This window comes from Semicossyphus pulcher, unplaced genomic scaffold, assembly GCF_022749685.1.
Source record: "Semicossyphus pulcher isolate SPU_LCO1_2020_fin unplaced genomic scaffold, fSemPul1.0.p SCAF_19, whole genome shotgun sequence".
Classification (NCBI taxonomy): Eukaryota; Metazoa; Chordata; class Actinopteri; order Labriformes; family Labridae; genus Semicossyphus; species Semicossyphus pulcher.
This window is the reverse complement of record NW_027211692.1, coordinates 17,594,513-17,860,354: the sequence shown is the minus strand read 5'-3', so window position 1 is coordinate 17,860,354 and position 265,842 is coordinate 17,594,513. Positions and strand designations below refer to the sequence as shown.

The 265,842-nt window shown below is 41.6% G+C and overlaps 3 protein-coding genes across 4 annotated transcripts; 2 read left to right on the top strand and 1 right to left on the bottom strand.

Annotated features, from left to right (window-relative positions):
- Positions 1–113,061: 113,061 nt before the first annotated feature.
- On the top strand, positions 113,062–238,851 carry gria4a (glutamate receptor, ionotropic, AMPA 4a). 2 transcript variants are annotated; one of them, XM_069669153.1, is made up of 18 exons: positions 113,062–113,155; positions 115,516–115,674; positions 162,912–163,151; positions 166,962–167,014; positions 167,233–167,364; positions 170,210–170,263; positions 171,536–171,694; positions 178,735–178,902; positions 180,653–180,757; positions 181,653–181,763; positions 191,205–191,411; positions 196,179–196,394; positions 197,593–197,753; positions 215,378–215,576; positions 221,267–221,514; positions 228,181–228,295; positions 230,704–230,841; positions 235,490–238,851. In XM_069669153.1, exons 1-18 carry the CDS (start codon positions 113,062–113,064, stop codon positions 235,652–235,654), a joined length of 2,724 nt encoding a protein of 907 aa, XP_069525254.1. In that variant the 3' UTR covers positions 235,655–238,851. The 2 variants fall into 2 exon arrangements, with proteins under 2 accessions (XP_069525254.1, XP_069525253.1); XM_069669152.1 differs by lacking the exon at positions 228,181–228,295 and adding an exon at positions 226,326–226,440.
- Positions 238,852–244,925: 6,074 nt separating this feature from the next.
- msantd4 (Myb/SANT-like DNA-binding domain containing 4 with coiled-coils) lies at positions 244,926–253,512 on the bottom strand. The gene is made up of 5 exons (XM_069669037.1): positions 253,490–253,512; positions 251,424–251,610; positions 249,439–249,534; positions 249,032–249,331; positions 244,926–247,002 (listed from the first exon to the last, which is right to left on the bottom strand). The coding sequence occupies exons 1-5, from the start codon at positions 253,510–253,512 to the stop codon at positions 246,241–246,243; spliced, it is 1,368 nt and encodes a 455-aa protein (XP_069525138.1). The 3' UTR covers positions 244,926–246,240.
- Positions 253,513–253,624: 112 nt separating this feature from the next.
- On the top strand, positions 253,625–265,188 carry aasdhppt (aminoadipate-semialdehyde dehydrogenase-phosphopantetheinyl transferase). The gene is made up of 7 exons (XM_069668908.1): positions 253,625–253,957; positions 254,096–254,209; positions 254,619–254,742; positions 255,512–255,633; positions 256,483–256,644; positions 263,802–263,870; positions 264,505–265,188. The coding sequence occupies exons 1-7, from the start codon at positions 253,814–253,816 to the stop codon at positions 264,670–264,672; spliced, it is 903 nt and encodes a 300-aa protein (XP_069525009.1). The 5' UTR covers positions 253,625–253,813; the 3' UTR covers positions 264,673–265,188.
- Positions 265,189–265,842: the final 654 nt, after the last annotated feature.

The following is a 265,842-nucleotide window of genomic DNA, read 5'->3' as shown; positions in this document are numbered from 1 at the left end:
TCCCGCATAGTTTTCTGGTTTCTGTATGGCGCGTCTGAGCTGTGAAAGTCTGCGCGTCAAAGTTTGCCAACTGGTGCGCGCGCATGGAACGTGTGTGTGTGTGTGTGTGTGTGTGTGTGTGTGTGTGTGTGTGTGTGCATTGGGGCGGAAGGTAAGAGACAGACAGAGAGGAGAAATACACTTTTGAGGGAGAAAACTTTTAGAATCATATTTATTATTACCATAGCCTTTGTTTTATTTTGAAACCTATCTATCTATCTATCTATCTATCTATCTATCTATCTATCTATTATTTTATAGTATTTTACAGCCCATTTTCTCCTTGGAGGTGGTAATCAAATGTGTCACAGTGGGACTATTTTTCAGAGGAATACAAAGGGAGGGTCACCACTTCCAGGCACAGGAGAGTAAATATAGCATGAGCTAACTCAAGAGAGGGGAAGTCTCTTCAGTTAAGCCCTTTGGTGGTTGGCATTACACTAGGGAGAGCTAAGGAAACAGCTGACGTGAGTTCACTTGAAGTTACCAAACGACACCGTCCCCGTGTTTGTTCCCACATTCTGTGATGTAATCTTTACGTCACTCACTGGTTAAAACAGGCTGTCACAACTCGTCTAACACAACACAGACGGCGTGATTGCATTTGTTGAGAATTTCTAATAAATAAATCCAGGAATCGTTCAGTAGGCGGTTTTGTGCGCACCGAAGACGTCCTATTTGTCACTTTACATTTCAGAGAGCTTCGGCTTGTTGTGGCCAGATGTACTGCCCTAAAGCCACGCTCACACGTGTGTTCTATCCATCTGCCCTTTCACTTTCCTTCTCACTCACTGCCTGGTCACACATTTACCGTCAGCATCTCCCCGTCCTTCACTCCCGTTCCTCGTCACCCGTGTCCGAGCAGAGCGCACCATCACATCTCAAGTGTAATTTTAGGCTTTATGGGATGAACTTGCCAACCTGGTGGATTCCTGCTGAGTCATCACAAAGCCTCTCCATTACCCGGGCAATTGGCTAATGAGTAATGCAGCACCTTTTTTAAACGTCGAACCACTTAGGGAATGATATAGGTTATTAATAGAGAGGGGAAATTAATTAGAATTAAAAGCTATTAGACTTCCCGTGCAGCTGAGCTTCAAAGGCATTCTGCACACGGGGAGTGAATGTGTAAGTGCATTGAAACATCGCCACACACAAGGAGTGAGCCGTGCATGATACGCGCTAACACCCCAGGGCTTTAATTACAGGGAAACATGGCGATATCTGGACATCAACATGCACATGTTAAAAACAATAACTGGCATTAACGGAGGAGAGAAATAACAAGGACGTTCATTAATGCTGCTTGATTTGTGCATTATTACCATTCAGTGGATTACAATGCAGTCAGGAGCAGATATAATCTTTCCTGTGTTTTCAGCTTCCATGTGTCCAAAGCGTGTGTCTGCTTGAATGACCCAGCGTGTCTGGCCTGAAGCGGCTCACGGTGCACAGACGCACTGTAAAGCAGCCTTTATGTCTAATGCGTGTCTGTGTCTGTGGGGGCGACAGGCTTGCTCCGAGGCAGATACATGAACCACTAAATTAAAAGGTGCCGGTTTAATCCTCAGCACTAATAGACCTGTCTCAGCCGCTGAAGGGGCCTCGAGCAAAACTCTGCCCACTGCTGTGTGTGGTGCAAGGACACTTCAGCCTTTGAAAAAATACCATGTTATTCAGCTGACAGGAGGAGATGCATACCTAGAGTTCTCTATTTGTTAACCCTGATGATCCTTTCAGAGGCAGACTGATACACCAGATGTCTCATTTGATTGCAATACCCCAAATGGGAGGTAGGGGGGGCTATGTTGGGTTGTGGATGGCTTAAAGGCTGTATTTTAAGTTTACTTGTATGTTAAAGGTTCATAAGAGAGGATTGCTTCTTTGGAGTAATTGTACAGTTTTCAGAAAAAATGTCTGACTTTGTGAAATCACTCATAACTGTTGGTAGTTTATCTATCAACTGTCATATTTTTTTAGCGCTGTTGCCTCACCTCTAGGAGGTTCCTGGTTCGGACAAAGTGAGCCTTTCTGTGTGGAGTTTGCATGTTCTCCCCCGTGCATGCATGGTTTACTCCGGCTTCCTCCCACAGTCCAAAGACATGCTCGTTGGGTTAATTGGTGATTCTTAATCTTAAAAGGTTTTCTGTTTCTATGAGTCAGCCCTGTGATTGACTGGCGATCAGTCCAATGACAGCTGGGATAGGCTCCAGCCCCCCCGCAACCCTGAACAGGATGAATGTTACAGAAAAGGGCTGGATGTCCCTTCTTTTGTCATTATGCCTTTGCTCTTTGCTACGACTCTACTTTTTAGTATTTCCATGAGAGTGCAGATTGCTGTGCACAATTAAGTGAAATTACAATCAAGATGATATAAATGCCTCAAATCCCACAATGACTAGAGGGTTATTTTTTTAATGTGCTCTAGTTTATGCAGCAGATAGTTTTGGTAAAATTTCCCACAAAGCCTCATATCAAAGGGAGCGGCAGAATTACAACAGACTGTAACATCTAAGTGTCCTTGTTACTCACTTGCTACCTTACAGAATCCACTAACAACAATCGTCATGGACGACACATTCTGAAGAAAATAGGTCCAATGAAAACTGTTCTTAGAATACATGAAACACTATCTCATTCACAGTTCATATTTTTACCTAATTTTCTGTCAGAATTTACAGACGCAGATTAAACAAAACCTGGAAAATGAAACTAAAAGAATCATCAAACCTGAGATGTAAGTGTTTATTTAGCTGAATATCCCTTTAACGTATTGTTGGTTTGTTTTTTTAATTTAGGAATGCATGAAGGTACTGTTTATACTTTTCTTGTTGTTTCTGGTAGTGCATGAGGTGTTCTCTGCACACAATCATGCCAATTCATGCTACAGTAAAGCATTACCAAAGACTGTAGAGGAACAAGGCCCATTTCAAAGACATAGGTGCTATTCACGTCTCTCTCTCTCATCTCATACACACACACCCTCTCTCTCACACACGTTGTTATAATAGAGTTTCTGGTTTTGGTCCAAACGGGCTGCTTTCCCAGAACTGGTGTGGTCCTGATAATATATCCGTGTGTGTGTGTGTGTGTGTGTGCGGTCTGATAAAAGCCATATTTCTTGTATGAATAGCAGACCTCCTCAGGTTGTGTTATTGGGGCCAGTGCCTGATCCATCATGATATGCAGACTTTGGCCAAAAGAGGGAGAAAAGACTGAACAGAAATAGAGAGCAGGAAGGGATGAAAAGTCGAAGAAGGATGGAAAAAAACAAAAAAGAAAATGAGGGAAAGAAGACGAACTATTGTTACATTTGAGAATAAGATACACACACTTAAATCAAAATGAGGGCAAACTGCTCTTATTGCAGGAAGAGATTACAGAGAGGGGAAGAAAATGAAATGAAGGGCTTGTCTGAGAGAACCAGATGGTGTCAAGTTAGTCATCATTGGATGACATCATTTGATGCAACAGAAGTAAAAAAAAATCTCAGTATAAAATAATTTTGAAGACAATTATTTATCTTGCTTATAAATGTAGAAACATGTCAGCTCTAAATACCATCGCTCGGCGTCACATGTGTTCTAACAGTCCAGACATGACAAGTCAAAGGTGAGAAGGGCCGAGCACGTCGTTCCCTTTCCTTTTGTCTCCCTGCTTTTTCTTTTGTCCTCCACATCTCATCCCCCTGCTTACCTTTTCATCCTCTCGTCCTTTGGCTTAATGTCAGATGAAGGCGGATTAGCTTTGGCAGGGGGAGACGTGACCAGTGTTTTAGTGTGGAGGGCTGCGTGTGTGTGTGTGTGTAACGGTATATAAGCAGAAAAACCTGTGAGCTATGGCATAAAAACTGCAGTAACAGTTCCTCTTTAACCTTTACATGTAAAAAGCATTTAATAAAAACTGAATTGAGTCTTAAAATAAGCAGGAATAAAACATGGGGCATAAAAAAGACGGTCTTTTCCTGTAGATTTGCAGCGGTGGCATTTCCAGCACAGTTCAGCTGGTGCATGCAGAGTCAGAAAGAAGCGTGTATGCATGTGTCTTTGTGTTGGACTGAACTGACTCTTTGAGAAATATAGAGCATACAGATGTAAAGTGTTATGAGTCGTTTCTACAGCTGTGGAGATACTTGTTCTCAGTGCATACTTGTTATTGCAGAACTTTGTAAGTAGCTATTCCCTTTGAAGGAAGAAAGTTACCATTTAACAGCCACTTTAAAGCCTGCAGGAGTTTACTCTGCGATTCTAAAATTATACTTTTTGGGGCAAGCACTACCTTAAATTCCCTCAATTCTAATTCTGCAAGCTCCCACTGCAGAATTAGTGTCTTATTCTGCAAAAAGTTCAATATACTGTTTGATTTTTCACTTGTTTCTTGCTACTTTGTGAGCAATGGAGACTCCTTGTAGCAGTACATGCGATTTTTGAGGGTCACGAATGTTAGAAAACTCTTAATCTGTCATGCATCTATGTCAACAAATCATTTATTTAAGTCGACATGGATTGAAGCCATCAAATATTCCGATACAATACGTTTCTCTATTCCTTAATTATCTGATGTTCCTCGATGTGTCTGTTCAGGTCACAGTGGCAGATTCCTTCTGGTTCCCACAGTAGCCAGCCTTTCTTGGCTACCCTCTGGGAATCTCTTAATGAGCTCAACATCTGTGTGTGTATGAACACGCAAGTGTACTTGTGTGTGTATGTGTGTGTGTGTCACAATATGAGCAACGGGGCATGCAGGTCTTGTACGGCTGGTTTCAAGTGCTGTCCTTGCATTGTGTGAGCGTGTAGGAGGGGAGAGAGGTGAGTGCATGTCTATGGAGCGTGTGGGTGTGTGTGTAAGTGTGCGTTGGATTGTGCATGAATGTGTGTGTGTGTGTTCTGACATGCTCCATTCAGCTCTGCTCCACTCCCAGATTTCAGTAATTAGGGATTTGGTAACTCAGGGCAGAGTCATGGCATCCTGCAGTCAGAGAGCTGTGACCCTATGACCATCAGAGTGTGATGCATTTTCACAATGACCACACACAATACTCACACATCACATGCATGTACAACTCAGCGATTATCTTTTCCCATTACAATGAAGCATTTACTCAATAAGAATTACCTGTAGTTGCCTACATCTTGCTAAATTGCTAATTGCCATTTACTTGCTAATTACCATTTTCAATTTCAACTAATTTAAAGGGCCAGTCGATTTTCAACCTCAGTCCTATTGTGCTATTATGGGGAGCTAACGCCATTAAGGTAGGGGAAAAAATTCAATTTGACTCTGTGCCTTTGGAGGACGCTATCCGCTTCTCCAATGGGCCCTGAAAAACCTGGGAGTTTGCTAAACTACACTTCCTCAGTCTAAGACGTCCGCCTCCGATGTCTGCAGTGTTTAGTTAAAAAATACACATACCATATAATGTAAACATTTGTTCCGTGAGGTGCCTTGAAACGCCGCCTGCTCTCCTGTTTTCCCTCCCAGAAGTTTTTTAGACGATCCACCAGTATATATTTTCATCGTTCTTCAGATTCTGTACCGCTCTGACCCATTGCCTGCAGCGAAAACAGTAGTGTTTCACTGTAGTGTCTCTCGCTGGGCTGTTTCTTTGAGAGGGAGGTGCGCAATGCACGCTGGGTGTTGTAGGAATGTAGAATGGGCAAAACCACGAGCTGTTTGAACAACCCAAAGTCAGCGATAGCTTGATTTGACGTCACTTTAAATCAAACCTGTCTCACCAAATGTCATATAAACGAGACACCAATGACGAGAATAATTTTGTTTGAATGCATCTTTTGTGTCGTTAAGTCTCTATTATCTTATTTTTAACAGGAATGGTTTGTCTTTTCACAGGTATATCTCATTAAATAGTAAGGTCAGGTAACATATCACTTACTCAAATAGTTTTTGTGCATAAACCTGAGCAAACATAACACAACAGTGATCAGGTATGACAGGAAGATTACATGACCTTTGCTTCCTTGATGACCAAGGTCACACGATGCAAGTCACCTGGCCTTGTATTTTCCTGCACAGCCAAACCCATATCTTTAGTTTGTTCTTATAAGCCATATATTTGTATTTATCAATGCTGTGCTTTTGTTGTTACACCTAATACACATCCCTGTTGACATTGAACATTTGCTGGTGTGTGTGTGTGTGTTGAAAACACTTCCATCAACTTATATTTGCGTACACATAGAAAAACTGATAGAATTTTAAGGAATTTACAATGAAAGTGAGGAGCTTTTCTTAAAAAATAATTTGGTCTTTTGCTCTCATGCATAGAAATCTCTCTGTATAGCACAAAACCAAATCTGAAAACAGGTTTTTAAGTGAAACAATTTGCCTGTAAAAGACACCAATTTCACAAAACAATTTCTTTTTTATTTGGATGTCATCAGCTTTTTCACTGTTTAAACAGCTAATTTGCCTCCTCTAATGGGAGAACTGACTTACAATGGATGCTATGAAACATACGAGTGGTGTTATTTGTGTCATTGTATGGTTTGTTTTTGTTGTTTTTTTGCATCCGCAGGAAAAGTTCTGTTTCTGTGTGTGTGTGTGTGTTTGTGCATATGTGTGTTTTGTGTATGCTTGTCTGTTGTCTGATGTGTTTGTGACAGATTATCAGTAGGTAGGTGTATTAAGCTGGCTTGATACACAAGGCGAAGGGAGGATTATTATGACAGGCTTATCTGTCCTCTGATTCTCTTTGCTCCACTGACACAGTTCTCCTGTCTGCAACTCACTAACACACAACATGTACAAACTACACTGACAACTTGTAGACATCCAATACACACACACATACATGGACACGTACACATAAATGAAAGCAGATGCATACAGACACAGTAAATATTTCTGAGCCTATAAGCACATAATCATACTAATGCTAACCACACAATGCACACGGACACTCATAGACGCTCATATTGAACATAAGCACTCACAGGAATGACCACACAGATGTTATACATGAATCAAATAGAAGTAAACCAAAGCGACAAAACACCCAAGCATGCACATGTGCTCACACACCGTCTCTAACACACACACACACACAAACAGGTGTATTGAGACAAAACACGCTTTAATGAATCACTTCCATGAACAAATAAAATCCAGCACATACACAGTGCCTCTCGACAGAGCTGATAAGACTTAATTGCCTCAGCTCCTTATTATCAAGCACACAGTAGAGTCATAAATGTGAAATTAAAACCCTTTATGGTCATTACACGTCTTTATTTAGGGCCTAAGCATTAAATAAGAGACTGAAACACAGACACAGTTTGCCCACCAGGATCTATTAAATTAGAGTTGCATCAAAAAGTAAAGTGGATTATTTACTTGAACTTAAATGTTGTCTTGGGTTTATATTTGTTTTATTAAACTAAATCTAATATGCTATGATAAAACAATGACTCATTGTAATTTTGTACATTACTTGCTTGCAGGGTTATCAGGAAATAAGACAAATGAAAATACACGTGGTTAAAAATGAGCAAAGAACATCCTCCTCAGATTCATATCAATATTCAAAGGCCAAGCCATGGTACTGAGAAATCAATAAAAGGCAATGAAACAGCAGAGCAAATATGATAGCTTCTTTCATTTCAATGTGGTGACAAGCTAATGTCTGTGTTGGAAGTCTAAGGTTCCAATGGCACTACAATGCAACAACAAATCAAAGGGCAGATATTTTAAAGTAAAGGGCTGATTTTCAACCTCAGTCTGATCGTGCTATTGTGGGGAGCTAATGCAATTATGGTAGAAAAAAAATGCAATTTCGCTCTGTGCCTTTGGAGGACGTTATCTGCTTCTCCAACTGGCCCTGGAAAACCTCCGCCAGACGACATAACAAGCATCATCTGGCGGAGGCCAGGGAGCTTGCTTAACAACACTTCCTCAATCTAGGACGCCCGCCTCCGATGTCATGTTTCGTTCAAAATTGTCACATTTGAAATGTAGACTGCAGACTGCATTTTTTAGACAAGTTTAGTTGTATTTCAGATTCTGTACCGCTCTGAGCCATTGCCTGCAATGAAAACGTTAGTATTTCAGTTTAGCGTCTCTCACTGGGCCGTTCCTTTCAGAGGGAGTGGCACAGTGCACGCTGGGTGTTGTAGGAATGTAGAATGGGCGAAACCACGAGCTGTTTGTACAACTTTCTCCACAGCCATGCCGCCAATTTCAAATATTATTGCTTCTATCGTTTACAGAGAACGCCAGCTTTGACTGACAGTGGCTTTTTCCAGGGGCGAATTGTCCTTTAAAGTCACTCTGATGGAATTTAAGAACCTGAAGCTAAAAAGTAGATAAAAGTTCATCTGGGCGTACTGCAAGTTTAATGAGATGGACTCCATATTATTCAGCAACATGGTCATGATTAATCAAAATCTGTAGGGATGACTTGGGGGTTGGATGTTGGAATAAGCAGCAGAAGTGGCAGGCAGGAACTCACAGGTGGTAATTGGGTTCATTAAAGGCCTGCTGATGGTAAGAGAGGGGGATGGTAGTTTTTCAGGACATTCAGGCCCATTGAAGTAGTATTTCATTGCTGCAAGATCGTCTTTTTTTTTTTTTATAAAACTGGGCCTTAGTGTGGAACAATTGTTTGAATTGGTGCTACATGGCCAGAGAAAATTGCAGAAAGACACAACAAACTAGAATGCACTGGGCTTGTTGCATTTTCAGGGCTATTCCCAGGCTTCTTCATTGGATTGGATTGACTAGAGCTTCAGTTATGTCTATAAATGTAGGCAATGAAGTGGGTGTCCACATACCAGCCTGCTGAAGTAGGAAAACTTCTTAGGCAATGTCTGCTTACAAAACCTTTTAGTCACAAGGTGTCAACTTTCATTGTTCCCTGGTCCAAGGACTCGCAGAGGAAATGGTGTGCTGGAGTTTGTTTCCTCACCATTAAAGGATCCACAGCATTGTCAGCAGTGACTGAGGTTATTAAAAACCCCAATAACAAAGCCATAGGAAGTGTTTGAACTTTGTGGTCTCTATTTAAAATCAGAGGACTGCGAATACAATGTTTTGGGCCAAACTGAAGATTTGAAACTGCAGTTCTCTAAATTAGTTTGGTTGAAGAGGAACATGGATCTTCACCTGCCCAACCTTCTAGAGCTGTCGCACAAAGGTAAGGCCGCACCATTATGTTTAGTTTTTGCTATTATTGCTGGGGGCACCTAGTCCGACGGATCAAGGACAGACCTCAAGTTTTATTGAAGGACGTGAAGTGATTTGCATACCACATGCAGCATTAGTCAAAACTTTGGACACTTTTTCTTGATGTAATACATTTGAAATGTAAGTATTGGTGTAAACTGTGTTGTATTCTACAAGTGACTGACTTTTTGGCCTTTATTTTAACAGAACAACTTGTACGTCAACGCCATTGGGAATCCTTCCATTTGCTTCCTTTCTAAGTTTTTAAAGTACAAGTACCAATTAATGACCAATTAATAGTGTCTTCAGTTGTGACTTCTCCAACACAAATTTACTGGCATTAAAAAATAACACCTTATAATATGAGATCCAGACAGACTATTTGCACCTTCCTTTCAAGGACTTACCATTGCCGGAGATCAGAGGTGTTGGCCTTGTGTACCACCAAAGGTAATTTGTAATTTGTAGTAACAGCAATGAAATGGTGGTGGGCATTCATTCTTCCTCATGCATGCGTTGTTAACTAGTGGACAAAAAACTAACAGCATGAAGTCACCAGAGACTTCCTGCAGGTCGCCCCATCCAAAATAACAAGAAGAAGGTATGTATATCCGAAGAGAGATGCTGTGGTGTTGCATTGCTGGGCCAACACAGACGCCTGTTGAGGGACTTGGAAAAGATGGGCTTGTTCAAACATAGCGGTAAGAATATTTCTCCTTGCAGTCTAAAATGTATTCCCCAATGCTCACAGTTTTTTTTTTCCTTTTTTATTTAACTTCAAACAGGTGTGCTGGAAGTATTCCACAGTGTTCCATTCAAATACCTCCCAAAACGGCAGACATTCCCCAATATTGGAATGAGGGAGTGGGCTCATCCTGCCATTCTTGAGCACAATTAAAATATTGAGAAAGAGAAGCGGACCACAACACAGGTATGTTTTGATATGTTTTAAGAGCTCTGCAACCAATTACATTTAAAAACAGTTGCCAGCTTTTGCTGAATGTTTTAGGGATGAGTTTTGAGGTATGAATTTGGTAAATTGTTTGCTAAAGGGTCCTGCTTTTTATTGTCTTAAGATCCACCTTTTTTGTACCATCTTCATTGTATTCCTGCAAATTCCACGTCTTGGACGAAACATTTCCTTCCCTCATTCAGATCCAATTTTCCCTTTGATGTATTTGTTAGATATTGGGGGTTGTAAGAGATGTAAGACAGTGGGGGTTGAAAAAGGTGTTCAATCCCCACATCTGAGAGTTCATTGACATTTTCATCCAATGTGTCATTGAGAGACGAAGGAACTCCAACACTCTTTTCAGATTCAGTAGATCCTCTTTATTACCTCGCACAGGGGAATTCATTTGCTGGAAGGCTTCAGACATGGCACCAACATCATCACTTGCCCAAACCATTTCTGTGCTGACAGCCAACATTGCACAATTCCCCAACCTTTAAAATGAGCTGCAGTAACCAAATTCAAATGCCACTTCTGAAGCTGAGAGACTTCTGCCTCAGTAGCTCAGCATCTCCAGGGTTTAACAACCTTTCCCAAAAGTAAAAAGCTTGTATTTATTTTTGAAATTAAGTACTCTAGTGTAATTGCATGTTAACTATTAGAACAAATTATGTTGAAGCAATGATGCAGGTGCAGAATTAATTAATTCCAACAATACTTGTTTGTTAGGAGAATATATTGCAAAGCAAAAAATCAATATTTGCTGCTGCTTTGATAACTCAAAAACATTCCCTCACTGAAAACTGTAACAAATAAAACAAACTACAATCAATTTTTAAAAAATAATGTAAGAGCAACCAAATATTGCAAATTTCAATGGTCTTTGAAGACATGATGCTGTCTGTCAGGTGATGGGAACTTTGATCTAATGGCTGCATTTGACAATTTAATTCTAGATATTGCATCATGCTGACTTAACCATGTTTAGTTTCTAAGCTTTATAAGACAGGGACTCTACAATGTGTTTTGCAAGCATAACACTATTTCGGATAATGACTGTCTTACGCCTGGATCCCACAGGATCCGTGTCCTGCACGTTCCGTCTGCGCTGTGGTTCAGCCCTCGCCCAGAGGAAGCGTGTCTGATCCGCAGCGCAGCGGATCGCTGGCCCGAGCAACTGGATTTGTGAGATCACAAGATCGCGGGAGAAATATGTTATCGTGCAAGAATTGCGAAATCACGTGATAACATCAATGTTCAACAGAGCAACACACAAACAACAGTTCAGTTTGCACATCCGAGGTTAATTATCTGCTCATTTGGATATCATTGAGTGATGTTTGTGCTTCTACCATGGCTGAGTACACTACTTTATTAAAAATGTTCTTTTTTCAAGATTTCAGTGTGTTGATGTTATAAAAACAGAAAGAAATGGGAGTCTGTACCGGTCTGTACATGGTGTTTTATTTTGAAATGACTGGATGCTGTATGCTGTTTTCGTGTGTGACTTCCTGTTTGGAATGATCTGCTCTGTTCAGCTTGACGCGTGCTCGAAGCTTCTGGGACGCGCCGGAGACGGGCTGCGGCGCATGCTGGGGAATCACAGTCATTGACTTGAATATGCGTGACCAATTCCGGAGGATGGGTGCACAGGGAACGCGCTGGAGATGAATCCTGTGGAATTTCAGGGTGAGTGTATATGCTAAGTAGGGATGGGTAACGAGAACCGGTATTTTGTGGTACTGGTATTTGATTGCTGTGATTGACTGGCGACCAGTCCAGGGCGTACCCGGCCCTTCGCCCAATGACAGCTGGGATAGGCTCCACCTCTCCTCGACCCTGAACAGGATAAGAGGTAGCTGGCATCCATCCCTAGTGATAACGAAGCTGCTGGCGTCAGGCAATGTTGCATTGTTGTGGTCTTATGTTGGGGAAAGTGTAGTATATCTATATGGCGGGCAGAGCGCTTACAAGCGTTGTAAGCATTGTACTCTGATACATCTTTGTGCAATTAATGTAAAAAAGGTAGTTGCGTCTTAAGTGGGTAACACCAACATCCTCACGAAAGTTAATCTGTCTATAAATCTGAAGCAGTGCAGCGTGTTTGGCTGCTTTAGCAAAGCTAATGCTAAGGGCATTGCTAGTGTTACTACTAGTATGTCCACAGTGCAGCCTCCGAGTCCTGGTGACTGTGATAACAATGCTGCAGATGGGATTAGCCCAACTAAAAATGCAGTTAAAACACAGAGTTTTTATAAATAAGCCTGTAGTTATTCAGTCACTGTTGTTATCTAGCTTCGATTATTAGCACTTCTAAATTATTTTTCTATTGAATCCATAGACAGCGCATTTTCTGTTAATGTTAACTGTTGATACTGTACAGAGATGACCAGACCTTAACCCCAGTTACAACCCCCCTTCAAGAGGCACATTATAAGACACCCTAATAAAGACATGTCATTGTTTTTCGCACCAAATAATGGAGAGAAGTATTAATATCAGTATCTAATCCTAACGATACCCATCCATAGTGCTAAGTTAGGCAAATAAAAACATGTATTTTGGGTGCAGGTAACATGGGTTAACATTTTTCATTCGCATATATGACCCCAAATTAAAGTTACCTTACTTTTAATTTTAAGAAGAGAGAAGCAGGGAAATATGAATAGGTAGAAGCCAGGGGCAATGCTTCGCAGATGAATTTCATGAAGAAAGATCAGGTAAAGAATAGGCTATGTATCTGGTTTCAGGTCTTTTAAATGGGAATATGCCCAGTGGGAAAACTTCTTTTTTCACATTGTTAAGAATGAATATCCATAATCATTACTATTACCAGACAAGGTTGAAAAGACTCAAAAGATTTTTAACATTATTGTGTATGTCCCCATTTTTGGGTTGTATATAACCATCTGCACTGATTCATTAGGCACCCGAGGGTAGGAGACTGGAAAGATTCTTTTAGCACATGGAAAATCCCAAATTTCATAGCATCAAGTTCAACCTTTAATGAAATGTGGCTCCACTTCTCCAGGATACCACCACACAATATTCAAATGATATTTTTCCTGTGTGTTTCAGGGACCTTGATGTTGAATTAGTTGTGTTTTATTTGAATGCCAGGGCACAGCTAAGCTAAAGGGGGCATGTGTGTATATGACCCTTTAGGTTTTGTCCCATTACAAGTTAAACTTGTAACAATTTATCACCATGATTTCTAAAGTGCACACACTGTACATAATTTATCTGAATGGAAAGAGAGTCTAAGTGATATTGACATTATAACTAATAGTCTTGCCTTCTTCTACAGTATCCTGATAAATGGGACTGTATCTGTGTGTGTCTAACAAACTGTTCAGATAAGCTGCTGAGAGGTTTGAATAATTTATCCACTGAAATCCTTTATTTAAACTTTATTTACACATGTTCTGTCTTTATTTTTCTGTGTTTCGTAACATGTGTGCGTGCGTGTGTGCGTATGTGTAGGCATTCACAGTTGTATCTCTCTTTCCCTGAAGACGAAACAGGCGAGAAATGTCAAGTAGCCTCCAATGGCCCATTAATCCCCCCCCCGCTTCGCTGGTGGTGGTCTGCAGAGATATTTAACATGTTACGTGACAGGATAACCTGATGCTCTCTCGCTCATACACACACACACACACACACACACACACACACACACACACACACACACATACACACACACACTGAGGCAGCTCAGACAAGGGCAAGCCTTCAGACAAGGACTCATTTGCAACCGTTCTCTCTTTTATCTACCATTCTCTATAAAGTCGTGTACAGTTTTGTTCACTGTAAATGCAACAGAGAAGTCAGGATTAGATGGAGTCTGGGATTCCCTGATGTATTCATTTCCAATATCCTGCCAAGCCTGAAGGGCATCCATCCATTCAATTTGAACATGTAGTTTTTTTTAATGGTTATGCGCCAATGGCTGTCAGAACTTATTTTGCTTCTTTATTTCATTATCACACAGTTTGGAATATGTTCGAGAAGGAGGTGAAACGTTGCACTGTCATCCTCTGCTTTCAGAAAGAGATACACTGGATACTGGATGAGCGACCTTAATGCACCATTAACAATCAGTTCCCGAAGATATTTGAATGGGGGTATATAAATTAAATACTGGTTAGTGACTAGAGAACAGAAGGAAAGATACTATATATTAAAATAATTACGATGTTCCACGTCATGCACAAAAAGGTTAAGTAATGATCACGAAGTGTACAGGGGTTACTTTGTAATTTATCAGTGTAATGCATCGTTAACTTGAGGTGCACAAAAAGAGTTAGAAATGAGAATAACTTGTCATTTATTTTTATTCATAGTAAAAAAAGACTCATGAAGACAGTGGTCATTAATCTGATTCATAGGTCGTGAACAAATGTTTTCCATGTGATTAATTACAGGAAGTGTTGCCCAATCTGTTCTCCAGCAACTAATCATACTAATAAGTCCATCGACTAGAGTTAGGAGGGGACTACTCACCGCATCAGGTCATTACACTTTTGTGGACAATGTGTTACAAGGACTGTCCTTAAGAGGCCGATGACAACGTGTTTGAAAGCAGGTGCGCGCTGTGGACGTAGGTGAGGACAGCAGACGAGCAGTGGAGGAGCAACCCCGCCTTCTCCCCGAACAAACGATCCAGAGCCATATAGACAGAGAGTTGCTGTGCAGTCATGAAGTCTGCAGCTGTAGGCAACAAAATAACCTTGGACTTGAGTTGTATTATCCACGGAAAGTTGCATAGCTGTTCACTGCGTGAAAAACCTTTAAAAGGAGATGAGTGAAGTGGAGGCACTGTCGTTATGAGGCCGATTGCGTGTTGTGGACGTAGGTGAGGACAGCTGAGGAGCAGCCCTGCCTACTCCCTGAACAAAGTATCCAGAGCCATATAGACAAAGAGTCGCGTCAGTAGAGGTCCAATACGCTCCATGATCTGCCATGTCACAACTCTCTCTCTCTACGGCTCTGAAAGTACCGTCACTCAGTCAGTCAGTCAGTCACATACAGAGCCACGTGTAGGGCTGACCCCGGCGGTCAACCAAAAATACTGATTACATGTTCTTATTAAGTGGAAAACTAAATCTGTAACTCTAAATATGCATGAGACCACAGTGCTATTTTCTCTCCTCCTTCTAAATCTTCCACTGACATGTCCAGGTTATGACAATATAAGCATTCCCTCTCCTCTTTCTTTGGATTTGCTAACTTTGACTTTCTAAACACAGACTGACAAAGTCATACACACGTTTGAGGGATTGATTAAATAACATAATTATCAGAGTTGGAAGAAAGGAAAATGGAAAATGTCACTGAATATGATTTTTTTCATTACATAATTCGTAAAAGGATTGTAAGTTATACAATTCTGCATATGTTAAATAACTTTTAAAGTATAATAAAGGGAAAAAGTCACAGTAGGCTTGTGTGGCTAAACTTGACACAAAAGTATGCACCGCACCATCCCTTCCTGCGCTCTAATTATTCTGAAAAAGAGTTAACTTTTTCCTCTGTTGGGGCTCAGTGGAAAGAGGTCACTGACCTTTTTTGCATTTAGTTCGACATTTCTTAAAACCTTATTTATCCAGGGAAAGTCTTCTCTGACAGTTCCCCGCTTCACATCCATAAACTTACATTTCATATCTTCACAACAGGGAGCTACTTTTGACCACTGGGCTGCTCTTTTGAAGCTTTTAGTGCCTGTTTTTTATTTCAAACCCAAGTGATCAAACCAACACTCCATTTCTCAACTGCCTTCTTTCCTCCTATTTGGATCACAGCTACCTAAGTAGTTCAAACCTGCGCCATAGCAGCACTCCTAATTAAGTACAGTAAAGCAGTAGATACCTCAAGTTAAACATCAACAACCTTGAGGTGAGCAGTCTTTAAACTGCAGGTGAATGCTGACTTCTAAAGGAACAGCTCAGCACCTCGAGAGACCAGCCGTCAGCTTATTAAAGCTTGCATGGCAGGGTAGCTGACAATGAACTTTCTTTAGGAATCAATAGTGAACTTTCTTTGGTTCACCGTCACAAGGAACTGTTCCAGCTTCTGAGAATGAATGTCTAGTTTTTCTCAGGGTGTGACATTTTCATATGACCATTTCAGCTAATGCTCTCTAAGGTGTTAATCACCACCTTTAAAAGTGATTATGAAAATGTGGGGATGTGGTACACCGAGATTTTAAAAGTAAGTCATGGGTAATGCAGTAATGATGTTTATTTTCCTTCATCTTTCAGTCAGTGAATAGCAAGTGATTATTTTCCTCTGTTGCTAAGGGTGCCCAAGTCTGTAAAGGCAGGGAATACACTGGGAAGTTGAGCCCATTTTAATGATAACATAGCAATTACTCATTGTGTACCTGTGAACATTTTGGGGCCCTATTTACAAGACAGACAGCGCATGGTCTAAAGCGCATGGCGCTTAGTGATTAAGGATGTGTCTGACCCACTTTTGCTAGCTATGCGGCGCACAGTGAGGTGCAAGGCGCAAAGAGGTTGCCTTAGGTCCCTTAATTATGCATCGGTGTGTTTCGGCGTAACATGAATTAAACTAATCAATGTCAGCTCTCATTCCCTTTAAGATCTAGATGCACCTGTAGGCAGGTGTGTTACTATTTACACGACGTGGGCGTGAAAATGCGTCAGGTGAAATATAGCAATGACACTTGCGCTGTATGCTGTGAGGTTACGATAGGGCCCTTTATGTCCCCTATCAACCTGATTTGTTATGTCTCTAGAATGATGAAAAAAGGAGGGCTTGAGGAGGACGGAAACTCCTCAAGGAAAGATGTCGGAATCAAATTTGTCTTTCTCTCCAGCAACGCTGCCAACTCTTCAGCCACTGTGGAAATACTGTCAATCAAAGATGTCTGACACTTGAACAGATGATTCTATGACTTATTTTAAGTCCAAAATCAAATATAAGAGCTGGTTACACAACACATACAACCAGGTCATGGTAAGGCAAAGGTTTAATTCAAAAATCAACAGGACTTTGTCAAAACTTTAACCAAGTCCAGTTACCTTTTGGATGAAACCTTTGAGTTAGATAACATTTAGCTGAAACCCGCCATTGAGCAGAACTTTTAGTTGAGACAAACCATTTCTACATCACAATCCAATCCTTAAGAGAGGTTTTCCATCCAACAAGAAAATTAGATGGCATAGGCTTAAAAAAATGTGTCTTCTCTATGTGAATTGTCTCAGTATGACTATACAAAATATCTGCTGTTTAAAAGGTTTATTTAATAACATGACATTAATAAAAATCATGTCATGTAAGGGGGGCATGGGGCTGTCACCTCACAGAAAGAACCTGCCCACCTGTGTGGAGTTTCTATGTTCTCCCCATGCCTTTGTGGGTTTTCCCCCGGGAGCTCCGGTGTCCTCCCACTCATCCAAAGACATGCAGAACAGGTCATTTGAATACTTTAAATTGTCCTTAAAAAACAGATTAAACATAAAATTGATGCATATAAAGTTGTTGACTTTCAAAGACAAAAATATCTGAGAGATAACAATGCTCAATAAAAAAATGAAAAACAAGATTATACTCTAATGATGAAATAATGATCATAGGCTGTTAGAGACATGTTGGCAAAAACTGGCAACCAATAATAACTGTAAACAACAGGACTTACAGGACACACTGTTGTTTCATGTGAACAGGTCACTAATATGAAGGTCCAAATAACAATCCAAAAGGAGCCATGAAGAAAATCTAACCAGGGGTCCACGAGCATAGATGCAATGAACTGGCACAGGGACATGGGAAGAAAATGACTAAATACACTGGGGACGTGAGACAATCAAGGGTGCAGGTGAAAACAATAAGGGCAGGGCACATAATCTAAAAGGCCGGAAATGACACAAAGGAAGGAAGTTAAACCAGACATGACATACATAGGGCAAGAACTACAAAATAAAACAGGAAACACGAAAACCAAACCCATGACTGCGACAGTAATAAACCAGGAAATTATATCTGAACAATTAAACCCAAAGACACTAAATCATGACAAGAACACAGAATACATTAAATACAAAACTAAACAATAGAACTCGGGATGCACGATATTATCGGCACATTATCGCTATATAATGGCTTGAAGATTGACATCGGCAGATGTGTAATTTTTCTGCCAATATTTTCCATTGATAAAATGCTTCAATTTTGCCTGAATGCTAGATGATTCCCTAAAAAAAGAACATGTTACATACAAATAAATATGGCTTTTTGTACATAACCTAAGTTTAAGTACTTTTCTTATATTGCCCAGTGAATGTGTACATTTTAAAAAGCACTGTATTATGTTATTTCTGCATCTGCCAGTGGGCCACTACAATAAGAGTAGGCATGATATCAATTCCACTACAAGGGAGACTTGATGTTCTCTGCAGTTAGGCGGAAAGAAACGTGCCTAATATATCGGTATCGAAATCGGCAAAAAGGGTTGGAAACGGTTGCATATCAGATATCGTCAAAAATTCCAATATCGTGCATCCCTAAATAGAACTCATGACAAAAACATCTCGCTTTTTTTTTTTTCTATTAAGGCAGTAAAAAGGCAAAATAGAAGCATCAAGAATTATAGTTTTATAAAGCTAACTCTTCTCTAGCCCTAGAACATAATTTGGTTTGTTTACGAATGTTATCACTGAAGAATGAGTGACCGTTATTGTGGGGGGAAATGTGTCTTTAATTTCAGCTGAGGAAAATCACTGATACTTTTTCTGTTATGTTTTATGATAGAAAATGTTTTTTGATTACTTGAATAAAAGTTTAATGAAGTTTAAATTCTCTTCAGGGCAGTTTAAGATTTTTTCCCCCCACAATATGCAGCCATATAATGTATGCATGACATTCCCAGCAGAAAAAAGCAAAGGATGGATAAACTATTAGAAAAACAATGTAATTTACTTTGAACGTAAAGAGTAATATGAATGTCTGTTTCCTCTTGGCCCCGAGCCCAAACTGTTGCTGAATAACAGAAAAAGATTGATATTGTTTTGTTTGCGTCCCGCCCCCGAGACAAACAAACTGGGCAACAACTGCAAGTGTTCATATTCCAATTATTCACCAGCTAATTATTCATTCCCCTCCGGCTTGAAGTGCTGTATGATTGGCACCGAATAAATACATGCTGTAACTAAGGACGGTGAAATCCTTCTCGCAAGCAGTCGCACTCTGCTGAAAGAGATGGATTGCTTGCTGGTCCAAACTCTGCCGGGCTGTTGCTGCTGTTTGACTCACTGCACCTTCAGGCACTCTGAAAGAAAGGAGCCACTTACATTCACTTAGTCTGAGTTATATTTTTCACTGTTTTCTTATTCTTGAAGGCCTGGGGGTGGTGAAGAAGTTTGGGCATTTTTTTCCACTTAGGGGAAGAGCGATCATACTTGGTGGTTCTCTTTGTGTCGAGGCCAAAGTTGCAGAAATAAATGACTTGTAAGCTCAGAGTATGAGCATTTAAATCTACATTCAGCCAAACTAAACTGCTGATTCAGCTCAGATGATCAAACACGCTTGTCTTCTCTTGCATGCACAGTTTCTCTGTCTTTATCTCTTTTCCCTTCCCCTCTTTCTTTACCCTCTTTATGGCTGGTTTTATATATGCAGAGCTTAGTATAGGACACAAGATAGCGCCCTGAAGAATTAATGTGCTGCAGGGCAAAAGCTCTCTGCAGCAACTCCAGAGGCTCTTTGCTCATATTTCTTGTCTTTGATCCAAACATAATTCAACTACTTCCATCATCTAATTATCTGTGTCCTTGTTACTGTTTTGGATGTTGAAGTATATAAAAATAGAAGATGGAAAGCTTTGTATTCAACATTTGGCTCTCTTTTGATCTTAAGTTCTTTTCTCTAGAACTGAACTTTGTTTATGTACAAACAGTGCATCATCCATTTGTCTGTCATTGATTAAAAGTGCGTTCATTATAAGCAAAGCAAGATGGCAGGGTTGGTCTGTCAATCTGGTCCAGACTTAAATATTTCAAACGCTGTTGTATAGATTTATGTGAAATTTGGTACAGACGTGGTGCAGTGGCTAGCGCTGGTGCTTCACTGCTATCTGTTCAAAATCCTGGTTTGCCCTAGGGCGTCTTTCTGTGTGGCGTCTGCATGTTCTCCTTGAGTATGCGTCGGTTCCCTCTGGGTACTCCGGCTTCCTCCCACGCTCGCTAGGTTAATTGGTGACTCTAAAATTGCCCGTAGTTGTGAATGTGAGCGTGAAAGGTTGTCTGTCTCTGTCTGTCAGCCAATGACAGACAGACGACGCGTCTCCATCTGCTCTCATTGTACAAAATTGAAGCAAAAATACACCCTTGCGATGGTGACATCATTTGGAGCCAGAGCAGTACAGTAGAGATCGGCAGGTGGAGCCGCCATAGCCACTTGCGCTAACCAAAACACACACACACACTTAAAGTTTCCTCTCGCCGTTCCTCCTCTACTCTGCTAATCCGGAAAAGACCGGCTGCAGGAGCCGTATTTGTCAACAGAGCTGTCAATCATCCTTTGTCCAGCATCAAATAATTACTTGAAAATAAACTTAACAACAAATTTAACACTTAGATGTAAATCAGCATGGTAAGGACTAACTATAATGACAGAAACCAATTTTTGGAAACATTTATTTGGGGTGTATTTTGATTTTGACTCATGTCCCATCTGATAACATGGAGAAGGCGGGCTTTATGACCTATTCAAATGTTTCCAAAACATGGTTTCTGTCAGCCATTTAGCAGGGGGCGCTCGAAATGTTTTGGCTTCCCTTTTAGAAGTGATGTAGAAGTGTAAATTATGATTCACTTTGATGATTTAAATCAGTGAGTTCAGTTCAGATCAAAGATTTGCAGTCAGTGCATTTCATATCACACACGTGCTAAGCTAAGGGATAGCATCACCATCAAATGTTCATCAAAAACAACTTCATTTAACGCATCACTCTTCTAACCTACTGACCTGATTTTGTCAGTGACTATGAGGACTAATCTGATGTTTCCTCTAATGCCAGCAATAGGTTGTAATGTATTATAGTCTGTTCTGTTTTAAGACTGTGTTTGTGCATGTACCAAACACACCTATACTAGTGATGTCAGTAATCTATGTTTTCATCCAGTGCCATCATCAGGTCAAACTTTAATACTTTAAAATAGCTCCACAACTAAAGACTTTCCCACCAGCTGCAGCTTTACTTTTGTCTAATTAGTGAATATTACAATTCTAACAAGCTCAACTTTTGGTGAACCTCTTAAATATGCTGTATATGTGTTTATTATACACCTCACAGACTGTATACTGTCTTGTCCCCTTCCCTCTCCTCTGACTCTTCCACTTTTTCTTTGATCCAGCTCTTTCTTCTTTCTCTCTCCTCACATGTATTTTTCATTTGATCTGTTACCTAACCCCACAACTCTTTCAACATCGTCTCTTCATCTCTCTGCCTTCCCCTCTCTAACTATCTCTGTGTCGTCCCCCTTACCTTTCGCCCTCTTATGCCTCCTCCTCTCTGCCTCCGTCTTCTTAACCTTTACCTCCCGCCATTGTTCCCCTCTCTCTCCCTCCTCTACCATTGTTACCCTCCATCCTCAGCGCCTTTCATCCTCCGTCCCTGCGTCCCCCTGTGCTCTGCCACTTCCCTCATTCTTCTGTCTTCTAATCATCTCTCGTTTTTTTTTAATTTCCCCGGCAGACAAGTCCAGCACTGGTCCGTTTAGTCACAGGCTTTTAATTAGGAGGAAGCAGATTATGAAGGCCACTCTCTAGCCTGCTAATGGTGCACACACACTCCTGCATGTACACACACACACACTGCTACCTATGCGCGCGCCCACACTTAGGCACCTCAGGCAATGTTAGTTATTCAGAAATGCCATTTCGTGGTTTCATGTTTGAACAAACACACTTATGAACATGTGCTGGTGCATCACAAAAGTGAATCAGTTCATTTCAAATGTGATTGTGTTGTTTTAAAATATTAATACCCACACGTGCACACACACAGTCCTAGAGAGCATGATGAAGAATTATAACTGTCAAACTGCTTGATTCAAATGCAGACTGTGGCTTTAACAAAGCTTGAGATGAGCCACTGAGCTTTTATACACGCCTGCAGCACGGGTCTATGAGGGCGCTGTGTTGCAGTTCTAAGTAAATATAAATGAAATGTTTTTTGCACTTGATTATTGGTTCTTTATTATTAGTATTTCAAAACTTACCTTACCTACCAGCTGGTTGGACAACTAAGCAGTCAGGTGAATGGAAAGACCGCAACACTTGGCTTGACGTCAAGGCTGGAAGGTTGGGTCGTTTAGTGTCCCCTGTTGGATGTTAGGTCCCCTCTTGGGGAGTGTGTAACGTCACCTAAGTCCACTGTTGGACAAGTACACACACACACACACACACACACACTTTGTCAAACAGTGCCAAAGGGAACAAACTGTGTGACTTTTCGTGTTGGAAACATTACTGGCTACATTAATGTCAGCTAATAAATATTTAAAGTGCCCTCACTTCTATGTTGTTGTGCGTCATTGATATTGTTGTTGTTGATATTGTGTATGTGTGTCCAAATCACCAACCATATTAATGTGGGTGCATTTATTAAGGTTTCTAGGCATGAATACCTATTTTTTGCCTCATGAATCTGAATCATTTATGCAAATTCAGAAATGTTCTAACATTGTGATCTGTGGATTTTAAATCAGACTCATTAGAAGTCTCCTGACGCAGCCGTTGACTCATTCAGGGGGCTTTAGATGATTTAGAACAAAGTCTAAATGATCTAGTTTAAGCAGTGTGATTACTTACCAAGCAGCACAATATGGCAGACTGACAAGAGGAATAACAACAACAGCTATTCCTATTACAGTAACGTCTACAAGTGGTGGCTTAAAGTAATCCCACTTGATCAGGTAGAAAGACAGGAGTGAAAAGAAGGAATTATGACTCATGCAAAGTGGTCTTTTAAAGGTGTGTGGGAGGCCAATCACAGCTGTTATAACCTGCTCATTTAAATGAGACTGATATGTAATGCATGGCGTGTGAACACAAGGTGTCATGTTCTGTAAATGTGCAGCTTGTGATTTTTAGTAAAGGAGATAAACCTTGCGTCAGAGTGTCAGGAGTTCAAAACACCATAGAAGAAAATATGCATTATAACATGTACGATTCAGTCACACACATACAGCTGGTCAAATTCACATTCCAACAGTGCAGTTAGCAAAACTCAAAACACATTTAATCCAACTTGTACCAAAGACGATTATCAGAGTCGACAAGAAAGTTCACTCTCCATCCACTCTAACTCCACCTTTCTGCAGCCGCTCCTGCAGATTAGCGATAAAATCTTATTTAGATGAGGTGAAATGTGTGTTGCTTCCCCCCAGCACCTGACAGAATATAAACACAGCTCCCCCGGGAGGAAATGTCTCTGTGTGTGTATGTGAGCGAGCGAGCCTTCGAACATCCTCAGCTGGTCATCAGGCTCCTGTTATCTGTTATCCTGTCATGTGTCTTGGTGTTAGCATAGGCCAAATTAGCATGCTATGAACATGTACAGAGCTAAATGTGTGTTTATCTATTCAGTGCACGTGATCATATAAAAATTCCCACACATTATTGTGTGTGTGTGTGTGTGTGTGTGTGTTATTCCTCTTAATGGTGGTGTGAATAAACATGAGTTTGTCCTTTTCTGCTTGCTGCCCAGCAGGCAGCGACCGTGCTGCGCAACATTAGCAGCTGTTCTCTCTGCTATAGGACAACAATGCAATACTTGATCCTTGATTTTTTTAGTCGTCTGAATAAAACGTGTCTAGTATGTGAGAAGATTCTACTTTTCTGAAAGTAGAAAAAAGGGTATGTTTGGCTGGTCGGGGGGATGTGCGTGTGTTTAAGATCTCTCCTCCTTTAAGTGCTAAACTCAAAGATCTCAGTTTTGTTCTCTTTGGCGACACCTATGGCGATAAACGGTTTTTGCTGGAGCACACTTCCCAGATATCCAAACATTGTCGCATATGTGACGTCCACGGTTGGCTCCGGTAGTAACTTTTGATTTTCCTCACTGACAGTTGCTTTCCTTTTTAGACTGTTCGCCTTCATCTGAGCGTCGAATTTGTTTATTTTTCTTTGGATTTTCACTTATTTTTGAAGATGTATCTGTAGTCATCCATCTTTCCTTTGTTTGTTCAGTTAGATTACTGTTTACTCGCAACACTCACAGAGACCAGAAGAGCAGCCGCTTCGCTCAGCCTACCCTCTCTGGCAGACCAACCACTGCTGGCTGATGGAAACGCGTCACTAACTGGGCGCCAGTTAGTGGGTGTGATTTTTTCTACGAAAGTCGCCACAGACACCCAGTCTGTAATCCTGCGAATGCAAAGGCTTTCATCAGAGGGCCATAGGCTCAATCACCATTGTGTTACCTCATTCGGCGATGGACAGTGACTTAACAGGCATTTATTTACATGAAAATCTTCAACATTATTACTTTAACTTCACAAACTAGTTGTTTCTTACTTTTACTTTTGCACTTTTCTCATTGCAATCACTTCCCCGTCTGATAACATCTCCTTCTGTTCCCTGAGAACACCCACGCACACCCGCAAATGCTAAATCCGTGCTTCTGTCTGTCATCGCACAGCCTGCGATTCACACTGAGTGAGAGGCTGGCATTTTAACAATACAGAGCAAACATCAGTTGTGTCGTTTTGCTTATTAAATGATGACCCAGTGATGCTAATAATACCACTAAATATGTCTCTTCTTTGAGCTCTGAGATGCCTGTGATTCATTTATCTCAGCTCACAGGAACCGGTGACTTACTCAGATGTCAATTAAACCTTCAGGGATTTATTTTGCTACAAGAGCATTGATACTTTACTTGTTAAACGGACATAATATCTGTCCTTCTCTGCAGCTGCATTCACCTTCCTCTTATTGTCCGTTCTCTCCATTTATTTGCAGATAATTAACCGCTGTCTCAGAGTGTTAGAGATGCATTTTAGTTGGAGAGAACGTATCAGTCCGGCTCTGGCCTGTAGGCCGAATGCCTCTCTGAGAGCCTTATGAGTGTATTTCTGTCAGTGTACGCACATCTGTATAAGTGCTGTTTGTGTGTATGAGTGTTGTCACTGTGCATATTCACGCTCGGGTGTCTGCCTGCCCTTTGAAGCCAATAAAAGAGCAGCCCTGTTTTCACACACTCGTGCACACAGACCCAGATATTAATTCCAGCTGCACTGGTTCTGTACAAACTCAAGCAATTCTCTGCGGCTGTTTCTTTTCTTGCATCTTTCTTACAGCCTTGAAGCCAAGCAGACACAGCGTATCATCGCGCACCAGGCTACCCTCAGCGCCTGTGTGCACTTTTGTACAAAGTGTGTAATTCAGTGTCCCTTTGGTGAGCGCTATTAGGTAGTATAATTACATAATTCTGCTGTCAAAATAAAGTGCCAATGAGTTAGTGAGGTCTGGTGCGAGTTGTGAATTGGAAGAGACTCTGTTGCTGCAAATTACTAACCTCTCCCTGCTTTTGGAGTATGTGCTCCAATTTGCAAGAAGTGTAGCTGTGTGAAACACACGCACACACATGTACAAATGGGACATATATGGATTTAAAAATTAATGACACAAACATTCCTACGTAGACTTCTTTTCTCAGCAGTGACAGCAACAGAAAGCCATATCACTTCTTGAAAATGTATTGCATGAGATTTTAATCGTGAGGATACATTTGATCATTAATCTAAGTGTAATGTAGCCATGCAGATAGTTTCATGGGTTCTTCGCCATGGTTTGTATAACACGCTTTTCTGCTTTGAGTTTTTTTCAACTCGAGGAGCTCAGAACGTTCTCTCAAAAATGCGAGGCGCACAGAGCGGAAAAACGCGAGGCGCACAGAGCGGAAAAACGCGAGGCGCTCTGCAAAGCAAAAGCAGCGCACAAAAAGCGTCCCTCTCATTGAAAACAATGACCAAAAAGCCGTCCCCAGCTGCTAAAGCGCGTTCTGTCTGATCGGGCCCTAAAAGTGTGTTCATTGAGGCAGGTGTAGTTAGGTTTTGATTTAATGTCTCAGTGATGGAGAGAGCTGTCAGGCTTCTATTGTGCAACCTTTAAATTACATCTGTCTTAAAATCTTCATGACCTTGTCACACCATGAGATTTAATAAGATAAAATTTGCTTTATCAGGCTACACACACACACACACATCTTTACCACCACAACTTATGACAGCCTAACTTCACTGTACTTCTTTGTACCACTCGCGCTCAGATGAAGGCAAACAGTCTAAAAAGGAAAGCAACCGCCAGCGAGGAAAATCAAGAGCCGGAGCCAACCGTGGACGTCACATGTGACGCTGTCTGGATATCTGGGAAGTGTGCTCCTGCAATTACCGTTTATCACCATAGGTGCCGCCAAAGAGAACAAAACTGAGATCTTCGAGATTACCACTTTAACGATTTTTTGCCTTCATTACATAGTACAGCTGAAGAGAGACAAGAAATGTGGGGAGAGTGGGGGACGCCATGCACCAAACGATCAGCAGACTGGGAGTCGAACCTGACTGTAGCCTCTGCACATGGGGCGCCTACTCAACCAACTGAGCTAAACCAGCGCCCCGATTTACAAAATATTTTAATTTAAAATCAAATGTAAGAAAAACGACTGGTTAAATTGCTATCAAAGTTTTCAACTTGTGTTTCGTATGACAAAATCAGGTTCTTAAACTGCTGCATCGGAAAGTAAGAAACAGATTAAGCTTCAGTTCACTTAGAGACGAGACAAACTATCTCACCCTGTCTCTTCATTTCAATCTATCTTTCTATCTTTCAGCTACAACACCGCCATTATCAACCACTGACCTTCAGCCTCAGTCAGCCAGTCTGTCTCTCCCTCTCTCTCTACAGTACACACTCACACAAACACACTCACTCACAAAAGTGCAATCCAACTTTTATAGTACGATTTCACACTTTCAAGTCGTCAACCTTGAATTCTGTCATGAAATTTTAAACAACGATACTCGTCGTTCATTAATATTTAAATACAGATGCCACTAGTGATACTTAAAATGCTCACAGACACGAACAAACATTACACACAGTGTACGGCATCTCTTCTTTTCGAGTGCCTTCTCTTAAGAAGGAGCAAGAATGTGAAGTTTGTGAAGTGCCGTGCTGTCTGTGAATGTTAATCTTGTGGCCTTCGATTCCTGAGGAAGGTCAGCATTACCTTTGGAAAAAGAGAAAAAGTCAAGGGTTTCTTTTCTTTTTTTGTCCAAACAGAGACATTCATCATCATACATTCTCATGCAGTGACATGCGAGGACATACAGAGGTAATTCATAGCTGTATGCAGGCTTTGCTTCTCGCTACAGGCCTCTGTCCTGCACTCATGTGTGCCTTTTCATCCATACTGCATGTTAGTGTGCGCCAGTCATCATTCCGAGACATCCAAGTGGATCGATACTGTACCTTCCAATTAAACCTCACACACAGTCATATACGCAGGTGTGGCTTTGCTCTGCTTCCTCACCACCTGTGTTGAAGTGCTTTGTGGCCGAGCAGTGCACTGCTGATATGGCTAACGCTAATTAGCTGCTGCATTACAAATGACACAGTCCATGCTGATAGGCCTGCCAGTCATTAGTCAAGCCCAACCGGCCACATTAAACTGTAGTGAACTTGATCGCTATGCCTCTCCTGTGTGCAATAGAATAAAGCATGCACATTAATATTGTGTGTATTATATAATGTATATCTCAGTATACAAATAGCCTGTGTGTGTGTGCTGTTTAAATATTATCAAGGTAATAGGTGCAAAGGAACACATTATTCAGACACAGTGTTTAAATACATTATACAGTTAAACATCTCTGAACTGTAAAACATCCAGACAGCTAATGACACATTTACCAATTATCTACCTCATTTTAGCTTGGGTTGTAAAGACCATTAATGGTGCTTTAACTTGTGTAGTGTGCAATAAGTGCATATTATTTGACTGAGCAGTAAAATATTGTAATTGTATCAATGAGAATACACTTGTGTTTAAGCAGGTTCATGCTGGTTTGGCTGAAATACACTCCAGAGGTACATGTACAGTAACAGAAAGCCGTTAGCAAACACGCTTACCTTTGCTCATGTGTATCTGTATGTGTGTTAATTAGTGTTTATAGAGTTGCTCCCTCGCCAGTAAAACTAGATCAGCAGTAAAACAACCTAATTGCCCTCGCAGCCCCTTGAGATAAAGAGGGACAGGAGGTAAGAGGGGATGGAGAGAGTGAAAGAGGGCAGGAGGAAGGAATGAATGAAATTAGGCCAATTAGGTAATAAAGAGACGCTTGGTTTAGAGTGGCTAGTGCTGGACTGAGAACCATGCTGATATACAGAAACCTTATCCAAATAACTTCAAGAAAGTAAGATTAGATAAAACAAGTAAAAAGTCAAGTTGTGTCACATACGCACATTTCTTAAAAGATCACAACATCACTCATATACATTTCACTTCAAATGCTGGCGCACCCTCGCAGATGTTTTCACTTACTATGACTAATAAGACTGCTCAAAGCATGTTTATGATTCGTGCATGTATACAGGAAGTTGATGAGGTCACCAGACGACAGAACTAACAGAGGAGAATGTGTTAACTCGCACACAGTTCGAATTCAAGTTGTTATTATAGCTGAAAACACCTGTGTGGGTTGGCCATGCGTGTTCAGGAGCTTTAATCAAGCGTTCAGACAGTCATTTTTTTAAACACGATTTTGCACGCTTTGTACGGTTGAGGTAAAAAGATAAGTAATGTGAGCATATGGAGCAAAACTTCCATTACCTGAGATGCTCCAAATTAGCCTGCATTTGTGTTTGAAACCAAACTCTGGACATTGTTGGTGACTGTATAAACACACATTTTGCATTAAGTGCACTTAATTTATTGCCCATTTCTCTTGGAGATTGCTGTTTCCCTTTGTGTGGCTGCAGTATCACTCAAAATGCCACTCTTGCATCATCAGTGAATGACTGAATAGCATAATTAAAAAGGCTGGGTACTGGTCTTCTAATAGCTTCATCCATTAGATAATGACAGCAGCCCTCACAGCTGAAACATTCAGATATGCGCATTATGCGCATGTGACAACGCTTTGATTATCTATCTATTGGTATAATCTTGCACATGTGTGTCTGTGCTTTCGATGTGTAGTGTATACCCAAAATGCACAAATGTGTGTCCATGCATGTGCATGCGTACGTCATGGCATCTCTCATCTTGGAAGTGTGTGTGTGTGTCAGTGTGTGTACCCCGGCCTCGGAGGTTCCCCTTGTCATGCATTCTGAAATTTGCCCTGCGGCTGTTCCACTGAACAGCTGCTCTCTCCTCAAAGGCACTCTCTCGTCTTCTGCTCCCATTCCTCTCAAGACCTCTCTCTCTCTGTGTTTCTGTCTCTTTCTCTTTTCTCTCCTCATATCTCACTTGGTGTAATTGGTTGCCTCATGCTCATCCAGTTCCATCTATTCCATGAAGGAATATACATGGACTCGCACCTGGCTACACCTTTCAGACCTCATTATAGCAGACTAGTGCAACCTTCACTCACTCTATGTTCTCTAGTTTCCTGTTACTTATCTGCTCCCACAGAGAAGCTGGTCAGTGTTAATGTAGAAAACAAGACAATGAAATGTAGACATTGTCCTTCCGTTTTTCATTACCATCTAATCTCTGAATATTATACCATACAATACGATACAATATTATTTCTTATAGTATAGTCTTGGACTTTAATTCTGCACACAATTAGCTGCCTCCTCAGTGTATTTGTTATTCCTTATTTGTTATAGAACAAGACTAGGTCAAAACCTAGTATGTGGCTTTCCGTATCAGGTCAATGTGTTATAAGGACAGTCCTTATGAGGCAGATGATAACGTGTTTGAAAGCAGGGGCACACTGTGAACGTAGGTAAGGATGAGCAGGGGACGAGCAGCGGAGGAGCAGCCCCGTTTACTCCCCGAACAAAGTATCCAGAGCTGTATAGACAGAGAGTCACGTCAGTTGAGGTCCAATATGCTCCATGATCCGCCATTGCGATGTCGCAACTCTCTCTCTCACTGCAGCTCTGAAAGTACCGTCACTCAGTCAGTTAGTCAGTCCCGCAGTCACATACAGACCCATTTGTAGGGCTGACACCAGCGGTCAGCCAAAAATGTATTCTTTGGAAACCCTCAGGTTCAGTCTCAAACAAGATTGAAAAAAATATAACTCTTATGCCTTTAGACAAATTTAAACTTTGAATTTGACTAAATCAACAGTGACTTGTAAATACTCATTGACTTTAGCCTTTTATATTGAAATAACAGGATAAGGTTGATCAACACACACTTTTGAATGTCCTTCTAGCTGCAGTGGTAGATTGGCAGCAGTAGCCCAATGTAACTGTTGAAAGTATATCGTATCGTATCGTATATTATTGTATCGTAACGTATCGTATAGTATCGTAATGCATTGAATTCTATCGTATTGTTACGTATTGTATTGTATCTCATCGTAACACATTTAATTGTATCTTATCGTATCGTATCATAACTTATTGTATTGTAATGCATTGTGTCGTAATGCACTGAATTGTATCGTAATGTATTGTATTGCATTGTATCGCAACGCATTGTATCGTATAGTAACATATTGTATCGTATCGTAATGTAATGTATTGTATCATAACAAATCGTATTGTATTGTATCATAACACATTGTAATGTATCTTAACGTATCGTATTGTACCGTATCGTAATGTAACGTATTGTATAGTATCAAATTGTATCGTATCATTCCGAAACCAAATTCCTTCGCTGCTATAGTTCAATCAATCAATCAATCAATCAATCAAATTTTATTTGTATAGTGCCAAATCATAACCAGAGTTATCTCAAGACACTTCACAAAAAGAGCAGGTCTAGACCGACTCTTTGTTATGTTCATGAATATATCAACTAATGGCCAGTAAAAGCAAAACAAAATTGCAAATGTGATCAGATCATTAATATGTTACCAACTTAAAAAGCCATCTTACAGCGAAGCAAATTCTTCATGCAAAGAAAAGTGGATGTCATTTCCTCAGAGTTTGATCAAGTTGATAAAAAGAAACATTTGTGCAAGATGAATAATTTCAGCTTGAGCACAAACATTCCCACTTACCCCCCAGCTTTATGAATCTACTTCATAAACATACAGAGATGAGAAATAAAGAGAGAGAGAGAGCAGAGAAACATCTGAGTTTCTGGTTAGTTCTGAGATCAGTCAGAGGCTGAGCTGCTACAAAAACACACACACACACACACACACACTGCAATGCAACTATTGCTTACTAGCTTGCAGCAAAGTTGGCTGTTTGGAGTGAATCAACTCAGACTTCACAAACTATCCAACCGTCTGCATGTCTGTAACTGAGACCGGGCAAATATTTGACCTTTAGTCTTGATGGATGCATGCTGCTTTTATTAATCCTACATTTCTCATACTTTTTGACATAATGTGTCAAACGATATTTAACCTTGAACTCTTGAAATTTCTGGTTTTAAAATGTCCCGGTCTGTAATCAGATCCTCTTTTTATTCTCCATCTCTGTTATCCCTCTCTGGTTCTCTTTATCGCTTTACCCCGCACCCCTCCGCTCCTCCACCTCACTTTTCAATTAAAGACGTAATGGAAATGAAACATGACAATGAGGCATTTTTCTATTTCTACTGGCCAAAAAGCAGCCGGCTATTGAATACTGGATGAGAACAGAGAATAAAGCGGAGACGCAGGCAAGCTGGTGGCGACTATGAGATGGAAGTGACACACTCTACTCTCCTGTGTGCTTAAAAAAAAAGCATTTTGCTTTCTCTTTGAGCGTTCTTGTTTATTTTTTTTTACAAATCTAACACAACTTTCTGTCTCTCATCATCTCTACCCTCTCTTAGATCTCTTTTACCTGTCCATCTTCCCCTCACATCTCCCTCCGTCTGTGTTTCTGACAAACTCTTTCTGCGTCCACACTCCTGCCCCTCCCCCCCGGTGGGCTCTTTAGATTTTTAATGAGTCTATATTTAGCTTTGCTGGATAGGAGAAATGTTTCTGAAGCATTTTACCCTGAACAGCATTTCTCCTGTCACCTCGGACATCTTTCCCCATCTGCCACATTAAGTTTATGCTCAAGTGTCTCTTTTTTTTTTTTGCTTGTACCTCTCCCTCTATATTTCCTTCGCACAGATTCATTATGACATATTGGATGCATTAGCGGAGGAGATGGGGACCATATACGCTTGTATCCAAAAACACAACCTGTTTTATCCATTAGGAACCTCTCGTCCTGCTCTCATATTGTGTGTTTGTGTGTGTGTGTGATATCTGCCTGCAGTGCCAGCATCCATATTTCAAATGTCCAGCGGTGATTTCACCATTTCTAAAAAGATTGGACCACAGGGTGAGTAAAGATTGTCTTCCCTACCATGTTTGGAGGCATCTTCCCAGCTAAAGCGTCCTTCAGAAAGACTTTAAAGGTTAAATTGTAATTGGAGTTTTATTGCGCTTCTAGTCTTCTGACCACCTAGACCCTTTCCACAACATGTCAGCACACATTCACACACTAATTTAGAGCAATATAAGCCATACAAATCAGCTAATTATTAACATCTACATCTACCCACCACAGGCTATGCCTCCGGGAGCAATTTTGGGTTCAGTCTACATGCTGAAGTACAATTGGGGTACTTCGGATAGACTGTAGGAGCTGGGGATCGAACCGCTGACCTTATTATTGTAGAGACGACCGGCTTTACTTTTGTACCGACTCTACCTTTATTTAACAAAACACATTCCTATTAGTCCTTGAATTTTGTTTCCCTTTTCTGAGCTTTAATAACTTTTACAAATGTAAGAAGATGAAAGAGAAATTTAAAGCTCCTGTGAAGAACTTTCGGTTTGTGTTGATTTTGGCGCCCCCTGTGGACAAAGCCGTACCTCTTATCTCTTTGCTGATTTCGTCCTGTACATGCTTAAGTGGAGGACTTTAAGAAAAAAATCGTATCCTTCTTTAACAGTCATATGTATCACTCACTTTAAATTTTTGGCCCTGGAAAATGTAAACAAAGGCAGCGTGCAGTTAATCGCTTCGTCTGACACCTACCCCCTGCCAGCAGTTTCAGGCATTAAAAATAACTATATAGAAATAATCATCTTGTTGCTGATGGTCTGGTTTGCTTTTGTAGCTCATATAAAGTAATCAGAATTAATTTCAGCCTGTTTCATAGCCAGTGAATAACTCCTCACAGGAGCTTTAATGTTCTTTTAATGTTTTAAGTGCGTTTTTAAGTAAGTAAAGTTATTATAGCTTTCATAGAATGAGGTCACAAAGTAAAAAGAGTGATTCTTAACCTGATCACTTCACAAAAAGGCCTTCTGGGCCTCGATATCTGAAGATATTATGTAGTTATATAGATGTACCACATTTGGCCACTACGGAAGCCCTAAGCGGACATGCATCCATACATTTAGTTTACTCCTTTTTCATGTGATAACAAGTAAAACAAAACAATCACAAAAACAATCTGGTCACTGTGATAGGCCAGACCACAACATGCCATGCTGCCATTGCCCAGCGGTTACATGTGAATCGAAAATAAATAAATGAGTCGAGATCTTGAGAAAACGACTGAAAATGACTCGTTTCACAGGAAAATGGAGTAAGTAAAATGTATGGATATATGTCCACTTAGGGCTACCGTAGACTAAAAAGTAAAATTGGCATAAAAAAAGAGTCCTGTCATACCATATCCATGGTGTGCACCATCCATAACCAATCACAGTAGAGTATTCTTGAGCTTAGTTTTGCAGCATGGACTACGTGAAAACTAATTTCTAAACTTAACTCCCGTTTCTGTCAATTTCCTCCACATTTCATTTTCCATCTGATAATATCTCTAATCCCAGTCAAACATACCTGCATCTCCATTTGTCATATAAGGTCAGCAATAATCAAAGTAAGCTGGAGGCTATTTCGTCTTTGATATTGGCATTAAAGGGTATAAAAAGGTCAGGCAAAATGGTGGAAAAAACAATCTTGACATTCAGTTCAGATTCTCCTAACATGACAATTGTGCCAATTTTTAAAGAGCTACATTTATTACTGTAAACTTCCAGGATCTTGTGATGACAGTAAAAAGGTGGAAGTTTATTCTTACTGCAACAGCAAACTAATGTTTTTTTTCACAACCTAATCCACAGTGCTGCTGAAGTGATGGTGCAAATAAATTATAGATTATTTTAAAGAAGCATAAAAGTTAGATATAACATGATGACATTAAATATATTGTAGAGGTGTTTGTTTCCTCCCTATACGTACCGTACGTATGGTTAATACTGGAGGATATTTTTTTTATCATAATTATGCTCCTAAAATGCAGAAAATCAATGGATGATATGTCTTGAAAAACGAGACCCCCTGAGGCTATAACACAGACTGCACTGACCCCTGACAAAAAGCCACGACCTCATCATGGAAACTGCACTAAAGGTAAGCAGGTTCCTCTGGCACACACACACACAGACACACACGCAGACAAATTAGTGCTGGGTGGATGCTGAAGTAAAATACAATAGCAGGAAACACACACACATGCACACACATACACACACTAACGAAAGAGTGGAAAAAGAAAGGTGGATGCATAAATGCTCAAGTGAGAACAAGCATGAGGTAGGAAAACACACACACATACATACACACACATACACACACACACACACACACACACACACACACACACACATGTGCGTGCGTGCAGGGCTTTTCTCAGCTGTTAAAACTGTTATCCAGAGCTGTTGGGGGATCAGCGTTGTGCCATTAAATTTTAAACGGACCATTCTGTCAGGAATCTGTCCTTTTATCACCTCTGGATACTACATGAACACTTCTACTTTCTTCATCTGACTCTCCTGTCTGTCTCCATACTTCTTCTTCTACTTCCTCCACTCCTCTGAGCGCTCTTACTTCCACTTTCACCTTACGTTCACCTCTCCTTTCTTCAGCTACTGCAGATGCTTGGTCGTGACAACAGGATGCTTTCTGTTCTGAAAAGGATTGTCTTCAAGTTTGATGTTATTTTTTGTTATTTCAACTTGTTTCCTGATTAGTTCCTGTTCCTTTCATACACAACATTTGTCTTTTGTTATTCACAGCCAATACAACACAACTTCTTGCTTTTCCTTTTTTTCCCCTCTATTTTTTGTAACCTTACCTCTTGTCTTTCATTATTCTATTATTTTTACTTCTTCACTTCACTGCCTCCAGTAAGTTCCATCCATCCATTATCTATACCGCTCATCCTGTTCAGGGGCGTTGGGGGGCTGGAGCCTATCCCAGCTGTCACTGGGTGAGAGGCGGGGTACATCTTGGATTGATCGTAAGTCAATCACGGGGCTGACACATAGAGACAGACTGTCTTTCATGCTTTCACCCTCACCAACTAACCTAACCTAGGTCTTTGGACTGTGGGAGGAAGCCGGGGTACCTAGAGGGAACCCAGGCATGCACGGGGAGAACATGCAAACTCCACACAGTAAGGCCCCCTATGCCCGAACCGGCTTTCAAACCAGGAACCTTCTAGCAGTGAGGCCGCAGCGCTAACCACTGCACCACCTCATTCAGCCCAAAAAGTAACATTTATATTAGAATATATGTGAGGAAAATGTGTCTGCGAGTCCACTCTGATACAGTTTTTGCACGTATCTAATCTCTTATCGCCTTTATAATTCAATTACATTCAATAGCATCCATTATGATGCAGCCTAACCTACTTTTCTCCCCTTTGTCAGCCTCTATAAACTGACTTTTCCCTGTCGTGTGTCTTTCTTTCACTGTTCTTTTTTTTTCTTTTTTTTCAAGGACAGACAACACACACACACACACACACACACCTTTTATCAGGAAAGGGATGGGTTCCTTTTATAATACATCATCATACTGCAGCATAGCTATGTGTGTGTGTGTTATGGATGTGCCCCTGTATTCCTGTGCGTAAGTGTGTGATGGAGGACGATAACAGGTGATCAGGAAACAGGGAACTCCAGGAAATTCCTCGGGGCATGGGAGAGAGCAGCCGCAGGAATGTGCGAACACAACAAACGCTTTCAGAAGAATGAATGCACGCACACATGCACATTCAAACACAAATCAAGGTACTTATGCAGACTCACAGCTGGTTGGTTATCAGCAGGAAGCCTTGATCATTTTTGTTTTTTGTATGCTGTAGTGCAACATTTCTTTTCCCCCCAAATGTTGCACATTGCAGAAATAGCAAAACCTCTTGAAAAGTTAACCATTAAAGAAAGTAGAACAAAAACTGCAATCTTTAAGCCAGATGGCATCTCTTTATTTATTTTATCAATTTACATGATCAGTGTAGTGTTTGAAATATTGTATTTATATATGTTCTTTGTTGTGTATTGCATTTTATTAAGACTTTGTTGCAATGCATAAAAAACTGTTTTCACAAATTAATGTATACCGATCAGCCATAACATTATGAACACCTGACTAATATTGTGTAGGTCCACGTTTTGCTGCCAAAACAGCCCTGACCTGTCGAGGCATGGACTCCACTAGACCTCTGAAGGTGTGCTGAGGTATCTGGCACCAATACGTTAGCAGCAGATCCTTCAAGTCCTGTAAGTTGCGAGGTGGGGCCTCCATGGATCGGACTTGTTTGTCCAGCACATCCCAGAGATGCTCCATTGGATTGAGATCTGGGGAATTTGGAGGCCAAGCCAACACCCTGAACTCGTTGTCATGCTCCTCAAACCATTCCTGAACCATTTTTGCAGTGTGGCAGGGCGCATTATCCTGCTGAAAGAGGCCACTGCCATTAGGGAATACCATTTCCATGAAGGGCTGTCACAATGTTTAGGTAGGTGGTACTTGTAAAAGTAACATCAACATGAATGGCAGGACCCAACGTTTCCCAGCAGAACATTTTCCAACGCAACACACTGCCTCTGTTGGGTTGCCTTCTTTTCAAAGTGCATTGTAGTGCCATGTCTTCCCCAGGTAAGTGACACACATACACCCGGCAATCCCCATGATGTAAAAGAAAATATGATTCATCAGACCAGGTCTCCTTCTTCCATCGCTCTGATGCTCATGTGGCCATTGTAGGCGCTTTCGGCGGTAGACAGGGGTCAGCGTGACCAGTCGGCGGTGAAGCAGCCCCATACACAACAAACTGTGATGCACTGTGCACACCTTTCTATCACACCCAGCATGAACTTTATCAGCAGTTTGAGTAACAGTAGCTTTTCTGTTGGATCAGACCACACAGGCCAGTCTTCGCTCCCCATGCACATCATTGAACCTTGGCCGCCCATGACCCTGTCGCCGGTTCACTGGTTTTCCTTCCTTTGAACAGTTTTGGTTAAACAAGAGCTTCTATATTAAGAGGAAAGTAAATTTATGTTAATAATTATCCAAAAACCCTTATTTCCAAATAATATTTCCAACAATTAATTGAATTTTTAACCCAAGCCAAAAAAAAAGCCAGAAGCAAATTTAGTTCTTTTATCAGAAACGTGACAAAATAGGTTTTTGTTGTTTTTCCTTGTTGTATGGCTCCGTCGATCTACAGAAACAAAGGCTGAAACAAGTGTGGCACGATATGAAAGAAAAGTTTTTGGTTAATCGGTCTGCCTGAGCTGGAACACATAATGTTGCGGCTTGTTATCACAGCAGTTGGGGAGCTAGTCCATTAGCCAGTTAGCCGTCAGTGGCCAAACACAAACAGCAGTCAACACAAACTAAGACTTCACTGCACTTTAAATTGAAACTCAGTTTGCTTGTTACCCTGACACGACAAACACACAATAATCTGACCTTAAAATAAACTTCCCCATGGGGCCTTGCTCCTGCTGTGCTGCTTGCATAGACAAAAAAGATTTTGTTGATAATGTACTGCAGTCATCTTTTAGCTTAGCGATTTATATGGTTGTTTTTGTATCGTTAGATCCTGTGTTATCTCTATATTCATAGATTACAGGGTTTCCCTCAGGATAGTTTGGCCAGGTGGCATTGATCTTTTGTTTGAGGCCGGCAGCCTAAGTACTCTGGCAAAACCATACGTGGACTTGTTCGCCGGCTGAGCTTCTGTTGTTCAATCAACCTGATGCAGGGCTAACATTGTTGATTCAGTTAGGCTGCAAATGTGAGCAGCCTCGTCCTCATCACCTTCTGTATTTGACTGTCTCACCAACTGTTAAGGGATTTTTGGCTTTAACCATATCTGTGTTACTGACTGTTAGCTAGCTAAGGTTGCTAGATACGATTAGCTTGTGATAGCATCAATCGTTGCACTGCCAATTGTTTTGTCCTTTTCCAACCAACAGATATCACTCTGTGAGCTTTACATCCATTACATGGGACGGATATAGCTCAGAGGTAGGGCTGCAACTAACGATTATTTTGATAGTCGACTAGTCATCGATTATTGAAATGATGAGTCGACTCATTGGATAATGAACTGGCCCTTATTTAGCTATCAGCTTTTATATTTAGTTGAAGGTTCTTTTAAGCATGTGCTAATTAACAATAAAGAATATAAATATTACTTCTCCATTCACAAAATGTCTCAAAAGAATCTTTGTTGCTCACTCCTCAGCAACTCAGCTCCAAAAAATCACGTTATGTCCGCACACAGCATGAAAAACATGCAGGATAACGTAACCAACTAATTATCGCCAGTTAAATTTGTCTGCAAGCGGGTCGTCTTCTTACTGATAGATTGGTTGTTCTGTGCCCGGCTCATGCTGTCCACATGTTGAAGCGTCCTTTGGCAAGACACTGCATCCCATTGTGATCCCGAAGCCATAGCACTCAGCACACAGTGTATGAATTTGTTTATATCATTATGTTTGGCAGCATGGCACTTTGCAAAGCAGACATAAATATACGAATGTGTGTGTGAAAGGGTGAATGAGACAAGTAGTGTAAAAAGCTCTTTGAGTGGTTGGAAGACTAAAGGGCCAAATAAGTGCAGTCCATTTAGCATTATACCTACATTTCCGACTGAGCTACCCTAACATTAATAAAAAAAAAATCCAAAATACATTTTCTGACTACACCAACCAGACAGGAGCAATAATATTTTTGACAGACCGGGGGCAACTACGGTCACACACAGATCGTATCTGTATTTATTCAGTGAGGAGACTGCATCTAATTTTTTTTATAATACAGGACGAGCTGACAAGAGGGAAAGCGCGATCCATATGATCCATAGTGTGATCCTAGCAGTTTATCTGAATTTATAATGTGATCCAGCAGTTTATAATCATGCAGCGTAGTCACTGATCTGTGTGTTTGTCAGGGTCTGCCCCTGTATAGCGTTGTGATCGGTTCCGTATTCCCGTGAAAACTCTTTATAAAGCATAGAATACGTCTTCACACGCTGTGACTGAGATGAGCCGGAGGTGATCCACGCGGGGGTTATCAGAGTTATCATGCTGCACGGGGAGGAGACAGACGTTAGGAAAGGAGCAGATATTACGCAGAGCTGTGTGTTTTGATGCTCATACCTGAATCAATAAAGTTGCGATCCGTCCGTATTTCTGTGCACAGTTAGTTGAGCTGAAACGGCATTTCGAGAGTATCTAGCTTCCGTATCGTGACGTATTTCCAAGTGAAACAGGACGTGCAGGCGGGACATATCATTAGAGGGATTTGATTTGATCGTTGAGAAGTGGGCGTAGACAGACGTTCTCGACAGCGCAGTAGCTAGCTAACTGACCAAGCGTTCTTGGTGCTCTGCGGCTAAATAATGCAGATTGATTGGTTGAAATTGTTTAGTGCTAACTTACGGAAGCACACGTGATATTTATTTTTACCGGAAGAAAAAATGATCAGATTTTGATATAAGAATACGAAGAAATGGATTTTCTGCCCTTTTTTTTTGGCCTCTATTATCAAATAGATGCACAATATTACTGGGGATGTGATCTAAAAGGATTTAAATGACATTTTAATTTTCATTTCACCTCGACTTAGTATGCGTCTCAACAGGCTGCCACATGCCCATATGCTGTGTAGTTCATATATTTCACTGATAAACACAGAGGTTTAGAGGGGCATCAGGCTTCTTGATCAAAGTTTCATGGGATGCGAAGTCCGCGGTTTTTCCAGCTGAATTGGGTGACTTTTGACGTGTCTTTAGAGGTGTGAGGCCCTGTGTGGTTGCACACTTCACACAGCCCTTTCGACGATTCTGACTCCGCGAATGTTTGGAATGTCACAGACACCTACTGGGTTTCACGGCCTGGTGCTGAAGAACCTACAGCCCGGTACCGGGGATGGGGTCAACTTAGGCCTGTAGGTCGCTGTGCTTGCATTTCACTTGCAGATATCCTGCATCATGTGACAGAATTCAAAAGAGGTAGAGACCAGGGGTGGACAGTAACGTAAAGTAAGTAAATTTACTTGGATACTGTACTTTAGTACATTTTTTGACTATTGTTCCTTTTATTTTGGAGCTGCAAATCTGGAAATCTTTAGCATATGAGTTTAAAAATATAAATTATGTTTTCTAAATAAACATAACGTAGCAGAACGCTCATGCATTGTGAAAATAAAACAATGCAGACCCTTGTGAGACCCTTCCCTCTGCATCTATTCTGTTGTTTTGCTTTGCATGGGACGTTTCCAGGAGGGGCGCTGTTGTGGTTCCCTGAGCCAATCACAGCGTATAGGTGAGAGTGGGAGTGGTTCAAATCAGCAACTGGGCTCCATTCAGAGCGGCAAACATGGCGAAAGAGCGATGCAGAGTTGGCCTTCTTTCTGTTGGACAGGTAGGTGCTTCAAACCGGGTGATGCTCATACCTGAATCAATATCGTTGCGATACGTACGTATTTCTGCGCACAGTTAAAGTATAAACTTTGTCTCCACAGGCTGCCATATGCCCATATGCTGAGTAGTTCATATATTTCACTGATAAACACAGATCTTTAGAGGGGCATCAGGCTTCTTGGTCAAAGTTTCATGGGATGCGAAGCCAGGGTTGCCAGGTCTGCGGTTTTTCCAGCTGAATTGGGCGACTTTTGAAGCGTCTTTAGAGGTGCGAGGCCCTGTGTGGTTGCACACTTCACACAGCCCATTCGACGGTCTAACCTTTTGGGTTTCGCGGCCCGGTGCTGAGCAACCTACGGCCCGGTACCGGTCCGCGGACCGGGGGTTGGGAACCCCTGCTTTAACTCAAGTAATGATTTGACTGAGCAACTTTCACTTGTATTGGAGTAATATTTGACCAGGAGTATCTTATACTTTGACTCAAGTAATGAAGTTGTATACTTTGTCCACCACTGGTAGAGACAAAGAGGAGAAAGTTGATCCCTTACTGGCTTTGCAGTTCTTTACTGCCTTGGTGGAGTGATGCCATGCCAAGCCAGACTCATGACTACAGGGAGTCAAATGCAGACCTAGGTGAGTACCTTTACCCTCTCCTTAAGCAATTTCATCCAGACAATTAACTTCAGCATTTAGATGGCCTTAAACTCTACTTATTTATTGTAATTTATTGTCATGGATTTAAAATGTTGTTAGTTGGTATTCTTATATTGTGAAAATATTATGCAGACAGCCTATGGCTCTGAAAAAGCAAATATCACACATATCAGTGCACCAGTCAGCCCAATAATCTGCCATTCCAACACTTTATTTGAATGATAATGCCTTCATGTTCCCTGGTCAAATGCTTTCTGGTAGTGCTGTGATCTCATGAAGATCAAACGGCCTCACTGACAGGTGTAACAGGAGCCGTGCTGCAGTAACTAACAGAAGATAGAACGGCGTATTGGGATGGAGAAGTATGGAGGTGGGTTGGGGCTGCTGAACTTGCCGGCTGTCTGCAAGGGAAGGAGAATACTGATGAGACAGAAACAGACAAATGGTGTGTGAGAAGGAGAGAGAGGAGGGGTGGGGGGGAGCCAGGGGTAGATGACAGAAAGCAGGGGGAGGTAATGGTGGTGGTGAAAGGGAGATAAATGGTATGAGAAAGTTAATAACAAGCATTGTGGTTCCTCAGCTCCGAGTGTGGGGAATAGAAGACGAGGGGAGAAATGAGAAGAGGGAGAGAAGGGTAAAATGGCTGAAATGAGCATTCCCTCCAAGGTCCTCGGCTGTGATAGAGGAGAAGAAGGATGAGGCGGGCGGAGAGTGAAACAAATAAGATGAGAGACAGTGATGCCTCTACCTCTCCCATAATAAAAAGAAAGTATAAAGGCAAAAATAACATTCATAAAAATTGTAATAACACCCCCAAAACCACATCAGAAAAATATTACATAAACAGGAGAAGAGAAACCAACAAGTAAGGAATAGTGCTATGGACAAATGCCTTGTCTTATAGCTCACATGTGCTAATGTCTGCCTGTCAGTGGTGTCCTATAGATAGAGCAGGACATTAATCATTAGCCAATGGTCTGTCAACACATATGTGAATCTTTCCCCTCTAGTGATCTGATTTGGACTTTGCTGCAGTGCAATGACTTCAACATTTAAAAGTTTTAGTTTGATAAAATTACACATTTAATTTAGTATACAGTATATTACAAATTAATACGTTTTTTTCAGCAGAGGGACTGTTGACTTCACCTGTTCATATTTCTTGTTGCTTAGCACTCAAATCTGTTTAATCTCTGATATCTTTGTGACATTGTCATGACACACAGCAGAGAAAAAACACTGAGGTAAGAGGAACATTAGTTTGGTTTGGAGTTTAAGAAGGTTTTTTTTAATTAAATGTGGTCACGTTTTCTATGTTTTGGGGCCTTTTCACTCTGCATTCTGCTCTTATGCCCTTTGGGACTTGTGAAGCAAGGAAGTCCACGTATAGCCAAGTATATGGACTGCATGTCACGTGTCAACCTCTGAAAACAACGCTCATCTAAGTGTAAAAGTGCTGAAATGCTAACAAAATAAAATCATGAAATTTCAGCAGTCAAAGGAATATATTATTTCTCTCCGTCTATCAGAGATGAAAATGTATTTGTACAAACATAAAATTGGCTGTCAATCTCAGTGTCCCTTCTCCTCAACTTAATTTTCTTGGAAAAATCAGCCCACTGAAACACTAATAAATTACTTTGATGTTTACATCTATTAAATGCAATCACCATGGAGCAACATCATATATCTCAACAAAGATAAAACAAGGCCTTGCATAGCAAAGCTTTGACCTCTTCTGGCCACACTAGTATCAGTGTGAGTTTTCAAATCCGTCTTGCTGATGACTCACGCCTAAGGGCCTGTGTCCACTAAGAGCTTTTTTTTTTTTTGTGCTGGCAGCCCGTATTTTCTATACAAAACCAATGCAGTTCAGTGTTTTCAATGACCTCGGCGTCAGCTGTTTTTTGTCTCTGCGCTCACAGCGTTCTCAGTTGAAGATAGTTAAACTTTTGGAACACCACTGCACTCGTCATTGTCACTTCTCCCTTACCAACTAATCCAATCAAGAATGGGATGGACTTCTGACACCTTTGTCAACAACAATAGCAGAAGAGAAGCTAATCCTACCATTTTTCATTCAAGGGTACAATTTACAAGTCTAGAGCTGCTGCTAATGCCAGGACACGATTCCTTTCCAATGATTTTATGTTCTCTGTAAAAATTTCATGTATAAAAGCAAATATTAAGCAAACAGTGCAATTTAAAATGGTCGCTACCATAGGAAGTGAAAGTGCGGCCAGATAACTTCCTTAAGCAACAATAAGCACCGGTGAGAAGCGCTCTGAAATTGAGGTCATGGGCGCTGCCAGTGCAAAAAAACAGCGTTAGTGGACACAGGCCCTTATTCCCTGGATCGACTTTGGTCCCGACAGTTTTCCGTTCAGCAGGTTATAAAATCTTAGTTCTGGGTTCTTTACCCTGTTAGAAGTGCTTCCCACAACACAGCAGATCTTAGCATTTTTCTGTCATTAACTATCAGCCGAAAGTGACGAGGAGGCACCTTCAAGAAATACAAAGTTGCTGGAGAGCTATGAATCATGTCTGCTCCCGTTAGGCTGCAACTTAATAGCCCTCTTTTTCTACGGTCCAAATGCCCTGAAGTTTGCTTGAATCAACCACAGGAAATGTTGGAGAATGTGTGCAATACTCTGAACTGATTTTGTCATACAGCTTTTACTGTGTCACTAATTAAAGATTGAATTATTTTTAAGCCCCCCCAAAAACTATAGACTTCAAATATGTTCTTGATTGATTTATATACAAAACATATTTCCCATGTAAAAATCTGCTTTGAGATTTTTGTTAAGAGTGGGGGTCCCAAAAAAGTTGGCACCAAAGATGATGAGGGAGAACCAAGAGTTGCAGTCAGCCAGAGGAGAAGAAATGTAGAAGATATCGTCATACATTCTCCAACTGTCACAAACCCTGACAAGAGTGAGGGGTGTGTGAGAAAAATGGAATGAGAAGATAGATTCCATCACACACAAGAAAAACAAGATATGAAACATACAACACGTGATGGCTCACATATGTTAACTCTCTGTCAAGTGAGAGGGAAGAGAAAGGTGGCTAAGTGGCAAGGGAGAGGCTGACGCAGAGGGAGGCAATTAGTGTGAGAGAGAAAGGAAGTATGACAGAGTGAATGATTGAAAGTGACACCCGGGAGGAGGAGACAGACTGAAAATGTGGGGGAAGATTTTTGAGAGGAAGAAGAAAGTAGGTAGGTCATAGAACAAAAAGTAAACAAGAAAGAAGTTAAATATTAAAATATATGCAATTCACAGAAACTACAGGTTACAAAACGTATGTCTCTCACTCACATTGAACACACACTATAGAGTAAGTCCATCAAATTAAATGCAAGAGACATCTTTTGTCCGGCCCTCATGGAGGCATTTTGGTCGCTTGTGGAATTTGGTTCTGTTGTCGTTTTTTTGTTTGGTAGTGCTATGGAACTAGGCCTGGTTTGTTCATTTGCTTATGTTATGAATTTTGTCATATTGTGGATTTTTTTAAATTTGGAATTTGGTCATTGTGGAATTTAGTCATATTGTGAAATTAAGTTTGTTGTTTAATTAATTTTGTTTTGGAATTGCGTTGTGTTAGTTGTGAGTTGTAGAACTATGTCAGTATGTGGAATTTTGTTATGTTTGGACTTTGGTAGTTTTGTGGAATTGTATTGGGTTCAGAATTTGGGATTGTTCTGGAATTTGGTCTCATTGTGGAATTTGGTAGTGTTGAGAAACTTAGCCAGGTAGTGGAATTTGCTCAAGTTTGGAATATGCTTGTGTTATGGAAATCAGTCTTAATGTGGAAGTTGGTTGGGTTTTAAGATTTTGGTCCAGGTTTAGAATTTTGCTTTTTTTAATCTGGTATTGGTATTAAGTGTTGTTGGTAAATTTGTTTGGATAATGAAATTTGGTTGTCTTTTGAAATGTGTTTGAGTTGTAGAATTAGTCCGTGTTTGGAATTTGGTCTTGTTGTGGAACGTGGCCAGGTAGTGGAATTTGGTAAAGTTTAGAATTTGGTCATGTTTAGAATATGGTTGTGTTGTGGAAATTGGTCTTGTGTGTAATTTGGTCAGGTTTTAAAATTTGGTCCAGGTTTTAATCTGGGATTGATTTGGAATGTGGTTTTGCTGTTAAATTTAATAAAATATTGGAATTTAGTAGAACTGTGGAACTTGTTTGTGTTGTGAAATTCTATTGTGTTTAGAATTTAGTCTCATTGTGGACTTTGGTTATGTGGAGTATTAGTAATGTTGTGAAACTTAGCCAGGTAGTTGAATTAGGTCATTTTGGAATTTGTGTTTGCAGTATGCTTGTGTTATTCAAATCAGTCTTTGTGTGGAATTTGGTCGAGTTTTAGAATTTGGTCCAGCTTTGGAATTTTGCTGTTTTTAATCTGGTATTGATTTGGACTTTGGTTTTGTTGGTAAATTTTGTTTGAGTTGTAGAATTAGGCCGTGTTTGGAATTTGGTCATGTTCTGGATTTTGGTAGCGTTGTGTAATTTGGTCAGGTTTAAGAGTTTGGTCCAGCTTTGGAATTTAGTTGTTTTTAATCTGGTATTCATTTGGAATGTGACAGGTTGGTACATTTGGTAAGACAATGGAATGTGGTAGTCTTATGGAAATCATATTGTGTTTAGTATTTGGTCTCATTATGGAATCTGGTTTTGTGGGGTATTGGTAGTTCTATGCAATTTGATTGTGTTGTGGAACTTAGCTGGATAGTGGAATTTGGTTAAGTTTGGAATATGGTTGTGTTGTAGAAATTGGTCTTGTGTGGATTTTGGTTTTTAGAATTAGGTCCAGTTTTGATTTTTAATCTGGTATTGATTTTGAATTTGTTTTTTATTAGTGGCTTTGTTAGTTGTGTGGAATTTGGTAGTGTTGTGGAATTTGTGTTTTCTGGAATTTGATTGCGTTGTGGAATTCAGCGAAGTGTGGAATTAGTTTTATGTGGCGTTGGTAGTCTTGTGTTAAAATGTTGGTGAATTTGTTTGTGTCTGTGAACTGTGTTGTTTTGGAATTTGGATGTTTTGTCTGTATTTGAAGCACATGTTCTGAAAGCTGTGCATGATAGAAATGCAGTGTGTTAGATAGAAAACAGTGTTTATATTGTATAAATGCTGCAGATTTGTCTGTAATGATGAAGGTTTGTGCTCTTCTGAGTGCATTCGAGTACTACACTGCATGTGTCTATTTAATCTACTGGGAGGTTGTCCACTGTTGTTATCTGTGTGTAAATGTCATTCAATGTGTTTGTTTGTGTGTGCCCTGTATTCCAAGACAGCCTATTTATTCTGCTTTTATGTTTGTGCTTTAGTGTCATTTTTCATGTGTGTGAAAGTATTTGCTCGTAGAATTGAATGTGCATACACACATATGCGTGTGTTAAAGTGTGCATACTGAATGTGTATCTGCTATAGCCATTTTGCTGCAGTCCTTGAGCCCCTCGGGGTTAGTATCTTAGAGAGAAAGGGAGAGAATGATAGAGTGGCATAAAGGAGGTTTTAAAAGAGATGCTGCAATAGAAATAGTGAAAGAAGGGACAGGACGGATGGAGTTTTCTATAAAGATGAGGAAGAGTATTCAGACACGTGTAAATAAAGAATCATCACGGAGCATCGGCATTTGTTTCTCTGAATGTTTGCTTCTATGTTTTAACAGAAAATTAATTACAGCCATTAATAGTCTGAAATCACAATACCATAAAAATGACTTGTTAAAAAAGAAGGTTTTTTTCCTCTTCGTGTCAATGTTATTATGTGCAAAAACAAAGACATTAGAGAGAAATGAACAAAAGACAGCAAAGGGAACAGGGGGAAGATGAACTATGACGACAACAATGCCAAAGGCAAAAAAGAGAATAGCTGAAAATCTCGATTGTCAGTGAGAAGAGATGGAACGGGACGCTGACAAAAGGAGAATGAGACAAAAAGAGTGGGTGACAAAACCATTGAATGTGAAGATAAAAACAAAAGAAAACAGGAGCAAAGCACAACAGAGAAGAGAATGAGAGTCACTTACTGGTTGTGCTTCATTATGTCGATTCCAGGCAGCACCTTGGCTGAGGTTTATGACAAAGATGAGCGAAAAGCTTAAAGTTGCTTGAAAATGGTTGTGCTTTAGGAGTTTTTACATTGTGTTTCATTTAAATGAAGTCGCGCTGAAAGCTTGTTTATAAAAGAAGAAGGTGAAGCCAAAAGATTTAATGAATATTGTGCTCTCAGTTTTATTCCCTCTTTCATTATCATCAATAAATATTCCAGGAACAAGAACGTGTGCAGCATATAGTTTATGCTCTTTGGCCTAGCTAGTGACTGCTTTAATAACAAAGTGAATTAAATCCAACTGTGACGCTCATAAAGTCAGCAGCTAATATTTAAAGTGAAGGAAACGTTGGCAAAGGAATGAGGATGAATGTTAAAGCGATGGCTGCGTTTCACAGAGGTTAAGGTCACAGAGAATTCAGAGGTCTAAATGGATAAAGAGATGATGACATGAAAAGAAATCAAATCTATTCTGTATATAAAGTTGTGTATAAAAGCTTGTATCTATTGTACAGTGAGTTGATTATATCGCATATTCTCCAAATGCAGCTCCACCAGGGAGCGTCAACGTCGTGCTTACCTTGAGACTATCCCCGCTCAATCAAGGTTACAGATAAATTAATGAAGACACAGTCGAGGCTTTAAAAGAGAGGAAATGACAAGCAAATATCAGAGGGAAAGTCGCAAACTCGTGGGAGGTTCGGAAGAAGTAACAGGGAGCTTAAGAAAGAGAGAGAGATGAATGGAAGATGAGCCATGGAGCGTGGGGAGGAGGTTAATAGAGAATGCTGAAGTTCAAGGTGGTTGGAGAGTAAAGTAAAAGGTATCCGTCTCAGAGAAACGGAAGAAAAAGATCGTTTGAAAAAGTGAAATCCTTTGAGCGTGCAGAAAAATAAACATATCTTTGAGATGATTCAGAGTTAGGTAAAGAAGTATCTTGAAAAAGGAGCAAGTATTAAAAGTAGGGAAGTTAAGGTTAGTTAAAGAAAGTACAGTGACATAACTCTCTCTCTGTGTGCGTAGATGATGACCACACGTAACACATGTATTTACTGCTCCTCAAAATCATCCCATCAGCAGAAGCGGTGTAAGAAAAAAAACAGAAGCACTGATGTAATCTGGATTCTACAGTTGTAGCACATTAAAATGTCTGTGGCGTGTGTGCCTCCGGGCTGACAGCACATTTGACTGCAGCAGTTGAGGAACAATCTGCAGTGTTGCATAGTAAACTACCTGATTCTCCTCCACAAAGATGAGGCAGGCTCAGGCCGATGGGCACAATAACTGCCAGTTTTTTTTTCTTCTGCCAGTTGCCACGGGACAGTGAAAATACAATTTCAGTGTCATTTCATGCCCGCAGTGTGACGGGCGAGATTAATCTGGTCCTAACAGACCGTTTTGCAGAAAAACATCCAAACAATATTGTAGCTGAAAAGTCAGTAATGAGGATGTCAAACGTCTACAAGGCGGGGTCTCCTCAAACAGCTGCTCTTCTAATAATTATTCATTTGTTCATTTATCCAGTGAAACATCTGGGAGAGATTGTGCCCAACTGATTGACCCGATCAGATAAACTGGCTCTCTTTCACACTCTCATATCCAAACCAGATTTGTCTAATCGCCCAATTTACATGAACTCACTAAAATGAGATGACCATTCATTACTCTGCTGCACTGTGCCAATCTGCAACATCTGAGTTACTGTGCTGTGAAACAAATAAAGTACAAATCCATTTAGAATGAGAGTTTTTTAAGTGTACTGTTTCTACCTATGAAAACAACAGCATCTGGGACTCTCCTTTTTCATCATTTTGGGTTTCTGGCACACAAGAAAGTCGTGCATTTAAAATCTGAATTTAGGGGGGCAACAAAACTGTTATATGTGTGGCTGTGCATGCATGCATATGTGCATATGTGCATATGTGTGTGCATGAGTGTTGCCAGATGTACGATAACTATCGTATTTGTACAATATTTCTGCCCTCTGTACGATATATGATCAATAATGCCAAAAAAGGCAGATTGTATGATAATTTTGCCCTTTCAGAGAAACCCACAATAACAGTTCAGCGATGCAGCTGAGCAGTCACTCATTGCATCTCTGTGCGAGCGCAGCTTGCAAGCAGCTTCCCCAAATGTCCGAGGATTTATGCAGATTTTTAATCTGTACATCTGGCTCGTGGTTTTGATTAAACAAACTGGGGTTCAACTTGCGAGAGATTTGGCCATGACATCTCATAGCACGAAGAACAAAGCGACACGAGACTAAGAGTTATGGGGAAAGGCATATTGTATAACAACATGCTGCAAATACACTCGCGGCCAAAGCCGACGCTACAGAGAGTAACATAAACATCAGTGCAAAACTAACTTGCATATTCATGGAAGCACACATGATAAAAAAAAGTCCGTCAGCGATCACTGAAGTCTCCGTAGAAGGTGCAATAAACGAATCCGGGCATGTCTCCCTCACTGTCGTGTTTCTGGGGGATGTGCTGAGTCGTGCTGCGTTCAGGAGCGCTCAGAAACTGGAGTGATCAGACACATTTCTACACATATTTTTAAAGATCGATCTCGGGATTTATGAATTGATATTGGGTCATTCAAATGAGAATTGATTTGAATCGGAAAAATTGTTTTTTTTAAACCCAGCCCTATGTATGGCTATTTCAAAAACAGCGCCAAGCGTGTGGCACAGCTAAAAGAGTTTCAAGAGTGCAGTCCCATGTTGAGCCCCATAAACTTCTCAAGCCATCATAGACACGCTGGCTCTCTCTGCAACAAGTTGTGAAACGAATGTACACACAGTGGGACGCTTTGAGGCTTTTCTTTTGAAGGGTAATAACGGAAGGAATGATTGTGTAATGAGCTGCAATTGACTGTTGTGTGAAGCACACAGTTTAAAGCTCTATGACAGACTGCCATGTTAACTGCTAACAACTATATACACTGAACAAAATATAACCCACTCCCACTCCACACTCAGAGGTTTTGGGACGGAACTCAATGTGGCGGAGCCTCAACACGAGTGCGTAAACGGTGAGGAAGCGCGTAGGGAGAGGGTGTAGGAGCCCTGTATCTACACTGAACAAAAATATAAACGCAACACTTTTGTTTTTGCTCCCATTTTTCATGAGCTGAACTCAAAGATCTAAGACTTTTTCTATGTACACAAAAGGCCTATTTCTCTCAAATATTGTTCACAAATTTGTCTAAATCTGTGTTAGTGAGCACTTCTCCTTTGCCGAGATAATCCATCCACCTCACAGATGTGGCATATCAAGATGCTGATTAGACAGCGTGATTATTGCACAGGTGTGCCTTAGGCTGGCCACAATAGAAGGCCATTCTAAAATGTGCAGTTTTATCACATAATGCCACAGATGTCGCCAGTTTTGAGGGAGCGTGCAATTGGCATGCTGACTGCAGGAATGTCCACCAGAGCCTGTGAATTGAATGTTCATTTCTCTACCATAAGCCGTCTCCAAAGGTGTTTCATAAAATTTGGCAGTACATCCAACCGGCCAGACAACCGCAGACCACGTGTAACCACACCAGCCCAGGACCTCCACATCCAACATCTTCACTTCCAAGATCGTCTGAGACCAGCCACCCAGACAGCTGCTGCAACAATCGGTTTGCATAACCAAAGAATTTCTGCACAAACTGTCAGAAACCGTCTCAGGGAAGCTCATCTGCAAACTCATCGTCCTCATCGGGGTCTCGACCTGACTGCAGTTCTACGTCGTAACCGACTTGAGTGGGCAAATGCTCACATTTGATGGCGTCTGGCACTTTGGAGAGGTGTTCTCTTCACGGATGAATCACGGTTTTCACTGTACAGGGCAGATGGCAGACAGCGTGTATGGCGTCGTGTGGGTGAGCGGTTTGCTGATGTCAACGTTGTGAATCGAATGGCCCATGTTGTGCCATTCATCCACGACCATCACCTCATGTTGCAGCATGATAATGCAAGGCCCCATGTTGCAAGGATCTGTACACAATTCCTGGAAGCTGAAAACATCCCAGTTCTTGCATGGCCAGCATACTCACCGGACATGTCACCCATTGAACATGTTTGGGATGCTCTGGATCGGCGTATACGACAGCGTGTTCCAGTTCCTGCCAATATCCAGCAGCTTCGCACAGCCATTGAAGAGGAGTGGACCAACATCCCACAGGCCACAATCAACAACCTGAACTCTTTGTGAAGGAGATGTGTTGCACTGCGTGAGGCAAATGGTGGTCACACCAGATACTGACTGGTTTTCTAACCCCCACCCGGACCCCCCCCAATACAGTAAAACTGCACATTTTAGAGTGGCCTTTTATTGTGGCCAGCCTAAGGCACACCTCTGCAATAATCATGCTGTCTAATCAGCATCTTGATATGCCACACCTGTGAGGTGGATGGATTATCTCGGCAAAGGAGAAGTCCTCACTAACCCAGATTTAGACAAATTTGTGAGCAATATTTGAGAGAAACAGGCCTTTTGTGTACATAGAAAAAGTCTTAGATCTTTGAGTTCAGCTCATGAAAAATGGAAGCAAAAACAAAAGTGTTGCGTTTATATTTTTGTTCAGTGTAGATGCAGGGCTCCGGACAGAGTGGACACTCAAGGTCTTTCTCAAACCACTCCCTACACCCTCTCCCTACGCGCTTCCTCACCGTTTACGCACTCGTGTTGAGGCTACGCCACATTGAGTGCCGTCCCAAAACTTCTGAGTGTGGAGTGGGAGTGGGTTGTTAAACGCTCGCCCCAGCGAGTCTGCTGATGCTGACTTACTGACCAGGTGCAACACTGTGTTATGTTCATCGTGAGATGAGATAATCTTGAATGAATACACTGACGTTAATGTCAGGATCTAATACACTGTCTTCTTGTCTAGAAACGGGACGGGGACAGTTGTAAAAACTCAGCAGGTCATTAACATCAGATTGAAAAATATATTTACAGATAAGAGATGCCACCAAGGAAGCTCCAAGTTTATTTTCCTCATGATGTGGAGTGATTTTAATGACTCTGCCTCACTTTTATTGTGGCTTTTAATATTTGTATGGCATGAAACCATGGTTACACACATTTCCTGTCTCCGCCGGAGCGAGGGGAGTTCATCTCAAAGCTCGGCGCTGTACTTATCCGTGCTCCATTCAGCTGTGAGCAAACGGAGTTCACCCTGCGACAGAGTGTGAGCAGGAAGGGTCCAATTTGAGAAAGGCCCACACAGAGCACAGACACATATGCACTACAGGAACACATTTGAAAACACACAGAAAGATATACCTGATCAACATAAAAACAGCACTTAAAAAGACACAAACCCACAGGACGTACAGACACTCTGTTGTCTGTTTTCATCCACTCTTCTTCTCCTGCAGTCTTTATTCTGTTCTCTATTACTTGTGTTGGACCGTTGAATAGTTCGGCAGTCTGTTTGAAGCCCCGTCGAAGTCAGATATCCTCCTTCGATATCTTCGTCTCCATCTTTTTGGGCAGTGATCGCTCTGACAGGGGGAACTGGGGGAAGAACTAGATTTGTTTGGGCGTAAACAGCCTACAAGCGCTGGGGTCGCTACAGTTTGAATTCCAACTTATTCCTGCCTCTTAGCGAGTGCGGTCATGTTTTGTGTGATAATGCTATTTTGTCTTTGCTATCTCTCCTGTGTACTCAGTCTCCTTTAACTTTTGGCCTCTCTTCTACCTCCTAACTTTTATTTTGCATTGTTTCCTCACTCATCTTCCCTCCTGCCACGCTGTCCTCAACATGCCCCTCTTTGTTTCTCTCCTCCTCTCACTCCCCCCTCCCACTCCTGCTCTCCTCTGTCTCTCCCTCTGCGCTGGGAGGTGAAAATTGAATGAGAGTGAATGAGCCCAGTGGAAATCCCATATGAGATTCTGAGGTCTTCGCAGTTATTAATTAGCTGAGATATTTTTATCGGCATGAGCTGCAGGGAGGGAAAACATGAGCAGTACTGCATGTAGATAGAAAAGCTCACACAAACACGCACGCACATACTGTACACGATAAGCACTGCAGGGGGGAGGGAACATTAAGTGCAGTGGGAGGGGGAATTGGAAAATTGAGGGGTATATGAGGCTTTGGTTTGAGACCTTGTCCTTAAAGATTTCAGCAACAATTTCACTTTCTATTGAGAATCAAACGCTGACCCTGTGTGGGCTTTAGAGGTGGCTTTGAAAAGTTTGTAGCTTGCTTTTTTTGTCGAGGACAGACGCTGTCGTCAGCTTGGATTCTCAGCAGTTATAATAAATCCTTGAGGTGACCCTGAGTCCCAACAAAAAAAAAAAAATCAAAGCATCCAATGAGACTTCTTTAAACCACTCCCTCAGCATGAGATACGAAGAAAGAAAAGCAGCAAGAGATTACAAATGTCACCTGTCTTGAGACTCTAAAGCAGCTGGCTTTACGACTTGAACATACAGGAACTAATTCGTACGACGGAGTATTAGGGCCACATTGAGGAAAAAATAAAATCACAAAGATTTCGAGAAAAAAGTCATAATATTAAGAGAATAAAGTTGTAATTTTATGACGAAAAAAGTCATTATAATACGAGAATAAATTCATAATATTACAATAATTAAGTCATAATTTTAGGCTATGGTTAGCCTGTATCTTATTTTGAAGGGTAATATCAGAAGAGCAGCCAGTCGCCTGCACTGAAATGACTAAGATCAGGAGTCATTTTCAAATTCAATCCCTTTTCAGAGTCCTGATAGTTATGACAAAGTGGTGCTGATGTTCTGAAATATTTCGTATTTGTGAAACCTATACTAATGTATTGATATATAGCTGTTAAGTGTGCTTGCGCATTACTAGGCAGGAGATCTTGCATGTTCTTGCGAGGTAAATCTACGCTATGCTTCCTATCACCGGGTGTGTTCAATAAAGAATACATAAATACAATAAATACAGCTCCGGCTTTATAACATTTAGGCTAACAATAGTCTAAAGTTACGACTAATAAAGTAATGACTTTATTCTCGTAATACTATGTCTTTATTCTCGTAATATAAGGACTTTATTCTCATATGACTTTATTCTCATAAAATTATGTCTTTATTCTCGTAATATTTGGGCTTTTTTTTTTTTTCCTTTAATGTGGCCCTCATACTCCATCGTAAATTCTGAATTAGCTGTGAATAAAATAAAAGAGAGAGAGAAGACAAGGAAATGACTTATGGTGGAAACTGCAGTCCGAAGCAGGTCACATGGTACGCTGAGCACAGGGAGGAAGGAAACCAGCATAAATGTGTCTTTTTGGCTAAATTACTGCAGCTGGTCTACGTTCAGATGAAGGGGCAATATGTGTGGAAAATAAGCAGGAACTATAGCACTCAAGACAAAATGAGAAGTGTTTCAACTTGATTTAAAATTCCTCAAATCAAGACAACTGCATTTCCCATAATACTTTAGGGGAAAGAAACAGGAAGCTGCCATGGATTCAGGAAGTAATACTGAGGCCTACAACATGAGCCCCATTTGTTTGAAAGTCTGGCAAATTGGCTCCATAAAAAGTATGCTGAATTATCAATACACTGCTCTTGTTTTCTCTGCTTCCATAGACGTTTGCTAAACATATACTGCATTACTTTTATACCAAAGAAAACTTAAAAATGTGCAGATTTTAAGGCATGTTTGGAGTTATAAGGGTTGTCTTTTTGCAGGATTTCGCAGTTTGTGTTTCTTTGCAGCGAGGCGTTGATATCCTCCAAAAGAGTAAGTCACACTGATTTAGATTTTTTTTTTGTCATTATGCTGAGTTATTTTGACTTGGAGAAGAAGTAGCAGGTTGCTGTAATCTGGCATGAAGAGTTTAAAGTGCTTTAAATGCCTTGTTAACCAGCATTATGAGAGAGAAAGAGAAACACAGAGAGAACATGAGTTGTGTTGTTTGGGATTAAGTGCCTATCCTAACAGGTGGGTTGGTTTGTGTGTTTGGATTTCTGCCCTCGTAGTTCAGTGGTTTAGCCCTTGTAATTTCGGAATTTCCACGTGGGAAAACACCCTGAAGTAAACAAAGCAAGAGAGCACACTGATCAATCACACTCAAATCGATAACGGACTTTAATATTTAGTTGTTGGTTTTTTTTTTACTTTGAACTGACATTTTTCCACAGTTCAATCAGTTTTTTCTCCTTTAGTTCTTCACTGAACAGTTTGAATACCGTGTTCTCGTGTTTCCACAAGCATTTGTGAAATTGTTTGGTCAGCCCATATTTCTATTTCCTCATTGCTCCCCCATGTCTGTCCTCTACTCATCTTGCTGCGGGTCTCTGGAAATGTCAGCACCCGTAAACATACTGCAATACACAGTTTTATGGTTTATTTCTTGTATTTGGTCCTACTATAAGTATGTTGACATTCTCACCAGAATCAAACTGGACCATGGTTCGTTTCGAAACAGACTGTCTTTTCTAGCAGATCATGGTCCGGTTGTTTGGTCCGCACCAGAGTGTAAACAAGGCTGGTGAGAACCCGCCCCTTAGTATCTCAACATTTTGACTTACCCACATGCTATTACTTTAACATTAATCTGAACAGTATCATGTGTAACACAATTAACATGTCTTTAGTACATTTTGTCATTTGTAGAAGAAGATTCGCAATACCTTTATGAAACACACCTGAGTTAAGTTTTGGTTGAGAGCACAACAATATACAGGGGTAGCTTACTCTTTATCCGCCTATACAGGCGACACCTCTTTTCTGATGACAGTGATAGAAAGAAAGCACACTGAGATGCTGACTCAATATTTTGAGATACTAAGTCGAAATATTCACAAAGTTTCTCAATATAATCACGTACAGGTTTTCTTTTTTGTTTTCATCCAAGTGGTGGAAACAGGCGTCCATACATTTCTTTATTTGTTGCCTACATGTCTTTCCTAAAGGTTGCGATGACCCCTCCTTCACATGTAAATTATACAGACTGATATTTGAAATGTACCCATTTTGTCCCTTTGTGGTCCTTCGCCTGCTTTCATATTCACTCATGTCTGCCTCGCCAACCTCTCACCTATTTCACTTTCATACATCTTCTCTCACGTTTGTACAGTGCAGACGTCGCTGTGATTGCATACACCCCCTCCCTTCCCTTTTTTCTTCCCTGTCTGCCTACTGCAGACCCTTCGACCAATTTTCTCTTGTCCTTGAATGCAGCCCATTCTTGATTGTTATCATCTCAATTGTAATTATCACAGTACTTCTAACTTGAATCAGGAAGTCAGTATATGCAGAATCAATGTTTACGATATGCAGGCTGGGAAAATCGGTTGTGTGCCAAGCAGAGGGTGAATTTTACACATCCAGCATGATTGTTTCATGAGATTATTTCAGCTTAGGTCAAAGGTCACTTGCAATTAACAGCTTATCTTTAAAGACAGAAATCCACATGTCTGAATGTGCCCGTTTGTGAGGTGTTGCAAAATGCAATATCTACTTACATGCCCTAACAGTCCGCTACACACGCCCACACATGCACATACACACACGCATCTCGCTGGGTCGATTTGTGTAGAAGATGAATAGTCATTGGGGTGAAGCGTCCGTATCGACTGGCGGAACAGCCTTTATTGATAAGGCCATAAAAGACGAAGCATCTTAGTATTAATAAGTCACCACAAAGCTCCCCTCCGTATATAACATAGATATCATTAACTGTGGCACTGCTGTCACAATGGTAATGGCTATAATCAAGCTCCCTGCAGCACTAAGGAGTCCTGTGCGTGTGCGTGTACACACAGAATAAGTATGCAGCAGCCCTTTGTGCCTTGTTTTGACAGAGAATGAATAAAACAGGGCTGCATGCATGAAAGAAAAGGCTAATTTCGTGTGATATGGCAGCAGCTGACATGACAATATTTCCACATTACAGCCTGTAAAGTCTCATTTCATTGGTTTTAACTCCAGGGCCAAACAGACGGTTATATGTGGTTGTCTAAGTTTACATTCTGTATGTGTGTGTGATATTTATGGCCCTATTTATTGTACTTTTTTCTAATTTAACTGGTTACACTTCATATATAAATGCTACATATAACATTCTTGGCATAAATTGATATTAAAGTAAGACTCTTTTAACTGTCTTTCTCAGTCACTGGCTGCTTGATGAACCAATCAACTGAAGAGCAGACGGTAGTTGCCAAACCAATGCGCACGCCTGCACATGTGTTCAACCATGTTGAGCAAATGAGCAGACCTGTGCATGATATGCAGGCGTGTGAATACCAGTACACTGCTTGTATTTCAGAGCATTGAAAGTCTTTGAAATGGCAGTTTGGCAAAATCTAAATACTGACTCGAGAGAAATAAAAACCACAGATGGACATTTGGATTATGCAGGAGAATTAGTTTGAGACGTTGTATGGACATGTTGACACTTTTTAGATTCAGTAAAAAAGTTTACGACTGTGCAATCTGTTGTAACCGTCATGTATCAAAGCTGCCAGAAGCAGTTACCCGGCAAAGGAGCAAACTACAAAAATTTGAAACTCCAGTTTTTGTCAATTAAAACCTTTTGTCCGGAGTATAACTTTAAATGCTGCTTTTCACATTTGGAAGGTGGCCAAACCCAGCAAAAGTTTTGACGTCTATTAGACATCTAATCAATGTTGGTCATGGATGTCGATACGACGTCTAGTAGAGCTGAAAGTTTTTGTGACATCGGTTTTATTACCGACGACCAGTGACATTGTTTTTTGCAAAATGGGTTGACCTGGATTCAATCCCACAATAGCACTCAAGCCGAGCACTTTACCCAGTCAGCCACTGAATTGCTCTGTATGACATGCGTCTGTCAGGTATTAACCAACTACATCAGCATCCAGGGGTCGCTCTGCCTTCAAAGTACCTGGACATGCGCAGTCTTCTTTTTTCTGGTTCTGTGGAGAATGTTCAAAACATACGACTGTATGGGTTAAAAACTGCTCCCTTTACGATGTGTTGGGACCTTCTTGTTAACATCTCACAGCCCATAAAGCGCTGTGTTTTTTTATTTTTGTATGAAAATTAAAATGTGTTGAAATGACGTGGTTGTGTAGACCGGATTTCACCAGCCGCTGCAAAATGATTTTGGAGAAAAGCTGTTACAATCATCACTTTTGTCACCATTTCATAGCTAAAATGAACAAATTAACAGAATTATCACACAGAAATGTCTTTGTGAAACGTTGATGTTGTAAACGCATTTTAGCCTGTTGAATACGGTGTAATTAGGTCTTAGACGTTCCGACCTGATGTCACCCTGTTTAACTAAATTTCAACGTTGAAATCCCGGTTGGTGCTCACTGGGTACATTTTAGCCCCTATACTGACCATATACATGATAGCATATTGTATTTAGAATAATAACACTTTTCAAGAACACATTTCATGTGTAAACTCTACTGTTCGTATTCATGTTACAAAGTTAAATTGTAGTTATTTTAACAGTGTTACACCGTTATCAAAGTAGTTTTCCTCCAAACATTCCCCTAAGATTATGTTTTCATGTCGGCTAATGGTCTAAATGTAGTCAAGTTGTAACTTAAAATCTATTGGCCGTGAGGCAGGTCGAGGAAGTGTTTAATGGGTACTGACTAGGGCTACACAATAAACCCCTAATTTCATCGTTAGCACAAAATGAACAACCCTGAACAGGATAAGCGGTATAGATAATGGATGTATGGATGGAATATTGAACAATGTAATTACACATGCGTAGAGTTTTCTCATATTGTGCAGGCCTAATACTGACTTCTGGAGCATTAAGTGTGTGCTAATATTTGCCTTTTGGATTCAAATGAGACAGATTTAAAAAAAGGTCAGAATCACCTTTACAATTATAAAGACTTGTGGTCTATAATATGTCAATAGATGAACTGTTTTATGTTGTTGTGATTGGGAAAAGGAACTTTATAAGTAAAAGTAGACGGGCATCTCTTTAAATGGTCTTTTCACCTAGAAAATGTTGCTGTAGAATAATTCCCATTAAATTCCCAACTAAATAATTAACGTCTAACCTAGTTGGTACCAGCGATTGATGTATTTTCCAGGAGAGTAGTGTTGTAAATACCCTGGAAAGTATGTAGACGTAAAATATTTAAAAGAATCAAGGAAATTGTGTCACATGATCGCTCTGTGCGCCCATCCTTCAGTGCAGTTTCACAGTTTTCACAGCTACTGCACACACACATACACACACATGGCTTATTCTTTAACTCTGACACACAACTGCGCTCAGACGTTTTCCTGACAGTGAGTTTTCAGTGAAAATGCTTTTATCTGACTGCTTCTTTTGGATTAAATATGCAGGAATTACCTTCAAATACAAAGAACATGGTTAATGCATTAGCGTGAGCGCTGGTGGAACATATGACAATCTCTATGTTTAGCACTGCAGGATACGTCTATATTTTCAGAGACTCTCACGACAGACTCGCAGTTTTCATCACAGGCTCTACAAGCACTTTTTATTGGGCTTACCTTTTTACTTTTCGTTGAACCCCACTGCTATTTAAAAGTTATTTTTTATTTTATTATATATGGTCTTTTGAAAAATAGTGCAAAAGTTTGAAACAGAAAGCGAAAATGAAGAGATAAATAAAACCTACCTAATAACTACCCTGTAGAGGAAGCTGAAGTCAGGGTAGAAGAGAGTCAAGTTTTGGTCACTTTGCTGGCAGCTTGATTGCATTTAATTACGCAGGCCGTACAAGTCGCATGAGTGGGAAGTTGAAAACCACCTATTTTCCTAAATGGAGCTTAGTAAAAGTTATACTGGAAAGACTGTGAATTTCTGCACTAAGTAAATAATAATGCACAGTGAGTGGGTTGTTATAGGGGAATCGGGGTCTATAACAACCTGCTCACTGTGCATTATCAAACTTATAACGTACGTTTATTCGTAATCAATAATTTGACACATTATTTTGACTTGGAAATTATTCTAATTCCTTGAAGGAATTTGCCCGAAAATATTGTCTCTGAGACGTTTTTTCATGGCAATGTTAACCTCAGGAGCTTCCTTCAAAATCGGTGTACTCAGCGAAATTCTGCACGATGGAAACCTTAGTACAAAAGAACGAGCACATCCGAGTATAGCCAACAGAACAGCTTTGCAATAACAAAAAAAATATTCTATTATTCTTCAGACTATAACAAATATAATTTAATTCACTGGTTGCGGTTAGTGGGTGGTGACTGTCTCTGGATCAGATTATATGTGAGATTTTATCAGAGTGTCTCTAATGGCCTACTTTTTCTTCATGAGCAAGAGAAATAAAGAATTTGAGTCACACATGTAAGAAATCACTGTTTACGTTTACACAATATGAGACAAAGGCCTGTATAACATCAAAGCCACAAAGAGCTACATCCACCATCAACTTATTACATTCATGCAATGCATGCATGTGGATCATCAGTAATGTACCTGCTCATATAAAACGGCCTAGTGAGGAACTTCCATTCCAGTGAATAAACTAACTCTTACTGTGCGTTCACACCGGATGCGAATAATCGCAAATCTGCAGTGAGATTCCATATAAAGTCAATGCAATGACACGAGTAGACACAAATTTGCGTCGGGTGGCGCAAATGATGCGAAAGACGCAACGCGAATGAGTTGAAAAAACTGAACTTCTTCGGCAAATTCGTGACACATGGTGTAGCAAAAGCCTATGAACATTGAGATTCTCCTGACGCTGTTGGCGACCATGGAGATAACCCCTGCTTCCTCGCCACCATTCCAGAAGCGAAGGGCGAATATTCGCCTGTCATTTAAACGCAAATTTTGATCCGGCGGTCAAACTTGCGCAAGTAATGCGAGGCAAATATTCACGTCACGTTTAGTGTGAACACACAATTAAATGACAATAATCAGAAACTCTGCACAACCAGAGCTGGGAGTTAAAACCCACACGAAGGTAAAATGTATTGTAAGACAGTGGCTTAAGAGCCACATCCACCCCTCTATGGACCTCAGACTTGTTTCACTGTATATCAAAGACACAACACAAATTTAATTATGTTTAAATAAAGCTTTATTTCTCCACAAATAGTAAGTAAGTTATCTTTCAGGCGTTTTGTCCTCTGAATGCTCTTTTAAGTTCAGTTAAGCAGTTGTTCTAAAAACAAAAACAACACGACAAACCCTCCTCATCATGAATAATTAATAAGCCCAACAGCTCAAAACACAACGCGCTGCTCCTACAACATGCACGTTTGGCCTTTGCATGAGTGTATGTCCATGCCTGCTGATGTCATGATTTTGAGCATGTGTGGTTTTGTCCAAAAAGAGAAAGTCAGAAAAGGCAGAGGGAAGAAAAAGCACAAAGAGCAACAAAGGAACACGTCTACATGTTTCTGCACACGAGACATGTAGATTTATGTAAATCAGCCTCAACAAAACATAAGCAATGAATAGATTTAGTCAGCCTTTTACATTAAATGAATCCTCTGACAGAAAATATCTGTTAGAATCACGCACTAATCCAACAATCCAGACTATAAAAGTTACATAACTAATACACAGATACAGGGGGGAATTGCTGCCTGGAATATGATGGTGGTAAATAGTAACATTGTTTTAATTATTTAATTGATATTTATTTCTTTTATGCCCAGTGTAGGTAATTTGGAACTTTAATTACCATTCAATCTGCAGCTTTATTACCTAATATCTGCATTTTTCCTAGCCTTAACCATCAACCAGTGCTTTGAGTAAACTTAACATATACATACAAACATGCTTTTATTAATATTTTAGGGAAAAAATAAATAAAACAAAGTTTTACAGATATATCCTGATCAAACATTTTACTGAAAGAAGGCCATGCTTGGTGTCTGAATCCTTCCAGTAGTGACTTCAGATAAGAAAAAGGCTCACTCTAAGTTAATAAAATATTCAGCTTAATGTTAGCTATTAGGTTATATGATGATACATGATACTAGATGAACAAAACCACAACACAGCTCTATTTACATATTCCATGAGAGAAAAGGGAGAGCGGGGAGAAGAAAAATCTTATTTTGCCCTACCCTTACTCAAAACAAAAGCAAACAATGAACTGAGATGGTCTGTCTATTAGATTTGCTTATTAACAACCAAAAGTTGCAGTAACATTGACTTAGTCACAATCCACCACCGCTTCATATTGTCTCATTATTCTTAATTTGCACTTTTTTTAACACTTCAAATTATTCTGTAAAGAATTCCACATTTTAATGCCAAAATTCAGCATGTTGATGCAGGTTTTTCAGACCCGGGAAGACCCGCTTATAGATGCCGATTGTCTCTTTTCCCATTGCCAGTGAAGTATACTCCTGCTGGTCTTTTTTCTGCTGCGTCACCGTCTGACATCACAAACACGCCCAAAACAGGGTTAGTAAACAGTGAAGATGTTACGGTGGTTAGGTCTTTATTGTATCTATTACTCATTCAGTCTGTTTTTTAAAAGTCGGCGCCGACAAATTTGGAACGATGTTCGAACGCTGCTCGGAAGGAGACGGGCGGAATTTGTAGCTGAGATGACAAGGAGTCGCAGAAGTTACTGATGGAGCATAGCATCGCATCAGACAGGGGGCGGAGAGTAGCGTGTCGACACAGGTTTTGTGTTCCCATCAATGCCGATCCGAGTCGAGGCAATAATTACCCGGTTCTACTGCTGAGTCATTTGACCCGAGTCTGAATACCGATTGTAGCCTTTCCCATTAAGCAAAAGAGCCAGGTGTTAGCGGTATTACTGGGTTTTTTGACCAGTGGGAAAGCGGCTAAAGTTTTAATAGTCCTGGCTTAATAAACTAGTCTGTTGTAATTATTTCTTCTCTTTTCTGTAAAATAAACAACAGATTTATTTTACTCGATCCGGCGGCACCCTCTGCCCACCAGCCATGTGTCGTGCCCCATTCTCTCTTCACAATAAAGGCATAAGAGGCCAAAAATAATTTTTAAAAAGCTGGTCGGAAAGTTGTAATATCACATGCTGTGCCTCTTATTTGCCCTGTTTTAAATGAATAACTTTATTAATAAGCGGAGAACAGCCAGAAGCAGTCATAAAAAGCAGGGTGACAAAATTGACTCTACTGTGTTTCTTTGATCAGTTTCTCTTCTTATTATTCATTGCACTAATGAAGACTGCACATCTCTAAAATACAGGGAAACACAATATTATCATAGTCAGAGGTAACAATATACACACCAGCTAATCAATTGATTCTTTTCACAGACTCTGGTGTTTGCTGTTGGACTAGTTTTCTGTTTGTTATAAAGAACAAACACAAACACATGAGTAGAGCAGAGGAATGAGAAACGCAGAGCATCATCATCTTTAATTCTTGTTCTAGTTTTCTGCTGCCTTGACAATATTGTAATATCCATCCGATAGTTAAAGAGAGAAGGGAGGAAAGGGGGTTTATTGTTGTGACAAACAAAGCATATTAATTAAGTTACAGCAATGTTTTGATTATTCAAGGACTCCCATACCAACCAGTGATACGTTCAAGAGATTCTTAGTGTCTCCTTTTGTTCCTCAAACTCTCTCAAGTCCAATTCACAGCTTGGCTTAAGAGAAAGATATAATTGTTGTTTGTGTTGTAAGCTACTACAGGGTGTCGTATTGTTTATAACAGTCTCGATGAATACGTGTAGTGTGCTGATCTCACAGCTCCAGCATTACAGAACCTCTCAGACCTGCTAAACAGTCGTCTGTGTTGAGCAATGTCTCCTGAGTGTGTCGATTGATCCTGACTAGCAGCCAACACAACTGTAGACGTATCGATGTGGGGGTTATACAGGGTGTGTGTGTGTGTATGTGTTTGTGTGTGTGAGTGATTGTGAAATGACATTTGGGATATAAATAGAGAGGAAGTCACGCAGGTTAAGGGGGAAGTAAACCTGCGCTCATTTATAATGAATGACATGACCGGACCACCTATGGTTACGGGAGCCAGCGCCACATGAGAGACAGGAAAACACAGCAATGTGAGCGCAGACGGAAAGAGAGAGGCTCATTATGAACCTAGAAGACATTTAAAAGAGATGTTTATACAATGAAATGAGGATTTTTTTTCTTTGGGCAAATGATGTGGTAAGTCCCCCCAATTTGCAAAAGCAAGAGTTTTGGCAGAGCGAGGATTCCGGCAACACATTTGTTCCACAGAACGACAGAAGGTCTTTTTTCCCCTCATGAGAGGATGTCAGGACGCATTGTTATGTAATATCTTCATTGTCTGAACCGAATTAATGAATTTTTCATCTGAAAGGGGCTTCCAGTGGAATTTTGACAGCCAACGCTTCTTGGCATACACAAGCTGTTTTGGTTTGTTTTCAATGTCTGGGGCTTGCAAACACTCACTGTTAACTGCGTGTCTCGGCTACTGTGAAAGTTACACCCTGCTGAATACAAAACAAAAACAGCTCGACAACAGTTTCAGACGAGGGGAACAGTGCAGCAATTAGATCAAGGCTTTAATGACACAAGTGTGATAGCATCTGTGCCTCAGTAGAGGAAGCAAACAGTTGATTAATTATGAAACAAACTTTTTTTTATGAGGAAATGTCAGCACTCGCAATTAAGTCAATGATAATGCACAGTGAGGGGGTTGTTATAGGGGAATCTGCGTCTATAACAACCCACTCACTGTGCATTATCCAACTTCTAGCACGGCTGCTAATTCGTAATCGATCATTTGACACGTTGGAAATTATTTTAATGCCCCTGGAGGAATTTGTTTTTCTTCCGTCAGAAAAAATAGTCCTTTAGATTATTTTTCTGGCCATGTCTTACTCAGGAGCTTCATTAAAACTTCGTCTATTCTTCTCATATTAAACTGAACAGTTTCACTGATGATTTAGCGAGAGAACATAAACAGGACCCCGTAATTCTCGGTGGCACCAGATTGAGGTTTTCTGTGTCATCACGTTCAAAGCCTGTTGACATTTTCACATTACACACCGTCAGATCCCACACCCAGTCCGTTTAGTATTTACTTCATGTGCCTTCTTCAACATTATCAATTTCTCTGTCATAGCCTGAAGCTTTGTTTAGTTTTTTAACCTCCACTGCTTTTTCTCAGTTGTTTTCGGTCTCTTTTCTTTTTTCCAAACATTAAACGGACTAACGACACATTTGCTGGACTTCTTTCTGCAGATTGATATGATTACAGTTAGTCCTCTGGAGCAGTGGTACTCAACCTTTTCGAGTCGGAACCCCCCCCCACCCCCATCAGTCTGCCTAAGAATGTGTCGGGATTACTGTAATATATTGATGTAATATAACACATGAAAATTACTGTAATATAACACATGAAAAGCTTCTAACTCACAGGATGACCATTGCTTTGCCAATAGACAGAACAACAAATAATTAGGTTTTGGCTTTAATTAGCGTTTTTAGATTTAATGAAATAACGGCACCTTCACAGTAAACAGTCAGCATGTCTGTCAATAGATAGAAAAACATTCTCCTGTTATTGAGGTAGCTGGTCCTGTTAACATGTACAGTATAAAAACAGAGTCTTAGTCTGATGGTCTTACAGGCCATCTTAGTTTAAGAACAGGTACAGGTGATATAATGTTATAAAAAACATACCTCAGTCTAAAATGTGTTATTTTATGTACATATACAAAAAAAATTATCTTCACAACCATCTGCTGAACCCTGTAAATTATCTCAGGGGTCGCGACCCCCAGGTGGAGAACCACTGCTCTAGAGTCTGTGATGAGGTCAGTCTATTTTATTATAACATTGGTCTGTCATAGAGAAATAGCAAACCTTAGATTGCTGTAAGTGTCAGAATCAAGTATTCAACACACAGCTGTGTAATAATCCACTATAACAACCAACTAGCTGTACATCATCCTTCTTCTTACACGGCTGCCTCTTAAAGAAATCAATAATATGACACAAAGTTTTGACTTGTAAAAGATCTCACTGAGTGTAAAATGATTTTATTTCTCCCTTTTTTATATAGCAGCGGTCTACTATGGAAAAAAGCAGACCTTAGAATGCTGTAATTGACCAATCAGAATTGAGTATTCAACACAGCCATGCAATACGGCTGCATAACGCTCTAAATCGTATTAGTGGTCCGTTTGCATTGCTGTAAATGCTGTTAGTAAACAGCAACTGTTCCTTTTGTGTCCTGAAAATAAACCATGTTCTGCTGCCACATTTAGAGCTGACATTAAGTGGGAGGAAAAGATTCTAGCATTGTAACACTTTGGTTTGGAGTGGTTTAGTGGTTTATGTGATGGCAGAGCAATGAAGGCCCATGTCAGAGGGTAAATGTATCAACCACAAGCATGTGTGTGTGTGGGAGCATTCTCACGTCATTTAGTTTGTTGGCACTCCATAACATGACAACCTGTAATTGGATATTTGGATAACAAGCTGACAGCTGATAATAGGTGTTTGTTTCTGCAGATACGCTAAGCTTTCTGACTTGGGCAATTATCTGCCCACACTCTGACACACTGTTATATTAAGGTTATAGATAGTAGGCAATCGAACTACTGGGTTTCACTGTGATCTGGGAGAGCCATCCTTGTGTACACAGGCACGTACACCGTGTGCAGCAGAGAGGGTGTGAGCTGATCGCAGATAACACAAGCTTCTTTTGTGTGTAATGTTTCCGAGGTCACAATAACCGGAACATACAGAGCAGAAACATATTCGCAAGAGGTGTTGTGTTATTTCTATCTGCAGTCTTTATCTCTGGTTTTCAAAGCAGAGCACAGATGTTGTGCTGATTATTATTTTTAGAAAAAAAAAGGAGAGAAAGATTGCACTACATTAATAAACAATAAGTAGAAATATAAGATGGCAATGCTATTCAATGTAGCAACACAATTATTTTTGCTATTAACTAAACAAAAGGGGCTTTTTAAAGCCACCCTGCAGCTATTCAGAGAAACAGTGCATGAGGATTAATGTCACAAATTGATGTTAATGCATTCTCCAACAGTATTTTATTATTTTATTTTAAAGAATATAAGTCATGTGCAAGCGCTGTGATTGAGTGGCGATCAGTCCAGGTTGTACCCCGCCTCTCACCCAATGACAGCTGTGCGCCCCTGAACACGTAAAGCAGTATAGATCATGGATGGATGGATGGATGGAAGTCATGTGCAGTATTGGATCATTGTATCATTTTACTCGTATGCAAATGTGCAATTTCAAAACCCCTTAAGGCATTTACCTAAATCAATGAAATCAACATATGCTATAGGCTACTTATGGAAAATGGCTTATTGACAGGAAATTGTCAATAAGAGAATGATGGGGTCACAATTGGAAATTCATTCATAGTTATGCGAGTCAAGTTTTTCAAATGTAATTGTATTTAATATTTAAATAATTAAAGGTATAATAAGTAGGATTTTTCCTTCCATTTTGTCAACAACACATTCAAACTGGGCCCCTCCTCCTGGGCTCTTCGTCACCAGATGCTCACTCTTTCTCTCTCTCTAGAACACGCCCACACGAGCTGACACCGACAGCATCACAGTTACTGTTGTGCTAGCATGCTAACCGGTGGTTACCTTTGCGCTAGCATGCTAACCGCCTGTTACCTTTGCGCTAGCATGCTAACCGCCGGTTAGCTTTGCGCTAGAATTCTAACCACCGGTTATCTTGTCTTACCCAGTTTGAGGCACCTACCTGTCTAACAGAAAGGCCAACTCTGCATCGCTCTTTCGCCATGTTCACCGGTCTGAATGGGGCCCAGTTGCTAATTTAAACCACTCCCACTCTCACCTATACGCTGTGATTGGCTCAGGGATACACAAAAGCGCCCCCTTCTGAAAACATCCCGTGCAAAGCAGAACAACAGAATAGATGCAGAGGGAAGGTCCTCACAAGGGTCTGCACACACACTCACCAACACGTCCCATAGGTGATGATTTATATCATATTTGTAAAAGTCTTTTATTTTTCTAGGAAAATCCTACGTATTATACCTTTAACACAAAATCTACCTCAAAAATAATAGCTAATTATTTTGAATATAAGATTTTTTTTCAAATCCCTTTTGTCTGCTTTTAACATAGCAGGGAGAATTCCCACATTAAGCAAAGGAACCTCCAGTTGAACTTGTGTATGCCATTGTATTTTATCTGAGCCCCTCTGAGCTCTGCAGCAACATTTACTTTGAAAATCAAATCCCTTCCACAGATTCAGATAAACAAGACAAAAGTCCTCTCGCCTCTCACTGAGATCAGCTCAATAAGCAAGAAAAGCAAATGACCCAAGGACTTAGATTACAGTAACTGACATTTCAAAGTAAGCCTCAAAATCTCACAAAGGATTTTTACAGCACACCATCAGCTTGACTATCTACTGCAGAAAATATACATTTCTCTGCCCTTGTGGTCCTCTAAAGCATGCATCACACATCAAATAAGCTGGAAAGATAAGCTGGTTTTGCTGCTAGCATGTGATTTGTAAGCATATAACAAGGTAAGAGCAGAAATTTGTCCTTGTATATGTTTTTAGTCTGGAAACATAGTTGGAAAACTTAAGACATCATTTATGCCTGGCCCACACCAAAAGATTTTTCAAATCTTAACAAATGTTGAAAATGTGAGAGACCACAAACATGTCAATATAATCGTAGATTTAAGAGGTTTGCTCCTATAGTGTGTACAGAGCAACGATTACACCAAAACAGCACACCACACACTAACAGATTCATTCACAAACAACCAGAGTCCGACTCTCAAAACTTGAAATCTCGCAGAACTCTCGCGGTCAAACGAGACTTTAGAGTAAACAAACATGGCGGACGACGGGTAGAAAGAATTGGTGATGATAGTTTTTGGACTTTTTACAGAAAATTCAGGAAGAAAAACAAACAAACTGTGGATGAAGGGGTCGGGATGGCGTGAACATGGGCTGTACATGTTACTTTATGCTCCCTGTTTGCTTTTGTCGCCCTCGCTGCGGTTGTTGTGCTTCCTTCTTCAGTTAGCTTGCTCCCCCTATTGGCTATTGTTTCGTTCCACGTGACAATCCACAGACAGCATGCTCGGCTGTCATTTGGGTTCCCCCCACACAACAAGATATCGAAATATTAAACATGTTCAATATTTTGTAAAATCACTCTTAAACATACCTCACATCACAGGAACATCTGGCAAGATAATCTTTAGAACCATCAAAAAATTGTTGGAAGGGGGGAGTCAAGCCCGAAATCGGCCTGATTACCTTTTAGTGTGTACCCCGCTTTAGCAGGGTGAGAAGAAGTCATAACTGTCAAGGGCTGTTTGATTGAGCGACATTTCCATATTCAAAGTGGACCACTATTCATAAAAGTAAGGTGCTGTCCACAAAGACGGATGTGTCATAAAATCCGGAGAATTAAAATGTTCAATTGGATTGAGTCGTTTTTTCCCACCTATTATGAATCAAAACTCCAAAACAAGTCTCCAATCAAAGACATCATGGTTTGGTATAAGCAGAAAAAACACTTCAAAACCTGAGGCAGAGATATTCCATTTGGCTTTGATACTGATGGTGTTAAAACAAGGTGACTACAAACACTCGACATATTCTTGTGACTGAAATTGATAGTAGTTTTTAGGGAAAACACTGATATCATTTTTATCAACTCCAATTCACTCCAGGTTTCAAATCCATTTTCAGCTATCAGCGCCTGAAAAAAGCAAAATTATTCCTTTGCTTTGATAGTAATGCAGCCTGTTCAGGAGCTCACGGCAGATATCAAGGTTATTGCCTGAGAGGAACAGGGAGCTTTAGCCGAAATGAAAACCTCTCGCTTTTCTTTGATGGATTAAGACTTCAAATGGAATAAAAGGTATTCTGTCAATGGAAAGAATGTTTGATGGCATTGCTATTCAAAAATGTTGCAGCAGCAGACTGTGAAGAAGCCGCAAAATAGAAATCGCAACACACAAAGAGCATAGATACAGTTCTTTGCATTTGAAACCAACTGGCACAATACGTTACAATTACATTGGACATTTTTGGGGGTATTTGGGTTTTTTAGAGATCTAGAGGGCGTTGAAATGTACATGTGTTGGTATTTTTACTGGCCATTTCCAGAATTGTTAGATTTTATTGATTTTATTCTCACTGCCTTTCAGCAAAAAAAGAAGAAGAGAAAGAGAAGGAAATAAGGTATTGTGCATTTTAGCATTTTTTTTGTCTTGCCAGGCTTTGAAACATAGATACAGAAAATATAAGGCAATAATAAGGCAAACTGATTCTCTCTTTGGTTTTCTGTCAGGAGTTGTGTTTCAGAGATCTGCAGTCATGACCTGAGTATTTCTAAACTTCTGCTAATGGCCTCGCTCACTACAATAATAACCTCCTCAAGCATTTTTTCTTCCAACTTTTCTCTGCAGTTTCTCTATAAAAACAGTAAAAGTGACTGTGCTAAAAATTGGATCCAGCATGGGTCAAAATAGCACAAAAACAGCCGTGACTTAAGTTGGCCAAGTACCAATAGTAGGTCACTGGAAGACTGTTGTGATGATGATTTCACACAGTATCTATGTGCTGAAAACCACCCAACAGAAGGGTTATTTTTATAGTGTAACCCTACAGTGATAACACAGTAACAGTAAAAATAACACGGGAAAATGACAACTTTCTACTGGGTTAGACTAAGTTAAGCCAGTATTTTGTCAGTGCTATGTTAACCGTGAGTCAATTTTTAACCCCGTTTTTGTATAGCCAAGCCAAGTTTCATTTCTTAGACTAAAAAACAACCATTAAAAGGACTGCCATGCCATTTCGTATGTACAATCATGTACATAATCTGACTGGTACTAGTGTTTTTGTATAGTGAATTGCAGTGTTGGGTAATGTTACTTTTAAAATTAGCTTGTTACAAGATTACTGCCATTAAATATTCTCATCATGTTACTGCTTTACCTACTAATAAATGTAACATGTTAGATTACTTTTGCGTTACCAAAAATTCAACCCCCTTTGCGACTCATTACACATGTTGTACATGTTATATTGTCAGGATGGCATGTAGCCTACTTTACGATTACCTTTGAATGTATTGACTCTACAATCATTGCATAGCCTAGTTTATGGCCTACAATCTGTAACTTTGCAGCCTAATACAGCAACGACGGATGCAATTTAACCTCAACAGCTCTTTATTATGCTAACAATCTGAGAGCGAGCTGGGCAGAAGCAAACAGTTAAAGCACAGCAGTTTCAATGAGAACAATACAACACAGGCTCTTCGTCCCACCAGTGTTGCAGAGCTGTGTTTAGTTTGTAGATGCTAAACTTACATTTCACCGTCATGTTGTTCTTGTCCCTTTCGCCCAAAAATTCCAAATGATGGAAATATTTCTACAACAAATGCTGTCCTCTCTGCCATCTTGCTAGTTGAATTAGCTAGCTACGCATGCACACTGACAAACTGTTTACCTTACGCTGGTACGCAGCTACCTGCCAAGAAGTAGGAGAGAAACTGAAACAGTGCTTCTGGGATTTTCTGTTCTTTGTTGTGACTAAAGGAAAAGGGAAATATGGATTTTTTTTCCAGCAACAGGTTACTTTTATGAAAAAATAACTAAATAACGGATTCCTTAAATTGCAGTTACATTACTCGTTACAACAAAAAAGTAATCTGAGTACCCTAATGGATTACTTTGTAACGCGTTACCCCCAACACTGCTGAAATGTGCTTAACAGAATCGTGATCAGTATTAGAATCTGAATTATTGATAAGTAGGTTGGAATTTGTCGTGATATTGGAGACAAATTAAACAAAGACATTGTACTTGCTAAATGTGAGCATGTTAGCTTTGTCTGTGTTCGCCTGTTAGCATGCTAGCACAAGAATTTTGCTAAAATTACAGCTTCACAGAGCTACGTGCATGTCATCAGACCCCTTACATTGTTTTTTCAGATAACTTTTTCAGGACTTGTCATCTGCGTAAGATTAAAAGTTTACATTTTTTTCTATTGACTTTTAAAGTGATTCTGCATTTGTAAGGGAATTGGGTAAATGAATATTCTTGGTGAGTTTAATCTTTTGCACCATTTACCCACACACATATTCAGAGACACCCACACACACACACTCAGAGGAACTGAGAGACAACCATCTCAGGCTTAATTGAAAGATGTAATCTTGCAAATGGAAGCAATGAAACATTCAGAGAGAGAGAGAGAGTGCACATGTGTGTAGGTTTATGTGTATATACTGTATGTGTGAAAACCTCAAGAGACTCCCTCAGAAACACTTCTGTCTGGATGAAAAATAAACCTTCGACCTCCCCTCATCTCCTTTTACCCCCGTCCTATTTTTGCTCACACTCGCTCCCTTTATCTCTCTCCTTCTAAGCTCACTCTCCTTCTATCCATCTATTATTATCGTTCGCCAAACCTGTGCTCAATCCCTCTCATCCTCCCATTCCCCACCACTGTTCCTTATTCACATCCTTTCCTTTTTCCTTTCCTCCCTCTGGCTCACCTCCTTCATCTCTTCTAATATCTCTGTTCCCCTCTGTCCCCATCTCTCACTTCCATCGCGGCCCTGTCATCCCACACACTTGTCCACTCAATCACTGTAATTTCTGCTCCTCCCATTCATACTTGCTCCTAATGGGGACCATGTCTCTCAGCCCCTGCTCATGTTTTTTTATTCCTTTTCATATCGTTCCTTTTTTATGTCCATGTCTCCCCTGTAACATCTGTCACTCCAAACCATATATTGCTGGCCCTAATAACTGCTGGTGGAAGGCTACATGGTACAGTGTCCCAGTGGTAAGATCCAAGCAAACATGTCATGCACCCATTTCATCCACCAAAATTGACTCATACTGTGTGTTGTAAAGCTTTTTTGTGTTACCATATTTTCAATAGAAACATATGCTGATTTGCTGAATTGCTGAGATATTTGTGCCCCTATACATGATATTGTTTCAGGTTACATGTTTGTTGAAAAGTGTCTAGTTGGGGCAGTTGAGTCAGTAGCATGTATGGAGAGGTACTGCAAAGCAAAACATCTCATTCAGACAGGGTCAGAGAATGTCATAAATATTGACAAAAGCACATGAAAAACTTTAACATTAATGTCAGGACAAAAATCAACAAAAGTAAATATAATTCACCAATCAGCAATCAACCCAACAACTCCTAATATGGCTAAATTCCAAGAGGAGCCTGGTCATACATGACATCCCTTTTTTCCAACACAATTCAAACCATTGACATAAAAAAAAAAGACGTAAACAGAAATACAAGAATCTTTCATTTCAAGCGACCAAAATGGTTTTACCCTTGGCAGAAAATTTAGCAAGCCATCACACATTGTAAAAAACCGAAGTGGTTATTGAGCAACAGTCACATATTCCAAAGATGTTCAGTTGTAGGACTGCACGGTGGCCAAGTGGTTAGCGCTGTTGCCTCACAGCTAGAAGGTTCCTAGTTGAACCCCGGTTCAGACGAAGTGGGCCTTTCTGGGTGGAGTTTGCATTTTCTCCCCATGCAGGCGTGGGTTCCCTCCAGGTACTCTAGCTTATTCCCACAGTCCAATGCTCGATAGGTTAATTGGTGAATCTTAATTGTCCATCTGTGTGTCAGCCCTGTGATTGACTGGCGATCAGTTCAGGGTGAACCCCGATCTCGCCCAATGACAGCTGGGATAGGATCCAGCCCCCCCTGCGACCCTGAGCAGGATAAGTAGTTTCAGTAGCTTTCAAGCAGCTGTTGTTGTTGCTGTGCAAGTTTCATTTATTTGCCATTGGACTGCTGGAGTGTAAAATTCACTCTTGAATTGTTAACTCTCCAATTTTCCACTTTTCCATTTCAAACCACAATCAGCAAAGAGAGATGTCCAGCCAGGTTCAACTGTAGTCACTGCTGCTGACATCAGCACTTAAGCTGATCACTGAAACTGGCTTTAGACTCTTGAGAAGAGGACAACCTATGAGTGTGCCCTGCTCTCTGTTCCACATCATGCAACATGAGGGACAATTTAGATGAACTGCGACGCACTCCTGAACCAACCAGAGGGAAAGTAATGGAGAATCAATCAGTTTGAGAGCTAAAAAACCAATACAGAGACAGATTAATTTGTTGGCTAGAAGTGTGTGAGGGCGAAGGAATGGGTCATGGAATGGACTCTCCAGGATGTGGAACAAGGAACAGTTCACACATGCCTCAAACAAGACCAGGGGTTAAATGAAACCTTGGAGCTCACAGACCTGCCCTCTTTAATAGACATCAAAGCTTTGTTCAGTGAGAGCCACAACACAATTGCCCTGAAATTTAATACATAGCCACATACCCTGAGAATGACAGGAAACTGCCATACCTCCCCCGCCAGGGAGCACCTTTGTTCAGATCTAGCACTGCAGGAGTTTTTTTCTGTGTTCTGTTACAGCATCAAACAAGCAGTTGTTAGAGTGAAGAAAGCCAATCATAGGTGCGGACCCCACCACTGTCAAGCTGTGCCATTTTGACTGTTTCAAAACAAAGTTTCAAAAGACTACGAAGAGATAGGGGAAGAGACAAAGGTGTTCTTGATTGTCTCAATTATTTTCATTGAGCTAAAGGAAACAGATCCTGATGCTACCCCAGCATTTTCCAGAGATTTGCAGTGTTTGTTGTTGTAGTTCCCATACCAGACTGTTTTGGGGGAAGATCACCTCAATGGATCCTCCGTACATTGTGGATAGGATAGGTAGGGAGAGGCTGGCCTTGCTGGTCAGGGAGGTGCATATGAGGTCATCAGCTATATGCACTCCAAGAATCCTGGTGCTTCTGACATTCCTCATGCTGGATCCATTGATAAGAAGAGGGTGGTAAGAAGTGTGGGCCTTAATGAAGTCTATGTTGTTGTCAACATACTCAATAATATGACTGGAGTCATATTTGGTGGAGCAGTCCTATGTCCTTGATTTGCATAGCAGTTGACCTAGGCACATCCTTGCAGGTGTCTGTTGAGTGTGGTGGCTTTAGAGGTGATCTTGATTATATATACTGACTTGGGATTCTCTCTGAGAGTGTCAGAATCAAGGTACAAAAGGGGGTGTTCAGGCTCAAGTGAGACAACTTCCTTACCGACTTCCTTCTGGGGATGATTGTGTTGAATACTGAATTAGTAAACAGCGTCCCCAGGTAGTTGTTCCTGTTATCTAGGTGTGACATTGTGGAAGGCAAGGGAAATGGCACCACTGTGGACCTGTTTGGGCAATGCAGTTTAGAAGGAGTCAAGTGAGCTGGGACATAGGATTTGATGTGACCCATGACTAGCCTCTCAGAGCACTTCACTGTGACAGCGGTTAGGGCTACAGGGCAATAGTCCTGAGACAGGACACAACTGACTTTTTGCACTGGTGTGACGGTCGGGGCTATGAAGCACAAGGGGACAACCCCCTGGCTGATGAAGATGTCTGCAAGAACAACTGCCAACTGGTCTTCGCACCCTTGAGCATGTGTCCAGCTACATAGTCAGGTTCAGCAGCCTTGCAAGGTTACACTCTAGCTGGAGGTTGCCTGACATTGGCTGTGGACAGACAGAGCACCTGGTCATCTGGGAGGGTGCATTCTTCCTTGTGAGCTTTTCCTTGATCTCCTGAAGCCGAGCATAAAAGTCATTCGATGAATCTTTTAGGGAGGCGTCACTGTCACAGGTTTATCTCTGGACATTCATGGCATCTGGGTGGCACAAATGGTGATGTTCTTGATGATGGTTGCATCCTCTTTGCACTTAGTAACATAATCAGTCAAAGATTCTGCATATGCCTGCACACTATTAATCGGTGATAACCCCTTTCTCAGGTTCTAGTACAGGATGAGTGGACCTATTAGCATGCAAAGACATCTGTTTCACAACATTTTAGAAATGCTCTATTGGGCCTTTTGGAGAGAAGACACCTGTGATTGATGAGTCATGCCTCCAAAGACTGAAGGGGGGAACACTTTCGGCTAGAATACATAGTATGCACATCTTTTTGATATCAGCATCACACCCCAGGCACTTGCATTTTGAATAATTTAAATGCTTTATTGTCATGGTATGGTCATGTAAACCATGTAAACTCATTTCGGCAGCAGGCCAAGACACTAGGAATAGCCATCAGGAGTAGCTGATGCATCAATGAATGAGATGCATTCAGACAAGAGAAGGGAGCAGACTTAGGGATGTGGAGGGAAGAGATTTAAGACATAAACAAATTGAAGGGAGCTAAGATGTTGCTTAGGAAATGTATTGATGGTCCACAAAAGAGTGACCAGTACTTTTACAGGGAGGGACAAACAAAGAAAATGTATTTCAGAGAATATGCAGCCTTTGATTTGGAGACTTAGAAGATTAAATATTCAAACTAGGAAGAAGCACATTAAAATGAGCTGAAAAAGAGCTATTAAGCAGCGGACAAATAGTGAGTGGGGGTGACTTAATATCGGAGGGACATAGTTGTAGGATGGTCAAGATGGAGGAGGGAAAAAATGAGAGTGAAGTGTGATCCAAAAAAGCGATGGAGAAGGGGTGGGGGGTGTTTTGGGCAGAGACAAGCTCAGAATGGGGGCTCATCTTCCGCTCAGCTGTGTGTCTTGGCTGGCTGTGAAAAGCAGCTCTCTTCCTGTCGGCGCAGGAAGCCCACAGGGCGCCATTGTATCATACTCGGAGGGGGGGGAGGCAGGGACAGAGAGAGCGACGGACAGAGGTTTGAATAATTTAATGGAATTATTGATTCATTTTAGTTTCTAAAGGTTGATTGTTGGAGGTATTCATGTCCAGCTGTTTGTCTTATAGACTTCTGTCCTCTTGATTTTGCTGTTTCACATCAGGGTGGCCAATAGCAGCCGAGTCTGATCAAGACCAGTTAGAGACTGATCTGTGTTGTTTGGATTGATTCATTGTCCAAATCAGAATGAAACTTCTTTCAAACATTACATTTGCTTGCCGTCAATCAATTAAGCCTAAACCCAACATCGCCCCTTCCTCCTCCTTTGCCTATGTTTATCAACAAATTGAATTAGGGTGAAATTCTTCTCCAGGCCCTCTTCCACAGACGGTCTATTGTCCTCTTTTTGGCCACACTTGGCTTTAATGCCAGTCAGAGAGGAGCTGCCAAGAGTCTGCAGCGGTGATCTCCTCCAGGGAGATGGCTCTTTCAAACACTTTCAGTGAGAGGATCAAATCTTTTATTTCATTTCACTTGTTTTTGTGTGTTATTAAGTCCAGTATTCAGAAGAGCTGGCTCATACAGTGATGCACAGCTGTGTGCACACTGGGACAAAAGTGTGAATCATTTCTCCTGACTCATTCAAACATTTGCATTTATTGGTCCAAGTTACACATCGCAAGTTTTAAGTGCATGACAGAAAATCTTCCACCCTTTTTCCTCAGAAAAAACTTGTTTGTAGAAATTAGGGCAGGACCATAAATCGTTTAACTTTCGCAATTGTGACATGTGCATTTGCAGTAGTCACATCGCAGAACGTGCGATAGTGAAGCAAATTAAGTGAAACACGTCAAGCTGCTACTTTATTGTTACTCGATTCAAAATGAAAACTCTACAGAGAAAGTCTGTCTGAAATCACATTAGTGCAGCTCTACATCAGAGCACAGAGTGAACTGAATCTGTTTCACCTGCCTGTAAACATGTACATGACGCTGCTGTCGTCAGAGATCCTGCCGATGGGATGATCGAAGCAGAGGCTCCATTATGTGATGTGGACCCATTGAACGCGAACTGACGTGACTGAAAATTTGCCCCCATTCATTGTATATTGCGAGCAGCTGTACAATTCGCTGCTCAATGCATACTGGGATACCTAGCGACGCGCACCAGGCAAGTGGCGGCAATTTTCAACAGCTTTTCTCCCTCATTTTGTTATAATCATGCATTTAAAGAAAAGTGTGATATACTATTAAAAAAATAAACCTTGTGGGGTGTTGGTCTCATGTGGGGTGTTGGTCTCATTGAAAAAGAGTCACGTCACGTGTAGGCGAACTGGTCACCGTTGGCCAGCTTTTGAGTGCGTGCCCTCCAGCTATCTGCGCCACCTCATCCCGGTGCTTGTTAACGCTGTGGCCACATAAATTGACTGTTAACGGAGCGGACGTGCCGCGGACTGTTTACTTAATCAGCTACACTGCGGCACACACACGACATGAGGTTGTGTTAGCCAACAGGAAGTAGGAGATGGTGAGCTTTCGTTTCAAAAAGGTGCCATTGCGGGCTGTTCACGCTACTACAACATACATACATTTAAACATTGTTTGAAAGGGTAGATGACACACCATATTTGTAACGCAAGTGCAGCCCACAAGTCTTTTTGTATTTATTTTAAGAAATGAGGCGCTCCACTTTATCTCTCTCTACTTTTTCATAAGGGTGTCAGATTCTCTGAAGTAATTGTGGTAAAAATAGGAGCGAGGTTTTGTTTTGTTACACGAAAATACCTTTAAAGTACCAAATAATAAACAGATGATTGTTAATTGTTTACATGTAAACACACATGCGTTTATCTGTATAAATCACAGTAAATATCACAGAACAACAAGTTATCGCAATATTAGTTTTTTCCAATATTGTGCAGCCAGTAGAAATCACTTTGGCTCCAATTATGACTGATTGTCTCCGTTTTATGCCTCTATGTACATGCTAATCTTTCATTATTGGGTCTGCAGAGAGCCTGTAGGGTTAATGTAATATATTAGTTTATCAACCATTGAAAACAACTATTCCATTAATGCAGCTTTTAAGAGAGTAGCTGCTACGTTTAGCTTTTCAGACCAATGTAATGCACTGTAAAGTGTCCTTTACAGTAATTTGCATATAAATATCGACCCTGTAGTAACCCTATGCAACTAACTTTCACTGCAATCTGTCAGCCATAGCGTTGTGTTATCACACATGTTGTGTTTTTGTGTATTTAGGAGGGAAATAGAGTCAGAAAGACAGAAAAGGGATCTTTGCATCTGTTTATCTGTTGATGTGTTTATGCATGTTTATGCCTGCATGTTTACACGACTGCGCTCAATAGCCTATTCCGCAGTGCAATAGCACATCTATCCTGCTCCATTTACTGAGTGTACGACTTGTCTTCCATATGCGGGCTAGTTTGATATATATGTCACAGCAGTGACATGACTCCAGGAATTATAGTAATTGGTAGCAATGGGTGTGTGGGTTAAAGGGGAAGCAGAAGGAGCAACAAGGGGGATGGAAGGAGGCAGATTCTACAAATGAAAGCAACAGTGCCTCACCTTTGGAGTGACCCTGTAAAGAAAAGATGACGCAGAGTAGAAGGTTGAACGGATGAGAGACAAAGTTAAGAAATGAATGAATTAAACATGTTTCTGCAAAGAACGCTCATCTGAAGAAGGCAAAGACATCCAGGGATCCTCTGTCAATCTCTTGCTCCTTCACTTTGTCTAAATATAATTTATTTGCTCATGTCGATGTGTCGGCTCCTCAGTCTGTCAAAGTGTTTTAAAAACCTGCCAATCACATGATAACTGAGAATAATTTAGGGTTTTCCAGTGTCGTCCAAAATCAGTGTTTTTGTCCGACTGGTTGCCTTTGTTCTTATTTCTTGCTTCTGATTTACAACACATTTTCCCTTCCCAACCTTTCATCTTTTTCTTTCCTCTTTCTTCTCCTTTCTCTTTCTTTTATGCTTGCTCCCTCTTCTACCATGTTTTGTTCTCCTTGTTCTGTTCCCTCTTTTGGTCTTCCATTCTCTTGCTGCCTCCTTTTAAGACTTCCTTTCCTTCCTTTTTATCTTACCTTATTCCCATTCCCCCGTCGTATACGTTATCTTCTCCAATTTTTCCTACTGCTTTTCCCTACTATATTCCTTCCTCCTCTCATCCCATCCTTCCTTTTCTATTTATTACACTTATTTCTCTCTTCATTCTTGGCTTCTCCTTTCATCTTGTCTCCTCTATACTCCCCTGTCATGAACTACCACTACCACTACTCCACCCCCAACAAATGTCAGCATGGATCAGTTGTAAGGTAGCCATACTCTGCCCATTCACCCCATTGCCTTCATTGCCACAGTAACCACATCTGAGTCCTTGATACACATGGGTGCTAATGTTAGAATCAAACACCCCAGGCAAACTAATTCTTAACACTAATTCTAACTAGCTGTTGTGCCACTTAAGGCACAAACCCAGCTGTGTGTTAATATGTTGCACCATAACATGAGGGCTTTCCTCTACTCGTGTTTTCTTTCACATGATGAAACGTTTCCCGTTCAGATTAATTCAAAGTCACAGTTCCCATCCTCAAACATGTTTTCATGTCAGCGATTAAGATTTGTTTTAATTCACCATTATACAGTATTTTTGGTCACCACAATACTTACCATTTGGAGATCATAGAAATTGGACCAAAAACAACGCCTTTGAAAGACCACGATCAAGAACAATAGGTACACAAGAACAGTAAGATTGTCCTGCCAAGAGGAAAGACACAACCACTGAGAATGAAATGAGAAAACTTCCTAACAGCTGTAGGTATCATGTAGGAGCAAAGATGGAAGGTGTGATGAAGCAAAAACTTCGTACATTAAGGGCCTGTGTCCACTAACTAAGCGTTTTTTGCGCTGGCAGTGCCCACAACCTCAATTTCAAAGTGCTTCTCACAGGCGCATACTGTTGCTAGGTTACGAGAGTTGTCTGGCGGCACTTCTGCTTCCTTTGGTAGTGACCGTTAAGTCTGTTTTAAATCGCTCTGTATGATGCTTTTATTCAAGGAAACTTTACAAATGCAAACAATAGAAAGAATCGTGTCCTGGCATTAGCAGAAGCTTTACACCTGGAAATTGTAGCCTTGAAAAAAACGAAAGGATTGGCTTCACCTCTGCCATTGTTGTTCACAAAGTTGATATTGTAAGCCCCGCCCCTTCATAACTTTGATGAGGGAGAAGTGACATTGACGAGCGTGGTGGTGTTCCAAAAGTTTAACGATATTCAATTGAGAGTGCTGTGATTACAGCGACAAAGCCGGCTGACGCTGAGGGAGTTTTTGCGCTGAGCGCTGAAAACGCTGAACTGCATTGGTTTTGTATAGACAATCAATCAATCAAATTGTATTTGTATACAGGGGCGGGTCCAGACATTTTTGATAGGGGTGGCACCAAGTGGGGCACTGACTTATGCAGGGGTGGCATGAAGTGTGAGCAGGAGCGCCTGCGCACAAACATATACTCTCACATATGCAACAAGACAAGAACATTTTTAAATTTTAAACACCAGTGTTATTAATATAATGATCCAAATAAAAGCGGATACTGTAATGTTAAAAAAAAAAGGAACCTTCATCTGACTCTGCAATAACACATAGGTTGTCATTAGAATGATAATAAAATCAGCCTTTCCTAAGTAAACTAAGTGGTATGTTACAGTCAATCCAAATGAGTAAGTTCAAACATGAGAACAAACTGGAACTCTCAGGATTTTACATACCTATGTGTACAGCTGAAGCTGAAGGCTTCTTCTGTGCATCTTTCAGGACAAGCTGACTCTCATCCTCTGACTCACTGCTCTGACCCTGCTCTGACTCTGCTATTTTGGATTTCTTTCTTTTGAAGAAATCCTTTATATCCTGATTTCTTTTCATACTGTAATAGTCCCATAATGCACGACACTCTTGTATGTTGTACAACTGATGGCCTAATTGTGCATACACACGAATGAAAACGAAATGTAATTGACGTTACATAGGTCTAACATAACAATGTTATGCAGTACAGATGTACATAGCTAACTGTTAGCTTTAGCATCGTTGACAGTCAAAACAGTGTTTGCTAATGAGATGAGATGATGACAGCCTTGTGCCAATTACAATTACAAAAAGAAAAAAACAAGACAGGGTCAATGTTTAGCTTATTACCGTTACAGCTTTTAACTACAGGCACAGTAAGAGTAGTAAAATGTAGGCTACTTACATCTTTGGCGACTCCTCACAGACGCTGCTGTAGAAAAAAAGTTTGCTTCCACTGTTGGCCGGTTCAAACTTCTTCTTCTTCGGGCCCTTTTTTATTTTTTTGCAGGCGAGATACTACTTTAGCGCATTTCTGCCTCTCAGGTTTAAAGTGGAACTGCAACTCAAAACAAGAGTGCGGTTTACATTCAGTGTCGTGGCCCGCCTCTGACTGGGCATATAGCCAATCAGATTTCAGGGGTGGCCTGTGCCACCCAAGGCCACTCCCTGAACACGTCAGTGTTTGTATAGTGCCAAATCATACCCAAAGTTATCTTAAGACACATTACAAAAAGAGCAGGTCTAGACTGTACTCTTGTTTTTGTAATTATTCAGAGAGAGACCCAACATGCATCAATCATGAGCAGCACTTAGCAACAGGCGCAAATAGGTGCTGCCAGTACAAAAAACGCCATTAGTGGACACAGGCCCTTAGCAGAGGTGACCACTGTTTGTTTCCCAATTCCAACGGGTGGTCAACTTTGGTTCCATGTTTGACAACAATTAACGATTGTCCTCAAACCTTAACTAAGAGGTACATTTTTGCAAACATGACCTTTACAAAGTGGTCACTGTAACCTACATCATGATTTTTCCCTTTAACTGACTTGTTGAGGTTCAACAAAACTTAACCACTGTTTTATCACATTATTAAAAAAATGTGCTTATATTTGACAGTAATTTGTGGAATGCTTGGAAAAAGATAAATGACTGTTTTGTTACGGCTGAGTCAACATGTTTGAAGTTGTCTTTTTATAAAGTTTTTTTAATGTGTTTTCACGTTTTTTTTTTAGAATCACAGGATGTCAGTAACAGGACTTACCAAGTAAGCATGAGTCTAAGAGCAGTAAGCACCAGCGCACATTGGAAAAATTTGCTGTGTTGTTAAATGCGACATGTTAATGATTGATTTTTTTTTCCTAACCCTAAATGAACTTAAAAGCAGAGAGCCTCGAGGGAACCAAACTGCTGGTATGAGCACAGCCTGTGGTCTTACAACGGAATGGATTTATTTGTATGTAATGAAAATATTCAAATTAATTTCTAGTCAAGTCAATTCAGGTGTTAAATTCCTAACAGGAAAATCCCACATACTGATTTTGCTTTATTTTTCTTCTGCAGAATAATAAAGAATAACAAAATACAGCTGTGGTAGTATTTGCAGGGTGGTGCCAAGCAGTGCCAGAAAATAATGAAAAGATGAAAAACATAAATGTTGTTGATTCCATAAAGCAGCAGCTCCGCTTCCATGTTGTGCTCCTCTACGTTAGCACAACTAACTCACCGTGTCACATGTAAAATCTAAATCCTATAAGTGTTACTGTGGCGTTGACAGCCACACACATGCATGCATGTCCACATACGATGCCTTCACATCCACACACACCACCCCCTGTCACCCCCCATTATCATCCTGATCATTTATTAAGCGTGGCTTCCGCCAGAACGAGTGAGACTAAGAGTGAGGGAGCTCAGGGGAAGGAGGGATTGCTTTCTTAATTAAACGAGAGGAAAAAAGAGAAGGAGCACGGCGCCACAGGCTTGGCTCCTTTGAATAAAAAACATTTATCTCCTTCACTGCATTCCCCTGCTCCTCGTTTCTCCCTCTCTGAGTTGGCTTAGTTACTCTAAGGCAGAGAACAACCCAGACTGAAACACACACACACACTGCAGTGTGCTGCGGCTCATTTTCTTTGTAGAGGTGTAACATGAGCATTGTTTCTTTCCAGGTCACAAGAAGCCATGCTAAATTATATAACCTTAGACATTCTTGTGCACCTGCCAGTTTGGCTGCATGCTCTGTTACTCTCTCTCTCTCTCTCTCTCTTACACTCACACACGTTCAGACCGACGCTCACAAACCTTAGTGATGATGCCTGAGAGGGCCGGCACGCTGAACTGAGCGCATGCTAATTACTGCTGTTTTGTCAACTTTGCTTTCATGCCATGCAGCAGTTGTCATCAGAACGCCAACATGCATGCATGTACTCAAAATCAACCTTCAGATACACTCACAGTAATGATGCCATGTGTCGTCACTTTCCCTTTTCCCAAACCCATGTTGCAAAAATACTACATGAAACCTTCAATAGGACACGGCTTGCACAGATTATAAAACAGTTAAATCAGTCACATTGTGTCGAATAATCCTTTCCCACTAAGCATCCACTCCACCGGCAAATTCTTAACTATACAGCCTGACTTTTAACATGAACACATCATCATAGTTTAATATATAAGCGTGCTGCTTGCCGTACATACTGACATATCCCCCCTCCTTATATGTACCTGCTTCTGGTCATATTAATCATTCAACATTATTTATGTATCCCAGCAGTCTTTGCACTCATATATGCTGTATGCTTCATATAGCCTAGGCCATATTCAGTGCTTTTTCAGCTACTTCTATGTATATAAAGTATGCACACAGAATGTATCTGTATGCATAAGCTGATCATGAACTGCTCTTGATAATCAATATCAATGCCTTCGAAGATGCTATGAGAGACTCAAGGAAACATGTGATGTAACTTGTACTTCTAGAGGCTTAAGAAAAAAAAGCCACGATGCTGAACTGACCCGAACCTTAAAGAAGGGCTGGTCTTAAACACGAGGGAGGAAATAGATTGACCTATAGTGCCTGCTCTGCAGTGTGAGGAGACTTCCACCCTTTGGATTTTCTATGGAATGATAAAACAGGGCTTCACAGTGGTGCAGAGGTTAGCGCTGTCGCCTCACAGCTAGAAGGTTCCTGGTTTGGGTGTAGTGGGCCTTTCTGTGTGGAGTTCTGCATGTTCTCCCCGTGCATGCGAGGGTTCCCTCTGGGTACTTGGGCTTCCTCCACAGTCCAAAGACGTGCTTGTTAGGTTCACTGATTACTCTAAATTGCCCATAGGTGTGAGTATGAGCTTTAAAGGTTGTCTGTCTCTATGTGTCAGCCCTGTGATTGACAGGCGATCAGTCCAGGGTGTACCCCGCCTCTTGTCCAATGAAAGCTGGGATAGGCTCCAGCCCCCCATGACCCTGAACAGCATTAGATTAGAGCTGGGTATTGATAAGAATTTCTCATTCGATTCGATTCCAATTCACAAGGTCCAGATTCAATTTGATATCTGATTCACTTTGATTCGATATCGATTTGTTAAGGGGTATTTCATTTACAACATCAATGCAACTCTAACCTGTTGCATTATCAACATTTTTAATGTTTACAATAAGATATAAGTATAACAAAACCACACGAGACACTCGTGGCCAAAGCCGACAATAACAGGTAGTAATATAAACATCAGTGCAAAACTAACTTACATATTCATGGACGCACACGATAAAAAGAGTCCAACGGCGATCACTGATGTCTCCGTAGAAGGTGCAGTAAACAAGTCCGGGCATGTCCCCCCGAACCGATGTGTTTCGGGGGGGATGCGCCGAGTCGTGCTGCGTTCAGGAGCACTCAGAAACATGAGTGATCAGACACGGGACCGTTTTTACACATATTTTTAAAGATCGATCTCGGGATTTATTAATCGATATTGCGTCATTCAAATGAGAATTGATTTGAATATGAAAAATCTTTTTTTTTTTTAAGCTAGCTCTAGATAAGATGGATGGATGGATGGATTAAACATGGGGTAGTTTAACCCTAAGTTTATCCCTATGAAACTTCACATGAAAGTAATTCAGCGACTCGCCATGAAGAATTGTTTACACTTGCTTTCATTTTATAACTTATTAAGTCAATCAGTCAATCCTTTTTGGATTTATGTAGCGACAAATCAGAACCTTATTTTGTGACTTGCCAGGAGATCACAGTTATCTCATGACACTTCACATAAAAAGTAGATATACTGTGGATCGTTCTCGTTAATGCTCCGTGGCAATCTATGGACAATGGCAGCATTAAGCAGGATTTTTGTTTGCTTCCACTGGTTTCATACTGTCAAGTCTTATTGTCTGCCAAGCAAACAAGCTGGTCTGCTAAAACTGACAAATAACTTGCTTGGACTGATGGTTGTCTGGTGTAATAACTCCTCACCCAGGCTAAATCAAGCCAGTGGAAAAGCTGTCTTGACAGAGAAGACCCTAAATAGAGTCTACTCGATTTGCTGAGAGGACTCCAGAGAGCTTGAGCTCGACCGGAAGCTCCCGCTGAGAGATTTAAACACAGTCTGTGTCCTCTGCCTCGCTCCCTGCAGGAGGCACATTAAGATAAAGTGACTGAACACAGCCCTCATGCCAAACACAGGATGACAAGATGAAACGGATGACACGTACGCCTGATCGTAGACTGCGACAAGCCTCTGTCTGGTAGAGTTTGGATTTAAAAAATGGGGAACTATTTGGACAGCACTGGCGGGAAATCGTCTTCGTCATAACACTTGGAGGATATAATTAGTTCTTTTCTTATAAATGGAGTCCATCCATTGAGATTCTTAGTCTGAAATGGTGGATGGAGCAAGTGTACTTGAGAACAACCCTAAAACCACCAGACTGATTCACCCAAACCGTAAGTGGCTGCCCCCCACTGTCATCTGGTCTATTACTCCTTTCATGTAAGAAAAAGCCCCACAGCACTGTGGGATTGGCCCGGGTGGCAGCATCATTAGTTGAGTCGCTCTTGTCATACGGTTATGTGTGCTCCCATCACCAACCGCTCCTGCCTTATTCTCACCAACAGGGGAGATATAGGATGTGGCAGGGGTAACGCATCCAACTGCTTCAGCAAATGCAGCCACCCCCAAGAATGGATGTCATGTTGGTTCAAGGAAAACCACAGGGGACAAACGGGTCTTTTCAAAGAGGAATACCTCCATCCACACGATGCGAGGGTGGTGACAGCACAGCATTTGTCTTGTGATGGCTCGCATCAAGATGTGACGTCAGCACTGAAGATGGTAATGCCTGTGAGATGGAGGGCTGTCAAGGAGCAAATGTTCTCTATGGCCCATTTCCTTACCAACACATCCCTGCAGCAAAGGAATGGCAAGAAAATGAAGAGGATGCAAAGTGTCCCATCCATCATATCCATCTGTAGATGGTAGATGAGGCAAGTGCTATCAGCAGGTCATACACGACGGGCTTGTTGTACCATGCTTGTGCCTTTTCCACCACATTATTGATGTCCTCAAACACTGACATGTAGAATCAATGAAATCAAGGTCATTTATTCATCATTTTACAACATAGGGAGGCATGCTTTTTCGCTTGAGTCACATTTTATTAAATGAACGATGAGGATGCGTAAAACACCCCTTTTTCTGTGAGCGCGCACAGAGCCTGAAGCTGAAAGCCCAGGTTAACAGAGAAATTTCACAACCACCTTCGTGATGTCCCTTATCTCCAACCGCGTTCAGCTACAGGACTGAATTGCTCGTAATTGGACCGATTAGACACACAGTGGGGAAAAAAATGCATTTTGAATGTCGACATGAAGACAGCCCACGAACGTTTTAGTCCTGTCTCATCTCGTTAACGAAAACAAAACGTGTCATCAGTTTTTATTGTCAACAATCTATTTTTAGCTCATCAACATCTCGTCTCATCATGGAAAAATGATTGTTGACGAACATGTTTCGTCATTTCGTTAACAAAATTAACACTGTTAACACGTGTACCTCCAGAAAGTTTCAATTCTTCCATGATTTTATTTATTTGCATTTTAGGGAATGTACACAGCAGCAATAAGATCATGTAAATGGTAAATGGACTGTACTTCTATAGCACTTTTCTTGTCTTCCGACCACGAAAATAGCCTTTAACACTAGAACCGCCAAGGGGGTCATTTTTACCCCCTCACTTTTTCAAATGCATGTAACTTTTTAAAAATAGAACCCTGACATTTCAAATTTCCTGACTTTTCCTAAAATTGTGTTATTAATGATCTACTAAATTACGGGGGTTGTGGGATACAAAGAAAACAAATTGTTAACATTTATACCTCCAACTGTCGCCGCCGTCATTTTGACCCCCCCATAGAAACAGCTGGGGCGAGCCGCTGTCACTCAGCTGTCAGGTGACACCAGCTCGCGGACAGCTGAGCCGCTGTAGTAACACCTATTGTTACAATTTTGAAAATAAGTCACATTACTAAACATATATATAATACGTATATCAGCTATTTTTGGATTTGAAACATGGACCGGAGAAAAAGAACGATGGATGTGGAAGGAGCCCTGGCAACGCTCCAGTCCATGAGTGAAGGAGAGTCAGATGGGGGAGATATAAAGGAGAAGGAATCGGATGGGGATGAGGTAGATGACCCGTCATTTTCACCCAGATGATGAGTGTGAAAAAAATAAAACAAAAAAGATCTGCCTGAAATGCCTACGTCCAGTGTGTGGACAGTGCACTGGAAAAGTCCACAGCATGAGTGCTGATCGTGTATAGTGTGCGCGTATGTGTGTGTGGAGTTTTGATGTAAATATTGATTTTCAGGTTTGCTTTATGCATTGTTCATGCTATATTTTTCTTAAAATGTTCATAAAATGATTAGATATATTATTGTTGTTATTATTATCATAAATGTTGTGCTTGTGTGAACATGTGGTGCGCGACAGAGAAAGTGAGCGAGTGAGCGCTCCGGTCACAGCTTAAGCCTATTATCCAAAATTCGTATTTTAATTTCAAGTTATGTTCTTCGACAGTAATCAATATGTTAAATTGTGTTAATTATTTTTTTGTTTGTTTGTTGTATTTAATTGAGGAATATGTAATGTAGATATTAAAATGAGCCTTTTTCAATCTGTTATAAAATGAAGCATTGTTATATTACTAAAACCCATAGACTTAATTTTAAATAGTTATTGTCTCAAGTCTTACTTATTATTAAAAAAATATATGAAAATTAACAACCAATCTGCTTTAGGGAAATTAAGAATTTGCGTATGCTGATGCTTTTGCGGCAGGGGGGTAAAAATGACCCCCCCTGGCGGTTCTAGGAGGATTGGAATGTTGGCGGTTCTAGTGTTAAACTACATGTCACATTCACCCATTCACACACGGATGGCAAAAGCCTAAGTGTCAATTTCCAATCAGGATCTATACATTCATACCAGATGGCTATGCCAATGGGAGCAATTTGGAGTTCAGTGTCTTGCCTAAGGACACTTCGACATGTGACTGTAGCAGTCAGGGATTGAACCCCCAACCTTCCAATTAAGAGACGACTGACTCTACCACTGAGCCACAGCTGCCCTGATGTCACAAATTTGGTTGGCATCCCAACACCAAAAAAACTAGATATCTTTGACACATTGTCCATCAACTCTGACATTGTTGCCTCTCATCTTGATCACAGCCAGCTCCTCAAACTTCAACCAACAATTTTTAATACCTGGTTGCTGGATCGGCCTCAGCCCCATTTAGTCCGTTCCATTTTCCTTTAACCAGACATTAGCTAATCGTCGTCTGGGAAGGGTTAAAGGTTCAAGCTTCAAGGTTCTTCCTTCTCTTCTCTCTATTCCCTGGAAGGCTGAACCATCCGTAGTGCCACTTGATCCAGCAGGTCTCGCATGGTGGTCAGTACGTCTGTCGCACTTCACAGGTTATACATGCTTGAGCAATGAAGGAAAAAGTCCAGTAGTTTAGTGGAAGAATGACTATCGTAGAGACAGTTCAGTGTCAGTTTTGGTGGCATTTCTCATCCAGGCCTTGGCATTTACGCCCGTGTTCATCACAGCAGCAGATGAGACTAAAGCTAAGGAGATGCAAAGAGGGAGGCAATAAAGCAAAGTAGATGAAGACAGTTTAATGCTTTATTATTTACAGATGGCTGAGAAATGAGAGACAAAACTAGCATCAAGTTTATTTGAGGAGCTAGGAAAGCCATACCACCAGAGAAGCTTGAAGGCATCAAGTCTGGTAAATGGACGAACACATTTCACCCAAACGTTATTGTCTCATTTGACGATTTCAGGTGGAGAGCTTTGTGCGTTTTATGGAAGCATTGGTATTTGCTTCCATCTCCGCACATATTTCGTTTTTGAACTTTTCAAATTAAGGAAAACATCTTAAGGGTCTACTTTTACAAACGTGTTTCGTGTTCCTCTAACTGTACAACCAGCACTGCTTGGATTTTGCACCTTTGCATGCCCATGAAATTAGATTTTAAATGGTTTGGGCTGCTTCCTGTTTTCATTCAGAATATGAAATGCTTTTATTTATTTATCAGGATAAATACCTGCACAGAGAAAGCGCGCTGCAGTTAAAGGTCATGAAAGGTCAGCGACTCCTCCCACGGCTCGCAGCCAGAGCTCTGCCGGGGAGAGCGAGGGGAGAGCGATGTGGAAGGAGTGAAAGGGAAAGATGGAGGTGGAGTTACTGTAACATAAAAAATAGGAATGCGAGTTGTGTGAGAGAGGACGAGGTAAACGAATGATGGGGACGGGAGAATGGATTGGATAAAAGGAAAGGGGAGGAGGGCAGAGATGATAAATGAAGAGCGAGAGAAGGAGTGAGGGATGTAAAGCAACAGAGAATAAAAATGAGAGGAGGGAAAAGATCAGATGAGGTTAAGAGCGAGAAGGAGAGAGAGCTAGAGAGGGGGTTTCACACAGAAGACCACTGACGGATGGTTGGCATTTAGCTCCCCACTACCTCCGGAAATAACTAATTAAGCATGGTCTGGTTTGTGTGTTTGAGTGTGTGTTTGAGTGTGTGTGTGTGTGCCAGTAGACGTGTTTGTGCATGAGGACAGAGCAGGGAACCGTGACGGGAGAATAAGGGATTTTATTTGAAGCATGAATCAACATGAAATGTGTCATGTTTGCAATTCTATTAAAACCCGTTTTAATTATTTGGGAAACGCAGCACATTCACTGTGAACCCTGGGCCTGGTCTTACAGGAGATTACAAGCACGACCACAATTCAAACAGAGCGTTATTCCACTTCTTTCAATAAAAAAAAAACACGCCCTCAGTTCAAGGTTTTACATCTGACTGTCTAGTTCTCTGATTGATATCACAAAGCGGACAAGACAATCAAAAGCTGCACTCGTAACAGCAGGCAGTTTAAAGAGCCACATGTCCATGAGCTGTTATCCCAGGCCTTGGGTGACTCTAAACTATTCAGGCACCGGAGAGGATTTAACTTTTGCCAAACACTACCAGGTCCTGACACGAAAGCTTTTGTTTTGATTACCTTTTCTGTCCCGTCCGCCTACTGTTTACCCTCCCGGAATACATTTCCATGATTTTCTGCTCTCTTTGCATGCACCCCACATACCTTCTCTAATGCCACTGAGAGTCTGAGAGCTGGTGGGATTGCTTTCGTGGAAGTACTCCAACACAGTTACGGAGAGCCAGGGGTGTGTGACCTCCCTGGCAAGTCACAAGATGATTTTGGAAGGGTATTTTCATATTTTCACCCCCTTCCCCTGTAAAATCGAGGCCAGAGTTCTGCTTGTCTGCTCGCTGACATTAGCTGCAGGGCTCTGGGTCAATTGGTACTGTTAGTGTGAAGCTGTCACATGCACAGACAGTACAATTATAACACTTTTGTGAATATAATTTCATACAGATTGCTTTAAATTTCATTCTTTTGTAATTAAATGTGTTTGTCAGTGTGTTGACCATAAAAGCCTTTGTACTGATTTGCATCACAGAAAACATGAAACACTTAGGAGCCTGCTGTACTGAAGCTCATGGCTTGCTCTACACTTTTGAACACTCCACTAGACAAATAAATGTAACCATTTAAGACAGGAAACAAGAAAAAATAGCGCCTTCTTAAAAAATTCAAATATGCTAAATTTAAACTTTCATCGCTGTGAAGAAGATTGTTCCTGAGTTGTCATGGAGAGAAGCATGCACAGCTGCAGAAAACATATTCAGTGTTAGAAAGTGGCTTTGCACAGCATAGTGGAATAAGTTATGATGACACTCCCAACCCTCTGTACTAAAGCTGGATGACACTTTTTATTGCGAGACACCATCATTTTGTACCCTGAAGCTTTGGCGAAATTGTTCTTTAAACTTTCTCACTTTCATCTTTTGAATGAAAAAATTAAATTGTATTAAACACACCGCCGTATCCCGTAGTGTTCCGTTTAATGTTTACTTCATGTGCTGTCTTCAGTTTTGCAGATCTCTCAGTTGTGGCCTACAGTTTTTGCATCTTTAATCTTTATTGATTTCTTTTTTCCCCTCTACCAGACTTCTTTCTTCTTGATGTGATTACAGTTTGTCCTCCAGATTGTGCAATTAGAGCCACATGCCTACTGTCTGTCCTTCATAACAATGCTGTAATAAACCAATCATAATCAAGTATTTAACACAGCCACAGCCATGTTATTAACAATATTAAATGTGTATGGGTTAAATGCAAACGAGACAGTGCCTACAAGAATAATAGTACATAAATAGTAATTTACAAAATTAAAGAGTAACTGCACACTTAAACATGTTTTTTGAGCTAAATGATATTGCTGTACCGTGATGAAACACATCAATGCTGGTATTAATATTGACAATTCTTACAAAATAAAAAAAATTCTGCATTAATGGTTGGAAATGTCTCAAACATGCCATCTACTGTTTTAAATCAGCCCTGAACCTTGCTAGCTGAGAGTCGACCGTTTGAGACAAAGCTACATAATGAAATGTATAAAAGTACATCCCCCCGGCCCCCGTCTTTGAGAGCAAGTCTATGAAACCGCGCTCATTTTCAAATATATCCTATTCGAGACACATCATAACTAGAGTTTACACTGTTTTTGCTAGCTCACTGTACATTAGCCATCTAGCTAACATTATGTTACCACTCAACGACTGCTACCCATTCTCTCTTCAGAATCAGCTGCACACGCAGTCGGCGCATGCACACTTACATTGCCTCGGCTCCGAAAGCTCTGGCTTCAGGCATTAGTGGGGCTGAGCCAACGGCTCGAACTGATAGGGCTCGGGACCACCACACTAAAGTGCTCTTCGGGGGACTCTGGAGGGGAGAAGTCCTCCACCTCAAAAAAGAGCCCTCTGTGGCATATGTGCCTTGTGACTCTGTGTCGCTCTGTATTTTTCTCTGGCCAGGGGAGGGGACATCACTGAGCTGCTGGACACACCCAAGAGGTGGCATTGCACATGATAACACACTCTATAAATATCAATATCAATATAGTGTGTGATATTGAAAGATGTATTATTCATGATAATGAACATAATACAGCCCGATAAAAGTAATATTGCACATGATATTAGAAGTTGTATTAATGTAGAAGTTGCACATGGTGAGGAAATGAAAAGACCCTTCATGCTCCATTTGTCCTCCTGCTGAACGGGGAGGAGTTATACAGTCTGATGGCCACAGGTAGAAAAGGCCTCCTGTGGCGTTCTGTGCTGCTCCTCGCTAGTCTCAGTCTACCGAGGTGCAGTGTAGCCTGCAGGGGTTAAAAGTCGTTGTCCAACATACTGACAGCCATTGCATGTGTTATCTAATGAATGAAAACAGCAGATTGCGTTTTAACACTGTGTGCTCAGTAAATAGAGCATATTGCTTTGCAAATAGAGATTTAATGCGACTCTCTTATAGAAAACATTCAGAGCAGTTTCATTGTCAGGAACAGACTTTTGGCTTGATAATACATAACAGCTTTTTGTTGCCAATGTTTATGTTGTATATCATGTTTGTCAAGTTTGTAAGATTTAATCGCAGGCTTTTCTCGAAGATATTTGTTCTGTCGTCCATCTGGTAGGTTTCTCTGTTGCTTGTTTATCCTGTTGATGATATGGAAGACTGCCAGAGAGCGAACTAAATTTGTTTTAATAAACTGAGGAGGTTCTGTGGCGGCTTTTTGATTCATTAAAAGTGCCAAATTTAGACAGTGTAGTAAGCTTTGTTTAATCAGTGATGTTTCAAGTGTTAAATAAACTTAAATATTAAGAAAAATGTTGAACAATGAGCACAATTAGAAGTAATGAAGACCGATGATGCGGCTCCTCCTTTCAGAGAACGAACCTTTTGAGGTGGCATAAGCTTGTCCTGGATGAATATGCAAATGTCTGTACACAGAGCCGTTCAGTGGCTAAGTTCAGTACAAACCAGTTTAGTTCTCAAAGGAGATGTAGAGTCAGGGGGGAACATGATGATGAGAGAAGAGGGAAAAGAGGAGCTAAAGAGGGACACAGACACAAAGTGACCTCGCAGGAAGCGAAAAAACATAAGAGCGTCAAACACACAGAGATGAAATAGAAAGGTACAGCTTCACCTAAATCCCACCCAAAGTGCTCCTCAAGTATCCTGAGCTACTGGCAAACACTTCTGATGCTCCCACACACACACATCCACACACTGCTGTGTGTTGAGAAAGCTGCCACGGACATGCGCACCTTAGCTTTCCAGAGGAGGATAATACACACATGCTCAAGCTTTAGCCCCTTTCACACTGGTTAAAAAACATGCTAACACCCGCTAACACCCAGCCTTTTTGCTAAGTGGGAAAGGCTACAATCAACATTCAGAACCGGGTCAAATGACTCTGCAGCAGACCTGGTTAATTATCGCCTCAGCCCAGATCGCCATTGATGGGAACACAACTATGTCGACACACTAATCTCCGCCCCCTTTCCGGTGCGATGCTATGCTCCATCGGTAACTTCTGTGACATCTCAGCTACTAATTCCGCCCGTCTCCGTCTGAGCAGCGCTCGAACAGCGTTCCAAATTTGTCGGCGACGAGTTTTAAAAAACAGACTGAATGAGTAATAGATACAATAAGGACCCGACCAGCGTAACATCTTCACTGTTTACTAATTCTGTTCCGGTTGTGTTTATGATGTCAGACAGTGACGCAGCAGAAAAGAGACCGACAGGAGTATACTTCACTGGCAATGGGAAAAGAGACAATCTGCATTTATTAGCGGGTCTTCCCAGGTCTGAAACACCCGCATCAACACACTTATTTTGGTGGTAAAGGGGTATTTCTCTTCACAGGGTTCTGCTGGTGATAAATCTACACACAAACACACACACACAACCTTGCAAGTGTCTCTTTTAAACACAAATCTTACTCTGACTCAGGTGTTCTGAATACAGTTAATTTGAATCCCTTTTTGATTCATACTTAATACCTTATGCTTGTTGAACTGTCGTATAAAAGCAATATTGCGCTCGAGGCCATGCCGTTGTACTGAATATCAGTACAGCTATGACTATCTTTCAGCACTAGGCCTGAATCCTTTTTCTTATGACAGAATCACAGCTGTGCAGATATTCAGTACAACAGCACTCCCTCTCCCGTCTTATAGCTTAATAAGACAACAAAGACAAAGATTGCCCACTAACGTCGGGCAGGAATATCTTGATGTGAACCATTTTGCTTGCTTTGTATGTATTTACACCGACTAACACATCTGCTCAGGAACATAAATCACATACAAATCTGAAATTAAATTATTAATCTCAATTCTATTTGTGCTGTTACTTTCATGCATAAAGTATTGCCACGCACGTCCTAGCACACACGCGCACACACAGTTTGTATCTCACATATACAGTACACGTGTTGGCTTGTGTGCAGCGCAGACATGATTTTCTGCAGTTAACAGGGAAAACAAACAAGCGTTCCATTATTCATGACAATTAAGGAAACAGCTCTGTTTCTGTCCCACTAACAAGCCAAACAAGAGGGCCGGAAGAGAGGGAAAACTGCGGTTGTCTTCTTTCCCAACAGCGCATTCGTAGGCACACATGCAGTCCTGCACACAACACACACACACACAGCTACATTCTGCTAACTGCTAACAGTCCATAAATGGCAGATAGCTCATGTATCGCAATGTATTTATGCATCATCCACAAACGTGTTTACAGTGCAGCCAATTTCCATTTATCTAATGAATTCAACCAACTATGTGACCTCTATAACCAACCAGCAGCACCAGTGATGATTCCAGTATGCTAGAGTAAAGGGGTAAATGTATATATGTGTATATTTCTATATGTGTAATTAAGTTAGATCACTTTATATCCACCCGTTTTTTCTTTCATATGAAATATTTTATTGTCCAACAGTGTCAAAAAAACACATGAAATCCACTTGATTTAATGATGTCAAAAAACAGAACATGAAGACATCCAAGAATAGTATGTAAGGGCGATATAAATGAACAAATACACAAGCTCATCAATATTCAAACAAATATTCAGTACCTTTATACTGAATATATTGGATAGTAATTCATATCTTATAAATAAATATTAGTGTATATATATATTCATGTCGGTCTTAGGGGACATATATTCCATATATGGCTGTTGTAAGAAAATGCATGTGGTGTCTTGGAAGCGGAGGAAAACCTTGAGATGTATGCACAAAGACACTAACAGGTTAAAAAAAAAAGATTCCTGCTAAATTGTGCTCCCTCGACTGAACACAACCGCGCATACTGATGGCATACGACACATTTGAAGATGGTGTTTTTATTCTAATATACCATCGTAATAGCTGCAACATGCGTGCAATAAAACACACATTCACAGCAGAACCACGGATGTATTTTCTTCACATTTCCACATCATTATATACTCTAAATACCTACACCCACACATGCGCGCACACAGGTAATGTTTATTAGGTTTCAAAGCAGGCATTTGGACTACTTCCATGCTCTTGAATATTCATGAGCACCTGCTTTCTACCAAAAACTCATGAGATCACCAACACAACCTTGCCATGGGCATGTATATGTGCCAATGTTAGACTTTGTGGGTGTGTTTGCGAGTGTCTGTCTGTTGCAGTAAGTGTTGTTAAAGTAGAGAAGAGCGTTGGGCCTGAAAAAGATGGAACACCTGCCAAGATAAACTGCTGTATGACTAATACAGAGAGACTTTTTAATGAGATGCATGTTCAACTGTTTCCAGATCATTTGATGTGAAGTTCTGTAGACAGACCAAAGTTAGAGCTGGACTCAGGCAAAACTTTTCCTTTACACATTTATATGCAAACTGAATTAAAGTAACAGGATAAGCTGGTGAAAATATGCTTAATTATGCACTTTATTTTAATCTCCTTGCCTAGTGTTATTCCCACCTAGCTCTTTTTTTTTGGTGTTTTTGCTACATTTAATATGTGAACAATAGGACTGCCCATTTTAGATTCTAATATTGTCAATGCTTCATTATTGACTGCAAGGATAAAGCTTGTGTGTATGGAAAGTGGATACCACAAATGGCTAACCTTGCTCATAATGTTACATAATGTAATGTAATATGACTCTATTAGCATAATTATAGAGGCATCTGTTAGCTTGTTGGAATTTGCTTAATCTAATTAATGCAGCATTATCTTTCTTTAGTTGCAACACTATTATTTGTTCTTTCCTCCGTCTGTATTTTTCCTTTATTTTTGTGATTTTCAACGTTTTATTTTTTAATGCAATGAACATGAATATTTTTTTTGGAAGTTTCGACAAATAATCTGTCTCTGTGGGATTTATGGAACTTTATGGCCGTGCAAGAAGTCTGAGCTCCAGCTTTTCGGTGAGTTAAATGCTGGTGTTATTGTATTAATATATTTTTAGCACTAAGTAGCAGGTATACTGTGCTAGCTTTAGCTGCTGGTTAGCCTGTGCAGTGTTTATCAAACATGATTTAATCGTTGGAGATCGGTTATTTTAAGTTTCCCGTTACGTGTCGACTCAACACTCTCTCACCGGGCGAGCGAACAATAAACACCTGCAGTCAGTCACCATCACAAACAGAATCTCCTCTGTGGCAAACACGAAGTCAGACTAGCTCATTAATTATTTATACAGTCTATGGCTAATAACCGTTAGCTAGGCTGAGGAGCATATAGCCTAGCTTCATAGCCGTAGCTGGCTGATTCATGCAACCCGCCCATAGTCCTCAGCCGTAGGCTTTAGCTTGTTCGCGTTCCGCCTCTTTTCCCGTGTTTGGATTAGCCGGCTCTGGCATTTCCAATATGTAGACCGCCAGCGCCGGCACAATTCGGGCTTCTAAAACGCTTCTTCAGAAACCAATGGTTGACGTCGCTGAGACTACGTCCATTATTTATACAGTCTATGGTACTAACTGATGTCTGTTACAACTCCTTTTATTCTTCTCAGAGACAGATTGGGTCAACCTCCAATCAGTCTACATGTCCAAGTATCCTTGGGCAAGACACTGACGCCCTAGATGCCCCAGAGACAAAGCTATCAGGTATGAATGTGTGAGAATTTATGGAAATTAAGATGGGCCTCGCATGGCACCGTCATTAGGGTATGAATGTTTGTGTGAAATGGTGAATGCTGACATGTAGTGTAAAGCACCCAGAGTGGTCGGAACACGAGATACGCTAATGCTCTCTAAACTCGAAATGCATTTGTGCGATGGATGAAATCTAAGTGGGCTCTACCTGTCGACAATATGAAGAAGAATTAGACCAGATTCCATGAGCTCATCTTTAACCCGGGTGTTTGGGGGGGTTTTAGTTTCTTCTCATTTAGAGAGGCCTTTGTGTTGACCTTTGGGAACAATAAAGATTGATTGTTCTGAAGAGCAGTTTCAGGAAATTAATATCAACACTGTGCAGGTCACCCGTGTCCACAGCGTTTATCTGACAGTGTGAGTTTTGTAGTTTTTTAGGCTATTTAAATATGCATGTAGATATTTTTTTAATGGCTCATGATAGTTTAAAACTCCATCCCTCAAACTCCAACACACACATTGTGTCAGTCACACCTGAAGTTATAGCTTTAAGGTGTTTAACATACGTACGTAGACAACCATGGGGTGAAAGCACACACACACACACACACACACACACACACACAGCTGTTTGCCATGATTGGGGTTAAGCCTCAGGTTATTATTGAGGAAAGTGTGGGGGTAGGATGGAACATGGAGATGCTCAGATATATTGTTTGTGTGTGTGTGTGTGTGTGAGAGAGAGAGAGAGACCAAGGTGAAGGGAACTTTTAAAATCTGCTCTTTGAATTAAAGACAACAAAAAGATCTGCTTTATCTGCTGCAGAGAAGGTCAGAGCCGGGATCACAGACAACAACAAACAACAAGTAGGGAAGGACAGAGGGAAATTAAATTTAAAAAAACAATTATTGTTCATAGTGTGCGACCAATTTCATTATAACCATTGAATTAGTTATTAGAATTAGGGAGAACAACACCTCGCTGAGCTGAAAACAGCAGGATTTCTGCACACAGTTTTTTTTCTCACTGTCTGGCTCAGAGTTTAGGATTATTTTCATATTTTTCCACATTAAGAGTAACATGCAAATATACAGTTACATAAAGAATCTGGGAGACCTACTGTGTATTTGAAAATGCAAGTTTTTGGACACAGAGTTGTATCCCTTTAATGTACTGCATATTGAACTATTTGCATTTGAGACATACTGGTTGATAAGATGTCTCCCAAGGTAAGGTTTTTCAACTATGCATTGTTACGTAAAGCTTCCTTTGAATTTTGGTACTTAGCTTGGAACCATGTCTGATTAACTTTGTCTTTGTATTGTTTGATACAATAGACTAGTTTAAAAGTAGCTTCTCATATCATTTATAAATTGCCCTTGTTTTGGATAGGTTTAGTGTTGCTATAACACATACTAAACTATAAAGCTACATAGCTACAGGTGACGCTAATTATAACCAACAGAAAAGTAAAGACTCAAACCTATTCAAAGCGGTATCTCTGCACTTATTTTGGGTGCCAACCGATGTCAGTACATAAAGATAGAAGACGTATCTCCAGCTCCTCTTGTACTAAAAAAGAATCCAAAATGCACCCGGAGGCGGTCGCTGCCATCACGCGCATTTGGAGCCAGAGTGAATTAGAATGGGCTGGTGGAGCCACAGTCTTGGCGTCCCGCCCCTTCCACCACCCAAAAAAACATATTTAATTAGCCTAAAACACAGCTCTCATGCTGGCACAGTCAACAACAGAACAGCTTCTTGCGTTGGTCTGAAGTAGATATACAGTATATAGTTATGAAAAGTTAAATGGTGTCGCCACTCCTGCTCTACTCTGCTACCCCAGGAAAATATTTGTCAACAGAGCCGTCAATCATGGCATTAGACTCCTTTTGTAGCACTAAATAACTAATTAAAACTAAACTAAACTAAACAGAAATGAGGCTAGTTATGTATGTGTCTCACTTCATTGTTGTATACGCACAGCTTACATCTTTCTAAATGTCCTCGACCAACCGCTGCCTCTATAATGGTCTTTATAACTGCTGAACGCGCCGTGTGGGATGGATTGAATGACGTGTATTCAAAAAAGTTTGCATTCATTTCTTATTGTTATGGTTTTAAGTGCATTTGTAAGTAATATGAGTCAGAAAAGTGGTGCTTCATACCCAGAGCAAGAGAGCAGGCAGCACTTAACCCTCTACTGTCTGACTGTGTCTGTGACACAGCTGACCTCTAACAACTCTGAATCAAGCAGATAATTATCTTACTAAGTCTGAAGTTGAAATTAAGTTGAAGTGTTTGAGCTTTTAAGTCGTACAAATGGGTAAAAAGGAAAAGAACCGGAGCGAGAGGCGGGGGCGGATCGTCCGGCTAGTAGGGAGGGAGAGCGATGGAGGGATGGAGGCAGAGGTTTGTGACCGCTACATTAGCCTCTGTGCTTGTCTCCCTCCAGCACCATTAGCATATCATTAGAAAACATCTGAACCCACAGATGTTGGACTCTTAGCCTGGCAGGCTTGCTGAGAAGCCACACTAACACACTCGCAAACAGTTTCACTCTCACTGCGAACACACACACACACACACACACACACACACACACACAGTGTGAACTCCCAGATGTTTTGTGTTGGCCCGTGGCAGGATCAGAGATGAGGAGAAAGAAGCTGGCACAGATCCGACTGCAGAGAGATATTCTGTGTGCAGCCAATCAGTAAAATCATATTAAAGTAAAAAACATGAAAGACTGACAACACATGCCAAATCCTGTCTATTTTTAGCATTTTACATGTGAGCCTGAATCTGTGTGCATAGGTTAGCATGCAGTGCACATTTGTGTGTGTGTGTGTTCAGACGCCCATATTATCGAGGCTGTTTATAGCCATCTGCCAGCCTGTGGGGACAGCGCTGTCTATGATCTGTCAAACAGTCTGCGTTTAGTCTGCCTTGCCAGAACCTGGGCAGAGCATTTAGACAAGGTGTGTGAAGATGCAGGACCATCGCACGACAGGGTAATCGTTATCTGACAGGCACCCAAGGATGATGTTTAATGGTTCTGGCAACTAGCAGGGCGAGGTCATTTGCCTGCCGGCTCCATACCATGGCAATTAGGAGACATAAAAAAAAGGAGGCAATGAGGGCGAATTGAGACTTTTGCAAATGAAAGTACGAAAGGTGCAAATTTTGTGAGGTCCCACGGTGCTTCAAGTGATTTTATACGCTATTATTTTGAGAAATATTCACACTCTGCATGCAGGATGTTGACAAAACTTCCAATGCACTGCAGGAGATTTCTTCAGAGCGAAAAAGGAGAATTCTCAGAGGTATAGTGAGAAGAAAATCTTCTTTTTCTCAAACATGTTATTTTGAAGAAACAGGAAAATGCCATTTTTATATTATTCACCTGTTTTTTAGGCGCCATGATGCTCAAAACAAGAGCAATCCATCAGAAGAATCCACCCAACATCTGTGAGTACATTTGCATGTGCAATGTCCCTTAGCAAACTCTGTATGTGCATGTATTCATACCCGCTCTTCACACTTTAGACAATGCCATTCTTAAAAAGCAACAATGTATTGTGAGTGCGGAGACCGCGATGAGCACAACAGTGCCGGCTTAATTGCTGAATTACTAGCTACCTCACAGTTCCAGCTGCCTGTAATTTAGCCTGACGTTAATTCTTGCCGGTAGTCATATTGATGCGGCACGCTGCCACTCTGTCACTGAATCAGACCATAATACCATTTATTTATAAGTCACGCTTTATCTGCACAGAGGGCTCTAATTTGACAGGTCCAGGAGCGACTGAGTGGAGTGTGTAGCCATAATGAAGCATGCTGGTTCAGTCTATCTTCAGTGTGTGTTCTGCAAAGACCTTCAAATCTCTTCAAAGGTTTGTGGAAACATAGGACGCGTGGGCGCATGCTTCAGCTTTGCTCTGCTATAGAAGGAGCTGCAGTGACTTCTTGTGACACTTTGTACTCCTTTTATTTGCTCTGAAATTTTAATTGACTTTCAAATATATTTGAGCCATAAACGCCCACTTTTTATAGAGATTCTTGTTTCTTTTATTGGAAATATTTCAAGTCTGTGGACAAGTGCAAAACTGGCTTAAGCCACTCAACACATGCATTTAAAGCTCTATCAAGCAGTGACATAAAAATTGGGGGCACTTGCTGTATGAAACTCTATACTGTAGCTAAAAATGCTACAGTATAGAGTTTCTCCGTACTCTAACACACCTGATTCGAATGTTTTGCTCATTATCAATCCCCTGAGAAGCTTCAGTTGGTTGATAACGAGCAGACCACTCAAATCAGGTGTATTAGAGTACAGAGAACCTAAAACATGCAGGAAGGTAGCTCTCCAGAAGCAGGGATGGAGACCCCCTGGTATAGAGGCATACCGTGAGGGCACATCGTCTCACATGTAGGAGTGTGCAGAGGCCAACTCATTTTCCAACATGTATCATTTAAACTGTTCTCTGGAAGGACACCCAGAGGGCACATTTTTAATTAACGACAGGGGCATCCATGAGGGTCACTTTCACTGCGTTGTTTCAGACATGGGGGCACCAAGGGGGCCGATTAATCTTAATCTAACTTGTTAAGATCAATTGCAAAGCCATTTGCTTTTTGAAAAAATAATCACCACAAACTAGAACAAAGTAGTAAAACAGAAGCAAAAATGTACTCTAGTGAAGAGGTGGATTATTTAAAACCCTCTATACACTTGTATACTTGTGGTGTGTAAAAATCAGTTCATATATTGGTACCATTTTGGTACCAATACACTGAAGAGACTCAGTGACTGTATATAAAGATGGATGACACGTCTCCATCTACTCTCATTGCACAAAAGTGAAGCCAAAATACCCCCAAGGCGGGAGCTGCCATCGTGCGTGATGTTTCTTCTTGTGTTGGTCTGAAGCAGACGTTAACAGATATGGAAACCTCAATGACTGTAGTGATTGTTTTAGTTAGGTTTCCTATCGCCGTTCGTCCTCTACTCTGCTAGCCGGAGCAGATGGGCTGCAGGAGCTGTATTTGTCAACAGAGCTGTCAATCATCCTTTTTACAGCATCAAATAACTAATTAAAAATAAACTTAAAAAATGAACTCTTGGACGTTAATCAGCATGATAAGAACTAACTATAATGACGGAAACAATCTTCGAGAGAAATGTATTTGACGTGTGTATTTTGATTTTATAGTTTGACTCATGTCCCATCTGTTAACATGGAGGAGGCGGGCTGTATGACCTATACTGCAGCCTATCAGCAGGGGGCGATAGAGATGCTTTGGCTTCACTTTTAGAGAGCTGTCATGTCGTCCATCCTTTTTTATCAAGAGACCCTATATACTGTATATTATCTTGACTTTTAGTTTCATTATTTTTTTTCTTTTAGTCTCCTGATTCTTGTGAGGTTATGTTGTAATGTCACTATCACAATAGTCTATTTTTGGTTGTGTTGTGTGTATTTTTTTACCCATTTCCAATGAAAAAACTCTTCTCAGCAAGGAGGAACATGGATTTGCATGACAATGAGAAAAACAACAGCCATGACTACATTGCATGGCCGCTGCCTTCTGTTCATTACTGCTGGAATATTCCATCCCTCCTTTCAATGAAGAAATCAGCTGCAAGTCACAGAGGCTGAGCAATCGCTGCTGCATGTTATAAATGCACTGTTCACCAGCTGCCATTGACTCGCATTGATCCACACTTTACTTAGAGTAATGCGACGAGTCCCCAGCTGCAACATCACAGTGTAACACCATCAATTGATTTGTATCTGCTAATGGTCTTTTTGTCTGTTTCCAATAAGATACAAGACATTGCTGCTGGGGGTTTAGTGGCGAGGGAGAGATGAGTGAGCAAGAGTGTGACAAAAAGAGATATTCCTCAGCAGAAATGAGGAGAAAAGAAGCAATTTGACTTGGCGCAGTTGGAGGAAAGAAAGTCTCTGGGGCAAAATGGAGATGAAACGATACAGGTTAAGGGAAGGATACAGAGAGAAGGGGCTGGTGGATACTGATATTACCCTAATGGCGTGCTGAAGGAAATGCAGATGGGTTAAAGGAGGAGACGGAAAGTTGGGAGGAATTCGGTTAAGGGGATGAGTCATGGGGCACGTGGCTAAGGTGGAGGATAAGGCTGAGGAGCTGTAGGAAAGAGGAGGATGAGGAGGGTGGGGAAGGAGGAGGACATTTAGATTGATGAGTCATCAGAAGCAGGGGATGGAGAAAGAGAAAGGGGAGGATGGATGGATGAATAAGCAGAGATGAGAGGGGAGGGGAGGAGGGTTGTTCTTGTAACCTTTCAGAGGTGACACGTTGGCACAGACACAACATACGACCTGTGACACGACCTGTAATTACTTGTTCAGACAGATAGATATATATAGATATACGTATAGATAGATGATAGATAGATAGATAGATAGACAGATAGATAGATAGATAGATAGATAGATAGATAGATAGACATTGCCACCATATGTTACATCAATCGAATGTATTTAAAGGGCCTACTAGCATGGTGTCCATTAGTGTGTAAAGTACACTCAGTGGGAGGTCCTTCCATAATGACTGCTCGCGCTGCATGATGACAGCAAAAATAGACGCCGTTAGGTCAAGGGAATATGGGGGAGGAGGTATACACACGTAACACACACTGTCACACACACTAGAAAATAGAAGAAGTATTATTAGACATCCAAATACAAATCTTGCGAGCAATTTATTTGTGAGTCCATCAAACATGCCAACTCTTCATCCCGACTCCAAGGTCTTAGGCTATTGCCTGAAAGGGCCACAAGGTCAACTGCAAGGGATAGATGGAGGTGACAGATACAGATAGGCAGCATAAGTAATGTTGTGTATTGATTTTTGAGAGCTGAATGTAAGTGTTAGGGTGCATCATTGACTTCCATGGCACACTAGAACATCTATTATGTCTTGGGGGAAAAAAGGTCAAAATTTCAATTCTTGGGAGTCTGATCTTTTAGTCGTCATATTTCTCAAACTCAAATCCAAAATCTGTCCAATTTTCGTCCAATTGTCTACAGAGCAAAAAAGGGGAAGACCGGGAACGAATGACAAAATCATCTCAGTTTAATTCAATCCACTTTAATGACCACACAGCCAGGCTATTGGAATTAGATCGTGGTACAGTGTGTAACAGCAAGAGTCCCATCATCATAATTGCAAAGCAAATATCCAAGCTACAATCCCATCAGATATCACATTACACTTACAAAGCATTTGAAGGAGGAGGCAATCGAGGAGCCGAAGGAGCTGCAGAGCCGGATTGCAGTGTGGAAGAAAAACTGTTTTTTAAACTGTTTGTCCTTGGTGGCGATGATTTAGAGCACCTCCTAGAGGGTAATGGCTGGAACAAGGAGTGAGCCTGGAATCAGTCAGATTCTCCAACATAAACAATAAGAGCCTACAGCTGAGGCACGGTGGGGCTCTGCAGTGGTCAGCATCCTAACATGCTCACAGTGACAATGAGAGCACGTTGATGTTTAGCACATATAATGTTTGTCATGTTCAGTATTTTAGTTTAGCATGTTAGCATGCTAAGTGCTAATTAATATTGGCAGCTGTGTCCTCAGCAGGCGGCTCATGCGGTCTTGGCGAGGTTGACGTCCTTGGCCGGGGAACTAAATTGCTTTTGATGGTTGGGCCAGCGCCTTCCATGGCAGCTCCCTGCAGTCAGCGTGTTAGTGGAAATGGGTCAATAGGAGGCAAATTGTAAAGACCGTTGGATAAATGTGCATAGAAATGCAATCCACATGACAGGCACTAAATCATTAGTTATTTGTTTTGCAGAAATGTGGACATTAACTTAATGAACTTGTTCAATAGAAGCAAAAGTCAGAGGTTCATCGAAGCTCTTCCGTCCACAATTTCATGGCAACCAATCTAATAGTTGTTAAATGGACTAAAGTTCAGTGTATAAGACGCACTTTTATTCCTTTTTTTTCTCCATCTAAAAAATAGGCAGCGTCCTATGGACCGGTGCGACCAATTTACTGGTATAAAATGCAGAGAGAGGTGTGACAGTATTTTACCCAGATGATGAAGCTTTCCGGTTGTTAAGTGGTGATGTCACACCTCCGCATTAAACAGTTTCCGGGTCCAAGCCGCTACAATGTCTCCTATTTACAATATGCAGCAGTGCTGTTTTCTGTTAAGAAACTAGCTTGATTGTTGCTAACATTTTGTCGTGGACATGCATTGGCATGATTGCCATTGCAGCCGCCCCCCTCACAACAATCAACGTTACCGTAGGCTGCCAGATACCACTACAGTAGCTACAGCAGCTATTGCAAAGTCAACATGGCGAAAACAGATGGTAGTAATTTGTGTGTTTTGAATGTGTTTCAAATTAAAATAAATTAATTAAATAAATGTAATGGTGTTGAAAAAACCTACCCTCTTAGCATACCACCAAAAACAGTCTGCGACTTATATTCCGGATTTTACGTTAAGTGCCAATCTCCAATCAGGATCTATGCATTCATACCCGATGGCTGTGCCTTAGGGAGCAATTTGGGGTTCAGTGTCTTTCCCAAGGACTCTTCGACATTTGACTGGAGCAGTCAGGAATCGAACCGCCAATCTCAAAGGTTAGGGGGTCAAAGTCATTGGATTCATGCCGACTAATGATATTTCTACAAAATGTACTCGCAGTCTATCCAACCGTAGTTGAGGTATTTAAGTCCAGACAGAGCGCAGCCTCCGCTATCCCTAAAGCAGCATTGCTTACATGGCTAAAAACAATAATCAAGTTTGTGAATTTGGTTTGGATAACAAAGAGAACATTTTTGGGTTTGCAGCTCAATACACAAATCTGTAAATTCCTCTGCCTTTTGGTGAAACATGGCTGTTTTGGCTTTGACAGTTTACAGAGTTGAGGTGCTGGCATTGGGCCAGATCGGCCATGTTATGTTTACACTCTGTTCAGCAGAGACCACATTGTTAATTTGTTCTCCAAGCATGAACCGCAGATATGACATATTGGCTCTATAATCTTAGTCTGGTTAAACACATTGTTCACCAGGAACAGGGGGAAGCAGTGTACAAGATGAGACATCTCATCTGATACGTCAAGAAAACATCCAAATGAAAGGTAACGATTTCTTCTTCAACGTCCCCATCAAAGTGTCCATTTTCACTCAATACAGTTCGAGTACAAAGCAAACAGCACAGTGTCAATTACCACATGCCTATAGGACTCTACGTTGATGAGTCTTTATTACCAAGGTGGAATATTGACTGTGAACTGAGTTATTGACTTTGTTCAATCCAGCGAGCATGCCTGGGATGCTGTATGGATAATGGATTTAGACATATTGGATACTGAAATATTGATTAGACCTGCGATGAGATATTGGAGAACAGGCAATATTTTCCCCAATGAAGTCCTCCATAATGAGCTGCTTTAAGCAGAAGAAAAAGGTTTGTACTTTCAGTTATTAGCATCAATTTACTGTTGGGTCAAGCAAGATTTAGATGGCAAGATAGAGGCGATGTCTTTCTTTTAAAGTGCATAAACAGTTTTGGTGGAGTTTGTGTGTCTGTTGGGAAGCAAAGCAAAAGTTGTTTGGTTGTTGTTTGCTTCATTGATTGCTTGATTCCACCACTTAAGTCCTCACAATCCCAGTCTTTGCGGAATAAAATCTGTCAAGGACAAACTATTTTGTGTCAAATTGACATCCCCTACATCACATTACCCTTCAGATACAGTACAGCTCGGCTTATTTCATTCCTGATCGTCTGCACCTTTGTTCAGCTTTGAATCACAAACAATAATGTGGAAATACAGCAGCAACTGATTGATCCATCAATGGCTGTGCTTACACTTGACTCTTCCTTTTAACTGATCTGCATGTCTTTGTACTCGGGACACTTGAGCATCCCGAACACCCCTGTGCAAACCTGGTGGCGGAAATCTACAAAGGCCCAGGGACAAGATTCTCAATCTTGACCCTCTTCCTTTGAGGTTTACACAATTCCCTTTTCTTTAAAAAATAATTGTGATCTGCACATACACTCACTAAACTTTGGTCCTAAAGGGTAAGATAAGAAAACATATTGGGTGTCATTGTTGTTGTGGGAGAGTCTATAAGAGGTATAAGAGATTTGCAACACTTAGAGCATCCTAATGTGTCCAGTTGCTTTCTTTTGGGTGCTTCGTTTTGTATAAAATAATCTTTTTCTGGGTGCTGGTTTAGCTCAGTGGGTAAAACAGTCGGTCCATATACAGAGGCTACAGGCCTTGATAGGGCTGGGAATCACAGGGTATCTCACGATGCGATACATGGCCCACGATAACGATAATTACTCGAATCCTGCCCTGGGCCCTTTGCTGCATGTCTCCCCCATGTTTCCCGTCTCTCTTCAGCCGTCTTATAAATAAAGGCCACAAAATAATCTTTAAAAAATAAAAATCTTGTTCAAGATATTTTTTCTTTCATCATCGTTATGGATTACCAATGAAGAGTAACGCTGAATGCTCATAGTTAATGTGTTTTCCGATAGCCCATAATGTGAGAGGTTGACCCTTTATAGAGACACTTGGAGTTCAGCAAGACATCTCCCTTAAAAGCAACCTTTAAACAGCCACCACATCACCCCACTGAAAAGAAAGGGAAACATTCCCATGTGGAGGCCTCGTAAAGTGTCTGCGTGTAAGTACTAGCGCCATGATGCAAGCAAAAGTCAGAATTCATTTGGCTTATTCAGTCGTTTTTGGCTTTTTTTCAAACTGTGTAACTGTGTCAAACCTTCAGTAGCATTTACATACTTTATACAGCCCACTCACAGTAAAACCTGAGGTCCCCAGTCAGTGCGAACAAGCATGAAAACACTCTGCTAAGAGACAGCAGGAGAAGTCATTATCACATTCAGCGAGTATTCATAAATAAGTAAGAGAAGCGAGTCAATGAAGTCCCTTCAAGAGACATTTTGTTCAAGATGTTACATCTGTGATGATTGCAGGCTAAAAATAAACAGCAATGAATAACCATCACCATGAAACACAGTAAATATTGTGCGGATGGCTGAACCTGATGTTTGTAAAAAGCCACCACAGAGTAAAGGGGGTCCATCACTGCTGCACACTTCCTTATACTGCAACATTGGCAAAAGCACTGTAACAGTTATAGCCAACTTACAGGAGATGCTTTTGTTACATGGACAAGGCCGGTTCCAGAGGGGTGGCCTGGGCCCCCCTTGAAATCTGATTGGTTACCCCAAGTGCCACCCCAAAATCCTAAACTAGGATTGGCTATTTGCCTTGTCAGAGGCGGGACTTGCAACAGGCTACTCGTGACCTTCTTTCCATTTCAGTGTGGCACATTTCCTTTAGTACTTTAAAATGTTACTCTGATCACACATCTTCCGTTTGAGTCCTTAAAGAATTAAGCTTAAAAGGAAGGGTTAATTAAATGCTATTCATTTGCTTGTGTGTGTGTGTGTGTGTGTGTGTGTGTGTGTGTGTGTGTGTGTGTGGACACATACTTCTTGCCAAGTCAGTGCCTCAGTTGGGCCACCCTAGTCAAAAAAGTCTAAATCCGCCCCTGCACATGGAACTATAGTGGAATTATCAGACCAGGATTCCAGCATCTTTGTGACATGTATAAAAGCATCAGTTAGGTTGTAAAACACTCAAGGATGATTTGGCTGATTATTATTAGCTAAAACCTAAAAGTTAGAAAAAGCATCAGGGTGAAATCCTACATTCTTTTCAAAAGCCATTAACCAATGAAGGAGCCCTGATCTAGACGTATTTACAAATAATGCCTGTTTACCGGCAATGATACTGTAATAATGAGGTGGTCAGATGTTTTTCCTGCTTTCCGTATCAACCACATGTGTGGTATGAATGCCATACCTGGGTTTCAGTCTAAAGATGACTTGTAACCGTGTTCGTCCGCTTGAGACGCAAAATGATGCCTCGTGCGTCAGAATGAGACGCAGACAAAGCGTTGGTATTTGACGACTTGGAGTGAGAATGCGTCAAAAACATGATCCTTGTTGGGAACTTAACCCTCACAATTGCATTAGCTAAAATGAATACATACTACAAAGAAAACTTCTGTGATGTACCGTATGTGTCCCTTGTATCTGGCATACATTAAAGCGCCTCGGAGGGCAGGTAAAAGAGCCACCGTCTGCTGCACTATAGGTGATCCTCCTAATTAGCACACCTTCACCCACAGAGAAGTAACTAATCAATGTCCTCTCCTGGTGTGGTGTTTGTTTTCAGAGATGCCTGCAGACTCTCAGAGGCGCATGGTGTGAAGCCAGTGAAGTCCTCCTCACACACTGCAACCTGCATGCAGCGCAGTTTGATTTCAGCACCATGGACAGCGCCCGTCAGTTTGATGGAGAAACCGGACGCTTGCAGCATGAGATTGCACGCCGACGGAGTGCTGTGTTGTTTTGGTGCATCTAACTTCCGTCTCAGCACATAACATGCACTTATACTGTTCATGTTATGTTATGCACAAGTTTCCCACAGAAGCATCTGCATGTGGGAAGACTCACAGATGGTTAAGTTGGCTGTATCACCTCCAATTTAGTTCGTAAAATTAACTTTAATTTGAAGTTGGAGGCCATTGCTTTTTTTTACTTAAAGCTGGCAGTCTCCAAGTCTCATTTAAAGAAGATGATCATGCTGTCTGTGGAAAAACGTGTAATGTAAGATGTAAGAAATGTTGAACTCGCATTTTTCCAGGCTGTTTCATTTTACTCCTCCGCAGCCGACTGGGAAACCCCTCAGAGATGGCCAGAGCGCATCTTTCACTGGGACAAGCCATGAAACATTCCTTTCGTTTTGCCATCTGGAAAAATGGAACTGTGCTCTCCACCGTGTAACTACGCGATCCCAGACCGTCTGTCAGTTTTACCGACCTGCTACCGGCGCAGGCTGGATAAAACCTCTCTGGGTGGGATACGGCTATAACATAACGCACTCTAACAGAATTGACTCCAGGCTATGTTTCTTCCTCAGCGTTTTATCTTCTTATAGTAAGCTGCACAAAACACCTCATTATTTCTGTTTTGTTTATCCTTCTGTGTTGCGCTCTCGGTATAGTAGGTCTCTGTTTTCCGCCTTCCCTTGGCCAGATGTCTGTGCTCATGAGGTCGTGACGTTTAACATCCACACAACGATGATTTTAGCGGGTCCCCAGGGCGCCATCAGCGTCCCGCAGCTGCAGGCGGCCTGCGGTTTCCCTCTGTCAGCTGTCCTGCGTGCTGCCGCCTTGGTGGGACGCACCGAGCGTGTTTTGGCCGCGGAATGGACCAATGCGTCAGGATGGTTTGTGATGCAATTAGTTAGAAGCATGCAAAAATCCTCTCTCACTTAAGTCTACATCACCGATCAAACAATCAAAGGATCATCAGCAAGCTTCACTTAAAGCACTTTCTCTGTTTCGCTCTCCTCCATTCTGACGCACACACGCATTTGTTCTGAAACATAAATGATACGGAGAAGATCTGGCAGATACAGAAATATGAGCCTTGTTAGGCTAAATGCTGTCAAGCAGGCACAGAAGGGACCGCTGAGCAGCGCGCGCAAACACGCACGGCCACTCTCGCGGATCATTCATTATTTCTTTCTTTCTTCTGGCTTTTGCTTTCCCCTGCATGAACCCCGACCAAGCCTTATCAAAAGGCTTCAGCTTGCAAATTCAGTGTTACAGCAAGTTAAAGACGGCAGACAGGGGAGGGAAAAGTGAGCGATGGAGAGGAGGAGAGGGGTAGAGAGAGCGAGAGAGAGAGAGGAGGGTGTGTGGGTGAGGGAGAAAGAGAGAGAGAGAAAGGTAGAGACGGGGCGCGCATGTCCAGTCCTCCCATGCAGGCTGCTCTCCCTGCTCGCCAATCATTCTAGCGAGTTTCCCCCCTACTCTTTCTCTCTCTCTTTCTCTCCGCGTCTTTCCATGTGCACCGCGCGCGCTGCTCTCTCCTGAGCGGACACTGCAGGGGGAAGAAACGAACGAGCCCACCATGGAGTAGGAATACTGCTGGACAAAACGGGGGAAAAACCTCTCTCATCTTTCTTCTTTTTTCCCCTTTTTTTCTGACGCCTTTTCCCCTCTCTCCCGTATCTCCCCCCTCTCTCTCTCTTTCTCTCTCGATGTCTCTCAACAGTTTCTGAAGGGATTAAAGCAAAGAAAAATGAGGATTAATATTTTTTTCTGGCACTTTCTCGGGCTGTATTCCGCCCTTTGGGGGCTGGCGACGGGGGCTTTCCCCAGCTCGGTGCAGATAGGTGAGTTGGAGGATTTTTACGCACGGACCCTCGGATCTCACACACTACACTGAATATCATGCGTTCCAGCCGACAGCTGTTTGGAGGGTGCACATGGACCCTCCAAATCATAGAATCATGTGAAACTTTAACGCAGTAATGATAGAAAAAAAAGCCAACATAAGCACTGAAACTGTTCTTCCTGGCGCATCTGCTTCTTCCAAGATGTGTGTTTGAGGGGAGATTTGGCGTCTTCTCTGCTGTGACTTAAATGGTGTTTTAAATGCACCCTAACTCCTTCAGTCCAGCTCCTTTTACTGTGTTTGTGTGTATTTTAAAGGCTGTTCTGGGCTCATGAATGTTTCAATAAGCTTTGTTCCCCTCTAGTCTTCTTCACTGTTTAGACACTGCAGTATTCTCTCCCTCCCTCTCCCTCCCTCTCTCTCTCTCTCTGCCCTTTTCCAGTTACCCTCCTGTCAGTGCGGGAGAAGCCTGCCTTATAGATCAGAGATAAAGTTAACTAAATCTGGATCGGCATTGGGTTTGTTTAGGGCATTCTGACCACACACAAGCGAGGGAATCTCCCCCCCCCCTATGTCTCTCACACGCACACACATTTGTATAGGCATGTGTGTGATAATGAATGCACTGCATCACTCGTTGTGGGGGGCAGCTGGGAGGTCCTATAATGAGATTCGGCTCCTTGACTCTGTCTCCCTACAGCTGCCAATAAACTTAATATGCTAAATATTTGGCACACACACACACACCCTCAAATATTTGCACAGGTTTCCCAGCATGCATGTCCACAGGACATGTGCAGGATCCACATGGACTCGTACAAATGCACACATATAGCAGAATGTGTGTGCATGCGTGTACAGCATGCAAGGGAACGCTTCACTTTAACCCAGGAAAGCACACATGTGTGCACAGACTGGCCGTGCATGCGTGCACATGCACGGTCTATTAAACATACATGATCTATCAGAAGCACACGCATGCACTTTTTCCCCCTCGTCTCTCTCGCTGACCGTCCCGCTCTAAACACTCAAATATACATAGAGAATCAGTCGCTGGGCTCTCCAGCAGTTCACTTGAGGAGTCATTTGCATATCTCTGCATTGCACACAAGTGTAATGTCAGTGGAAGCACAGACTGTTTCTTTTTGCATGTGTGTGTGTGTGTGTGTGTGTGTGTGTGCAAGAGAGACAGACTGACACAGATGAATAGCTTTGGGAAATTTCTATGAGGAACTGGTGCAATAACGTGTCATGACTCGGACATGACGAGACTCCTCATCGTGTTTTAGTGTGTAAGGATGTGTGTGTGATCACTTGAAGGTGACCAGAAATGTTTCACCCATGATGAACGCTAATCAAACCAATCACATTATTCTGTTAATGTAGAATATGCTTTGCACATTAACAACACATACTCAATATGTGTCTACATGCGTGTGTCTTTGATAACTGACATACTAATGTGCAATAAGGGGACCTTTAAGAACAAACAAAGACACAGATAGACACATAAGTGACATGTTATACAGTGACGGCTGTATCTCTCAGCATGCTGCTTCCTGACTCCTCCTCTGACATCGTTCCTCCCTCCCTTTCCTCCTCTCTCCAGACGTGAAGTCAAGACTTTACAGTCTGCTATTATGATCCAACTCAGTTGAGTCAGATTCAGTTACACTCAAGTCACATCAGTTTTTTTTCAGTTGGGTTCCAACTACAGTGTGAAGCGATGTAGAGAGAATCTAAAGGACTGGGATAACAAACCACTTATATCAGTGATATACAGAAAACCTAACCCTACACAAGTTCCATTCAGGTAATGATATCCCTCGCTCTTTATTTCACATGAATCTTAATTTCATTTAGTCAGAGGGGCACTCTTCTTTAAAAGGCCGACTGACCCTCAGCACTCACCTCCCTCTCCCTGTCTTTATTCAGCCGACACTTTGTGATCACTCCTTTCTCCTGTTTTCTTTTATGTCCCCTCCGACTCATTATCCCTTTGACTGCCTTCCTGTCAGCGTAGTCGACTCTCTTTTCTCCTCCTCTCCTCCACCCCACTCTGTCTCTCTCTGATTTCGTCAATGAAATGCACAGTGTGGGTTTCCGCAAGCGTGTCTGTACTCATGTTGGTGTGCAAGAAGACAGATTACCTTTTTGTAACAAAGCTAATGAAGATCTTGGCTTTTCTTCTCCCCGTCTCCCCTCCTCTGTTTTCTCTGCCCTCCCTCCTTATCTCTCTATCTATCTTCCTCACATTACTCTCTCTCTCTCCCTCTTTCCGCCCAACAATAACTCACTTCCTCTCCTCTCCATCATGTTCTCCCCTCTCTCTCTCTCTCTCTCTCTCTCTCTCTCCAGGTGGGTTGTTCATTAGGAATACTGATCAGGAGTATACAGCGTTTCGACTAGCTATCTTCCTTCACAACACCAGCCCGAATGCTACGGAAGCTCCCTTTAACCTGGTGCCGCATGTCGACAATATAGAGACGGCCAACAGCTTCGCCGTCACCAATGCATGTAAGTACATGCAGCATCCCCTTCCTCTCTGACGCTCTCTTACTTCCTGTATCTGCTGCTCTCTCCATGTTTGTATCTCCTCTTCTATGTGCTATTTACTCTCCATATTGTTGGATAAAGATGGGTTTCATTAGGAACTTAAGTTGTTTAACGGGTCAGACTGCATCTTTATTTTCTTTTTCCTGCATAAATCAGAAGTTGTTTAATAAAAACTGGCTTCTCTGCAACAGCGGCTAAACAAACTTCCGTCTCTACTGCAAGGCATCTCGAGGGATTTGATTGGCTAATTCTGCCATCAATTATGTTACTCGCATCCATCCCCATCCTGCAGTATCCATCCCATCTTTTAGAAAGGCACCCATCACAATTACACCCTATTACGACTCTAAAATGGGCCTGTGTTGCAGACGGTGATGAAAACGCTCCCTCTGTGTTCAGAACAGAGGGAAGCAGTTGACTCGCACGCGTCCTCTCTGATCTGTCTGAGGGATGGACGGCTAATCTTTCACCATCCCTCTCTGTTTTCCGCGGGAGCACAGATCTAATCCTTCACACTCGCGCTCGACCTGGAAGCCTGTGAGAGGGTTTGTGATGTTTGCGCTGGCAAGTCAGTGTTAACAAGGCTACGTGGGAGGCCGACCGCTGCCAGCAGTTTAGTGCTGCTCGGCATGCCACAGGTGCCTGTGCTCGCATATTCTTGTCTTTATGGCATAACATTTCTGCCAAATTTCATATCATAAAATCCTATACAAAATTGTTGTCTGGTTCTGGGCCTTTTATGCAGAGTTCTCCATATATTCAGTGCTGCAGTAGCCCTTTAAAGTCTTTATCGGACGTGTCTTTTGGTGCATCATAAGATGGATATTTGTCTGTTTTGGGTTCGAACATAGATAATGAAAGAGTAATCCAAACATGACAGGCTGAACTTTTTTTAGCAGCATCTTAAGCCATGTTTGCGCTAATTTAAGCCGCCAGTTTTTCTATGCTCGCCATTTCCTGCTCTCCTCTGCACCGGCGTGTGAATTCATCCGCAATGATCATGACCCTCTTTGGCTTTCAGGAGAGCTATTCCTTCTTTTTCCCCGGCCCTCTTGGATTGCCTCACACTTGTGAAAAGCATCGCACTTTACTGAAAATGATCTGATTGTACCTGTCGTCAGAAAGAAAAAGATTACTGACATTATGGTTACGGTGTCCTCTCCCAGGACTGAGAGACGCTCTCTTGCTTGGTGGGTCTGCTTACTCTGGCTCCCTGCTTACAGTGGCAGAGTGTTTCTGTGACTCTGCTTGTATTTGGAAGATGTTTGGTTATTTGCTTTTCTGACATCTGCTTGGTGATTAATCCCCCACACTTATCTAAATGCCTTTAATGTTTTACATGTGCTTTTACAGACGCGAGTGTCTGGCCTTTTGAGTTGAGAGCAAATCTCTAAAGGAAACTCTCCGCGTATGTCTCTTGCTCGTCCACCTCATGGTGAGTTCTAGTCCTGTCAGTGCATCAGAAGCTACATCAGACTTTCTTTTATTACTTTAAACAAAACCATTTAATTATTGTATATATATACAGTATATTATTGGCAGAGGTGGGAGTAATGAATTATACATAGAATACTGTAATAGCTTTTTCGTGTACTTAAAAATATTTATTGCAAGCTGGAATGAAAAACTGACTTGGACCAGACACTTATCAAATGCACCGCATCAAAAGCAGGCCAATCAGATCAAAGTGCATCGCTTCAAAACAGTGGTGCCAGAAGTGAAGAAGGAGAGCTGGTCTGCAACTGCTAACCCTACGCATAACGTTAGTGAACAATGATTGGGACAAAAGACTTGGAAACACCACCTTTGACACAAACTGCAGGAAGTCTTTTTTTTTACCAGAAACAGCCGTTAGATCGCTCTCTTCAAAGCCACCAGCCTCCATTAACAAAACAGTCATTTTATCTCACGGAACACATGGGCGTGCTGGTCTACCGCTGCCTTGTTACACGTCATAACACACGTTTAAAACACCACACAATAACAGAAACAAACTAACTGATTGAGGCAGCGGGAGGCCATCAGCAACTCCCGCATTCTGCGAGGTAAAATTACTGTTTTTGTCAATGGACTCTGGTGGCTATGAAGAGAGCTATAGAACTTCTGTTTCTGGTTAAACAAAGGGTCTTACTCTCTGACAAAGGGTCGTCATTTTGACAGCAGAACATGTAAACGTAGGGCCCAGGTGTTTATTTATATTTTATTTGCATCGGATGCATGTGTCAGGTAACCTTTGCTAAATGTGTTTATTATAAAGATTAAAGTAATTCAGTAACTTTTACTTTGAGTACTTCTTAAGTGAGCTACTTTTTTACGTCTTTTTTACACAAGTACTTTTACTTTTACTTGAGTACAATTTCAGTCAAGTAACAGTAGCTTACTCTACTTGAGTATAATATTTCTGGACACCTCTGATTATTGTGTGAGTTGTTCTGAGCTGTGTGTGGTTATGTTGATTAAACAGAATAACATGATTATAAGAAAATAAGTTTCCCTGGCTATAAAATGAGAAGCTCAAACATCCCTCAGTGGTATCATGTCATTACTCCCCTTCTAAAACCGCCCTATAGTGCATCTGTCTTTTTGTAGGTAAATTTCCAAGTGATTGTGCCGTGATGTTTCACCTCCTTTTCTCATTAAACTTTAACAAATCGCCCGCCGAGGCTGTTAACTAGGCAGGGCGCACAGGATCAATACAGTATAATACAACAATACAATACTTCCCCTCATGGTATTACATCATTGTGTTTAACAAGCTTCTTTAAATATCTCCGGGCTGTAAATCAAAGCTGACACGAGCTGCTCCATTGACGAACACGGCGACTGAAAGCTGCAGAGAAAAGGTTTTCTTTAGAGCGCGTTAAAGTCTGAAATATCTTTAATATCATCTAACAATTGATCCATGTTGAGTTACACAGAAGCAAAATACATTTTGACATTTTACACCCCTGAAGGGTATTACTCTATAATTTAACTTGAGCCCGATGCAAGTCACATAGAGTCATAAATCAAAACTGGGTAATGCAATTTCCAAGTTTGTTTGTCTCCTGCCCCCTGTATTGTAGCTCCACATGAATGAATAGACAAGTTAATATAACCTACAGTGATTGGAAAATTAATAGTCCATCCACTCCCTCCCTCCCTCCCACAAATATCATTACATGCTGCGTCTATTTCTGTTCGCTGTTAAGCTGCGTGAGTGGGAAGCCACACATTGAATACACATCAGGTGGTTTTAATTCAACGTCAGGGGAGGAGGAGGGGGGGCTTTATTAGTGATGAGTAAAGGGGTGTGCCGAGGACACGAGCAGCTCTGAATGTGCAAATTATCTTTGCGCTTTAACTCTTTCTATCCACTTAAACCGCAATGACCTGCCAATGGGTTACTTATGACAGACTCATGCTGTGCAGCCAGTCCCGGAGCACTTGGGTTTATATCCTAGTAGATATTCTAATGTTCCAATAGATATCAAATGTGCCCTGCTACATTTTGGGGTTATGTGTGTCCATTTGACAGAATGGTGTGGCTCTAATTATCATAAATAGTGTGGACTAATTTACTACTAATCTACTTAAGAAAAATTGGAAAACTTTATTATAAAGGATAAGGCCAGCCAATATGTTTTGTTATTGTCAAAAAAATCCAATTAAAAGGCCAAAAACAACAATGAATTGATCCTATTAAGAATTCCATATGTTGCAAAACCATAGCGAGGCTAACAGGATTAGTTTTGGTAACAGATCCCCTGTAAGTCAATTAAGCAATAAGGCCGGGTGCCAAAGAAAATAACAGCCGTGCTGATATTCAGTACAACAGCACCAACATGAGTGTGATATTGCTTTTATACAACAGTTCTTCAAGCAAGTAAACAGTGATGAAAACCTTGTGTATGCCTACACATCACAGCAGACCAGCAATGTTGCACTATGTATCTGTATGTTTCAATGTATCATGAAATAGTCTGTTGACAGTTGCTTCAGTGGCCTGTGTGATTTTGAGGTTCCAACTCGATCCATCTAGACAACAATTGTTTGCTGCAATGTTAAAGGAGCAATTGGCCCCTGGAAAAAGCCACTGTCAGTCAAAGCTGGTGTTCTCTGTAATCAATAGAAGCAATAATGTTTGAAATTGGCGCCATAGCTGTGGAGAAAGTTGAACAAACAGCTCGTGGTTTTGCCCATTCTACATTCCTACAACACCCAGCGTGCATTGCGCCACTCACTCTGAAAGGAATTGATCGCTGCAGGCAATTACTCGGTACAGAATCCGAAATATGACGAGAATATACCCGTGGATCATCTAGAAAAAATCTTCAGGTCTGCAGTCTACATTTTAAACCTGACGATTTTGAACAATTTTGACATCGGAGGTGGGCGTCCTAGATTGAGGAAGTGTAGTTTAGCGAGCTCCCTGGCCTCCACCAGATGACATGTTTTACGTAGTCTGGCGGAGATTTTCCAGGGCCCTTTGGAGAAGCGGATCGCGTCCTCCAAAGGCACAGAGCAAAATTGCATTTTTTCTTCTACCTTAATGGCATTAGCTCCCCATAATAGCATGATAGTACTGAGGTTGAAAATTGATGAACTGGCCCTTTAATGAACCGTATTCAGAACACCTGAAGCAAAGTGATACGTAAGTTCAAATTTCACTGTGCTGTTGTACTCTATATCAGCCCTCATGTCACAGTGAAATGTTTATTCACCCGTGGCGGAAAATAGTCCCCAACATGCGCACTATTTTTTTCCCTTTTGAGCAAAGTTTGCTTAAAGCTATAGCACCCAGCTGTTTAAGGAAATTAAGCAGCCTATTTAGAAATTAAGCGTATATTTATGACCCAATTTAAAAGAGTGATGTCTTCAATTGAGACAAATGGGCTTAGGGCTCAGAGCCAAGAACAAGCAAGCGGAATGGGACGGTTTTGAGAGACGAACTAATGTATTTTGGGATTTGGAGTTTTTATGGGAATTGATAATTCCACCAAGGAATATTGTTTTTGATGCTGTTGAAAAAAAACACTGGCCAGATTCTTCTTGGAACTTGGTGTTCACTTCCACGGGCCATGGAGGATGCCATTGGTTTTTGTACTCCGCCTGCTCAGCTCTCTTTCCCTTCCAGAGGTTGTCTCGGCCTACGTATCATCTGTCTATCTTTCTCTTGTAGGTGCACACACACATACAGACACACACACATATGAAGGCAATGGGCCATGAGAGGAGGAGTGTTTGGAAAATGAAGCTCTTCTATGTGAACCGTCTGCTGTTTCTCCGCAGGCTACACATAACATGCACAACCACTTCTCTCTCTCTCTCTGTCCCTCTCTTGTTCCCTTTCTCCGTCTCCTCTCTGTCACTCTCCTCGTTGTCTCCCCATCTCCTCAGAGTCTTCCTCCCCTCCTCTGCTCCTCCATTCTTCATCATGTTTTGGCCGTCTCTCCCCTCCGCACAGGCGTGGTGAATGGATCTCTAAATTAATCCCTGACTCTTGCTCCGGGTGGTGAGCAACGCTCCGCATTAGAATAGGGAATTCTGCCTCTGACCTTGGCTGGTTCTTCTCTATTCTAATATTCAGGAAGCGTGAAGGGATCATAAAAATCCTTGGTCCCCATCGTTTCCCTTATTCACAGAGGAATACAACCCATTTTCCTGTCCCATGGTCGCACATCCATAGATCTTGCTGCTGTCAATCTTCCTTTTGTGGTTTTCTGCGTGCACATGCAAACCCTTGTATCTGTCTCTGTATGTGTATTTATGTCTGAATTTCTCCGAGCTGTGTTTGCATATCTGTATATGTGCCTCAGCCACAATTCCACAGGGTTCACCACTCTTTTTTTCCCCATTAGCTTAAAGCAGGTAATGCACAAGGATTAGCATGACCAGAAGCTGCAGCGAGTGCGCGTATGTGTGGTGACATTTCTGTCCATTCAGAGCACATAGCTAACATGTGTGACACTGAGGGGCTCAGGCATTGGGACTGTGTGTGTGTGTGTGTGTGAAAAAAAGCTGCAGAGACAGAGCGTGATGAAGATAGACAGAAAGCGATAAGGTGAATTAGGGACGGAGGAGAAAGAAATGGAGAGGAAAGATTTGTAACAAAGAGGTGGTTATAGCTGGTTTGTGGTGCCGGCGCTGAGAGACACACTGACGTGCAGTCATGACTCTAAATGTGGTTCCTCATATGAGGGATAATACGTCTATTTTAACACACTTCATGTCCAAAACTAAAATAAATCCAGTTCAGCTGTGTTCTGTACCTGCAGTATGATGATAATGATGATGATATGTAGTGTGTGCTTTTGGGCGGTTGATTATTGCGCTGATGCATAACCTCATTTGTCATCCAGAGTTAATATAGATCGTGCCTATCGTGAATCATTCACAAATCCATACTGTTTATGTACTATTGACTGCCTCAGATTGCATTTACATCCCGGCTGCACCTGATTATCTCTGCAGCCGCACGCAGTCAAACTGTGGCAGCCGCATCCTCCTTCAGGTGTCACTCTCGTTTTGTTGTCAGGGGTTAAGGACAAAATTAATTAAATCAGCGATGTGATCAGGCTGAGGCGGAAAGAGAAGTTACACCGACAGTCATGAAAAGTTCACCCTTTCAGTCCTCACACCTTCAGTTACTGTATTTAAATGACTGAAATATTTACACTTCACCTCGGTGTAACCTTTCCTTTCATGTTCGCCCATACTCTCAGGATAAATCTTGAGACCAGGCAAAGCAATGTTCATACAGTGTAATCCAGAGGCAATCAGTGTATGAGTCAGTCAGCATGCATATATTTTGCGGTGTACAATCAGAGACAGCATGATGTAGAATCAAGCAGACTTTAACCTGCTATTGCCGCATTTAAAGGTACAACAGTTCTCAAATGTTTGGCATCAGAGACTTCTGTAAAAACAGACTGGCTTCGACTGAAGAGGTTAACAGCTAAGAAACTGAGGCGTGTAGCAGCCATACTGGTATTTGCCTCCAGAACAGCTGATAGGTAGGAGCTATGGCGAGTGTGAAGATACCAGTTGAGGGAGTTCGATTGGTTGGTGTGTTTTCTCCAGCAAGTTTCTGATGATAGATGAGATTGTTGCGATTGAGGACAACATTAAAGCCCCCCTCCAGTGAAAATCAGTGTTTAACCTTGTAAACATCTCCATGTGGTGTTGTTCATGGGCTACAAGACATATCAGTGACAACATCAGCAGTCATCTCCATAGCTGGGCCTGTCTGCAGTGTACCAAGGACAGGCTGAACAATACGTTTTTCAGACTGGCAGATTTAAGACGTCACAAACCTAAGGAGCCAATCCTGTTAATGGACGGGGTGACGCTGTGCATGTCATTATGTGCAACCTATGGCAACCACTTCGGTGATGTGTAAGCCAGATGTAACCATCATCGTAATTTTTACAAACTCACTACTGATTATTAACGTTACTACTACTAATTACTACATTTCAAGCTAGCTAAGTTTCCACTAAACGATGGCAGAGACGTGTTTTGTTTTCGGCTGTAATTTTACAAAAGGAGAAACTGGGATTTTGGAATTTTAAATGAGGGAGAATTATTACACAGTAATTAAACATATTTTGCAGGAAAAAAAACATATCAGACACAATTTTTTATTTCAAGCAGAGCATTTTATGTTTAAATCATGACTGGTGCTGGTCTTTAAGAAAGTTGGACACAGAATCAGTAGTCATTTGGTTTCAAGGATCAGTGTATAGTAATTTGAGGTTGCTTGCCTTTACCCTCTCCTTCCAAGGATTTTCCATACCTTAAAACCTGAAAGTTCCCCTTTAGACCTAGTCTTTAGTTTGTACCTTCTGGGTTACTGTAGAAACATGGCAGTGCATCATGGTATGGTGCCCATTCTACGGTAAGGGAAACACTATGGTTGTAGTCCTCTAAGTGACACGAGTGTCAACCGCCAGCCAGTCTGCTGTTTAAGATCGTGCTTTTTAAAGCATCATTCATACATTGAGCAATTCAAAGTGCTTTACAAAGTTAACAACAAGAAATAACTTTTCAAATAGGAAATAGATTAAATTCATGATCAATGAAAATAATCCATTAGAATAGAGAAAGAGCAGAAGTACAGACAAAGGGTGCATAGTTTAAAGTAGGCAGTGTGAGAAAGGAATGTTTTCAGCCTTGACTTAATGGTGGTCAGAGCCAGGGCTTTGTCTTACATCATCTGGGGAGATTGTTCCAGGCCTGTGCTGCATGATAACTAAACGCTGCTTCACCATGTTTGGTTCTAACTCTTGGGACGGCCTGTAGGCCAGCCCCAGATGTCCTCAGTGCCCTGGATGGTCACAAGCATATCTGAGATGTATTTGGGCGCTGAGCCACAGAGAGCCTTAAACACAAGCAGAGAGATTTTGAAATCGATTTTCTGAGTTACAGGTAGCCAGTGTAAGGATGTTAAAACTGGAGTAATGCGCTCATTTTTCTTCGTTTTGGTCAGGAGTCTCGCAGCAGCATTTTGAATATGTTGCCGAACAGCTTGATTTGAAAGCCCTGTGAACAGACCGTTCCGGTAATCAAACCATGCAAAACGTCACTGATAAAGAATGAACAGATACGTGTTAAACTGTGTATCAACCCATTTCAGTCTTATAAGTGTGTACAAGAGGCTTTACGGTTCTTGTTCTCTTCAGCTGCTCTTTATAAACTGATCGTTGACAGTCTAAAGTAGGTTGACGTCACTGTTTTCAACACCTCGTACTGACATTATTTTCCAGGCGCTTATTTCTTCGCACCTTCACGCTCATTAAAGAAGCCTAGTGGAAACACACCATGTCAAGTCTTTCCCCCGTGTTGACAAGAAAACGACCGCTTCTGTGGCGACTGAGCTGTTAATTGAAAGGGTGTTAATGCAGCGATGACCATAAAGACGCACACACTTTGAAAGAGTTCATCAATGTTTCACATTCATGTCCAGCCTTGGAGCTGTGATTAAGTAGATTCCTGGAACACTCACACACGACCACACACACACACATTCTCTCTCTCTTTGACACACACACACATTGATTTACCAACCTGTCCATATATTTCCAACTTCCTCTCATGCAGCATTTCTGTGCGCCTTTGCCGCCCTCACTTCTTTCATTAAATGGCCCAGTCATCTTGTACATGATTTGAGACGTTCAATAACAGCACTGTACCATCATCTTTATCGGTGACGTTTTGCATGGTTATATGTCTTCTTAATGGCCACGCTGGGGGAAATAGAGTGAAATGATATCTGAAACCCTGGCAAGGCAGGGAGATTTATTCTGCTGCAAGCCTGCGTTTATTCATGTTACCGGTGTATTGAAAGTGCTGGATGACTCTGCCGGTGCCTTAAATGCCTTCACTGGCATTAAGATACATTATAGGGTTCAGTGCTAAAAGCATGGCAATAATGGATTCAAGCAATTTAAACATTTCCCATTCACAGGTACTTTAACGACAGCATTATTTTGTTAGACACCAGCTGGTAATAACTTTTAATTATTTAAATGCTCCTGTTTAGCACTGAGTTAAAGTCAGATTTTGTTACTGGAACAATAATAATAATGAAACAGTAATAATGAGCCACAATATATGCAGATTGCAGCTCAGGTGGTATTTCTGTACAGTGCCTTCTTAAAGATTTACAGATGGTGATTCAACCGATCAAGAGGTTCAAAGCTGCTCCTTCAATTAGCCGGCTCGTATTTCATCCAGTCGAGTACCTTTAACAGACGTCATCACATACAGAAGGTGTATGTGCATATTGACTCAAGATGAAAGAGCTTTTGCTTTAAAGATTATTCTGTTTAAAAAAAAAATCATTGTAACACAGCTTTTAGAGTAGCATGGAGACACTGTGAAGCATTGTGTTTCAATCCCAGCCGTATTACAAATTAAAGGAGTTTGCAGAGGAACTTTTTTTTTTCTTACTGTATATCTAAACCATACAAGTGAACCCCACATTGTGAATGCTTATGTATTCTTCAAAGGTATTCATTGATATTTTTATTGATCGTTGCAGCAGATAGCTGTTCACCAATGAGTCTGGCTCTCAAGGTTTCTCCATATAAGGAAGTTTTTTTCTTGCCATTGTCACCAAGTACTTGCTCATAGGTGGATAGATGTAAGTGATATAACAGAGATTGTAGTTTAGGCCTGCTCTACATGTAAAGCGTCATGAGACGGGGCGCAGGGTTTAGCTTAGTGGTTAAAGCGCCCACACCATATATAGATTGTAGGTTCAACTCTCGGCCTTTTGCTGCAGGTCGTTCCCGCTCTTCCTTACCTCATTTATCCGCTGTCCTATCTAATGAAGGCAAAAGGCCAAAAAAACAAACAAACTACTAGATAACTTTTATCCATCCAACCATTATCTATACCAGTGGTTTTCAAAGTGGGGGCCGCCAGGGGTGCTGGGAGGCCTCAGAAAATTGTAGGGAAGATAAGAAAAAAAAATGCAAAAAAAAAAATTAAAATAAATTTAATTCTTTTTTTTAATAACCATTTGTCCTGAACCGTACAACACGTAAACTGCCGTAATCTCGGATTCTCAAATTCAGCTGCAAATTCGGCATAACGACGTCGTGACGTCATAATCTGTGTAGACCTGGCGGTTGTTATCAAGCTGCTCTGCTCCTCAAGCTTGCGTGTAGCTAGCTAGCGCAAAATGGACAGGTTTTTGACAACAAATAGACCGAAGGAGCATATTTTGTGGCTTTGTCTGTGGGTTTGGGGGTCCCCGGCCAGAAGCTAATGCTGTTTGGGGGGCCTTGGCATGGAAAAGTTTGGGAACCCCTGATCTATACTATTCTAGGGTCACAGGGCCGCCATCCAATCACAGGGCTGACAGAGACAGACAGCTTTCACACCTACAGGCAGTTTCTTAGAGTCACCAATGAACCTAACGGACTGTGTGAGGAAGCCAGAGAGAACCCACGCATGCACAGGGAGTACCACCCTATAGCCCTTATTTGGCACTATATAAGGAAAGTCCAGGACTCCATGCTTTTAGTTTGACGAATCATACATGCAGTACAACGTCAAAGCGTAGCTTAAATGGCTTATTTTCATTGGCTTAATGGTCATAGTTCTGTATTCAGTTCTGTGTGGGTCCATCAGCTTAGCAGACGCTAACTGCTGCTTCATCTACAGGCATCTTTGTGCCCACATGCATTTGTGGTCGAGAACCTCACTCTAGTATTGTGTGTAACAATAGTACAGTGTGTGTGTGTGCATAGTGGTTCATGTGGAGTGCTGTAAGTGCTCCCCGAGGAATCGCTCTGTTGCATCATTTTATTGAAGCCTCAGCAGTAATGACCAAACAGCAGCCATATTATCGGAGCATGCAGCATGTGGTAATGTATCCGCACATTTGGCTGCAGGTAATCTGATTTCATTTAGTGTTACAATAAAACAGACTGTTTCTCAGTGTGTCTCGCTTCTTTCATTACACGTCCGCGCTGCACGGGCGATGGGGAGAGGGTCCTTTAGGGCAGTAAATGTTCGTCATTTCACAGATAGAGCTGCAGGCCGGGACGCACATGTGTGTCAACAATTATGTCAAACTGTAGTTTTTTCTTCTTTATTACTAATTGTGCAATAACAACTGGGTCCAAATCTACGAGAGCAGTCATTCCCATCTTCACTTTATGATGCCTATTATGCGGCATCACATTAAAGTGTCAGCACTGGTTTATTTTGTGACTCCCTTGGTTAACATGGTAGTAGCAAGTGTGGATTAATTCAGCAAAAACTCCTCAAGTAGCTACTTTGGGGACGGCTGTGGCTTAGTGGAAGAGTGAGTCGTCTCCCAATCGGAGGGTTGGCGGTTTGATCCCCAGCTCCTGCAGTCTACATGTTGGGCAAGACACTGAACCCCAAATTGCTCCAGAAGGCGGAGCCAGTGGCGTATGAATGAGAGTGTAAGGTTGCATAGCAGCCTCTGTGTGAATGTGACCTGTAGCTTTGAGTGGTCTGAAGACTAGAAAAGCACTATATATAAGTGCAATCCATTTACTTTGTCGAAAAATAAAACCAAAGACCAACTGGTGTATTTGTTTGTGAGGACAAATTCATATTTCAAAATAAAAGCCCTTAATGTTACTTAATGCTTTTCAAATGAAGCAGCAGCAGATGCTCGGTTTGCAGTAACTAAACAGATATGTGAGCAGTTAAGCTGTTTTAAATGAGGTAAAATTACACTGGACCACATGCATTTTCCTCTAAATCCAAGTGGCAGGATGGTGTTCTCAGCCTTTAACATTGAAACTACCGTATACAGTAGAAAGATCATTACTGAATGTTAATACAGCACGAGCAAGGATCAAGACAGGAGGGAAGAGTCAACAGGTGCTGACAGGCTGCGCACAGAGGCAATGCACAGGGTGTAACATCATCAATATCATGAAGTGCAGAGGTGTTCATGAAAGAGTTGGGTCGTTAGCTTTTTCTTAAAGCTCCCATGAGGAACTTTTGGTTTGTGTTGTTTTTGGCGCCCCCTGTTGACAAAGCCGTACCTCTTACCTCTTTGCTGATTTAGTCCTGTACATGCTTAAAGTTACAATACAAAGATTTCAACTTTTGTGCTCTTTAGCACCTCCCACCGGTGACAATCTGTTAACTCAAAAGCACACTTCCCAATTTTACCAGACTTCTATGGCTGACACCTACCCCTCGCCAGAGGTTTTAGGCATTAAAAATACCTTCGTAGAAATAATCAAGCTTGTCACTGATGGTCTGCTTTGCTTCTGTAGGTCATACAGAGTAACCAGAATAAATTTCAGTCTGTTAAATAACCAGTGAAAAACTCCTCACATGAGCTTTAAAGGTGAAAGGGACTCTGCGGACCGAATGGAGTTTGGTAACTCACTCCACCACCGGGAGACGGCAGAGGAGAAGAGTCTAGTTAGCGACTTAAGGCCCTGTTGTGATGGGAGTACCAGGCGCCTTTCATTGGCAGAGCATAGTGGACGGGAGGGAGCGTAGACTTGGATGAGGGCGTTCAGATAGGCAGGAGCTGTTATTGTTGCTGTTTTGTAAGCGAGCAACAGGGTTTTGAATTTGACGCGAGCTGCGACTGGAGGGATATGAACAGCGGAGTGACTTGTGCTGGTTTGGGTTGGTTGAAGACCAGTCATGCTGCTGCTTTCAGGATCATCTGCAGAGGTTTGAAATACAGGCAACGGCTGCTGCAGAAAAAAAATGCACATCATGAAACTTGTGAAAAATTTGGTATAGTTTAATTAAATCTGAAAGATGATGTCTGAAAATGTCTCTGGAGACATTTCAAAGCAGTGAGGATCTACTGAGGACTGTCTCGTAAAAAAAAATGAAAGAGAGCTTTGATAATGTGATCGAGCCGACAGAGGCAGCTATGGTACTGAAATGTGAATGTTTTGTGATTTTAAACACTGATGACTTCACAAAAACTTTTTCAGCATTTTTCTGCACTGATATTCATAAACATATATGTTACAGTCAGCACAAACAAAGTGTTAGTTATTAGCCTAAAAAAAGCCAATAAAGCAGCATTAAAGAAATTCTTCTATTACCAAAGCTGCACTGAAACTCATATTAATGAAATTCCTTTTTGTGGCTCTGCAGTTCCTCGAGGCGAGTCGAGGCGGAGAGAGAGACGCTCTTATTGCAGGTTTTACAGACTACAGAGCCTGAAGCTGGTTAAGTAAAATCCTCCCACAACATGCTGCGGTGTTTTGCCCGAGTCGTCCGACTGATATTAAAGCGAGAGAATCCAAAAAACATTTTAATTAACTGGCTGCGGTCAGGTGGGGAGCGTGAATAACTGGGATGGATGTGAATTCCAGGTCAGCAGCGTGTTCTCTCGCCTGTTTGTTCAAGTCTCGGTAGTAATGAAGAGTGAATAATATTATCAGACCGTGCCGTATGTGTCAGTGAATACACATTCCCTCCAGGTAATCTGACTTCACTGGAATAAAAAGCAGACTATGTCTCTTTAACCCACACGCTGACCCACACCTACACGATTTTACACACTCACCTTAAAAGCCTTGCCTGCCTCTGTCTGTCTAATATTTTCATTAAGAGCTCTATTTTCCCACTGGGCATGAAAGCAGCGCTGTAAACATCAAAATGTCTGTTTCCTCTATGTTTGTTTTTTACGCTGTGGCGTTTGGAAGATGAAAAGCATGAGAAAAGATGACAGCGGATTTTAAGTGTTACCCATCGTCTAAGCAAAACACCGGGGTGTTTATCCTGAAAGGGGCCGTGTTCGCTGTAATTGTCTGTGACGTCTTTGTGTTGTTCTTCACTCTCTCGGCTTAGCTGCTTCTGTTGTTTTCATGTTCCGATCAAAGGATTTCCATTTGCAGTCTTTCTCTTTCTCTTTCATGCTCCCTCACTTTACTTCTTTTTTTTTTACGCTTATAAGCACAAGCATGCACTCGTGCATAATCGCAAACACAAACACGGTGCTTTTCTGTTGTCTGCTTCTCCGCCTTTCTCTTATTTCTCGCCTGCAATTTCCTCGAGTCATGCTCACCGTTTATCTTTTGTTTTCGCCTCACTTACGGTATTTACTTCCTTCCTGTCTTTCACACCTCTGTCTGTCATTTTTCGGTCTCATTACTTATTAGGTGCTAAGTGGCTTTTGGTTTGGGATAGAAGCTGTGATGTGTGCGCACACATTAGCTGCTGGAGCACACACTTCATCATCACATCTGTCACTCACAAATCTATCTGTCCTCATGTTTGTTTTGGTTCTGTTGTCTCTTTATTCTTTATTTTCCTACCTTTCCCACAAACTGATGCTCATCTATTCTCCGTTAATTGTGCCAATCCGGAATATAAAACGCAGTCTGTGTTTGGGGCAATCTTAGAGGGGGAAATGTTTTTCTATAGCTTTTTATTAATAAAAACGTGCCTACAAGTTATTTCAACATTATTTCAATATATTTTCATTAAAATGCATTCAAAACTACTTACAGCCTACTGTCTGGCTGCAATGGCAGTTATGATGGTGCATGTCCGGGACGAAGCGTTAGCAACAATCTAGTAAGTTTTCCTCGCTTAAAACAGCAACGAACACAAAACAGCACTGCGGCATATTGTAAACGGGAGGCGTTGTAGCAGCTTGGACCTGGAAGCCGTTTAATGCGGATGTGAAGTCACCACTTAACAACTGACAACTTTAGCTAGATTATAGCGCCATCGTCTGGGTAAAATACAATAACTGTATAGATAGGTGGACTATGCGACTCCATCTGCTCTCAGTGTATGGAATTGATGCCAAAATAGCCCCCGTGACGGGTGCTGCCATCTTGCGATGGTGACGTCATTTTGACCCAGAGCTGCGCAGTAGAGATCGGCGGGTAGCCACTTCCGCTAACCAATACACACACTTAACTTACCGAAAAAACATCAAGGATCCTGCACGCCAGCGTGTTTAACAGCAGAACAGCTTCTTGTGTTGGACTGAGGTTAATGTTCACAGATATGTAAACTTCAATGACAGTGGCGGAAATGGGGGAAGAGAGAGGGGAGATGACACGCGGCAAAGTGCCAAGGGCGGGAGTTGAACCCGGGGCCGCCGCATCGAGGACTATAGCCTCCATACATGGTCGCCGATTTAAGATGAAAAAAAAAAGGATTAAAAGTGAGTCTTATACACCGAATTTTACCGTATATATTTCTATATACTGCTGTTTTTTTGCTACTTTTATTTTGACATCTTTTTAGGCTTACCAAGCAGCCCAAGTCTGTTTCTCTCTCCTACACACACACACAGCACAAGAACCCGTCCCCAAACCTTCATGTGTGTGTGTTTGTTTCCATGGATTTATGATGTGGATGAAAGGAAGGGCATTAGTTAATATTGATGAGTGCTGCCACTCAGTCCTTCTCACCGCGGCTCACTTAGAGATGAGAGGCATGACCTTTACACACACACACACACATGCACCATGTGTGCACCCACACACTCTCACTCAAAAATGCACACAGAAAACATACAAAAAAAACCCCACACAAAGCTCCGGGTCAGTCATTGTTGTATTATTAAAGTTAAACTCTTCCCACTCTGTGCTTTTAATCTGAAAAACCTGCGGGATAGGCATTGGTTAAAACCTGCTCGCTCGTCGAGAACATTGAGGTTCTCCCAAACCTCAAAGCCAATGTCGGCCTCGAACCAATTCATCCCTAATGGCCCATTGGTATTCAGCAAGAGGAATAGATTCCAAGGTAACCAGCAGGTAATTCATCACACTTACAAATAGGAAGAGACAGAGTAGGAAGCGAAAAAGCTATTAAAGCGATCGGAGCAGGACTCGTATGAAGAGAGAGAAAGGCTCTCATGGAAATAGAGGAAAATAATTAATTATGCACTCCGGAGGAGATTATCATGGGGGGCAGACACACAGAAAGAGGGAGGCACACGCACACACACACTCAGCAATGCAGCAGAAGAAGCGCTTTAACCTTTATGCACGAGAGAGATGGCTGCTGTGTATGTTTGGACGTGGTCTTGTTTGTGTTCTATACTGGCCTTAGAGATCGATTTCTTCCTGACAGCATTGGTATTTATCTCCTTAAGCCCGCTGGTTTACCTGTGTGTGTTCATGCGTGTGTGTGTGTGTGTGTGTGTGTGTGTGTGTGAGAGAGAGAGAGAGTGTGTGTATGTTTCAAAAGTCACATCACAGTTTGCCCACTCACATTCTGCCTCTTCTTGCTGAGGTAGTGGAGTGCATCAAAAAGCAGACACACACACACCAGCATACACACACGATCGATCCGGCCCTCCAGACAGTCACAGTGATGGATGGATACTCCTCTGCTTCTATTTTTACCCCTCAGCACTCTGGGTGTCTGCCTTCTTATCTTCACCAGTAAAGGAACATGAAGAAAATCCCTGTATCATGATTAAAAACCGAAAACAAGTCTGTTTATGTGCTAAGGGGATGTTTACGATTGCATTTTTACGACTGGAGTGTGTTTTCGCCCCGGTAGCGGCCCCGCAGGTTTCTTTTTTCCTGGCTGAGCCGCATCTTGTTAATTCAGCCTCCTGACTCTTCTACTTGTGAGGCGTGAAACAGAGCGCCACGTGGCTACATTGGCTGCTTTACGAGGAATCTGAGGAGCTTCTCTAATCATACAGAAGCATGTTGAGTAAACAGAACAGTGATGGAAGGACATGTTTTACTTCAGAAGAAAGTTGCAGGCTCTCGTGGTGCTTGGATATGCAGTCGTACTGCTCCTGAATGGGTCTCATTGGGCTCTCACTTCAGCTTGAGAGCATCTTATACACATTTATATCACACTTAACCAACCCAACTAAGAAAAATCATTCTAAAAGACCACACAAAAACAAACAAAGGACTGAGGAACAGACAGGACAACACAATTAGCACTGTCACCTTACAGCCAGAAGGCTCCTCTCTGTGTGGAGTTTGCCCGTGCATGCATGGGCTTCCTCCCAAAGTCCAAAGACATGCTCGTTAGGTTAATTGGTGACTCTACATTGCCCGCAGGTGTGAATGTGAGTGTGAATGGGTGTCTCGTTAGCTGTTTCCCAATTCAGGGGCTGCATCCTTTCAAGGACGTACTTCAAGGCTGATCGCGTCACAGTCGTGCACCGAAGGCCGTCCCATTTCGAAGGCTCCTTCAGATGCTGCAGATAAATGCGTCCTCCTTTTCCCGGGGCCACGGAGGATCCATCGGGTGCATCCTTCACAGCTCAACATATCCGGAGATTCAGTGGGCACAAATTCAAACAAGTTGGCGGACTCTCAAGCATCCGTGGATTACACTTTTAAATGTTAAAGTTTTTGGTTTCCAAAAAACAAAAAACGGGCCTTTAAGTTACGTGATGTTAGTTATGTTAGCTTGTTCGCCAGTTAGCGACCTGTTGCTAGGCGACAGGAGCAGCACTTTGTGATTCAAGGGTAAGTGAGGGAACAGCTGGTGATGCAAACAGGGACTCCTCCGTAGACCAGACTCATTGCGATTCACCCTTGGCGACTGTGGCCCAGTGGTAGAGTCGGTCGTCTCATTGGAAGGGTGGTTGGGGGTTCGATCCCTGACTGCTCCAATCACATTTCGAAGTGTCTTTGGGCAAGACACTGAACCCCAAATTGCTCCCTAATGGGTGAATGTGACATGTAGTGTAAAAGCAGCTTTGAGTGGTCAGAAGACTTTAAAAGTGCTATAAAAGTACAGTCCATTCTACCATTTACCTTTGCGGTCTACACAGGCTATGAATGACTCATCTTCTGTATACTACGTCCTTCAAAGGACACTGAATTGAGACAAAGCTTATGTGTGAGCCCCGTAATTTACTGGCAACCTGCCCAATGACAGCTTGGATAGGCTCCAGACATCTACAACCCTTAACAGGATGTGCAGTATAGATAATGGATGGATAAATCATAAAATCACTTTTTACAAGAGAAGGAAATATTATACTTTTAACTCTTCTACATGTGGTGGTGCTATCTGTGGGTATTTTCTATACGGCTCTGCATACTTTGAGTAGGCAGGGCTGTTCCTCCGCTGTCCTCACCTACGTCCTCAGCACGCATCTTCTAAAACGTTGTCATCGGCCTCATAAGAACAGTCCTTGTAACACATTGCCCACAAAAGTGCACATTGATGATGACTGATGCGTCTTGTTTCATTAACGGTTCGCTATGTTTCCTCCCAAAGCTGCATCCCGACAATAAAACCTGATTGCAAACTAACTCAAATGAAGTCCTGTAAGCGGAGGTTGCTGTGCCTTAATTAAAGAGACCCTTAAACTGCACCATAAAAACATACTTGTAAAACCGCATGAGTCAAACAGTCTGCGTAATAATCACATATGACAATGATAGCGTCTATGATGACTCCAGTTAGAGATGCATTGAGTTGGGAAATGTAAACTAGTTGAGCAGCCACATTAGCTCTTGGCAGTGTGCAAAAAGTTCATAACAAGGTCAAAGCCTTCCCATCTGGGGCCCTTTTAGTTGGCGGAGTCACCAGAGGGTGCTTACTAAATGGGATCACCAACTGCCTGGAGGGCCCACTGCTGTTGTTTTTTTTGTTTTTTCCCCCTCTCTAATTTTCTCAAACTAAAGGGCACCGCTCTCTGTCCGTGCCACAGTTTATATAACAGTCTAGACTGTCTCTGTAATTACGTACCTACATTGTCATGAAAAGATATATTTGTATGTTAAGATTGTCTCCCCATGTGTCCATCCATCTGCAGTATTTTCTACATTTCAATTCAAAAAGCTAAATCGCCTTCATTAGCAGCTATTATAGTCTGTCAACTGAGCAGCTGGGAGGGAAACACTCTACTCAGAGAGCCTTGATTGCAATAGTTGTCAAAGAACAGTTAGTAATTACACATAAAGGACTCCCAAAGGTGAATGTCAGACCGTGTGTGGGAGTGTGTTTTGTCTGTCAAGATGAAGCCCATTACTTTTCTCTCTTAAATTGGGCTCTGCAGTCTTCCTTTCCTTCTTTATGTAAGGCAATATTAGTTGGTCCACCTTTCTGTGACAGACTCTCTGTGAGTGTTAACATTGGCCCTGCAGGATAAAGTATTTTTAAAATCCTACTCAGTTTTACATAACGGCACATAAGGAAAAACATCACAGTTATCTTTCTCTCTAATCTGAAACATGCACACACACTACAAGATTGCCAAAGGGAGCACAAACCACCTGATCTCATATAATCTCACGTGATTTTACGGGAAAGCATATGTAAACAAAACAAAGACTGACTACCAGATTTGCAGTGAGGAAAAAATGAAAGAATAATGTGTCTGGATGAGAAAAAGCTTAGGTAGACATGAGTTGTTGTACCTGTTCTTTCTGTCAACAGTAGTTTGCTAGCTAACGTTAGCCTCAGGGCTAGAATGCTTACGGTTGCTTGGAAATGCCATCATCACTTCCGTCTCCTTCTTCTCTCTCTCTTGCCGTCTGTTGTGGTCTTGCTCGGAAATTGCAGACATAATCATCCAGAATTTACATCCAAACATGTTTGATATTTACAGGACGGACTTAATGAGTCTGTGAGCCCGGAAATCCTGGGCTGAACATTGGTCTCCTCCAATTGTCAGGAGGGCCAAATCAACAATTGGCCAAAAACTCCGATAGCCTAAGTCCGGCCTTGACCGGTAAAATCTCTCAACAACTACCAGATGAATCAGAATTCCTGATTCCTAGACAATGTGTCATGTTGACTCCAGGCTTCATGAGTTTTGACTGACAGTAAAGCCTTAACAGCTCTGAGATGGATAGCCAAACATTCTGGTACAGGTATTCATGTATCCAAGAAGATGAAATATAGTAATGTTGGTGCCCTTTAATTATTCATCAAGTCAAATTTGAATTGTCTAAAACCTTTGGTTTACTACTGAACGCCAGTAACAGCTGTGCTCTGTGTTAAGTGCTATGTTAATAATAAAGTGTTCTATGGTTCACTTCAGATGGAGAATATGGTAGGAATGGTATTATACCTGCTTAGCGCTTATGTTAGCGTTTAGCTCAGAGCGTCACTGCAGTGAGTGTGACTGTAAGGCTTTTTTTCTTCTTCTTTTTTCATCCTTTCCCTCTTTTTTTTGTCTATTTCTTTTTTTTCTTTATTTATCTTTCCTTTCCTTTCTTTCTTTCTTTTTTCTTCTATTTTTTCTTTCTTTGGTCTTTGTCTTTGTTTTTCCTTTCCTTTTTCTTTCTTTCGTCCGTCCTTTATTTCTTTTTTCTTTCTTTACTTCTTTCTTTCTTTTTTATTTTTTTCTATTTCGATCCTTCATTTATTAATTTTTTCTTACCTTTTTATATTCTTTTATTTTTTATTTTTGTCTTTCTCTCTGTCTTTCTTTTTTAATTATAGTTCGTTTTTTGTTTTTCTTTCCCTTTCACTTTCTTTCTTTCTTTCCTCCCTTGTTTGTTTCTCACCTCAGGCAGGTCTTGGTGTTTGTAAGGCAGTAGGTGAGACTGGAAAGGAAAGATTTGGGTCAGGAATGTGTTTCATGTCTGGTGTAGGACAAAAGTGGAGTAACTGGAGAGGGAGAGAGAAAGGTAACTGTTCTGCTCCCAAAGAGTCACAGCTAACAGCATGTGTATCTACATATCTCTCTGTTGGGTATGTTGCCATTTTTATCTAATCACATCCATCTCCTGAAAAGCGAGGAGATACAGCACAGGCTCTACCTGCTGTGTGATAAAACACATTGGCTTATAGGTTTCCTGTAATGTATCCACGAAGGTTATAGAGTTAATATTGTGTTGTCATGAAAACACTCATCAACAACACAATAAGCTCTATGTGTGGATTTTTACACACGCACTTAAACTGCCCCTCCATCGCACTCAAACCACTATAGACATGCACACACACACACGTCCTGCTCTCTCTCTGCTCATTCTCCCACAGGCTCTATTCCTGACACACATACACACACACACTCACACATACACACAGAGAGAGAGGGAGAAGCGGTCACACGCTCGAGGGGATGATAGGATGATAGTACAGATGGCATACTAGAGTAATATTCTCCATATGGGAAGGTAATATCGTCAGAGCAGCCGTCTGGGGAGATGGAGAGAGGGAGATTAGTTTTGCTGGGAGGAAGTGAGGGAGACTGAGACTCTGGTGTACATGGGATTGTACAGGACTGGATTTGCTCGTTTAGAGTCAGGGCTGTTTATATTACTGTAATAATGTTGTAGTGGAGTTCAAGCAGCTTTAAAAGAAGTCAATGGAGCTATGCAGACAGAAATTCAGCATCCTTTGAACTGATCAATCAAGGGAAATTAGCTAACTTAACCCATAATGCTACTTTGATGGCGTTGGTTTTGGTTGTGATTAGACTGCTCTGTTGGAGGAATTGGTTTGATTCAACATTTTGGACTGATTCAGCGTATTCACGCAATTCTTTTTGCTTTATCTTTAGAAAATAAGAGTAGATAATATAAGAGGAATTCCAAGTGAAATTGCAGCACACAGTGTTTGCTCTCTGTTAGCCCCCCATATAAATCTCCAGCAGGTACAGCACACACACACATGCAGAGCTACGTCTAACTGCACGTTGCTGCATTTCTAATTGTTTTAATTATGCCTACATATTATGTGAGATTACTCGTACTAATGTACTGAAGATACTAATTGTTTTATCTAATGACTTCATGTTGAGTGAGTTCATTATGAGGACTTTGTGTGTCAATTAATTTCTGTTGTGGAGAGATTATTATCACACATAGTTAATATGTTGAAATCAATATGAGGTTACTTTTATTAGGTGAGCTGCTGTTATGACCTATTATGAAAAAACACAAATGCTTGATTCCCGTTTGTTTTAAATTTTTTAAAGATGATTTTTTTGGGCTTTTTGCCTCTATTTAAAAGGACGTTAGGGAAGAGAGAGTGGGGATGACCTGCAGCAAATGGCCAAGGGTAAGAGTCAGGTCTGCACCGCTGCATCGAGGAATGTGCCCCTTTACATAAGGGGTGTGCTTCAACTGCTGAGCTAATCCGGCACCCCGGTTAGTTTTATTTATTACACAGCTGTGTTAAATACTTGATTCTGATTGGTTAATTACAGAATTCAGAGGTCTGTTATTTCCTAATAACAGACTGTTGCTATGAAGAACAGACCGTTGCTAGGGCTGCGGCGCTAATCACACAATCCAGAGGATCATATCAATCCCCCGAAAGAAGTCCGGTATATTTGAAGTCGGTCTGTTTACAGAGGAAAAAAAAAGACGAGACAAAACAGCGGAGAGAAAGGAAGAAAGGTTAAACGATGCAAAAACTGAGGCTACGACGGAGAGAACTTGAAGCACATGAAGTAAACATTAAACACAGCGAGGGATACGGTGGTGTTTAAAGAGATGAAAATGTCAACAGACTCTGACAGTGCGCTGATTCCTGCGGCCCGGTTCACCGTGTCTTGCTTCAACATCAGTGGAAATGTTTCCATTTAATGTAAGTAATATAAGCTCATATTAAAGAAGGCTACAGAGTTAACCGTTGCTATGGACGCAGCCCTCACTGTGAGTGAAACGTACTATTCTTAAACGGAAATATAAGAATTTTTAAATGAATATTTTGTGTCAAATAATTGATTTTGTAAGTAAAAAGCTGTGTAATAAGCGTGATAATGTATAATAAGCAGGTTTTTATCGCAGAGGAAACCCTTCAGGGTGAGACAAGGCGTGCTCACCCTCTCAGGGCTCCATTCCAGGATAACAACCTGCTAACTATACATTATCCCTTACAGAATTGTCTGATTAAAAATCTCTGGGTATTCTGACTTAACTCCCACAATCCAAAGACATGCTTGAAAATTGCCCATAGGTGTGAGTGTGAGCATGAAAGGTTGTGTGTCAGCCCTGTGATTGACTGGCGATCAGTCCAGGGTGTACCCCGCCTCTCGCCCAATGACAGCGTTAACAATGCCGTCTGTTTGGCTGGTGTGTGTCAGAACTCCTCATTGTATGGTGCTAAAAACACTTCACAGTTTTAGTGTTTTACATTTTGCTTAAAAAACAAAACAGTGTGTCATTACGGCTTATCTGATGCTTCTGTAGTTTGGCTCCAATTCATATCCTGGTAAAAAAAAATGCTGTGCAATATGTCCGCAATAATGTGAAACTGTAGTCGAGCCAGTAAACAAATAAACACTCCACTCAGCAGAAACAAATAACTAAATATAAAGCAATGTGTTTTATGTTAGTGCCAACACGCACCTTATTAAAGATAAGAGATAAGACTCAGAGCAAAAGAGACCATGACATGAGGTCTCAAAAGTACATGACCAAACCAGACACATGATAATACACGCTCATACGACATACTGTATGTCACGACTCTGCATCCTCCTTCAGATCACTTCCAGTTTTGTGGAAACAACTTGAAAGCACTGGCAGATATAGATTGTAGCTTCTTTTTATAGAGCAGATCTATTTTTTATGAGAGGACTTCTGCGTTTTTAGCTCCACTGGACATCTCCAGTGTTTGCTGGTAAACAAAGCCGCCAAGCGAGAGGAAAAAAGAGAGATGCGAGAGAAGAGATCGGGAACAAGCAGATATGACACTAACTGCACATAAAGCTTGGAAAACATCTCTTTGGTTCTTAATTGGAACAAGAAGGGAGAATTTTCTCGCAGGCAGATTAGAGAGCAAACCGCAGCCTTCAATGAATCCGCGTTTGTGCTCATCCGACCATCCACCTAAGCATTTGTTCATATCCTGCACACGTCTTTGCACATTCGCTCCGTGTGCGCAATTATCTGCCCTGTTTGTTTATGATTTCCTGCACGCTAACAGCGCATAGCCGCAAGAAAGGCAGAGTGAGTCATTATTACACAGAGCGCGATGTACAGATAAGGTTCTGAATGTTTGTCTACACATGTGTGATGATATGTGTATAGTGTGTCAGCCCAGGGGTGCATGTAAATAACGTGGTTTGTGCAGAAGGAAATCTGACCTAAGCTAGATCATGACGCTTTACTGCACAGTATAGAAACACTGTTAGTTAGCAATTCATTAATCTACACCTACAAATAAGACACAGATATTAATACCACATTACAAAAAGAACGCTGTTCATGCTGGTTTATGTATGAATTATTATGTGCAGATAAGGTGTCGCCCCTTGCTGTGCAAACCACGCTAATAAAGACAAAGTTCTCGTTCATTACATCTGGTCAATAGTGAGACACATCCTGCTGACACACAGCATTCGTCCACGAGTCCTTGTAAATGGTTCGGCCCAGGTTCCCCAGCCAATTACTTGTAAATTGATGATGTTTACTGAACTCACAGGGCTGAACTTATTCATGTCTTTGTTTGGACTTTTCATGTCTTTCTCTCACATGCACGTGTTCTCTGTGGGTGTGCTACTAATTTTAAAAATCACAATCTCTGCAATGTCTGAACCGGAAAAAAGAAGGAAAGCTTTCGGTTTCTTCTCACAGAATTTCTCTGACAAGGAGAAATGTGTTGCAGACAGCCGTCGAGGACATTCTGTCGCTGGGACTCTCAGATAAACTTTTTTTATTGTGCTCATTGGACAAATCCTCCGCATGAGAATCCCTACTGAGGAAAAAAAATAAATCACTGAAAAACACAGCGTGGAGAACATTTTAAAAGAGAAAGCTCAAAGATGTGCAGTGTGACTTTGCTGTACACACCAGGCCTGCAGTTAGCTGCAGTGTGTTTGTGCAACTTGCCGCCCTCGTATGTACATGTGTGTGTGACAGCTTTCTGTTATGACTGCGGTCATTTGCAGGATTCTCCAGGATTCAGCTTCTGGGATCTCATCGCTGTAGAACGTGCAGCACTTAAGCTCAGTGTTTTTGCACTCTAACTTCACTTAAAGTCAATTAACTTGTGAACAGCTGCTTCTCCAGTGTGCTCTGTATTCATCACTGCTGCTCAGTGTTATTTAATTAAATTTAGGGCTGAAAGTAACGACTATTTTGATAGTTAACTAGTCATCTATTATTGAAACAATTAGTTGACTAATCAGATAATGAATAGCAATGACTTAATGGCTCTTATTTAGCTATCAGCTTTTAAATTTATGTGAAGGTTCTTTGACACGAGTGCTAACTAACAATAAAGACAATAAATATGACATTCGTGTCCATTTAAAACCACGGACAGACAAAATTCTGATATAAAAAATAAATCAAATCAAATACACAAGTCCAACGTGGCTTTTCTTCAAATGCTTGACGTGCCCCTGTGATAAGCAAGCTCTGCTGTACAATGTTTTCAGCGTTGAGGATGAAATGCTCCCAGACTTTAGAAGTTTCAGGACGCGAGGGCATTTTGTTTACCTGTCGCTTCCTGGTCGCTGTTTTGCATGCGCAACTCTCAGCAGAGATAGTAAGGACGCGAGATGGCTCACCCCTCAGCAAACTCAGCTCCAGAAAACGATGTGATAACTGCACACAGCATGAAAAACACGCACAATGATGTAATTTTCCCGACTAATTGTTGCCCCCTTGATTCCATTTTCCTTATCTGGCTTTGTTCCCTGCTTGTTTCCGATACAACACCTCATTTGTTACACTTGAACTCAAAGCTGACCTTGCCTGGAATAATATAGCGTGCATATGGAGGCTTAAGCTACAATAAAAGCTTTTAGCACGGCCACGTTCAGAAGTGTCAGGAGGGCTGCAGCTCTGCTAAGACTACGGAAATATTTGTTTTCACTGTTTATCACACGTTTATCATAAGCTTCAGAAATCCTCCCATTAAAAGTTACATAGCAGTGGAACAGACACTAGCTTGAAAAGGGCACTTATTGCAGATCTGTGGTTTCTTCTAATTATTAGTGCTTGCAAACTTCAATCGCAATGACCTTTATTTTTTTTTTTTAAATCGCGTCCCCACTTATGTTTCATCAAAGGCTCCCTTCTGTCTTTCTTTCCTGTCCACTGAACAGCTCCACTGCTGCCATAAATATTGAGTGCCTTGTTCAAGGGCACCTCGACAGTGGTTCAAGAGGGAGTAGAAGTTAAAACACTTCTCACCGCTCTCCCCTCACCACACTTGAACCAGCCAACCTGCACTCACAGCCACGTCTCTAAAATGTGCGACAGCCTCTCGTGAGCGTTCTGACATTAAAATAGTTTTGCATGGTCAGTTCGCCACCGTTTTCCCGAGCACTGTGACGGTTTATTTCATGATAAGAAGCTAAGGTGTCTTGTGCTTGACCATGACACCGAAACTCTTTCAGCTCCCTCATTGTAATTCTTCGGATGAGTGCTGCAGCAAAAGGCTAAAATGTAAATTGGAATATTTTGTAAAGAAAAGGGGGTTGAAGAGCGCGCAGCAACCTTTAGAAGCGTAAGACTTTTGAAGCAAATTCATTATCCCGTCACTGAGAAAGGGCAGCATTAAAACTGCACTCATGAACCAAGGACAACGTGCAAAAAAGATTCGGTTCGCACTTAAATGTTGGCAGCTTGGAAATTTAACCGGAACATTTTTCAGATGGTCTCTGCGAGACACTCGAGAGCTGGAGTTGTCTTTCTGTGTGGTTTTTCTGTCTGGTTAGGCCCAGGCTGGATGGGTTCAATCATGGCCTTGTGTGGTAGAGACTCAGGAGAATTAGCGTTTGCTGAATCCTGATTTGTGTGCGTGTGTTTGCACAGTATACGTATATCGATGCTCTGAAGTGTTGGTAAGTTCATCCAAGGTTTCGGTGGACTCTCCTGAGGGAAGAGAGAAATTTATGAGCATACAGGGATGGTGAATAAAACTGCGTATGTGTGTGTGCGACTGTGTGTTTAGCTTTCATCAGCAGAGGTTGACTTTTTGCTTGAGGACAGGTTCACTGTGCTGCTGCCCTGCAGTGTGTCTGTGTGCTGAGACTCCCGGTGGTACTGACAGTGTGGTTACACTCAGGCAGAACTGTGGACACTCACAGGAACAAGAGGGAAAGATCCTGTTCTCTTATACATCCCTTATTTTACTCCTTGTTATGCAGGTGTGCTACACTGAGCCGAATGCAGAAGCAGGAACATCTGGCAGCTTTGCCTCTGACGATTTGAATTGGGGATTTTGCTGATTACATCATGCTCATTATTAATCAATCAGGGTGCTTTGTGAAGGTGTATACCGATTAAGAATCCAGTCAATCACAATGTTTGGTAAACAGACAGGAGTAAGATAAAATGTCAGAGTCTAAACAATATTATCACCAATTAACAGCTCCTTCCTAATTCCTAAGTGAAACCATATCTTTCTTTCATACTGCAAGTACCTATGATTCATTGAAATCGATGAAGAGCAAATATGGCTTCGAACAGCATTTCGACAGGCCAACACATCAGGGAGAAGGTCATCAATCATGCACATTTCAAGCCCATTCACGTGTAATTGTAGAGCACAATGTGGGGTCAATCACACCAACAAACATGCAGGAACACAAATAAACTATACTTATGTCCTCAAGTCTGTTGCCATGGTACATGTCACTTCCCTACATATGAACCCCCTGGTCATATAAGAAGAACTCTGTAAGGCCGTGTCTTCATCAAAACGTAGCTTTTTTCCTCTGCGTTTTGGCCTTCCACACACACGCCGTTTTAGGTTGCTGAAAATAAGTCTTTTGTAAAACTCCGGCCAGGGTGAAGACTTTTAGAAACTCAGTTTCCACGGAGACGTGGAAACCCGTTACCTCCTTTGTGAGGCGTCACAAAGGAGGCAAAATGACTGACGTGACATAAACAGCGATGCTTCAAACCTTGCTGACAGGACTTTTTACATGTTTACACATATATGTACAGTTACTCGTCCAATATATTGACAAACAGAGGCGTCGGGATGCACTACATCAGGCAATAGATTGTTTCAGACTTTTGATTGGCTGCGATTTTCTTTTTCTTCTTTGTATGACCAGGTTATATCGCCGCCTGTTGGTGTAGCATTCTCATGACAGCATTTCTGTTGTGTTTTTGCATTTTCGTTTGGACGGGGATTTTGGAAACGAAGGAGGGGAAAACTCTGTTTTGAGTGTATACATGTAGACATGGCCTAAAAGTAATACAACTAGAATATTAATATTTACAATTTTTCCTCAGCTGTAGTTCAGTCAGACAACTCGTGTTTGTAATAGTTTCAAATGTTCCTTGCAGCAGCAGTGTTTGTCGTCGAGGCTCCGACCTCATCACTCCTCGCAGATTTATTTTACATGCAGACATTTGAGGAGTGATGAGATAATATCTTAACCCCCCCCCCAGCCGGAGCCTGCAGGTGGATGCTGGGTTGGTGCAAGGCAGCGGCGGCAATGACGGAGAAAAGGGAGAGAGCAGAAATCTCACAGCTTAAATAGGCCGCCATATTGGGAGGAAGTGAGAATGACGCACGTCAAGAGTGAAATCAGTGTTGCCTGCTGGCTAGCTCGCAGGTGTTAGAAGAGTAATCTTCTTCGTAATCTTCATGTCTTGCACACTTCTTAGCTATAGTACGCTATACATATCATCCACTCCCAAAAGATGATTAAAAACACCAACAACAAGCACTTAACCCAATGCTTTGCACAGGGACTTTGAGCTGTTGAATCTTTTATGAGTTTCTTTCGTTTTTGGTGTCAGCTTTATGTTTGTCTTTGTAATGTAAATCTACTGACGATCTACTTTTCACGTCTCCGTCATTGTTTCTTCTTATATGACTGTAAAACAACCGCCCTGTGAGAGGCGCAGACTTTTGACCTTTAAAGTTTGAGACTGACTTGCTGCCTACTGCTCCAACAATGTTCTGCAATCATAGAAGAAAGGGATAAAATTGTATTTCAAGTCGTACCAACAATGCTTCTGCACAGCAACCTATGAAGCTTTGTGTCAAGATAATGGCAGCAGAGGTTGAATGCATAACCCCTAATAAAGCACTGCTGAATGAATGGTGATGCAGTTGTAATGTTTCCGAACTCACATTCAGCCATAGAAACCCTTACATCCCACCATTGGTACACAATATCTGACAGCACCAAATGAGTAAATGTTCAATCATGTCAGGAACAAAGAGCTCGACTTTGTAAGGACCGAAGTTTCCCTTGACAGCTGCATTCCTTTCACCAAATTGTACAGGACGAATCAACCTCCAACATAATCGCAGACAGCCTATTTATTATACATCAGCTAGCCAGTCCTATTATTCAGAGGATTATGTAAGATTATTCAGTTTTCACTTGCTAATTAGCTTCATCTGTCCTGCTTATCAACGATTTATATACCAACTAACCCACTTTATCCCCCCATATCTGGAGCACGTTTAGTCCTTGTCAGCTACATTAGCATTGGAGGAAGCATGTCATTACCAGACAAGTTTGTTCACAAGTTTCCTTTAATGATTAATGTGTTGGTTTTGGATTCCCAAACCTTCTGTCTTAGACAATCTGTGTTTACCCAGGCTGGGAGCTCAGCAGACAAACAAACAGTCGCCGCAGTCTGGCAGTATATTTTGTAAGAACGCAGTTTTCGTTGTCCGAATTATTATTGACATCTTGTGGTGCGCTGGACGGACATATTTGATCATTGTCTATCAAAATGGTCACGTATAACTACATCCACGATGGTTGCAAGCCTATGTGTAATTGCATATGTGCTGATTGCATGTGTATGGCTTTTGATTTTATTACCGTATTGGTACATATAAGACAGGGGTTTTTACCCTTGACATATGTATGATATGACACATGATAATATATGTTCACAACAGTAGTCGGCGCCACTTATCTGTAAAGTCAGTGTATCCCTCTTGACTGAGGCCAGCCGTCACTCACAACTACAGTTCCAGGGGGATGAAAGACGGAGAGACAAGGCGGTCGTCCTGAACAAATGGCTCAAAAGTCGGCCAAGTTAACCAACAGCTGAGGCGGGGTAATGTTGTCAATTTTGAGATAATTGTTGTCACAGAGTGTAATGTCTGATAATGGTGAGCCCATAAAGATCATGGGCTACCGTAGGCTAGCCCGGCCCTCTGCACCTCAGCTCAGAAAAACTCTACAACGGGCTGCTGTACCGTCGCTAACAGTCTTACCTAATGGATGGTAACAGAGAAAATCGTACCGTGCTCCTCAAAGCGGACGTTTCCAAGAGAGTGACAGCAGAGTGTGTGAGTGTGTTCGTGACAAACGGAACGAAGCGGTGCCCGTTACCAGAGCTGTCATCCAGCTGTTTCAGGACTGTTCTATAAATAGACCTCGCTTCACTTCGATGGTTAACAATTTCAAAGTCATAAAAGTCTTTCAAAGGCATTTTATTTAATTTAAATGTAATGTAATTTAATCTACACATATTGAAACATAATTTTATTTAAAATGTAAAATAAAATTGTTTTCTTTATAAAAACAAATTTGTTCTTCTCTTGAAAAGGGGGAGTCGTCTTATAATCAGGGCCGTCTTATATTCGGACCAATGTGGTATCTAACATATAGCATGGCAGGTTGTGTGCTACCTACAACCTAATTGTGTGTTATTTTTGTTTTTTTATTCACTATAAGGAAGGTGGTGAGTCGAAATGACTCCTTTTAATTGGTGCTACAGGAAAGTAGTCCCGGGGTACGTTCCCAAACTCAACATCTTCTTTATTGGACACATTATGGAAACCTTACAAGGGTGTTTGTGTTCTAAGCAATGTTTTTAATTAGGCCCCTATAGAACACATGTCTGGTGCATGTGTCCCTGAGTGTGTATGTTGAATTTACCCGTCTACAGCTTACTGAAGTTATACTCATTGAAAGCTAAGCGATATCTCTTTAGTGGCTAGACCTTTTTTATTTTTTTTACCAATAAAACTGCATTTTAAGTGACCACATCCTTTTTGTCTATTTGCAATTTTACCTCCTAATATAGCCCTTACCAATCTCTTACAATATAGGGATAGACCTATACAGTATGAAGTATGTGATCGTCTTTTATGAGACACTGTATGTAATTGGATTCACAGAGTAAAAGAGTCAAGTTAGACAGTCCTGAAACGCCTTTTTATTAAAGTGACAACATTTATACGGACCTATGTTATTGTCTCATAAAACAGAAACTAAACAGGAATCTGTTAAAGTAGAATACATCCAATTACATACAAGCTTGTCAGCTTCACTTTCCACCAGCAGGTCAGACGCTGCAGGTCAGCCGTGGCTCGACTCTCCTGAGGTTCAGTGTCTGTGGGAGCAGGAGGCTTATTATTGAACTGGAATAAATACGAACAAATAAGATTTGGCACTCCTAATTAAATATCTGTCTTCGCTCGTTCTAAGAGAAATACGAGGCACTTAGGGCTCAGCACCTCTTTTTTTTTTTTTTAGCTAGCAGCAACACTTAGCAGATGCTCGGGGAAAGTGCGAGTCATGCTTCCTACTGTTGCTATGAGACGATATGAGACTACTGGAAGCACAGAGCTCTTTGGGTGAAATTGGTTTTTAACTTTAATCACACTGGCACATTGAGTAAAAATATGCTCAGCTCTTAGCACTTTAAGAAGCGAGCATCTCTTTCACAGCAAACAAGGAGGTAAAGAGGCCGGAGGAGGAGGCTCAGCACACACAGTGTGGCTGTTTACATGCAGACGTTTGCGGCTGAAATGCAAACAGAACAGTGCAGCGACACACATCTCCTCCCTCTACTCTTTCTTTTATTTTTACTTATTTGTTTTTATCAATTTAACCGAATTTAAGTTCCTTTGAATGCAGTAAAATAATGTCATACATTTGCAAGAAAGTAATCTTTATTCATAAATATATCTCAACACTTAAAACATTCTAACTGAAATAGTGAACATGGGGATGTCTTTCTTCTTGGACTGTAGCGCTTTTCTAGTCCTCTGACCTCTACATGTCACATTCACCGTTTCACACACACACATTCATACACTCAGCTAAGGATTTAGATTATGCCTTGCAATTTGGGGTTCAGTATCTTGCCCACTTTGACATGTAGACTGGAGGAGCTGGAGGAACCACCAACATACTTAATGGAGGGCAACGCACTCTACCTCTAAGCCACAGACGCCGGGTCTTAAATATATTTACAGGATTTATAAACCCTGAGGGCTGAGGGAGTGAGTACAATGCAATCAAATAAAAGCTTCCAGATCAATTGGAGAAATGAACTGAACTGACATAATATTTTCCTCCCGTGGCTCTTTCAGAGAATATTTCAGAAACAGTTTTATATCTCTTGCCTTTTGTTTCGGCACATTATCCACAGTGACATTACACTGTAAAAAATCAGCTTGGCATTCTCTTTGACTATATGTCCTATAAATTTAACCCGTCTATACGCGACTGTACCTCATAAGTGGATACCTTCAGTACATTTTATACAAAAACGTAATATTGTAGTGGAGTGTTTTTATCGAACAATTTTATCAAAATAGTTTCAGAACTCGGATAGGATAGGATCAGAAAATCGTTTTATACAAAGTACCTTTTTTGTGGTCCTTTCCTATGTCTTCCATCTGTTTCGTTCTCTTTGGCGGCACCTATAGCGATAAACAGTAATCGCGGGCGCACACTTCCCAGATATCCAGACAGTGTTGCATATGTGACGTCCACGGTTGGCTCCCGTTGTAACTCTTGATTTTCCTTGCTGACAGTCGCTTTCCTCTATAGATTGTTTGCCTTCCAATGAGCGTCCAATTTGTTTCTTTTTCTTTGGATTTTCGATATTTTCTTTGTTTGTTCAGCCATAGTAGATTACTGTTTACTCACAACATTCGCAGAGATCGGGAAAAGCAGCCACTTAGTTCCGCCTACAGACCACCAAAGTCGCACCAGACACCCAGTCCGTAATACTGCAAAGGCTTTCATCAGGGGGCCATCAGCTCAATCACCATTGTGTTACCTCATTCTGTGATAGATAGTGACTTAACAGACATGTATTTAAATGAAAATCTTTGAGATTATCTCTTTAACATCACTTTGACGTGTGGACAGAGAAGCTTCAAATTGTACCAACAGTCATGCAATCAACAGACAACTGGCTCTACTTCCTGAGCCACCTGAGCACAGACCACGTTCTGATGAGATGAGTCGCCTGAAGTTGACACGAATTAAATTGAATTTATTCGAGTCCAACTGAGCAAATCATATCAAAACAAGTTAAATTCAGTTGAATGGTGCAGTAAAAAAAGACGTAGAGATGGGAGGGCATGGGGATAATGCTGGGTGGAGAAGAAAACTGAGGAGACACGTAGGGGAGTGAGATGGATGGACTGAAGGAGGAACGAGGAAGAGCGAGGTGAGGAGTGAGACAGCAGGAGGAATGGGTGGTGGGGTGTCATTTCCTCTGTTAAATTACTGCTCTGTTTATCTTGTGAGCTCACTCAATCACTACTCAGCTGGAAGGGCAGACACAAACAAACGTGTGTGTGTGTGTGTGTGTGTGTGTACATGGATGAGGACATCTTTTTATTACTTTTTATGACATTCCATCAAGTTCTATTCTGCCTTTCCTCGTGGTTATAAGAATGGAATAGGATGCACACACCTGAATACACATGTTAGTGCACAGATTCACATGGTTGTCCCTCCTGAGAAACCGCATCCACACACTTTTCTCCCTCACTATCTCCCTCCCCTCTCTCATTTGTGACCATTGTGTAGTCATACGTTTTATTGCAGCAGAGCAGGCAAGGTCAATGATAACATTGCAGTGATGGAGGCAGGGAGACACAGCAACAGCTGACAACATTGGTTGCAACATAAGAGAAGGTTACACAAATCTATCTCTGACAGCTTCTCAATCTGTTACACTGCCTGCATCATAATGCACCAGGCCTTTTTTTTTTTACGGCACTGCAAGACAAGCTTTTGGGCTGAGATTGTCCACTTGGACATCTTTGGCCTTCACGGTCTCTGGATGAGTTAAGACTTTAAAACAGAGCTGTTGTTTAACTAAAAGCGCACCAGATGCAGCGCTACCTTTGGCGTTGGACACTAATCCAAATCCTCCCTGATGAATACATAGTTGGAATTACAAGAACTTTGCTCCAATTTGGAAGTTTTAAGACCGTCTTCTCAAGAATAACTACAGTGGCGTCTGAAATAATTATAGCTAGTGTCACTTTGATGCAAAGTAGGAAGTCATGTGACGTTATTATAGAGCCACAAAAGGGAAAAGGTCCTTAAGGAAAAGTGGAATGTGTCTCTACCCTTAACAAAATACTTATTTTAACCGAAACGACCCTTAGGTAACATTAAATGGACAGTTCTGTTTTTTAAAGTGGGGTTGTATGAGGTACTTATCAGTAAGTGTACTATTTATAGTAGTTATCTTGGAAGGTAGTGTCCTAACCCCACAGCCTATCCACAGGGGTGCCTCAAGGGTCAGTGCTCGGTCCCCTTCTCTTTTCAATATATACTACCTCACTTGGTGCAATAATTCGCTCCCATGGTTCCTCATACCGTTGCTATGCAGACGATACCCAGCTCTTCCTGTCAATCACACCAGACGACACTACAATCTCGGCACGTATCTCGTCATGCCTTGCCAATATCTCTAAATGGATGAAAGAACGCTACCTTCAGCTCAACCTATCCAAGACTGAGCTCCTTGTCATCCCAGCCAGTCCCTCTATGCAACCACAGATCAATATCCAGCTCGGACAAACTGAACAAAGTCTGCCCAGAACTTGGGTGTTATAACTGACGACCAGCTTACCCTTTAAGGTTCATGTGGCCTCGATTGCTCGGTCATGTCGATTTGCCCCGTACAACATCAGGAAGATCAGACCTCCTACCTGTCAGAGCATGCAACACAACTGCTGGTACAGGCTCTTGTGATATCAAGCATTGACACTGACTTTGTTCCCTCCTGTCTTGATCCTTGCTTGTGCTGTATTAACTCTCAGATGTATGTCGCTTTGGACAAAAGCGTCTCCTAAATTAAATTGTTACACTGTAGATGAGAGTCAGCACGCACGGCCCCTGTGAGGAGAAGCCGGCCGGAGTTCCGAGGCGGAAGCTAAGCTATGCACCGCTGCAGATAGGGTCAAGAGTACCGCATACTCAAGCCACTTTAAAGAGTCCTACATATAAAAATAACATTTCAGTTTAAGTGTATGCTGTATTTTAGAATTTTTTCCCTGCTACACTTTGACGACAGACAGCCCTCTTCCTCTGTACAATGTTACGTTGTTACGCACGAAACGGCCGCAATGGCCCTGTATACCTACGCAAGCAGTGCATAGTATCACAACAGCTGTGGGTCAGCAGTTTGTAGGATTCGCAAACATTTTAGGGAACAAAGAAAGGATTTTGTCCTTTTTATACCCTTCCATGTGTCATTCTGAAGGCCGTGTACAAGTAATGTATGCTGTCGTTTGATTCGGAGAGCCTGTTGGTATTCCAGCCACGTTTCCAATGTAGTCATCACTTTAAAATCAGTTTAATGTGTGTCCTGGTTTAAAGAACTGTGTTTTATAATGCAACATGAAGAATAAAGAGAGCATTTGCTGTTAACTAATAAGCAGTCCCTGCTACATGCACGCTTCTGTAATAATACATCTACTTATGCCCTAGTTAGCTCTCTGCGGGGCTGCAGATCACTCATCATGTTTCGGCACTCACACTGAGACGTGTCACAGCAGAGGCATCCGCTATAAAATCGCCTATAGATGAAATGTCTTCATGCACCTGAGACTGCCTGTTCCGTGTGTGTGAAATTGACGAGTTGTGAATATTTGAAGCTTCATGCGTGGCTACAGGAGCATGAGGAAAATAAGAAAAGCACATCAGACGAGAGAAGTGCCATACCGTAGGAAATCAGCGTTTTTTTGTGTGAAGGTTTTCTGTGTGATCGCTGCCTCAGAGGGAGATGAAAGCAGCGCTTATATACAGTATGAGTCCTGCATAGTGAGTGAGTTTCTCCTCCCCTCCTTACTTTCTTCTTTTCTCCTCCTTCTCCCCCTGTCTGCTGTGATGAATGGTTTTGATATCAGCCGTATGTGTGTGTGTGTATGTGTGTGTGTGTGTGTGTGTGTGTGTGTGTGTGTGTGTGTGTGTGTGTGTGTGATGAATGGCTGTGTTCGTACCGGACAGGCCCGCAGGGCTTTAGCTACTGTTAGTAGTGCTTAAAGATGACTGGAGTAAAAAGGCTCTCTGTCACATCTCTCTCTCTCTCTCTCTCTCTACCTCTCTCTATCTCTCTCTCTATCACGCACACACATATGCACACACAGATTAGCCCTGTTTAAAGGATTGTGTCCTGCGGGTACACAGCGAAACACTATACGACAGGTGACATGTAATTCTTTCTCTTACCTTCTCTCCCCTCCTCCTGCTATCTTTCATCTCCGTGGCTGCAGACCTCATTGGTGGGGCGAAGTTAATGCAACACATTGTCCATATCACATATGCTGCTCCACATGTGTGTGTATCTGTAACTGCTTATTTTACTGGTTCTTCTTGTTGTGAGAAGATACGCTTATAGCCAGATTTTGTGCAGAAAGCAGGTCCAGATTCCAACACCGTGAACACAGGATCAGGTGACTATTTTTTACAATACAGCCATGAAAATGTGCAATGTTCTATTCCTCAAAATGCATGAGATGCAGAAACTTGGAGTGCTTACTGCCATCGCTGCATGCTGAATGTTTACAAAATTATCCATTGCCATGGTGTCACATCGATTTCCTGCATGCCACAAACCAGGCAGCATATCTCCATGACAATGTCATTAAGATGTGTACGGCAGTCATCGTCGGTTGAGCTGCAAATATATCGTTCAAGGATCCTGATTACAGGCTTCCTTTTCTATCTGTGCTGATTTGAACGCGCCTAAATGTCATCAGATAATGCTGCTGGTATTTGGCTTTGGTCAAGTGTTGTACTGGTGCGTCGTGGTGCATACAAAAGGGAGCGCTATAGGCGGTACGACAGCCTCAACTCCAGCCAGACTCCTGATTTATTTCTACATGCTTAGATTTCAGAAGCTTACTTCTGTTTCAGGCTGCACGGTGGTGCGGCGGTTAGCGCTGTCACCTCACAGCTACAGGGTTCCTGGGTCGCATCCTTGTCCTGACAAAGAGGGCCTTTTAGTGTGGAGTTTGCATGTTCTCTCCGGGAACTCTGGCTTCCTCCCAAGGTCCAAAGACATGCTCGTTAGGTTCTTTTGTGACTCCAAAATCCCCGTAGGTGAGCATGAGCATGAAAGGTTGTCCGTCTCTGTGTCAGCGCTGTGTTTGTTTAGCGATCAGTCCAGGATGTATCCCCCCTCTCGCCTAATGATGGCGATCGCAGTTTCTGTTTGTGCTCACTTAACTAAAACTGTCTGACACTTGTATGTGCTTAAAATGAGAAAGATACGTCGTCCTCTGTTTGTTGCAGGACAGCCACAGGTTATGATAGCTTCCTATTCCGGTAAATACTCAGCTTCAGCAGCTTCGTGGATATTGCCTCTCGCTCGTTTTGACTGAAGAGCAACAACCAGACCGAACTCTGTCACTGCGATTGTCTCTGCCAGACGAGCCTGATGTTGTGAGTAATGTGCTGAGCTAAGAGATATGAACTTGAGACACTAATGAGATGTCACCCAAATGTGTTCATTCCGTTGGACTTTATCTAAAAGGAAACAGAAGTGCTGATTGGTCACATGCATGGCTCATTGGACTGAGATAGTTCCAGCTACGACCAACGTTCATGTTCAATCAATTTTGCATGTAAGTCCCTCACAGCACATTTTATTTTCACTTTAATGCAAAGTATATGCCACACAGTTAAAAATATGAGATAGCCTAATTTTATAAGGCTCTTGATTTTAATTTGGTGCAGACATTCATACCATATCTAACAGGATATTAAACACTATAGTGAATCCAAACTTCAGCGTGTCTTAAAGTCTATTTTTCACCAAAAATAAGAACATTGTTTTTTTTCTACATAACAGTGTTGGAAGATACTTTTCATAGGCTGCGTGCAGCTCCAACTAACTGTGCTACGAAGGTAAGGCTGCTTATATGCAGCCTGAGAGGCAAAGCCCAGGGCAAATAAAGTGTCAGCACTTGCTGCTGCTTGTTGAGTTTATAGCAGTGAGCAAGGTAAGGTGATAAATTCAAGATCCTCAGATGACCATATACACATTTAAATGGTTAACGGACTGCACTTATATAGTCACCACTCAAAGTGCGTTTACGCTACATGTCACATTCACCCTTTTACACACACATTCACACACTGTTGGCAGAGGCTGCTATGCAAAGTGGTCTGCAATCAGGATTTAACCATTGACACTCATTCATAAGCCAATGGCAATGCCTTTGGGAGCAATTTGGGGTTCAGTGTCCTGAGCCACAGCTGCCCCCCATTTAATCATGTGATCGTCTCCTCTCATCTGCACACTGTGAATGGTTAGTCAGTGTTTAAAGTCAAATTCGACTGAAGTCTGGAAAAATGTGTTTTGAAAAAAACGGGGTGGGGGGAGTGAAAATGTTCTCCCATCCTTAACCAAATACTGTGAGTGCCTAAACATAAACCGAAAATAGTTTATTGATACTTTAGGGGCTTCAAGGGGAAACTGTATGAGTAAAAGAGAGATGTATTAACATGTTCACAGACTTAATTCAAGACGTGGACGTAGCATATTGGTTTCATAAGTGAAGCTACTGCAGAAGTGCTTAAACCTGCAACCTTCCTAATGGCCAGCAGGGGGCAACTCCATACACTGCAGTTTCTATAAAAGCAGATGAGAAAATGACCACACTTATCACTTGATTTAAGACTTTATTGAACATTTTCTAGATGAGTTTAGGACCTCTGTGGGAACTTTTAAGTCTTCTTCAATACAGCATGATGTTCATTATATAGATTATGGGCACATTTAGGTGATGGAAAGGCGATGGAAAAGCACAGCATGTGAGGGCGTGGCTACCTGTTGATTGACAAGTCACTGTCTATCTGACCTCATGTCCAAATATGGTCACTTCTGGCTAAAAAAAACAAAAAACACCAAAATGTCAAACTGGATAATGTAAAATGATGAGGCAATTGAAGATGTCAAAGTGGCTACATCTTCTTTTAGATACAATCTACTGTATCAGACGCATTAGTGGACAGCATTTCCAAGAGACTGATTTTTTTCCAAATACATGCAAAATCCATCAGTAAACAGAAGAAAAACCTTCAGAGAAAGGTAAACGAGAGACGACCACTGTGCCAAGAAAACAGAATAATGTGTGAGCCAGTTGGAAACTTGAGCAAGGAACCGCAGCCAGCATGATCCCTTCTGCCTCCTAAAAATGAACCCTTGTGAACAATAGAATGTGGGAGCCATTACATTCCCAACACCTTCCTTGTTTATTTCACTTTGTGATTGTTACTGAAAAAAAGGATCACTTTTAAAACCCTCCTCCTCCAGTGAAAGCTGAGCCCTCGCACAGCTGGGTGGCTGAGTGCCAGTGGTTTCCTTTTTTTTTTGAAAGAGTGTTATTTTTTTCTTCGACTGCACGAGGGAGGAAGCCATGTGTCAGCAACTATTAGCATATTCGCTAACTGCAACAACACCAAAGGCCACAGAGATAGCTGCCCCCCCCTCCTCTCGGGTACCTGCCCTTGTTTTCCCCAATCAGTGCTCTTATTCTTAGACGCTTTATTCATGCAGCCTGAGGGAGGAGGCCTGGAGGAGAAGTCTGGGGAGACGGAGGAGAAAGAAGAACAGGTGCAGAGATGTAATCAAAGAGAATAAAGAAGTGACAGTGGTGTGTGGCAGTTTTACCCCAGAGTCCGTGACCTCTGACCCCACAGCCAGCCCTGTATTCAGGCAGTGAAAAAAGACATGGCAGACTTTTGAGGTTTCTTTCAGCTTGCGTGAGGTTGAAGAGCTTTGAGAGCATTTAAGGACTAATTTCCACTCTTTTCTTTCTCTCTGACCTGCAGGGCTACATTTTCCCGCTTGCTCTTTCTGCCTCTTTGTGTTTACCCTCTAATTTCTTCTCCTCTCTCTCCCTACCTCGTCTCTCTCTCTCTCTCTCTCTCTCTCTCTGCAGTGTCTGCTTGGCACACTCGCGCACTCGTCTCTGTCAGAGCCCCCTTGTGGGTTTTGGAACTACTCTCTTCCTCTCTCTCTCTCTCCTCCTCTGTTTCTTCTTCTCGCTGAGAACAACTGAAGCCCCCTTTTCCTCTCAGCTTGAGGCGTTTTTTTTTTTTGTGAAAGAGGAGACGATAGACAGACAGGAGAAGGAGGCAGACGGAGGGATGGGATGAATGGCCTCATTCACAAGCACGGCGAGGCAGACCCACACAGACAGCGCGGCACACAATGCGCTATCACTCTCAATAATCGCTGGCCTGTTTATGAAGCTACAGCGGCTCAGTTATCTTGTAAACTATGTTCCAGAGCAGAGGACCAGATATGAAATCCATAAGGTGGCAGAACTGCGCTGCAAGACTATTGATTGTGGAGCTTTATCTTTGATCCTGTCTTTATAATGCTGCTGATGAGCACACTTGAGGCTCGCTGTCAGTGTTAACAACTCAGCGACTGAACAAGGCGTGTTTTATCTGAGAAATGTTTTGTGTTTATCTATAATTTTTGAACTTTTGTATTATTTATATTTGCGATATTTCTCTGGGAAGGAAACTCACAGACAATTTATGCATCCAGAAGAAATTTATCGCTCTCGGTTTAGCTCTAAAAACAGTTTTACAGCTTTAAAAGCTTTTCATTTTTGTGAGCAGACTCTCTTGCAGAATATTGATTTTCCGGCTTTTAGCTTGTCATTATAACTTTGCCGCTGAGGATAGATTACAATTTGTTGTCTGAGTCAAAACTAGTCAGTCCATATTTAGTTAAAGATGGAATTTATTACGTAAGACTATTTCAAGTCTAAGGGGAAGAAACATTTGAAAGATAAAGACGCAGAGATGGATAAAGTCACTACTTTTTCCAAAGAAATTCTTTATGATGCCTTTTTTTCAAAGCATCATATTTGATGATAAATCTTTTCTGACCTCTGATATTCCTCTGTGTCCCTCTGAGAACTTCCAAGAAGCTCCATTGTGCCGTAATCTGTGTTGTAGTGTGCAGGAACAAATATGAAATCCATACAGTGACTGTGCTCTCTGCCAGATGCTATTGATCTCCAGACTGTGTCCTCTCTCTTGTCTTTATAATGCTCCTCTTTAACAGAGCAGTGCCATCGTCAGTATGAAAATAGTGCTTCATTGTCTCTACATTTGGATATTATATATGGATATTTATAATTACAGCTTAAAGTCATTCGATACATGTTAAAAATGTATGCAGGAGCATAAAACAGCACACATATAAAGAGGGTTTCTGTGATGTGATTCATTAGCCTTTAAATTACATGCACTGTGTCTACTTTCCTGCTGAAGTCAAGACCTGATCTTTTGTCTGTCATTACAATACCACTCGAGCTTGAAGCAGCCATCAAACACTACAGGGAAATAGGCAGTGTTATGAAAACAGCAGGTACAATTCACCTTGTGAGAGCCAAACGATATCACTGAGCCACTGAGCTCTCTACATTGTTCCTCACTGAATTCAGAGGTCACCAAACTTTATGGAAAGATAGTGATAGAGGAGAAAACTCATGCACGCTGCTTTTTGTAACTTTGTTTTATTGAGTTTTGCAGTGAAGTTTATTTGAGAGCAGTTTGGGGTTCAGCGGCATGCCCAGACACTTCGACATGTAGACGGCAGCAGCCGGGGATCAAACCGCCAACCTTTTGATTGAAAGACGACCAACTCTACCACTAAGCCACAGGCACATAACAGTGTTAATCAACTATACGTTTAAATAAGTCTAAAAATATGTTGAAATTAGTATCGAAAATGTTCATTGCCATAATATTGATCTCATATACATATTATTGTAGCATGTATGTGGTTCATACATTACTGTTATTCGTACAACAATCAGGTTTACCGTGCATAAACACTAAGACTGTAGAGTGTGCAGTCAATGCTGGAGACTTGAAAACAATTAAAGCAAATCCTTATTTTATGGATGAAAGGTTTAACTACCAAGTGAAAGCTTATTCATGTATTATTGTAAACTTCTGATGGTGGGCTACATTAGTTTACAGATAGTTAAGCAATATCACATGAGAGGGAGTGATGTACTGAATATCATCACAGCTGTGATCGGGTCAAAGATGATATTCAGTATAACATCACGACCTTGAGTGTGACAACAGATTATTTTTTGCTCCACTAACTCAACTAGTTCCACAACTTAAATGAAGCTGGAATTTTGTTGCCAAGCAACACAAACATTCTCCTGCACTCCGTGTCTACAGGTTACCACAGATCGGCGACTTTGTATGATGTATATTTATCTGTTTGTCTTAATTTGTGATCAACCAGTGAAATAAGAGTCTGCTGTGTGATTCAGATGAGCCAGCTTCATTAATGTTGACATACAAGGTCTGCTGTGATGTTAAGTAACAGTGTTCAGAACACCTGGGGGAGGCGGAGTGATACACACAGTGAAAAGTCCCAGTGATGTTATCAACACTCATTGAATGTTTGTTATCCAATCAGATTACTTGGTTAGAACGCAGTGAATATTCGCCTCGCGTTACTCGAGTTTGACTGCCGGATCAGAATTTGCTATTAAATAACGCTTTCGGAATGGAGGAGAGGAAGCGGGGCTTATCTCCATGTTACCAACGGCGTCAGGAGGATCTCAATGTGGATCGGCTTTTGCTACACCACGTGACGCCAATGCGCTGGGGAACTTACATTTTTTCAACTCACACCAATTCACACCACATCATTCGAGTCATTCGCACCGCCCAACGAGAACTCGCGTCTACTCGCATCATTCGACTTTGTATGGAATCTAGCCGCAGATTCTCGTCTATTCACGTTCGGTGTGAACGCACAGTAAGACTCTTTGAGAACTAGAATTACTTGTGGAATCTAAGTAGAAACAACACACTCTGTTAGATACGAAAAGGATCTATCACACCTGAGTTTATTCCGGGATTTGACAACACCATGTCTCATTGAACCACTCTTAGAGCTGCAAAACAACTCTTCTCCAGCTCTGCATACTTAGCCCTTTTTCAGTATTTATAACTGACCGGCAGTGTTAACTTATTCTACACTTTGAGCTAGTTGTGTCAGTCTGTGTTAGGCTACAGTTTCAGTCATTGTAGAAGCTTCATGTTGCAGGACGCTCCTGTCTTCGCTTTTACACTCATGCAGCCCCACTCCTTCTACTCTAAATGTCTTAAATGTCATAGTAAGGCTTTGGGAGCTGGATTTCTCTGTAATTATATAGCTCATAAAAGCTTATTACTGGCATTTACCGTCCTTCGCCCCGCAGGTATCACTGTGCTACACTGTGAATAACCAGGGGCCATGCCAGGAGAAATAGCACGTATGGCTTTAAAACGAGCTTGTATTGCTCATTTGCGCAGGTGCTTCCTTCATTCTGGCCTTTAGCTGCAGGTAATGAGAGCTCACAGTATTGTAGCAGTGTCTTTTTGGCTGTCTTTAGAATGTCGCTGCAGCTGTAGGAGGTTTTTATTCAGACTAATGGGCGAGAAGCATCCACAGGTTCAGGACCAGAGGGTATGGTGCTTTTGTGCGTTCAAAAAATTTGGTGTATATGCGACTGTGTTGCTTTTTATTTTGCTGCTGCGGTGCAGTGACAGGCAAATCAGTGGCAGGTTCATCTGTGAGCATCTGTTCTTGCTGTCATATGAAACACAAACAAGCAGCCGGGCTGGAGACACGAGGGCTGAGAGAGGTAAAAAAAAGAGAGAGGGAGGGAGGGGACAAATATAGGAGAGCGAGTAGGAATAAAACACAGAGAAGCAAAGCGAGCTAACATATTAGTCTGTAAAGTATTGGGCTGCCTAAGCAATGAGTTTTCCTCCCTGTTATGCAAATTAGACACATTTGAATTTGGAAAACAAGAAATAAAGTGATGAGGAGAGTATGCACATGATGGAGAGGGCTTTCTCGATGCACAGAGACACAAATGAATCAGACGGGAGGCTGCACAGGCAGATGCACGCACACTGAGGCTTGATATACTGTAAGGAGTAATGCAGATAAAGGAGGGACGCTTTAAAGAGATTTATGATAGAGGGAAAAGAGACAGCGTTTGACAGACAGAGCGAGCAATTAAGAACCAAAAAAGAGTGAAAAATCGAACATATGGAGATGAGGGGCAGGCGACGAGAGGTTCAGGTAGAATGAAGTCCCAGGAGGCCTGTTGTGTCCGATGCTTTTTACTGTGGTGATGATGCACCGTGCTGCCGGTCCCTTCCTCTCATTAAAGCTTTATGAAGCAAGCTTAGCACACATTTTATTACAATGACGCCACTGTCTGGCACATTCCAGCCCTGCGGCGGTGGTGGCGGTGCTGGTAGAGGTGGAGAGGGTTGCAGAACAACAAGCCCAGGGAGACATCAGAAAGGGAAAGAAAGGATGAGAGGCGAAGGTTCAGATGGGAAAATAAGGGGCGTAAGGGAGCGAGGAGGTGAAAGACGGGAGAGAAAACAGAGTGAAGAATGAGGCTGCAAATGAGAGGTTTTCATTCGGTGCTCCGGGCCTGTCACTTTATGGCTGCAGATGTCTTGGTATGGTGTAAAAATAGAATGTTTGGGGATTAAGGCTATCAATATTTCCTTAAGTTTTGATGGAGCTGGGTGACAAATAAAACTTTCAGACAGTGATGTCACAGCATGCATCTAGGCCAGTACTTTTTGTCAACTTTCTGCAAAGATGCATCAGTTGGCATGGGAGCAGCACTCAACTCTGTTTGTTACCCGGTGCGTCAGCTCACATGTGCAATGCTGTCTTTATTTATGTGCTGTATTTCAGGCGACTCATTTTAAAACAAAGGTAAGACAATGTTACCGCAGTCCGAAAAAATCAGTTGCGAAGAGCCATTTGTCACCTGTATGCTGGCTCCTTAAATAAAGGCCGTGCAGGAACTACTTTCTGCTGCATATTTAAATCTGAATATGTGCACAAATGTTACCAAACTCTTTTTTCTATTCCCTTCAATCCATGTCATTTTGCAGACCCTAACCCTTTACTTTGCACGCACGTCACTACGATCCTGTCCTGTGCATTCCAGGTGTTAGACTGATCTGGTGTCTGAGCAAAATATAGCATCTGTATAACCATGTTTTATGTTGCTATGTGCTCTGAATCATCAAATAAAACCTGGAAATTCAACCCTGAAGACACTTAGTTTGCTGACTTTGAGGACGACATGACTCAGCTCCTTCTGAATGACGCATGCTAAAACCGTAGTATGCTAGTTCTCTGAATTGAAGACATTTAGCCGCTGTCATAATCAGAGACTAAATCCCCGCCTTATCGCCTCCCGGGTGCAGAGGCCCCGGCTTTGTTTAATTGCCACAACCCGGAGCGTCAAAGCTGCATCTCCCTCAGTGTTTACCCCCACCGAGGCTTATAGCTGATAATGGAATTACTCTGAGTCCCAGGAGGAAGGAGGGAGGAACAGAGAGAGGAGGCAGTCAGAGAGGAAGAGATGAAGCATGAGGGTGGATGCAGCGTCTGCTTTGAAAACAGTAGAGAGAGAAGAGCGCACGAGATGAAGCGATGCACGAGGAGATAAAAGGAGGGAAAAGGTTACAGAGTGATGGTTGGTTGTTGCCAAAAGCAAAAGTCTGCAGTCCCTCCTGTCTTAGTGTTTACTCCAGTGTGACGTATTACAGGGTGGAGAGTGAATTATGACGCAGGATAGAGCTCCATCTTAAAACATCCCTGCCTGGAAGAATCCAGCTGAAAGGATGAATGAGGCTAAAGAGGGATGAAGAGAAGAGAAACATTAAAGAGTGTAAAAATAAAAGAGTTGACACACAGTTTTGGTTTCTCCACAAGCAGCATCCTTTGAAAGTGAAGCCAAAGTGTTTGTGTGCACATTTTGCCCGATTTGTCAGAATCTGCTGCACTTTCCGATTCACAACACCCCAAGAGACTTTCTTTTTTTTTTTGTTCAAACGCAGTTTTTGGTCGAGCGGCACGGATGAACGACAAACCGAGGCGGAGTAGAGATTTTTGTGGGAGCCAGATAGCGCAGGACGTCTGCTGCTGCTGCTTTCCGCTCTCCTTCTCTGTCATGGTTGAAAGCGTCGGGTTGTTTGAAGACTGAGTTGCAGTGTTGTAGTGGAAAATGACTTTAAATTTGAAGTGAGCTCACGGCCCCGGTCAAGGGTTTGGTATCTACGTTCGTGTGTGTGTGTGTGTGTGGATGGATCTTAAGGATGTTAAGCTCTAAAGCAGGTGGGATTATTTGGCTGTAATTTCCTTAACACGTGTATAAGCAGCCATGCCAGTTTTGCCTTGTGGGAATGATTTTGTGCCAGTCAGAAAATTTGAAAATTGCTTGCCAGCGGCTTGCAGGGTGGTCTGATTTCCACACACACACTTGTATGTGCAGATGTGTGTGCTTACACTCTATAGTTACATGCACATGATGTGCAAGAGAAGCTTTCCTACATTTTTCTCAAAGTGTGTGGTGTGTGTGTGTGGGTCTAATTAGGAGTGAGAAGGTATAGTTGACACAAGCCGGAGCTGTCGTTCATTAAAAAGGTTCACAGATTTAAACAGACTCCACTGTGTGAATTTAATTGGGGACCATGTGTCTTCCTCGGCTCTGTGCTTTTATTTTGAAAAATAAAAGCCGAGCTCTCAACAGCTGTAAGTCCTTTATGTCCCTTCTGCCCAATTTTTCACCATTCACCCTCTTTGCTTCCTCATCAGTCTGCTCCCAGTATTCGAGGGGGGTCTTCGCCATCTTCGGCCTTTACGACAAGCGCTCGGTGAACACGCTGACGTCGTTCTGTGGGGCCCTGCACATCAGCCTGGTGACGCCCAGCTTCCCCACCGAAGGAGAGGGCCAGTTCACCCTGCAGCTGCGGCCGTCCATCAGAGGGGCTCTGCTGTCACTGCTGGACCACTACGACTGGAGCCGATTTGTCTTCCTCTACGACACGGACAGAGGTAATTACACTGTGACACGTGCGTTAACAAGGTGTATGAAGAGCTGGTGTTCCACGGCAGAAAAAAGGCACATCATTTCGTTGCCTGCAATTAAATTTGTAAATTAGCCTGCTTCCAAACACTTTCTGCATGAAGGATTCTCTGTTAATTCTAGTTCAGTTAGAAATGTCAAACTGAGAACAATATTATCATATCAGCGAATCATCTTTTAGAGAACATTCCGCCTGAGTTTAACTCCCAAAATGAGCCTTGTTTTACTCTGCTGCTGGATCTAATGAGAGGATACATCCGCGGAAACAGGAGTTAGATTTGTCACTATTCAGCCACGGTTTGGCATCAACTGTGGCAGCGTTCACCTGCCTTTAATTGACCTGTCCCATCATGCAGTGCACGTAAGTTAGTGGAGGAGGCACGGCTGACCCCTTCGGCCCCTGACCACTGTCATGGGAATGCTCGGCACGTTATCTCCCTCTCTCTCTAACAAACACACACTAATAGCCTGCCTCAGGGAGAGAAACACAGGTCAAACCATGACGCAGAGTCCCCAGACAACGGTATAGTAGCATGTTCGGGAATCAGTGGGCTGTTGAGTGTGTGTGTGTGGCCTCTTCCAGCCTTCCTCTGGCTCAGGTTGTCTGAGTTTGTACCCAGAGGGAGAAAGAGGAGGAGAGACAGGAGAGGTGAGTCAAGCTGGTGGAGCAGCCTGGAAGAGAGAGAAAAAGACAGGTGGGACAAAAAGCGAGGAGGAGACAAACAAGGTGACGAGGGAAGAGGGGGCAGTGAAGGGAGGCAGGGGGGAGATTACAGAAAGGGCAGGAAGGCGTACAGACAGGATCACAAGCCTCTGGGGAAATACAGCCGCATATATAAGGAGGTGGAGGTTAAAGGCGGGAGAGAGAGAGAGAGAGAGGGGAGGGAAATGGAGCGGAGGATAGATGTGTGGAGTTTGGGCAGTGTTCACCCTTGACTTGGCCGAGGCAGGGCCCTTCATTATGAGCTCCCATCAGGCCCTGCTGCCGGTAATGTGCCGGAAAATGGGCAGTAACGCTTTGATCTGTTTTATGCTCTCTGCTCTGCTCGGCTTCACACACACACACACACACACACACACACACACACACACACACACACACACACACACACAGACACACTTAAAGTGAGGCATGTCCGCAGAGACAAATGCATACAAACACATACTAAGACGTGCATACATTTGTAAAGTGGCCGCACGTATCTGCATCTGTGCACATTAATATGAGCTGGATAAAAGAATCAAAACACACACACACGCACACACACACTTATACACTCATACAATATAACTTGTGAGGCATAAAAGGCGACAGCACACCACACATCAAGACAATGTAACCACAATAACACACACAATCCCACACATACACACTTTATGATTACTGAGGCTTCAGATGTGCTTCTCGATGCAACTCATGCAGGAAATAGCTGCTTCCACGTAAAACAGAGTGACTGTGTGTGTGTGTGTGTTATGAAGTGTACATGTGTGTTAATTCATGTCACTATGTTTCATGCAGACATATGCTGCGTGTTGTACCTAATTCCCATTCCTGCTCAGAGCATATCTGGAGGTTTAAAAGAGATAACAGCCATTATGATAAAATGCATTATTACACGGCTGTGTTAAATACTAGATTCTGATTGGTTCAAGTACGGCATTCCGAGGTCAATTATTTCTTGATAGCAGACCGTTGCTATGAAGAACAGACCGTTGCTTGGGATGCAGCTCTAATCACACTATCCAAAGTGTAAACATATCAATCTGCCGTAAGAAGTCCAGTAAATTTGACGTCTTACAGAGGGAAAAAAAGAAAAGAGATAAAAAAGCGAAGAGAAAACAAGAAAGGTTTAACGATGCAAAAACTGAAGGCTACGACAGAGAGATGTACGAAACTGAAGACGGCACATGAAGTAAACATCAAACCAAACACAGTACAGGATACGGCAGTGTTTAAAGAAAATGTCAAAAGACTGACAGTGACGTGCTGATTCATGCACTTCTTGTCTTACCCCACCATCAGTGGAAATGTTTCCATTTAATGCGAGTACCCAGTGAGCACCAACCGGGATTACAATGTTGGAATTTGGTTGAAAACAGGGTTAAATCAGGTCTGTACGTCTAGACCTAATTTCAACCATTTTTCAACAGGCTAAAATACGGTTACAACATCAATGTGTCAGAAACACATTTTTGTGTTATGATTTTGTTAATTTGTTCATTTTAGTTATGAAAGGTTGACAAAAGTGATGGTTGTAGCAGCGTTTCTCCAATATAATTTTGCAGTGGAGGGTGAAATCCAAGATGTAATCTTATATTTCATACAAAAATCCCAAACACCGCGCTTTCTGGGCTGTGTGATGTTAACAAGAAGGTTCAGAGACTTCATAAAAAGAGAGCATTTTTGAAACATTCCCTACAGAAGAAGAAGCCCAGGTTCTTGGGCCGAGCAGCTCTGCCTGTGAAGGCAGAATGACCCCTGGATGCTGACGTAGGTGATGAATACCTGACGGACAAACATTTGTAAGAAGATGTTGGTGGGGCAGCAATTATAGTCGGTGACAAAACGTTCACTTTTGAACCAGTTTTGAGCATCATAGTCGACTTTTAAATGTCTTTTCAAGGGAAAAATGCCCGCTGGGTAATATTAGCTCGGTTGGCTAATTTTAAGAAGGCTACAGAGTTAACCGTTGCTATCGACGCAGTTCTCGCTGTGAGTGTAACAGATTATTTTTAAATGGAAATATTAAAAAAATAAGTTTCAAATCAATATTTTGTGTCAAATAATTGATTTCGTATGTTAAACACCGTGTTTTAAGCGGGATAATGTGTAATGAGCAGGTTGCTATCGCTGAGGAATCCCTTCAGTGTGAGACAATATCCTGCTCACCCTGTGGGGCTCCATTCCGCAATAACAACCTCAGTATGTTTTATGCAGATATATGCAGTGTGTGTTTACCCAGGTTTAATAGAGATGTCAATGATCATTATGATAAAATGCATTAGCTGAATGCTAGTCCTCTAAAGCACTATATTGTGATGTCACTGATAATAATGTTTCCTCTGATTATTGCTGTTTTCCGCTTGTTTTGACGCATCTGCTGCTCTATGCAACACACTGTGAGATACGCTGTAATTCATTGTCGCTGATGCTGCCACCTGCTACTCATATCATCACTTTGAAACTCATCTAATATCACGCCGAGAGGCACGCTCTCCCTGCTCAGAAACTCTGCTCCATCATTTTGCAGAAAAAGACCTCTTGTGTTTTGTTTCAGGCTATAAAACTGATAAGTGGCAGTATGTTCTCAGATGACTTACATTTGAATCAAAGTTCACCACAGAACAACGAGCAATGACAAGTTTAATTTCAATGAAATGTCACTATCAACTGTTTCCCTCCCAATGAAGCTGACAGTCTCTATTGTTGTGCCACATAACTCTTAGTCCTGATAAGCTCTGCGGGTTTGTTGATAAAGTGACGTTCAAGACGGGACTGTTGAGGTGCTAAGTGCTTTTCTTTCACGTTTAAATGCAGAAGGCCTTGCAGTTGCTTTGGTAAATGAGGTGGGCTAATGATTCTGCATGAAAGCAATGCACAATGGAAACACATTGTAGTATATCTAAGGTCAAATACAACATATTGTAATACTGCTGTGGTTTATATTTGCCTGCAAAAATCTGCTTAATATTATTTCTCCGTGAACCAAGTACAGCTTCCTCCTAGAGCAAGATTAATTCCCTCTTTCTCTTCTTCCCTTCCCTTACACTCTGTCTAGGTTATGCAATACTGCAGGCAATTATGGAGAGAGCGGGGCAGAACGCATGGCAGGTCAGAACACACACACAAACACTAACACACGCACACATTCCTGGAAACAGGCCAAAACACACACACACACACACACACATTGCATACACATAATTACACTGTTCTTACACCTCTTATCTTGCTTGTGGTTTGTATGCATGTCCTTATTCCTTCGTGCTCGTTGCGTTTCAAAGTATATACACACTTCCTGTTAAAGACATGCATGTATGTTAATCCAGGTGAGCGCTATCTGTGTGGAGAGTTTCAACGAGGCAGCGTACAGACGGCTCTTAGAGGACCTGGACCGACGCCAGGAGAGGAAATATGTCATTGACCTGGAGCCTGAGAGACTACAGAGCATCCTGGAACAGGTGATGTTGCTGCTAACACTGCAATGCATGGTGTTATTACAGTGGGACTGTAGTCAGCAAGGTAATCAGGCAGGTAAAGCCACTGTTTTTGTACAGGAAGCATATTCATGCTTATAAATTGATTGTATACATAGACTGTATAAAAAGATGGACAACATGACAGCTCCCTCAAAGTGAAGCCAAAACATTTCGAGCGCCCCCTGCTGACTGGCTGCAGTATAAGTCATAAAGCCCGCCTCCTCCATGTTAACAGATGGGACATGAGTCAAACTATAAAATCAAAATACATGCCTGATAGATTTTTTTTCAAACTTGGTTTCTGTCATTAAATTATTTCATTTAATTCTAAGTGTTCATGTTTCTTTTAGTTTTAATTAGTTATTTGATGCTGTAAAAAGGATGATTGGCAGCTCTGTTGACAAATACAGCTCCTGCAGCCGATCTGTTCTGGATTAGCAGAGTGGAGGACGAACGGCGAGAGGAAGCGTAACTAAAACAATCACTGCAGTCATTGAAGTTTCCATATCTTTGAACGTCTGTTCTGCTGTTATACATGCCGGCGTGCGGGATCCTTGTCGTTTTTTTCGGTAAGTTAAGTGTGTGTTTTGGTTAGCCCAAGTGGCTACAGCGGCGCCACCTGCCGATCTCTACTGCGCAGCTCTGGCTGCAAATGTGCAGGATGGCAGCGCCAGCCTCGGGGGTATTTTGGCTTCAATTTCGTACAATGAGAGTAGAAAGAGACGCGTCGTCCATCTTTATATGCAGTCATTGGTATTTATTGGTGGTTTTTGTGCATAACTACGCCTTATAGTCCCTACATACAGTACACCACAAGGTAAAAGAAAATAACGGATGATATTTGACACTGATCTGGAACCTGAATGACCCTGCAGCATTTTAGATCAGGAGATACTGTTTTAATGGAGGCCACATAGTAGTTCTATGTGGCACTGCTACAATCAATGAGATTACTCCAGACAGGTCGGAGATTACATCCCTGCTCTGGACTTTAGGCTTGGACAGCACTGAGGTACAAACACAGCAAAATGGCAAATTACTACCACAGTAAAAAGAGTACAGAGTGAGCCTTTTTTGTAAAGTTATTAAAAGCACAACCATGATTAAAATAAGTATTATATTACCAATTATTAATGATCCTCTGTTGGGTTACTTATTTTACAGCATTAGTGGGGTCTGTCTGCCTGCTGTCCGCTGCACTCAGCTAGTTGTAACAGCCCTCCTTATGCTTTCTGACATCTGGAAAGTAAACAAGATTTGAGTTTTTCCCTGGAGTTCATAAAGTGGAGTGAGAAATGTGACTTCCCCAACAGCTACATCAGAGTATGATTGCAGTACACACACAGTACTGTGCACTCAGACACACACACACACACACACACGCGCAAAGACATATACAGTATATGAAGGCACACACTCTGACACCTCACGCTTGTCCAAGTTGATTAGATTATCTGTCTTACTTCATGGTTGAGCTTTGACAGGTGGCGCAGATGTGTGTGTGTGTGTGTGTGCGTGTGTGTGTGTGTGTGTGTGTCTGGGCATGTGTGCCCTTTGACTTAGGTTTCGGTGTAACATCCCATTGGTTCTGCCACCTGTCATCACATCTGATCATCTGTCTTCACATCTGACAAACTCAGTGACACGCACTGCTAAGCACACACAAACTCCCCCAATGAAACACACACACATACACACACCTGCACGCTTAACTATAAAATCTCAGTGCATAACAAAGCTTTAAAAAAACAGACACACATAACAAAACATATACACCGCAGAAGCATCTTAGACTGACAGACAGATTCTTAATTGGCTTCTTTGGTGTGTGAGCAGACAGACAGACACACGCACACTGGGTTGTCTATCCTGACACAGGCATGGAGACACAAACACACACTCCCGCCACAGTGGGCTCTGCAGTGCTGGCGTTGGCTAACATCCCCGCTCTGAGACACAGGCTGCTCTGTTTGTCTGCCCCCGCCAGCTGCGATCTGCGTGTGCCTGTGTGTGTGTGTGAGTGTGCATCTGTCTATGTCAGTATATATCTGCTTATATATGGAGTTGAGAAAGCTAGAAAAAGGAACACATGTTCATGCACCATGCTAGAGTTTGACTCCATCCCTCTGTACAGATTTGACTATGACAAAAAACATTACAGATTCCTGGTCCAGAAGAATATCGACGTCACTGCTGTGCTAAAACAATCATCCATGCAATCTCACACAAACACACCAGACAGATAATCAGTTATGATTTCTGCTCACAGGCATCGTGTATCGGCAGCGCATGAAATGGAAAACAAAAGGTGTTAAGATCAAGGCAGACTTAAGCGCAGGTTTTAGTTGCAATAATTTGATGCTGTGCTTTTTGTATATATGTATTTAAAGGTGTACCAGATGACATTATAAGTCCCCTTAGTGGAGGATAAAAAGTAGATGTTCCCACGTCCTGGCATCCTGTCACTATTGGACCGAGACACCTCATTAAGCTTATTACCAAAATATCCCTCTTACAGGAGTTTGACCAGACAGGTTAAATAGAGCCATAACCCAGACAGCACATTGCTTAAAGTCTTTAAATGTGGCTGCTGTGCTGAGGACAAGTGAAGTACTCACAGGCTCATCACTTCCTCAGCTTTTAATCAGCATAAAAATAAGAGCAGAGCCACTGTTTAGAGGCGGGGGACTGCCCTGCCCTGCTCCCGAACACTAAATTAAAACAACTTGAACTTGTCAGCTAGCTTAATGACTTTTCCACAATACTGCACATGCATATAAAAACAGAATTGATGACTTCTTTCTCTGTATTTGTCTTTTCTTTGCAGGCTGTCAGTGTGGGGAAGCATGTCAAAGGTTACCATTACATCATAGCAAACCTGGTAAGAACTCTTGCTTGTTATGTTAAGTACAGTGTCCATGCAATGTCCTGTTTTAAAAGTCTACATCCAGATAATTAACTTTTAATATGTCAAAGAGGCAAGACAGAAGGTTATGCTGCCCAAAATGACCAAGATAAGGTCTTTAAAAGTCAGCCATGACAGCCAATCTCTATGTCTTTTGAGCAAACATTATGTTGCACATGTTTTTGCACAACCTTACTTTGACATTCAGCTTCTCCCAAAGTCATTCGTTTTCTGCAGTTATGAGCAGAAAAAACAGGCCGGGCTTTCCAGTTCCGTATTGATCTTTAAATCCCACCAAGGTGCCATCTTCCAATTTTCTTTTAAGGGGGGGGTATTATGTTAATTTCAAGCTTCATATTTCACTCTGTTATACCTGTGGAGTAGCTCAGCATAATTTACAGTTAAAAAAACTCATCATGTTTCTCACACCGGTGCTCTGTGCGGGCCCTCATACAGCCTCTGCCTGAAACGACTCAGTCAGCTCTGTCTCTTTAAGAAACCCCGTCCCTACAAGCCCACTTTCTTCTGATTGGACTTCACTTTGTGAGGTCACAAAGTGCAGTGTGTAGAAGACATTGCGTGAAACCTGGTGTTCACAGCGGCCTGCAGACTGAGCTGAGAAACCTGGGGATTACTCCAACATACTTTTACCTACAGATTTGAAACTTCACCCACGTTTAGTCTGGACATCCAACATTGTAACATTATATATATATCTTAAAATGTGAAACAGCATAATACCGCCTCTTTAAGAATTCCTGTCTTATCGTTTATGTCTCCTGAACATAGCCAGCGCCACATTAAGTATTGTTTCAACCTTATAATCCCTAAAATCTTTCCCGCTGCAATCCTCTCTGGGACGGTGAAAAAGGGGCCTGCGTGCTCGGGTCAAGTTAGAAAGGCTTTCAGAGCTTTCAGCAATTAGCATCCATCAACCCAGGATAACCCTCACATGTCTGCACGCTCTGCCTCTGTCTCTGGCCCGTTCCCAAATGGATCCCTCTCCACCAACACTTCACTACAAAGTGTCACTCTGCATGAAGTCACACTCGCAGCTGTGGAAGCCTCTCCATATTAAGTAGGGTTATAAATAATCAGGTAAACTGTTGGAGAATGTGGAGTGTGATTCGTCAGCAAAGGTGCACGCACTTTCTGTCTGAGGGTTATGTAGTCCGCTTCCACTCTTCTGGAACAGTTTTTTTCCTGTGCTCGACTCATCATCTGTCTTCTTATGTCTGTCTTTGTCAGGGATTTAAGGACATATCGCTGGAGAGGTTCATGCACGGCGGGGCCAATGTGACTGGTTTCCAGCTGGTGGACTTCAGCAGGGCTATCGTTATTAAACTGATGCAGCGCTGGAACAAACTGGATCAGAGAGAGTATCCCGGATCTGAAAGCCCCCCAAAGGTGATAAGAATATGCTTTTCCCATCCTTTAATACTCACATCAGAAATTAATGTCTGAAAGAGCCAACACGACTTAGACATTGTCATTTTAAAATAGCTGTGATTATGGGTCCTGATCTACCTCGGCTGCTTAAATCTCTTCGTGAGGAGTGTTCAGCCGGTTATGAAACAGACTGAAATTAATACCAAAGTTTCCATTTGACCTACAACAGCTAAACACACCATCAGTAAGAAGACTATTTTTAATGCCTGTAAACACTGCCACTGGCTCGGCATCAGATTAGGCCACTGACGTTTTTTTTTTACATTTTCCATGCCAAAATGGTGAGTTGCACTTTACACATTTAAAATAAAGCAGGATTATATTTTCCGTCAGAAAACACAACTTACACATGTGCAGGACAGATCAGTAAAGAAATGAGAGGTACTACTTTGTCCACAGGATCGACACACAATGAAAGTTCCTCACAGTAGCTTTAATTTGGGAAACAAACATGCACCATTTCACTATACTTTAAGATCTTTCCCATTATCAGCACACCAACATACAGAGCAATAAATTGTGCACACATGCATATATGCTAAATTTCCTTGTACCTTGAAGCTCCTGTGAGGAACTTCAGGTTTGTGTTGATTTTGGCGCCCCCTAAGGACAAAGACGTACGTCTTCTCTTTTTACTGATTTTGTCCTGGTGGTTAAAAAACAAAAAAATCTCATCCTGCTTTCTTTAACAGTCATATGCAGGGTCTTCCCCAGGTTTTCAGGGGGCTTAGTTGCTAACTAACTAGGCTGAGAACTATACAAAACTCCAAGCTGAGTCATAGACAGTTAATTTGAAGTTTGTAGGTAATTTAGTTTAGAAGTTATTGCATTTTTAAATGAACCCATACTGCACTTTGTTGACGGTCCCTTAATCATACAAGCAGCAAGATGGAGATTCTGCTTCACTCGTTCACTAGAATGGGAACTACAGCACCGATCGTGATAAACGTAGGTTTTATTTTGATCTCCGTCATCAGCCATTTCTGAATACTCCATCCTTTTGATTGTGTGTCGTTCCGTTCAAAAGTTATTGACGTGAAAAGTCTGAATATCCAATATCCAACTAAATTTACCTCACCCGGTCAGCTACTGACATGGATTTTGCAATACCGTCATTACTGGGATAAACACACGTTTTAGTTTTTCCCAGTCTTTCCCACACATAGAACAACAGGAAAAGTCTGTGTGTCACCTCTGTAAATTGCAAACATGCACCTGTGGGATGACAAACGGGCAGTTATGTGACGTGGCAAAGTGTGTGTACTCCCGTTATCAGCAGCAACTCGTCCCGGTGCACGTTAACACTGTGGCTACATAAACGAACCGTTCATGGAGCAGACGTGCTGCGGACTGTTTACTTGACGGCTACACCTACAGCGCACAGACAGTGAGAATGATCACCGTTGTTTGCCTTTTTACAATCATTCGGCTTAGGCGCTCCGCAAAAACTCCTAGGCGCTGCGCCTTTATATGGTAGGGAATCCCTGGTCATATGTATCACTCACTTTAAATTTTTGCTCTGAAAAATGTAAACAAAGGCAGCATGCAGTTAATCATTTCATCTGACGCCTACCCCCCTGCCAGCAGTTTCAGGCATTAAAAATAACTATATAGAAATAATCAAGCTTCTCGCTGCTGGTCTGCTTTGCTTTTGTAGGTCATATAGAGTAATCAGAATTAATTTCAGTCTGTTTCATAACCAGCAAAAAACTCCTCACAGTAGCTTTAAAGTCACCACTGAAGCCGAATATATCACATGTAGGTAAGATGATGTGCCGCATTTGACCCATTCAGACTGTGACATGGTGCATTTGGTGCAGCTTCTTAGCCAATCAGAGTGTGACCTCAGGGTGTCGGGGAGGAGAATTGGCTGATCCTACTATGATTGAATGCAAAACTTCACTTACTTAGTGCCAAGGTTGATATTATATATCCAGAGTCTTTACACTTCTTTTTTCTCTTTCTTACATCTTCCTGTTGTCTCCAGTTCTGTATCAAAACGCACACATGCATCCCTCGTATATGTGCCTCATTTCTCTCTCTTAGTATATCTCTCCTCTTTCTTATCACCATCCTTTGTGTCCTTTTTTCTCCCCCTACCTTATTCCCTTTCTGTCATATTAGTCTGCCTCTATTTAGTCTCCACTACCCCCCCTTGTTCCTTCCTGTCTCTGTCTGCGTCCTTCTCTCCTCCCTCCTCCTCACACCTCTATTGACCGGGTACCGACCTGCAGCCGATTGCGTTTGATTTGTGAATATATTAACTAGAAATATGTCCACCTACCTATTAAATATACATCATGCTGCAGCTCTCTATCCTCTTGCTCTTTGGCTTACATGCATGGAGCGGTGAATATAAAAAAGCTATGCTGTGTTTGAGTTCTTCGAGGCTGCAAATACATTTTGACGGTGGTATTATTTCATCATTGGAATGTCATTTGTCACCCCGGGAACAAATTAATTGGCTAATCATCGTCCTCGGATTGACCTGATGAAATCTAATTGGATGTCGGCTGCATTAATTGACCCTTACCTTTCACACGACTGTTAATGTGTTAACGGAGGTTAAGTTAAGCTGCGTGTTTGGTTTTCTTTCTGCCGCAGCTACAAATGGTGTTTGTACCTCTGCCTTTAGCAAACAAGGACACATGATTTTAATGGTTTTACACAAAAGCGGATATCTCTCGTGGCACCAGATGCCTCCAAATTGCTCCGGGCTAATTGGTGCTGCGTGAAAAAAACTGAGCTCAGTTAGCCTTGGGCCAGCTCGTAGCCTCGGGCCAAGTAGAACTCTGGTCTAATAATGTGCAGGGTGAAAAGCACTATGGGGACTTGTCCCTTCTGCACTAGAGACGGGGTGTTTCAGTTTGCTGCTTTTGGCCATCAATCAAAATCTCTTAAGCCAGTGATTCTCAGCTGCTGTGCCTCCAGATTTAGTTGAAATGTAATGAAAATGATCAGTGACGTGGCAAAGAAATATATTCACTTCATCAAAATTCAGCCATGTTGCTTTTGATCACACATATCATATCCAGGTAACGGCCTTTAAGGGGTATTTCTACCTCCTTCTTTCACACTCTTTCGCCGATTACTTGATCAGAATATGAATAGGCTTGCATCATTGTGTTCGCTTATTTCAAACATAATGAATCTGCCTTTGATAATATTCGTTAATTTGTGAAGCACTTACTGTTGGCTCAACATTAAAGCAGATCTCATTTTATATATGAGATATGTGGATCCAAAAAGGTTTGAAGCTACTCGCATATTTTTCCATTTCAATTTTTCATCTCTTTTGACAGAAAGATAAATTAAAAAGCTTTGTGTTTTCAGTGTGTCATTAACCCTGCCTCTCTTATATTAAGGTCCCTGTGATAAAGTCTGCACTGAGATTATCTTATATCATTACAAAGCGGCATGTGTACCCAGCCTTTGCACTGGAGTTATAAATCACTGCCTATGTTGTAGGATCAGCCATAACATTATGACCGCTGACAGGTGAAGTGAATTACATTGATTATCTCGTTACCATGGCACCTGTCTGTGGGTGGGATATGTTAGGCAGCAAGTGAACATTTTTTCCCAGTTCTTGGGCCAAATTGTGATGGCTAGACGACTTGGTCTGAGCATCATCAAACGTGCAGCTCTTGTGGGGTGTTCCCGGTCCGCAGTGGTCAGTATCTACCAGAAGTGGTCCAAGGAAAGAAAACCAGTGAACCGGCAACAGGGTTATGGGCGGTCATGGCTCATTGACGCATGTGGGGAGCGAAGGCTTACCCGTGTGCTAGACAACAATTCCGATCCATGGAGGCCCCACCTCGCAACTTACAGCACTTCAAGGATCTGCTGCTAACGTCTCGGTGCCAGATACCTCAGCGCTTTGTCAGAGATTTGGCGGAGTCCATGCCTCGACGGGTCAGGGCTGTTTTGGCAGCCAAAGGGGGTCCTACATAATATTAGGCAGGTGGTCATAATGTTAAGGCTGATCTGTGTATATTACCCTGTTAAAATGCATCTGTGCATGAGCCTAGTAACACCTCCCCATTATTCATACACTAATGTTGTGTATCATAGCAGCCTGACAATTGATTCAAAATCTGTTATCTAATTTGCATTATCTTCTGTTTATTCCACCATTATTACATAATGTTGATGGCAATGTCATATAGATCTATTCGATAAGTTCATATTTTGTGTTGTACAGAACATGCTTGAGGCCCTCCTGTGTGATACTGTACTTTTGCACAGAACCCAAGAAGGATCCATTGGGTGCATCCTTCACGGCCCAACATATCCCAAGATTCATTGCGCACCAATTCAAATGAGCTGGTGGACTCTCAAACTCAGAGGAATACACTTATTTAAAATGTAGTTACGTGACATTAGTTATGATAGCTAGTTAGCCCACTTGCTACCTGTTGCCAGGCGACAGGCTGGAACAGCTGGTGACGCGAACAGGAAATCCTTCGTAGACCAGACTGTCTCATTTCAGTTCGGCCTTGACGCATCTTTCTAAGGATACAGCCCCTGAATTGAGACACAGCTATTATCTTAGTTTTGTGTATTAGCATGCTAACATTGGCTAGTTAGCTCTAACCTCAAAGTACAGCTAAGGCTGATGGGAGTGTCATTAGTTTTACAGGTATTTTAAGATGACCTAAAGCATTAGACAGTGTGTCCTGACAATGACAGAAGACCAAAAGTTAGGTGATCACTACATTTCGTCTTGAGGGGGGAATAGATTTATGTACCCAATTTCAGTGCAATCCCTCTAAAAGCTTATTAAATATTTCAGTGTGGACAAAAGTGCTTGACTGACCGACCAAATGATTGTTAAACATTGCTATCCCCGGAGCCACACAGCTAGCATGACTAAAATACATGAATAAATGACTTAATTTGAAGACTTTGACAACGCCTTGCTTTCTCTTGCCAAGGTGTGAAGGTGATGTGAAGAATAAATGCAGATATATGTACTATCTTGGCCCATGCTTTATATTATTAATACAAAAAAGAATCCACCTTTCCAGAGAGAATCCCTTTGGCTTTGTGGATTTCAGGTGTACCTGGAGATTAGAACTGATCCTTCAAACATGTTCCAGAATTCCCAAAAGCCAATGAAGCTTTCTTTGTGTCCCGAAGGTCTGTGTGTCCTGCCTCTGACAGAGACAGAGAACTGTACGCTACTTGGCTCACTTTTGTTGGTGTTTTCTCCTTGATTTGGATTCAGTAGTCGTCATCTGTCAGCCGCACGCCTAAAGGCTTCTTTAGTTTCAAAGGGGAGAGATGAAGGGAGGATGACACGGTGGTGCAGCCTTCCAAAACGCGCCTTTTGGGATCCAAATCAAGGGGTGTCAGTAAGAGAGAAAACTACCTGCAGAGGCGAGGAGAGTCTCTCAGCCGACTTCCCTCTTTCCTCCCATTTTCATCTCTCCGCCTGTCTCTGCGGTGATGTGAAGGCAGCCTGCTGTGTGTTTGACTGCCTCAGTCTGCGTGGCGCTGTGTGTGTCCGTGTGTGAGCAGGGTGTGTTTGTTGCAGCGGTGTGTGCGGTGCTGTTTCCCCGCTGCGCTGTGTTACCTATAATTAATTTGTCAAACAATCTGTCAAGAACGACAGGACTTTTAAGAGTTTCCTTAGACAAGAGATGCTGATAATATCTTACACTGTCTCTTTATAACTCACTGTCACAAAGTTTGGTAATTTACTCTAACTCAACACTAAAATGCTGCTTCCTGTTACAGAATACAACCAAATTAAACCATTTCACTCAACCCTGAGAACCTCAAGGGAAATGCCAAACAAAGTGGAGTTAACGAACTGGTTTACAAATGATTTACATTATTTTAAAGTCATTTTAATGGTCCAGTGACTGTATTTAAAAACAACGAGCCTGTCTAAAAGTGGCATGTTTACAGGGATGAAACATTGACAGTGGTGCTGATTGATGTTCACCGGTGTTAACGGTGGAAGTCAAATAAAAGTCAGAGCGGGGGAAGATGGATTGAGTTGCAGGTCAGCATGTTTGCATACTGGTTCGTATGAAGTTAGAATAGTCTAATACAGTAATACAGTTGTCTGATTTATTATTGATTCCCATTATAGAAATAAATCATTTAGATAGAGTATAGCTCTAACATTTTAGCATATTTCACATCACATGAAGCATCTATTCAGTCATCCATTTTTCAAAGCTCTTGTAAGGAGTTTTTAGCTGTTTATGAAACAGGTCTTGTTGGGTCTTGTTTTCAAAATCCTTTCAGAAACCCTTGATCTACCTACTTAAATCTTCTGTGAGGAGTTTTTAGCTGCTTATGAAACAGACTGAAATTAATACTGATGTCTCTATGAGTAACAAAATGCCTGTTACATCTGCCACTGGGTCCGTGTCCGACGAGGGGATTAACAGCACGCTGCTGAAACGGCCTTTATTTACTTTCTCTCCATCAAAGAAGCACAGTTTTGGGTATGTTTCACTGTAAAAAGGAGGCAGGGTGAGATTTTCCATTAGAAAACCAGCCCCCATATACAGGGGCTGCAGTCCTTGACGCACTAATCGCAGGTTCGACTCGCAGTCAGCCGATGATTTGGTACATGTCACCCCCCCACCCTCTCCTCACCATATTTTCTGTCTCTCTTCAGCTGTCCTATCGAATAAAGGCAAAACCCCAATACAGTTTTATATTGTAGATAAATTTTGAATGCTGATTTTCAGTCTATAATTTCAACTCTGATGTTGATACATTCCAGTTTTATTTGGTAAAACAGAATCAGGTTGGACAGTTAAGCCCAGGAAGTGTCAGCTTTCAAACAGAGTCTTGTGGAATTTAACAGGAAACTTTTGAATGCACCTTTCTCATTTTAAATTGAAGACATTACTTAAGAATTAATGGTATGACAGGATTCATTTGTGTCAAACTGTGACATGAACAAAGAAGTATTTATCTGCCTGTCAAACCAAGTTTAAAACTTGTCAAAATGATTGTGTTTCCTCCTTCAGTATACCTCATCTCTAACTTACGATGGCGTCCTTGTGATGGCCGAGGCGTTCCGCACCCTTCGCCGTCAGAAAATTGATATCAGTCGTCGTGGCAACGCGGGTGACTGCCTGGCCAATCCAGCTGCTCCCTGGAACCAAGGGATAGATATGGAGCGTGCTCTCAAACAGGTTGGCGCACGTTTCATGTTGTATAGTTTAGTTCAGACAGATTGGCAAACGCTTAGACAGATGTTCACAAATAGCTGCAAACACAGACTCGCACAAGAACACAGTCAGTCAAACAGCTGGCATGGAAAAGGAGAGAATGTTCCAGAAATCCGTGCCCACATTTAAGTGTTTTTAATTCTTCTCGGGACTTTGATGGAGTACCCAAAGAGTCCACACCCTTACTGTATCACACAGACTTTTTATACTTTTGGACACATTCTTATGATTTACATGTTATTTTCAGGTACATATAATTAACAAGTACTTTAATAAGTGCTATATATCTTACTCCAGATCTTACCCTGACCTTGTCTTTATTCTAATCTTAAATTTTGGGGATGGGATTCTAGTCAGACACTTTTAGTAAAATTTCTCCTCATATTCTCGTGGCCTTCTTTTCTGTGTTCTCTAAATCACCAATGAAAAACAAAGCTACATCTTGATAGTAATGAAACAATACTTCCACTTATTGGAGCTTACAAACCCTGAAACCGCCAACACTCTTGATTTACCAAATCTGCATAATGTGTTTCCTCAGTATCGAAAATTGCCAAAATGATAACCACAAAACTACCCCTGGTTTACTCCTGGTTGCCAACTTAGTAGAATATACATTCCAATCGTTTAATTTACTACATTCAACAATGTAATCATGTTATTTGCCAGTTGCTTGTTATATGCCAAACTGTATTTTGTAGTAACATACATGTGCCACAAGGTGGCAGGAGCAACATTTTAAAGACCAGCTGCAGTCATGTTTTAAGACATATAAAATGCTCTGCCTGAAATAATAAATATGTTTCTTCTGTAAAATATGTTAAATTACCTTTTAAAAATCCTCCCAAGGCATCTCCTTCTTCTCCCTCATTATAAATTCACGAATCTGCGTAGTTCCCGCCCACTATGTGCCATGTTTCTCCATTCGTAAATTACAGCTGAAAACAAAACACATCTCTGCCATCGTTTAGAGGCAACTTGTTGAAACTTTTCAACAAGCTTAAAATGTACTAATTAGTAGTAGTAACATTAACGTTAGTAGTCAGTAGTGAGGTTGCAAAAATTACGATGATAGTTACAGCTGGCTCATGCATCGCAGAAGTGGTTGCCATAGGTTTCACATAATGATATGCATAGCGTCACCCCGTCCATTAACGGGATTGGCTCCTTAGGTTTGTGACGTCTCAAACCTGCCAATCTGAAAACGTGTTGTTTAGCCTGTCCTTGGTACACTGCTGTTTAAAAGCAGACAGGCCCAGCCATGGAGATAAATGCTTATGTTGTCCCTGATATGTCTTGTAGCACATGAAGAACACCACATGGTGATGTTTACAACCCATGATTTTCACTGGAGGGGGTCTTTAAGTGCCATATAAGAACTATGAAACTGGATGAGTTTTCTACACCAAGTTGCTGAAAATGTTTCACAATAAAAGCCTTGTTAAGAAGTGAAGGGATTCTGTCCACTTGAAGGATAGGGGGCTTTTATTTTGAAAAAATACAAGAAGTTTAAAGTAAGAGTATTCTGTTTAAACAGAGCAAATTAGAAATAAACGCCTGTTTCAAATAAACGTCTTGTATCTTCCGCAGTTGAGTTTAGTAAATGCCCTTGTCTATTCAAGGAAATCTGATAGACTTAAATCTTGTAATTTTAAATAGTGTTTTGTTTTGACATTTTTCCTAGTCCTTACTGTCATTGTTGCTATAAATCCAGGTGCGCATCCAGGGCCTGACTGGGAACATTCAGTTTGATCACTACGGTCGGAGGGTCAACTATACCATGGACGTGTTTGAGCTGAAGAGCAACGGACCACGCAAGGTACATTCATGTCTTAGAAATAAACACAAGAAGCACTTCTAATTTCAGATCACACAAACAAAGAACACCAAAGCCAATTTATTCCCTTCAGTTTTGTTTATATATTTTCCGGCTGTGTGAAAATTAATTTTTCATCTATTCAAATCATTCTTCAGCAGCAAAGTAACTTTTAATCACCACTGAGAGGACATGAGCTCACTGTTATTGTTCAAGGATCTTTCCTTTCATTGGATTCTTGTTTTATCCCTCGTGATGGATGAATGTTGAAAAATGAATTCATTTACTGCATAATTATCTCTTTAATTCTTAATTAATAACTCTCCTACTGCAGTAATAAAATATCTTCAGATAGCTGCAGTCCAACCATCTCGGCTTGCACTTTAACAGCTTTCTGAAGTGTGCATTAGAGAGCATCTCCCACACAACCTGCAGGTACATTAAACTTTGCAGTGATGAAAATAAAGAAAGTTTTGAACATAATCCTTCCTCACGATAGCAAAAAGTAGAGTTTCAAGTTGGAAGTGCTCATAATTTCTCGATAGTGGAAAAAAAGGAAACATGTAGTGGCTATAATAAAGAAATAACACTGTGTTCCTGCTTCTCAAGTGTTCCTCGGACAGCAATGTGTGTTTATTGAAAGTTCTTGGCTCAAACTCAATATCTCTCAATATCTTGTACTGTTCCGATGGGAAATCTGCTGCAGTGAGCTCATTCTGCTCACCAACTTTCTATTCCTTTAACCTCATCTCACTCAGGTTTTACTTCTCTTCATACCTATTTATTTGTGTCATGTCGAGCTTGTTTTTATTGTAAGCACTTTAAGTTTCATTTTGCCTGCTCTATAAAGACTGACTGATTGGATGTGTTTTTTCTCCTGTTACTCTGTTTATCTCAGATCGGCTACTGGAACGACATAGACAAACTTGTGCTGGTCCAGACTGAAAATGCTCTGTCCAATGACAGCTCAGCGATGGAGAATCGGACAGTAGTCGTGACAACTATCATGGTAATGTACCCTCAGATTTCTTTCTCTTCTGCATAGTTTGGGAATTTGGAGATTTGAAGGACTCTGTCCTTCAACACAGACAATCAGTCTTTTCAGCTCCACAACCAAAACCTTGCACCCTTGTGTAGGCTTGTTTTTGGAGTTGCAAATTTGTGTGAATAAAAATGACCAATCAGGCCTGTCTTAGGTACATAAGGTGATTATTTTGACATTATTTTTTAAAATTACATTTCCTCCTTCTTTTCCAAGCAATATCAAGGGTGGGATTGACCAAAGACAAATTGTAAAAACGCTGTACTACTGATAACTGAGGTGAAACTTTGTGGCTTAAGTGGTAAGAACTAAGAACTAGATCCAGTAATAACTAATGTGTAAGAGGCACGACATATGCTAATGTAGTACACTGGTTCCCAACTTGGGGTTCAAGGACCCTACAAGGGCTGCAAGACACATCTTAGAGTAAAGAACATAGTGTAAATATTAGAAGGCGAAGGATTCATCCTTGGTTATAAGTAGGGATGCGTTATATTCGATTTTTTGCCGATATCTGTATATTATACCGATATATTAGGCACATGTTTTTTTCCACCTAATTGCAGAGAACATCAAGTCTCCCCTGTAGTGGAATTGATATCATGCCTACTCTTATTGTAGTGGCCAAAAACTGACATCTTGCACCTTCTTCACAGTTGACAGAAGAGCCGTGGTGCAGGCAGTGCACGCGCACACTCCCGCTGTTAATGTCGTGGCATTACGTCAAGTTTTTTTAGGGAATCCTCGAGCATTTAGGAATAATTAAAGCGCTATTTTATCGGTGGAAAATATCGGCAGAATAATATCTGACATATATGAAAAATCTGCCGATGCAGGTCATATTCAAGCCGTAATCTGCAAGTACCGATATCGTGATGATAATATCGTGCATCCCTAGTTATAAACTGTAGACAGAACATATACAGTATGCAAACATTGTTAAGGCTTACAAGTAGGTAATGCCTCATTCGAAGTGGTCACAACCCAAAAGGTTTGAAAGAACTGTTACTGTACGCATTTTTAGATAGACTGTACACATAGATTTATGGTTTGAAACGTAAATAAGGACGTAATAAGGTGCATTAAGGGTCAGAAATCTGGGTGGTAAAGTACAGCAGGGAGTGTTGTGTAGCAGAGTTTCAGTTTGGAGCTGTCCAAGCTGCAGTGAGCACACAGAGAGCTCAGCCAGGAGGGAGTGGCACTTGTCCAGCTGGAAGATTACACTAATGTTTCATTAGCAGGCGAATCTGAAACTGACCTGAGATCACCATTTAGAGGTGACCTCAGTCCAGTCTCTTCTAATGGCTTTCACATAGACACCAGCCTGCAGCCCGCTCTAATTATTCCTCTTCCTTCTACAAACACGGATAAAGGAGGGCTAATCGTTGGATTTGTGCACATCCTCTGCTTACATTTGATTTCACTTCACCCATCTGCAGCCCTTTTATGGTGGCCATCCCCTTCCTGTAAATGCAATCAGTCTAATTCAATTGGGCATGCGAAATGATGCAAGTGAAAGCAACTCAAAAGACTAATTTCAGCCCAGAGATAAAACAAGCCACAGATGCTTGAGCTTTGGCAAGTCAGCATTTTGTTTCAAGCAACGTTGCTTCATCCAGAAAGTCTTAAGTGTGACCAAAATATCTCTAGTTGTACTTACAGCATGCTGTAGAGCTCATACAAATACCTATGAGTGGACCCCTGTTCCTAGATGTTCATCTGTGAAAGTCTACAGTGCCTCTAGTGGCCAGATAGATGGAAGTAGACAGTCAGGTCTGCAGAGGGGAAAACAACATCACATGCTGCAGGAAGAGTTCAGAAAAATGAATTCAGCCGGACTAAATGTCCCCAGTGACAGCCCCGCCTCCAGACGTGCACACTCCAACAGGCAATGTGTTAAACCCCAGTGCAGCGCGTTGTGTGGTGCCTACAGGCGGGCATAAAGCAAGTGAATACAAACACAGCGACTACAATGGATATATATTAAAGGGCAAGTTGTTATTCTGTGACAAATCCTGTTTTATGCATATGTTAATACAAGATTATTTTTTAGAATATATGATGCACCGTTCTTTGTAAGGCTTGCGTTTCTAATCACATTCATTTGTGTGGTTGTAAAAGAGACGAGTGTGCAAAGCAGAGTTTTGCATTCCTCTTTTCCATGTTTGTTCCCTCCCCTTTTCTCCCCACCCATATCTGTCTGTCTGCCTGACTTTTCCCAACCCTACTATTCTCTCTCTCTGTCTCTCTCACTGTTGTGCTTCCACCCTCCCCGCCCTTCTTTTTTTTTTTTACCTCCATGCCTCCCCCACCTGCATATTTCTTTGTGGATGATGACCTCAGCAGGCCTTGGCTAACGTTAGCTCAGCCACCTCCTCCTCTTTGCAGCCTCTGATGATGAGGAAGCCTCTGCTGCGACACTGATGCCGGGTCTGCAGGCAACAGACTGAAACGCAAACTCACCTGAGTCGCAAACCCTCGGGGAGGACAGACAGCCTAAGTGTCTCTAAAGCTCTGTACAAAGACTCACTGTGCTCTTTTTTGTTATGCTTCTCTTGTTTGAAAAGGTGATTCCGTTTGTATAGAAGTTGTTTTCCCCGCATTAACAGAGCAACAATGACAAAGAGGGAGCGAACAGATGAGTAGGAGATTGTTTTGAGCCTGTGTGGCAGTGGGACGCCTTGCTCACCGTGCTGCTGTCTTCCTCTCATGACAAATCCACAATTGGACAAGAGCTGTGCGAGGGATTTCTGCAGCCGCTGTCAGATTCTGACATTTGGCCGCACAAAATCACCAGACCATCCGACAGGCCTGTTAATTCAGATTCTTTTCACTCCTTTAAGGACACTACAATCGCCAGCACTTTTCTCCTTCACACGACAGGACATGATGTAAATACTGATATAAATGCACCAAAAGGTCCCTGTTTGGTTATTTTAAGAGCACTGTAGGAATGAAGGGATACACGGGCAGGTCATCGTGCAGCCCTCACCTATACTCTCTCTCGATACTCGCTCTTCATCTTTCTGCTCCGTCACTCTTTAAATCTACTCAGTCATGCTTACTCGCTCAACTTTCCCCCACTGCATTTCAGCTCCTCTGAGAGCGCTACACCTGAATGGAAAGGTATTCAGAAGCTGGGGCCCTTGTTTCAAGCACAACGGATCCACAAATTTCACATTATAAATGCTTATATTAATGCTTGTCTACAGTGTCACTTTAACATTACTGGTCATAAAACACTAAAAACTGTCTAAAAAAAAAAAAAAAAAATGTCAACGCCCAGTTAATGATTCGTTTTCCATCTCCCAGCAGAGGTTGCTCTGCCAGAGAGGCTAGGCGGAGCTAAGCGGCTGCTTTTCTGGAGTAAACCGTAATCTACTATGCCTGAACAAACAAAGAAAAGATCGATGGCTACAAATAGAACTTAAAAAATAAGTGAAACTTGAAAGAAAAAGAAACAAATTTGACGCTCAGATGAAGGCAAACAGTCTAAAAAGGAAAGCGACCGTCAGCAAGGAAAATCAAGAGTTACAACCGTAACAAAGGGAGCCAATAGACATCTGGTTATCTAGGAAGTGTACCCCCGCATTTACCGATTATCGCCATCAGGTGCTGCCAAATAGAACGAAACAGAAATCTTCCAGATTACCACTTAAGGTTACCATACTTTGACATGCCACTTTTTACTGGCTTTATCACTCGGCCCTTCTACACTGCCAGTTGAAGGTGGGATTATTACGCCTCTGTTATGTCCTGTCTTCTATGTAAAACGCACGGAGGCGTTATGGTGGGGCGAAGTCGTTCCACCTCTAAACCGACATTGGAGGTAGTAACAGAGGTGAAGTGGCGTCAGTGTAAAGGGCGGAGCCGGCAACGCTCCGTAAAAACACACACTGGGGACGGCTTTAGGCAGGCGTTGCTTGGTCCAATTTACAATGGTACAGGCGGGACATAACAGCGGAGCGTCGTTACAGCGCTGTGGCGGAACTGCAATGTAAAGAAGGCTACTGTTTTACTGACTGTCATGATATTAACAGTTTATATATAACACTCTCAGTTAACCTAGCAGCACCCTTAAGCAGCCACCCTTAAACCATGCAGGCGTAGGCCCTCGCAATGAAAGAAATACATGTATACACTCACATCAGCAGCAACTACACAAACACAGTGTGTATGAGCAAAGCGCAGTGATTGAGATTGTTTGTTAAGCCTTTTTGCATTTGCCTTTAAGTACTTAGTGTTCTTGTTAACAGCCCCTGAGGATATGACAGACTCTTGTTTATGCTTTTGCCTTCGTTAACTGCTGCTTACATAATGTTCCTTTAGTAAATTGTAGTTTTAAATGGGTTCAACGCAGTGTTACATTTTTTAAAACATTCTGTCTTGCAATCAAATAATTTGGCTTCAAGTGAATTTTTATGATAGATATTCAAGTAAAGCACGCTGAGGTGCAGAACACAGAGCAGTGAAACCACAGTGCACTCCACTGACTGTTAAACTTTCTCCCTCAGTGTGGTAATAAATGAAAGTTAATGCTCCTATCGTCTTCATTAGGATGCCAGACACTCCTACGCAGAGCTACAGATAAGATATTGATATTAAGAGGGTACATTATTTATGAAAAGTCGTATAAAGTAGGTCAAATTACATAAACAGAATATAAAATATGCAAGCTTTTGAAAAAGGCAGCTTTAGAGAAATATTTGACTAATTCAGCTGAAATAGTGACGAATATAAAGAGTATCATGGCTGCTGCAGTGAGAGGATGGTGACTCTGTTTACAGGTTGAATCATTGGCGAGACATGTTTTCGGCTGGTTGGGTCATCACCTGGTTGACTGGCTTACGGTGCTCTTTAACTGGCAGGTTGACAGCTGGCAGACTGGGTATACTGGCTGACTAAGTGAGCCTCTAACTGGTTTACTGGTTGACTGATTGCTGAGCTGCCTTCCTCTCTTTCAGGCTGAATAGCTGTAAGATAATCATGCTGACTCACTGGCCAAATATGTGACTGGATAGATGATTATGTACTGTAATTTGCAGTAATTATTTAATGAATGAACTGATTGAGCTACTGACTGGCTGAAACAGGCTGTGACTAACCGACTGCCTGGCTCGACTCTCTGGACATCTCCTGGGCTGATTAAACGTCTGGATGGTTGGCTGACTCTTTTTGTGGCAGTCTGGCTTTTTAAAATGCTGAACTGATTGATTGGCAGCCCGAATGAATGACTGGTAAGTGAGGTGAGCGTCCAGTCTTTTACACTGCCTGGCTGACTGGCTAACATAGCAGGTCCTGTGCGCCTTTTTGGCTCCAGTGTGAACTGTTTCATGTCTTATCAGCCCAGACCATTTGCTTCTACAAAGCTGTTCTCCCTCTTTCCCCTCATCCATTTTCCCTCTTTATGTCTGTCTTTTCATCCAATTTCTGCCCCTTTTCCTCCTCATTTTTCACTTTGTCATACTCCCTCTTTCTTTGTATCCCTCCTTCACACTTTCCATTTTTCCTCTCCTATCTATCTTCTTTTCTCCCTCGAGCTATCTCTGTTTGTATTCTGATCTGCGCCTTCATCTTTCTTCTGTAGTTTCATGCAGCCAACACGCCCCTATCCCTCTCTCCATCGGCATTTCACTTTACCATTCTCTCCCTTTCTTTTCCTGATCTTTGATCCCATTTCCCCCCTCTTTTCACCTCCCTTGTCTTGCCATGACCTTATTCATGAGGCCACATCCGACATCCTAGCATGATGCTTTCTTCCCAGCAGTAAACGCATGCACTTACACACAAACGCACTCACACACAGCACTGGCACACTACCTTCACACTGAGACAATGGCGTCTGCGGCAAACTGATAACAAACCTTAAGGAGGATTTAAAGTAAAACAGTCCCACTGTTGGCAGAGCTCCCACTGGTATGTGTCTGTTTATGTGTCGTTGCTTACATAATGTAAAATTAACTCGACAAAGTAGCCCCCTCTGATTTCAAACACTTGACCTTCTAACATGATAAACTCGAGGGTAATATGATGAAGGAGGAAAGTGGAAGCATATTTCTTGTTAACACTTAATTAAGTTAAGTATTCCTCTTGAGATGAAAGGTGAAGTAAAATGGCTTGCTTTTATTTTTCAAAGGAGTGTTTCATAATGTATTCGCATCTGAAAAGACAACGAGTTGGAAAGTTTGGAGTTACATTTGGTGGAGGAAAGAAAAGATGTAGCCCGTTAGTACCTTTAAACAACAGCTAACATAAGCATTCAATCACTTTCTAGCTAATATTGCTACCTGATTGTGCTGCATAAAAAGGCTTTAATTCTTATAGCTAACAGTCATGTCACAACATATGATAAGCTGCTAGCTACCTCTAGACAACAGCTAACATAAGCACTCAATCCAGCTAGCTAATTCTATCCAATGTTGCTATTTAAGGGCAGCTATGACTCGGTGGTTGCCTTAACAACAGTAGAAAAAAAGGCGCAGCGAGCTGCTCTTTCTTTAACTCTAGGCTTCACCAAAAAAGGCAGTGCGGTGCGCCTCACGTTTTACAGCCTGCAAAACACGCTCTGTCTGATTGAGCCCTAAAAGTGTACAGAAAAGCTATAATTCCTAGCTAACAGACGTGTCACAAAATATGATAACCCGCTAGTTACCTTTAGTCAACAGCTAGCTTGAGAATTTAACTAGCTAGCTGCTTCTCGCTTATGTTACTGCCTAAAAGTAACAGAAAAGAAAGGCTTTAATTCCTTGCTAATAGTGTTAAATAGCTAACAGTCATGTAAGCTAGCTAACAGTATAGTTAGCTAGAAGTTGGTTTGATTCTGTTGTGACTTAGATTGGTTATGAGTTATCTTTATAGTGTTTTAACTTGTGGCCCAATGTCCCTCGGGAGTTGCTGATCAATTGAAGTGCTAAAAATTTGTTAGATTCCAGTTTGTGTGATTTGCAATCCTGGAATTTGGCACTACAGCAGTATAAAAATCATTTGAGCTTTCCATGATGCATGAAGTCCAAGGAAAATGGCATCTGTCTGAATGTGGTGAATGACAGTGTTCATGTAGAATGAGTAAAGAAAAAGCGTGTCCTTGTGGACAGTGATCGGGGTAGACAGACAGGAAAGCGTCGTAAGATACCGGAATTTTTTTTGTATTACTTTATAACAAATATAACAATGTCTATCAGTTTTACATTATCACAACTGTTTATTCATCTTGTTGAACAATATCCTGAGAAATATTCCCTCTTTGTCATTGTCAACTCTACTTTACTTACATTTTTATAGAAACATTCTGTCATCTTTGTCTTTGTTTTCAAATCAAGTGATTTTTATATTACAGTAAACATTGCTGGCGGCTTTGTGTCATTCACCTGAAGTAAAACAAATTGTGCTTCAAACATGTTTTTTCACTGAGGTCGCTTTTTTCAGTACTATGGTGGGTTCCTGGGCAGTTGGCTAAGTGTCACACCAGGTTGGTTTACAATTGCAAAACAATAAAAACTTAAAAGATAAAGTTAAGGATTTGCACAGCAAGATGATTGTAAAGATTGTAAATTAGATGTAAACACTAATTAGGTTACAGCATTTAATCACATTGGTGTCGTCCTTTAAAACCTGTTTTTCAGCTCACATTTGAGCTCCTTTATCCCCGCCACAGAGCGGCCCTCATGCCTGTGTTGATGTATTAGAGCGAATTTACTTGAAACTGTTTTTCTGTTCATTAACGTCATGATTCATGTTGAGTCAATGGATTGAGCGCCCCCGGTCCTGCTAATGTCCCTGGTAATGACATTTTAGGAGAAATGTTTTTCTATGTTCTGACATAGAAGTAAATGGGGGGAAATGTGTTTGATGATGATGTTAGCTGCAAAAGTGTTGACAAATGTTCAGCATAAATTAAATACTAGTTTTTCATTTGTGTGCTTTGGTTCTTGGAATAAACGTACTTTGTTTCAAGAAACGACTGAATAATGGTTTTTAAGATGCTCGGGGTGTTTTTTGTTTATTTTAAAATGTTCGCTTTTTTTTTACCTTTCGTATGTGAATTGAATGTTAATATTCTTATTTTATACTATTATATTATGTGTGCTTACAAGCTCAAAGTGGCAATGATGGTTTGTTGATGTTTGGGATTAGAATATGTGAAAGCCAATTGCAAAACCATTTAATTAAGTGTATTTCTCTTATTATTTATATGCCGATACACAAGGAAATTGTTTTATTTTGTGTTCTTTTTTAACTTAGAAAAGAGGATCAATTGATTAATCCAGCTTCCCTTTGAAGGATGTGTTTGCAGAGTTGATTTTTCATTGTAAGATTTGTTTTAATCCCTCTGCAGGCCTGCGTCTGACCTACACTTCCTCTTAAATGTAATTTCCTGGTTGAAGATTGTTCTGTCGATTCCTTTTAAATCTGTATCAGAGGGATTTTATTGCCTTTTTTTTTTGCACCTGTCAGTTGTCTACAATCCTCTGTGATTAAACTGTCCTTGTTTTCAATGTGAATCAATTTCCCAAATGAAGAATTGAATCCACAACATGTTATCATCTTTTATTGTGTTTTATTATCTTCATAAAGCGTCTCATAGCTCCGGAGTGTTAGATATTAACGCGGCCCTGTTTGATTAATTAGATGAGATTAGTCTTTGATTAAAAAGATTTTGATAGCATTTTAATAGGCTTGGATTCAGCGGGATTACAGAGTGCGCCGCCTCAGGCATAATACCATAACTCACTGCTCCTGGATGGATGCGGTGCCACTCAAAACTCTGCGTGTTACTGTTCTCTCCCAGTATCCTCTTTAGGTGTGTCTGCATGCTTCTCTGTGACCATGCTTTTGTTTTTTAATTTTTAACTCACAATAGTCTCCCTATCTTGTACATTTCTCTCCTCTATGCATCAGTGTGCTGAGTTAGGTGCAGGTCCCAGTGGAGGCATGTAGAATCAAAGCATAAAGGAAGGTGCTGCAAGTCAGAAACTCCCACCTCAGACATTTCCTTTTAAAACAGATCCAATATTTTTACCATTTTATAAACTTTGCAACTGTTTTTGTGGATGGCTGCTGTCTTTTCCTGACATGTTTTTTCTCTTTTAGATGTTTACCTCCTTTAATATGTCAAAAAAGTTGACTGATGTCCAGGTTAAGCAAATTTGAACCCTGTGTGCAACATTGTATTTGTATATTTCATAGAGATGTGCCTGTTTGTGTTTGATCAAAAAAGTAATACGTTTCTTTTGAAAATGTATAAATGTATATAAATTGTCATCATTTTTCTTTGTGCAGCATGAATTGTCACCTACAACAAAAGCTTCCAGCGCCTCTCCATAAGTTTTCATTTTCCTCTTTCAATAATGGCCGCTCTCGTGTTCCTCCAAACAGCTGTGTCTTTCTCCCCTTATGCCCGTCTCGCAGGAGGGTCCCTACGTGATGCTGAAGAAGAACTGGGAGCTTTACGAAGGCAACGACCAGTACGAGGGATACTGCGTGGACTTGGCCTCGGAGATCGCCAAACACATCGGAATCAAATACAAGATCTCCATCGTGCCGGATGGGAAATACGGAGCCAGAGACCCAGAGACGAAGATATGGAACGGCATGGTTGGAGAACTCGTGTACGGGGTGAGTTCGGATGAAGGTTTGAAGACTTTATTGATGATTTAATTTCAGGTTATCTATAGTTGCCTGACACGCTTCACAGGTTTAATCATGTAACGTAGCTATGGGGCCTCACATGCAAGAGTGGACACACAGGCAGACTCCCAAACATGTGTAAGGAGTTAATACAGAATCAATAACTGAATTGATGTGACAAGTAGGAACGACCCCGCTGCCACCAGGTCGGATTCTGACCAAGTGATTTACAGAATGCCGACAGAAGGAAACTTTACTTAACATTTTCCTGGCAAAGTTTCCCAGTGAGTGGTATGTTAGCCTGTTTAGAGGAAGCAGGAAGACATTTTTCTTAAGAAAATACGCACACACACACACACACACACACACACACACACACACACACACATGTACCTGATCATCAAAAGGATAAGACGTACCATTTTTTCCACAGGGGCAAGGAAAGTTGACACAAAGTGAAAGTTCCTCATAGCAGCTTCATCACACAGTGCCGTAGAAATTGGAGACTTAAAAAAAGTAATCTAAAAAAAATAATCTTTAGGAAAATTGATAAATTAGTCATTACTAATCGAAAAAATAATCGTTCGGTGCAACCCTAAAATGGTAGTAGGCATATGCTTAATCGGTGTTACGATTATGAGGGGGTCCTTGGAAATGTTCTCTCCTGTAAGGGGTCCCTGGCCCCAAAAAGTTTGAGAACCCCTGCACTAGATAATCTAACAACATTTTAAAGCCAAACTTTTCAGCCAAGCTGTTCCCTCGTTATTTTGCATCACACTTCTATAAAGTTCTTTAAGAAGGGTAAAAAAAAAGAGAGAGAGAGATGAAACCTTTTTTGAATTTTTACATAGAGCATGATATTCCCTAATCACCTTCAAACTTGCAGCTTTACTTCCAAACATCTCCGTCTGCCTCCAAGTAAAGAGTCAAAATATGAGATTTAGAAGATTTCATTGACTTAACTGTTCTTATGTGTAAAAAGAACTGTAATTGGCCTGCGATTGATAACAGATCCCTTGACCCTTGACCCTCAGCCCGGCACTCCTTCTGTGAACCATCCAGGACTGTCATTATCATCCTACTATTTTACAGGTGCCAACGTTTCCTTGTAAAAGTGGAAATAAAATAACATAACCTGACAATGTTTTCACCTTTTGATCTTATTCTAACCACTGAAATACACACACATCAGTTCAAATAGCTTGTTCTAAAGTTAAGTTTTAAAGTTACACTTTCATTGTGTTAAATTAGGAAGGCCTGAATACAAACTCTGATATCTCCTCTGTCCTGAGGAAGCAGCTGGACTGTTAAAATATAAATGCTGTCTGCTCTTTGACCACCACAGGGAGACAAATTTAGTTCTTGATCATCTGTTTTTTTATGTTGTGTCATCATGAGCTTGGTGATGATCAGTTTACAATAGGTAATATTTGCTGACAGGACTGGCAGTTGCACTGAACCACATTTGAAGTAAGTTTGAAATGTATTTATTGTATTTATTTCTGTAAAAAAGAAATTGATTTATATCAGGCACGAGGTGTTTGTAGCCCTTTCAGAAGACCACAGACCAAAAAGCTGAGATGATTGGGCCTTGACATTCAGCTGCCTGATTAAAAAAACCTACACTTTATCATTACATGACATTTTATTTAGACATGAATACAAGCTGCCTGCTGCTCCTGTAGACGCATCTCCAGCTGGATCAGCTCTCTCTCTGGCTCTGGCTCCTCTCTTCTAATGGGGATGTGTATGGAGACTCATCTCCAGGCTTGGTGTCAGCTGCAAAGCACACAGTAGGTGTGAGGTGGTTGATGACCTCTGTGGCTATGAGGCTGCAGGCCGACAAGTCGACCTGAGCATCCTCCATTAGGTCCTTTCTGCTCAGGCGGGTCTTCTGCATAGCCTCGTGCAGCTGGGCTTTGATTGGACAGCGCAATTCCTGGCTCAGTTTCAGGACTTGCTTTGGGTCTTCATGGAGTTTTTTTCAGACTTGTTTTTTCTTATACTCCGTAGCCTCCTTCTTCAGCATTATGTAGATGTGCTCTCATGTATGATGTATCTCATCTTCAAAGTCCTGGCTCTTCTGGCTCTGGGGTATGCAGAAGTTCGGAGCTTTAAAAAGCTTCACCAGGAGACTTCTGATGGTGGATTCCTGCACCTTCTAATTCTACATCGCTTCCTGTTCTATCCTGGTCAGGTCACAGCTGATTGGCTGATAAGAAAGACCCTAATAACTATAGTGTTTTTTTAATTGTAAATAATATGAATGACAATAATCTATTGTTTTAAGCTCAATCCGTTGTCCTAGAATCTACAAAATTTGAACTTTACTATATTTAAAAACACCTTTACATCCTCAAAGAGCTTCACACAGGAACAAACAGACACAGGATAAGAACACAAATTGACAACAATATGCACAATTTTGACATCAGTCATTAATTTATGTTTTGAAGTAGCCCAGTACATTCTGTTGTTTAATTAGCTCACCCTGCTCATTTTAAGTAAGTACTTAAATACAAATACTGATTCTCCAGTTCAGGGAGAGGGATGCTTTGACATACATTTTCTGATCAGGCATCTGAAAAATAGTCCATTATTTATTTTTTATTTTTTTTTGTTCATTACAACAAATGTGATCATTATTAATACCATCACACAGTGATTTGGAAATTGGAGACTAAAAATAGAAATAATCTTTAGAATAATCTATACCGCTTATCCTGTTCAGGGTCGCGGGGGAGCTGGAGCCAATCCCAGCTGTCATAGGGCGAGAGGCGGCGTGCACCCTGGACTGATCGCCAGTCAATCACAGGGCTGACACATAGAGACAGACAACCTTTCACGCACACATTCCCACCTACGGGCAATTTCGAGTTACCAATGAACCTAACGAGCATGTCTTTGGACTGTGAGAGGAAGCCTGAGTACCCGGAGAGAACCCACGCATGCACGGGGAGAACATGCAAACTCCACAAAGAGAGGCCCCCTACTTTTCAAACTGGGATTCAAACCAGGAACATTCCAGCTGTGAGGCCACACCGCTAACCGCTGCACCACCGTGCACCGTGCATCTTGACATAATGAGATAATTTAATCCATTATAATGGGAACTCCAGCTCCAGAGTAAATGGATGCATGTTCGCTTAGGGCTTTTGTATTTAGACAATTCACTGCAATGAATACAAGATGTTTTACTGTTTCGTTGAGCCTGCTTTATTTCAAGATGTTGTGTTACACACCCACAGATCTACTCAGATTAACCTGAAATGGTTAGAGTTCAAATCTTCAGAATGAGCTTGACACACATGAATATAACATGTTATAACCTGCTTTATATTGAAAGTACAGACAAATATGTCCACAGAAAATAAGTTTTGAACACCTTTAGAGCCTTAAAATGACTCATACATTGCAATCTTCATGCAGATAATGTAAACTGAAGGCCGTTTACAATGCTTTATATGCACTCCGTTATTGAAACCCCAGCACGGGGCTGCCACGTTTTAGCTGAGAAAAGCTTAAAATAACTCTTCTGGAGTACATAAAGTTTTTTTTCTCGAGCTCTGCATCTCCTTCGTCACCATGTCAGCTTCCTGCAGAGATGCCGGGTCTTGAAGGGTTCACTTATTTCTTACAGAATTTGACAAGCTGGCTAATTATGCTACTCACGCTTCTGCACAGTCTGGGATTTAACTCCGTTGTCTGAATGCAAACTTTTATCAACATGCGGGAGACAATGTCAGTCGTCACTTTGCAGAAGAGTGAATGTGTGGAGACGTTGCTGCAGAACGGCGACAGAATTAATTAGCCTCCAGAACCCGGATAGTGGAAGGTGACGCAGCAGAACGGCTGCACTCACTAATCTGGTTTGATTTGTTCCAAACACTCGCAGTCCTTTCTGATGACTCTTCTGCCACATAGAGAAAACACATTTGTAAGATTTCAGCACTTTAGTCTTCTTCTTTGCTCTGTTTCCTATCTGCATGTCCTTGTGACTTTCTTTTCATGTCTCTTACTTTCATCTTCTGCTTTCTGCCTCCAATTTATGTCTTCTCTCTCTCTGTTGTGAGTTTTTGATACTCCTCTGCCCTCTCCTCCCTTGTTTTCTTTCTGACGTTCTTGTCTTTCTCTATTCTCCCTGCATTAGAACACCCTTCCTCCTGGTAGCAAAGGAGCGCTTGTTATTTTGGATGCAGTAATTGTTGCCTCTTTTTCAGCAAAGACTGCAGACGTTGTTTAGACACGCGCAGCTACTCAGAAACAGATACTCAGTGTGCTGAATGAATGATGTTTTTGACTCGTCTACAGATTCTGCAAGCATGCAAATGTTTGTCAGACCCTGCTGACTGATTTATATTCCGGCAGTGACACTTTCATGCCTACGTATGAATTACTTCTCTGTCTATTCGACTGCTTTTCTGTCTACCCACTCCGTCTCTTTCAACCCTTCTCTTTCCCCTTTTTCTCACCCCCGCTGCATTAATTCCCTTCTGGTGCCTCCCCTATTTTCCTCATTCCCTTCCTGATGTTGCTCCTGATTCAAACTCCACTGATCCTTTACTGTACTCGTCTGCTTTAGCCGGCCTCTTGTGTTTCAATTTTCATATCTCTCCTTCATCTCCATCTCCAAGATTTTCCGCTTGCGCAGCTCCCTGACAGTTCCTGTTCACATTCACTCGGCTTTTTAAGTCACTGTAAATGAACTGCACTAAACTTACACTCACATACTTTTTACCCCACTCTTCTATGCAGAAAGCAGAAATCGCCGTGGCCCCGCTGACCATCACTCTGGTGAGAGAGGAGGTGATCGACTTCTCAAAGCCCTTCATGTCTCTGGGAATCTCCATCATGATCAAAAAGCCACAGAAGTCTAAACCAGGTGTTTTCTCCTTTCTGGACCCGCTGGCCTATGAGATCTGGATGTGCATAGTGTTCGCTTACATCGGAGTCAGTGTTGTGCTCTTCCTGGTGAGTGACAACTCAGCTCTTTAACCACACTGCAGGACGTCTTCAAGCTAGCTCTCTTTTCTTGTTGCAACATTTCTCAACCTGTGGGCTACATGCCCAGTGCGTACATCCTTATTGGACGCTTTTCCTGTTGATCACAAGTCAGTTTGGTTAATTTAAAAGAGCATAGATAGAAGTGAATTGGTTATGTTAGGAGAAAATATCATGGTATGTGTGTAAATAAGTACGAACATACCTACGGTAGGTATGTAACTAATGTAACACTTTTGGCATAACACTATACACAGACTTTAAATAACTAATGTATGTTAAGTAATTAAAAAAGTTAATTTAGGTCTGGTCTCTCATTGATTTGACCAGTCTATGAAAAAGTAACTAAATAACGGATAACTTGATTTGCAGAACAAACGCATTACATTACTTGTTACAGCAAAACTGCAACTGGGAATCTACACAGACGAACGTGCACGATACGTAAGCGCCACAGCAGCATCTATTTTGCAATCTACACCGGCTGCGACTGACTGTGGCGCCAAAAAGTGTGCAGTCTGCCGGAAACAGCAGAAGAAGACAAATTTGCAACCGACTTGTACACTTATTTTTTAATCGTGCATTATTTCTCTATTTATGTAGGATGTAGTATCAAATCATAATGAATTAAAAGGATTGGTACCCAGAAGTTGAGGAAATGCCTGCTCATCTAGCCTATCAATAACTTTAAAAGGAAACTTAAATCGAAGTTGGCCAAAATGAAGACGGATTGCTTGGTTGTGTGCATGTGTTTACATAGCAGTCAATGGCTTTCTACGCTTCACCGACATGCTGCAGCGGGGAAAAATAGACTCAACGCGCAAAATATACGGAGCAGCAGAAGAGTACTCGCGTATTACGCCTGCCTCTCGTGCAGCATATGTTGCTGGTGGAGATTGCAGCATTGAATAACATTGGAGCTGTTCTGTCCTGGCACTCACGTGTGAAAAATACGCTTCAAATATGTTACCTGTGTAGATTACCCGTAACGGATTACTTTGTAACACGACTTCAACACCACATCAAAACACTAAAGCTAGAGGACAGTGTCAAGAAATGACCCAAGAGGGGCATCTAGAGGGTCCTCAGCATGTCCCTGCATATGTAAGGAAACATTTCTGTCTTCAAAATAATCACAAGGAATTGATCTATGACTTTTCCGTCTCAGGTGAGTCGCTTCAGCCCGTATGAGTGGCATGCAGAGGAGCCAGAGGAGGGCACAACCGAGCTGGGCCCCACCGACCAACCTCCCAACGAGTTCGGCATCTTCAACTCCCTCTGGTTCTCGCTGGGAGCCTTCATGCAACAGGGCTGCGACATCTCGCCACGGTAAGCGAGGGAATTGCTGTGTGTTTGTGAGACAAACAGAGTGCATCTGACTGAGGTAGTAAGAGATAGTATTTGAGTCTGTAACAGGATGTGTGTGTCGGCTTGGATGGCGCGTGTGTCAGTCTGAATGCCGGTAATGTTAAAGTGCTTTAGTATTTGTCTGTGGTGATTCAGACTGTTGACAATGTGACTCACCTCTTTTAGCACCTCTCCTGCTTTCACTGAACTGTTCTGCCTCTCCAAGACAATGTGTGACAGAAGCTTGGGATGTGCTCGAAATACACACACACATAGAAACACACAACTGAGAAGAAAACACCTGCACACAGTGGAGCGGTCGTGTCCATATGGAGCGTGCAACGGTGGGAGATTTAGCAGTTTGCTAGATGTGTATGAATCTTTAATGCACCACTGAAGAGGCAGAGTCCAGCAGTATTTTTAGAATATTTATAAGAATATGGCATTTTATTATTGATAACCTGAGAATGCAGTTTAGTGAAATATTCATGGCCATCATCTTCAAGACCTTTAGGGAGCAAATCTAAGGAGAGAGGAAGCAGCAGATAGAAAAGGGTGATAGACGATGAGCTGAAAGACGGTGTGAGCCGTTAAGTAACGCGTGTGCTGGAGTGAATAATAAGAGCTGACTGGAAAGAATAGCATGTTCACTTCTCACTTCAAAGACGAGGAGCAATGCTGTGTGGTTTGTGTTGAGCTGCAGGACAAAAAAGTGCAAAAGTTGCAAGTTCAAATTTACTTTTTACAGTTACAAGATTTTTTTTTGTTTATATGCCTGAAATAAAAATGTCTGTTTTGCCTTCACGTTGCTGTATGCTGCAGGGCTGCATGTGAGAATGCAAACGGCCGAGTCCACTGACCTGGACTTTTAGCAGCCTTTTTCCCAGCCATTCCTCTAGTAAAAAGTCTGTGCAAAGTCAGGGTGGGCCGACGTGTGAACGCAGCAAGTGAAACAAACACCGCAAGATAGTGGGCGATAGGGGTGGGAATCGCAGGGGTACGATACAATCCGCAATACGTGGGCCACGATAACGATAATATCACGATACAGTGATTCTGCAATGATTGATATATTAAAACAATCCTACAATGATACATGACAATATTGACTGAAGAATACAAAATTCCCCTAAAAAGGTAAAGTGCAGGATTAATGTATTTAATCACAGTCAGTCATCACAGTCAATTTCACAGAATTTGACACAAACTGAGATAAAACAATAAACGTGTGTTTTCAGTCTGTAAATTAAAGTCGACCCGAAACGGCATTTCGAGAGTATCTAGCTTCCGTATCCGTATTTCCGAGTGAAACAAGACGTGCAGGCGGGACATATCATTAGAGGGATTTGATTTGATCTTTGAGAAGTGGGCGTAGACAGACGTTCTCCACAGCGCAATCACTAGCTAACTGACCGAGCGTTCTTGGTGCTCTGCGGCTAAATGTTGCAGATTGATTGGTTGAAATTGGTTGGTGCTAACTTACGTAAGCACTCAGGATATTTTTTTTTACAGGAAGAAAAAATGATCGGATTTTGATATAAGAATACGAAGAAATTGATTTTCTGTATTTTTTTTAGCCTATATTGTCAAATAGATGCACAATATTGCCGGGAATGTGATCTAAAAGGATTAAAATGACATTTTTCATTTCACCTCGACTTTAAATTTACAGAACTACAGAACAAATGTAAAAGGAAAGTTTGGATTTGAAAGTGGTCGGGGCATCTCTTGACTTCACCGCTGTCCGGCATTATCCCACTGTCTTCTTCTGCTTTTATCCTGCTGTCAACTTCTTCTTCAGCCAATTTACTTCCATTTATGTTACCCTCATTTATGTCATAAGCGCCACCGCAAGGAGTTGTGACATGGTGAGTCTAAATCGCAGGGAAATCTGTGTCGAGCGCTTTATATTTCTAAATTAAAACATCGATATTTGCCGCCAGCCTATAGATAATTGTATTGCACGAGTCAGGGTGACGATATATTGCCGTATCCATATTTTGTTCCACTCCTAGTGGGGTGAGTTGACGTTGTTCAAGGTGAGCAGAGTTTTGTTGCTCACTTGAGTTGCAGGTGTTAAGTTTTCCACTCTTGTGTTTGAGGAAATGTCCTTGTATGCAAAACTCTTCCTCCTATTGCACGCTCTACCCAGGCACCCTCCTCATGTAAACCAAACCAAACTCTCTATTTCCAGTTGTGATAACGTGTCCGACACAGACAATCTCCAGCTGTGTTGGACATGTGTGAAAGGGCAAGTCCGGAAAATGTCAGGACCTGAATTTCTGGAAATTGTCTGGAGTTCATGTGTGAAAGGGGCTTCAGTGAGAAATGGTCATTGCTGTGACATTTGGTCCTCTTTGTAGGCACTGCTTCAGCATGGTACAACCATAACTACACTCAGTGTATGCTGCAGCTTCCTTAGCTTTTACAGAGCATATAAAGCTGTTGTAATTGCTCTCATAGGTATTGAATGAGTTACTACTAAAGCAAAATAGTTAAGGCCTAAGGTGTCCAGAATACTAATTCTTCAGTCTTATCTTATGTAAAAAAGGGTTGTTCTGTTCTTTAACTCCATAAGTCCCATCTCAGTATGAACAATAATGCAAGCATAGCCTCTAAATCAGAATATCACTGACATACATATACTCTTCACAATATTTTTCCATCGCTGACACTTTCTGTTTGCTTTTAAACTGAGATTTAAACCTCGACTCGCTCAAACATTTCTGCTGCATTCCCATTAGCATTTCACTTTTAGGAAAAGAACAAAAGTTCTACATCGTCCGCCCAAACTTCACTTTCTTCCTCCTCCTCTTTTGCTCCTCTGCCCTTCTCTCTGCGCTCTTTCATCCATCTCTTTCACGCTCTCTCTTTTCTTCTCTCCCCCGCTCCCCGACACCTGTCGTCTCCCACTCCTCCCCTCTTTACTGTGACTGACAGGCCAATTCTAGCCTCAACTCACAAAGTGGAAAACACTCACACCAGCTGCACACACACACACACACACACTGAAATAAACACACACACATGCACTAGTATACGCAGTCACACTAACTTTGCTTACACCCACATGCAGAAAAAACAGTCAGAGCACAGTTTCACAACAAACGAACACACGCATAAACTTCTCCATCATTTGCAGAGCTTGTTATAGACGTGTGGGCATGAGCTCCAGCTGTTATAGCCATAACGTGATACTTAGCACAAAGCCTGTGTTCGTCATATAAATCACCCAGCCCTGTCACCTCTATATAGCAGCACTCCTCTATAGGCCGAGACTACGTCAGTCCTAAATGCCAGATTACACACATTAAAAGAGACGGCTGTCATTTGTGTGCTTTTCTTTTCTTCTCCTTTATTCCCTTTTATTTTTTAATTTATGTATTGGACTTTTCACAAAGGAGAAAAACGTTCTAATGCAAACTTAGGTCTGAGATGTCAGCTTATTCGGTAATCATTTGAAAATGATATCTAATGTATATAGATAGGATGCAGTATGATATGATACGATGCGATATGTTGTGATACGTAAGGAATAATGTATAGTGAGTGGTTTGTTATAGCCGAAAGGAACCCTGATTGGTTGAGCAGGTCTTGTTTCAGCATCTGCTATAGAGAAATAGCAGACCTCAGAATGTCCTAATTAACCAATCAGAATCAAGTATTTAACACAGTCGTGTTATAAAATTTCTTGTAATATAATTTCGATAAGATACAGTACATTACGATACAATAACATGCGATGCGGTACAATACCATGCAATATGGTACGATATCATACCATACCATACCATGCCATGCAATATGATGCGATATGGCATGATACGATACAACACTATGCTATACAGTACGATACGATACCATGCGGGGCGTTATGATATGATACCATGTGATACGTTCTGAAACCATACCATACCATGCTATAAGATACGGTATGATACAACATGATACCATGCGATATGGTATGATACGATATGGTATGATACCGTACCATGCGATATGATACGATACAATATGATACCATGTGATACAATAGAGACAGAATGATACCATATGGTATAATACGATAGGATACCATGTGATACAGTACAATACAATACCATGCAATACGGTACAGTATGATACGATACCATGCAATACGGTACAATACTTTACCATATGATACAACACAATCTTTCTCTGTATGTTAGTCTCAAGAGATCACGTTCACTACTACTGTGTCTAGTTTTGTTGCTCTGTCCGGAGGAAAATAACTGAGCAAATTGATGAAAACATGCTGCATGATTTGCTCTTGGTAGGCAACTCCCTGGTGTGCACATAAGAGAACGCTTCCCTTTATTGTAATATTGAAAGTATTGGGACATTCGAACTATAATGGGGTGGATTACATAAAATGTTTAAGAAGGAGAAGGCGAAGGACTGGATAGGCATCAAACTGGAGATATACAATGTTAGCCACAGTTGATGAGCAAAGTTTAAGGGGCAACTAATTTCCCTTAGGAGATTGTATTGACCAAAAACAAGCGAAAGAAGAGTAAATATTGGACCTAGTTTCACCATGTGGCCGCAAACACGACTCTTAATGAACGATACTATTGTCATGATTGCTGGATGTGTCAATAAGCAGGTCATTAGTAATAAGACAGCTATGTCATCTGAAAAGGTGATGAGTCAATGTTGCGTTCACATCCTGCTTCCGCAGACGCCAAGTGGCTAAAGAAAAAGATAAAGCAGATTTAATCCTTCATGGTGGCGTCAGAGGCAGACTTGAACAAGGTGTTATCCATCTGCATCTAAAGGTAAAAGTGGTTTGCCAAAGTCAGACTGAAAACCTGCTGTCATAGTAACAAGTTGCCGTGAATTGTGTAAAGAAAGGGTGTTGATTTAAAAGTCACAAAAGTTGTCGGCGCAGCCTGCCGATTCCAATGTCGATAAGGTGTGTTACGTAGTTAGCATATTGTTACACGTCATAGTCTTTACAACTACCCATGACTAAAGCTGCCTGAACAGCATCTCTTGTCATTGTTTCTAAATGACAAAAAAACAAACACACAAATTGAGTTCATCTTTGCTAAATTTGAGTCGTGCTGCTTCTCTATTGCTGCTACATATTAGTCACTGATCTCTTTGCAACCACATTACCAACACGCTCGTCTATTTAATCTGTCATGCTCTCCTCACTGTTTTGTTCTGCTTAAGCTGCTATTGCTACGCTGCTCACTGTGAGCATCATCATCATCAATCATCATCATCATGCTGCTTACATATCAGCCTCTCCTCCGCCCCAGCGTTCACCTGTAGCTGGTGCCTGTAGTGAGTCACTCCCTAATCTCTGTGTGTGGGCTGAAGTGTACACTGCTGAGGGCCGTGAGATTTGACTGACGTGCTTAGACGTCATTTACTGTTCCCTGTGTTCACATATCGCCACTCCAGGTACACTTACTGACAGAAATATCTCAGTAATGGTGCGATTTATGATTATGCAAAGAGGTAGAAACATATAAGGAGATAAATTAACTTGTTCATTAGTTTCATTAATGAAGTAATGAAATGAGCCTGCAGGCCAGGCTTTCTGCCATAAAAACCATGTGATGGATGAGCCTCCGCTGTGACACGGTGCTCTGCAGGAACACTACATCATGTCCTCAGACAAGGACACGCATATCATCATGTCATATCATCCCCTATCCCTACAGAACAAATTATTTAATATCCTTTTCTCTTGTCCACCTCTGCATGCAGGCAGAGCCGTAAAGCTAACTTCAGCCACGTGTGACTTCAGTCAAATGTGTCACAGCTGCAACAAAGACCAAGATTATTATCATATCACAAGTATTCCTGATGCTCATGCAAATAATTAGCTCTTGTCTCTACTCTGCCAGAGTTTCACTGACATATAAAATCCTCGATCCATCAGTTATCAAGGACAGAACACTCTTCTGTGTGGTGTGTTGATTTAGACTAATGAGGCAGGTAAAGCTACACAGAGAAGTCTGTGCTAACAGAGCTTTAGATTCTATGATTAAGGCAGTTAACGATTATGAAAGTTGGTAATGGTGAAAAATAACTGCAACCAATTTTAAAAGTCAGTTTGTTGAGATATCATGACAAATAATGTCTAAATTAAAAACTGCTGAATTGACACTACATGAGTTTAAATGCAATTTTGACGTGAAATTACAAATGAATCGACTATTTTTATTTTGAAATGATTACATCAGTGCGTTGATAGACTGGTGACATGTTGTGCTAAGCTTTGTTAACTGGGATTGTTATAAACGTAACAGACAATCCCTTATCTGGAAGTATCTGAACGTGCAGTAAGACTCTGTGGCTGTTCTTAAAGCTGTGGTAGGCACCTTCAGAGAACCCAGCGAGAGTTAGCTAGATTTTAAAGTAGCCCGCAGAAACTAAATGCTAAAGCTAAATCCCCTCCAAGCACATGAACATATACTGCGAGGAGGACTGCAGCACATTGTCATCTGTAATACAGCTACCTTCCTCTACCGTTCTTGTGTGACTGTGTGTCGCTAGCTTTAGCTTGTGTAGGACTCTTAATCAGTGCACGGGCAGAGTGCTCACAGGTGGATAAATAGAGAAGTAGATGAGCATGTAAGCCATCCAATCATTTGTTTTGGTTGAAATTTATTGATTGGCTAATTACAGGTCTGTGAATGCCACAGATACCATCTTTTTTATTGTCTTTTTTGTAACATTTATTTACTGATTGCTAATCTCTATAAAAATTTAGAATCTGTAGGCGCGCAACCGAATTTAAGTACGGGAAGTCTTCTGGTTTCCATTTTTGGTACGTTTGTAGTCCGATTTGTGTCGACCAATCGTCTATCAGCACTGCAGGCTGCGGCGTATGCAGGAGAAACAGTACATGTGGAGCGGTCATCTGACAACAATTTACCTTCTTATTAATCTGTATAAAAAGACATCTGCAGCAAGCAGCTAACAATCTGCTCTAGATTTAAAATTCCCGACTTCCTCGAATGCACCAGACATGATCAATCCTACCTTCGTTCAACAAATGGCTTTTGGGCTTTTTATGCCTTTATTTAGAGAGAGGCCAGTGGATAGTGGCGGAAATGGGGGAAGAGAGAGTGGGGCCGCCGCATTTAGGACTATATCCTCTGTACATGGTCGCTGATTTAACCGCTGAGCTAAACCGGCGCCCATTTTAAAAGTAGTTTTCTTCTCCTCTTGAAGACAGACCTGACAAAGCTTCATTTTTTACTTTTTACTAATCTGCATCATGATGTTGAAATTTTGGCAAACTTGAGACCTGTTTTTTTTTTTTGGTTCAAACAGCTACCGTAAGTCAGAGTTAAGCCTCTGTGTAACTTACTATTTACAGAGAAACTGAGACTCGCCAGAAACAGATGAACAGGCGCTCCTCCGGGGGATTTAATAACCCATGAAATTATGCTGTTTATTTTGCAGACACATCTAGAGGGGCAAAATTTGCTTAGGTTTTAAGCTGAACACGGTTGTTTCTCAAGCTGCTAACTGTACTGTACTGTACTGTAAACAATGCAGTACGTGGAACAGGAAGTCTTGGCTGGAAGTCGTTTATCGCTAACCGCTGGCTAAACCGGACACGCCCAACATGTTCCCCGTTGGTCCCAGAGACTATATCGTTGTCAGACTATAGTTGATGGGATGCGAGATTGCCAACCCAACCTTTAAGCCCTACATATTTTACACACTCCTTGATGTCTACCAGCTCAAGTCAAGAAAAAGCGAATATCTTGTTTGGCCCTGAGTACCTCAACCGAACTCTGTCCGAGGCAGAGATATTTTTCTTCACATAAATATGACTTTTTCCATCTTCCATACGTCTGGCCTGACCGTGGGGTGGTCACTCTTGTTCTGTTTTGATCCATTTTATCCTTCCTGCCACTTCTCGGGCTGGTCAGCAGGGATCAGAGTATTGAGGCTGACATTTACAGAGGAGCTGGGAAGAAAGGCAAGGAGGCAGACTCTACAGGAAGAGGTTTTCTTACGGACTAGTTGAATGCCTTTCGGTCTATTATGCATTTTGTGTGTGTGTTTACAGTGTATTTGTATTTTACCTTCCAAAATACACGTCTGTTTTGTTTTTATGTGTCTTTTTACAACCTTTATGAGCATCTGTCGGTCCACTGCTCCACGTTTTACACACCGATGTTTGACTTTAAGCGCTGTGTAGGTGTGTGCGTGTGACTGTGTATTGTGCATTGTGTATTGAGCTGCCATAGTAGGCCCATTGGTATTCAGTGTGGGTGCCGCTCTTCCTGCTGCAGTCATCTCTGCAGTCTGCGAGACACAGTACAACACACACTCCTTAGACTCTCCCACTTTCTCTCTCTTCTTTCCTGATCTTACCTCCCATCTATTCCTTTCTTTCTTGCAGCCTTTATCTGCGTCTATTTTCTCTCTTACTTGAAGCCGTTCCTGTCGCTTCTGTAGTCAAATCATCTCTTACGTTAGTTGACATTTTCAGCTAAAATTTAAGCACCTAACTGCACGCATGTGAAAGAAAACATCTCTCTCTTCGAGATAACTCCTGCTCTTTTTGCAAACACATCGACTTGTTGTTCCCTCACCTTTCCCATCAAGCAGAAGGTAATGGCTGGCAGCCGACACGGACGCCTTCACACACGCTCACACGCATCGCCAGCACGACCTTGAGATGGCATTTGCACCGCGCACCTGTCATCCCTCGGCCCGGGCTTTTGAGTTCGTAATGCCGTAGAGCGGCCTGGTCACCGCGTGAAGGGGTGGCTGCAAAGTGATGGACGGTTATAGGGGACGGGACTGGAATTCGTAATGAGTAAAAATGGCCGAAAAGTGCGTGTGTACACTGAGAAAAAAAAAAGCGGGAGCAGGAGAGAAAGAGAGAGAGAGGAAGGTAAACTGATGACCGGTGAACGTCTCGGAGGGATTGGATCTGTCTCTGTCAATAAACATCTGAAATTACAGCTCTCTTCTCGTGTGTGTGTGTGTGTGTGTGTGTGTTTGCTGGCTCTGAGTGTGTGTGTGTGTTTGCGAGTGTCATGTGTAAGTATTGACTGGATGGCTGTGGGTGTGCTGAATAGTTAATGTCAGAAGCAGATCCAGCTAATGGCTTGACTAACTAACTACAGTGAGGCTTACTGACTAATTAATGCTTCGTCTCAAGGTCACTGTTTGGAGCCCAGACTGACTGCATCAGTAATAGTTTTTATAAATCATGTGAATAATCTTATCTCTCTCTGGGCGTCTCGTATCTTTTATGCTGCACTTTTACGATCCCTGCTATTATTTTAATTCACTCTCATTATCTCCCTGCTGCACCTTATCTTTAATCTATTAACGGGACTTTCTTTCATGTGTGTCTGTTTGCCTTCACGCCCTTTACCCAGCGTCTCCCTGCCTTTCAAATCCACCAGTCGATTCCCTTCACGTCACACCTGTCGTCCATGTAAGTGACAGACAAAAGACAAGAGGAAGAACGCTTGTTTCTATCTGCATTATTCATTTATTGTGTTCTAATCAAACATTCATGCTACACTTTCCCCCACAACGCCACACGCTGCCTCCTAACTGGCAGATTTTTGCTAACTCGTCTGTCAGCCTTACTTTATAAAACTTGTCTCGTTTGCTCCCCAATCGGATCACACAAACAAAGTATTTCATTCCCCCCACGTCGGCTACGTCTTAACAAACAAGGAAATTAGTTTATAACAAGCTCAGGATTTGCATAATCAAATGGAATCACGTCAGCCGTGATGCCTGATGTGTCCGAGGTGGTTTAAGAGATTTCATAATGATCATACACTACTTGTTGAAATCTTAACTTCTGTTAGGTGTAATTTGTCTGTGAATAAAGCTGTAATGGATAATTTCCCAGTTTCAACAGTTGTCTTAAAACCCTTAAAACATGCGCTAAACTGTTTGTTGCAGCAAACATCCCTCCTCTTTATCCTAGCTCTGAAGAGATGCTTGCACTCTTTATCTGAAGCTAACATAAGGCATCAACAGGCTGTGTTAGACAAATTAAGTCGACAAAATGTCCTCTTTGTCTGACTTTGCCTCAGCTGCAGCTCAGCACTTAAACACTCTCTGTGGAAACAGAAAGTATTTTGAATTCAAAAGAGAGTTTTAACTTCAACATTTTAATTTGAATGTTGAAGTTAAAGGAGAAATTCGCCCCTGGAAAAAGCCACTGTGAGTCAAAGCTGGTGTTCTCTGTAATCAATAGAAGCAATAATATTTGAAATTGGCACCATAGCTGTGGAGAAAGTTGTATAAACAGCTCAAGGTTTCACCCATTCTACATTCCTACAACACCCAGCGTGCACTGCACCCCTCCCTCTGAAAGGAACGGCCCAGCCAGAGACGCTGGAGTGAAATACTACCATTTTCCATTCAAGGACATTGATCGCTGCAGGCAAGGGCTCAGAGCGGTACAGAATCTGAAATACGACAAGAATATATATTCTGGTGCATCGTCTAACAAATCTTTGGGACTTCGGTCTACATTTCAAACCGGACAATTTTGAACGAGACATGACTCAGTTTTAAATGTGGAATGTCTGGGAGGGAAAACAGGAGAGCAGGCAGCGTTTCAAGGCACCTCACAGAACAAATGATTACATTTTACGGTATGTGTTGTTTCAACACTGCAGACATCGGAGGCGGAAGTCCTAGATTGAGGAAGTGTAGTTTAGCGAACTCCCTGGCCTCCACCAGATTGCGCGTTGTTCGTAGTCTGGCAGAAGTTTTCCAGGGCCCATTGTAGAAGCGAATAGCGTCCTCCAAAGGCACAGAGCAAAATTGCATTTTATTTTCTCCCATAATGGCATTAGCTCCCCATAATAGCATGATAAGACTGAGGTTGAAAATCGGCAAACTGGCCCTTTAACGCCCTTTAGCGTTTTTTGTGCTGACAGCAACTATTTTCTATACAAAACCAATGCAGTTCAGCGTTTTTAGCACTCAGCGTCTTCAGTGCAAAAACGCCCTCGACGTCAGCTGTTAAAAATAGTGCAACTTTTGGAACACCACAGCGCTTATCAATGTCACTTCTCTCTGACCGACCAATCCAAATCAAGAAGGGGCAGGACTTACGATATATAAACTTTGGCGGAGGAGAAGATAATCCTTTTGGTTTTTTTGAGGATACAATTTTCAGGTGCAGAGCTGCTGCGTATGCCAGGATACGATTCCTTTTCATTTGTTTACGTTTTCTTAATTACATTCATGAATAAAAGCAAATATTAAGCATACAGACGTAATGATCACTACCAAGGGAAGCGGGAGTGCTGCCAGACAACTTTCGTAACCTAGCAACAGTAAGCGCTGGTGGCAAGCATTCTGAAATTGAAGTGGTGGGCTAATGCTAAAAACGCCGTCAGTGGACACAGGCCCTTACAGCTACCAGAAACCGTCTCAGGTGTAGTATGGCTAACCAACTTACTTAAAAAATGTGAACACATCCTTTTAGACTCAGCTAAAGTAGACAAAAAAAAGACTTCTTGTCTTGATGTTAAATTACAAATTTACAGTGACTGTATTTCAGTCAGACAACTCGTGTTTGTGATAGTTTGAAATGTTAATTGCAGCAGCAGAACATAGCTCGTGTTTGGCATCTAGGCTCCGACCTCTTCACTCCTCGCAGATTTATTTTACATGCAGAACTTTGAGGACTGAGGAGATAACATATTGAACCTAGCCGGAGCCTGCAGGTGGATGCTGGGGTTGGTGGTGAGGCTGAAAATATGAGCGCAGCACTAGTGCAGGGCAGCGATGGCTATGACAGTTAGTGAGACTGGAAATCTTGCAGCTTTAATAGACTGCCAAATATTGTGATTTTGGAGGCTGACGCATGTCAAGTTCGAAATCATTGTAGCTCGCGTTGCCCGCCTGAACTAGCTCGCAGGCGTCGCTCCATGCAAGCAGCCAAAGAGCTTTATGTGAGGAAATAAGCTGATGATTGAACTGCAGGAAGCATCTTTGTCTTCGCTCATAAGAATAACAACAAAACATATCACACTGCCTGAAATTGCTGTCTATATTCTGTTAGCTGGGAAAAGTCTGATTCACTGGATCAAAAGAAACTGTGTAGCTCAGGACTGTGTGTGTGTGACAGTGTGTGTGAGAGAGAAGGAGGAACAGCATGCTATTAATCTTTCACACAGAGGATTGGGGAGGCAATCTGTTGGCTATCATAGATGATACATGACCCGCTATAGAATGATTCGCCTGTTGCATACCAACACACACACACACACACACAACTACACACTCAGGCATCACACACTTGCACATTTACACCGATGTGTCGCGTAAGGATTAAAGGACGTCACTCCCAAAGCTCACCCACACACACACATGAGCACACTTGTCCAACAATGCAATACTTGTGCACATGTTAAAACACACACACACACACACACACATATATCGTGCAATTGCATGCATGCACACTCTCACACATGGTCTCATCTGATTCAAGCATGCTCCAATGAGCCCCCTCCTGTAGGTAAACATGTTCTCCTAAGTTCCCTCCAAGGCCAAGCACCGCTCCCTCTCTCCTTTTCATTCACACACACACACACACACACACACACACACTTACAAATCAAGGGCAACACATGTTGAAACAGACATGTTGTTAATCATGTCGTCCTCAACCAGTCTATTAATAACCTCTGCAGGGTTCTTGTCTTTCGCGCCCCCTGAGATACAGAACCGTTTCTATGTTCTGTCTTAGATGACAAACTCCATCAGTCACTTCCAATCCGGCCTCCCTGATGATGCAGTCTGCTAACTCTACTGGTTATTTACTCAATCAGCATTAATTGTTGCTCTGGAACCTTCTCCCGAACTTAAGTTGACAAAATAGACGAGTCATTTATCGCTAGATTGATTTTTTCACTTGTGTCGAGGTTGATTTATTTCAGGTAGCTGTATTTGTCTAATGTGATTGTGTCAGCATCCTAAATAAATTAGACATCAAATTGCTCTGTATGCATTCACCTGCTGCAGGTGAATATATGGATCTAAGAGTGAATCTGTCAAGCAAATTGCTGTTTACAAAATGCAGCCTGGTGTTGATGAATGCAGCATTTGTTTAGTTTGATATGAAAACTGTAGCACAATAAAAGAGTCCTCGAATCAGATGATAAACAACTTAACAGACTGTGTTTACCTGCAGCAAAGAAAGCTTTAATATGAAAACAAGCAAGCTGATTTCATCTATGATGTAAGGGATTCGTCTGTCTAACAGGTCTGGGCTGTCCAAACATTTAACCAGGTGTAATGAGGTATAGAGCTTTTTGCATTTATGTTCATACCAATGACTGTAAAGATGTGCGACGCATCTCCATCTACTCTCATTGTACAACATTGAAACCCCCTGAGGCAGGGTGTTTTTTGGAGCCAGAGACTGTGCAGTACAGATCTGTGGGTGGAGCTGCTGTAGCCGCTTCCACTAACAAATCACACACTTAACTTACCGTAAAAAACAGCAAAGATCCCGCACGTCAGCGTGTTTAACAGCAGAACACCTTCTAGTGTTGGTCTGAAGCAGACATTCACAGATATGTAAACTTCAATGACTGTAGTGATTGTTTAAGTTATGTCTCCTCTCACCGATCCTACTCTACTCTGCTAATCCAGAACAGATCGGCTGCAGGAGCCGTATTTGTCAATGGCTGTCAATCATCCCTTTTACAGCATTAAGTAACTAATTAAAAATAAACTTGTCATAAAAAAACACTTGGACATAAATCAGAGTGATAATAACTAACTATAATGACTGAAACCATGTTTGAGACAAAAGTATTAGACGTGTATTTTGATTTTATTGTGTCCCATATGTTAACATGGAGGAGGCGGGCTTTATGACCTATACTGCAGCCAGTCAGCAGGGGGCGATAGAGATGTTTTGGCTTCACTTTTAGGGAGCCAAAACATGGCCCGGTTCCCAAAATCACTTAGCCAACTCAAAATTAGTTCCCCTAAATGGATTAATTTTTAAAACAGTTGGCTATTTGTTCAATTCTTTGTGCTTTGTCACTACATAGTCTGTCCTCTTACAAGATTAGTTCAACAGCTTAAAAAGTACTGTGTACATTTTTGCTGTGTTTAAGTGGGTCAGTCTCTATCTCACCATTAAACAAATGCATCTTACTGTGATATAAGGAACACCTTTAAAACTTTGATCTAACTTACTCTTACATAATCAGCTATTCTATACATAAATACATTTTAATATCTCACTATAATTTAGATATAAGCAGAAATAAGAGACATTTTAAAATGTGTTTATGTGCAATCATATTTGATATTATTGCTTTATTATTATTAATTACTGTGCTCTACTTAATTATTTATTTATATCACATGACAGGGAGTGTTGATATGCTGAATAATAATTAATTATGTAATAGTTTATCAACCAGTGAAATAACAGTCTGCTCCGTGATTCAGAGGTACCAGCTTGATCAATTGAACATACACACTCTGCTGTGACATTAATTAACAGCATTCAGAACACCCGGCTGAGGCGGAGTGATACACACTGTGAAAAGTCCCAGTGATGTTGTTCTCTATATCGGCACTCATGGAATGCCTCTTATCCAGTCAGATGACTTGGTCGGAATTAACTGTTGTATAAATACAGATGACATATATGGCATTAAGGATCAATAATAGTGTAACCCAACTGAAATTAAATTACATTACATTTTAGATTGTGATAGCACCTCCTAGTTTTGCATCAATATAGTAGTATAAATAAACCACCCTCTTGTGCCTTGCCTCGCTTATTCCCCCTCTATTTCTATCAGGACGTCCACTCAAATCACACTGTCACTCCATCAGATCAGAAAACGCTGCCACAGCTCGTTTAGCAGCTAACCAATCAGATCACAAACCCCTGTTGGTCTCTGTGGGAGACCCTGTACTACCAACTGAGTTTCTCAATGCATATCGTCCATGCTCCTCTTGCTCCTTCATGTGATCATCATCAGCGTCGTTGTTGTTCTTCCTGAGCAAGATGACGAGTTATCAATGAAATTATTGTGTTACATCATCATTGTCATTACCAGCATTAACATCAAGAGCAGTGACATTGTTTTACCAACATTTTGTGTAAGCCTGGACCCCTCGTGTCCAAAACTTTCTCAGTACACATCTACCTCTATATTTCTTTTATGAAGGCTCACTTGTTTCTGCTTGTTCCTAATGAGTATAAAATAAACCCAACAACTGTTTCGCACCAGAATCCATCACAGAACACGGCAGCTTCATTAATTCAGGCAAACAGATCAATGCCTCAAGGCTACATGCTATCAATTCATATTTGCGTCTGTGTGTGTGTGTGTGTGTGTGTGTGTGTGTGTGTGTGTGTGTGTGTGTGTGTGTGTGTGTGTGTGTGCGTGTGCGTGTGTGTTTGAGGATTAAGAGGTGCTGGCTTTTGAAGCAGCAGAATGCAGAGTTGCTCCAAAAGGTGACAATTTATGCCGACTCAGGTGTCCCTGCGTCTCTCAGCTCTCTCTCTCCTTTCTCCCTTCATTGCGCACTTCTTAAACCCAGCCCACCCTATAAATAACTTGCATGCTTTCACATGAGAGTGATGGTGTCACCACACAGCTGTCCAATAATTGTTGGGACCTTTTCTAATTGCACAGAAGAGTTTATGACTATGACCCACATTTTGTTAAAAGCAGATGTAATCCAATATTATAATTACTTCAGCTTTGGATTTGGACGATCTTTCAGCTGAATGGTTTTGCTTTTCAGTCCACTACTGGTTTGGTTCCCTCTTACTGCTCTCATAGCATCATTTCCAGCAGAAGCAGGTAGATGTTTCTAGATAACAAAAAGCCCTGACAGCCCACCGTACACTAACTGTCCATCACCAAACGCCAGACGCAAGTGAGCAGCACTGTGGTGTACATATAGGCCTTTTTCACAGAGGACATTTTTTACATCCAACAGGAGAAAAAGCGCAGGTGTTTATAGTAGCATTAATGATGGCTGTATTCCATTTAGCTGCTTCAATTTCATGGTCCTGGTTGTGGGCATGCCATTGAACCATTGTTAAAGTTATTATTAACACCTGCGCTTGGATTTAAAAATGTCCGCCGTGAAAAAGGCCTAAGATATTTCCTCAGTTGGTAGCGACCAAAACAGAGCTTAAAGGAGAGCACCTAACATTGGCCAGGTTCCCAAAATCAGACTCCAAATGAATTATACTGTTGGATGTAAATAAGTAACTGTTAGGTAGCAGGACTCTTCAACTGAAAGGGGATGCTGTGTCAGTGTTGTGGTTTCACTGCCCCCCAGTGTCCAAAAAAATCTGTTATAAAAGGTTTAATGATGTATGATACAGGGCAGCGCTGTCACCTCACGGCTAAAAGGTTCCTGGTTCGAATCCCGATTCGAACGTAGTGGGCCTTTCTGTGTGGAGTTTGCATGTTCTCCCTGTGCACGCGTGGGCTCCCTCCTGGTACTCCGGCTTCCTCCCACAGTCCAAACACATGCTCGCTAAATTCATTGGTGACCCTAAATTGCCCGTAGGTGTGAGTGTGAGCGTGAAAGGTTGTCTGTCTCTGTGTGTGTGATTGGCTCCAGCTCCCCCCTGCGACCTTCAGCAGGATAAGCGGAATAGATAATGGATGGATGGATACATAGATACATTTGATAACTAGTTAATTAGAAACACTTAAGTATTACTTTTGTGCACACACGTAAGATCTCTGAAACAGCTCCTTGTTTTAAGCTCAAGGCAGGACCTGACAGGGACGTGCATCACATATTTCTCTTCATTCTCTGTGAATGCGATGGCTTTTTAAGTGTTTATAATTTGTAAAAACAGAAAAAGGAACTTTACGTGTACGTCTGGCCTAATACCCACTTCACTTTCTTTCTCAGCCTTTCTAAAGCTGTATATTTAACATTGTTTGCTCTCATTAGAATCTGAAGGTCTCTTATTGAAAGCAGCTCTTTAAAGAAAACAGAACAATTCGCCTCCTTCTCCTGCCCTCCTCTCCTCCTCCCCCTCCTCCTCTCTAATGTGCTCACTCTTGCTTGCTCTCTCCCCCCTTTTTACACAGTGAAAACAAGTTCATGCACACAAAATGAATTGCCACTTAGTTTGATGCTTGTGCTCACATTTGGAAGATAAAGAGTGTAAACATGGAGCAAGAGAAAAGGGGAGAATGAGGAGGAGCGAGATGGAGGAGCGCCCAGATTACAATCTGTTTCATGTAGCCTTTGTTGTTCTTAGCGCTGAATTGGTTCGAGGGTTGAGAGACAATTACTTTGGCGGTATTGTCATTTTCACAGTCATGCACACAGTGGTGTCGAAATCGCTTTGTGAAACTACAGCGTGTTGTTTTGCATATCTCTGAGGAGCAAACCTTAATTATGTTTCCTTGTTGTCTTTTTTCCCTTTGTCTCTCTTTTCTATCCCTTTAACCTTCACCCTCCTCTTCCTCTCATCCCTCTTTTTCTCATCTAAAATTCTTTCCCTTTATCCTCTTAATCATGCCGTCTGTCCTTCTTTTCTCAAATCTCACCCTTCTTTACCCCCCCTGCCTCGCCTCCGTCTGTCCTCCCTGCAGGTCTCTGTCTGGACGTATTGTCGGAGGTGTGTGGTGGTTCTTCACCCTGATCATCATCTCCTCGTACACGGCCAACCTGGCTGCCTTCCTCACAGTGGAGAGGATGGTGTCACCCATAGAGAGCGCAGAGGACCTGGCCAAACAGACAGAGATCGCCTACGGGACGCTGGACTCGGGCTCTACAAAGGAGTTCTTCAGAGTAAGGACTCAACACACTGCTCATTTTCTTAATTAGTTTAGTGGTTAAAGGCTTTTATTTTGTTTAGTGGAGTAGATCTGATACAGAGCTGAGACTTCAGGCCTCAAAAAAGTTCCAGACAACCTGGAAAAGGACTGTTTTCACCCTGCTGGTCACGCTGTTGTTTCTATTTTTAAAACCAAACCAGTTCTGCGCAACCAACAGCAATCTAGACTTCTTAAAGGGGAGGTATTATGTTAATTTCAAGCTTCATATTTCACTCTGTGATACCTGTGGAGTAGCTTAGCATAAATTAAAAAACTCAATTTTTTTCTGTGCAGGCCCTCATACAGCCTCTGCCTTAAAAGACTCATTCAGCTCTGTCCCTTTAAGAAACCCCGGACCGACAAGGCTGCTTTCTTCTGATTGGCCAGCTCTCCGAAGCCTGCTGAGCTGCACTTTGTGATGTCACAAAGTGCAGCTCAGCAGGCATCCTTTTACCGACAGATTTGAAACTTCACCCACGTTTAGTATGGACATCTAACATTGTAACATTATGTCTTAAAATGTGAAACAGCATACCCACTCTTTAAGGTTTCAAGGGTACAATAAAAGGCATGGTAATTTAACGAGAAACAAGCCAGAAAAACATGGAAGAAACTTAGCAATATAAAAGCATAAAGGGCGTAAGAAGAAGACGATTGCAAGCCAGCAAAGATGGACGTAAGTAATCTTGGTGTCAAACTCTGTAAAAGATGAGAAATAAAGCTCATTCAAGACAATCATTAGGCCTCAGGGAGACACACAGTGTGTTTTGCTGAAAAACTCCACGAGGCACTTTGAGAAATTGATGAAAATGTTTCATATTTCCTCTTCTCTTTATTTCTTCTTTGAATGGCCATTATGTAAAGTGATGGTCTGGTTCATGTGTGCCTTGGAGGTGAAGAACGCCATTCTACTCTGCTCTGCGCCATTCATCACCTCTCCTGCATCCATAAGTGCTTTACTGCCCAGTTAAAAAAGGAAAGTAGACAGGGTGAAAGGTGACAAAGCTGGGTGACACTATAGGAGGTAAGATAATGTAAGAAGACCTCAACTTACAAAGGAAACACAATCTTAAAGTGTTATCAGCAGTCAGCGAGGGGAAGCAACCATGACGTAGGTGGTGTCTCCTTTATTGAAGCCAGACAAAAGCCTAGCAGCAGAAATCAGCTCTGACTGTAGGTGGGACAAGGACAAATGAGTAATGGCAGTGTAAACCGGTTTACAATAGCCCAGGTGGGAGGAGAGGAAGGAATGGATGACATTCTCCTGATCTTCAGTTGAGAGAGGCTTACATTTTCTGAAAGTGACGTTAAGCTGAAATGCCTGGCTTTCACTTCCTTTTCTGCAAATTTGTGTCTAAAAGTTGGTGTCGTGCTCGAAGTTAACGCCAAGGTTTTGTCTGAGAAGACGGATTTAATGCCTGTTGATTAAAATTCTCAAAGATGACCACAATGGATTTGTGTTTAATAACAACCCTCATTTCAAATAAATTAGAATACAAGGAATTGGACTCCAGTTTAACATCACTCTCAATGTACAGACAAACAAATTGACATATGACACTTAAAACAAGGACAAGTTAAACAAGGTGGTGTTTCCTGCTTGCTTCCTGACCCTGGAGCAGTATAAGTCCTGGATGGTGGGCAGGTCGGTTCCAATAATCCTCTCTGCAGACCTGACTGTCTGTTGCAGTCTATTCCTGTTCTGTTTGGTGGCAGATCCAAACCAGTGGTGGACTTGCAGAGAACAGATGGGATGATAGCAGTGAAAGACATGATCAGCAGCCCCTGAGGCAGGTTGAACTTCTTTTCTCCTGATGGTGTCTATGTGGGAGGTCCACCTCAGGTCCTTGAAGATAGTGGATCCAAGGAACCTGAAGGTGTCCACGGTGGACACAGCGCTGTCAAGGATTGTGAGGAGGCGGAGTGTAGAAGGGCTTCTCCTAAAGTCCACTGTCATCCCCACAGTCTTAAAGGGGGGGGTATTATGCTATTGAAGCTTCATATTTCACTCTGTGACACCTGTGAGTAGCTTAGCATAATTTGCAATTAAAAAAACTGCTCACCCTGGTGCTCTGTGCAGGCCCTCATACAGTCTCTGCCTGAAACGACTCTGTCCCTTTAAGAAACCCGGCCCCTACAACCCCGCTCCCTTTTGAACAGCCAGCTCCGCCGAAGCCTGCTGAGGCTGCACTTTGTGACGTCACAAAGTGCAGCATGTAGAAACAACAGTGTGAAGCCTGGCGTTCACAGCAGCCTGCAGACTGAGCTGAGAAGCCTTTGGGATTACTCCAACATACTTTTACCTACAGATTTGAAACTTCACCCACGTTTAGTCTGGACATCCAACATTGTAACATTATATATATGTTTTGTGAAACAGCTTAATACTCCCTCTTTAAGCAGGTTGGGCTTAAGATTGTTCTGACCACACCAGAGGACCAACTGTTCCACGTCCTGTCTGTGTGCAGACTCGTCACTGTCCTGGATGAAGCAATAATTATACTAATAATCATTCTTGTATATCGTAAAATGCAGGTGGACAGAGCAGGAAGACAATAAACTGGGGAGCCGTTGCTAAAAATAGCAAGCAAGAAATTATAGCAGAGTGGCGTAAAGTGGCCCTGAGGAGACCTGTAGTGGCTTCACCCATTGACCTCTTCACCCGAGTGGATTGCAATTACCTAAGCACTCATAAACACATACATGCATTGACACACACATGCACACAATGCTGATGAGGACAGAATTTTTTTCTGCAGACTGGTGCAAAACACCAGTTTCACAGCACGCACAGAAACAAACCCGCTCCGTCACATAGTCACGCTCTGTAGGAATATTCATTGTTTGCATGTGTTGTGTGTATACATACACCGACTCACAGTTGTGCTTTGTAAAGATGTGTGCAGTAGCGTGTGTGGGCATGTGGATGGGGGGGGCTTGTAGCAGACAGTTTGTGCTTCTGTGAGCCGCTCTGGCATCATCAACATAACGAGCGACTGAAATCTGTGGAGGGTGAAAAAGCAATTTACTCTCCCACAGCTGAGGGGGATTCGCCACCACCATTAATTATCTGTGTGTGTGTGTGTGTGTGTGTGTGTTTGTGTGTGTGTGTGTGTGTATGTGTATGTGTATGTATATGTAAGCATACACCAATGCATATTCAGCCACATATGTAAGCATGTATATGTGCATGTAAGTGTGCATAAGAGCAGATTTGTTTGTCAGTGTATATTTAAAAGTGTGAGTACCTGAAGGTGGCTTGCAGCATCCATGTCCTCCTGCAAAGCTTCACTTATTGAAGTACCTGGACAGAGTCGCATTTTATTGTCACACATCCATCCCTCTTAGGTCGGACGCTGCTTGAAATATGTACATCATCACTCTCACTCTCGTACACACACAGGCAGATAAAAATGCATGCACACAGTAAGAAATAAATCTGCAGGTGCAAAGAAGTAAAAGGTTAAAAGGGTTTTTGTTTTAATTAATGCCTGACTTTGTAAGACGGAGGGGAGAGAGACGGGATAGATTGTAAAGAAGACGGTCCTGCTGGTCCTATTGGATGTGAGTGACATTATTATGGGATAGGTGTCCGTCACGCACTGGTAACACACTCGCTCGCACATGCACATTATCCCCCGGGCGCTGGTTTTCGGTGGCTGAGGCCGCGGCGAGTGGCTTACAGAGCAACAGAATAACACTTTATCACCGGGGAAAGGAAGAGAAGAAGGAAACAGGACGCTTGTGGAGGATGACAGTTTGACTCCTCTTCTTGTTATTTTCACTCTTGAGTGCACACGGTTCACACACACACACACACAAACGCATATTACACACAAAATAATACAATCCAGTGAAAGACAGATGTCCTCTGAAAAGCTCTCGTGTTACAGCAGGTGACCAAATTCATAACGGCACAACCAGATCAGTGTGCCACCGCTCCACTCCTAAAGTCAGTTAAAGTAAGATTAATGCTCGACTTGTCAAGAGAGGCATAGTGTTACATTTTAAATGTGGTTATAAATGTCATTATGTGCCAGAGGATCAGAATGGAAGATGGAAGACGCAGCGCTCCATCAGCAGTGTACTTTTATTTAACGTCTATAAGAGTGAATCCAGAAAAACTGGAGCAATAAAAAACATTTTTTAACACACTTCTCACATATTCACATTCAGCACTGTAGTGTTGTATGGAAGACAACAATCAATAAGCAGCATTAAGTGTCATAGTGTCAACATAATAAATAGACCTAATTGTTTTCACCACCTCAGCTCTCATATTTACATCTCAGCTTCATCCTATTTGTCTCATTAAGCATGGCATGTTTATTTGATGCTCTTGTTCTGATTGCCTTACGCCTAGGCAATGTGCACATATAACTACCTTCCTTAATGTTTGTTTTAATAATCAAATCAGTGTTTAGATAAGCTGCTAACACTTTAGACATCAGTGAGGTACCAATGACTAACAAGCAAACGCATAGTATGGATGTGTCATATTAACAGATAAGGTGGGTGTTGAGTGTTTTTCTTGGGGTCAATGACTCTGAAAAGCCAACCATGTGTAACTTGATTTCACACTCTCAAGTTTCCTACCCTGTCTGTGGCTTTCAAATCCATGTCCACTGAGTCCTATTTAAGAGTGGAGATGTTGTTAAGAGCTAAGTTATGTGTTAAAACGACAGTTTTGAGCATACTTTATTCTACGAGGAGTAAGAACTTCATTTGTTGGGGACTATTTTCTGTGGTGGATTAATCTGGTTCTTGAGTATTTGCAGATGAAAGAAAGTGTATGTGGGATAGACATGGTCGTGAAGCAACATGACATACAGTGAAAAAGTTTTGGAGCAACAATGGAGCTCTATGCAATGTTTCTGAGATTTTGAAAAGACAGTTACATGAGATGTCTTACCTGGGCTTCAAAACTAAGGCCAGAATTAAAGATAACCACGAGGTTTTGGGGCTGATCTTTGGTTAAAAGGGTCAATGAATGTATGTGCATAGACAGCTGCTCTCACTTGGCTTTTGCCCCAAATATGATGTTTTTTGTCTTGTCACATTTCAGCTGTAGGAAGCTGTGTGACATCCATGCTTTAGGTCATATTAGTATTGCACTGGGGCCCACATCATCTAAAGATACAGATATATACAGTTGGGTGTCATTGGCATAGCTATGAAACTCAATGTCATGCTTTCTAATGAAATCACCGAGTGGCAGCATATATAGATGAAGAGGTAGAGGACCTAAAATAGAGCCCTGCTGGACACCAGAATTAATGTCTGTTTCCTCTGAGGAGAAGTAGCCCAATTTCGTCAAGAATATCCGCAACCCTTTCATTTAAAGAGTTCAATAATAGAAATGGCAAATGGCTGAAATACATTCAGTGAGTGAGCGACAGGCATTCAGTATAATTACATAAATAGCTTGATTTAGGCAATTTAGGAGTGAAATGGCTTCTCTCAATCTGTCATCTCTTTTCCTCAAGCAAAATCATTTGTATGCAGCCTGGCAGACATGATCTCTCTTCCCTTGGCACTCTTCTCCTCACTTGTCCATGAAAACCGTCATCTGTGAGAAAATCTGGCCCTGTATGTTAGCAAAATGATGCCCGTTCATTTCTAATTAACCTCTGCTCTCTCCTCTTCGTCCCTCTTCTATCCCAGAGGTCCAAAATAGCCGTTTACGAGAAGATGTGGTCGTATATGAAGTCTGCTGAACCGACAGTCTTCACCAAAACAACAGCTGAGGGTGTCGCAAGGGTGCGGAAGTCCAAGGGGAAGTACGCCTTCCTCCTGGAGTCCACCATGAATGAGTACACGGAGCAGCGCAAGCCCTGCGACACCATGAAAGTCGGGGGGAACCTGGACTCCAAAGGATACGGGATTGCGACACCGAAAGGCTCACAGTTAAGGTGGGTGGAATAGTGTAACAATAGGAGACAGAAGCAAAGCTGCTGCTGTACTATTGCTGCGATATTCCACCTACCCTGCTGTGCCTTTTATACTATACATATGTTAACCTGTCACTGCTGTCAGGTGAAAATCTGCCACCCTCAAAAATCTTGTGTCAAAGGTCAAAGATATCTTTATTATCCCTAAAGGGCAATTAGCAGTACAGTCAGCAGTAACTACACCGATAACAGGGATACAATGAACAATGAATACAATCAATAAAATCACATTTAATTGATCATTTTTGGATTTTGATTGCTTAACACTAGCAGTCTCAAATTGAGGTTTTCACCCAGCAGCAGCGATATTTAGAGTATACTGAATTTGTACATTTTATGTTTCATCATTCTTTCCCTCGTTCCCCTAATGCTTTGATTTCTTTACTTTCACTTTGGTGCCCTCTCTTTACTTATATTTTCTGTCCGTCTATTTCTCCCCTCTTTCCACCTCTCTGTTAATTCAGGGCTCCATTTCTGTGTCCCTTGTCACCGTCATTCGTCGGCCCATCTCTTTTATCCCCACGTCCCTTCTTTCCGTCCTATTTCGATCAATCTGTTTCTCCGCAGGGCCACCTTACAGGTAACTGTGTCCATTTGTCTGTCGTCTCGTCTCTTTGTTCCTTTCATCCTCAGAGATGGTAGTCATGATAGTGATAATGATGATGATGATGATGATTATGATGATAGAGATTTATGAACTGAATATGACCGCGAGGAGGGGCAGAACCTCAGACTGCTGCCGCTACATCCAGAGCCACGAGAGGGAATTTAAAGATGGACAGGAGGCGAAAAGTGAGAAACAGGAAGTAGAGGGGCTCCGAACGATGGGGGGACTAGATAACAAAACCTAATACATGATCTCACACCAAAAAGTTGCAAATAAGGGAAAAGAAAATGGTCCTTCAATTCTACTCAAACTGTTTTAAAATGAAAATGAATGGTAATTGGAAAACACCAAAGTTAACCGAGATCAAGGACTAATCAGTGGTTTATTTTAAAGAACATATAAAATGATGTGGAAGCCTTAAAGAGGAGAGCATAACCTGGAGGAAATGAATGAGAAAGAGAAGTCATAAACTTGGTCCTTTTGTTTGGATTTTCCCTCAGCAGACACTTGTTTATCCGTCTTGTTAACTTGACAGGTTGATGACCCTACACTCAGTCAGAGTCACTCAATCAGAGACGGTACTTGTGTTCAAGGCAACTAATTGGGCTGTATTTCAAGAGGCTGCTAGTAGCCTTGGTGGCACTTAAATGTAGCACATTTTACTTGTTGTTACTTTGGGTTACTGTGGCTCAAAGTTAGAGTGGGTCGCCCTCCACTCAGAAGGATGGTGGTCCTTCGGTCTACATGTCGAAGTACCACTGGTGCAAGATTCATCAGAAGGCATGGCCTACAGTGTATGAATGTTTAGCTGATTAGTGGCCTTGCATGACACTACTTAATGTATGAATGCGTGTATGTATAAAAGCGTGGTTCGAAGACTAGAAAGATGCTATTTAAGTCTATTTACCATTTACTTCTATAGTTACATTTGGAGATACAGGTTTCTTTTTGAGTCCTCAAAGAATTACACATGGAACGCTTGTATGTTTCATTGAATTGAAAATTTTTCACCCAGTAATTTTACAACTGGGCTGCACGGTGGTTAGGTCCATTAGTGACTCTAAAATTGCCCGTAGGTGTAAGAGTGAGCGTGACAGGTTGTCTGTGTCAGCGCTGTGATTGACTGGTGATCAGCCCAGGGTGTAACCCCGCTCCTCACCCAATGACAGCTGGGATAGGCTCCAGACCTCCGTGACCCTGAACAGGTTAAGCGGTATAAATAATGGATGGATGGATGGATGGATGGAATTTTATGATATCTTGATATAAGCACTTTGAGTAGATATAATCAGTGAAGACAGACATGGTGAATTTATGCCATTTGGACATGTGTGTGTGGGAACACATATTTCATGCCACCCCTGCATAAGTCACAGTTGGGCCACCCCAGTCAAAATAGTCTGGACTCACTGCTGTAACTTGAGCCTACAGTAACAGCCACAACAGTCCTCTGTGAGGTATACTAGCAATGCAGATAATTCATTTTCTCGGTGACTGTGACAGCAGTAAAGAGACTTTGTCTCTACAATGTCACAAGCGCCTGCTGAGGGAAAATAATTGACTAAATTCAGCAAAGCTGGACAACTTCCTTTCTCTTCTCTCCCTCCATCTCTCTCTCTGTCAGCATTTTATATTTTTGCCTTGTGAAAGGCAAAACACAAACAGCATATCAGCCTCACATCCTGTCCTGTAACTTTCCTCTGTGTGCGGTGCAAACAAGTCCCTAAAAAACCTCAGTCACTGTAGTTCAGCCCTTGTTATTTACACAAAGGTTTTTCCGTTTATGAGGGAAAAGTGACAGACAGCGGGTGGATAGATCCCTTTTTCAGGCCCCTCTCCTCCACCCTAGAACACATTTCAGGGACTATCCACGGTTGTCTCTGGCTTCTCCCACTCTGCGGAAAAAACCCAGTCTACCAGGTGCACACATGTGGCTGCGAGTGTGCGCGTCAGGTGATCCCGCCCCTCCTCTCGGTGCTCTAATCGCAGCTCTAATTTGACTTGATGATGTTGATGAGCAGAATGAATACCCTGCTGATTGAAATGAATGTTAGTAATGTATGCTTTTAGACGTGCAGCTACTTTTGATATGATTATTGACTTGTGACTGTTATAATCATGACTGACAAAGAGATGTTTGAACTGTTTTCATCCATTCCTCTTACATTGATAAGATTAGTCATGGCTTGTAGATTAGATCGCCCCGGAGAACACTGTCTCTCTCTAAATCTCTTGACTAACTTTACTCAGAGTTAAACCCAAGCAGCAATAGAATATAGACAACAATCTTGCACTGATCTAAGAACACACTAACAAACAGGAAGCGACTGCAGAGACCTTTTTGTAGAGATTAGCCGAGCTGATTGCAGCATCTCACAAAACAAAAGAGCGGTCAGCAGAGAGTGGGAGCAGGAGAACCACAGGAGAGACTTTCAAGGGTCGCTTTGAAAGGCAGAGAAGCTGCAGGGAAGATGAGACGAATTCATAAGGGGCATGCAGGGAATAAATGTGGAACATCATTCAGCTCCTGCAGCTGGGTTTGGAGACAGTCTGTTGGATGAACAGGCCACATATTGAGCTAACAAAGGACACTTGTGTACTGTGAGGGGTGTTTAAGTGGTTATTAAACAGACTGAAATGAATACTGGTGCCTCTGTGACCAACGAAAGCAAACCAGATGACCACATAAACTCCTCACAGTATGTTTAAATAATGAGCAATGTAAGAAAATACATTAGTACTGCCACTTTGGCTTGTCTATGTGTCTTAAAAAGGCCGTTGTTCTTGCATGCAGAGCTTAAAATAACAATGTCACAAATACTTAATGATGCCGCCCGATTCTAAAGGTTAATGTTACTGTTCAGGTTGAATGCACACAACCTGCAGGCAGCCACTGGTTACATTTCTTGTCGGTTTAACTTGCAGAGATTTGAAAACTGTAACTGTTGATCTCGTAGGTATTCTCTATGTGCAGAACCTGTAGGTTTGTCTTTTTAGTGCGTTTGTAGTCCGAGTAGTATTGACCAATCACATATCAGCAGGCTGCGCCGTATGCAGGTAAAACAGTCCTTGTGGAGAGCATAGGTGCAGAATGCAATCAACCCCAGCTCCCATCGCCGGTTATCTGACAATGATTATGCTTTTAAGCCGTCTCTATAAAAAGGCATCTGTAGGCATGTGCAGCTAACAATGGGTTCTTCGACACTGGATCTCAACCCTAACTCCAATCTCGCTTCTCAAGTTGCTAGTCAGACTGTGAACAATGCAGCGCATAGGAAAGGAAGTCTTAGCAGGAAGTCCTTTACTGCTAACCGCTAGCTACACCGGGACCCCGAAAAGTTCACTGTATCGTCGTCAGTCGATAGCCGATGGGTTCTGAGATTGCGAACAGGGTCGCTTCCTTTTGTTTAAAAGCTGCCACCAAGTGTCTGATATCGAACTATTTGCAACATTTTAACTCAGCAAGTTAATTATGATAACACACTTTAAGCTCTTTTTATGAACATGCGAGATATAAAAGCTGAGCTGAATTAATATGCAGGAATATGCCTGATATTTAGCCTCATGTCCCTGAGTTTTGTTTGGAGGTCAATCGCTTCAGGGGTGTGAGCAGGAGTGCTGTAGGACACTGGAGCCACTCTCTCTCTCTCTCACACACACACACACACACACACACACACACACACACACACACACACACACACATACAGAGTAGTAAGACGGTAGGGGAGCAGCAGGAGGGGACAAGAGCACCATCAGCAGGCTGCACAGACCTGGTTAACACACTTTTTGCAGGGAGTCTGACACTTACTGTGGAGTTAGTGCAGCCTGGTGCAAGAAAGCGACACACGAGGGGAAACAAAAAAATAAGTTAAAATCTGCTCATAAAAGCAGAAAAAGAAATCTATTTTCAGAAAAAGAATCAGAAATAGAGAAAAGTCAAAGAGACAGAGTTAGAGAGAGGGTTGTCCGGGGTGCGTCCTCCACCACTAACCCACCTTTGTCCCTTCAACCCCCTCTGATTTCTCCCCCCGTTGCTCCCTCTCCTCCTCCCCCCTTTCTTCCTCCCGGCTGTGGTCCTTGTCCATCTTGTCTGTCCGTCCCTCCATCCTCTGCTCTGACCAAACTATCTTATCTGTCCCTCCTTTTTTTTTTTTACTTAAAGAAACGCGGTCAACCTGGCCGTTCTAAAGCTCAACGAGCAGGGCCTGTTGGACAAATTGAAAAACAAGTGGTGGTATGACAAAGGAGAATGTGGCAGCGGGGGAGGGGATTCCAAGGTTAGCCCTCTCTGTCTGCCAAAACCCCACCACTAGGGGGACGGGGGCCGCTCACCGGCTAGCTAGCCGCGACGGCCCTCGTCCTGGGAGTGTAACGCACGCATCTGCCCTGGCCAAGAGACAAACGGGGAAAAAAGTGACACCCTCAAATCTTGCATCTTTATAAACGGGCACAATGTTGCACCTGTTGTCGGTGGCGTGTGCCCTTTCTGCATGAAAGTTCAGACCCAGTGACAAAGGTACAACACTTGAGCTTATTAAGACACAAAAAAAGAGAATATTACTCCTCTAGTACAGAGAAACCCTCAGAAAATAAAAGCATTCTTAAATTAAAGCAATTAATTTTACCTTTTGGAGGCCCTAAGGAGAATAGAAATGCTTTTAAAAGATCAATTTATCACAGAATTTTATGCCGAATCATCAGAAAGAAAGAAATGTACATTTCCAATCTCATACAGAGGATTATGTCCTCTTTGCGGTCGAGTGCCTGGCTGTATAACTCAAGCACTCCTCATGATAATAACCATTCTCAAACGCGTTTGGCACTGATCTGGTAATGCCCCTCTGAAAGGACGGAGTGAGGGGTAATGGGAAGAGGGCTCAGTGATGGATATGTGGGAAATAAAGAGAGCAATTACTGTCAAGACAGGAACATTCGCCCCCTAGTGGCAGCTCTGGGGAGAGGAGGGAGAAGGAGAGACGCCAGACTGAACCTTATCGTTCCCTCAGCTGAGATCTGTTGGTCAGATGGAAAAGGTTTTAAAACATTTAGCGGAAAACATGAGACCCCCGTGTAATTGTAGTTCTCCGATTCTTTTGGGCTCAGGTTGACTTGAAGCAGAGGGGAGGATGAATAATTGATAGCAGCAGAATGCAATTACAGGGTAAAGTTTCCCTCGTTGTGTGTTTGTTGGATTTCATGAATTCTATTTGGATTATCAAACATTCATACCACTCTTTATTTTCTTTTGTATGTTTTAGTACAGTTTTAACCTGATTCATTTACTTCCTAAAATCCTACTTCCTGTGTTTTTATATTACAAGAGTAATCATATTTAACCATCAAAGACTTTTTGATTAATCCTCTAAGGACCATAAACCTCTGTGCAAAAGTTTGTGCCAGGCCATCTACTAGATATAAAGGTGCTATTTTTAGCTGATTACATGACATCTTTGACCTGCTGGTGGCGCTAGATAAAAAGTCAGAGGATTACCAAAGTCACAAGAATGAATCGTCCGCTGATGATGAATATTTGCAGGAAAAATTCATGGTAATCCATCCACAAATTTTTGAGATATTTCAGCACATAAGCAACGTACCTACTGCCCAACCTGAACGTTGCCCATTTAGGAATCCAAGTGCAGTCTGAGTGCACCTGCTCCCTGCAGCTCCCTCTCCCAGTCTTATCACAGTGCTAGCCTGATGCTAATACTCCTAGCTTAACAGTATTTGCCTCTGGTTCATTGTCCAGCCAGCTGGGGCAGTAATGGGTGTGTTACCTGAAGTGACAAAGGTGGGTCCCACTCATATGTCTGTAGCTCGCCTTAGCTCCTCGCTCCCCCCAGCCCCTCCTCAATGAGCATACACACATGTACTCAGTGGGATCCATGCTAGGTCACTTGTTCTAAACTGAAGTACTTTTTTTATGTGACTGAGCTGTGCAATGCAAATGTGAAATACTTTAATAACATAAAATAACATGTCATATGATGTTATTTATGTTATTTTTACACGCGAAGAACCCCGGTAAACCTTGCAGTTTTGAAACTGAGCGAAGCAGGCGTCTTAGACAAACTGAAAAACAAATGGTGGTATGACAAGGGAGAGTGTGGACCCAAGGACTCTGGAAGTAAGGTCAGTCTCACAAAATGCTAGCCTGAAACTCACATCCTGAATACGCTCCAGATTACTGCAACTACTGTCTTAGCAAAAGCAATGTTCTCAATTAGCCTGAGACACATTTTGGATGTCCACAGTCGACTTAACTGACCATTTGGACAACATTTACCTAAACATGCATGAGACTTTCTGTAGCAATCTGTGGCAATCCCATCTTCATTACTGTTAGAAATGTAATGTTAATATTGAGAATCATATTTTCACTTTCATGTTTTGTTTGCTGAACTCAGACTAGCTCATTTTTTGTAGCCTGAAACTCCTGCACTAGATATGAATACCACGTTAGCTTTAGCGATAGTAACTTGTTAGCTGCTATTGGTTTTTACTTTCAGGTTTCAGATTTAATCAGATCCAAGTTACCCACTTATTACGTGGTAACACTTTATTGTACAGGTGCATATAGTTTAATCATATCCAAAGGTAGTTTTTTGGAAGAACTCTGTAATTTGGTTCTAATTAGGGGTCACACGAAGGGCAATGTTCAATTTGTACACTTGATACAATACAAATATATTAGCTGATGTTTTTATTACTTGTCCAGCTTGTTGCAGCAGATTGCTGGCCACCAATGAGTTTGGTTCTGCTTGAGATTTCTGCCTGTTAAAAGAAAGTCCTTTCTTGCCGCTGCTACCTGCTCATGGTGGATTAAGGGCCTGTGTCCACTAACGGTGTTTTTTGCACTGACAGCTCCTAATTTCTATACCAAACAGTTCAGCGTCCTCAGTGCAAAAAAACCCTCGTGTCAGCTGTTTTTTGTCCCTGGCTCACACCGCTCTCACTTAAAAATTGACTTTATGAACACAGCCTCGATTGCCAATGTCACTTCTCGGTCACCGACCAATCAAAATCAAGAAGAGGAGGGACTTTACATATCAACTTTGTCAACAATGGCAGAGGTGACGCTAATCGTTTCATTTTTTCGAGGGTACAATTTACAGGTGTAGAGCTGCTGCTAATGCAAGGACACGATTCCTTTCAATTGTTTTTACGTTTTCTTTGTAAAACTTCCACGAATAAAATCAAATATTAAGCATACAGAACCATTTAAAACAAACGTAATGGCCACATTTGATGGTCACTTCAAAGGGAAGCAGAAGTGGCGCAACACAACTTTTGTAACCTAGCAACAGTCAGCACCCATGAAAAGCGCTCTGATATTGAGGTTGTGGGTGCAGCCAGGGCCAAAAACGCCATTAGTGGACACAGGCCCTAATGGTGGGTCTCTAATATAACAAAGAGGACAGTCTAGACCTGCTCTATATATAAAGTGTCCTGAGATAACTTTTGTTGTGAGTTAGCGCCATATAAATAAAAAATTGTTGGATTGACTGATTGACTTGCATTTATCTGGACCAGTTCTTGTGGAAGTCAAATGTTTTTGAACTAAGTTAACAACCAAGTTGTCTGAATTTTCCCTCTATTTAGAACCAAATTATAGAGTTCTATGCAGGGAGTTTCCTATGAAAGTAGTAGCAAAATTATCATTCTGTGAGATAAAGAGTTACCAGATTTTTTATTAGCACTTGCTTTTGATTGCTATAGCTAATTTATACCCTTTGCTCAATTAAAAAATGTAACCGTTATTTTTCAAAGTAAAAAAGAAGTTCTTAAGCAGGAAGATTTCTTTCACCAGTTATTATAATGTAGACCATGTGAGCTGCTCTAGTGTAGATGTTTAGACTTTATGATGCTGGAGCCTTTAAATGCCATTAAAACTACAGTAAAATGTCATCACCGCTCAAAGTAAAGCCTGCTCTGTGATTTTCTCTGCCTTATTGACTTAACTAATTGTTGACACACCATGTTAGTGATTTAGAAAGGTAGTTCTGTATTTGTACTGACTGTTATAATGTGAAGTACTGTATGTAGCTGTTGTGGTGATTGTAGTATTAATTGTAGTTGTACAAGTAGATGTAATTGTTTGATAGAGAAGTAAAATGTAATTTCATTAACATTTGATGATACAGTTTAACACAGTAACTTGTCACTAAATGATTTTTTCTGTAATAATCTCCATTTCTGCGTCTAACCCACTCTACCCTATTTTCTCTATCTGCTTCCTCCCACCTCTATTCCTGTACTCTCACTTCCTACTTCCTTGTTTTTTTCCATGTCCCCTACTCCTCCTTCACTTCCTTCTCCGGCTCACTTACTCCCGTTATTCGTCCATCTCTTACTCCACTTCCTCTTAATCACACATCATCTTTTTAAACCTCCATCATCATCCCACTCTCCTCTGTCCTGCTATTTGTTTTTCATTTATCACCTCTTTTTCCTCATTACCCGGCCTTGACTCATCCTTTCCCTCATCCTTCATTCATGGATGTTCCCCAAACCCCCCTCCCTACGCTCCCTCTCTCCAGGACAAGTCGTCCCAGGCTCTGAGCCTGTCCAACGTGGCCGGGGTCTTCTACATCCTGGTGGGCGGCCTGGGCCTGGCCATGCTGGTGGCCCTGGTCGAGTTCTGCTACAAGTCCCGGGCCGAAGCCAAGCGCATGAAGGTGGACCTTAGCCCCCCCCACTGCCCCAGCCCCTCCCCCAGCACCCAGAATCTAGCCACTTATAGGGAGGGGTACAACGTGTACGGCTCCGAGGGGGTCAAGATATAGGGGTAGGACTTAGAGGCTCCCATATAGGTGGGGTAATGGTGGTGTTGATCATGGTGGTGGTGCTGTAGATTCTTGTATTGTCGATGTAGCGGCTGACGCAGCAGCCCAAAGCACCGGTGTTGTACTTCATGTGGTCATGAGGATGTGGTCAAGCATTGTGGAACCAATGTAGCTTTTTTTATGTTACTTCAAACCTTATTTTGGCTGTTTGTTTCATTTATTGGGCTTTTATTTTGTTAGATTTTTGGGGTTTAAATTTGTTTGAAGTTTTGCTTCTGTTGATATTTTTCATTCTTTAGCACATCGCCCCCTGGATAGACTGGGGTTAGATTTGCGTGACTACAGATTTGGTTCCATCGTCTTTGGCTGCAGATGGTAATGATGGTGATGATGATGGTGATGATGACATTCATGGTGATGCTCTTGGCTCATTACTTGCCTAGGCACCTGCATTGTAACTTTAGCTTTATACTCAATATAATGATAGAGCAGGGATGCACAACTCCATGGCCAGGGACTTGCATGGTATTTAAAAAACAGGATCAGGATGGGGTTAGTGTTAGGGTTAGAGTTAGGGTTAACCCAAGAGTTAGGGCTAGTACTAACCCTAACTTTTCGTTGCAATTAGGTCAACAGCACAGGTTAACGACTCACCCTTGATTACAAATCTATTGGCACACTAATAAGCCTCTAACATAGTAGAGGCTTACATTTCTAGCTCCGTCCACCAGTCAGTTTAGAACTGAAGAAGCCTTTCGCTTGAGAGGTGAAACATCTTCAAGAACTTCAACCAAGTCCAGTTGCCTCTGGATAAAGCTTAGAATCACAGTAATAACATTTTTGTTACCATAGTTACTGTAAACATTTAATTGCTGCCCATTAATACTTCATTTTAATTGGCGCCAACAAATCAGGTATAAATGTAAAGTAACTTTCTGATACATCCCTTCCAATATTTCTGAGCAAACTTTCAAAAAGTTTGAAGTTTATTAAACCTAATAACTAAAACTCATTTTGTTCGAATGTTTGAATCACCAAACTTCACCCACCTGAAGTTGTTCCTCATTAAAACCAGCTCCCAGCTACAAATGAATCAGCCGACGTGTGGACTCCAATTATCACCCATCTGACTGAAACTCGTTCAGCTGTAATATGATAGACATCTCCGGAATAAAAATTACTATTAAGTTGTTTTTCATGTCAGTGGAGGCGGCATAATTTTCATAACTAGGCGAGTAATTCCTTCAGCACCACTGCAGAGTCACACAGACAGTATTTTTTATGAGCTGGTTAATGCACGTACATGTTTGTGAAGAGCTCTCTAAAGCCGCTGAACCAATTCGAACCAACTGAGGCCTTTGACAGCTTGAAAACTGTTAAAAACATTTGCTTAAAGTACTGATTTAATCTTAAATCCATTAAGGTAACACATATAATCAGGGAAGTTATTAAGGGAACAAATTAAATCGCAGGTTGTTTTTCTTTTTTACCAGCAGCAGTTTTTAATTGCTTTTAATTATGTCCAAAGATATCAGCCGACCTGCAGTAACAACAGATTGGCATTTTTTCTATCACCTTTTAAAATGCACTGAATTACTGTCCCTAATCCCTTATGCTTGTCGAGGTAAGATGTTCTATGATTAAATAATCTGATATGCACTCATAGATCTGAATTATATATAATATATATATCTGTAGTACCCTGATTATTTTTTGCATACGTCATAAACAAACGTATTCTTCTTTGCAGAACATATGCTAATCGTTAAATCCCACTGCGTTGTCCTTTCCGAGCTCCCGTAGCTTGTAGTTGACTGATTCACCTTAAATGTGTCGCCCATAATCCGGAGTTGTGCACCCCTGTCGTCGACGGTCCAAACAAGCTATATCACTTATCCCAGCCCTGACAACTTACCAAACAGCCCAGTTACTCAGCGTTATTGCAGAGCAATAATTGATGAAGCGAACACTTCATATAGAACGGCTACTTGGTGATGCTGCTGAAACAACACGACTCACGTCTATTGATGTGAAGGTGCAATTAAGTGAGGTGAAAGGAAACACTCTGACGATCTGCTTAGCAAACCTTTCAGAGGCTTAATAAGATTATATTTGATAATCACCGTATAAGACAATTAGCAGGATCGATACACAGGATGCAGTTATAAAGACAGCTAGATGCAGTACAGTAAATATTGGCTTTTAACTGTGCCAAGGATATACAGATAAACACTGATGCTAGCAGCTTTACCTCCATAATTGCAGTCTGCTGTGAAACTTGCTGGATATTTGCCATACTATTCAAACTTATTATCAACAGTTGCAATAAAATCATCCAAAAAACATTTTAAATAATAGTCAAAGGTTACTTTAAAATTGTCTTAGATGTTGTGTTAGAGTAATCTACAGTGTTTCCTCTGTAGCTTTTAATTGAGCCGTACATCAGCATGACAGCACTCATTAAGGAAGGGGGGGTAAGCTTTTGTCTCTGTTCCTGCTAATGTAGTGCCAAGCACAGTTGGATGTTTGTAATTGCAGGGTAAACTTTTTCAGATATTTATGCTGTATAAAAGCCGCCTAATGCTATGTTTCAGATTTCAAACGCTAAACAGAGTCGTGTTTTCTCTCCTAGCGTCATTTAAAAGGGTTTATTCGCCAATGATCTACGTGCATAGATCTCTAATTTCAGTTATCGCAGAGACATTTTAAGATGTGTCCTCATTCTCAGCTGCAATAACACCCTTTCAATTCAACAAATTTTCTCAAAAAAGGCAGGTAAAACCAGTCACAAGCGACTTTGCAGAGACATCACAGCGTGGCCGTTCTGTGTGAAGTGTCACCCTACTCTGAGCAGTATAGTCAGTCAATCCCTCTCTATAAATCTGAAACCCTGAAAGAACAATCACTCCTTCATGTTTCCCTTTTGTCTTTCTAAAGTCCTCACCTTCCAAATCTTATCCTTTTTCAAATCCTCACTTTAATTTCTCAAATAGCTGAAACCCAGAACCCAGAAATGCATGGTCACTTCTGAAATGCAGATGTCTACAACCCAAGTCCTCTCGTCCACTGTGTACATGTATGTTTGTTGACTGTTGCCTGCTTTTTACATTGTGAAAGCTATGTGACTGTAGCATTTGCACAGTGTGGAAGCCCTTTAGTGAGATTTGAATGTGTAGTTTGGGGTTGCATTCACACCATGCCTGTTTGAAGTTCCATTAAATGAAGTGTTAGGCATTTCTACCTGGAGTTCAATTTGTTTGAGCAGGGAGAAAAATGCCAATTTGAACTTTACTGCACACCAAGAAGGTTATCTGAGAAAAAAAACAACTATTCCCATTAGTTTGGGTTTATTTTTAAGCAATCTTTGTTAATTTCTGTTAATTATGACGAAAAATGTTTGTCAACGATCTTTTTTCCATGATGAAGACGAGATCTTGATGAGCTAAAATATAGATGCTAACGAATAGATCAGTAATTATAAAAACTCTGATGACGTGTATGTTTTGCTACTTCCGCACAAAAAGGAGCGATCACTGGCTGTCCGCTTCAGTCAGACTGTTTAAATAAGAAGCGATGATGATTATAAAAATGTTTAACGGTAAATACCAACACTGCTGCTGCAAATAACTCAAGAGTGTGCAGCATGTGCTACTGTAACTGCACGGCTTCCTTCTGTGGCTTCACATTCGTAACATTATGTTCCAGAAGTTTCCACATTATATCCTCAGCTGAGGATGGTAAATGGTAAATGGACTGTACTTATATAGTGCTTTTCTAGTCTTTGCGACCACTCAAAGCTGCTTTTACACTACATATCACATTCACCCATTCACACACTGATTGCAGAGGCGTAAAGTAAAGTACGTAAAGTGTCAATCAGATAACACATTCATACCCGTTGGCTATGCCACCGGGTGCAATTTGGGGTTCAGTGTCCTGCCCAAGGACACTTTGACATGTAGCCTGAGGGAGCTGGGGATCGAACCTCCGACCTTCCGATTGAAGGACGACCGACTCTACCACTGAGCCACAGCCGCCCCAGGATCTATTGCGTGTGCAGAACATCGTCAGGAAACAATTGCAAGGACGTTACAGCAGATTGAACCTGCGTCAGGCTAATTGAATTAGTTTAAAGAGAGAAAAAGTTTTGACTAAAAACCAAAAACTGTAAAAATGACTAAAGTGTGACTAAAACTAAGAAGCATTTTCGTCTTAAGACTAAATCTAAAATAGCTGCCAAAATTAACTGTTTTTTTGCTTGAAAATGACATCAGCTACAAATCGATTTATATATCTTTCTCTGTATGTGTGATTGCACCCTCAGACATGTCCTATTGTTAGCACACTGGTGTGAACCTTGTGCGTACAGGCACATGCATGCGTAAGTGTCTTCTGTGCATGTGTTTATGTTGAAATTTCTGTCTTTATATCAGTGTTTGCATTACTTGTACTGTTTCAACGTCTATGAAATTATGTCTTTGTTAAACTAAATCTCCACTCTGCCGTCTCCACCCTCCTCTCCATCTCTCCTCATATATAGCTGTCTTTTTCTGAAGCCATGCGGAACAAGGCCCGTCTGTCCATCACAGGAAGTGTGGGGGAGAATGGCCGCGTCTTGACGCCAGACTGCCCCAAAGCCGTGCATGCTGGCCACGCCTCCCTCCGACACCCCGGCCTTGCAGTGGTCTCCTCCGGACTGCCCTGAAAACCAAAAACACCTGCCGTGCCTTAACGACACACCAACATACAGACTGGGACAAACACACACACATACACACGGACACATGTGCTTACATACAATCACACACATATATACCATTTTCATGCATAAAAAACACATGAGAACATAAATACAAGTACAGATACTTAATGCAAATACTCAGATAGACACACAAACACACACTGCGCATCATCATCTCACTCTCCTGCTGCCATTGACTTCTTTTAAAAGAGACAAGTGAAAAACAACTTTGGAGAGAAGAGTGGAGAAAAAAAGAAAACAAAGGAGAACTCCGACGATCACGCTTGCCTGCAGCGGTCATTCGATTACTTTGGGAGAGGACACCATCCTGACGAAGCGACAGGAAAGCCAGCACAGACTTACACGAAACAAACTTTGAGCTGTGAACACGACCACAGACCTGATCATGATGATGATAGTGATAAAGATGATGATCACAGCTGACAGTATGAAGAAAAAAAACAACAACCAAACAACTCTGCTCCTGCTCTGTCGTCATTGGACGACGCTGGCCAGTGAGCCACACCCCCTTGACAACGCCTTACTAAGACTACAAACATTGTTTTCATCATCATCATCATCATGGTCATCATAACTTGCCTGCAAAGACTGAGTGCCAGGTTTTATCACCCTTAGAAGACCAGAAAACTGTAACCTTGAACGTTCGGACTGTGCAAACCTGCTACTTTTTGCCATGGACTGTTCAAATTGAATGAAAATGCTTTTCTTATAACGCATATAGAATGATTTCTCGCCCTGTTCTGGTGAGATAATCGTGCCAGTATAGAACAGAAGTAACCTCCAAACACATACGTGTGGCTGATCTCGGCTGCAGAATTCACAGGGGTTTGTAAAAGATTAAAAAACACTGTAGTAATTAAAAAAAGTCCTTCATCAAGAGCATCTTCATGACAGTAGAAACGCTAAATAGCAACGTGAGGATACGTTTTTTTGCAGAGTTGCAAAGGCGAGGTTCGAGCTGTACATTCGGTGATGGAAAGAAAAAATACAACACATGGGCAGATCTCATATGACGACCTTGCAGAGTGCTTCTCAACCTCACACGCACACCTTTTAGACGTTAATAATTAAGGTACAAAACGTTTTGGACACACAAGTCTTCTTGAGTAATAATCCAAAATAGCCAGAGGTCATCAAAGGTCATCATCCTTTGCATATGTCTCCTAAAGTGGGGCGACTACACAAAAGCAAACCGTTTGTGTGAAGGGTCGTAATAAGGTTGAGAACCACCGGTCTCTGCTCTGTGCGCTTCACTCTACTTGAAACAATAAAGATCTATAGGTACAGTTTTAAATTCCTCTAACAGTATTGATCCTAACGGGCAGTTTGGTTGTCATTTGAGATCCTCAGTCTTTTTCCAGTGGTCGGGGAAAAGGTACCATATCAGAAAGCTTGCTTTTTAAAAACTGTTGTAAATAACTGCGTAGCAAAACAGAACTCACCTGTCTTTTTTAATCATCTTAGATAACAATTCATTGCAATAATGAATATAAAAGAAAAATGCCACTACTTGTAATTAAGATCAGATCTTTTTTATAAATCTACATATTATATATAATACAAATGAATATATATCTATACGTCTATAGAGAGCTATAGAAGACATTGATCACAGATTGTCAGAGGCCATGGCATACATTCTGTTATATGGCTGTTTTTTTGATAACTTGAGACTATTAATAAGCCACTGTCTTTGTGCGTCCTCAACACTGAATGTCCATCTGGCACTCACACGGACACACACACGTACGGTAGAAAAAAACGCACGCACACACATTGTTTCCTACACAGGGTCAGCTCAGAGCGATCACTCCAGCACCATGAGAGGTTTTGGATGTTTTAATTTCTGCTTGTATGTCCGTTTCACGAGTAGTTATTCGCTGTTTTTGTCATTGTCTGACTTTTGTTCATCTTCTATTCAAATGGCCCTGAAACAGCATGTAGATGCAGGTATTCAACAACTGGAGGCCAGAGCACTTTCAGGCAGGCCTCTGCACAGAAAGAGGCCATTGTGATTTGAGAAAAAAAAACAATGCTGTGTGACATTTTGAGAGTGTAGCATTTGTGTTGAATTTCTTATCGCCTCAGTGCTTTTTCTTATTTGTCTTCTCACCAGATGCAAGTCAGCTCCAGATTGAAATCCAACATGATTGAAGCTGCAGATTGAAATCCAACCTGAGCAGGGTGTGCACTTTTTGCAGACATGATTGGATCCATCAAATTCTAATAATTAGTAATAGACCATATGGCAGGCTGTTGTGGCACATCCACTTGCTGCTGGCCTTTTGGAGAGGAAAATATAATTACATTAATATCTGAGGAATGATGGACATTGGTGCAATTTTAATTATTTTGTTGCCACACAATTTAGCATGCATAGAGATTGTGCCATACTTTTAACTCTTGTTTCCCCGTTCCTCTTCTAATTTTGTCTTCCCCTCTCCTTTCTTCTTCCCTCCGGTCCCTCTGTAAGACATATCTCTCTGTACAAAGTGCATCTCAGAAATGACAAACTACTTTCTGCCCTGTTACACTGCAAAACTCAAGACACCGACTGACAATCTCAATTTCATCTGGCTCTTTATTTTGCCTTTTTACGTTGTAACCTTTTACATTTTGCAAAAAAGAAACTCGAAAGAACTTCCACTTCTTTGATAAACTCACACACGTACCTCCTCACGCATCAGTCCTGCATCAAATGTGATCAACTCCATATGAAAGGCATACATAGAAAATAATGTTTAAACACGAACTATCTAACACAACAACCCTCTTTATGGCTGAATGGAAAAAGGTAGACAGTTTCCAATCTCTCCCTCTCTCAGCCTAGGGGATCAGTGCAGCAGCACTGCAGCAATCCAGCATCAGAGACACAGTGGAGATAGTGGATTTCAATGCATTTGTGTAGAGACAGTTAACACTGATCTAGCTATCACCACACCCGACACACCAGGCAGATAAACTCTACATGATACTGTTGTGTTTATTTCCTTGCCACCTCCAGAACATTAGATTTCATGCATCGACAGCAAACAGCTGACGCTGGGCTGTCAACACTCTGGCTTTAACACACTGTTACGTTCTGTCTTTATTTCTGTCTTTCCATTTGGTTTCTTTTTCTAGTAAAACATCAATGCTGACCCCACGTGTCTGTGTGGTTATTTTGAATGCAGCCAAATCATTGAAGTGTTCACTGTATTGGATTGGAGGCTAATTTTATGATGTGTTGTTCCGTCTAGTTTGAGAACAAACACCCTGCAGCCAACCGAAACCCACTGACACTGGTATGAGACTGAGATAAATCATCCTGAGTTACTGCTATAATGTCATCTCATGAAACAATCACCGCCGAGCTTCTAAATGCTGTTAGTTGCCAAGATACAGCAACTCTCTGCACCTCTGATCATGCAGTGGGTGTCTCAGGCCTGTCAGTCAGACCGAGCTTTAGAAAGCTAAAAAGTTTGTTTAGCAAGTTCTGGCAAAAAGTGACCTCTTGTAACAGCAACAAAATCACAGTGCAATAGAACATATATAAGAAAGTAATAGGCCATCACAATAAAATGCATTATTACACAGGAATGCCAGATTTAAACATGTATTTAAAGGTAACAAAGAAGACTCTACAGCCATCCTAGTAACTCCGTGTAGCTTGTATTTTTACCTCTTGACCTCGCCATCAGACGGCCCTTTCATTTGCACTACGTTTCTGAACCTTACAATCTCTTTAATCGCATGTCACCCATATATTGAGCTGTTGCAAGCTCAGGCTGAAATCAAACTTCAGATTTCTAAAGATTTCTAAAAATGGTACATGCTTGTGTTTTTCTGAGTTGTTCAAAAAAAATACTGTCCTGGTCGCCACATTATTTTCAATATACCCTGTTGTGTGCTATGTCCTTACACAGCTGTGTCTGGTTTGCACACTCAAGATATACGGAAGCATAATGCTGCCACCCATTAAAAAAAAGGTCGGTATCACGTGAACAGATTATTGTACTAGATTGTACTAACAAGATTCTGCTAAACTCAAAAAGCAGCTGGACTTGGTTGAAGTTCTTGTAGAAGTTTCACCTCTCATCCGAAAGGCTTCTTCGGGTCTAAACTGACTGGTGGACAGAAACATAAGCCTCTGTAGGTCATTCATATACAAATAGATGTTGTAATCGAGAGACTTGTTGACCTTGTATGTGTCTTTAACAACCTCTGGTGTTGGTGGGTCGTTGGGTTCACATGATGCAAAGTGTGAGTGTGATCTCAGCTGTTTGAGCAGAGAATACAAAACAGCATTGTATGTCGGTAATAGTTGCCGTCGCAGGCCACCATCTCTGTTAAGGGATGGTTTTTCAACCAATAGGGGAGCAATATTCTTCTGTAGTCTGCGCTTCAACTAAAATCTTAAACTTTTGTTTTTGTTTGTTTTATAAGTGGCTATTACACTTAGGGTGTTTTCACATTAGGTACGATTGCCTGAGTACTGTTGCCCCCCCCCCCCCCCCGCCGGTAAGCTTTCACGTTAATAATTTTGTTCCGTACCTGAGTACACTTAGGAGGACACTGAAGCAGAATGAGGCGGTAATGCACCTCAAAAACAAGGAGAAGAAGAGGAGTAACATCGACTACGTGACATTGTTTATGTTGTTATTCCAGTGTCGAAAAGCGTGCAAATCACATGATCCCAAGCCCGTACAAAGGAGCTGACCTTCACACGCTGCCTACTATTATTCATGATTTGGAGAAAATGTTGGATTTTGGAGGAGACATTATAAAAACTTCCGTGGTTTGGTACGGTAGCTTTTCACACCTGATGCGTACCGTACCCGAGTACACATGAACCATACCGGACACTACCTTTTGAAGTGGACCCGGGTATGAATCAACGAACCGTGTCGAGTACGGTACACAGTGTTCACACTAATAAAACGAACTGGACTTTGGGGTCAAGTGTACTCAGATCCGGGCCCGGGTCCCTAATGTGAAAGCCGCCTTAGCTTCAGGCCCTGTGTACGGCAGCATCCCTTTGTGTCGTGGCTCTGGTCGGCTTCTCAACACAGGGCCTTTGCTGACTGTACTCTACTGTAGGTACACCGTGTAAGTATGTCACACAAACCACTTTTAAATATCTGACTGTCCCTCTAACAACACTATGCCAACATGCTCGTAATGCTAACATGCTTATTGATTTTACTTCCACAGTTTAGCATGTTGGCATGCTAACATTTGATAGGTGGAGACTAATAAGATGTTTCATTAACTTTTAATGTACTGGGCCGATACTTAAACTAAAGTGTGAAGGTTTTAGTATTTTGAAATGATGATGGTGTTATCCAAAAGTCAGGGTATTGCTGGAGTGATACCTGAAGGGGAAGGTAAAATATGTGTGCCGAAATTCCTGGCAATCAATCCAATAGTTGTCATGATTTTTCATCCACCACGGCTTGTGGTGGCACTGGAGGAAATGTGTGATGATCCCATGAGTCAGTCCTCAGAATGTCTTTGCAAAATTGTATGTCAATCCATCCGATGCATGTTTGAGATATTTCCATTTGGACTGAATGACTTACACTCGCCATCCCCAGAGCTACTCCGCTAGCATGTCAGAAAATGTTGTTTTTAATGAAATTGTAAAATTACTTATAAGCTCAGTGGGACACTTACATTATAGTTGTGCCCATTAGGGTCTTGAAAAATTTCAACACAGCAGTGGGAGAGGATATATCTGGGTTTATCACATCACAGCCAGAATTCCAATCAATTACTCAGCAGCTTTGAGCTGTCCTCAAGAACTGCTTTAAGCCTCTCCAGCGTCCTTCTGTGTATCACCTCTGTATGTGTGTGTGTGTGTGTGTGTGTGTGTGTGTGTAAAGCTTCACGCTGCACACTCTCTGCTGTTGTAGAAGCAGCGCTTACAGGGTTAAATATCCTGCTGTGATTTTGTCATTTGAGCTCCTTTTTTTTCAGTCCATGGGGACCTAACACTCCTAATGCAGAGCCATCACTGACAAGCATTTGCCATTATTTCCCATCTCACTCACACTCTCACACACACAGACAAACACACACACTCACATACCACGCTGGGTTATTACTGACAAGTATTTCCCATTTACCCGAAGATGAAGCAAAATAACAATTTCGAGGCGGTTCCACCACCCTTTTAACCTTGCACCTTCACATGCAATTGCACACGTGCGCACACACACACCTTCAATCAGCCTCTTTTATCCTCACTGCGGAGAGACAGCAGCCTTTTCACCTTTTTATTTTCATTGGCTCATTTCATCTCTTCTTTCTCAGTGTCTGTCTTCCCCTCTCTCAGCTCCGCATTATCCCCCCTATTCTGTTCCGCCCCTCCTCATTTTCCCACTCTGTATTCCTCTGCTGGTTCTCTTTATTCTCCCTCCGCCCTGTCATACCTCATTTCTCCATTTTTTTTTGCATCTGTCTCTGAGGGGAATCCATCTCAAACCATGATTTCTCCTCCACAGCTCTTCTCCCGCCACGGACACCTCCACTGCTCTCACATTTTCTTTGATCGCATAGGAAATTGAATTCCACAATCCCTCCCAGCTCACCTCTATGCTATTTCCTATTTGTTGTTGTTGCTGCTGGTGGTGTTGTGGTATATTTATTTCAAGTCTGCTGAGATTGTGTTTCTACATACGTACAGTTCATACTTACATATAGTGTATGCACTCTTCTGACCAAGCACGAGACAGAAAAAATGAACCCACAAAGCTGTGATTCTGCAGGGTTGAAATAATACAAATATCATTCTCTGACGAAATAAGCAATAAATTAGATTTTTATTCATTTAAATGCCCTCAAAGAAGTGTGACTAAATATTTTGGTTAGGAGTCAAGAGGCGATTAAAGTATACTGATTACAAGTTGATTAAAAACCAAAGGATTTGTTCCAGATCTTTTCACCCAAAGTGAATAACAAATATTTGCTGCCTTTCCACCAAGTATTCCTCATCTTATGATATGACAATTTATTAAGTTAAACCAGGAGTCAAAGTGACCATGACCCGAGAAATTAGATCAAATTTGATACAAGTGCAAGTCATTTTCTTCTCTGCAAATGTCTGAAGAAATAATGGTTGCTGGTGGAGAAAGACTTTAGCTGTGTCGTTATGAATGCACATCAAGTTCACTTTTATGAATCCGGTTAAAAAAAGCTGCATATCCCTCGAGTGCTTTCATACTCACTGACAGCCTCTTAACCCCAATGCCTAAGGGGAACAACAATAACGGGTTCCCTCCTCAACGTAAAGAGTTCTCTAAATATTTTGAGAACACCTTATGCAGATGATACACGGCTATATGTTTAAGTTTCAACTAAGGATGTAAGCCGCATAAGTATTGTAATGTACTCAAACAGGGACAAAAAAACCAACAGTTTTGCGCCTTAAAAATGGAACCAGGAAGCTTATTGACAGCTAAGTGACAAAAGAAAATTTTGCATTCAACCAATTTTAGCTAGAAATTAACGCATCTCCTATGTTAGCTAACATTTCTGCTAGCTATTACCGTTATAAGTTAAATCCTAGCTAACCTTACAGTAACTTTACCTGACTACCATTAGCTAGGAATAAGATTACTTGTATTGTCTTTGTAGTGTCTTTTAACACTATTAAATGGTAATATAAGCCAGGAAGTGGCTGAATTGTAACATTAGCTTTTCTATGTGACATAGGAGTTATCAAATAGATCGTTCCTTGGGACTTTCACTATCCATTGTCTTTTCAGATACTGAGCAATCAAGAAGGGGTGAAATGGTGACTATGATTTACAAAGCTGAAACATGGCAGTACAACATTATAACAGCAGTTAGCTTCCCACTCTGATGTTACATCAGAGGAAGATGGCCGCCATGTTGAATTGACAAAAAAAGTCATTTTACCAATGTCGAACACGGGAGTTACTGGACTATCACTGCCTCAATCAGTCAGTGTGTTTGTATTGTTATGTGACTTTGGTGTTTAAAGGATTAGCTCAGATCCAACGTAAAGCGACAACACAAACAAACTAACCAGTTAAGGTAGTGGTAGACCAGTTATTTCCATGTTCTGCAAGGGATTTTTTCCCCAATAGTCTTTTTTGCTTTTGGACCACAAGCACTGTAGTTCATATCAACTGTCATACAGGGAGCATTTTAACATTAAATGTTGCCAGAGTGATACAGAGGGTTGACTTACCCACTGTATTTCTCTCCTGTCTAAACTGCCAAATAAAAGTCCTTGTAAAATAAAAAATGTTCAAAATTCTGCAGCAAGTCTGCTCACAAAGTCCCAAGATCATCTCTAAGGTCCATCCAATGTTTTTCAAATCTCAGAACAAGAAAGTGAACTGACTGTCAGACATGCTCTAGATCCATGGACAGAGACCTTTAAGCTGTACCAAGACTGAGGTCTGTGAGCATTTAGTTTCAATCTGTACCACCGATGGAATAGTCGGCCATTTTTCTTTAATTTAACCTGTAGAGCTCTGAACTGTAAAATTGAACAGTCTGATTTAATTAGGTAAATTAGGCATTAATACATTCTTATTACAAAGGAAATATTAGAGTAGTTCTATCTCCACCTCTGGCCTCAGCTGCCAGGTCTCATACAGTCCACACAGCAGTCACTAGATTCACTGCAGGCTTCCCGGTGCTGAAGGACCATTTTCATAACAATACAGTGGATCTTCATACCTGTTCAAAGAAAGACATTTTATATACAGCTTTCATCTCACAGACAGACGACAAACCCTTAGACGGAAGTCATCTTTGGGATTCGATCTGCCCGTGTGTATGCATACAATATGAGTGTGTAAGGATCTGCAGGAGCTCACGAGACTCAGACGTGATTTTTTTATAGATAAAGATGTTTCATTGTCGCCTCAAACTGCCCATATTAAATGTGTCTACTCAGTTAAGAGTTTAACTCAACTTTTATGCTTGCCTGCCTCTATGACACATCAAATATTCAATAATGAATCGCAAAAAATAAAAAAGCCACGAGTGTCACTGGGTTACATCAGCTTTAGTGAAATCCTCAAAAGTCGCCTCTTTAGAGATGCAGAGTTACGCTCTCAAAGTGATTTTAAACGCTTGTCTCTTCTTATTAGCCTGCATTGATCCTAGGGAACCCCTGATGGGCTTCCTGAGGAGCATCAATACAGAGGACAGAAAGAAAATGTAATCATCGTCTTATTCTCTTTTAATATCACTCTTCAAAGGCAGCGCTCAGAACATAAAGGCATGAAAGAGACCGCGGAGGACGGTCATCAAAAGCAGAACTGTGGGGCTTGATTTTATTCATCTCTGATCTTGTGTGGATGTCATATTTCTTTACCTCAATAAAACTTTATTTACACATTTACTGTAATGAAGCACAGGAGTGAGTAAAAAACATAAAAAAGAAGTATAAATACATATATGCATATCAGGGAAGGAATTGTGACACAAACAGTCAGGTCATGTGATCTGATATCAAGATGTTTAAAGGGACAAACTGGTGTTAACACAACATTGCAATAGTATATTGAAGTGTTTCATGTGTTACATTTTGTGATGATATAACCAATATTTTTGGATATCAGGAAGTTTCTCGCATGCACACAAAACGTCCAGGATAGCTGTTCGTCACATTTTTCCAAGTCTATAAATCCAAGTTCCTTATTCCACTCGAGACATTTTGATATGTCGCAGTGGTAAAGCACAGGTATTACTAATAAAATGGTTGAATTACATTTACCGGCAACAGTTTCAGGGTCACACTGACTCACTGTCCTGCTGTCGCAGCTTACAGGGACACTGGGATTGAGTTGAGCCCTTGTAAATGTTGCTTTACCTGCTGTAAAAAATGGCAAAGGTGAAATATCAATGTAAAAGTCATGTACAAAATCACAAGCATTACCATGGAAACCATATTTTATAATATAACATAACACAAATGTTTAACAGCAAAACAAAAGTAGCATAAAAAAATCTCTGTACAAGTAAGTTTTTTGCTTTTTTCTAAGTTGTAAACAAAGTTATATAAACCAGCACCCATGCAGTAGATTAGTTGGCACTGATCTGGTGCATAAAAGCAGAATAAGACATCACAATTCCATTCCTTCATATATACCATTATAAAACATTTCAACACTTGTAAGGATGTGTTGCACTCCAGCTCTTCATGTTTTGCACGTTTTGTGCATTAGCATATTTAGCCGGGGCACTGAACAGCTGTTAACACTTTATAAATCAAACATGTCCAGGGCTAGGCAGCTGTGTGTGCTAAACAAAACATGATCTTTATTATCATGGCCTCTTTTCTGTCCTGTCACCTCGCTTGCGAAGACGTCATAAGGCACCGCTTTGTCATGATGGTCGTAAATATGCCAGCCTTCTGTGTCAGCCTTCTTCTTGGCTAAATTCCAATGTGTGGGGAAACTTGGCAAGTGAGCAGCTGATTATGCAAATCAGCATATACCCTGTTTGTTTGTTTAAGTGTCTTCTGGAAAATTGTGAAAATCTCTTTTCTATTCTGAGTCTTTTCCTCAGTGGCCCTGGTGATCTTTGTGCAGCTGCATTCTCTCTTTCTCCACATGGAGGCGTTCTCTCTCAATCTGCAGCCTGCCCGCCTCGAACTTGAAGAACTGCAGCCTCTCTTTCTCCAGCTGCAGTCTCTCCTTCTCCAGTTTCAGCCTCTCTGTCTCCAGATCGACCGCTGACATCCAGCCTTTACTGTCTTTCTCTCTCTCCCTCTGCCCGTCATGATGGGTGGAAGATAAAGAAGGCGTGGAGGACGAGGGCGGGCCTTGCTGCGGCGGCAGGTTGAAGGAGGAGTCAACTTGCTCTGATTGCCTGAGGAGCAGGAGCCTCAGCCTCTCCTTCTCCACCAGTAACCTCTCTTTCTCCAGCTGCAGTCGTTCCCTCTCTACCTCCGTCTGACGAAGACGCTCCTTCTCCACCGCCAGCCGCTCTTTCTCCACCGCCAGGCGTTCGGTTTCCACCGCCAGGCGTTGTTTCTCCAGCTCCAAGCGCTGTTTCTCTACAGCAACCACGTACCCCGCCCCCATGTTGTCATGATTGGTTACTCCATTCAGAGCGTGAGCTGGCATCCCCATCAGGGCCCCGGCGAGGGGCATGTCTCTGCTGAAGGTGGAGGTCGGATTCTTGGAGGAGCTGAGCATGCTCAAGTCTTGTTGGGAGTAGACATCCCCAACATGCCCCTCGCCACGTGACTCGATGTCGCTGAGGAGTGAGGGGATGTCATCTTCATCTATTTCTCCATCTCCCACATCGCCATCACAGTCCAGCTAGAGGGACAGAGAGAGATCATTAAAGGGGCAGTACACCCATTTTTAAACATCAGGTTAAGTTTGCTCATCATGGAAGGTAATACAAATCAGCCTGTGAAAAATAAGCTCTATGGCTTTAGAGGCTTTTTCTTAAGTCTTAGGCCAGGCTCAGACTACATGAGATTTAGGACACTTTGTACCCAGTCCGACCACCTTCCCCCGACGATCAGTTGATCCCGCCCTAAACCTCTCGTAGTCTTTGCAGACTCGATTATGATCAAGCATGTTTGAAATTTTGGATTTAAAATTTGAATGATAATGTTAAAATGTTCCCTGCAAGACCATGATAGCCAATGACAGAGAAGCCTACAAGGAGATGGAGCCACTGACGTTGTTGATAAGCAACGATAAACATTCTAGCATCTGAGTGTAGCTTTAGTTAGCATGCTGCTGTTAGTACAAGTGTCACCATATGTGCCTAATTCAACCAGATTTGAAACTCCTGTATTCTTAGCCCCACTTCAGAAAAAATCCCTGACGAAAGATGCCATAAAGTTGCATTATGGGATGTGTAGTATCCACTATTATTTTTTAGCTCAGCCAGTACTAGAGACAAAGAGTCAGGATACCTTTGACTCTGCAGCTTCAATTTTCTTTACAAATGTACACTGTTGTTTGGTGACAAAAGTTACTGAATATATTTTTTTGTAGAAACATATTATGGCTTTTAAGTGACTGGTTATGAAACAGACTAACATAATACTGATGCCTACGGGGGCCCTGAGAGCTCGATGCATGGCAACTTAAGAAAACACGTGCAAATACACAAAACACAAGCACATTAAGAAAACATGATCAATTTGACAACACGTTTAGAAAGCATGCAGCAAGAACAAAAACGCCGCAAACTGAAAAAACGCTGCAAGTACAGCATATTAGCACACATTACACATTTACCAACACCACTGCCGAATGGCCAAAATGAGTCACAAGCTGTGGCAACATGTCCCAGCGTTTTTTGGTCGGGTTCATCACTTTTTATTGTGCCCCAGAAACAGTCCCCGCAGTTCCGTCTGGTCCACTAGAAGTGTTTTGTGTATTTGTATTTGTTTTCCTAAGTTGCTGTGCATTGAGCTCTCAGGGCCACCGTAGATGCCTCTATTTGACCAACCAAAGCAAACCAGACCGTCAGCAAGAAGATTGACTATTTATAAAAAGTAATGTTTAATGCCTGTAACCACTGCTGACATATCGTTGTCAGACAAAGTGATTTGCAGTTTGCAGACCGGAAGGGCCTTTGTTAACATTTTCCGTGGGAAAGGTTCACCAAGTTTCAAGATTTTTTTTCCATTAGAGAATACTACTTACTCATGTACAGGACAAGATCAGCAAAAATATACCATATACCACTTTAAGTGTTTATTAAGGTGTGGCCAAGATGAACGTTTGGGATAGTAGCTTCAAAGTAGTCTCAGTTTGTCTCTTGGAGGGTTGTACGCTTAACACTTTACACCCCAAAAGACTGATGATATCAGCTGTAGATTGTGTGGCTGATAATATGAAAAAATATGCTGGAAAGACTTAAATAACGTGGACATTGTGGAGGATTGTTATATGTGACTCACAGTTTGAGCAGATCTGAATGCAATCAGCCAAGACTAACATTTAAATGTCAAGTTTAAATTAAATCCTTATTAACCGACACACTTAATTTAATATGTTCTCTGTCGGACTAACAAGGGCCACTTGAGCTACACAATGTGCTGGCTAATCACTGTGGTATGTTTAATATAACTACCTCTGCTGATGAGGACTTTAATGAAGCTAATTATCACATTAGTGAATACATGCATGTCAATACAGGCTGATTCTCCTCTTATGACAGTGTTAATAATATGAGCTCTGTTATAAAAGCATCACGGTGTCAGAGCAAATACTTTAGTCTGCATTTAGATGCTAATTTCTAAAGGGTTTAATTAGGATCTATAGAAGCTTATGTCCGACACACACAATCACTACTGTAGCACCATCAGCCTGTGTTTCTTACTCTGTATTCACTGACGTCGTCCTCCATCTTCACACCCGGTGGTGCCATCATGGCCTGTCCACTTGGCTCACCAAGAGCCTCCAGCTCCGGCCAGTCGCAGTGACAGTCCTTCGGGAGGCCCGAGAGGTCAAGCAGCTGGTCACAGCCGGATCCCAGGGACCCTGCCTCGTCCTCTGGGGACGACTGATCGTACTCAGTCTTCAGGGCCACAGAGGAGGACGAGGAAGAGGAGAGAGAGAGCTCGGCCTGAAGCTGCTTTCTCTTCATCAGTGCTCTCCAGTCAAGGTAACGACGCTTCACCTGTGCAGGAGAGCAGAAAGGAAAGGATTAAGAGAGTGTAAGAGGTGAAGACAGGATAAAATGTAAAATAATGTAAATGTATGATCTGTAGGTAGAAATAAACACACTTCAGCAGCAGTGCGTAGCTCTCCCTCTCCCAGTGAGTTGACACCTCGTGCCACTTCCTCCCATGCCTGTCTCTTCAGCTCGTTAATGGCCGTGTTCTGCTCACACACAAAGAGGAAAACAGAAGAAGCAACACTTATATCATTTTAATGTCGGTTTTCTATATAACATAACTGCGGAAGCCCTTAGCCGACATGCATCCATACTTTTTATGTACTCCGTTTTCCTGTGATAAGTTATTTCTGGTCATTTTCTCGAGATCTTGACTTATTTTTCTCATTGTCTCAGGAAAACAACGCTGGTTTTCCCATTATGACAGATTGATTTGGCCCATTATCTCAAAATAACAACGCTTGTTTTCTCATGATAACGGAATAATTTTCCAGCGATCTAGAAAACAGAACAACAGGTTGGTAACTGATATAACAGACCAGGACATGCCATGCTGCCATTGCCCACACTTGTTTTGTGCTTTTACAACTCTGGGGATCAGAGTTATGATCATCTGATGTTATGGTGGTGCCGCGTCATTATATCGTGATAACGGGAAAAATAAGCCGAGATCTTGAGAAAACGACCAGAAATAACTTGTTATCAACAGAGTGAATATAATATATAGATGCATGTCCGCTAAGAGCTTCCGTACAGCAAAGCAGCCTTGTCTGTAAAGCAAAATGATCCTCTGGTTTATAACAAGGACAGTCTTAGAGCAGCATCAATACATTTCTTCCCATAAACACAAAACATTTAAGGCCAAGGATCCATTGAAATATTTTCTTTATTGTATTTTTATTTTTATAAACTGTGATTCAAAAATAGAAAAAAACACAGCTCACCAGGTATCACACTTGATTGAGGTGCTGGAGCTAAAAATAATGAAATGAATGAAAAAAGCATCCGCACACTCAAATCTGTGCAAAGATCGTATTTATTTTTACAAACTGTGACACAGATGTAGACTGAGAAGGATGTGAGATGTGTACTGACATCTTGCATTTGAAAAATGAACTGTGTCAGTGCTCTCTAGTGGACAATCGAGGTAATGCAGATTGTAATGATGCTACACACCATCTGTGTTTTGATTTTAAAAAATTACTGTACTATTTTCTGTGCAGAAAAATAACCCCTGAATATCTTTCAACGAGGAAAAATGTGTACATAGTGCGAATAGTGTTTGAATTATTTTGTTGCTGTTATTATTTATATTGTCATATTTTTTAAATATTTTTTTGTCTTTTTTATTACTTGAGTACATAATAATAAAAAACTTAGTAATTGGCCTGTTTTGTGAGCTGCTGTAACGAGTAAATTTCCCCTTTAGGGGATGAATAAAGCTTATTTTATCTTATCTTATACATCTTCTCAGTAATTTAAAACATATTTTAGCATGTCTGTACTGCACTTCGGTTTACTTAGCAAACATTGTGTACACTGATACTGATGCATGTAAAAAGACGATAATGTGCCACGAATGTGGATGACTGATTAGGCCAGATCGTCTTTTTGGATGACCATCTACGTGGTGTAGAAGCCAGACATGCCATATAACTGTGTGTATTTTTACATTACCTTAAACAACTGGTTTGTAACTTTGTTTCACATATTTTAGACTAGATTAAAGACTTGGAAGAAGTTGCTTATTGGGTGTGACAGGAGCGTTCCCTAATTGGATTATGCTGCTGTTTATTTGATCAACTTGGCTCACGCTTCAGAGGGGCGAGATAACAGGAAAAACGGTTTCTGTCAACACTTTTTTTTTTTTTACAATAAATTAGCAGGTCTAGTATATGCATCAGTGGCATTTGAAACACATCATCATATTCTGCATAAACATACAGAGTCGCCTGCACAACAGCCTAGTAGCCTTATTTGTTAGCAGCACAAAGTAGTGGTACTATTGTGGGACGAATTCTTACCGTATTATTATACATTATTAGCTCTTAGTATAGATGTACTAATCTATCGGTGTACAAGAAGAAAGCTGTACCTGCTGCCTGGAGAACAGCACCTCCCTCCTCTTGTGGATCTCCCGGATAAGAGTCTGTGTTTCTCTCACACTGTAGTTGCTCTTCCTCTTCCTCTTCAGATGCTTCACCTGCAGGAACTCCAGCTTGACAGCAAGGAGGGGACAGAAACCCCGGAAACAGAGAGCGAGAAACAGAGGGGAGAGACAACTAGGAACAAATAAACCAAGAAGAGAGACAGAGGAGAAACTATGGAGGAGAAAAATGAAAAAAATAAAGAGAGATGGATCACAGGTCAGAGTGAAGGTGGGGCTCAGTCCTCTGATGGAGAGAAATGTAGATGTTTGTTGTAAAGGTTAGGCCATGTCTCACAGTGCACCTTCCCTTCAAAAGCACAGCAGTTTTCATCAGGGAGAAATCCGTCAGTCCCTGTGAAGTTTTCCACCTGGGAGACTGATCCCAGCTGTTACACTAGAGGCTGGCTCTGTGCATCGGCATGTGAGACTTGAAGTTGTGGAGATATAAGGTGGAAACAAGTCTATGTAGTTGAAAAGGTGACAGCTGGTTGACTGGAGGAGTTAATCAGGAAAAGCCTTCCTTAACTCCCACTTGAAGGAGAGATTATGCCTTGATTAAGGCTGTGATTTGATGTAGCTAAGGCCACAAAGTATTGAGACAAGACTTGCAGGTTTTTACACCTTTGTTTCCTGGTCTGGACGGCTGCCAGGCAAGTTCACACAGGTAGAGACGCATCATAGGCTTAAGGTGTTCTGAAGACTTCCTGTAGCTGAAACAGAGAGCAGATGTGTGTTATTAGAATAAAGCCTAAATTCTAAAGTATATCCAAAATCTGAGGGATATAGGGAGATGTTATAGGACTAGTGGTAGCCTACAGTGTGTGCAGTAAAGACAGAAAAAATGGGCAGTAGAATTATATTATGGAGTAACAAAATAGAGCTGAAGTACATACTATAGGCTATATCATATTCTCTGGTTCTTCTTGATGAAACAAACAGACATGTCTAGCATTTTTGGTATTTCTGAAGTGGAAACCTTTGAAGGAAATGTAGGTTTTTTTATGAATCACAGTAGGAGAATCATCTTTAACATATTTCATCATTTTAAACCTGAGTAACAGATCTCTCATTAACTCAAACACCCCTGCATGCAGATTTTGAGGTCATAGTAAGCATGGTTAATATGCTACCATACTGCTAATGCTTCCGTTTTTTTCCAGCAGCACATAAACCCTTTACATGAAGGTTATAACCTCTCCTATACCTACCAGATGCATATGTCACATACTATCTATGGCATATGTTTAAAATATAGTAAAATATACAGAAGTAGAGGCAATATAATTGCGCATATATGACATGTACGTTATCCTGATAGCCCACATACAGAAAAACTGACTCTAAATAAATTTGTGCTTCTAGGTCATCCTCCATGCATCTCTTTTTTCTTATTAAAATAACGTTTTTTAGAGCAATAGTACGCTTCGTGTGTTTTTTTAACCAGACGGGTACAACACAATTTCCTCATGAACATCGGGAAATGTAATTCAGTCTTGAGGGTTGCCCACCCTACAACCACCGTCTTCATTTTAACATTATCTGTAATATATTGTGAATAAAACTCACCTTACGCTCACAGATGTTCTGCAATCAAAACAACATCCAAAGGATACAATTTTAATGCTGCTTTCAAGGATAACTCGGAAATAGTGACTCTAATAGTTCGAGCTGTAAATACGACACGTTAGGTGCCAGTAGGGTGGATTTTTTAAAAACAAAAAATAGAGAAATGCTATAGTAGAGTTAACTTTTCGCTTTTTCAAGGAGCAAAGCATAACCTTTGCCATATTGATACAGAAGTAAGTAAAGTAAATTATTATTAAGGATGTAGCCTTTCTAAGAGATATTACGTTTACGTTCGGAAGGTTAAGATTTACAATCCTTACAGTTACACAGCTCCAAAGAATTCCCTCTAAAATATATCATCTAATGTATCATAAAACAGACATATTTATTGACCTCTTAACGCGGTTTGCTGTATGAACAATACTCCCCGGAGTCTTTGAAGGTACCGTTGGTTGCGCACTGTTCTCATCACTCCGATTGGTCAATCCCCCACCGCGCCCACTTATGACGACATTGAATCTCGCCGGGCTCTTCCGGGCATGTGCAACGCTGTCAAGTCCCAATTGTAAACACAGGGAAACTTTGGTGTAGTCTTGTCATTAGCAGCCATCGGTTAACGGTTTATGTGCCTTAAAAAACCTAATGTGCGAGATTTAACATTTCGGTTTTGTTGTCAGCCGAAATCTATCTGCTAACCCTCGATGCTAACGTTAGCTCACTAACAAACTTTTGAGCAGCCTAAGGTTGTGGAGGGGTCCAGAGATGAGGAGATGGGCTCTGTACGGTGGGCTTTTCGCTGTGGGTCGTGGACACCAAGCAGGTCTGAGTGGCTTTTTGCGGCTCGTTGCATTCAGCGGGAAGAGAAGGACAGGATAGGACAGTTTGTGTTTGCCAAAGATGCTAAATCAGCCATGGTGAGCCTCACCGAAACAACTTTGGCTTCTGTCACTTTCTGCATGTCGACTTATCGCACTTCCACCTAGCATCGTTTCTTTTCCACAAGATAACCCTATGTAATACACTGACTGTTTTCTACTCCGTTACCCCATCAGGCTGGCCGGTTGTTGCTGAGGAGATTTGTGTGTGAGAGGATGGGGATCCCCTGGTCAGAGATCAGACTGGAGCGATCACCGAAAGGGAAACCTTACCTGGCAGCCCCACTGAAGGTGCACACCTAATTGCCATCTTAAAATATGTTACAGTAATCAAAGTAAGCCACTCTGCCTAGCAGTATTTACATATACACGATGTCTTGTATTATGTTGTTCTAACTTTACATTTAACCTATATGATGTTTACACTTATTGAAAACTATTCTAGATGGTTAGTGTATTTCCTAAATATGGGTATTTTTGAAAACTTTCGCTGACTCTAGAGCTGTAATAAAAGTTCTGTTAGTTTGAACAAAGTTTATACTAATATGCTTATCAGTGGATCAGCTAGTGATGGTCACAAGACAATGATTAAGTCTTTTAATAAATGATACTGGACTTTGACCTGACTCCTTGATTTTCCCATGTTCATTTAAAGAATTTTAAAATGTACTTTCATTACTGTCTTGCTTTATGCGCCCAGATCAATTCATGCCCCGAACCCCTAGCCTGGAGTTTCAATGTGTCACACCAGGGCGACTACGCAGTGCTCGCTGCAGAGCAGGGGATGCAGGTGGGAGTGGATGTCATGAAGACCACCATGCCAGGTAAATATTGAGATTAACAGATATGGCATTGTTATTAATAAGTATTTACATATAAACTGAAATCTGCAGATCATCATTTAAACTTAGGAAGTACTTTGACTTTGGGTCACAGAAGCAGACAAATGTTGCAGATCTCATGTAGATTAGAACAATGGAAAAGGTTTAGTTTTGATTGCCTGTCTCTCTTCTTCTGTTATGTTCATATTCAGGGAGGCATTACAAGGCAAGGCAATATTTATGGATCAAAATGCAATAATCTGTATCAGCTGTGTATTTTCAACATCTCATACTTATAATGATTTATTCATCACAGTCAAATCTGTGAGCATAGTCAAAAGAAATCACCTGCATAAGGCAAAGTTGGTATTACTTATGTATTCTCTAACATGGCCACAAGGGGCCACTGTTGCCTTGTGTATGTAAAAAGTCAAGGCCAAGGCTGGCTTGGTGCGCGTTTGTGTGCGTGTGTGTGTCACAGTCACATTCAAATCTGTGGTGTTAATGAAATGTTTCTACAAGAGGAAACAAACCACACTGATATAAAAAACAGAGCATGTTTGGTTATTCTTTGGAGCTCTTGCTTTACCTGACGTCTACCTCCATCTTCCTCCCACCTCTCTCTGCTTGCCCCTTCCTCTTCCTTCTGTCCTTGTCTTTCTCCTCTCTCTGCATCTCCATCCTTCGTTCTTTTGCCCTCACTTCTCTCCTCTCCTCTTCTCTCCTCTCCTCCCCTCCCTCCCCCACGTTCCTCTCTTCCCCCCCCCTCCAGGTAGCAGCTCTGTGCCGGAGTTTTTCCGCATCATGACTCGTCAGTTTACAGCGCACGAGTGGAGCGCCATCCAATCAGCCGACTCGGAGCACCAGCAGCTCGCCGCGTTCTACCGCCACTGGGTAACCATGGCAACCATACTACCCCTGTCGTCACATTGCATCGCTGCTGGACCCCACAAGCCATGTTTGGGGGTTTTTTTGCGCATGTGTTTTTGCGCATGTGTGTGAAGGAAATATAGGGAGAAAAAAACATTGCTGATGGCCTTTGAGACGCACATACACACACATACAGACACACACTGGGACATTTTGTACACACGTGTGAACTCAGTTTTCTTATTGTTTTCTCACCTTCTGTCCTTTTCTTTGTCAGTATTTAATCCTCACAGATACACAATAGTTCTTTTATTTTTCCTTTCTGCATTTTTGTAAATGTATTCTTTCATATATTTACAAACACGCACACGCACACACTCACACACACACACACACACACACACACACAGATGGACGGCGACAGAAACGCTGGTGCTAAGTAAAGACGTTGTGAGATTGAGAGGGTGGCACAGAGACGTCAAGCTCTGATATCATCACCACACTGTTGAGTAATGGCAGAGTTCGACGGTTGCCATGGAGATTAGCCTTGTAATACTGTTATTGTGGCTCATTGGCTGCTGAGCAGGGTTTTGGCTGAACACACGCACACACACACACACACACACACACACACACACACAAAGTATCTCTTTTGTATACACACTGTTATACATGTGTGCAAAGATTCCCATCTGTTGTGGTTTTAAGTTATTGTGCTACTAAGCCAAAATACACACACACACACACAAACTGTCCTTCTCAGCTTTGTCAGACACACACAAGTCCTTTTTCATTATGTGCCTGTGTTAATTTTTTGCATGTCATTAGTATTACTTGCACATAACTGACTGTGTTTCTTCCTTCTCCCTCAAGGCCCTGAAGGAGAGCTTCATCAAAGCCATCGGCACAGGTCTGGGCTTCAACCTGCAACGGGCGGAGTTTCACCTGACCTCTGACCCGCTCACACAGGAGCGAGCACTGAACCAGACCAGGATGCAGCTAGACGAAGAAGAAGAAGAGGACTGGATATTTGAAGTAGGTCTGTTTGAAGGGAGGTGTGTAGAGTAGGAAGGAAGCACATCCAAGTACCAAGATATCTATGAATGACAGTTTTAGTCTTTCTTGTGCATCTTTTGAGCAGTGATAAAAATAAAAGACCAAAACAGACTATAGACAAGACTCTGTTTATTTCCAGATTAGGCATGAAAGCATTTGAAGATTTCACTGACGGGTTTTTGTGTTAACAGCAGTTTACTCCGAAAAGGTTGCATTGCTTTGAAAGCAGTCTGAAGTGTTTTCCACTTTATCACAGCCTCTTATTTTGTGTGACATCTACTAATATTATAGCGTGATTAAGATTCTGTGGGGTTTTCTTCTCTGTTGGATTTCACTGTTTTATGTTGTCACATATTAGATTTGCAAAAAGTTGTTTTGAGCACAATGAAAGGAACAATCAAGCATTTTCAGAAAAGTGCTTATTTGCTTTCTTGTTAAGAGACAGATGAGAAGAGATATACCCATTTCCCGTCTGTCTATTGAATATAAAGCTACAGCAATGAGACAGTTAGCATATCTTAGCATAAAGCATGAAAACAGAATCTGCCCTCCAGAAGGTAACAGCTCACTAATTAACACTTTACAACTCACACATAGACTGTATAAAAAGATGGACGACATGACAGCTCCCTAAAAGTGAAGCCAAAACATTTCGGGCGCCCCCTGCTGACTGGCTGCAGTATAGGTGATAAAGCCCGCCTCCTCCATGTTAACAGATGGGACATGAGTCAAACTATAAAATCAAAACACAAGTCATGTCATGAAAGTTAGTTCTTATCATGCTGATTTATGTCCAAGTGTTCTTTTTTCTGACAAGTTTATTTTCAATTAGTTATTTGATGCTGTAAAAAGGATGATTCACAGCTCTGTTGACAAATACGGCTCCTGCAGCCGATCTGATCTGGATTAGAGTAGAGGACGAACGGCGAGTGGAGACGTAACTAAAACAATCACTACAGTCACTGAAGTTTACATATCTGTGAATATATAAATAATAGGCTAAATATGACAACATGGGGGATGCAGGGTTTTTTTGGTAAGTTAAGTGTGTGTTTTGGTTAGCGGAAGGGGTGTGACATTGTAACTGCAGCTCCACTCGCTGATCCCTTCTGTGCAGTCTCTGGCTCCAAAAAAACGTGACAGCAAGATGGCAGCGTCTGTCTCTGGGGGTATTTTGGCTTCACTTTTGTACAATGAGAGCATATGGACATGCGTCGTCCATCGTTATATACAGTCATTGGTTTCTACTGGTTAAACCACGCTTCCACCACATAGAACCAAAATTTGGTGTTTTACAATCCCTTGGAGATAAAAGCGAAATAGGGAATTGAAAAAATGTTGAACTGTACCTTTAAGAAAAATAGAGTTTAATAAGAGCCAGGCTGCATTATTATATATAGTAAGCATAGTGTACGAATATTTTGATAGACATAAATTCTTTCGAATTTTAATTTCTGAGCATCTCCTTCAGACCAAATGTATTCTATTTTTACTTCACATAGATTGTTAGATAGATAGATCTTGATAAATACTTCCTACAGGTCCTATGGCACATTTTAGAGCAGGAACATGTATGGAACCAGTTTGACGCAGCCTTTAGGAGATCAATGAGCTTTAAAGCAGTGGTTCAAAGGACAAAGCACTTCAGCTCTTCAGTGGGGTGCTCCGTGCTCCGTTCCCAAGTGGCCGCCACCCTTGAAAGCATCTGCAAAGTGAATCACAGGTGGTCTTACAGACATATACACACAGGAGATTGCATCGGGGGGTCCTCTCCCTTTCTATTGTCCATTTCATCTCCTTGTTTCTGCTCCTCTCCACTTCATGTCGTATCTCCTCACCTCCTCTCCACTTCTCTCCTTTGATGTGTTCTCCAATATCCCTTCTCTCTCTTCCCCTTCTTCCTTCAATTTCCTGTACCTGCTCTCTCTTCTTTCGCCTCCTCGCCACTCCTCCGCCCCCCGTGTTTTTCCTCTCTACTCCCCTCCTCCCCTCACTCTTTCCTCCATGCCCGGTGGCGGAGAGATTAACAAGTGACTGCTAAAAGGTTACCACTGCTTTGAAAAGCCTGATGTTACGTCTCCTCTCTCTAAGCCTCTCGGGGTCGTGGAGGCTTAATGCTGTTTTAGTGTCCGGGTTTTCACACCGTTGAATAACAGCTCCCTTATATCAATTGCAGGTGGATGGCAATGCATTTGTCCTCTTTTTGTTCCTGTAGTTTATGGAGCGAAGTGAAGTGAAAGCATTTTACAAATGTTGTTATTTGTTAGGTGGGCACAAATGGTGAATAGGTGTATCAAGAATCAATGGAGCAAAATGGAATGAGGAGGAAAATGGATGCCCTATTTTGTTATATGGGTGTAAAACAAACCCTCCACTCTCGTTTGCAGCTGGTTTATTTCCAATTACTATAATCTCTTTTTACAGGCAGGGATGTCAAGTGTTCTTGTTTCTGTTTGTAGTCCGCTTGTAGTCCGAGTAATATTGACCAATCACGTATCAGCAGGCTGCGGCGTATGCAGGAAAAACTGTAAAGTCTGTGTGGAGAGCAAAAGCAGGCGGAATGTAATCCACTGTAATGACATTCCAGCTCCCATCAGCAGATATCTGATGATGATAAAGCTTTTTATTAATCTCTATAAATAGACATCTGCATGCTAACCGCTAACAATCCGTTCTAGATCTAAAATTCAACTTGAGGGTGTTTATACGGGACGATCCGACCAGAAGGAGAGACGGTGCGGGTCAGAGAGAGATGATCCAGAATCTACAAGCATTTTGGCGAAATTGCTTGAGCAGTTTATAATCATGCAGAGCAGTGAGCACACCGATCTGTGTGTGTTTCTCATGTCCTGCCCCTGATTACACTGATAGCACAGAGCTGTAGAGGGGCATCAGGCTGCATGATCAAACAAAGTTTCATATCACGTCATGGGATGCGAAGGCTTCGCTGCGGTTTTCCAGCAGATTTGGCTACTTTTGAAGTGTTGCTGCAGACGCAAGGTCCTGTGCGGTTGCACACTTCGCACAGCCCATGCGACGATTCTGAATCTGTGTATGTTTGGAATGACAGACACCTATTGGGTTTCACGGCCTGGTACTAAACGACCCAAGGCCCAGTACCAGTCCGCGGCCCAGGGGTTGGGAAACCTTGCTTTATATAGTTCTTAATAACTGTTGATCAGACGAAACAAGGTGTCTGAAGACATTACCTTGTGCACAAGGTGTATAGGATTTTAACCCTATTGTGAAATTTTAGAGGATTAATAATCAAGAAAATAATTAGCACAAATTGAAATAAACTTTTTCCTAATGCCAAGACTCATCAGAAAAATAAATCTCATTTCATCTTGCATCAAAAGTTCATATCAACAACAGTTCTATAATAATCCTACACTGAGCAAAAGTCAAAGAATTGAATAAATGCATTTATATTCATCATCTATAGAAAACTTTTGTTCCCTAACAAGTATAGGAGTAAAAACTAGATATGAGTATAATAATGGAATACAATGGTAAAAATGCTGGGTTATAAAACATTCATATAACATAATGCCTACATGAGTGCTGGTCATTAACTCAACCTTAACCTCTGGCTGGGGGAGAATCCAGCCTGCCCATTGTTTACGGTCTCAGCGACATTCAAGCACATCTTAGTTTGGTGTAAGTCCAGCCTGACCCAAGGCAGATACACATGGTAACACAACCAATTCCTGAAGTGCTTGGCAGTTGAACTGGAGTGCAGGAGAGTAGCCATCAATGCCATACCTCCCAAAACACACATATTTTTCCCTCACCTATCATCTTTTATTCAAGAAGGACGGAAACAGGGCACCGCCCCCTTCGCCTCCTGACTCATGCAAAATGCGAGTAGATCAAGACTCCGCTTCCTATCCAAGATTGCAGCGACCAACCTGAGACCAGATCTTGCCCTGTGGTCTAATTCCTTCCGGCGTGCATTTACTGTGGAAGTGACCGCATGGGAGGATGCAGTGGAGGAGGCTACGATACATCAACCTGGCAGCTGAAGCTGAGGAACATGGCTGGGATGTTCATGTGCGTCCAGTGGAGGTGGCTTGCAGAGGCTTTGTTGCCATTTCAACCACAAGGTCCCTCTGGGAAGTGGGAGTCAGAGGACAGGCCCACAGGAACGCAGTTAAAGCCCTTGCCAATGCAGCAGAAAGGAGCTGAAAAGAAGAGATCCCATCTGGGCTCCCGAGTGACCATCTGGATGCTAACATTACCACACACCTAGGCCTGATAGGCCTGAGGCAGGCCACATCGACTGAGGGTGTCTTGTGGTAAAAGGCCAAAACACCTGTGTCGAGGTTCATAAATGAAGATGTGTCTTAATGGTAGCATCTACTGGGCACCTCCAAGAACAACGGCACTCTGGCAATTGTAGTTCTGAAACTCCAGGGATTGTAACATCCGTTCCTTCTAATCTTGAATATTGAATATTGAACAACCTACATAATAAAAACTTTTAAAAAAAAATTGATGGCTGGAACGATGAACCGATTTGTAAATAGATGGACAGATAAAATTAACAAAAAGCCAAAATACTAACTAACAGCGACTACAAAAACAAGAAAGTTAAGAAAATTTAAAAAAATTTAAAAATCCCAAAAAACAACCTTAATTGATAGATGGAGATAGATAAAGATAGACTGCACTCCCACACCTCATTGAAGCTTGTGATATCCCAGCATGCCTTGAGGAACAGCGACACACATCATTATTTGTGATCAGTGAATGATTGCAGTGACCCTCTGAGGTCAAATGAACTCGAACGTAATCGATTTTTGGGATTTGTCTCATACACAGACGGACACGCTCAGAGCTCCAAGTGTTAACAGAGAGACAAGAGGAGCAGTGGGGCTGTTGACCGCGTGTCCTCTGGCTCACTGCGTGCTCATTTGCTAGATCAGGGAGCAGCTATGAGACTTATTACTTCCTGCTGACCTCTGGTGATGTAATCACGGCCGCGCTGGAGACACAAACACAAAAGCACACACAATAATAAACATTTAAATTAGAATGTTACAAAGCCGTTACAGTCCTCTTTCTCACAGCAAAATGAGAGTATATCCAAATTTAAATGTGATATTTCTATCCTTCAATTGTTTTTCATTCTGCTTCTTTCTGTGCAACTTCACTGTAACTAACCCCTCTACACAAACCAAACTCTGGAGGAAAATCTGGTCATATTTCAAGATAAACAACATATTTGTTAACCCATTAGCTACAGTCAGACAACAGCTAACGTCAGCATTGAGTTATTTACTAGATAATATTATTGCTAGCTATGAAGGGGCTAAAAGCTGACTTTACTGTTTGTTTTACAGAATACGATTGAAATCCGAGCTAACATTGCTAGCTTGAAACAAATAACTAGTTACCGTACTAACTAGCTGACGTAATGTTAGCTAAGGCAATGTTATCTAAGAAGTGCTTGAATGCTAGCATTAGCTATTGTCTGAAGGTAGCTAAAGCAATGTTATCTAGGACAGTGGTTCCCAACCTTTTTTCCTTGGAGCCCCCCCGCTGCTTGTATCTAAAAAAGGCTGAGCCCCCCTAGCCCAGACACACGTACACCAAAATAATAAAGTGATTCATTCCAAATCTTTATTGGCAGAAATTAACACCAATCACAGAGGTGTGGCCCACAAAGTAGCTGCTATATTTGAATGAGGACCAAAAAAACATATTTTTTAATAGTTGAACAGACTTTTGATTTTAAAGTAAGTGCTTTTTTAATGATTATATTTAACGTGCAACTAATCTTAACAACCTCAGTGCAGACAAAGCCTCGCGCACCCCCAACGACCTTGGGCCCCCCCTGGCCCGGACCCCAGGTTGGGAACCACTGATCTGAAAGTGCTTGAATGCTAGCATTAGCTATTGTCTGAAGGTAGCTAAGGCAATATTATCTAGGACAGTGGTTGGATGCTAGCATTAGCTATTGTCTGAAGGTAGCCAAGGTAATGTTATCTAGGAAGTGCTTGAATGCTAGCATTAGCCATTGTCTGAAGGAAGCCAAGGCAATGTTATCTAAGAAGTGCTTGGATGCTAGCATTAGCTATTACATGAAGGTAGCCAAGGTAATATTATCTAGAAAATGCTTGGATGCTAGCATTAGCTATTACCTGAAGGTAGCCAAGGTAATGTTACCTAGGAAGTGCTTGAATGCTAGCATTAGCAATTGTCTGAAGGTAGCTAAGACAGTGTCATCTAGAAAGTGCTTAAATGCTAGCATTAGCTATTGTCTGAAGGTAGCTAATGGATAATCAGATTTATTTTGAAATATGGCAAGATTTCCCTACGAAATGTCACTATGAATTGTCTTTTCAGTTGGTCATTTATCGAGTTATGAAATGATAATGATTCCCTTAGTACAATATAACAACAGTATTGGAGCTTTCCACCCTGAGCGTGATGTCAGAGGAATGGCTGCATGTTTATATGGTGAATTGAAACACAAATAGAAAAGTTAAAGAGCGGACACATTTTCTAACCATTTTACCTTTCAATTTGTGTTCTTAGAACAGTTCAGAGTCATCTAGATGACTTGCAAGAAAATGTTAATATGTGATGTAATGTCATCAAAAGCACACTTTCTATTAAAGTAAGGAGGCAAAAAGTGAAGAACTGAAGAAAAAACTGGATATGAATCTGATATAGCAACATGTATTAATCATTCATGCTTTGGACTGGATTTTTAGCTTACTTCTAGTCATTGACAGATTTCTGTGAATATATTTAAGATTGATGTTTCCTGTTTGTGCTCAGAAAGCGCTGTGTGATTTGTTAATGCAGTTTTTATCTGACTGAACCTTCACTCACTATCCTTCGAAATCATGCAAACAGATAGTAGATATTCACATGCATATATTTAGTAGTTTAAACACAAGCAGATGGATTCACAGTGAATATCTGAATGAGGGTATGCTTAAGATGCACATATGAAGTATTTGTCATATAGTATTTGCTCTTTTTTTATAGCACTAAATATTTATATAACACTATGCTCTGAATTTAAATGAACGTAAAGGTGATTGTTGTTATTCAGTATGACAGGCAGGCTATATATTTACATGTTCTGATGTGTGCTTGTTTACATGTGGGTTTTCCTGCAGGAGAGCTTGCTGGATGCTGATCATCATGTTGCTGTAGCACTTGGACCAGAGGACAAACCAGGCTCAACAGTAAGGAAACATTTACATCTTCAACATCTGACCATTGCTTTGTTCTTACTGAATGACTGACTATTCTTTTCAGTATGTATGAGTAAAGGGACGTTTACAAAGGTGCACAGTTTTCTGTGTAAATTAATACCAGGCTAAAAAAAGTGGTGTTTCACTGCTCTCTGTGCTTCACCACCCCCAACAATGATGTCACGGTATACTTAACATCCTGCAGTACACCTGTAGATCACTCCTGCGAAGGTTTTAAAAAGCGTTCAGGGGGTTTCGTGTTTCTCTTTGATGTGAAAGGAGATCACCTGATTCTGCAGCCGCTCATCACAAAACACCAGACAGACACCGTTTTGAACAAGCTGTTGAACAAGATCGCACATTTAGCAGCTTAAGAGCGAGATATGCCTTGTGTATTTGTTGTGATTGCATGTGTATTAAAAGCCCATCTAGGGACGGGCATTGCAAATTAGCTTAGGCTATAAATACTGTTGTGCATGGCATCGGTTTACATGCTTCATACTTCTCTATACAAACAACATTAAATAAATAAATAAGAGATCTAAAAAGTACTCTATTTTCTTCACCTGCTTGTCTGATAATAAAATATATTATTAGTAACACTTCTTCTTTCTCTTCCCCTCAGCCTCTTCGTCCATCTCTTCCTCCTCCCACCACATTCACGCTGCTGTCGTTCAGCGACCTCATCGCCTCGGCCTCCCCTCTGACGCAGGAAGACCCCGCCTACTGGGACAGCTTCGAGAAGAAGGCTGAAGCTCCACAGAGACAGAGCGAAACACACACATCACACTGACACCTGACATACACACACACACACATACACACACACACACACACACACACACACACACACACACACACACACACACACATACTCACCTTTCAGAAGTGCCAGAAAAGAAAGTTGAGTCAAGTCGAGCTTGAGTTTATTTATAGCGCCAGAAAATCGCAGGTTTGTCTCAGAGGACTTCAGAATCCATACAGCATCTGACACCTGCTATCGTCAGATCCCAGAGTCAGAATAACTCCATAAAAACAAATATGTGCACACCGGAAACAGACCTACAGAAATACTGTGCAGTACATTCAAACATTTATTTTTTACCATTAAATCCATATCCTGTGGTATGAATTAGCTTCTCTTCACACTGTGATGTCTTTTTTTTTAAACAAAATAAAACAATACAGATTATGTAATTTCAGAATAATGTCCAAGTTCATGCTCTGAGCTCCTCTTTGTCTTTCCAAGGGCTCTTTGTCTGTTTTACTTTTCTTTCCTTAGCCTTGTTTTTCCAGCCGTTATTGTGAGTTCAATACAAAGCAAGACAAAGTGTCCAGCCCTGCTCTCTCCCTCCTCTGTGTGTCCTCTCATTCTTCCTGCAGCACATGTGCAGATTGAGCTGGGTCATAACTCACTATTATAATTGATCAATATTCATATTTATTGTAAGATTCAGTCGACCCAGTTAATGATGCCAAGCAAAATACATAGATTTCCGCCATATTGCAGCCCGATATGTGCATGTATGTGTTATGTGTGTGGTGCTTGTGATTCGTGCGTCTTTCTCACTTCCTCCATACAGCCAAGTAACTCTGACCCTCTTATCTTGCACGAGTTTTCTCCTTCGTCTCTTCCTCTATGTTATCTGGTCTCTCCATCTGGTAGCGAGTCTATTTTAGTCCAGGACATTTAGTTGACCATTGCGTTCTCGCTCTCTCTTTTTCTCTGCAGTCCATTTTTGCACCCTCCTCTCTCTCTCTCTCTCTCTCTCTCTCTCTCTCTCTCTCTCTTGCTCGAGGACCGGTCCTGGTTGCAGTGTCACTCTGCAGGTTTAACCCTTGTTTCTGCTCGATGTCAGATAAAAATTGCAACCTATACTAATATGGTTCCTCCCATGCACTCATAGAAGGACATTAAGTTAGAGGTCTGTACATAAACATATCAGGTCATTGCTGCAGGATA

Excerpts from the sequence above, each read along its gene's own strand:
- gria4a (XM_069669153.1), top strand. The coding sequence starts at position 113,062 with ATGAGGATTAATATTTTTTTCTGGCACTTTCTCGGGCTGTATTCCGCC. Across the intron at positions 196,395-197,592 it reads TCAGTGTTGTGCTCTTCCTG|GTGAGTCGCTTCAGCCCGTA; the intron begins GTGAGTGACAAC and ends TTTCCGTCTCAG. Across the intron at positions 197,754-215,377 it reads GGCTGCGACATCTCGCCACG|GTCTCTGTCTGGACGTATTG; the intron begins GTAAGCGAGGGA and ends TCCTCCCTGCAG.
- msantd4 (XM_069669037.1), bottom strand. The coding sequence starts at position 253,512 with ATGAGAACAGTGCGCAACCAACG. Across the intron at positions 251,611-253,489 it reads AGAACAGTGCGCAACCAACG|TTGTCTCTCCCCTCTGTTTC; the intron begins GTACCTTCAAAG and ends ATTTGTTCCTAG. Across the intron at positions 249,535-251,423 it reads TGCTGTTCTCCAGGCAGCAG|AACACGGCCATTAACGAGCT; the intron begins GTACAGCTTTCT and ends GTGTGTGAGCAG.
- aasdhppt (XM_069668908.1), top strand. The coding sequence starts at position 253,814 with ATGGGCTCTGTACGGTGGGCTTTTCGCTGTGGGTCGTGGACACCAAGC. Across the intron at positions 254,743-255,511 it reads CATGAAGACCACCATGCCAG|GTAGCAGCTCTGTGCCGGAG; the intron begins GTAAATATTGAG and ends CCCCCCCTCCAG. Across the intron at positions 256,645-263,801 it reads AAGAGGACTGGATATTTGAA|GAGAGCTTGCTGGATGCTGA; the intron begins GTAGGTCTGTTT and ends GTTTTCCTGCAG.